The 288358-nt window shown below is 37.3% G+C and overlaps 1 pseudogene; it reads right to left on the bottom strand.

Moving 5' to 3' along the window:
• Positions 1-36755: 36755 nt before the first annotated feature.
• On the bottom strand, positions 36756-36875 carry LOC149238170 (5S ribosomal RNA; annotated as a pseudogene).
• Between the last annotated feature and the right edge of the window lie 251483 nt (positions 36876-288358).

The following is a 288358-nucleotide window of genomic DNA, read 5'->3' as shown; positions in this document are numbered from 1 at the left end:
CCTGGGAATCAAAGATTTTCATGGTTTTCCCTTGATTGATCAAATTAAGAGATTAAAGAATTGTATAAATACCCTTCTCTATTCAAGCTAGAAAAGTAAGGAAGTAAAAAGAAGAAGACTATTCTAATAATATTTTGATTGTTGTAATATGACTTCCAGATCCATCACATTCAGAAATGTTTTAATCGACATTTCGAACCCATTACTATGGTTCATCATCAAGATACAAAAAGATGCATCTTGATGATGAACCATAGTAGTGGGTCGAAACGTCTATTAAAACATTTATAAATGCAATGGATCTGGAAGTCATATTACAACAATAAACTGGTTGCAAAAGTCTAACATTTGAAATACTTTTATTGTTGTCAAATAAATCTTGTTAGTTCTTATTCCATTGTATGAGTGTGATGCACTAATAATGTAGGCGTTTTGTTGTAAGCTTAATCAATGCCCAGTCTAGGGAGGTAGGATATTGTCCTTAACTAGGTACTACCTTTATTTTCATTAGGTTAGTTTATATTTTCATTTAAACTTTAGCTTATTTGATTATTTACTCTATTTCTTAATCATTCATGTTGCTATAACTCACTAAGCAATTTCTATATTACCTAACTATTAGTGTGTGACTACAACTCATTAAGAGATTCACTCTGATTTGTATTGTTTTGTTGATTGGATCGAACAATGTTTTACTTTATTTCCTAGATTTGTTGGTATTAGTATGTATTTAGTTTGGATTTTCGCATCACAGTTTGCTAGCATTTAGTATCTCAATAATTCATGTATAGTTTTTTTGTAGAGTTTAGGATCAAGCAGTTAGCTTGAGCAAGTCGTCTATCTACTTTCCTCCCTATGTGTTTACTTTCTAGCAAGATTTATTTACTTTCCTACCTATGTGTTTACTTTCTGGCAAGAGTGATTTACTTTCATGTCTAAATGTTTACCTTTTAGCAAGGGTGATTTACTTTTCTCCAAGAGTGTCGTAGTTAGTATTTCATTTCCTACAAATGTGATATTTAAATTATAACAAGTGTGATATTTCAATTCCTGCAAGTGTGAAATTTTAATTCCTGCGAGTGTGAGCTTTTCATTTTTTTGAAGGATTACTCAAACTCAACAACAAGGTTTAAAGTTATTACAATAAATCTCATCATGTCATTTATTGAAATTGAACTTGGGTGGGTATGATAACAATTATTCCTCCCAGCCATATTAAATAGTCCCTTTTGACAATTAAAAATTTAATATATATTTCACTAAAACTACAACATACAATTAAAGTAGAACCATACTAGAATACAAAGCATAATTAAAAATAGTATTATGAATTTAAAATTGTTTAATGTGAACTTAACTAAAATTCCAATGTTGTAAAGCTTAAATATATATAAACAATATCATAATGATTATGGTTACCAAAATCAACATCAAATTTAAGTAACCCTCATGGGTGTGTATGATCAGCGAAATGGTGGGGTCGGGGGGTGCTAGTCACCCCACCGACTCCTAAGGCTCATAAAGAGCGGGGGTGACATGGCGTGTGCCCCCCACCATACATGATACATGCAACATTAAGGTTTAAACCGTGGTGGGTCTTGCAGTTTCACGATACTTCCTTACAATTTCTCCTCGATGAAGGTGATCTGGTGCTTAAAAGCTTGACAAGGTAGGCTTCATGATGTCCCGATAAGTCTAGTTCTCAATTGCAATGAAGGCCTTTTTTTGTTCCAATGGTTGTATTTTTTGAGACTTTATGGTTGTCAAAAGCATGACAATGACGCTTGGGACCATGGTGTGGTGAAAATTGTGTATGCTTGGAAGGTGCATGTCGTTGATAAGGCTTGGAAAAAGTTTTATAATTATGTTTCAGGTTTGGAACTAACCTTGCCTCTCTTCACTCAGTTGTTTTATGAGGTAAATCAAAGTCTTTGGTTGGCCTAGTACATAATTTATGTCATAGTGATTTTTGGGTTGAATTTTAGGTGTTGGCTCCTCGCTTGTTCTATTTTGGATGTTATATTTTGTGGTTCTGGTTTACTACATTCATATTTGTGTGCTTTATATTGGTTCAATTCTAGTATGTTTGGCCTAGAAGATAGGTTGCAGGCCACTGGATTTTATTTTACCTTATTTCTCCTCTAGTGGCTTTGCATTAGTGTGGTTAGAGTGGCATTGTTTGCCCTGTATTAGCTTTATATAAGATCAAGAGGCTTTCACCTTTCTCTATTTCCTTGGGACTATGGAAAGTCATCACCCACAGGCTTTGCTGGTGTCAAATTCTTCATGTGGAATTGCTCCTCTTTGGTGGCATGGGAGTCCCTTCTCCTGTGGTTTATTTTTGAATTCTCTAGGCTCTATTTCACTTGGTACCTTGATAGCCTTACCATGCCATTCCAACACGATTGAGTCCGTTGGTGTGTTGGAGAGAGGGGATAGTCAAGCAGGCCTCAAATGGAGGAATAGGCCCAAGCAGAAATAGTGACTTTTCCAACTGCAAATTTACCCAACCAACAAAACAACACTCATTCCTTGGAGGCTTTTTTCAATGATAACGAAAACAATTCTCTAACTTTGATCTTATCAATGAATTTTCTTGTGGGCTCTTGGAAATTGGAATTACAAAGGGGAACAGAGTTCAAAACCTCCATTCACTCACCCTATCTCTTTTAGGACCTTAAGAGGAACCAATGGCATATGCAAGACAACTTGCCTCATCTTCAATGGAACCAATGGTGCATGCAAGAAAACCTAGAATGTCTATATGGTTGATTGGCCCATATGGAAATGCATGTATATAGTGAATTTCTTCTTTAGGGCTTCTTTATGCTACCAAAGAAATCAAGATTTTAGAATATTCATGAGTCTTGGGGAAGATTACAAATAATTAGGCTGAAGCCTATGGTTTAATCCAAGGCATTCTTCCTACCAAATAATTTCAGGTCTCTTCTCTCATTGCGTTAAGTGACTCCCTTTTAGGAATTTAGCATTTGGGCAAAGGATCTTCACCTAGAGACAAAGTTATCAATAATATCAGGAATCAGATTAAGAAGGTATTAAATGATATCTCAAAGATGGGTTTCAAGCACATTCTAAGGGATAATAACCAATAAGCAAATCAATGTGCCAACTAATGTTGCAATTTGCAATTTGGAGAGTTGATGGTTAATAGTCAATTAAGAGCCTTGTCGCTCCTTAGTGGAAGGCCTATTAGTCAGGTTGAAGAATTCAAATCTATAGTCAATATTTTGGACTTAAATATAAATATTCAATAGTTCCAGCAACCCTAATGTCAAGTATCTAGACTTAAATTATCTATAGGATCTATGGAAATATGTTATAATCGAGGATTATATTTTGTTGTATTCCTCTACAGAGGATAATTTTGGTTCAAGAGTTTGTATATGGTACCGACGATGGAAGAAAACCATAATGTAATTCTTGATGTACAACTATGATGTAAGAACATATTTTATAATTAATTCAAATATTAAAAAAAAAAACACAAGAAAAAAACAAACAAACAAACAAACAAAAAGTAGAGAAATATTTTCTTCAAATAATTTTAAAAATTTTAAACAATAAAAAACTAAAACGCTAATATAAAAAATACGAGATTAAATTTTCTATGATAAAATTCCACAATATTTTGATTGGATAAAGACGCCTCATTTTATGTTTCTATGTAATATGTATTATTATAGATCCATTTTAAGCAAGAACTTAGCATGTCTATAGAGGAATCAAATATCTTCATGCAAATGTATTTTAAAATGTGAAATTTGAAAAAGAAAATGCATCTCTCTCACCCTTAATAGATTGCAATGATTGTAGTGATTCTCTCTCTTTGCATAACTTAAAATTATAAGTCAAAAAAATTATTTGATTTATGAAAAAATTTACCCAAAAAATAAAAATAAAAATAAATAAATAAAATAATGAAATTGATTAGAAAATAACATAACAAATTTGTGTAACATGTAAATTTAGGTAGGGTTGGATATCTTATATAGCAATTACTCCTAGTGTCAAAGAATTGTTGAAGGCAAGCAAACCAATAAAAACAAGACACGTGGTTTAAAAAAAAATAGAGTGCTCACACATCTTATAAATTTACAGTAGTTCAGAAAAAAAATTATACTTTCCATAAATTTACTGGTAAATTGATTATTATAAAACTCATACCAAAAAATAAAAGAAGTAACGTGTGTGTCTCATTAAATCTAAATAGTTTTTAATAAAATATCTATTAATACTACATGTTAGAAATGGATTACTTAGTTTGATCTATCACCATACTCAAGACGATATTCAAGTATAAAGTTAGAAATAATTATATGGCACTTTGGACTTGAGGATGCTTCCTTAACATTTTTTCCGAATTCACTTTTTAATATATTTTTTATATAAATTTTTTATTATTTATTTAATTAATTTAAGCTAAATAATTTATTTAATATGTTATAATTTTTATCCCATATAAATATAAAGTAATATTTTATATAATTTGTTTTTAATATACTGTTTAATTAAATAATTAAATAAAAATTAATCAATAAAAATTATTAATATATAAATTTCAAAAATATTTATATTTTTTATATTTAAAATTTTTTAAATGATAAGGGTGGCAGAGTGGGAGGGGTGATCTTTTCTCCAAAAAACAAATAGAGATTAGATTTGCTTGGGGTTTGGATTCAACAACAAATAACCAAGCTGAATTTTTTACATTATGGAAAGGTGTAGACAAAGCTATAAGTAATGGAATAAGAAGAATAAAAGTTCTTAGGGATTCGATGATTCATAAAGATGATTTTAAAGGCGAAATTAAATTGAGGTCCTTCTTCCCTAGTCATGGTGAACAAAATTGCTATGCAATTGGAAAATTTTGAAGATGTTTCCCTCTTTCACAATCTAAGACACCTAAACGAAGATGTTGGCAAATTACGTAATCGCAAGGTAGTGCTTGAGCTTGGAATATTGGAATTAAACAACAAGCATGGGTGCTTCTCTCCAGTTCCTTAAAAAAAATTGTGTGTCATATGGAAAAGGCGAGGAATTGTTTTGTTTGCTCCTTGATTTGCGAGAGTAACATTGAATGTAATGGTATGATTGTTAGATTTGAAAGGTGTAAGGAGTCTCAGCCACATAGTGTTGAATATAAGTGCCTTCACGTGGAGGGTATGTGTTCTCCACGTCTCTTCCCCAGCTTGTTAGTCTCAATCGGATGGATAGATGGTATGGACTAAAACTAGGTATTAATTGGGATCAAATATGAACATTCAATTCACTTATCTGACCGAAATTCCCCAAATTGTCAATCTTAAATGCGCAGTGTCATTCCTCAGGTTTGGTTATTTTGTGTATGACAGATCTCTCTTATGTTGCAGGTTTTTGAATACAAGGATATCATGATTTAATGACATCTCCAAGGCCTCAGGTCATTAGAGGCGATGTGGAAATGTTATATATTTAGGGATTTATGGTTTAAGTTAGTATTCGTCATATGTTTCCAAGTGTTCTTAGCGCTTTTGTATCCTGAATATGGAGTGTGTGAGTATGGAAGCTATGGAGGGGAAAGTTCCAGAGTCAGAGATGGAATGTTGGAAACAATTTATGGAGAATTTGTTCAAGGTGTTGATGGGCATGGTTGAACTCACAACCATAAGATTGAAGCTTATTAAAAATGAGGAGGAGGCAAGATTCAAACTGTTAGAGAAAAAAATATGAATGCCTCTAGACAAGAATGGATAGAAAACTTGTAAGGCTAGAGTCTGAATTGACTTTATGGAAGATGAATGCTAGAAATAATGAGCTCTTTGTAGGCAACCCAAATTCTAACACAAACAAAGAAGAAATTGGCACTGATGCACAAACTAGGGAGGTTGGATGTGTTGCACCAGGAGATGGTTCGTCCCATGGTAAAGAGGTGATAAAGATAGAGATGCTGAAGCTGGGCCTTCTAGGCCTGTTTAATTTCCTCTTTGCTAATGTATTACAAGTATGTCAAATTTTTGGGTCAATTTTGTAGAAAATATGGAAGGTTTCAATGTAAAATCTTAGTCCAGAAAGCTCATAGAGATAAAACAAAATTGCTATGGATATATTGGAACATTAACAAAACAAAAATTATTGACGCAGCAAAAGCTGCACCTACCCACATTATGCAACTAAAATTGCATGTCACACTATGTCTCAGGGATTTTAATATTCCTGCTGAGTAAAACCTTCTTCAATCAAAGTTTAATGCTCCTTTAATAAACTCTATGCGAAAACGTTTGATTTAACTATCCAAAGTCTAGACCTTTATAAACCTTTGAGTGGAACCTTATAAATCCTTCATAATCTTTGGTTAATTCTTATTACTCACACATATTAACCATACCATGGATTTTAGACTTTGGTTAAAACTAAACTTAAACCATAATACATTAATCCCACTTATTTCTATTATAATTCCCATACAATAGAAATATTTCATAAACCACACTTAAACCTTACCTTTCCTCCATTCCACAAACCTTTGCACATATATCAATGTTCTCTTTAGCGCATTAAATCTTTGTCTTCGATCTCATTCCTTAATCTGATGGTTATCGTGCAATAACTCGCGCCAACTAGCTTGGCCAATATCCATCGTTTATTTCTCCTACTTCAAACCAATGGTGATCACGCCATATCGTGCGATTATATGCACGACTGATATTAGATCGAGAGCGCACGAGAAAAGTAGTTTTCTCATGCTACGTGTCAACCCCTCAGGTTAATCGCGTGAAATCGTAGAATACCATTTACAGCTTTTAGGGCGCGCAAGATACCGTTGACCGCTTGTGAAGACCACTCCATCCTTCTGCTAACACGTGGTTTTAATCTCCGCCATTCATCTTCCGTTAATATTATCTGTCAATCTGGTCGATCCAACGGTTCTCATTCTTTGTTGTTTAATTCTTTCTATGTCGTTGATCTTCCATGTGCGACTTGATTGTTCAATGACTTTGCTCCGGCTCGACTAATCCATACATTGCATTGAAGACTTCAACCACAGAACCAGGTTGAAGCAAGGATTTCTTATTCCTTTCACTGATTTCGATCTTTGATTGTTCTTCCATTGACTCCTTCCTGAGCTTACTTCTACGTACTCTTAAGCGCTATCACATATGAACTTCAACTTTTATCCTTTAATCAGATTCAAATGATCAGACCACTATCCTTCATTCTCCGCCTCTGCGTTCTGCTTAATTCCACCTGCATACATATACTATGCAGAATTAATCTAATTCACACACAATTTATAATTCAATTACTCAATACACACCACACAACTTAGGAATCGAATTCTCTGTCTTTATAGCCAATCATTTACATAATGAATCTCTCTCTCTAGCTTGATTTTCTAATCAGTGGCCTTTTTCCTTTCCTGCCCGTAGGCTTACAATCAAACCCTATCTAATCTTTGAACTCTGATTCTCACTCTAACTCACTAACTCACTCTCTTTGATTCTGTAACCCATTTCAGTTTAGATCCTTAATCTTTTGAACTAAATCCTAAATATCCTCTAAGTTTACTTTTGACTCAACTGATCCCTAAGGATCCTCTCTAGTTCCACAAACTATGAAACCAATTCATAATCTAAGATTTACAATTATTTCCCAAATCTCTCAATCTCTCAACTATACTAATTCTATCATATTCTCCAACATTCGAGAACATTTACAAATATGCCTCACAATACTTAATTAAATCCTATTCTTAATATCTCTCATAAACTTACTTAGAAACCTTAATAATTACATTAATTTAATACTCAGAAAACCAACTTCCTTGAAAACACAAGACCCCCCTATGTCTACTAAAATACAATGAAATTGTTGAGCCAGATGCCCCTGCATCAATTACCTAAGCATATTAATAGTTCTGGTCCTGCAACCAAATTTTCTAATAGACAAAATACCTATTCTACTTTAAAAAAATATTATTATTTAATTTATATTAAATTTTTTCTCTTACCACACCCTAATTCTTATATTAAATTTATAATTATATTTTTTAGTTTTACATAATATTTTATTAGATTGACCTATTTTTCTTGCTTTATTATAATATATTTTTATGTTTAATTTTTTTAAAATAATTATTATTCCATTTATAAAAAAAATTTGTTATTTTTTAAAAATAATATATGAGAGAGATCAAATATATCATAAAGTGAGATTTCCACTTAGATAAGTAAATTATTCAACTTCTTCCCATAGTTAATATTACACTCATTAATTCCTATATTAAGTTCATAATTATATTTTAGTTCTATATAACATATCGATATATCTTTTTAATTTTTGTTTTGTATAATTTTTAGACATTGACATAAGTGTTTTTTTGGCAATACTTGTTTAACGAAACAATGTAAATTAAAAAAGAATTTATAAAAATTAAATCATGAATTTTTTAAATGCTGTTATGTAGATAAGTATGTATATATTAGAATTGGATGGACTACTAATCTCAATTATGTGCACTTATATAGAGTATGAACTATCATGATTTATCACAGTCATTAAGTTCAATTTACTTTTAAGTCAGGTGGTTCGGCATCTAGATTTCCATATCAAGGCTCCATGCTCTACACCATCCTCTTCACTTTTAGTGTTACTATGGTTTATCTTTTGTGTTGAAAGCTCACTGATAACCATTGTTATGTTGTTTGCATAGTGAGCTTGAGCACATAATTTTGGGTAGGGTGGAAGATGTGATGATCGTATAAGTTGGGCATTTAGTCTATACAAAGGTTGACATATTAACATTTATTAACTATTTAAATTATATGACCATGTTAGTTTTAATAATAGTTGCTACTATCCAATGGCTATTTAAAGAAAATGGTAATTTTATGATTGAAAAGATTGGAGAGAAGATTTTATAAATCTCTATATAGTTTTGGTGAATTAACATGTCACGAAGATTGGAAAGATTAAAAATATTTTTAAATTGAAATCTAGTGTGTGCATACTTAAAAACATTTTAAGAGCAATTGTTTTTTGTCCTCCATTTTCTTAATGTTAGAACTATGGAAAATTCGTTCATCCCAAAATGTTTTAGAAATTGTTTATTGCCCTCTTCCACTATAGAGCTTATGAGAGTTAATTTTATTTTAACAATGTCTACTTTCTTCACACTAACTATATCATAAAGATACTTTAATTTTCTAAATTAAAGTTAATGACATCTTTGTTTAGTATCTTAATTCTCTATTATTCTTTAATTTTTTACTACGCCACAATCTATTTTCAAATTTAAATATGAGAATATTTTTAATTGCATTAATATGGTGTTTAATACTTCTCTTATTTTCTAATATTTATCCAAACATAATATCATTATGCTAATCATTTTTAAGTCATAAACAAGTTTAAGTGGAATTTAAATATGAAAATTTTACTAGTAGAGTTTTTTATCATAAATATAAATTTGAAGGAATTTTCATTTTCTAGGGATGGAATCACTCACTGTCTCAAGAAAAAAAAGTCAAAATTTTTCCAGTGTCACTCATTTTCTATATGTAACACACCCCAGTATCGTGAACACTTTATATTTACGTTACTATGCATAATTGGTAAATTTTAGTAAGACGGTTATGGTTAATCAGAAATTATTTGATTAGTTTTTCTTTTACTTGGTTAAAAATTAACAAGCCTTGGAATTTACGAGAAGAGACCCAAGAAAGATATTTGAAGCATCAAACAGTTAGAGAGAGATACACCTTCTCATTTTACCTAGAGATGAAATATCTCAGTGGGAACAGAAGGGTGTCAAGGATAGCAATATAAGAAGATGGAGGCATTTGTGAGGACGAAGAAAAGAAATCAAGGCAGGACACTGCCACCAAGGTACTCTTAATATGGATCATAAGACTCATGATTAGGATCATAAGCCAGTGGATGATAATGGCTGGACAGGAAGTCCTGAGGCCTGAATAAAGCCTAGAGGTCATTGTTTCTCTACTATTTTGAGTGTTGAGAGCTCAGGGGGAGATCAGATGCAATCATCAATTCTTGTGATTGGGAGGCGAGGTCGATTCCCTAGTAAATTCCTTAATTGTTGATTGTCAGGTAAGTATTTTAGGAACTCTATGTAGATACTATTAGCACTCCAGGAAACTCTCCTAGGTTGCAAATTAGAGATGCATGGTAACATATAATATTCAATATTGTTCTCTGAACTATTGGAATAAATGATGGTTTGGATCAAGTTAGATAGCCATTTCATCTCTGTTTTCACTCAATGCATGCATGAACACTCTCACCAATACAAGGCTTTAGACCACTAATGCTCAATAAGTTATAAATTCAATGGATAGACGGAGAATATTGACTATACCAGCAGATTGCATACATAAACATACATCAATGGCTAGCTACAGGCAACAAAAGAGAATATTGACTGTACTGGTAGATGCATATATGACCACATATGGATGGCTAGCTACAGGCAACAAAGAAGCTTGCAAATCTAATATATCAAAGCAGAGATAAGATGACATTTATCTGGCCTTAGACACAAAGAAAACATGAACAAACTATTTAAATGCAAGCATAAAACAACAAAGAGAATGGACATTGAACATATAATGGCAAAATAAGCTTATATTGCTAGAATGAAGATGAGAAGCTTGAATGAGCAGAGGAGGAATAATCTCCAAAAGTTGAACCTCTATTACATCTTACTAACAACTATTTATAGTCTGTTTACAATGATGTTGAGCCTTCTAAGGCTTCAGAGGTCTTGATCTATCCCTCTGTCTTGTTAGATGTTTGATTCCCTCAATTGGCAAGCATGGCTCAAAGGTTTTCCTCTTCTGACAGAGGAATAACCACATTCAGATATTTTGGGTAGTTGTTGCGCTATCTGGGAGCTCTCTCATGCCAAAGATGTTCCATTATCATTATGTTTATTCTGGCTGTGTCGTGCTGGGGCTCCATAATTGTTTTGGGTTGATTTGGTTGTGTTGCGCTGTCTATGCTCCCTGATCACTTTCCAGCCTCTGCTATGTGGTGGAATGGCTCTTCGGGCCTCTGTTAGGTAATGGAAAGGGTCTGCGTGCCTTTTTTTTCCCTTTAAACTGCAAACAGTGATTATTTCTGTTAAAAACAGAAAACACAGCAATGTTGAGAAATCTCGCCCTTCTCTGTCCTTTTCGGACTTCAAAGGTCTTCAAAAATGGTTTAATTATCCCTCAGGTCTGCCCTCGTCACCATCACAAGTCACATTTGGCCTGGCCTGTGTATTTCCCGCATATAATGAAATATGCGAAACACTGAAAAATGCATGAAATAATTCTTTGGCGGACTTCAACTATCATACATTTCACTTCCCAGATCCTTTCGGGTCTGGGGCTCATTACAATCGCTACCGGCTAATGCTCCCTTCGTATTTTCATTATACAACGAAAATACATGAAATACATTAAAAATGGGCCTTCTGCGGATTTGAAAATATATCCATTTTTCTTCTCGAAACCCTTTTGGGTCTTGGTTATATTGCATCGGCGCTACCCCCCGTTCCCTTTGTATTTCATTATATAATGAAAATACATGAAAAACACTTTAAAGTGGCTTTGGCGCAGAATTCAAAAGTTATCAAATATCACATATAATTATTTTGGGTCCGGCCCATCGGGTCGCACACATACCTGTGCCTAAGCCCTGCTCTTGGTATATTGCCAATGCAACATAGCGATGCGATAAATCGCAATTGCTAATCGCTCAATGCCCAGGCCTTAATATAACATAACATATGTTCTCCACCGCCGCAACTGCCAATGCGACCCGCCAATCCGATCATCGACGATCGCTGATCGGCGGTGTCATGCGCCCACCTTTATACTGTCCTCTCTACTCAGCCAATTGCGATTAGCCGCTTAGATATGGGCCATTGATTGGCCAGATCTAACGACAGCTGTGTGTTACCCTGTTTATGCTTGTAATACTTTTTTTTTCACTATTTTGGAGTGTTTTAGCCTCCCGATAGTGTATTTCCACCCTTCCAAGGGCTCTTCTCTTGCGCTGATTTTGACCCTTGGATGATTTTTTAGCAAATGTTGAAGATTTCAAGAGCATACATGGATCCCATGGGATGTTTTTAAGCAATCTTGGAAACTTTAAGAGCATATATGGATCAAATTTTGGGCCTAGTGCTAGTGAGGCTAACATTGGCTTCTTCTGGGGATGAAATCCTCCCTGTGAGGTTTCAAAGATCGCAGATTAATGCCTTTCCTGTAAAACAAAAATTAAATCTTCCTTCTAGTGTTCCATTGGGCATGGAGTCTATTTTGTAATGAAAATAAAAATTGGAAAAACATATTTACAATGACAAGGCTTTAAAGCCTTAAATGAAATAAAGTTTCAAGAACCACCCATTTACTGGGCTACCAAAAGTATCTCCTCCTTCTAGACTGTGCAGAATGAATGTATTGTTCTACTGAACTTGAGCGATGACAAAAGGACCTGTCAATAAGGGGTCAAACTTACCATGATTACCTCTCTTTTCCTTAAATGCATCCCATTTAAGCACCCAATCACCAAATTGGAAATTTTCCACCTTTGCCTTCCTGTCAAATGTTTCTTTGATTGCCTTCTGATGAGCCTTTGACTTCTCAACTAGCTGCTCTCTGATCTGATGTAGTTCGACTAGGTTATTCATTCTTCTTACCATGTCATTCTCTTCCTCTTGTTCTTCTTGCAAGAATTTAGCCACAGGGAGAATCAACTGGATAGGGAAAACAATATTAACACCATAAACCAGTTTAAATGGAGAATTCCCTATGGACTTTTTGATGGTAACTCTGTACATCCATAGTGCAAACTTCAACTTAATCCCAGCTCTTTTTTTTTGTCCTCAACAATTTTTTTATTACCCTTACCAGACTCTTATTAGATGATTCCGCCAAGCCATTTCCTTGAGGATAATATGAGGTAGAATGCACCACTTGAATGCCCATGGATTCAGTCATGTCCATCAATTCTTTTTCCTTGAAAGCTGCTGCATTATTAGTGACTTGTTTGGTTGGGCAACCAAATCTAGTGAAAATATTCTCATTCAAGAACTTTATGACAACTTGATGATTGGAATTCTTAGTGGGTATAGCCTCAATCCACTTGGTGAAATAATCAGTGGCTACTAAGATCCATTGATGTTGGCCACTGGATAGATAAAGTCCAAGCCCCACTGCTGGAAGGGACCATTGACATGTATTGGCTTCAAGGGCAGAGATTTTAACTGTTGTCTTCCTGCAAACCTCTGGAACTTGTCACAAGCTTTTACAAAAGAGAACACATCAGAGAACAGAGTAGGCCAATAATATCTAGCCCTCAAGATTTTGTGAGCCGTGGTTTTCCAATAATGATGCCCTCCACAGATGCTAGAATGGAACTGGTGCATGACTTCCATAGATTGTTCTTTATCTAGACACCTCTAGAGGATTCCTGATGGGTCTTTCCAATAAAGCAAATTGTTATTAATGTAGAATTTGGAAGATCTAAGTTTAATGGCATGAGCTTGACTTGAGCTAAGCCCTGGAGGGACTTCTAGCTTTTGTAAAAAATGAACTATGTTGTAATACCATTCACATGTGGCTAGATTTTTAGCCAAAGACTAATTCTACTTTTCCTCTTCTGCTGCTCCCTCTGTCTGCTCATCATCTGAATTCAGACTCATGGAATTTATATATAAAAAGTTGCAATTTTCTTCAGCCATAATTTTAACCAAGCCCTGACCTTTGACAAGCTTAGTGGGCTTCACTTCTATGTTAAACTTTATTAATTTTGCAATCCATTTAGCTCTCTTCCCATCAATATCTGGTTGAGTTAAGACATCCTTTACTGAGGCTGAAGGTACATATCCAACTACTTTGGAATGCAAAATATAAATTCTGAATGCCTTTAAGAATTTATGAGAGCATAAGCTTGTTTTTCAATAAGGTCATACCTTAGTTCAGCATCCCTTAAAGTTGAAAAAGGCCATGGGGTGCTCTATGCCTTCATCATTTTTCTGCAACAGAACTACTGCAAGTGTATCATAAGAGGAAAAAGAGAAGATACAAAACTCCTTAGTGTAATATGGGCTGATTATAGTGGGAGCTTCCATGATAGCTTGCTTGATGGCTTCAAAAGAGCTTCTTGAAGCATCTGTCCATTTTATTTCTGCTTCTTTCTTCAGCATGGAAGTGATTTGATTTACATGCTCTGCAAAGTTTGGAATGAACCTCCTTACAAAGTTTACCAAGGAAGGATTGAATGTCCTTTTTTGACCTTGGGATGGACAATGTCTAAATGGCTTGAACCCTTGCTGGATCGATTTTTACACCTTCAGCAAAAACAATATGTCCCAGGAGTTTGCCTTCTTCTAGAGCAAACTATGACTTCTTTGGGTTTATTGAAATTCCAAACTGTGTTCACTTTAGGAAGACCTTCTTCAAATGCCGTAAATGGTCTTTGTGGCTGCTGGAGAAGACTATTATGTCATCAATATAAATAAGGAAAAACTTGTCCTTCTCTCCCACAAAAGCTATGTCCATGGTCCTCTGAAAAGTAGCGCCATCATTCATCAGTCCGAAAGGAGTACATGAAAGTGCCCCAAGGAGTAGTGAAGGCGGTATTTTCTTGATCTTCAGGATGTACAACAATCTAATTGTAACCTGAAAATCCATTAAGAAAGACATAACTCTAGCCCCTGAAACTCTTTGTAGCAAGTGTTCCATCTTAGGCAGGGGATAATTATCTTTTTTAGAGCACTTGTTTAGATTTCTGAAGTCAACACAGAGCTTGATTTCTCCATTTTTATTTCTCACTACCACAAGGTTAGCTATCCATTTTGAATACCTTAGGGGAATTATAATTTTGGCATCTGAAAGCTTCTTGATCTCTTTCTCAATCAAAGGCAATAAGAGATGGCTGATAGGTCTTAAATTCTGCTTAAAAGGGATGGTGTTCTTTTCCAGTGGGATCTTATGCTGAATGATGTCTGCGTCATAGGTTTTAAGATCATTGTATTCCCAGGAAAAAATGTCAGTGAATTGCTTCATAAGGGTACAATTCTTGGAATTCTGGGTAGAAGACAAATGCATGGATAGATTTATGTTTTTTGGATGGGCTAGGCTCCCTATATTATGTTTACAGACAACAAAATCATTCTCTGTTTTGGCCGGCTTATATGGCACGTCGTTTTGGTCGAACAACTTATCTAAAGGCACTAATCCCTTTGGTATATGGTTACTAGGCAGCTGGATGATGCTTCCTCGATTGATCTCATTTTTTAACTTGGGCTGGCCACATTCTCCCATGGTTTCATTTTCCTAATCGATGCGCATTTTAGAAAATTCCTCTACGAATTGCAAAAACCTGTTAATTTCCTCATCGTCTTCAAAAACTCTCCAATATTTGACATTGTTAGGTAGAGACGGTCTGTATTTTACCTGAACTTCATATGTAAATTTAGGAGGCAAGGGAGGAATGAACGTGCTAGCAAACATAGCAAGGGAGTTGGCAAGTTGATTCTTCATTCTTGGAATATAAGAAATGTTGAAATCATTAAAAGAATCTTTGAGCCTCCATACCTCATCTCTGTATGCCTTTAGCCTTGGATTCTTAGCTTGGAAAATTTTATTTACCTGCTGAATATTGAGATTTGCGTCTCTAAACACTTTTAGGCCTTTGATACCTATTTCTTTAGCATCACTTAAGCCCAGAATCAAAGCTTCGTACTTTGCAATGTTGTTTGTGACCTGAAAGGTTAATTTGAAAGATAAATGAATGTATTCCTGTGTTGGGGACACAAGGACTACACCTGCCCCTGCAACTTCTTTAGAGAAAGCCCCATCAAAAAACATATCCCAAATCTATGGGTTTTCTTCCTCAGCGATCTGGCAAACTGGTTTCCTGAGCTGCGTGGAGGCCAACTGAGATTCTTCAATATGAAGGATACAAGCTCAAAAATTAGTGTCGATAGCATATATGGGATGATTGGTGGGATTCTTTTCATTGCTGATTATATAAGCTAGCTGAGCTTCTCTGTATAATCTCTTGCTCTCTCCTCCGAAAACTGGAACAGTAGCATAAGACAGGTCATTTTGTAATGATCCACCTAACCTCTTGATCCAACCTCTGGAAAGTAACATACCGAACTTGGGGGGTACATCTACCACCACAATATCCATCATCATGCTTTTCATAGGCAACTAAGACAAAGTGATGGCTAGGTCCTTGATTAATCCTAGACATTTCACTTTTCTAGAGTCAAAATAGAACAGATCATGATAAGGCTTTGTGATGTCAAGACCCAACTCATCCATGATAGCCTTTGGCATTAGATTATGGCTGGCTCCAGTGTCCAAAAGGAAGTTGTGAAGGATTTTTTCATGAATAGGCAGAGAGACATAGAATGATGGGGAGTTGTCTTCACACTTTTCAATCATTGGGTTGAGAATAACAGCTGGCTTGTCATCTTGCAGATTTACATAGTTAGTGGAGGCTTGGATGGCTTTAGGCTCAAGGCCTCGAGGATGGATATTTTGAAGGACTCATTCTTCACTAGTTCAATCAGAGGCATAGGTATTCTTAGCTTTTGAATTTTCGATTGAAAATTGAAAGGAGAAGGAGACTTGTCAAGGCCTCTTACCTCATTAGCTGGAGCTTTGAGGATGATGAGATCAACTGTCAGTTGTTTTTGCTTATTAGCTTGCTGTACTGCAGGGAAAACAGCTCTTTGAACAAGAGTTTCCTTGGCATTATTTATCTTTGACCTCAAATTATATCTTTGCTGATCTACAGTTTGTAGAATAGCTTTACCATCCCATTCTTAGCTAATCTGGTCATTGCATAATGACTTTTCATAGGTAGCTAAGGTAAAAAAGGAAGCATTGCCTTTGTCTTCTAGACAATGGATCTCATCATCTTCTTCAAACTGCTCTTCTCCCATGACTGCATTTTGAAAAGGAGCCTTCACCCTTTGGTCTTCATTTGCATCTTTGTTTCTTTGCAAAATCTGCAACTGCTTATTCGTTCTTCTATATGAATTTGGATTTGGATTTCTTGGGGCAAAGGTATTAGGCATTCTTCCTTTCCCTGGGTGCTGCTCAACCTTCAATTTAGAGAATTCAGAGGCTAATGACTCGATCATTTTGGTCATTTTATCTATCTTAGGATCATAGGATGATGAAGACTCGCCCCTCTGTCGTCTTCTATCAACATTTCCCTTAAGCTTCTCTGTAGCCATGATGTTTGATTCTACTTCCAAGGCTGCATCCTGCATGTCAACCAAAGTAGCACATCGCCTCTCTCTCAATAGTAGGCAAAAGTCAGAATCAAAAGCATTGGCATAGGTGAGTTTAGCAGAGGTAGTAGTAGGTTTTACTTCAGCTAGTATCTTGTTGTACATATGGTTAAACCTCTTATTAAAATTAGACAACAACTCACCATTTTCCCTCTTTAAGTTCCAAAACTCAGTGTGTTAGTAGAAGATATCCTTCTTATCCCCCCAATGCTTTAGGAATGCATCATCTAAAGCTTCAATATCTGCTATATATCTTCAGGTTAGTTCGCTGAACCATTTTCTAGCCTCTCCATCTAGGCTTTGGACAAAAACTCTCATCCACACATCATCTTCACTAATGTCTAGATTATTAGCATAGCTATAGAATGATTCAAGATGTTCTTCAGTAGTAACACCTTCAGTCCCAGTGAACTTAGGCCTATATTTATGATATTCTACAGTAGGCACGACATTCAAAGGAGTGGGCAATATTAGAGGTCCATAATTGGCAGCTATGATTCTTTCCATTTTGGTAGGTGCTTGTGGGCCTGCCATAGCTGTGGTGGCTAAAAGAGTACTGGTAGTCTGAATGATAGATGGCTGAGGAGTGATTGACAGGACTAAAGGAGTATGATGGATAGGAGGTGAGGTTTCCTTTGGGCTTAAAGCAAAAGGAGAACCTAAAGAATAAGGAGCTTTATGAATCTTTGAGAGTTTTTCTTCACTGCTAGTATTAGATGCTATACTCTCAACATGTATTTGTTATATTACAAGCCTTTCTTGAAGGGATATAGAAGATTGTTTAGGTTTACCTGATCCTGATGCTCCTTTCGGCAATACCTTTCTCTCTTTGATGATTTTTTCAGAGTTAGGTATTGGGTTAGCTTGTAGCTTCTGAGGATTTATCTGAGTATGCCTCACAAACTGAGCTAGAACTATGAAGTGGAGTCGCCAAGAGGTTCAACCTCCAGTAGAGTCGCCAGATAGATAATTACAACCAAAATTGTGCCTAGACTTTGTCTATCATCAAAGCTGGATCTGTGTCATTTCCCATGGAAGCTGAGCTTTAGTTTCCTCTCCCCGGCAACGACACCAATTATGTTAGCACTCCAGGAAACTCTCCTAGGTTGCAGATCAGAGATGCCTGGTAACATATAATATCCAATATTGTTCTCTGAACTATTGGAATAAATGATGGTTTGGACGAAGTTATATAACCATTTCCGCTCTGTTTTCACTCAATGCATGCATGAACGCTCTCACTAATACAAGGCTTTAGACCACTAATGCTCAATAAGTTATAAATTCAATGGATAGACGGAGAATACTGACTATACTAGCAGATTGCATACATAAACATACATCAATGGCTAGCTACAAGCAACAAAAGAGAATACTGATTGTACTGGTAGATGCATATATGACCGCATATGGATGGCTAGCTATAGGCAGCGAAGAAGCTTGCAAATATAATATATCAAAGCAGAGATAAGATGACATTTATTTGGCCTTAGACAAAAAGAAAACATGAACAAACTATTTAAGTGCAAGCATAGAACAACAAAGAGAATGGACATTGAACATATAATGGAAAAAGAAGCTTATATTGCTAGAATGAAGATGAGAAGCTTGAATGAGCAGAGGAGGAATAATCTCCAAAAATTGAACCTCTATTACATCTTACTAACAGCTATTTATAGCCTATTTACAATGACGCTGAGCCTTCTGAGGCTTCAGAGGTCTTGATATATCCCACTGTCTTGTTAACTATTTGATTCCCTCAATCAGCAAGCATGGCTCGGAGGTTTTCCTCTTCTAACAGAGGAATAACCTCATTCAGATATTTTGGGTAGTTGTTGCACTATCTAGGAGCTCTCTCATGCCAGAGATGTTCCACGATCATTCTGTTTGTTCTGGCTGTGTCGTGCTGGGGCTCCACGATTGCTTTGGGTTGATTCAGTTGTGTTGCACTGTCTATGCTCCCTGATCGCCTTTTGGCCTCTGCTATGTGGTGGAATGGCTCTTCGGGCCTCTGTTAGGCAATGGAAAGGGTCTGCGTGTGTTTGTTTTCCCTTTAAAATACAACTAGTGATTGTTTCTGTTAAAAACATAAAACACAACAATGCTGATAAATCCCGCCCTTCTCTATCCTTTTCGGACTTCAAAGGTATTCACAAATGGTTTAATTATCCCTCAGGTCCGCCCTCGTCGCCATCGCAAGTTGCATTTGGCCTCGCCTATGTATTTCCCGCATATAATGAAATATGCGAAACACTGAAAAATGCATGAAAGAAGGCTTTGGCGGACTTCAACTATCATACATTCCACTTCCCAAATCCTTTCGGGTCCGGGGCTCATCGCAATCACTGCCGGCCAATGCTCCCTTCATATTTTCATTATACAACGAAAATACATGAAATACATTAAAAATGGGCCTTCCACAGATTTGAAAATATATCCATTTTTCTTCCTGAAACCCTTTTGGGTTCGGGTTATATCGCATCAGCGCTGTCCCCTGTTCCCTTTGTATTTTGTTATACAATGAAAATACATGAAAAACGCTTTAAAATGGCTTTGGCATAGACTTCAAAAGTTATCAAATATTGCATATAATTACGTCAGGTCCGGCCCATTGGGTCGCACACATGCCTATGCCTAGGCCCCACCCATGGTATATTGCCGATGTGACATAACGATGCAATAAATCGCAATCACTAATCACTCAATGCCCAGGCCTTGATATAACATAACATATGTTCTCCACCGCCGTGACTGCCGATGCGACCCGCCGATCCGATCATCGGCAATCGTTGATTGGCAGTGTCATGCACCTGCCTTTAGACTGTCCTCTCTGCTCAGCCGATTGCGATTAGCTGCTTAGATCTGGGCCGTTGATTGGCCAGATCTAACGACAATTGTGCGTTACCCTGTTTATGCTTGTAATACTTTGTTTTTCACTGTTTTGGAGTGTTTTAGCCTCCCGATAGTGTATTTCCGCCCTTCCAAGGGCTCTCCTCTTGCACTGATTTTGACCCTTGGATGATTTTTTAGCAAATGCTGAAGATTTCAAGAGCATACATGGATCCCATGGGATGTTTTTAAGCAATCCTGCAAACTTTAAGAGCATATATGGATCAAATTTTGGGCCTAGTGCTAGCGAGGCTAACAGATACAAAAAAGTATTCTTATTTTCCTTGAATGATAAGTCTGGAACAATAGTAGAAGGATAAGAATTTAATAAATGGCAAAAGAACTACTATAGTTATCAATATGAAATGACTTGGCTGAACATTTCCTTTCTTTTTAATAAAAAGTAATGTATGCTTATCAAAACCTAGGGCTAATAACTTGCATTTGTAAGTAAGTTTCTAACACTAAATAAAACAACAAAGGTTATTGGCAGAGCCTCAGGAGGAGTGCAACCCAATCATGGTAACCAGTGAGTAATATGGTAATAATAATAAATAAGTTGATATGATTTCCATCATAAGAATGGGTTGACTACTCTAAACAAAAATTGAAACTTACTGTGTAGTAGAAGTGACTGTCTACATGGAGAGTCGGGAAGTTTTTGAAAACACTATTACCCAGCGTGTCCATAAAAAATGTAAGCAAGGCTTAAATTAAACGGGATGTCATTTTTGTAAGCTAAAGAGATACTGGGGAATGATCACAAGAGTAAGAATTTTGGGGAAAATGTTTAGATTATGGGTCAAGCCAACGTGGGTCAGAAACCTGGAATTTGTTCAAAAACCCCAACAGATTGAGAACATAATATTTTCGTAGGAAAAGGAACATTCTTGGAAATCATTCCTCATGCTAAATAGTCTGTAGAACAAAAAAATTGAAATTACTAAGGATTATAAAATTGCCCAGAATCAGAGTTGTTAATAGAATTGAATACAATAAAATTGCAATATGAAACAAAATTGGAAAACCCATAACATTATAAGATGTTATTAAAAGTACAAAACATTTTCCATCTATGTGTCGTGGATATTATACAATCGAAATAAGGAAGCATACACAACTATGGAATTGGCTAGAAGCGAAAACCTCTCTAATGAAAATTTAACAGAGTAAATTTACAAAATCCGTGACATATAGAGAAGGCTAAAAACCCGGACTTAAGCCCGGGTTCATACAATAATAAATGCTTTCCATATTAAATTGGGATCTAGACATGACAGACACAAAACCTAAGAGGTAACCCAATTCTTAATCCCTAAACCCTTGTCGAAAAGTTGAACCGGTAGACTTTGCATGCCCTCAAACAAATCAAGAGATAGAATTTGAGGAGCACCTATGAAACAAAAGGGGTCGTCAGCTGAGGCGACCTTGTGGACATCGTCCTATAATCAAACATTCCCATATGTGGAAGGGTCGGAAACTACCTGCAAAACCAACAAACCTAAATAATTATTAACATAATACAAGTGAAGTATAGATCCATAAGAGAACAACAACTAGTGAAAACTAGCAACATACCTATAAGAAGCCCTTGCAAGGTGGAAGAACCTGAACCAACGTTTATTGACACATCACTCAACTTTAGTATGAAACTCACCTCTTGGATATACCTGTAAGAGATTATAAGAGGAAGGAAATTTTACCAGCCATGTCAGAGCAGTAATCTAGAGAAATGGAAAAACCCTGGAGGAGCTTTATTGATTCGAATATCAAGTTGTTATAACCAAATTTGAAAAATCAATGCCATAGAATAATTACCAGAGTTGGAAGGATAAATTTAAGCCTGGAGGCGGAGAGGTGTGCCTCGAGTACTGTGGTGCGAAACCCTTGTCTCAGTTGAGCCTGGTGCAGAACCCTTCAAATCGGAGGAAGAGGAATGGAAACCGAACTAATGGAGAAAAGTGGTTGGTTACCTTATTCTGTGAGGACAATGCTAGGCCATCAGACGTAAACAATATCGGATCAAGGGTCAAATCGATACCATGTGTCCTATCAACAACACAGTCTAGATAGTTTGGTGGGAGAAATTCAAATTATGGTCATGTCATAAGGTATATATTCATAGCTTCGAGTGGGTGGAAATGACCTCATCCTATATTAAAAATTCTTGTTAATGTTATAAAGCACAGGAAGTGCAACAACCTTATGATATTAATAATATGTAGAAGCTAAAGTCGAGCAAAGAAAGAAAAATTGATATATTTGTACCACAACGAATAACTACATATTAAATGTAATGTATCATTTGTAATAAACTTTATTAATCTACTTAACCAACCCTTTTAATGCTCAGATCAAGGAAACCATGGAAAGAGATGCAAGTGCGTTTTTATTTTTATTTTTATATTTTTGTATATGTGTTTTACTCCTTAAGGTAAATGGAAATGGGTAGATGTTACAAGTGGTATTAGAGTGCCCAATTTCAACACTGTGGCCTGTTTAGGTCACCATGAATAACAAATTATGTAATACGACACATAGTGGAAACAATATGAGAGGAACTGGATTCATACAATCAACTGTGGGAGCAGGATCTACACCTATGGCAAAAGAGAACCCAAGAATGTGGGTCCAATTGGGAGAAGAATCCTATAACATGAATGTCATGCTACTAGAAACTGTTCAACAGCTACAAGATAAGATGGCAAGTTTAAGAGCAGATAATGAAAGAATGAGGTTGGATTAGGAAAGAATTCTGAAAAGCCTCTCGGATAGGCAAAACCCAAGAAATCCTGATCCCAGCCTTGATAATGAAAATAGAATGGAAGCTCATTGGAAAAGAGAGGACAAACTGGAGTCTGAAGGAGATCATAAAAATAACGAGGAAGAATCTAATAACATTTCATGTGGTAAGGGGCGCAAAATACAGAAGGTTCAATTTCAGGGGGAATTTAAAAATATTAAACCCCCAACCTTTTATGGGGAGCTCGAAGAAAATGCAGAGGCTTGGTTGATTAATATGAACAAAATACTTTGAAATCTATGAATACAACGATAATTTAAAGCCAAGGTTTGTCATTTACCAACTGCAAGGCAAAGCCACCTCATGATGGGAAGAAAATAAGACAATCTGGGGAATTAATGAGCAAGAGGTTACATGGGAAATTTTTCAGAAACATTTTATAGACAAATATTTAACCAAGCGATTTTATGATGAAAAGGCCAAGGAATTTCATGATATGAGGATAGGACAATTAACCATGGATGAATTTGTAACTAAGTTCACATCCTTACTTTGATATGTTCCTTACATTGAGGAGGAGAAAACTATGGTACAACGCTTCATTAGAAGTCTTATGACATTTATGAAGGAAATAATGGAATTTGACAATCCCAGGACAATGGATAAGGCAATTCACAAGGCTCGACTTTGCTATCAATAGATGAGGAAAAAAGGAGAGGGAAAAGGAATTGGGAAAATAATAAAGGATAGGAGAACTACTCAAATGTTAGAAATCCAAAACCTGTAGGCACCAAGAGCATACATAAAGGACAACAAAGTAAACAATTTGGGAAAAATCATTAGAATGTTAGATTACAAAATGAGCCCCGACAAACTGAAGTTTTCAATAAACTTGAACCAAGTCAAGCAAAAATACATCCCCTACAATGTTGGGGTTGTGGGGAACCTCATTATTATAAGAAATGTCAACATAATACCAGAACAAAACCAACCGCTAACATTCAAGAGGCTTCTACGGTTGGAGAGGTAGCAAGAAGTATGCCAAGAATCAATATTGCTCTAGTGGATCACGAGGCAGAATATCAACCTTCAATGATAGAACTAGAAGGTAAAATACCTAACTGTATTTTTTCTATTTTGGTAGATCCAGGGGCAAGCTTAAGCTATGTCAGCTCCAAAATAGTTTAGTCATGTCAGTTACAAGCTAATAAATTTAAAAACCGCTAGTTAGTATAACTAGCTGCGGGAGTAAAACGAAGGGTGATGGCTAAGGTAGAAAATTGTCCTACTGAGGTAGCAGGACAACAGATTAGAGTGAATTTGAATACGTTACCTTTAGGGTCCTATGATGTATTAATTAGAATGGATTGGTTGGAAGGACATTGGTCCCTAGTCAATTGTAAGGAGAAAACAATAAGCTTTCTCATAGAGGATGGCCATAGGAAAGAACTCTCGGGAATAAAAAGGCCTTTTAAGTTACGACCAATTACAACAACTCAGATAGGTAAATGTCTTAGAAATTTTTTTCTGTTTTATGCTATACAAGTTGGATATTCTAATGCCAAGGAAAAAATAATTACCTTAGAAAATTTACCTGTTGTTCAAAATCTTGCTAATATATATCCTGAAGAAATTCTAGGGCTTCCCTCGAAAAGGGATATTGATTTTATGATAGAATTGATTTCGGGAGAATCCCTAATGTCAAATCCCCCTATCATATGGGTATTCCAGAGTTGAAAAAATTGAAGATGCAGTTGTAGGAGTTACTTGACAAAGGGTATATCCGTCCAAGCGTGTCGCCTTGGGGAGCCCCTGTATTGTTCGTAAAGAAAAAAGATGGTATCCTACGACTGTGCATTGATTATAGGCAACTGAACAGGATGACAATTAAAAATAAATACCCTTTATTTTAATTTAAGCCTCTGTGATCCATAATATGAGTTTATAGAAATATTTTCGAAAAAAATCACATAATAAAATCTTTTTCGACGCGTTTCGAACCAATGAGTGTGGTTCATCGTCAGGATAAGTTGAAAAAATCAGATCATGGCTCCATGTTAAATAGGGATGGTAGATCTTCCAACGGTTAGGTTTGACTGGAAAAACGGCTATATAGGACTTTATTGGACCAAGGTCATAATTGATAAAGAAACGGTTAGATTGGTCAAAATTGATGATCTGTTCGATCAAGTTAAAGGTGCCACTATATTTTCCAAAATTGATTTACAATATGGCTATCATCAAATCGAATAAAGGAAGAGGATATTTATAAGATAACATTTCAAACTCAATATGGGCACTATGAATTTGTGGTGGTTCCATTTGGGCTTACCAATGCACCAACAACGTTCATGAGCTTAATGAATGGAAACTTTCACCCTTATTTGGATAAAAAAAGATTAATTTTTATTGATGACATTTTGAATTACTCAAGGAACTTGGAAGAACATAGAGAACGTCTTCAGATAGTATTGCAAACATTGCGGGATCATAAGCTATACACTAAGTATAGAAAATGTGATTTTTATAAGGCTCAAATACAATATTTAGGACATATAATCTCAGTTGAAGGAATAGCTATAGGTCTTGAGAAAATCAAGACTATCATGGAGTGGCATGTCCCCAAGAACGTGTTAGATATTCGATCTTTCATGGGCCTGGCAGGATACTATCGTTGCTTTATATAATTTTTTTTCCAAAATCGTGTATCCTATAACTCCCTTGCAAAAAAGGGGAAAAGGATTTCATTGGACAACAAACTATCAACATAGATTTTATATACTAAGACACTTACTGACTGTAACCCATGTATTAAAAAATGTTGACCCTGCAAAATAATTTATAGTATGTATTGATGCTTGCAGAGAAAGATTAGGTGGAGCTTTGATGCAAGAAGGTGGGGTTATAACTTACGAATATCAGAAGTTGAAGGAGCATGAGCAAAGGTATTATTCCTATGATCTAGAACTTACTGCCATAATTCACGCCTTAAAAGCGTGGCGACCTTATTTATTGGGAAAAACTTTCATTTTAATGACCGACCATAACAATTTAACAAGTTTTTTTAAACAACATAGCCTTAATTCCTACCAAGCTAGGTGGACATCTTTTCTAAGTGAGTTCAACTTTGACATAAAATATCACTAGGGGAAGGAAAACCATGTAGTTGACACCTTAAGCAGGAAGTTTCACTGTGTGTATGAAATATCTTATAGTCAAATAGAAGTTATCTTTTTTGACCAGATTAAGGAACCTGCCTCAAGGGATCCAGAATATGAATTTTTGTGGCAACAATCTAAATTAGCCCTCAACTCTAGAAGTCAAATGGGGTATGGTATGAATAAAGAAGGTTTGTTAACTTAAAAAGGTAAAGATTATGTGCCTAAATAACTAATTGTTAAGCAACCAATTTTGGATGAGTTCCACAGAAGCCCATATGTTTCCCACCCCTGATACAATAAACTATTTACAACAATAAATAAAAGTTATTTCTAACCTGGAATAAGAAGGGATATAGCAGATTATTTAGTAAAATTCTTGGTATGCCAACAAATCAAGGCCGAGAAACAACACCTAGCAGGATTGCTACATCCATTACCCATCCCTGAGTGGAAATGGGATGTCATTACCCTAGATTTCATAACATGATTACCCAAATAAAAAATATACAATGACTCTATTATGGTAGTTGTGGATAAGCTCAGTAAAACAACCCATTTTATTCTTGTACAATCTACATACAAAACTGTTCAAATCGCTGACATTTTTATGAGAGAAATATTTCAGTTGCAAAACATACCTAGGGTGGTCATCTTAGACAAAGATGTAAAATTTACTTATGCATTCTGGAAGGTTCTTTTTGAAGTAATGGGCACCCAAATTCAATTCAGTACCGTTTGTTATCCTCAGATTGATGGGTAGACCAAACGTGTGAACCAAGTGCTTGAAGACGTGCTACGAATGTATGTTTTGCATCATCCAACAACCTGAGAAGATTACATTCATCTGGTTTAATGTTCATGTAATAATATTTATCATGAGTCACTTAAAATGAGCCCTTCGAAGTGTTATATGGAAGTGTAAAACACCATCAAAATGGACTAACCTTGAGGATAAGCTACTCTTTGGGCCTAATATGCTAGTATAAATCTTACGCAGATAAAAAAAAGGACATAAAGGGAATTTGAGATTGGTGATCATGTTTATGTATGGGTTAAACCTAAGAAAAGTACCTTAAGGTGGGGTAGTTGTGAAAAATTAGCTCCCCGTTACTATGAACCTTTCCAAATATTGGGAAGAGTAGGACCTGTAGCATACCAACTTGAACTACCTAGTCAGATACAAGTTCATAATGTATTTCATGTTTCCTTATTGAAGAAATATGTGTATGATCCCCGACATATTATTAACTGGCAGGAAGTGCAGGTAAATGTTAAAATGAATTTTTGAATAGACACATAGATGTTCTTGGTTTATAATTACTAAGAACTAATGTCCAACTTATGATTGTGTTCAGGTCGAGTTGGATGTAAAATTTCTGGTAGAACCTCTATGCATTCTCGAGCAGAGAGAAACACCATTACGGAGGCAAGTTATCACGCATGTTAAAGTGAAGTGGAGGCACTTTAACCTATAGGAGGCCACTTGGTAAGATGTTGAACTTATACACACAACATATCCTGGTTTGTTCTAAGGGAAATATTGAACACCGAGGATGATGTTCCGCATTAGGGGGGAAGATGTAACACACCCTAGTACCATGAACATTTTATATTTAATTTACTATGAAAAGTTCGTAAATTTTGGTAAGATCGTTATGGTTAATGATAAATTATTTGATTTTTTTTAATTAGTTAAAAATTAAAAAGACTCGAAATTTATGGGAAGAGACCTAAGAAATATATTTGAAGAATTAAACAGTTGGAGACAGTTACACCCTCTCATTTTCCCTAGAGATGAAATATCTCAATGGAGACCTTGATTAATCTTGAGCTAAATCATAAGCCAATGGAGACCTTGATTAACATTTATATGATAATGGCTGGACAGGAAGTCCTCAGGCTTGAATAAACCCTAGAGGTCATTGTTTCTCTACTGTTATGAGGGCTGAGAGATCGGGCATAATCACTGATTCTTGTGGTTGGGAGGTGAGGTCTATTCCCTAGTAAATTCATTGAGTATTGATTGTCAGATAAGTATTTTGGGAACTCTATGTAGATATATAAAAGTATCCTTATTTTCCTTGAATGATGAGTCTGGAAAAATAATATAAGAATAAGAATTTAATAATTGGAAAAGGAACTACTGTAGTTATCAGTATGCAATGACTTGGTTGAATATTTCTTTTTTATTTTTAAACAATGTATGATTATGCAAACATAGGGCTAATAACTTGCATTTGTAAGTAAGTTTCTCACATGAAATAAAACAACAAGGGTAACTGGTAGATCCTCAGGATGAGCGCAAGCCAATCACGATGACCAATGAGTAATATGGTAATAATAATAAATAGGTTGATATGATTTCCATCATAAGAATGGGTTGATTGTGCTAAATGAAAACTAAAACTTATTGTGTAACAGAAGTGACTGTGTCTACATGCAGAGCCAGGAAATTTTCGGAAATACTATTATCCAGTGTGTCCATAAAAATTTGATAGAAAGGCTAAAATTAAATGGGTCATCATTGTTGTAAACTAAAAGAGATACTGGAGAATGATAAAAAAAAGTATGAATTTTTGGGAAAACGTTTAGATTTTGGGTCAAGCCAACGTGGGTCAGTAACCCGAAATCTGTTCGAAAACCCCAACCAATTGAGAACATAATCTTTCCATAGGAAAAAAACAGGCTTGGAAATAATTCCTCATGTTAAATAGTTTGTAGAATGGAAAACTTGAAATTACTATTGACTGTAAAATTACCCAGAATCAGAGTTGTTAATAGAATTGAATACAATAAAATAGAAATATGAAACAAAACTAGAAAACCCATAACATTATAAGTTTTTATTAAAATTACAAACCATTTTCCAACTATGTGTCATGGATATTATACATTCCAAATAAGGAATCATACATAGCTATGGAATTGGCTAGAAGCGACAACCTCTGTAACGAAAAATTTAACAGAGTAAATTTACAAAATTTGTGACATACAGAGAAGGGTAAAAAGCATTACTTTAGCCTAGGTTCATACAATAAGAAATGATTTCCATATTAAATTGGGATCTAGGCACGACAGACCCAAACCCTAAGAGGTAACCCACTTCTTAATGCCTAAACCCTTGTCGAAACACTGAACTGGTAGACTTTGCATGCCCTCAAACAAATCAAGAGATAAAATTCAAAGAGAACCTATGAAACAGAAAGGGTCGTTAGTTGAGGCTGACCTTGTGGACATCGTCCTGTAAGTAGACATTCACAATCGTGGAAGGGTAAAAAATTATCTACAAAACAAACCAACCTAAATAATTATTATCCTAGTATAGGTTAAGTATAGATCCATGAGAGAACAATAACTAGTGAAAACTAACAACATACATGCAAGAATCCCTTATGAGGTGGAAGCACCTAAGCTAGGTTTTATCGACACATCACTCAATGTCAGTATGAAACTCACCTCCAGGGTATACCTGTAAGAAATGAGAAGAGGTAGAGAATTTTAACTACCATGCTGGAGTAGTAATCTGGTGATCCAGATCTCCAGTTATTGGAATTAACAAGATCTTTTACTTTTGTGATGTTAGCAAAATTTCATGTGAAAGAGTATGAATGACCACATGTGCATGTATTAAGGAAGATGAAACATAACGACAACCATCAAATCAAAGCACACACACACATTGAGAATGGAGTTCACTCAATGTGGGTTACGTCTCTGGGCTCAGTGTCAAGAGTGGGGAGGTCGCTTCATTAAATGTTGCAAGATGATTATGATTACATGGTACATTCTTTGTCATTACAAGGATAAATTCCCTCAATCAGAGTGGCATGTCTCTCCACGAGACATTCTCCCTATAGAAACTCTCACTCATATGGGCCCTCCTTCAGAATGAAAAGATAATAAATTCTCACATGATGTGGCATACAAGTGACCTTCGACATAAGGGTAACAAGGATCTCAACAACAAAATCAACATCCCAGCGAATCAAAAGAAAAACATGGCATCACTGCATCATATATCTCCAATTTCATGGATGGCTTGAAAATGCGTGGTTCAGTTGCAGAAATGAACATCATCATTGAATTCATGGTGTGAAATGGTGTCAAATGACTATAAACTTGGCCCCTTTCTGACACCATCACAATTTGGACCCTCAGGAATCTCGAAGATTCCCCTAATGATTTGTTATGAAACCAACTCAAGAAAAGATAGAAAAGAAAGATCAACGCCTTAGAATTCAGCCTCTTCGAGGGGGCAACCTCCTTTACATTACATAAATGAACAATTCTTGGATGATACAAATGACAAAACCTCCTTTCTATATATAGGAGTCTAAGGAGTCACAATATAATCCAGCCGACCTAACAATAATAATATAAAGCCACAAAAATAACAATAGAGGGATTCTATGGGGCACAGAAATAACAATATGGGGGTAATAGGGGCACAACAATATAAATAAGGGGTATAACTACAATAGTAATGGGGTAATCACTAGTATTATAGGGACCCAACATGCCCCTCTCCTTCAAAAAAGTGTTGTCCTCAACGCTTGAGCAGTTCTGGATACTTCTGCATAAAATTCTCATCCTCCCATGTGGAATCTTCAGCGGATAAGTTCTTCCACTTGATAAGATACTCTGAAATTGATCGATTTCGTAGCTGTCGAGTTCTTGTTTCTGTGACTGCTTCCGGTTCCAATATAATTTTTCCTTCCTCGTCAAGTTCTGGCAATATTGTTTGAACTGGGAGCTTGTCGCCTATAACCTTCTTTAAACATGAAACATGGAAAACTGGGTGCAATCGAGAAGCTGCAGGAAGCTCCAATTTGTATGCCATAGTACCAATCTTTTCAACACCTTGTACGGACCATAATACTTTGGTGATAATTTATTATCCTTCTTAGCTTGCTTTAGGGACATTTGCTTATATGGTTGTAGCCGTAGGAATACCCAATCACCTACATCAAAACTTCTTTCACTGCGATGTTGATCTGCCTGTTGTTTCATTCTATTTTGTGCCAACACGAGGTTATCCTTTAAGAGTTGGAGGACTTGTTGTTGATGTTCGATGTGATGTTCCACTGCCTGAACCTTAGAATTTTCTCTTAAATATGATGTGATTGATGGTGGTTGATACCCATAAAGTGCCATAAATGGGGTCATTTTTGTTGCTGTATGGAAGGAAGTGTTATACCACCATTCAGCCAGAGGCAACCATTTGACCCATTGTGTCTGTTTATCAGATACAAAGCAACGAAGATATCCTTCCAAACATTTGTTTACTATCTCAGTTTGCCCATCAGATTGAGGATGATAAGATGAGCTATGAGCTAACTGAGTACCAAGACAAGAAAATAATTTTGTCCAAAAATTTCCAGTGAAAATGGGATCTCTGTCACTTACAATAATCTTTGGGTTTCCATGTAGCTTTTGAACTGTTTCCATAAATGCAGTAGAAACTGTACTGGCTTTAAATGGATGTGATAATGCACAAAAGTGTGCATACTTGGTAAGTCTGTCAACTACCACCATGATGACACTCTTTCCCTCAGACTTGGGTAAACCTGTGATAAAATCCATTGAAACCTCCTCCCAACGTTGGCTTGGAATGGATAAAGGTTGTAATAGACCCGGTGTCTTAATTGTTTCAACTTTATTTTGTTGGCAAACCAAACATTCCGCCACAAACTTTTGAATATCTGATTTAAGGCCATCCCAAAAAAATTCCTTCTTAACCCTGTGGTAAGTTTTTAAAAATCCTGAGTGCCCTCCTAAGGGAGAAGTGTGCAATTCCATAAGAATCTTTTGTTTTAGCTGGGAATTCTTACAGAGGTATAAGCGATCTTTGTACCATAACGAATCATTTTTCCAGCTAAATGTATCAGAAGTACTGGAATCTTGTTGTAGCTTTCGAATAAGTGCCCACACTTCTTCGTCATTCTTCCATTCCTCCTTTGCTTCGTTTATCCAATCTGGTTGGATAATAGAAATGGCACACAACAATGCTTCCACATCCTCATCCTTTCTTGAGAGTGCATCTGCCACCACATTTTGCTTCCCTTTTTTGTAGATGATTTCAAAGTCATAACCCAACATCTTTGTGACCCACTTTTGTTGCTCTTCAGAGGATAATCTTTGTTCTAAAAAGTATTTAAGGCTATCATGATCCGTTTTTACCTTGAAGTGTCTTCCCATTAGGTAGGGTCGCCATTTCTTAAGTGCATGGAGTATTGCCAACATTTCCTTCTCATAAATAGCTTTGCTTAAAAACTTTCCCTTGATTGGACGACTTTCAAAAGCAATGGGTCTTTCATCTTGCATTAGAACAGCACCAATTCCATTTCCTGAAGCATCACATTCCACAATAAAGGTTTTTGTGAAGTCCGGTGTAGCTAAGACCGGTGCTTGGCACATTGCCTCTTTAAGATGTTCAAAGGCCTTTGTTGCTTCCGGAGTCCATGAAAATGAATCTTTCTTCAATAATGTTGTTAGAGGTGCTGCTATTCTCCCATAATTCTTAACAAACTTGCGATAATACCCTGTCAACCCAAGAAATCCTCGCAGATGCTTTATGGATGTGGGGATTTTCCATTCCTTAATGGCTTTAATTTTGCTAGGGTCTACCTTAACTCCTTCATGAGATACAATATGACCCAAATATTCCACCTCCTGGACTCCAAAGAAACATTTGGATCTTTTTGCATATAATTGTTTCTCCTCCAATAGTTGTAGCACCTTGTCAACATGTTCAACATGATCCTTCCAAGACTTGCTGTAGATTAGTATATCATCAAAAAATACTAACACAAATTTTCTAAGGAATGGTTTGAAAATTGAATTCATCAAACCTTGAAATGTTGAAGGTGCATTGGTAAGGCCAAAAGGCATGACCAAAAATTCATAATGACCCTCATGAGTTCTAAATGCCGTTTTCGGAATGTCTTCAATCTTCATTCTGATTTGATGATATCCCGAACGAAGATCCAACTTGGTGAAGTAAATTGATCCATGCAATTCATCCAGTAATTCATCAATGACAGGAATGGGGAACTTATCTTTAATAGTGAGCTTGTTGAGCTCCCTATAATCTGGACACATGCGCCATGATCCATCCTTCTTGTGCACCAATACTACTGGAGCTGAGAAAGAACTTTGACTCGGTTGAATTATACCAGCCTCTAGCATTTCTGCAACCATACGTTCAATTTCACTTTTTTGGACATATGGATATCTGTACGGCCTGATGTTTGGAGGAACACTTCCTGGAATCAGATGAATAGCATGATCATGATCACGCATAGGTGGGAGACCTTTGGGAGTCTCAAATACCTTGGAATGATTGTCCAGGACTTTTTGGAGATCTGGAGAAATAGATGATTCCAATGTGGAAACATCTAGCGAACATAATTGTGCAATTACACCTCTTTGCTCCTTTTTTAGAAGCTTTGTCATGCCATTAGAGCTGATTATCTTTCCTGGTTTCCCTGCAATACCCCTTAATTCAACTTCCTTTCCTTCCACAGAAAATTTCATGAAAAGTTCTTGAAAATTAAAAGCTATTGTACCCAAGGATTGTAGCCATTGGACTCCTAGTACAACATCAGCACCTCCCATTGGAATGGAAAGCATTGGGCTAGTCAATACATATTCTCCCATGGATAGCTTGATATTATGGCACTTTCCAGAACAATTTATTGTTCCTCCATTTGCAATCATCACTTGACACTCTGGTGCTGGATATAGGAAGCAATTCAATTCTTTTGCTACCTTACAATGAATAAAATTGTGGGTGCTTCCTGAATCAATCAACACTATTACCTTTTTCTTCTTGATTTGTCCTTCTATCTTGATGGTTTGAGGAGTGGTAATTCCCGCCAATGCATTACAAGATATGGTCGGATTTATTTGTTCTTCATCTAGGCTTTGTTCCTGGAATATATCTTCTTCTTTTGACCTTTCTTGCTCCTTTTCTTCTTCCTCTTCACAATCTATGTAGAATAATTTCTTCTCAGCACACTTATGACCTTTTGTGTATTTGCTATCACAATTGTAACAAAGCCCTTTTGCTCTTTTTTCTTCCAATTGTTGTGGTGTCAACCTTGTAGGTTGTGGAAGACTATGGGCAACAACACTTCCGTCTTTATAGTTGTGAATGGTATGCTTCCTAGTTGCCATAATTTTGCTTTCCATTTTTCTTGCTAACCTGAATGCCTTCTCTAATGAATCAGGTTCCCAAAGGCGCACATCATGTTGGATATTATCCTTTAAAGACCCTATGAACACATCAATCCTATGCTCCTCTGGAATATCTTTTACCCTTATGTTCAATTTTTGGAACTCCTCAATGTGCTCCATTATTGAACCCTTTTGTTTGAGACTTATCAATTGGCTAAAAAAAGTGTTGCTTTTTGTATCCTCATAATGTGCTATCAATTCTTCCGTAAAAATTGCCCAAGTGATAAATTGTTTACGAGAACAAAGCCATTGATACCATACAAACTGATTTGGTTCCAAATATAAAGTTGCCATACGTACCTTTTGTGTGTTTTGCACATTATTGAGATCGAAGAATTGCTCCATCTGTAATATCCATGTGGCGGGATCCTTGCCATCAAACTTCCTCATATCGATTTTTGGAATATGGTGGGTCTTCGATCCAACATTAGAGTCTATGGAATCATGATTAACATTTCTTTTGTTCACATCATGAGTTTCCTTTACAACCTTTTCACCATTAGTAAGTATTTCTTGTAGAAAATTTGTCAAATCTGTCTTCAAATATGCCATGTCTGTCTTCAAATCCGTCCTCAAATCTGTCTTCAGATCATCCATCTTAGCTTCCATGCCCTTTATCTTAGATTCCAAGCCATTTATCTTAGCATCTGTTAGCTTTTGTGAGCGTGACATTTGTTGCACTTGTTCTTGTAATTTTGATATATCATGTAGCATTTCTTCCTCTTCTTCATGAGTCATGCTAGAGCTTTCAGTTTCCTTACTAGGTGTTTTCATTTTCTTTCCTCGGGGCATCAGTTACCGATAATAATGCTTTACTATGCCCTTTGAATTCCTTCAAACCAAGCTTATGCAAAAAAAAAAAAAAAAAAAAAAAACTACACACCTTTTTTTTTACTTTGTAGAAGCCTGATATTGAATCTGATGTATCTCTGTAATTTCGAATCATCCAGTTCTGAAATTGTGATTTGTAGTAGCCCCGTATGTCCTCTTTCCAATGCCACTAGTCTGATCCAAATTGGATTCTCCAAGAAAGAGTTATGCACAATCTCCCGCAGTGACCTGATTATAGACTATTTCAGTAGAGCGAACTTGTATGAAGTGCCACGTGTCACTGTTTCAACCTTTGACTCTGAAAAATATATAAAAGAAAACTACAGTCCGTCCTCTTTCTGTAACTTCTTACAAAATTTCAATCCGATGCTCAGAAAGAAAGTTATGACGATTTTCCCCAGGTCACCTGTTTTGAGTGTAATTCAGGAGTCTGCAAAAAGACCAACTTCCTCAGATCATATCTCCGAAAATATCGAGCTAAAAGCTCTGAAATTTGGACCCAAGTTTCAGCACGATTTCTTCTCAAATGGGTTTTTTTTGCGACTTCTGAAACGTCACAGAAAAAAAGTTATAGCGAAAATTCCACGATGACTTGTTTGGAGCATCGAAACCCTAGAATCCAAAGCTCTGATACCAAATGTTATGAAACCAGCTCAAGAAAAGATAGAAAAGAAAGATCAACGCCTTAGAATTCAGCCTCTTCGAAGGGGCAACCTCCTTTACATTACATAAATGAACAATTCTTGGATGATACAAATGACAAAACCTCCTTTCTATATATAGGAGTCTAAGGAGTCACAATATAATCCAGCCGACCTAACAATAATAATATAAAGCCACAAAAATAACAATAGAGGGATTCTATGGGGCACAGAAATAACAATATGGGGGTAATAGGGGCACAACAATATAAATAAGGGGTATAACTACAATAGTAATGGGGTAATCACTAGTATTATAGGGACCCAACATGATTCCTTACTGGAGATGGGCAAAAAATTTGTTGCTCGAATGAAAATTTTGAGCACATCACTATGCTCCTTGCGAAATTTTAAGAAAAATGACTATAAAGTCGGCATCATTTTGCCTCTGTAAAAAATCAGCCTCTAAGGGAATCTTTTAGATTCTTCAAAATTTTGCAAAGATTCCTCATTGTTGACTCCTTGAAATTCTGCTACTCAAATGAGGAAACAAACCACACTATCACATTCCATGCAGAATTCTGGTTCATTTTAGTATAAACTTGGCACGATTCTGTCACTATGAAAAATCACCCTCTAGGGAATCTTTTAGATTCCTCACTAATGTTGCATGGAATATTCCCATAGAATATTGCTCGTCTCGAAAAGTGCCCCCAGCCTAGGCTGGGTTTTGTGTGCACTATTTCGCTCTGCCTCTCCTCTATTTGGTCGAATGGTAATTGGTTTATATATTGTAGAGTGGGCATGGTTACCAACACACGCTCATTGGGCTATTGGTACCCACACTTGGTTGGTCAGGGTCTACCTCGGGTTGAATCCCTATGGTTTCCATTAATACGTGACGGTTTTTTATTTTTATTTAAAAAAAAAAAAAGAAAACACTAGGACTTCCCGGGAGGTCACCCATCCCAGTACTACTCTAGCCCAAGCGCGCTTAACTGCGGAGTTCTGATGGGATCCAGTGCATTAACGCTGGTATGATCGCACCCGTGACAGTTTTTTATTGTTTATGGAGTTTAAATGTTTTAGATTGGAGTGTCTCCCATTGGCAGGCTGACCGGTTAGGTTGGGCGGGTTCGAATCTGCTGACCCTATTTTTAAATGGTTGTGTTGTTTTGTGTAACGACCTTTGGCCATATATTAATAGGGTAATGGATGGGAGGGGTGGCGGGGGTAGTGGCTTGCCACCCCAATATTTTTTTATTTTTATTTTATATTCTTTTTAAAAATAACTATTCAAAAACACCATGAGACGATTTTTAGTGTCATTAGCAAAATTAAGTAGGCAACAAATTTTTCTTTTCCAACAACCAAAAACCGTCACCATGAAGTGCGAAATTGTCGCTTGGTTAGTGACTATGACTGGGACTAGTTTGACCAAAACTTTGACTAGGAATATCTTAAGCATACGAACTCGGATTTGAGTGTCGTTCGTGCCATTGGAATCAGGATGATGAGCACTATGATCTAGTCCTAGTTTGGATGAAATCCGAGAACTTTTATTTTTGAGTATTTTCAGCGCCACTTCTGAATTCTGAGCATTTCTACAGCCAACTGGATCATCCAAAGAAATAGAAAAACCCTAGAGGAGACTTTTTGATTCGAAGATCAAGCTATTATAACCAAATTTAAAAAACCAATGCCAGAGAATAATTACCAGAGTTGAAAGGAGAAATTGAAGCTTGAAGGTGGAGAGGTGTACCTAGAGGATTGTGGTGTGAAACCCTCGTCTCAATTGAGCCTGGTGCAGAACCCTTCAAACCGGAGGAAGAGGAATGACAACCGAATCGGTGGAGAAAAATAGATGGTTACCTTATTCTGTGAGGACAATGCTAGGTCATCAAATCTAAACCCTGGCGGATCAAGGGTCAAATCGACACCACATATCATGTAGATAGTATAGTCTAGATAGTTTGGTGGGAAAAATTCAAAGTATGTGTTGGGCAGCAGATCCCCCCATAGCGGGTTTTTGCGGCTTGAAGCCCGAATTTTGGTCAAGTGTAATGTAAAGACCTCGCGAAATGCGGGCGTGGAGCGCAAGAGTCTAGGGTTGTCCACCCTAAAATAATGTAATTTAATGTAAAGTGTGTCGGCCTACCCATGTTCCGCGGACCATGGGATTGTATAAATAGAGCGAGGCTTTAAGTGTAAAGTCAATTTGAAAAGTCTTTGACAAGTAATAGAGAGATGTGAAGGCATGATTAGAAGTTAGAAATAGATCTGAAGGTATTGGGTCGTAGTGATAGGTAGAGGCTCCACAGTTGAGTGCGCGGAGGCCTAGTAGAGTTCACAGCTGTGTGCGTAGACCCTTGCAGCTGAGTGAGCAGGGTGGAGTTGGGATTGTACTTGGATGGAGAATTAATAAAAGATAAGTTGATTCTGAAATATTGTGTGTCTATGCTTCTGTTATATTTATGCATCTCTTTACAGTTTATGATTACATGCATTTGTTATGAATGTTGAATGATTAATGAGAATATTGGGCCCACACAATTAAGTTAACATCTATAATAATAACACAATAAGGATAAAGGATCTAGACAACACCTCTTAGCACTCTTTACAGAACTGCATGGGAGCAGTTGCACCAGTTGCGAAGGACAGATGGTTGTGTGGAGCTATGCAAGGGCGCAGGTTCGGGTCGCCAACTTCCTAGATTTCATGAAGACATCCCTACGGTGCGGAAATCTGGTTCCAGCACCCTCCCATACTACCTCAGGTGAGACCTCAGTCCGTGCACTGCGAACTGTTATCGAAAGGGCCGGTAGTTTCGGGATTTGTTTGGCTAAATCACTTCTGAACTTGGGTTAGGCCCCAACAAACCAACAAATGGTTCCGTTGCTGGGACTGGGATCTGCCTAAGGGATGTCTAATGTCGGAACACTGGAACCCAAAAAAGAAGGAAATTGAAGAGTGGTTGGACAAGAAGATTCACGAGTTCGCGACACAGGAAAACAAAATTCTATAGGTATCCGAGAAAAGGTGGTTGGATCGCTATGTGTATACAGAAATCCATGAGATCTTCTTCGCATCCTTTCCTTCTGAACTGTATGAGTGGATTACGAGGCTAGCTGACAGCCAGGGAAGGTGTAAAATCAACCAACGATAGTGTGGACTCCAGAATTAGTGTGCAGACTAGAGGCATCAGAAGATAAGATCGCATGAGCTATGGACCATTGGATTCACCGGATAATAGGTGTATTTATCATTGAGTTTGCGATAGACACGATTGTACGCTACAGTGAAGCAGAACAACATATTCTCAAGGGACCGCAAGGTAAGTACATTAAATCTTTGAATACTTGGATTAAGATGTTGTTATGTGAAAAGAGGGTTATGCGAATATATTAATGATTGGAACGACGCGGAGTGGAAAGATCTACAAAGGTAGCGGGGAATTAGGAAATAGTCCCTTAATTTCACCTTTGCGAGAGTGCGAGGAGGAGCTTGCTCGGGTCTCTCTGAGAAGTGCGGTTAGTTTGATAAGACAACCCATTCTGCAGTTACCACCCCCACCCACGCCACCACCCGCTTCACCTCCTTCGCCTCCATCTCCACCCACTCCACCTCCACCAACCCTGCAGTTCAGCATGGCAAGCACGACCAAGCTACTCGTATTCATAGGAGTAGGAAATGAGGATCCGGACCAGTTCTGGTTCATGGTAAGAGCAGTGTGGGAAGCGCAAGGGGTCACAAATGACAACATTAAGAAGGATACATTGGTGAGCGCGCTACAGGATCGCGCGTTGACATGGTATGTCAAGCACTTTAATGATCACCCAAATACAGGAATAGCAGAGATCCAGAATGCGCTGAACAGAGAATTTAGCCGGCAGAAATCAGAGACACAGTCAATCATCAGGTTTAAGGAGATCATGATACTTCTAGGCGAGACCCCCTGGGATCTGGATCAACGACTGAAGAGTACAATCTACGAGGCTAATATGACGCTCACAGATGCACAACATCGCGCATGGTTTGTGGCATCTCTAACACCACACCTGAGAATGGTGCTATCACAACAGAAACCTTCTACCCAGGCCGAAGTGTTGGAAATGGTGATTATCTTGCATGAGACACCGATACAGGATCTGGGGCTAGGAGTTCAACAAATCCACATGCAACTATAGAATCTATGCTTGGAGATGTAGATTTTGAAGCAGGATAGGGCACCATGGGCAGAGGCGCACGAAGAAGTATGGTGCATAAAATGCAAAGGCCAGGGCCACGACAAGGATCATTGTCCGGTATTCGCGAACTACTTGGCAAGAGGGGGGCCAATGTAGTTGAGACTAGAGACATAGGCAAGGCCGAGTGCAACACCCGTGTTATGGTGCGCGATCTGTCAGATAGGAGGAAAGCACATAACGGATAATTGTCAGTTGTTACAGATGTATACAACAACACCCCAGCAATTGTTTTGTAATTTCTGCAGGTTGGTAGGCCACGACAAGTGCACTTGTCACAGCTACGAGTTAATGATGGAGCGGACCCCAGCCTATAGAATGCACATAGAAACGCGAGGCCTTGACCCAGCTGCGGGAATGGCGCGCGTTGGATTTTAGGGGCGAGGTCAAGGACGAGGGGGAATGGGACGAGGAAGGGGCCACAGATAGTTAATTTGTTACAATTGCGGAGGACTAGGGCACTACACCCGCGATTGTACCAACCCGACAAGAATATCCTGTTCATACTGCGCTTAGTTTGATCATGAAATGATAGATTTTCCTACATTGATTGCACAGATGCACGAGAAAGGGGTACTCCAGCCTCCTCCGACTCAAAATATCCAAATGATGAGGTCTGAATTGTGCGAAGAAGACCCAAATGTGAACATGATGCTCAGAAGCGCTGTGACCACAGTGGCGAATAAGGGGAAGCAGCCCGAGGAAGATACATGGGTTCGCAAGGCTCCTACAAAGGAACCTGAGTTTGACCTAGAACGCACAAAGGAGACGTTCATGGAAGCTAAGAAGAGCTTCGCAGAGGCCTCTACTTCAGGTAGTAAGGATCAACCAGAGCCAGGGATGGATCCTTCTATGCTTACTACCTTTTTGGATACATGCATGAAACTGTTGCACGACAATAAGCCAGTTAAGGGACTATAGGAGTTGATCACTAGGTGCATAGGGTCAGGGGAATCGCGTGTAGTTCAGAAATTTGGGAAGCATACATTGCGCACTGGAATGGAGATGAGGTTGATTGCGTAGATTGGAGAATATGAAATGGATCAAGTCATCCTAGATTTGGGATCGGACGTGAATGTGTTACCCAAGCAAACATGGGAACACTTGGGTAGGCCTGCATTACAGTGGTCCCCTATTTAATTACGAATGGTGAACCAACAGAAGATTTTGTCCATGGGGAGGTTGCAAGGGGTAACAGTCGATATCAAAGGTGCGAGCACACAGATGGACTTTGAAGTAATAGAGATTGTCGGTGACAACAATCCCTATCTCGCGCTTCTAGGAATAGACTGGGCCACTGATATGAATGGAGTTATCAACCTAAAGAAGCGGAAGATGATCTTCGAGAAAAAGTCCCTATGCGTAGTAGTTCCGCTAGACCCAGCCAAGGTAGCACGTTACATTGAATCAGTGCGCGACGATGAAAGCGACAATGAGCTAGATTGTATTTACCAGATAACGACGCGAGACCAGGATCGGGTGAACCCGACTGCAGATGGGAGAATCTCGTGGGAGCGTGACAACTCTTGTACTTCAGATTGAGATGAAGAAGTAGAACGTTGGCAGAGCCGGTTGCACAAAGTGACAACGCTGAATTACAACATGATGATTAGATCATTGCATTGCATGATGATAGAGGCAAGGGAACTACCAACCTATGATGGTGTGACAGTGGTGAATGAATTCTTAGATAAATTTGAAAGCGCAGTACCATAATAGTAGTGGTACGGTGCAATGAAATGGGCGCTGCGCGCAACCCTCGCACGATGGTGGAGTACACATCAAAAGACCATTGTAAACTGGCGCGAATGTAGAAGACAGATGTGCTTATTGTTTGGAAGCCCCCAGCAGCGAACTAGAGCCAGACAGCCAGGATGAAGCAGCTTGTGTGCCCACCTGTGTTGATGGGTGCAGACATGTGCTGTGCAAGCACATCCCAGACTAAGGATAAAAAATCAGAACCTGACGCAACAACAAGAAAAGTGATGTGCACCACAAACGTTCCACTTAGAAGCATTCAGGAAGGTATGTGGGATCCTGAACAAGGTTCACCAGGCTAGACGGACTGATTGGGGCCGGCGCATACCAGCAGTTCGATGGGCCTCTAGGACCTTGTACAAGAATTTGAGCGTCGAGACAATCCTAAAGATGACGAGCAGAGTCAGGGGCCATAGGTTTGGGAGGAAGGCATCCTCACATAATTGGAACAATTCATAGGGACCAGGACAAAGGAATTATGCCACTGTGTGAAGTCAACTATATGCAGTTATAGGATGCCATTTGGTGAGGGCACTTGAAAATTCGTGAACTCGAAGAAAATCGAGTACGACTGAGGAAGAAAAGCAGGATATTGGAAAAAGAAATCAACAAACTGAAAATAGAAATCATAAAGGCAGGTTGCGCCAAGGAACTAAGTACGATAGGACAAGAGGGAGGCAGCCATACTATTGCATTAGAAGGATTTGTGGCTCTGATACCATGGCTGTGGCCGCACCTCACTAGACAAAGGAACCGAGGGAGCACATCGTATAAGGAAGAATGCGAAGCGCTGACTGACGCGAGGGTAATTGAGGGGTGCCCGCAGACTAGGCTGGAAGGTGCAGGGAAGCCTCACACGAGTGGTGTGACCACCTGACTATCCGTAGAAAGCACAGTCTCAGTGCTCCAAGCAGTTGGAAGAGAGCGCGGGACTATAAAAGAGTCTGTATGGGAGCAGCGTGATAGGGGGACTATGCGCAGGGTCAGTAGGTCACAAGGGTCGCGCCTGTGCATGGGAGGCTGCGCTGCCACATGGGTAGACTAGGAAGTGACCGTTGGGGTCACTGTTCATGACAAGATATCCCATTTAACAATGAGGAGTGGGCGGCGGGCAATTAAGACACGGAGTTAAAACTAGATTTGGAACAATCTGCCGCCAATCTTACATTAATGAGCCAAAGGAGGGGGGGACAGTTGAATTTGAATTTCGGCAGGCGTATAAATCACAGATGGTTGTCCACTGAACAACCCTTGGCATCTTTAGAATTCAGTTAGTGTGCTATCAATTGGATATGGACCTTACGCCTTTAGACGCTTTGAAAGCAAGTTCAGTGTTTGAAACATTGCCGAAGGAGACACAGGATTCCCTGATCAGAATAATGTCAACAACCAAGGGAGCCATGTAGAGCTCTACGCCACCGGTAGGGGATGCACCAAAAATCCCTAAATCACCCTGGACGCCAAGGCCCAAAAAGGATTCGGAGCAGAAATGGACCACACTCCCCTTCATCCCGATTGATGATGTTGTGTTCTCGGTGCTCGACTCATGGCCACCTAAATGGTGCACCCCGAATCTGACAGCGCGTGATGAGATGACGATTCAAAGACAAAAGGATGCCTCCAAGCTACTGGCACAATAGAAGTGGAACGAGCAGTTTGCTAAAGAAGTAAGGGCTTCCCGTGAGGTAGCAAAGGCTGCCGCAGAGCTAACCAAGGTTGCGGACAAAGCAAATTTTGCACCAACATCTGGGGCAACCACGACGCAGGAAGAAAGAGGCATGGACCTAACCACATGACAGGGAATAGATGATGCGATGGCAAGCATGGACCCAAACACATCATCGACACAGCTAATGGCCGCACAGTACGGAATGGACAGGGCCCCGGAAGAAGACCAAGGCTTCCAAATTAGATGGGGAACCTATTACACTGACCGAGGGTGACCTATACGACATCGGCGACACAGTTCACAAGGTCACCAAGGAAGCGCTTCAGGAAGCAATGACGGAGCAATAGAATGTGTTGGGGGCACTCAGGGCGCAATTGCAGGGACTTTAGGTGCAGCCCCCATAAGAGGGAATGGTAGCCGTCTATGGGGCTACGGGTAAATAGGAAACAGAGTAGTTGCTGTGGGCCAAAATGGCTAGTACTGTCACACTGTCGGAAGGAGAACTGACAGCGGATAGCATGGAGGATAGAGTTGTAGTAGGCCGGATCAAGGGACTTGGCCTAAACTTGGCAGCCCTTCTGTGAGAGATATTATACCAACTGTAGGACGGAGCGACGGTAGAGCTCCGTGCTAGGGAAGGACACACAGTACAAATGCTCAGTGAGCAGCGAATCAACATCGAGCAACTGAGCCTCCAACGCGATGAAGCGGTAGCGCAGAATCAACAGCTGGAGTAGATCGTCGAGGAAGCATGTCGCTGTGTCCCCGAGCTAGAGATTGCGACAGACCTACCAATAGGAGTGTGGATCCACAAATTGGCTAGTGGATTCCGCGAGGCAAAGGAGGAAGCAACGAGGATCCAGCTGGACCTCAACCTGCAGATTGTGGAACTACGGCTGAAAGCGCAGCCCTCTACACCCCCGAAAGTCAAAGAGCAGTGCCACCGCGCAATTCAATTGGGTTTGGAAGCAATAGAGCATGTTGTACAGGATTGCACGGGCTTGTTGGATTAGCCACTCTTCACGCTAACCTCACTGCAAGAAGATCCAACTATACAACATCTAGAGACCGAAGCATGATAGTTGCAGCAATCATATGACAATGTCTGGGGAACCGTGCAAATGGTCACCCGTACTCAGCGATTGGCTAAGATGAAGGAGGCCTAGGCTCTAAAGGAACAGGTGGATGCTGCACGTCAGAAAGAAGCAGTGCTTAAAGTGCGCATCCAACCTTGGCTCAAGGAAGCATTCACAGTCACCACCAAGATCGAGGGAAAGCTGGCATAGATGCAGGGCATATATGCGCTAAGGCAAGGAGTTGCCCCTGACAACAATGCATCAGAGATACGTGCACAACTGGTACAACGGACAGCGGAAGAATGTGCTGCGGACTTAGGCGAAGCATAGAAGCTGTTGGATGGACTCTGCACAAAGATCACCGCACCAGCCAAGTGACTTGGGACAAGTCACGATGATTGTGTTGGGGGCCTGTTGGGCAGTGGATCCCCCGATAGCAAGTTTTTGGGGCTTAAAGCCTGAGTTTTGGTCAATGTAATGTAAATACCCCACAAAATGTAGGCGTGGAGCGTGAGAGTCTAGGGTTGTCTGCCCTAAAATAATGTAATTTAATGTAAAGTGTGATGGCCTACCCATGGTCCGCAAACCATGGGATTGTATAGACAGAGCAAGGCTTTAAGTGTAAGAGTCAGTATGAAAAGTTTTTGACAAGTAATAGAGAGATGTGAGGGCATGATTAGAAGCTAGAAGTAGATCTGAAGGTATTGGGTCATAGTGATAGGTAGAGGCTTCACAGCTGAGTGCGTGGAGGCCTAGTAGAGTGCATAGCTGTGTGCGCGGACCCTTGCAGCTGAGTGCGCAGGGCAGAGTTGGGATTGTACTTGGACAGAGAATTAATAAAAGATAAGTTGATTATGAAATATTATGTGTTTATGCTTCTGTTATATTTATGCATCTCTTTACAATTTTATGATTGCGCGCACTTGTTATGAATGTTGAATGATTAATGAGAATATTGGGCCCACACAATTAAGTTAAGATCTATAATAATAGCACAGTAAGGATAAAGGATCTAGACAACACCTCTTCGCACTCTTACAGAGCTGCACGGAAACAATTGCACAAGATGCGAAGAACAGACGGCTGCTCGGAGCAGCATAAGCATGCAGGTTTGGTTCGCGAACTTTCTAGATTTCATCAATACATCCCAAGGGTGCAGAAACCTGGTTCCAGCACCCTCCCATACTACCTCGGGTGAGACCTCAGTCCGCGCACCACGGATTGTTGCCAAAAGGGCCGGTAGTTTCGGGATTTGTTTGGCTAAATCACTTCTGAACCTGGGTCAGGCCCCAACAAGCCAACAATATGGTCATGTCATAAGGTATATATTCATGGCTTCGAGTGGGTGGTAATGACCTCATCCCATACTACAATTTCTTCTTAATTTTATAAAGCATATAAAATGCAATGACCTTTTGATATTAATAATATGTAGAAGCTAAAGTCCAGTGAAGAAAGAAAAATTGATAGATTAGCACCACAACGAATAATTGCATATTAAATGTATTGTATCATTTGTAATAAAATTTATTAATCTACTTAACCAACCCTTCTAACGCTTAGATCAAGGAAACCATGGAAAGAGATGCAAGTGTGTTTTTTTGTTGGTGTCTGTATATGTGTTTTACTCATTATGGTAAATGGGAATGGGTAGATGTTACACTATCTATCTCAATAATTCCACCAAACATTATTTATTAATTTTTTTGTATGATAAAATTGTTGTTTTAATAAAAGAATTAATTTATCACCAACCTACATTTATACTGTGACTAAATTAAATAATATTAACATTTTATATTTATGATTTTATTATCGAAATCAATTCATATGGAATGTAAGTAAAAAATGATTGATAACCTTATCATTATTCCAAACGCCCAAACCAACAAACATCACATGTACTTGTTAACCGAATATAAATCAACATTCAATATTTATACTAACTGATTCTTTTAATATATTTTTATTTTAGATACAAAGAAATTTATTAAATATATATTGATACACTCGTCTCATTAATACTCCAATGGTTCGATGGGCCTTGAGTATGCCCTAAAGCTTCTTCTTATTGGCTAAGATCTTGTCTTCCGCATACGTAAGGAAACATGTTAACAACCCAAGACCCAAAGGCATTTGGCAGGAGTAAAAGCCTACCCCCTTATGGACCACCAATGGGTTATTCCAAGTGGTGTGGTTTTCCTTGAATAATGGTGACGAGTTAGCCTACTTTCACAGTTAGTAGCTAGAGATGGTTGTCCTCACTACTAGTTTGACAACTGAGTTATGATAGGTTTTCCCACCTGTGAAAAAAGTACTCCAATAGTTCTTGGTGTGTTTCAACACACATCTAATGGGATTGCCTGGTAAATTAAACTACATTTTAAGTGTGTGCTCAATACAATTACAATGCTTATAAAATTTACGTATAGAGTGATACGATGTTCAACCAAGGCTGTATTGAGATAATTATAGTTGTATATTATATAAAGAATGGATGTACTTTATCCTCCCTTAATGTAGTAGAGGATTACAAGTACCTTCTCACCTTGTCATCGAATTGTTGGGTACCTTCCACATTGGAAGTTGTCTATAGATATAATGTATTAAAATGATTTAAATCATAGAAGAAAAACTTAATAGTAGGATAAGTTGCCTTATTGAAAATATGTGTACAACAAAAGGATAGGATTTTGGAATGAACAACAGTTAAGAAATTTAAATCAAATCATGGAATAAATAGGTACTTTGGAAACATATGCCAAGGCAAAAGGGAAATAGAGAAGAAGTTTGTTATAGCCTGGGTAATTAAAACAAAATTAAAAATTCAAAGCTATAATGTATAAAAAATCTTATAACTCTCTTTATCACCACCTTGGATTAAGCTAGGTTGAATGGAAGGTGTTAATTTTAGTAAACCCAATCTCCAAGGTCTCATTATAGAAATGGGGTTACAAAATTTCCTCTCACTCAAAATGTGAAAAATGAACTTTGGATAACACCATTGCATCTAGCAAGTCAAGAGCTTTCCAATGATATAATTTTTACCTTAATTCGACCTCTAGATTGAAATTTATGTCCATTTGAAATTTAACCCCTTAGCCCTTGCCACACTAGCAAGTAGTGCCATGTGGTAACCCAAGTGCCTACATGTTTTTCCATGTCACCTGTGGTCCAGTGTGGCATCCATTATGTCACCACACCACACCTTTATGAACATATCGATACAAAAAATCTTCAACACAACATAGACATTTACATTAGTCACTAGGAAAATTCCCTATCTAGAGCCTTCCAACTAACACAACATCTGTCAATAATGTGCTCCACTATGAGATGACATTGAAAAACATTTCTAGAGAACCAAGCTTCGTTGTGATGTGGCTCTTGGCCATGCCAACTCCATGTCAGTACAATATGGCAACCCCAATCCGTGTGGCACCACAAAACCATCACCATGTTTTGATAGGTGGATTCAATTGAATTAGCATCCAAAAGGTTCCATTCCAACTATCATGTGTCACTACCACCTAGACACCACGTCAACCTATTCCTCCACGTCACCCACTTCCACTGCATCTTGATAATGTTATGCTAACATAGGGGTGATGTCACCCTACCACGCGACATCCTCTAGTGATGCTACATGTCATCCAAAAACCAGTCACTTGGCCATTTGAAAATGCCATTCCTACTTGCCACATATCACACTGACAACATGCCATGTTAGCAACTTTGCCACATCACATATCTATGTCCTCTGGGACATATATATTTCCATCTCTGTGGAGCAAACATATCTTCATTTCCATTCCTCGGGACATATATATCTCCATCTCCATTCTCTAGGATGTATATATATATTTATCTCTGCAAAATAGATATATCAGCACCTTCGTTCCTAGGGACATATATATCTCCATATTTGTGCAACAAACATGTCTTCATGTCCATTCTCGAGGACATATATATCTTCATCTCCATCCTCACTGGCTTGCTTCCGAAATCTTGTAGGTTAAATAAAGTCATATATCCTTCGTAATTGTTTACTCTATTACAAGTCTAACAATGCTTAATCATCCCTAATGCAAGCCTATTATTTCCAATGACCAAGATTAGAATTCTTAAGGACTTTGATGGATTTGAAAATCCTTTCTCGGTATCAAGCAATGTAGAAATTTGATAGTATTTACAATTGCTCAAGATTTTGAATTGAAAACAAGAGACAAAAATTCTACTCTATTAATTTGTGGAATGAATTTCACAATTTAGAACAACATGCATAAACATGCAACAAGAAAAACCACAAGTACACAGTAGTTGACCCAACTAGGGAAAACCTCTCAAGTCTCTTTGTATTAAGTAGTTGAATAGATAAACTATTACAATTGCATGCTCTAGCTCTGAGCACCACCTGCAAAAGAAAAGTTGTTCTCTTTGCTGAATGAGAGCCTCTATCCAACACTTAGCCAATTTCTGCCTCCTCTAGCCTCCTATTTCCTCGCACAATCCTGAGAAAATTCGAGCTCTTAAGCAATATGGAGGTCCCTATTTCCTTTTTCAATTCCCAAGAATTGATCAATTGCCTGCATGCAACAACTGTATAATCAACTAGTATATAAATAATTTTACATTAGCCTTAATTCCTCCATTCTAGCTAAGGAATTTGAATTCCATGCATGCATGAGATATTTTGTGTTGATTGATTAGTTAACTAACATATCTCTGAGTTAGACAATTGTCTCACTACAAAACTGACCTTCAAATGACTCTTAATTGTTAGAGGTCAGTTAACTGAAAACAACTAAAAATAACTGAACTAGATTGCTAAAATTTAGCAATCAACACATGCATGATTGAAATCCAAGCCTATAACTCGAATTTACTGAGTTAACTGAGTGAAAAGAGCCATGTTACACTAGTTAACGGTCTCCAAGTTTTCCTGTTGATGTGGAAATTCGATTTACTCAATTTCACTAAGGCTAAAGTCAAATTGAGCCTTTCTTGATACACTTTCTAACACTCCCTCTTAGCAAGAAATGGATTTTGTACCACCCCTATCCAACACCCGTGGAATGTATTGTAGCACTACCATTCATTGTTGTTACTTCTACTACAACAACTGCAACTGAGAAACATCCAAAAAGCACTGAATCAATTGTGTCTTTGCAACTATCTACTGGGAAGACTTCACTGATGTCGATTTTGCATTGTGCCTTTTGCATTGCTATCAATACTCCTATGTGCTCCTCAGCATCTAACTGCACCAATTGCCATTGATCCTTCTACCACTAAACATTGTGGGCCCCAGTACAAAGGTAATGATCCATGAGGAGGATACCTCAATGGACCCTACCCAAATCTCTACAACTCTGGGACTAAGGCTTTACATCACCCCACCTTACTCCTGGAGGTATAGCTATGATTTCTCCCTCTACCCACATGGCTCGAACTCTTCATTAGAGGTCTTTGACTGGTCCTCCTCCTCATTATCATGTTTATCAGCCCAACTGCCAATTGGCTAAGGCTCCATCTTGAGAGCTCTATAATGCTCCCTCTCAACCACCACATCTCTAAACTCTCCCTTTCTCCTCAAGGCTACACATGTGTTGCAAGAAAACCCTGATTTTACCCAGAGTATGCATATTGAAATGCATAAACCATTTTGCCCCGGGAATTAATATGACCTACTGGGTCAAATCTTCATTAGATAATGGTTAAGGCCCCTTTTATTAAAACTTGGTAGAATGATTTATCAAACTAACCATAGATCAACCCTTAATCAATCCTTTCAATCGGGACTTTGTTTAACCCTCATAACCTTCACATATAACTTTAATGAACCCTTCGTTAAACCTTAATGCCTGCACATATATAACCTTACCCACTCTTTATCCATTGGTTATATTGGACTTAACCACAAATCTATCTACCGGCATTATTTCTATCATGATTCTCATACAATAGAAATATTCACAAAAAATGCGTAACCATACCTTTTCCACTTATTCCTCGTCTCTGCACATTTCTCAATGCATGCGTTATCACAATCGCAATCACAACTCTCCATGGGTCATCACAACTCTCCATGGGTCACACTAACACATGACTTCCTCCATCACATTTGATATGTGATAGCACATCAGATTCCAAACTAAAATAAACCTGAGTCCATTACCTTCTCGGGTTCGCTCAATATCACATATCACAAATCCTCTTGCCAATCAATACCACTCATCGCAATGTCGCATATCGCAAGGGTTAAGGGTCATGGCACATCTACTATGGAATACTTGCGATGCAATCAAATCTCTGATCGCATTGGAAATTGCAATTGCCCATCACATTTCGCATGTTGCAAGACTTGTGGCCCAAGGTTAAGCATCCCTTTGGAATATTTCAATGAGAGATTTAACAATAGTCCTCCACCATTGATCTGAGCACCTGATCCAATGGTTAACAATAAGATCGCATTTCGCAATCGCAACTCGCTTGCAGCTGAGGTTTGCCCACTGCTATAATATGTTACGATGCAACACAACTTCCTCCCTTCGCTGTGACTTAATCCTGGCCATTGATCTTCCAGATCTGACGGCTCCTGTACACTAACACTTCATTTCTTTGTTCATCTCTTTGTTTGGGTTATACACCATTCTTCAATTCAACTGTGGTTTCAGATTACTTCAATGGTTCCCGTCCTTCCACTGTTCTGCTGCGCGACTCCTCCTGAGCTTAACTCTATGTGTTTCTATGATCAAGATTGCTCCAAACCATTACTTGGGTTCTTTGAATGGTTTCAAAGGTCCATTACATTCCTCTATATTATTCTTCTCCTTTGTGTATTCGCCTGGACTCTGCCTGCACACATATGTTATATAGAATACTCTGATTCATACATAATTCATCATTCGATACTCAAACCACACACTTATACAATTTCGGAATTAATCTCTGTATATATAAACAAACATTTACACAGTCTCACTATCTTTGGCCTGATCTTCTAATGTCAGTGGCCTCTGTTTACAATCTGCCCATAGGCTTACAGTCACCCTCTAGTTAGCTTAACTGTCTAACTATCTCACCATCTAATCCTTGTCTATGCCTTTTAGGCTTACATTTATACAAAAGGATTCTAAAACCAATTCCTGGTTTAGATCCATAAACCTCTCAAAAAAATCCTAAAATCTCTTCCTTATCACTAAGGATCCTCTCTAATCCACAAAATCATGAACTAACTCCTAATCTGAGTTTTACAATCAATTCTCCAATCCCTCAGTTCTCTCAACTATCCTAAATCTATCATATTCTCCTATATTTGAGAATATTTACAAATATGTCTCACAATATTCAATTAAATCCTATTCTAGCTTCTCTCATTAAAATCACTCCAACTCTCAATAATTACATTAATTCAATACTTAGGAAACCAACTTCCTTGAAACACAAGACCCCCTATGTCCACTAAAATACAATGATAATGTTGAGCTGAATGCTTCTGCATCATATTCCCCATGTAAGAAAATTTATGACCACTTGGTCATAAGTCTGAATGATTAATTCCTCCTGGGTCCCAGACTTTATTTTGTAATCTGTCTTTGCTGGTCAACTATTCTATTTTTGTTGTTGTCTGCTGATGTTCTCCAGGTCTCCATACCTTATGCTATAATGCTCCACTTGCCATGCTTTCATAGCGTACTGTTGTCTTCCTCTTGTTGTAACTCCTTTCCTTTTTTTTCTGTTGTCTTCTTCTGAGACACTTTCATCATTAACCTTCTTATCAACTCAATTTATTTGTCTAGTATATCCTCTATCTGCTGATTGTCTTCAACTCTTAATCGTTGAATTTCCATTACTATTGCCACTCTTTTATCCTTACTCTCTTGTTCACTATTGTCTTGCACCTTTTCAGTTGTTGCCATATTGTCTTTCAGCACAATTTTCTGCTTCTATTTTCTGTACCTGTCAACTTCTTCTTGTCTATCATTTATGACAACTTCTTTGTCATCCTTCATCAGCAATTTATCCTGAACATTTATCCTCTGCTCTTCCAACTTCCTCCTTTGAAAGTCTAACTCTCTATATAATTCAATGATTTTACTTGGAGTAAACTTTGGAAATTTTACACAATCTCCCATTTCTTCATTTGCTATTGACCCATCATCACATGGTCCTTCTTCCTTTGCTAAATCTTTCTTAACATCCTTTAGTAGATGTTCTTCCTCTTCTTCTTTCATTTGGCTATCCACCTGTGCCAAATATGTTCTAGTTTCTGCAACAAAATTTGTACTCATAAGACAATTATCAAAATAAAAAATATAAGGCCTTTGTACCTCTTCTTCTTCTTCTGGAAACTTTTCAGTATGTTGCTCTGATCTCTCCTTTAACTTCTTTGTTAGCACATCAATATGCCAATTCAAACTCAAAGAACTCTTGAGACTATTAGCAAGTCTCGCTCCAACACCATATGTTTTAATGATGCCTCTCTGCGCTTGTTCACTGTAGAGAACTGTTTCTTTTCCAGTCTCCTTGTCATATTCTGCTTCAAAAATTTCATTTTCTGGAAGGTATTCTTTCATGTTTTTGACATCTTTAAAAGACTGCCTATCTTCTTCAGAATATGCAACCATACACAAATTATCAGTTTTAAAATCACAAGTCCTTACGGTCTCATTTGATGCTTCAGTCATCAAGTCTTCTGGCTACTCTGAATCATTCATATGATCCAACTCCGCTGGCTCTTCATCAATTTCAAAAAGTAATGGTCCATGTTCTGGTTCACATATCAAAACTTCATCATCTTCTTCAGCATCTCCCTTTTGCTGTAGCTCAACTCTTTCGAACTTCTCTATCTCCAATTTGGCATCAAAAATTTGTTCAAGTTTCCTCAGCTCCTCTATTAACTGCATATTCACCTGTTTATTCCTCTTCTCTTGTAGCCTCTGCCACTTCACTTTCTTTCTCATGACAAAACCACATTTCTGGTCCGTTTCATTTCCTTGAAACATCTCCATTAATACTTCAAGCTGAATTTCTATCTCAGTCATGTCTTTATCATATTTTTCATCACTCGTTCTTATGCCATTTTCCTTGCCATCCTTCTCCTTTTGTCCTTTGCTATGATCTCTTTCAGAACCTCTTTTATGACTGTCACTAGTCATCATCCTCTCCATCTCTATGAGTTCCTCACTCACTTCACTATGAGTTGCACTAAAGCCTCCACAACAAGAAGTCTACCCTACTGCCACTTACCTCACCAAGCTCTCCTCTGTACTTGGTCTTTTGGCAAGCACTTGGTTCTCTATCTCTGGAACCTTCTTTGAGCACTTCTCTTTGCTCCTTCTAGGCTTCAACTCATTTTCATCTTCTAAGAACACAATTGTCCTCTTTATCCAATCTCTGTTGGAATTCCTCAAGGTTCTGCCACATTCTGCTTTCACTTAGAAACTCTTACCAACTTCTTTTATCTCTTAGCAATTCTACCCACATCCTTTGTGGAATTTCCTTTGGGAGTTGCATCAATACAAAGACCACAACTTTCCAATCTTCAAATCAAATTAAAATAAAAACATTTCATCTCACCTTCAAGATCTCTGTCTGATCTTGCCCCTCTATTCACTTGCACTTTGAATGAACTCTTCTTTTCTCTAGCCTTCAACTGTATCTTCAAACTCTGCTACTTCAAAAACTTAAAAAAGTCCCTCTTATAGTTAACGACTGTAATCTTGCTCTAAAATTTCACTCATTCAATATCTGCTAATCATTAGACAAATTTGCATAGCTTCACCTGTCTTCAGGGTCTCACCACTCCTGCAAATCTGTTTCAGTCATGCTTCGACTACGCAAACTTTCAACATTCAGCTACTGTCAATCAGATTTAGAATCTGGTTCTTTCTTTCAATCTTCCGGCTTTATCTTGGCAAAGCTTAACTGTTGGCAACAATTTCTCCTTCGCTGAGTTTTCTTCCACTCAGAAATCCTTACCAGTTTCCTTCATTACTGCTTCTTAAGGCTTGATCTTCTTTGGTTGAGATACTTCATTATCTGCAACTATCAATCTTTAATCTATTTCTTTATCTAAAAAACCTCAAATCAGATTTAAATAAAACAATACCTGCATGATTTCACAAGAAGTCTCCATCCACTCTTCACATTCGAGTGAATCTCCATTCTTCAAAACATCGTTGTGGATTCTTTATGTTTCTGCAATCTCTTCTTAATTCTTACTCACCTGCCTCTAAGAACTTAACAATCTCCTAGATTTACCCTGGTCAAAATCACCAACTGTCAGCAATACTCTGTCCCTTCTTTTGCATGTAGAATCTTCTTCTGCTCTGATACCACTTTGACGTAGGAAAACCCTACTTTTACCCACAGTATGCATATTGAAATGCATAAACCATTTTTCCCCAGGAATTAATATGACCTACCGAGTCAAATCTTCATTAGATAATGGTTAAGGCCCCTTTTATTAAAAGTCAGTGGAATGATTTATCAAAGTAACCATAGATCAATCATTAATCAATCCTTTCAATTGGGACTTTGTTTAACCCTCATAACCTTCGCATATAACTTTAATGAACCCTTCGTTAAACCTTAATGCCCGCACATATATAACCTTACCCACTCTTTATCCATTGGTTATATTGGACTTAACCACAAATCTATCTATTGGCATTATTTCTATCATGATTCTCATACAATAGAAATATTCACAAAAAAATGTGTAACCATACATTTTCCACTTAGTCCTCATATCTGCACATTTCTTGATGCATGCCTTATCACAATCGTAATTGCAACTCTCCGCGGGTCACACTACCACATGACTTCCTCCATTGCATCTGATAGGTGATAACACATCAGATTCCAAACTACAATAAACCCGAGTCCATTACCTTCTCGGGTCCGCTCGATATATCATATCTCAAATCCTCTCTCCGATCAATACCGCTCATCACAATGTCACATATCACAAGGGTTAAGGGTCATGGCACATCTATTATGGAATACTTGCGATGCGATCAAATCTCCAATCACATAGGAAATCGCAATCACCCATTGCATTTCGCATGTTGCAAGACTTGTGGCCCAAGGTTAAGTCCTCCCTTTGGAATATTGTGATGCGAGATTTAACAGCAGTCCTCCACCATTGATCTGAGTGCCCGATCCAATGGTTAACACTAAGTTCGCATTTCGCAATCGCAACTCGCTTGCAGCCGAGATTTGCCCATTGCTATAATATGTTGTGATGCGACACAACTTCCTCCCTTCGCTGCGACTTAATCTTGGCCATTGATCTTCCAGATCCGACGGCTCCTGTACACTAACACTTCATTTCTTCATTCATCTCTTTGTTTAGGTTATACACCATTCTTCAATTCGACTGTGGTTTCAGATTACTTCAATGGTTCCTATCCTTCCACTGTTCCGCTGCGCGACTCCTCCTGAGCTTAACTCTATGTGTTTCTATGATCAAGATCGCTCCAAACCATTACTTGGGTTCTTCGAATGGTTTCAAAGGTCCATTACGTTCCTCTGTATTATTCTTCTCCTCTATGTATTCGCTTGGACTCTGCCTACACACATATGTTATACAGAATACTCTGATTCATACATAATTCATCATTCGATACTCAAACCACACACTTATACAATTTCAGAATTAATATCTGTATATATAAACAAACATTTACACAGTCTCACTATCTTTGGCCTGATCTTCTAATGTTAGTGGCCTCTGTTTACAATCTGCCCGTAGGCTTACAGTCACCCTCTAGTTAGCTTAACTGTCTAACTATCTCACCATCTAATCCCTGTCTATGCCTTTTAGGCTTACATTTATACAAAAGGATTCTAAAACCAATTCTTGGTTTAGATCCATAAACCTATCAACAAAATCCTAAAATCTCTTCCTTATCACTAAGGATCCTCTCTAAGCCACAAAATCATGAACTAACTCCTAATCTGAGTTTTACAATCAATTCTCCAATCCCTCAATTCTCTCAACTATCCTAAATCTCTCATATTCTCCTATATTCGAGAATATTTACAAATATGTCTCACAAGATTCAATTAAATCCTATTCTAGCTTCTCTCATTAAAATCACTCCAACTCTCAATAATTACATTATTTCAATACTTAGGAAATCAACTTCCTTGAAACACAAGACCTCGTATGTCCACTAAATAACAATGATAATGTTGAGTTGAATGCTCCTGCATCAACATACATCTTCCTCTAATGTGTAGAGGCTTTCGATCTTAACACCAATCTACTTTATTTGACCTGAAGAAAAATGCTTGAGTTAGGCCTTCCCATTGTTGAAGACTACCTCATACCATTTATCCTCAATCCTCAATTTTTTCATCAAATCAAGTTTTTGCATCATTGATATTTTTGAATAGCTTATTGAGGGTCTTCCACATAGAAAAGGGAGTCTCCTTGCCATGTAATTTTTAGAGTATGTGGTCTCTCACACCCTCCAAGATGATCCTCATAGATCTAGAAACATCCTTCTTGCATTAGGTTAATTTCTCTACAGCAGATTACTCAGGTTTCACAATGTCAGTTTTAACATATTCTAACACACCATTATCATCATGCATTACTTCCATTCGGTCCTTCCTGGCTATGAAATTTGAGCTACCCTCTAGGGAATACTCCAATCTCAGTCAATTGAAAGACATTATCCTAAATCTAAAGAAAAGTTGTTACACTGAAGCTCCTAATTCAAAATTCCTAAGCGACAAATTCGAAACAGTGGTTCTAATGTGATTTCAGGGCTTCGATACCATGTAGAAATTTGATATAAATTGAAACTACTCAAGATTTCGAACTAAAAAAAAGAGACACAAATTATACTTTACTAATTTGCGAAATGGAAATCATAATTTAGAACAACATGCATAGACATGCAAAAAGAAAAACCACAAGTACACAATGATTTATAGGGGAAGCCAACTGGGAAAAACCCTCAAGCCTCTTTGCATTAATCAGTTGAATTGAGAAACTATTATAATTGCATGCTCCAACTTTGAACACCACCTGTAAAAGGAAAACTATTTTTTCTACTGAATGAGAACCTATAGCCAACACTTAGTCAATGAGTCTACCTCCTCCAGCATCCTATTTCGTTACACAATCTTGAGCAAATTCGAGCTCCTAAACAATATGGAGGTCCCTATTTACTTGCGAAATTCCCAAGGATTGATTAACTATCTGCATGCAACAACTGTACACTCAACTAGTATACAAATAATTTTACATTAGCCTTAATTCCTCCACTCCATCTAAGGAATTCGAATTCCATGCATACATGAGCCATTTTGGGATGATTGATCAGTTAACTAACAAATCTCTGAGTTAGATTGCTATGTCACTACACAAATGGCCTTCAACTGACTCTATTAATTGTTAGAGGTCAGTTAATTGAGTACAACTGAAAATAACTAAACTAGATTGCTAAAATTTAGCAATCAACACATAGATGACTAAAATTCAAGTGTGTAACTCAAATTTACTAAGTTAACTAAGTGACAAGATCCATGCCACACTAGTTAATTGATCCGAAAATGAGATCTTAAATCAATATAAAGGTATTACAGACTCATGTGCAGGAATGCCTATATTACTTAGTGCAATGGATCGAAAAGATTGTGAATAATATAGACAATGAGTAGTTAGAAAACATAACAGTCACACACATTAACACAACAAAATAATCAAGGAGTTCACTAGACTTCCTGGCCAGGTCTCCTGCTCCAGCTTTCAGTGTTGGCCTCTATATTATGTCTTCAAGAGCAGATTATTACAAGTGTGAGCTCATACCGAGTCTCAAACAACAGTGACAAAACAACAAGGATTTACTTGAAATCCTCAAGTCGGTAAGAGTACACAGACTCTCCCTGTTGCTGTCTGTCTTTTGCTTTCTCTCCGTCTCAGCAACTGCCTCCCTCTGTCTTTGCCATTGAATGGCTTTTAAGCCTATCGGCGCTTGTCTGTTTGTCTTCCCTTTTGGGATCTTTGGTTTTTGGCTACTGTCCCTTCCTGTCCTTTTGGAGAGTTTAACAATCATTGCTAAACTCCCTATGGCATGGTGGCCACCTGTTCATAGCGGAAAGGACCACTGGCGTGGGTGAAATCCCAAAAATTCGTTTCTTTTTCTACACAGAGAAATACACATAAAACACTGAAAAATCCGTAAAAACACTTTCTATCGAACTTCAAATAACATCAAATCCGCCCTATAATCCTATCGAGTCCACCTTTGGTTGTTATTGCAAGCCCACCGTTGATCTGCGTGATCTCCGATCCAATGGTTGATATCTATTTCAGGTGGCTCATGTGCACGGAGATTACTCGCCTTAAAAGGCAGTTTTCTCTCTCCTGTGCCAAGCCACGTGTCAGCCAATGTATGGGATTGGGCAGACCCGTCCAATACCACTTACCGCCTGAGGCTCACCCAAAATCCCGCTTACCATGGAACTCAAATAATATAACGCTGCATTTATAAACCTTTCGGGTCCGATTTTATCGCTTCAGGTGCATTTCCTTTGTATTTCAGTTTTATAACGGAAATGCGTAAATACATAGGAAAATCTGACAAATCCATTTTTATCAGAACTCAAAATTTATCAAGCCGCATCTATAAACCTCGTCGAGTCCGACTTATCGCAAGTCGCATGTTGTGTCGGCCCCGCTCCTTTGTATCGCTGCAATGCGATATATCGCAATCACATATCGCATGGTCTTCGGGCCTTTGGTAAGTCCTCCCTTGTGTTTTAGCGATGCGATATTGCAAGTTAATTTGGGTCATTGATCTGCGCGCTCGATCAATGGTCCTCGTTAAATCGCGTTGATCGCAATCATGATTTCCATAGGGATGCCTCCGATGTACTCCGCTGACTTCTCCTGATTACGATATCTCGATTTGATCTGGACCGTTGATTGGTCCGATCTAACGACTCCTGTGCAGTGTTACTTCTGCCTTCGCTTAGCTCTGTTTTTTGCGATTCTTTCGCTGTTTTCCATTCTGATAGTGTTTCCGATAGTTAATATATATGAAGACTTAGAGGTTTTAGGATCCATTTTGGATCATTAACTGCCTCCAAGTTGTCCTGCTGATGTGCAAATTTGATTTACTCAATTTGACTATGGATAAAATCAAATTGAGCTTTTCTTGCTACGCTTTGTAACAAGTAATTCTTAACACCCTTATCATCACAAGAATGAAACCTTCACTTCGACACAATCATTCCAGACATTAAACATAGCCATGATACGATAGATAGATCCATCAGCATGCCTACTAACATGCATAGAAACAAGTGAAGCCATGGCTAACACTACTCTATGAACTCAAATGTAATAGCATCATATTAAACCACATCATAGATCCCACAGAATTCTATCAGATCCATCAATGAAACATACATTGCAGCATAAAAATAATCAACAATCTTAATTAGTCAAATATTCATGACCATGTCAAGCAATGAAAATCACACACAGTAATAATTTAACTGAGGACATCAAGCATTCATACAAGACCATGTAACTATCTCTATAAATTAGGAACATATCAACAACCACAAGGATCTGCAAGTTCCTAAAAAACATGAGATCTACTTGAAAGTATGCAGAGTGAGTTCTCTTTATATGTGGAATTTAATTCTACATCCAACGAGTGTTTAGTATTGAAATTTGAGTCAACCTACAAGGAGATAAGTTGAAAATACAATAATAATAAAAAGTAATTTCCTTTATTTTTCTTTAAAAATTCATAAGTATCATTTTATTATTTTAAATATTATTTTATTATTTTCCTTAGGAGGTCCATTTCGAACTTAAAAATCCTCATAATGCTTATCTGATTAACTTAATGATTGGAAATTAAGGGAGAGACTTCAACTATCCACCCAACCATAGGCAAGCTACACAGCAATATTTCTTATAGCTAACCACCCTTGAGTTGGATTTAGTGTCTAAAGAGTTAAGTGCTCAAGAGAATTCACACCATTGCCAATTAACCATATCAGACAAGAAGACAAAGCATATGGTGTCTCCTCCTACTAAATTCTATAGAGAACCATAGCTCATAGTTTCTCCACCAACTCAACGGAGATCTCGAGTACACTGTCTGTCCACTTGCTAAACACTTTAGGTATACAAACTCATAGAGTTACCACTCTATTATGCAGAAATCCATAACACATAGTGGTTCCACCAAGTAAACTTGTAGGTGTCCATAGTACGCTATGTCTCCACCTTCTCTTCTCTGGTCTTCTCTTCACCCCATGCTCTGTTGCGTGCTTCCACTCTTGCCCCAACTTTTCTCCCTTATGTTATTCTTCCACAAGTTCTCTCACAGTTACCATATGTTTATCCTTGGTTACTCTGCATACCCACATACATTTTGTGTCTATATGCCTTTCACAATTTCTTTTGCAAATTAGAGCATACCACTCCAAATACTCGACACACTATTTGGATGATGCCCCCATTCTCTTTCCAACTAACCTTTTCTTCTGTGATCCTCATCTATCCTCTTGCGTGTTGACCGCACCAACATGCCCCTTGATGGAAAAGCTAGTATGGGGATTTTCCTTTACTTAGGATACTCATACTCAAACCCCCTACCTACTATGAATGCCACTAAATCCACTCAAGTAACTGGTAGCACATTAAATGAAAAAACGTAAATTTAATTGCTTCGCTAATAACTCTTGATCAGACCTTTGAATCTGTGTTCACTCCTCTCAACCTAGTCATTTTGTTTACATTTCCATAATATTTAGATGAATTATAATTCATAGTGACTTTTACGAGAGAGGTAGAAAAAATAGTTGTCACAGACCCCACCCCTTTAGAGGAACATTGTACTATGTTGTCATTTGGAAATTATTTAGAATTGTGCTCAAGGTAGGGGATTGCTAGTTTTGAGGAAAGAAAGTATAGCTAGTGATATGGATAACATCATACTAAATTTAGTTTATAAATCCCTATAGATGGAGACGAGAAAATGAATTGATATCAAATGCAAATGTAAACCTTGATTGGGAAAAGGAAGGTGGTAAGTAAAAGAAGGATATTCTTCTAGGTAAAATGATGTTTCAATAATAAATGTCATTACTTCTTTCTATAGTACCTATTATTCTGAAGCTATGAGAAGTGAAATGGAAGTTATGGAAAATAATGTATGAATAAAGAGAAGAAACATTATAAATACATTGACAAATGACAAGATTGGAAAACTTAATCACTAACACTAATCATTTTAGAGATAGAGATTTTATTTATAAAAAAACATTGAACCTTGATGGGTGGGTCAATAAATTCCTTACATATGGTATTGAAGGTATATAAATTCGAGATGAAAATATTTTACAAAAATTTAACTAACTAAAATACATTTATGATGCTCTTTATAAAAATAGAATACAGATATAATACTTATATCAAAACTATCTGTCACCTTAAAGCTAAAAATGAAGATGTAAAATAAAAAGGTGCAACACACTACGAGGTAATTGAAGTAACATTTAAGAAAGAAAAATAACAACTCACCAAAATCTTATTCAGATGATATTCATACCAATACATAGTACTCATCTTCATATCTACTATAGTACACTTTATTTTGTCTTTAACACTCACCTTCATATCTACTATAGTACACTTTATTTTGTCTTTAACAATTTACTTGAAATTTTTTTATACTATTTAAACTAAAATTAACATACCTCACCTTTTAATTAACATTATATTTTTAATTAAAACAATCATTTTTTTTTCCTTCTCTAAAGTACCAAATGCAAATATTATATATTTACTATCTATCAATCTTAAAATTAAATCATTTTTCAAGATTAAATCACAAGGAAAAAATATTCTTGAAATTTCATGAAAAAATATTGAGAATAAAAGCTAGAAAGGAGAAGTGTGCCAACAAACTTCAAAGAAACACCCAATAGTTGGGACTGGCATCGATTTGACCTAAAATTAGATCAAGCAACAAATTAGAATATTATAAAATTGATGGTAAATACACAAACTATGAAAAATTGCCTACACAATCGATTACAAAGGGCACAACTGTTACAATGAAACATAACCAATCTTGGGGTCTTCCTATCCAGGGCCGGATATGGTTATTGCACGCATGAATACACCATTGTAAACTAGGAATTATCCCATTCAAGTGATTTATGGATACCACTTTCTAGGACTTAGATGGCCCTAACCGAGTAGAGGTTGTCCATCAAATCCAACATGCATGTCATTGAGTGCGTAAATGCGTTGTTGTTCGGCTGAAGGGGAGGAGGTAAAGGGTGTGGTTTGAAGGGTGACAAAGGTGATATGTAGAGGCTGAAGAAAATAGTACAAAGAGTCTATATGGAGGGAAGGTTCTAGTAATATTTGGCAAAGCTTGTCGAAGATCTATGAACATCTAGGTTGGAATGCTTTGATCGAGGAAGCGTCACCCCAAAGTGTTGGGTAGAAGGAGACTGGGTTGGTCTAAGCTCTTTCCATGGCTCTGGCTATGAATGGGTTTGTAAGGGATGCTATGCTATTGGTTCTGGCTCTCGGAAGGTTGTCATATTTGTGATGGGGGGAGGTAGTTTTTCTCCATTGGGAACTAAATAGTGAAGCACATTTTCAGGGAAGGCCGAGGAGGGTAGGCCGAAGTGCATAGAGCAGAGAGGAGGCATTAAAGCCGTTGAATTATTCTCTTGAGATCTTGGACAGAGATAAAATATTTTCGATGGTTATGGATTGTCACCTGTTTTAGGAAAATGATTTTTTATGCTTGGTTACTAAATTAAGTGCCTGTAGCTAGTGTAGGTAGAGATCGAAACTATTGTTTGTTTTGGTCGTGGCAGAGTTTTAAGAGGATGATTACATAATATATATCACAGAACTCCATCAATGAGGTTTTGTTTGAGTATCTTCCAAAATATTGTGTGTTGTGTATACAACCAAAGTCCCACATTGACTAGAAGTGGGAAAGATCATGGGTATATAAGGATGGACAAATATCTCCATTGGTATGAGGCCTTTTTGGGGTAAGTCCAAAAGCAAATCCGTGAGGGCTTACGCCCAAAGTGGACAATATCATACCATTGTGGAGATATGTGGTGTCCAGAGTCCTTACAAGTGGTATCAGAGCCAGATTCGAAGTTAGCCAAGTGGATGAATCCTCGGAATGCCGAACGAAGGTGGTGGGCCCCGGTAATATCACGATGAGATCCATGGATGAGCAAGCTCTCGAGGCAGGTGGTGTTCCATGTAAGGCGTGTGCTTCCAACGCATTGGAGTGGAGAATCCTGGTTGGTAGAGAGTGGACGGATGGATAATCGTTTGAGGGGAGGCTTGATGGTCCTTTGTTCGAGGGGAGGATTGTTGGGTATACGACCAAAGTCCCACATTGACTAGAAGTGGGAAAGATCATGGGTATATAAGGATGGACAAATATCTCCATTGGTATGAGGCCTTTTTGGGGTAAGTCCAAAAGCAAATCCATGAGGGCTTAGGCCCAAAGTGGACAATATCATACCATTGTGGAGATATGTGGTGTCCAGAGTCCTTACGTTGTGTATTGGATGGTTTGTCTTCTTATTTTGGTGCTGCATGTATATCTGTGAAACATGCGTTACAAGTTGGTGTACAGGCCACAAGTTTCGATCGCGGGATGGATGAAGGGGCATGAATGAGCACTTCAAATTTTTGGCATTAATTAAGGAGTAGGTGTTGGTGGAAGGTGCCACAACCTATAGTATTGTTCATAAGGGTAGCAGAGACTATAGCAGCCCAAGGACCACTTGTCCTGCCTGGTTGTTATTGGTTCTTCTTGTAGTTGGTTTACTTTACTCAGCGACAGTTATAAGGGGGACTCATTTGGAAAACTTATTTACCATGCTATAGGATATTAAATGCGGTTGGTCTGTGTAAATCTAACAAGTATAAATCTAACGGTGGGCATATACAACCCAACCGCATTTAATATCCTATAGCATGGTAAATATTGCTTTCCGATTCATTTGGTGGCATAGGGGACCCTGGGGGTGGTCTAAGAAAATTCTTATCTAGGTGTCACTTATGGGGTTATATGGGACATTCAGATGCCTAGTTGGATTCTATTCCATTATGGGTGAGAGAGATAGGATCAAGTTTTGGTATCTAGGAAGGGTTTTTTCTAGGACGTGGAAGGGTCCCGATGAGGGGGTACAGGTGGCCATCCTTTTCAAGGGTTTCACCCACAACTTACACATCTTTGACTTCCAGTTAATTTCCATTGAAAAGATTTCTTTTTATTTCCCCTTGGCGGGAGGTATACTTACCTTACGGACAGATGGGGGACATGTAGGAAGCCTATTCACCTTCTCTAAAGTGTTTGATTGAGGTCGCTATGTAGGCAAAGCATGAAGCTATTTTGTGATACATCCATTCATCAGCCTTTGTAAATCTGGATACTTTGGAACCTTTGGTGGATAAAGGGAAGGTTTCAGGGGTAGATATGAGTTGGAGAGACACAATTGAGATAGGACTATTAAACACAAGAAGGTTCCTATCAAGGTTGTTAGGGGCGAACCGTCTTTGCTGGGCATCGACTCTTTTTGGGAAAACATAGAAAGGCTGCGGAATAAGACACTAGTTGGAAAGTGGTATCATATGCAGATGTGGGGTGAACAATTAAAGAAATGGGTTGATGTAAAGTGGTTTCTGATTCTGAAATATAGACCCAAGGTCATTATTCTATTTAACGGTTGGACTTGCTTCTGCTTTCTTGAGTTGAAGGATGCATATAGGATTCTGAAAGATGTATGCGTGAAGGGGGAGAGGGTTTTTAATCCTTCAAAAATGGAAGGTGGGTTTTGACCCTTTCACTGCAGTCCAACGTCAAAATCTAGTTTGGGTTAAAATTCCAAGATTACCCCTGGAGCTCTGGAACACAATGGCGATTTCCAAGATCATAATCCCCATAGGGAAGTTCTATTTTTGGGACGAGGGAAGTTTTGGATAGTTGGACAAACACATGGTGTGGGTGTTGGTGGAGGTGGCGATGGGTAAAGGCTTAATAGCATAATTGGATATTTGATGGAGCAATTTTGCTATCAGACTTAACATCGATTACTGGGGAGTTCAATTCAAATGCTTGAAATGTCATGAGACAGGACACTTGATACATACATGTCTGAAGATATATTCGCCATCGGTCGATGATAGTCATCTTGCAGGTTACAGGCTCAGGAAATATAACTCTATCGAGGATCTTGTTGTCGTCAATGGAAGGAATATTGGTTCCTCTCATTCAGGTATTTCAATTCCCTCTGATAAAAATATATAAGGTCATATCAATGATGTGTCATTGAAGTCATATGTAGTAGAGGATTCAATTTCCCAATATATCCTTGTTTCAGCTACGTCTGTCGATGCCTTTGTTTTTCCCCTAAGTTGGTCCATCCTCTTAAGAGTCTGTCAGTATCACGGTTGAATATGGGCTCCTCCCCTATCCTGAACAATCCTATTTCTTCACCAAGTCCTGGGAAGAAGGTTGACTCCTCTGACTCTTTCCGGGGATCCTAGTTTTCCTATTTCTGGTTCCCCTGACATGGAAATTGAGGCCCTGATTAACTCCTCTGAGGGGATGGAAACACTAACGATTAAGAGATCGTTCTTTCTTGGTTTGATGGAATCATGCAGCCCTTTGTCCAAACAAAATGTTACCCACATAAAAAATAAACCACCTAGATACAAGAAGGTCTCGGCTTATGAAAACCTGAAGTCTCTACGGCATCGGGGTCTGTTAATCTTGAAGTGCCTTTCTGTATTGACCCTGCTTTCATTGTGGGTCAAATATCTATTTCTGATGTCGATGGTCACCAAATCCTTAGAGGTGATACACCTGTTATTGAGGTGAACCCATGATCATGATTTCAAATGAATATGAGGGGGTTGGGAGAAGCCCACAAAATATGCTCCATTAGGGGTCTTATAAGGGTTTATAATCCTTTTTTGATTCTCTTTCAAGAAATGATGACCAATAGATAAAAATCCCGGGAGGTCATGTTGTCGGTTTGTCCTAGTTGCAATGTATACACTACAGATGCGAATGGAATGTCTAGGGGTCTTAGGGTTATGTGGAACCCATACAAGCATTTCGGAAATTTTGAGGTCTAAAATGGGCCTCCTAAGGAAATTGTAAAATAATACTGAAAATAATAAAATAAGATTACATTACATCATCAAATTTTAGAGGGAGAAAAGAAAAACTATTTTTTCAACTTATCTCCCTATGAGTTTACTCAAATTTTTGAGCGGTAATCGTTGGATGTAGAATTTGATTCCTCATCCAAGGAGCAACCATGTTGCATACTTTCGATGGACCCTACTACACGAAAAATGAGAAATATATGAAAATACATGATTTCACGTATTTTCATATATTTCTCATTTTTCGTGTACTAGGGTCCATCAAAAGTATGCAACATGGGTACTCCTTGGATGAAGAATTAAATTTTGCATCCAATGAGTACTTCCAATCAAAACTTGAGTAAAACCTTAGGGAGATAAGTTGAAAATACGAGTTGAAAAAATAGTTTTATTATTTTTTAATATTTTTATATTTTTACTCCAAAAATGGTGAATCATCCCCATGGTTGACATCATCATCTTGAATCCTATTGGTTCTTATAAAGTTTAATTTGGTTGTACATTTTTCTTAGGATACCTATTTTAGACCTCAAAATTCCTCTAATGATTGTGCTCAAGGCATACCATTATGTTGCAGGGATTATAATGTCCATTCACATAACCGGACCTACCGAGAGGATTTGTATAATCAATACATATGCCCTTTATAATGGTGGGAATTTTTTTTGGGAAAAGATTTATGGTTTGGGGATATTGAGGCTGAGTTCATTGATTATAGTTGGTGACCTCAATTTTTCTTTGGGTTCGTGAGAGATTTGGGGGCACAGATCAAAGGAGGAAAGTTTAACTAAATTCTTTTCTGGAATGCTGGAAACATATAATTTTATTGATATTGCATCAAATCCCATTTTCCCTACATGGCAGAACAATCGGGAAGGGGTGGAAGGTATATCCAATCTGCTAGATCAATTTATCATGAAACATTCTTTCTTTAATCATTTGGTGGGTGTTAGTTATGATATTATTCCTTCTTTCATCTCTGACCACCATCCTATATTATTAAGATGGGAAGGTATGGAAAAGGGGAGGATCTACCCATTCAAGTTTAACCCGAAACGGTTACAGTTGGAGGATTTCAAGAAACTGGTTTATAAGAGCTGGAATGGGGTAAGGCATTCTCCCACACATGACTGTTTGTCTAATATTTGTCAGAAACTCATTAATTTGAAAAAGGAGGCTCGCAGATGGATAAAAGAGATGAAAGAGAAAAAAATAAAAGATTTAAGTGATATTGATAAAAAAAACTCAGATATTATAATGACCCAAGGGATCCTTTATATTTCTCGGCCCTATATAAGGAGAAGATCATCGAGTTGGAAGGGAAAAATAATGTGATCCTTCGATCATAGGAAGAAGAAATTAGGATGAAAAGTCGAGCGACTTGGTTGAAGGCGGGATATAAAAATACAAGACTCTTCCATATGAAATATAACCTCAGGGTGCAGTATAATGTTGTAAAAAAGATTTGGTATTCTGAGGGAGGTATTCACACAACATAACCATCAATTGAGTAGGTTGTTGAGTGTTATGAAACCAACTCAAGAAAAGATAGAAAAGATAGATCAACGCCTTAGAATTCAGCCTCTTCGAGGGGGCAACCTCCTTTACATTACATAAATGAACAATTCTTTGATGATACAAATGAAAAAACCTCCTTTCTATATATAGGAGTTTAAGGAATCACAATATAATCCAGCTGACCTAACAATAATAATATAAAGCCCAAAAATAACAATAGAGGGATTCTATGGGGCACAGAAATAACAACATGGGGGTAATAGGGGCACAACAATATAAATAAGGGGTATAACTACAATAGTAATTGGGTAATCACTAGTATTATAGGGACCCAACATGCCCCTCTCCTTTAAAAAAGTGTTGTCCTCAACGCTTGAGTAGTTCTGGATACTTCTGCATAAAATTCTCATCCTCCCATGTGGAATCTTCAGCAGATAAGTTCTTCCACTTGATAAGATACTCTGAAATTGATCAATTTCGTAGCTGTCGAGTTCTTGTTTCTGTGACTGCTTCCAGTTCCAATATAATTTTTCCTTCCTCATCAAGTTCTGGCAATATTGTTTGCACTGGGAGCTTGTCGCCTATAACCTTCTTTAAACATGAAACATGGAAAACTGGGTGCAATCGAGAAGCTGCAGGAAGCTCCAATTTGTATGCCATAGTACCAATCTTTTGCAACACCTTGTACGGACCATAATACTTTGGTGATAATTTATTATCCTTCTTAGCTTGCTTTAGGGACATTTGCTTATATGGTTGTAGCCGTAGGAATACCCAATCACCTACATCAAAACTTCTTTCACTGCGATGTTGATCTGCCTGTTGTTTCATTCTATTTTGTGCCAACACGAGGTTATCCTTTAAGAGTTGGAGGACTTGTTGTTGATGTTCGATGTGATGTTCCACTGCCTGAACCTTAGAATTTTCTCTTAAATATGATGTGATGGATGGTGGTTGATACCCATAAAGTGCCATAAATGGGGTCATTTTTGTTGCTGTATGGAAGGAAGTGTTATACCACCATTCAGCCAGAGGCAACCATTTGACCCATTGTGTCTGTTTATCAGATACAAAGCAACGAAGATATCCTTCCAAACATTTGTTTACTATCTCAGTTTGAGGATGATAAGATGAGCTATGAGCTAACTGAGTACAAAGACAAGAAAATAATTCTGTCCAAAAATTTCCAGTGAAAATGGGATCTCTGTCACTTACAATAATCTTTGGGTTTCCATGTAGCTTTTGAATTGTTTCCATAAATGCAGTAGAAACTGTACTGGCTTTAAATGGATGTGATAATGCACAAAAGTTTGCATACTTGGTAAGTCTGTCAACTACCACCATGATGACACTCTTTCCCTCAGACTTGGGTAAACCTGTGATAAAATCCATTGAAACCTCCTCCCAACGTTGGCTTGGAATGGATAAAGGTTGTAATAGACCCGTGTCTTAATTGTTTCAACTTTATTTTGTTGGCAAACCAAACATTCCGCCACAAACTTTTGAATATCTGATTTAAGGCCATCCCAAAAAAAATCCTTCTTAACCCTGTGGTAAGTTTTTAAAAATCCTGAGTGCCCTCCTAAGGGAGAAGTGTGCAATTCCATAAGAATCTTTTGTTTTAGCTGGGAATTCTTACAGAGGTATAAGCGATCTTTGTACCATAATGAATCATTTTGCCAGCTAAATGTATCAGACGTACTGGAATCTTGTTGTAGCTTTCGAATAAGTGCCCACACTTTTTCATCATTCTTCCATTCCTCCCTTGCTTCGTTTATCCAATCTGGTTGGATAATAGAAATGGCGCACAACAATGCTTCCACATCCTCATCCTTTCTTGAGAGTGCATCTGCCACCACATTTTGCTTCCCTTTTTTGTAGATGATTTCAAAGTCATAACCCAACATCTTTGTGACCCACTTTTGTTGCTCTTCAGAGGATAATCTTTGTTCTAAAAAGTATTTAAGGCTATCATGATCCGTTTTTACCTTGAAGTGTCTTCCCATTAGGTAGGGTCGCCATTTCTTAAGTGCATGGAGTATTGCCAACATTTCCTTCTCATAAATAGCTTTTCTTAAAAACTTTCCCTTGATTGGACGACTTTCAAAAGCAATGGGTCTTTCATCTTGCATTAGAACAACACCAATTCCATTTCCTGAAGCATCACATTCCACAATAAAGGTTTTTGTGAAGTCTGGTGTAGCTAAGACCGGTGCTTGGCACATTGCCTCTTTAAGATGTTCAAAGGCCTTTGTTGCTTCCGAAGTCCATGAAAATGCATCTTTCTTCAATAATGTTGTTAGAGGTGCTGCTATTCTCCCATAATTCTTAACAAACTTGCGATAATACCCTGTCAACCCAAGAAATCCTCGCAGATGCTTTATGGATGTGGGGATTTTCCATTCCTTAATGGCTTTAATTTTGCTAGGGTCTACCTTAACTCCTTCATGAGATACAATATGACCCAAATATTCCACCTCTTGGACTCCAAAGAAACATTTGGATCTTTTTGCATATAATTGTTTCTCCTCCAATAGTTGTAGCACCTTGTCAACATGTTCAACATGATCCTTCCAAGACTTGCTGTAGATTAGTATATCATCAAAAAATACTAACACAAATTTTCTAAGGAATGGTTTGAAAATTGAATTCATCAAACCTTGAAATGTTGATGATATCCCGAACGAAGATCCAACTTGGTGAAGTAAATTGATCCATGCAATTCATCCAGTAATTCATCAATGACAGGAATGGGGAACTTATCTTTAATAGTGAGCTTGTTGAGCTCCCTATAATCTGGACACATGCGCCATGATCCATCCTTCTTGTGCACCAATACTACTGGAGTAGAGAAAGAACTTTGACTTGGTTGAATTATACCAGCCTCTAGCATTTCTGCAACCATACGTTCAATTTCACTTTTTTGGACATAGGGATATCTGTACGGCCTGATGTTTGGAGGAACACTTCCTGGAATCAGATGAATAGCATGATCATGATCACGCATAGGTGGGAGACCTTTGGGAGTCTCAAATACCTTGGAATGATTTTCCAGGACTTTTTGGAGATCTGGAGAAATAGATGATTCCGATGTGGAAACATCTAGCGAACATAATTGTGCAATTACACCTCTTTGCTCCTTTTTTAGAAGCTTTGTCATACCATTAGAGCTGATTATCTTTCCTGGTTTCCCTGCAATACCCCTTAATTCAACTTCCTTTCCTTCCATAGAAAATTTGATGAAAAGTTCTTGAAAATTAAAAGCTATTGTACCCAAGGATTGTAGCCATTGGACTCCTAGTACAACATCAGCACCTCCCATTGGAATGGAAAGCATTGGGCTAGTCAATACATATTCTCCCATGGATAGCTTGATATTATGGCACTTTCCAGAGCAATTTATTGTTCCTCCATTTGCAATCATCACTTGACACTCTGGTGCTGGATATAGGAAGCAATTCAATTCTTTTGCTACTCTACAATGAATAAAATTGTGGGTGCTTCCTGAATCAATCAACACTATTACCTTTTTCTTCTTGATTTGTCCTTCTATCTTGATGGTTTGAGGAGTGGTAATTCCCGCCAATGCATTACAAGATATGGTCGGATTTATTTGTTCTTCATCTAGGCTTTGTTCCTGGAGTATATCTTCTTCTTTTGACCTTTCTTGCTCCTTTTCTTCTTCCTCTTCACAATCTATGTAGAATAATTTCTTCTCAGCACACTTATGACCTTTAGTGTATTTGCTATCACAACTGTAACAAAGCCCTTTTGCTCTTTTTTCTTCCAATTGTTGTGGTGTCAACCTTATAGGTTGTGGAAGACTAGGGGCAACAACACTTCCGTCTTTATAGTTGTGAGTGGTATGCTTCCTGGTTGCCATAATTTTGCTTTCCATTTTTCTTGCTAACCTGAATGCCTTCTCTAATGAATCAGGTTCCCAAAGGCGAACATCATGTTGGATATTATCCTTTAAAGACCCTATGAACACATCAATCCTATGCTCCTCTGGAATATCTTTTACCCTTATGTTCAATTTTTGGAACTCCTCAATGTGCTCCATTACTGAACCCTTTTGTTTGAGACTTATCAATTGGCTAAAAAAAGTGTTGCTTTTTGTATCTTCATAATGTGCTATCAATTCTTCCGTAAAAATTTCCCAAGTGATAAATTTTTTACGAGAGCAAAGCCATTGATACCATACAAACTGATTTGGTTCCAAATATACACTTGCCATACGTACCTTTTGTGTGTTTTGCACATTATTGAGATCGAAGAACTGCTCCATCTGTAATATCCATGTGGCGGGATCCTTGCCATCAAACTTCCTCATATCGATTTTTGGAATATGGTGGGTCTTTGATCCAACATTAGCATCTATGGAATCATGATTAACATTACTTTTGTTCACATCATGAGTTTCCTTTACAACCTTTTCACCATTAGCAAGTATTTCTTGTAGAAAATTTGTCAAATATGTCTTCAAATCTGCCATGTCTGTCTTCAAATCCATCCTCAAATCTGTCTTCAAATCATCCATCTTAGCTTCCATGCCCTTTATCTTAGATTCCACGCCATTTATCTTAGATTCCATGCCACTTATCTTAGCATCTGTTAGCTTTTGTGAGCGTGACATTTGTTGCACTTGTTCTTGTAATTTTGATATATCATGTAGCATTTCTTCCTCTTCTTCATGAGTCATGCTAGAGCTTTCAGGTTCCTTACTAGGTGTTTGCATTTTCTTTCCTCGAGGCATCAGTTACCGATAATAATGCTTTACTATGCCCTTTGAATTCCGTTAAACCAAGCTTACACAAAAATTTAAAAAAAAACTACACCCCTTTTTTCACTTTATAGAATCCTGATATTGAATCTGATGTATCTCTATAATTTAGGATCATCCAGTTCTGAAATTGCGACCTGTAGTAGCCTTCTGCGTCCTCTTTCCAATGCCACAAGTCTAACCCAAATTGGATTCTCCAAGGAAGAGTTATGTGAAATCTCCCACAATGACTTGCTTTTAGACTAGTTCAGTAGAGCGAACTTGTATGACGTGCCACGAGTCACCATTTCAACCTTTGAATCTGAAACATGCATACAAGAAACTACAGTCCGTCCTCTTTCTGTACCTTCTTACGAAATTTCAATCCGATCCCCAAAAAGAAAGTTATGACGATTTTCCCCGGGTCACCTGTTTTGAATGTAATTCAGGAGTCTGCAAAAAGACCAACTTCCTCAGATCATATCTCCGCAAATATCGCGCGAAAATCTCTGAAATTTGGACCCAAGGTTCAACATGATGTTTTCTCAAATGGGTTTTTTTGTGACTTCTGAAACATCACAAAAAAAAAGTTATAGCGAAAATTCCACGATGACCTGTTTGGAGCAACGAAACCCTAGAATCCAAAGCTCTGATACCAAATGTTATGAAACCAGCTCAAGAAAAGATAGAAAAGATAGATCAACGCCTTAGAATTCAGCCTCTTCAAGGGGGCAACCTCCTTTACATTACATAAATGAAAAATTCTTTGATGATACAAATGACAAAACCTCCTTTCTATATATAGGTGTCTAAGGAGTCACAATATAATCCAGCCGACCTAACAATAATAATATAAAGCCCAAAAATAACAATAGAAGGATTCTATGGGGCACATAAATAACAACATGGGGGTAATAGGGGCACAACAATATAAATAAGGGGTATAACTACAATAGTAATGGGTAATCACTAGTATTATAGGGACCCAACATTGAGACTGGTTTTAGTGGTCATTATACAACACAGGAACTCGAATTTTTGGCCCAAATGGAATTCATCAACCTAGTTCCTAACATGTTTTCAGTTGAAGATAATGCATTATTGGGTTATCTGATCACGAGGGTAGAAATTTCGGAGATTATAAAGGATTTTGAAAAAGAAAAGAGTTCTGGGTCGGATGGGTGGGGGATAGAATTGTTTATTCACTTCAAAGAGATGATGATGCCAAACCTATAGGCGGTCGCTGAAGAATCCAAGATCAATGGGTATATTTAGGGTGCTCTTAATGCTAAGTTCATTGTATTGATACCCAAAACGGAGAATTTGGAAACTTTTCTGGATAATAAACTGATTTCACTTTGTAATTCGGTATATAAGTTGATATCGAAGTTGATTAAATGTAGAATCAAACTGATTTTGTCAAGGCACATCTCTAATGAACAATTTGGGTTTTTGGAGGGCAGACAGACACAAGATGTTGTTTCCATTTCTCAGGAGATGTTGCATTCTATTATGTCTCAGAAACTGAGATCTTGCTTGCTGAAGGTAGACCTTATCAAGGTCTATGATTGTATCGATTGGAAATTTCTGAAATTGGTGCTGATAAAATACGATATGTCGCAAATGATTATTCTATGGATTATGGCTTGTATTTAGACTACGAATTTCACGGTGATTATAAATGGTTTCCTGTCGTGATTCTTCAATGCACAAAGAGGGCTGAGACAGGGTTGCGCTCTCTCCCCTACTTTTCGTGATGGTGATAGATTGCTTAAGTTGGAAGATGCGGGAAGCAAAAGAAATGGGCATTATCTCTGGGATTAGAGTTTCGAGACATCATTGTATCTCTCATATGATGTTTGTCGATGATCTTCTATTTGGGGGGGAGTCATCGATGGAAGAATGGAGCTATATACGTAGGATCATATCCACTTTCGGATCAACACTTGGTTTATGCATGAATGGGGGGAAGTCTCTACTGGTGCATAACGACAATGAGGAGGAGGTAGATATAGAAATCAAAGACTTATTTGGGGTCCCATCCATTCATATCGATGAAGGTTTCACTTACCTAGGATATAAAATAAAACCAAATGGATACTGCAACCAAGATTGGGAGTGACTGATAGAAAGATTCCAGAGGAAACTGGATTGCTGGAAGCATAGGTGTTTATCTATGGGAGGCAGAGTGATTATGTTGGGAGCGGTGCTCCAAACATCATAGTATACTGGATGCACATGTATCTACTGCCTAGAGAGACTATACACAGGATGGAGGCTATCATGGGACATTTTCTATGGGTTGGGGTGCAGTTAAAAGGTAAGTACCATTTGATTAAGTGGTCTGCAATAGCGCGACCTATTGAGGAAGGAGGGTGGGGTATCATTGACATATCCAGTTTCAATAAAGCATTAATCATTAAGAATATGTGGAGGGATACAACAAGGAATGGATTATGGCCACTCATAATTAAGGATAAATATATGAATGGGGTAAGTTTCATGACTTGGATAGGTAATGGGGCTAGAAATAAATCTGTTAAATCCTTCATATGGAGTAGTATGATGAAAACACTCCCCTGGTTGTTGGGTTTTATTCGTTGGGAGATTGGAGACTATTCCATGATTGAGATTGGGCTGGATGTATTGGTGGAAATGAGTGGAGCGCATACATTATCAGTCCTACCTCTCAACTTCATTCATGATAAAGGCATCCACAAACTGCAACATATTTATTTATCACACAATGAAAACATCGATAATCAAGTGTGGAGAGGGGCGTAGGACCCGTGTTTGTCGGAGGAGCATGTACATGAATGGGAGGGTTATTTAACACAACTTAGAACAACAGGTATCACCCTACAGGAACAACAGGAAAAAATGAGTTGGAATGGAAATATTAGAAAATGAATCCTGATGGTTAAAGATATATACCAAAAAGTACCCTAGAAAGCACAAACTTTTACATATAACATTTGGATTCAGGTTATTTGGAAATGGGATATTCCATTAAAAATCAAAGTTTTCTGTTAGCTAGTGATAAATGGCAGAATCTTGAGATGGTATAACCTTCAAAGGCGTGGACTAAGTGGACTAGGCATATGTGTATTTTGTATGATAGGGCCAGAAAATACCGAACATTTGCTATTTAAATGTTTGTATGTGGTGGCTATATGGGATGGGACTATGAATATGTTGAAGATCAAACCAATACAATGCAATGGGTCACTAGTTACATACATGAAAAGGTGGCATTCAGTACAAAAACATTATAGGTCCCTCCCTTTTTTCATTATATGGACTATATGGGGTAGTAGAAATGCAACCATTTTTGAACAACGAAGGGCTCAGGTCCAGAATGATATAAACAAGACAATATCTTTATATAATGAGATGGGACTAAGAAAGAAGATCAAAGGTGAAAGGAAAAATAAGTTCAAAGATTTATGGAATAATTGTTCGGTGGGTTTCTTTGAAGGCGCAATGTGGATGTGGGACTATTATTGTCATTGATCCAGTGAAGTAATTTCATTTTTTGTGGGAAGGCGAACAAGTTACAATCAGTAAGACATAACTCATTACTTTATGGGGTGTTCTTATTGTGGCAAAATGGTTGAGGATGGAGGGTATTCAGATATTCGGAGATGGTAAAGGCATCATAGAATGGGTGTGGGACAACACTAGTTTCAGTCCTCCAATCCTTAGAAACTGAATGAGTCGTATCCGGAATCTGGTAAGCACCTTCCAATATGTCAGTTTTGATCACATATACAGAGAACAAAACTGGATCGCTGATCTGCTATCCAAGAGAGGGGTGGCGAAAGAAATAGGTAATTTTTTCTTTTTAGCTTATGAACAGGGGATAATGGTCAACGAAGGTAGCATTAACTAATCATAGTTGAAAATGTATCTATTTTGGGAACTTGTAAGAGTATTTTTTGCAGTTTTTGTGAATTTTATGTATGGGATTTATAGAATGGAAGATAAAAAATTATGAGATGAATCCATAATGGAAAATGTGTATGAACAATTAGTATTAGAAGATAGATAAGCAGCAAATAAAAGACGGTTATATTAACAAACAAGAGGTGTATAAGACTGGAAAATCCCAAAAAAAAATGTACTATCTTTTTTTATATTTTAATATTAAAAAATAACGTTTTTTCCTTCTGAAAAATGACACAAGTAAATTAAACCCCTCGTGAATTAAATTTGAAATAAAAATTTAATGAAATCTAAGCGACAAAATGAAGTTATACTCCCTCTCAAGTTCATTTATTATGTAAATTCCGGAGTATATCCACTAAATTAATACGTTGATATTTATGAAAAGTCTTTGACTGCCGCGGCGAAAATTCCTTGATTCGCAATAATGTCACTCCCACTTTACGAATCAGATTGGAAGACAGTTTCGGCCGACTCAATTTGGAAAAGTTCAAATCGTCATTGCTGACGCGAAAACACTGTGATTACAATTCTCTACGGACTAAACTTTGAATACAGTATTGACAATGAAACCTAATATCCATATAAACACACATGCGGCTAGCAGTGCTCTAACAATTATATGTTATGTATGTAGTTTGTTTTGTTTTTTGTTTTTTATTTTTTAATGATTTTTAAGGGTATTGAAAATATTTATTTTTAAATACTTATAATCCATATTTTATAATTTCAAAAAAAATAAAAACACAACACATATAATAGTTACATAAAGTAGTTTTGATGTTTAATAAGATTAAGTGAAATGTACATATGAAATTTTTTGATTTAAAGATTATTTAAATTTTGGATTTCATCAATGATGAAAAGGATTAAATCTCTTTTTATTTTAAATAAAATTTGCATGTAACATGTTAAGATGAGTTTATACTACAGTTACCAAATATTTGTTAATTTTTTTTATTTATTCAATTACGCTGAATTATCCTAAGAAGTTTATTCATTTCAAGATACAAACTATACATGCCAGAGACATTAAAGCGGAGAATGAGAGATCATGGTTTTCTTTTTGCCGAGATATTAAAAAATATCAATGGATTGTTCAGAGAGAGTGAGCCAAAGAAACAAACACTTTTACTTAGATTACAAGTAGACTGGTAAATTTTGAAACATATATCTGATTTTTTTAAGCATAATGGCAGATTTTTTCTTAACTCCAAAATTTCGAATCAGATTATTTCCATATCGTATCTTATACAAATTCGAATTTGAATTGGTAACTATGGTCTACACTGGCTTATTCCCCCTTTAAATAGGTTATATTCCACATGATTACCATGATGAATACCATGTTTTCTCAATACATCCTTGGTAACTATGGTCTGGTTTATTCCCCTTTAAATAAGTTATATTCCACATGAATACCATGATCAAGACCATGTTTTCTCAATACAACATTGAGTAATTTTTACTTTTATTACTATTTTATTTTAGGGTTATTTTTATTTTATTTTATAATGATCTAGTTAAAATGTTTATATTGAGTTAGAGAGTCTATATCCATCTTAATTGGGAGTCTACCAAGCACAAGATCAAATCTCTTTTCACTTTAAAATAGGTCTGCGTGTCAAGAGGATTGATCCCTCTTAGGACATGATAGATCCAAAGTTATGATGATTCTTAATAACATGGATCATTATATTTTTATTTTTATAAAATTATTTTATTATGTTATTTTTATTCATACTTTATTTTGACCAAATTAAAATATTTACATTACATTAATTTTTTATTTAATTTTTATTTTTATGTATTTTCACTAAGCCAAAAAAATTAAATAAAACATTATATTAGAATATTTTTACTAAAATAATACATTATAACATTTCTACCGTAATAAACTAAAAAAACATCTAAAATACAACAATTATATTTTTTTGACTTTTATCATAAACATTATTTTGCTTTACTCACTGTCAACCCTTATCTATAAACAATTGAATTCTAAATCCAAATGATGACTTAACAAAGTTAATATGGACATTACGCATCCTCCTGCTACCGGTGCATGCGCAACTCCTCCACAATGTTCGCCATTCAAGTTAAATTCTTCTTGGTATCTGGTCTGTATTTGGGCAGTTGTAAGGGAATCAACATTTAGAATGAATCTGGTCCCGTAGTTACTTGATGGAATGTCTCATCACCATCTCCCAGCCCATGCCTGTAAATGTTTTGCCACCTCCCAAGTGACCTAGTTGTCAAGTCAAGCTACTGAACAGATTATTCAATGGGAACGTTTTCCATTTCTGTTGTGGACTACGTTTTGGCTGGGACCAACGATGCCTGTTCTAGAATTGAGCTTTTGAAAGAAACATTGAACTTTAACACATATTGATATCTTGTAAAAGTGTGAAGCAAACTTATACTACCATAGCGATATAAAAGTGTTTGAGTTTATCAGTTTATTAAGTTTTGTTAGTATTATGAAATTCAAGTTTTGAATGTAATCTTTGAAATTGTAAGGAAATTGATATGATAGGATTGATATTCTTAATTTTAAATGGAAATTTTAAATCTATTGATTTGTACATGTTTTTGATAGTTTGCCTAATGCCACATGAAAGTTAAATTATGTAAATAAATCTTATAATGTAAGGGTCTTTATATTCAAATTATCGAATTTATTAACTTTTATTATATGTTATATGTTTAACAATATCCTTCTATTTTGATTATGGAACAATTTGACACATTGATTATAGTACGTGTCAACACAATTAACACACCCTTTTATCAATGCATGTATTGTTAATGAGGTTGTAAAGAAATTTCCAAGATATCATCAAAAAAGGTGGAAAAATGCTCCTAATTCTAGCTACTAACACTTAATTCTATGACCCAGAAAGAAAATATAGGGATACTTTTACTTAGAGGTTACACATTGCTATGAGAGTACATTCCAAATTCACTCAATGAGGTTTAGCTAAGAGGCATGCAATAAGGCGATATTTTTATTCCTCAATGATCATTAGTGATCCACATTGGATCATTATATTATTTGTCTTCCATATTGACGCTTTTAGAGTGGGAGAAGTAGAGGAATCAACTCGTAGGATCATTTTTATTGATGGGTCCTAGTTTGTTAAATTGGGATTTGAAACCTTCTAAAAGAAGTTTGATACATCAAATGGAATTTTTATAGGGCAATTTTTTTCTACTTAAGTTCCACACGTAAGGATATTTTTACACACAAATAGCTTTCCAACAACACAAGAATCACCTCAATCAAAGTTCGTATGCAAAAGTTATGCCACTCAGAAGTTGAACTTCTTGTTTTGACCACCATGATTTGAGAGGATGCCACTTTAAACCTCATTATTTATGGAAAATGGGATAGCCACTTGATCACGATGAATAAGACTCTAGAAATGTTGATATTTTAAGTCTAGTTACGAGTTGAAGGAGTCAAAATTGACCAATAATAGGCTACCATGTTGTGTTATAATGAGGCCACTAGGAGGAAAATGGATTCCATTCTATTTGATTTCATTTTGTTCCATTTATGAGAAAAGTAGTTGAGAATAGATAAGGAGAGAGAAAACAGAGAGGGTTTGCATCGTATATCATCCCATGTGCCACAAACCTCACTTATTTGTACTTGCATCCATTTTCCATTTAGAATAAGAGAGGAGCATCCTTACCTTCCAAATAGATTTTCTCCCGAAAGGGTTTCATAGGTTATATCTTATGTTTAATTTGGTTTGTGAGTTTTATTTTGTTATTCTCTAGTTTTTGCATAATTATAATTTCATGTGTATACAATAAAACATAAATAACATATCCATAAATCTAAGGAGAAATAAACCCTCATATTTTATATTTTTGGATTTTTTAATATATTTTTAGTAAATCTATTCTGACAAATTGTCTAGTGGAATATACACAGTAATTTGCGAATCATATTGCTATCAAAGAAGTCTTCTTTCGATATATTATGGGAGTTGTAGGGATCCATATCAGTAAAGTAAAAAGTCATAAAACCCCCAACCATTGCTGACAAATCTATTAATAACCCTTAGGATCATGTAGAGGAGAGGTTTGCATGCCTAGAAGCGCACATCATAGTTATAAACCATAATGTGAAACTCCTCATGGAATCCTTGACCAATAAGCTTGGGATATTTAGAAAATATGGGAGCTCTAATGAAAAGTTCAAATTAGAGGAAAAATAGGTAGATTAATAAGAACTAGAGAGAGAGTGTAAGAAAAAGTGTTAAAGGGATCAACTCAATTCGAGTTTCATGAACCATTCATAGTCCCTATTCAAAATTGAAGAAAAGGTTGACATTAATCCATATTAAGGTGGGATTGATGCTCTAAATTTAAATCATTGATTGCAACAATTAAAAGTTTACTTTAGTCTTCATCATATAAATGATGTTCATCCCATAGAGTAAGAACAAAATATTTTTTTCCTAGCTGAAATTAGAGGGCATGCCCTAACCTAGTGTGAAAGCCACATGGAGACCTTGAGGTTGGATGATCCAGAATTAAACAAGAATGCAACAAATTACAGATATAACCATAAATGTAGAAATTTTGAATAATTAAGTACTTATTCATAGAGATTATCCCAATTATACACTATTGCGGAATACATGCACAATACATAATCTCCTCTACGTTAATGATCAATTTAGCAGCATAAAAAACAATGAAACATCAATCGCATGCACACATTAACACAGTATGTAACCTGTGGAAAGCATACAGCTGAAAACCCCACATTATCTGTATATTATAATGATAGAGAACATGTAACAATACATAGTACAATACTCCTCACAAGTACTCCGTACTATCTCCAACTGTTACACACAAAAATAGCTCAGATCTGATTAATCACAGCTCAAATCTCCTCCATTGCTTTGCCTACCTCCACTGCGCAATCTGCAAGAGAAATCATTCACTCTGTAAAGAAGAATTCCCTTGGTATACTACGCAAGCCATCATGGGCAATCTCCATCCATGCATGTGCAAATCTCATGCACAACTATAGTCACAACTGATAGCAATCTCAACCTCTAACACATGTCTCCACTAAACTGTACATGCACTGAGTTAACTGATGTATTCTTCAGTTGCTTTATCAGTTAATAATTAGTGAATTAATTAATAATTAATTCACACAACTCATCACTAGAGTATTCTTTAGTTAGACTAAAATAAAACTAGTTCAACCAAGTCAAACTGAACACAACTCCACAATCAACTCTACCAAACTCAACCACATGAGTTCTAACTAATGTCCTGCATGCAATAGCTCAACTGACCCACAAGAAAAGCGTATTTCCTTCTGACAGCTGCATGTGCCACATCTGTAGCTCAAACTGAAGTGCTCCAAGAGGATAAGATAATGTTTATAGTCCAAATATTATTATGAGACAATAATATTTGACTTTTCTATTTTTAGCCTGACAGTCTAAAAATAGAAACCTGCCCATATGTCTAAAAATAGAAGTCCATCTATTTTTACCGACATGACCAATCATCCACAAATAACATACTGCAACTCATAGACCATGATCCATATGTCTAAAAATAGACATAGTCTAAAAATAGACTTTGCACCAAAAATAGCCTGCGGGCCCACTTAGTGAAGGCAACTTCTTTCCACTAAGCTCCATCATCTTGTTGCATTCTCAACACTCCCTCTCAACAAGATATGGATTATCATCAACCCCTATCTTGCCTCGGTGGTATTCGAATTTTCTCCTGGTGAGCGCCTTCGTCAAGATATTAGCATCCTGATCCTCTGTTCGAATGTATGAAAGTAACATGACTCTCCGCCGCACACAATCTCTGATATGATGGTACCTGATGTCAATGTGCTTGGATCTATCATGAAATATTGGATTAACCGAGAGTTTAATGCAACTTTGGTTATCACAATAAATCACTGTAGGCTCCAAGTGAGAACCGAACAACCTGACCAGGATCTTCCTCATCCATATAGCCTCGCATGCAACCAAACTTGCTGCCATATACTCGGCCTCTGCTGAACTGAGTGCCACAGATCTCTGCTTCCTGCTGTACCAAGAAACTACTATCGACCCGATACTGAAAATCCCTCCTGATGTGCTCTTTCTCTCTGTTGGGCTCCTTTCCCAATCTGCATCCGTGAAGCCACATAGCTTCACCTCATCCTCTTGTTTGTACCACAATCCATATCCCGATGTGCCTCTCAAATAATGCAATACATGCTTGCCTGCCTTCCAGAAGAGCTTGGTTGGCTTAACCATAGCTTGAAAGTTGGTTAACAACATAGCATATATCGGGTCGTGTATTGACCAGATACAAAAGCGACCCCACCAACTGTCGATAAACAGTGGCATCCACTTCTTCTGCTGAAGTGGCATCCTCCTTCCTCCAACCTCCAGGAAGAGGAGTATCAACAGGCTTGCAGCCATGCATGTTGAACTTCTCCAGTATCTCCCGAGCATACTTACCCTGAGAAACAAATAGTCCATCACTGCGCTGCCAGATTTCCAATCCTAGGAAATAATGAAGGAGGCCCAAGTCCTTCATCTCAAACTCCTTAGCAAGATCATACTTGCATGAAAGTATCAACAGCTCGTCACCTATTAGAATCAAATCATCTACATAAAGTACAATGATAAGCAACTTACCCTCCACCACAATCTGGTATAGGTTAGGATCTACCTCACTCTTGGAGAATCCAAGTCCGGTGAAATAATTGTCTATCCGTGTGTACCAAGCACGTGGTGCTTGTTTCAACCCATATAGCACTCTCTTGAGCCTACACAAATGCAACTCGCTACTGAAGATATCAAAACCTTCGGGCTGCTCAATGTACACCTCCTCCTCAATGACTCCATTGAGGAACGCAGTCTTCACATCCATCTGATGAATGTGCCATCCCATCTACGCTGAGAGAGCAAGAATCGTCCGTATGGAAGAATACCTTGCGACAGGTGCAAAGGTCTCCTCATAATTGATCCCCTCTATCTGTGAAAAGCCTCGGGCAACAAATCTTGCCTTGTACTTCTCCACACTCTCGTCAGCTGCCTGCTTAACTTTGTAGATCCATCTCGAACCCACCACTGATTTCCCTTCCGGTCTTGGGACAATCTCCCATGCACTGTTTTTGACAATCGAATCATACTCTTCCACCATGGCATCTACCCATGCGGGATCCTCCACAGCTTCCTCGAAAGAGGATGGCTCAGTCACAACACATTTGCTCACAAGAGCCATGTATCCAGTGTACCGATCAGGTCACTGTCTCTGTCTACGTTGAGCTATAGGTGGTCCTACAACCTTCTTTGCATATTGAGCCAGTCGCTCAGATTCTGTCAAGCGCTTTCGCCCTCTGATGGTTGGCGTTGCACGAGTGGTCTCTTCCACTCCATGAAGTTCGTCCTGTGGCTGATCCACGTCCTGAAGCTCATCTTTAGGAACTAATAGCTCCTCATCTGCATGCAAGTGTGGCTCCTTCTCAAGTGAACATTTCATGGCTTTGTCCTCCTGAAATTTTATATCTCGTCGCACAACAGTCTTGCCACTGACTAGCAAATACACACGATAGTTGTGGGGCGTATCAATGTACCCCACAAATATCCCAACCTCTGTGGTCAGCTCCAACTTCTTCCTGGCGTCCTTCATCACATGCATGTAAATGTTAGCACCAAAAATCCTCAAATGAGAAAGATCAGGCTTCTTACCAGAATAAGTCTCCTCGAGTGTACTCATGCCAAGTATCCTGTGAGGACAACGGTTCTGCACATATACTGCTGTATTGCATGCTTCCGCCCACAAGTGAAGGGGTAGGCCTTGATCATGCAACATCGCCCGTGCAACACCCATAATCATTCTGTTCTTTTGCTCAGCAACCCCGTTCTGTTGTGGGTTATGGGGAGATATGAGCTCTCTTCGAATCCCTTCTACACTACAGAAATCCTTGAACTCGCCAGAGATGTATTCACCACCATTATGGCTCCTAAGAGCCTTCACCTTCTTCCCCGACTCCTTCTTGACCAGTGCTTTGAACTCACAAAACTTTGAGTATGTCTCGTTCTTCTTCTGCATGAAAAAGATCCAGCACTTTCGAGAGAAATCATCAACAAAGGTCACATAGTACTTGTGCTTTGCTGTCGAAGCTACTGAGAAAGGTCCACACACGTTTGTGTGAATTCTCTCAAGGATCGTCGTGGCGCGACTATCCTTCTCGTGAAAGGTGGCTTTCACAAAATTTCCCAAAGTACACCCCTTGCACTGATCTGACTGCGCAAGAGTGCCTTTAGGAAGCCCTGTAGTTATCTGTTGCAATATCTTCAAGGCTCCATCGTGAAGGTGACCCAATCTCCTGTGCCACAGCTCGCCATCATCCCGGCTCACCAATCCTTCTGCCTTGCATGCCATTGATGCGCAGCCATCTACATGCAACTGATAAAGGTTCCTCACTCGAACCCCTATCTTACGGGTTTCTCCAGTTGTCTTGCTGTGCAGGAAAGCCTTTCCCTCGTTGAAAACAACATCATATCCCTTGTCTTCTAACATCGCCACGGAGATAAGATTCTTCTTCAATCCTGGAACATGCATCACTTCCTTCAATACGAAGGGTTTACCAGACTCCCTCTCAAAGGAAATGGTACCGATACCGGTCGCACTGTATCTACCATCATCGCCCATCTTGATGTGCACTCCAAGATCTTTCTCCTCCAGATCAGAAAATAAATCTCGATCTCCTGTCATGTGAAAAGACGCACCATTGTCCAAGAACCACACCGATCCCATCACACTTGAAACCAAGCATGCGATCAATGAAAAATCAAGCTCAAACTGTGAGGCTAGAGCCTCTCTTGCTGCAAATCCAACAACTTGCTTGTTCTTCTTCTTCTGTGGACAATTAGTGGCATAGTGTACGTGCTGGTGATAGTGAAAGCACTTCACCTTGGACATATCCTGATTCTTGCCTTTCGCACTGGAATGAGAAGCTTTCTTATTCTTCCCTTTCTTTGCTTTGGCAGCCAAAACGTAATTTACTTCATCAGGTCCCTTTGATGAAGATCCATCCCTAATATTCCGCCTGATCTCCTCCTACACAAGATTTGACCAAAGTCTCTCCCATCTTGGCAATTTCTCCAGACCATTGACAGAGTCCTGATAGGAATGCCAACTCTTTGGAAGTCTAAGGAGAGCCAAGCTCACCAAGTCCTCATCATCGACAGTCACCCCCACACTTCCCAGCTCATCCCTGCACTGAGTGAACTTCGTGAGATACTTGGGCATACTGTCTCTTCTCGCATTTAATGTTTCTGAGTTTATCCTTGAGCGCCAGCTTCCTCTGATCGCTCTTGCTTTGGAATAGATCTGTCAACGCTTTCCACATCAAGTATGGAGAAGACTTTCCATGTAGGCTGGACACAATGTGATCCTTCACGCCCTCCAACAGAATCCTTCGACACTTTGCTGTCTTATTTTGCCAAGCATCAACTTGCGCAGTATCAGTAGGCTTTGGGACCTCAGCCTCTATGAAATCCTTCAGCCCATTATCATCTAACACCGCCTCCATCCTGTCCTTCCATGCAATATAGTTTGAACTGCCCTCAAGAGCATACTCCAATCGCAATCCGTTGAAAGACATTGCCACGTTGATACCAAGAAAACACTGCTGCAAATTTGAATTCCACCAACTCAACAACTCAACCGCCTCTGATCTAAAATTTGTGAGAACAAAGTATTTCTCATACAGAGATTGACTGTATGGGCTTTTACCAGATATCTCACCTTCTAAAGGAAGGATGAATCCAGAGGCTACCTGGCCCGATTACAGACTCTGCCTGAGGAAATAAGATGTAAACACTTACTGAATAATAGATTTGATGATCAACAGCTTCGATACCATGTAGAAATTTTGAATAATTATGTACTTATTCTCTTAGATTATCCTGATTATACACTATTGTGGAATACATGCACAATACATAATCTCCTCTATGTTGATCATCAATTTAGCAGCATCAAAAACAATGAAACATCAATCCCATGCACACATTAACACAGTATGTAACCCGGGGAAAGCATACAACTGAAAACCCCACACTATCTGTATAATATAATGATATAGAACATGTAAAAATACATAGTACAATACTCCTCACAAGTACTCCATACTATCTCCACCTGTTACACACAAAACTAGCTCAGATATGATCAATCACAGCTCAAATCTCCTCCACTGCTTTGCTTGCCTCCACTGTGCAATCTGCAAGAGAAATCATTCACTCTGTAAAAACGAATTCCCTTGGTATACTATGCAAGCCATCATGGGCAATCTCCATCCATGCATGTGCAAATCTCATGCACAACTATAGTCACAAGTGATAGCAATCTCAACCTCTAACACCTATCTCCACTGAACTATACATGCACTGAGTTAACTAATGTATTCTTCAGTTGCTTTATGAGTTAATAATTAATTCACACAACTCATCACTAGAGTATTCTTTAGTTAGACTAAAATACAACTAGTTCAACCAAGTCAAACTGAACACAACTCCATCAACTCCACAATCAACTCCACCAAACTCAACCACATGAGTTCTAACTGATGTCCTGCATGCAATAGCTCAACTGACCCAAAAGAAAAGCGTATTTCCTTCTGACAGCTACATGTGCCACATCTGTAGCTCAAACTGAAGTTCTCCAAGAGGATAAGATAATGTTTATAGTCCAAATATTATTATGAGACAATAATATTTGACTTTTCTATTTTTAGCCTGGTAGTCTAAAAATAGAAACCTTCCAATATGTATAAAAATAGAAGTCCATCTATTTTTACTGACATGACCAATCATCGACAAATAACATACTGCAACTCATAGACCATGATCCATATGTCTAAAAATAGACTTTGTGCCAAAAATAGCCTGTGGGCCCAGTTAGTGAAGGCGACTTCTTTCCACTAAGCTCCATCATCTTGTTGCATTCTCAAAAATAAATACAGAGATGCAGTAGAAATAACACTTCATTTCATTAATAGAAAAATACTGAAGTATGCTTACAAATAGAATGGAAAAATGACTAGCTCGGGCGATGGCAGCTTATCTCTGAGAAGAGATGTGGTGGCTACATGTCACTGAACTAAGTTACAATGAGGCTCAAGGGCCTTTTTATTATTGAACAATAAGAGAAAACCCTAAATAACCAAAACCCTAACTTGAGGAGATGTAACACCAAGAGTTTATGGATCCCATTGGGGTTAGTTGGGTAGCCAACTTCTCAGGGTCATAAATTAGTCATATTATTTTCGTTTGACACATATGATACCTTATTGGAAAGATCTCTCTAAGGACTATGATTGTCATCATGATTGCAATTTTAGCTGTTGCTTTTCCCAAAAAACGTAGTTTAGGGCCTGAAAACAGCTCTATAAGTTCAGGACATGAAACACTACCAAAAATAGTAAACTATGCTACAATTAAGGAAATAGATGAAACTAATTGGGGGGTCTAGGTGGAATAGGTGGGTAGCCACCAATATCCACCTAGATCATTCCTCCCCCCTTAGGAAGCAATGGTCCCCATTGCATGCAGAGCCTCCATGAGGTGAGGAAATTTCTGTTGAACCTAGTCCCTGGTGAGATGTTCTACAATCTCTGATGTGTCCAGTAATGGTGGGAAGCATGGTTGAGGGCGGTCCACATTGAACACTCGATGCAAGCCAAGGAATGGAGGAATGTTGTGCTCCAAAGCATTGTTTCCCACAACCTTGGTAATGGTGTAAGGACCATATCGGAGTGGTCTGAGTTTCCGATGGGCTCTTGTAAGGCGTTCTTTTTGCAAATGTAACCAAACTTTGTTTCCCACCTGAAACTTGTGTGGCACCCGATATTGATCATGTCGTTGCTTGTACTTGGGAGTGGTGATATATCGGCCTGTTGGGTAGAGGTGCTCTAGAAGTTAGATCGAACAAATGCTTGACCTGATAGTGCAACGGCACCCCTGTGAGTGAGGAGAATATGTACCTGCATTCTTTCATGACCATATCCACTTGCTTCTATTGCTTCGAGGAACCCTTCTCGGGGGCCATCGATGTGGTTATGATCTTCCCCTTACTTTGAGAGCAAACTAGAAAGAAAATAAATTTCCTAGTCTGGGAGATGATCTTACTGCATTTCTTGGTAGAGATCAAAGAGGTGGCGATAGGTGGGGCTACCTCTTGTATCCTGTATAATATATCACCTAAATAAATAATCACAGAGCGAGGTCTAGACTCATATACAACATGTCACTTCCACAAGTATGGTTGTCCTAATAATACATCACAAACGTCGATAGGAACAAAATCACACAATATCTCATCTATGAAGGGCTTGATGCTATAGGGAAGGTGACATTGCTGGCTGGCTTGAAGATCTCATCCTTGGTGAAGTCACCTAATGTTGTATGGCTGCGGGTGTGGTATGGTCAATGGGCCCAACCGCTTCATGACCTCTGCTGAAATGAGGTTCTTTTGGCTACCACTGTCACAATGAATTGCAACGGCGAACCATTCACCCACATTTGTGAGTGGAAAAGATGCTCCTCCTCCTCTGGATCGTCAGGCTCATTCTTCTGGATCTTGGTGATGGCAATAGTGGTGCTGGGATCCACATCAATAATCTTCTTCCCTTTGTCATTCCTCTTTCCAGGTTCTAACTCAGGGGTGGAGCATGAATCTGATTATGAAGCCTTCAACTCGGCCACCAGTGACTACTTGGTCCGACGCGCACTTGTGTTGTGAGTGGGGCTCTTATGGAACTCATACCACTTTCCTGTGTCCTTCTTTGACTTTGTCGTGGTGTTCTTTTCTTGTATCTTCGACAGGTTGTCTTCGGTCACCTTGCCTTGGCTTTGTACTTTGTTCTTCGGATTTGCAAATCCAAAGTCTCACTTCTTTAGTTTACACTTTTGCTTGATCTTGATAGTGTATCGGTATGTCATGCCAAGTGAGTAGATGTCAAGGAACTATATCTCGTCCTGGATGTACATGTGTAGGAAATCGTGGTATTTGAGTACCAAATGCCACTCTAAATCCTTGATACCCAACTTTGTGCGAAGGGTATGAAAAATATTGGTAAACTCCGACACGTCTTGGTCCCTTCCCTGCTGCAGCGTGGTCCACTTTATGTATTTATCCTCATAGCTTCTGATAGGGTAGTACTTATCCTTAATGGCATCGTGGAATGAATTCCAAGTGGGCACAACTGAAAACAGTGAGGCCATACTTTCATCCTTCTAGTCGCAATAGGTTTCCCACCATTCCTTGACGTGGGGGGTAGCTTTGAGAAGTGCAAAAGTGATATTTTCCCGGCTAGAAAAATCATGAACAAAAAAATATCCTTCTAGCATATTTAACCATTTATCTACGACATCTGCATCTATCTGACCCTCAAATATGGGAATGTCAAAATTAACTTGTACCTTAAAGGGTGTGGTGCTTCCATAGTAGCTGTTGGAAGTAGATGCGTCGCCCTTGCGTAGTCACTGAAGGATTTGGGAAAAGTTGTCCATCATCGCATTCCTTTGTCGCTCGAGGGCTTCTTTGAGAAAGATTTTGTTAGGATCTCCTACCCCATAATCTTTCTTTTCATCTGCCATGGGAGGTCATTGGGATTTGTGAGGCTGATCTTGCAAAGGTTCAACCAGATCGAGCCCTAACTCCTTATCTCCCAACCTCGTTGGGGACATGCAAAGAAAATAGAGAAAGAGCAGACTGCTCTAATACCACTAATCTAGATTTAATCAGGAATGAAACAAATTATAGATATAACCATAAATACAGAGATGCAACAGAAATAACACTTCATTTCATTAATAGAAAAATACTGAAGTATGCTTACAAACAGAATGGAAAAATAACTAGCTTGGGCGATGGTAGCTTATCTCTGAGAAGAGATGTGGTGGTTACATGCCTCTGAACTGAGTTACAATGAGGCTCAAGGGCCTTTTTATTATTGGACAATAAGAGAAAACCCTAAAAAACCAAAACCCTAACCCAAGGAGATGTAACACCAAGAGTTTATGGGCCCCGTTGGGGTTAGTTGGGAAACCAACTTCTCGAGGTCGTAACTTGGTCATATTATCTTTGTTTGATGCGTACGATACCTCGTTAGAAATATCTCTTCGAGGAATAAAATTATCGACATGATTGCAATTGCAATTGTCGTTTTTCCCAAAAAACTGTCATTTAGGGCCTCAAAATGGATCCGGAAGTTCAGTACTTGAAAAATGTCAAAAATAGTAAATTGTGTTATAATTAAGGAAACAGATGAAATTGACTGGGAAGTCTAGGTAGAAGAGGTGGGTGGCCACCAATATCCACCTAGATCATTGGAGGGATATCCTCTAATGACTAAGTGAGAGGATTTCATAACCTTCATAAAACAACATTTTTACCTTATTAGGCATGTGGAATATTAGTGGATCTGGTGGTATTACTTTAGGAAGCAAGGGAAGAGTTTATAAAAGTATACCACTAAATTTAGAAATATAGCCATAATGTTGGGTATCTCCACAAAGAATGTATATGTACTCAAGTTTCTAGGGGGTCTACACAACCATCTGTAGAAACAAGTGCGTTGTTCAAGCCTAGATTGGTGGACAAGTCTTATGTACAAGCATAATACCTAGAGAACATAGGCTAAAAGAAAGGGAATTCAAGTGGTTGAAAGAAAAAATAGCACCATGAAGTTTCCAAGGATGGGAAGAGGAAGTGGAAATAGGGAAATGATAAAAATATAGCAACCTCAACACACCAATTTAAATATCGCAACAACAAATGTAACATTGACAATCACATAGGGGAAATATTTTGGAAGTTGCATCCAGAGCTCAATTCAAAGAACAAAAAGAAAGATACTTAGAATAAAAAATTAATGGCCATAGAGTCAATTAGTCACGTGGAAGGAAGCTCAGATACAAATGAGAATATGTTCTGTAAATCACTTTAAAAGGAGGTGAATCTAAGTAGCCTTCAACAATAAGAAGAAAACAGAACTTACCAAACTCTTCCATATAAAGATACAGGCCAAGAGGACAAATTTTGATGTTATGCTCAACTCAAGATCATAGGAAAATCTTATTGCAACAAATTTTTTCAATAAATTGGGATTATAATTTCATAACCATCCAAGCCCATATCCATTGGGATGTGAAAATAAGGATGCAAAAACGAAGGTAAGAAAATAGCACAAAATAAAATTTACTTTCATTGTTCATTTTATTGATGAAGCAGAACTAAATGTAGTTTCCCTTGATGTATATGGAGTGGTGTTTGGAACTCCCTATATGTACATGTGGGATGAAATATTCATGCAGAGAGAAAACCAATACCACCTCACCAATGATGGAAAATCCTTCACCATAAATGCACAAAAGGGAAAGTCCAAAATTTCTCTAGTAAGTTATAACCAAGACAAGAAATAGAAAAATTCTAGAAAAAAATATGTTTACTATTGTTAAGAGAATATCAATTTATAAAAGATTAAGTGAAAGAAAAGTCATCCTTGGAAGGTTATACTAAGAAATATAAATTATAGAAATTGGAGGAGTTGCTACATGCATACAAGGTTATGTTATAGGACCTAAAAGGGTTGTTGCTTAAGAGGGAAGTATGACATAAGATTTTAATTTCTGCAAAACTCCTTGTTTCCAAACACAGGGTTGTATAGGTAGTCCATTATATAAGAAAGTGATGCGAAGAAGAAATTACAAAAACTGCTAGAATAGGGAATCATTTGAACAAGTACCTTGCCATGTGGGTTTCTCATCATTATTATGCCAAAAAAGGAATTGGTGGATGTGTATCGATCATAGGGTGTTAAACAAAAATACAATTAGGAGCATGTACCCCCTACTCAGGATAAATGTTTTGCTAGACTAATTTTAGTAAGACAAATACTTTAGCAAGCTAGACTTAAACTCTAGATATCACCAAGTTCAAGTCAGAGAAGAAGATACTTGGAAGACCATCTTCAAAACTAGGAAAGGTTTGTATGAGTGATTTTTCGTTTTGTTTTTCCAATTTAATGTGGTAATTGTGTTTTTAAGGTTGATGAATGATATACTGTGCATATTTATAGATTCATTTGTTATTTTCGATTTGGATGATATACTCATATATAATGTTACTTTGGAGGATCACATCTTACATTTGATGTAGGTGCTAGATACCCGGCTGGTGGAAAATATCAAGAAGTGTAGGTGGAGGAGAGATGAGGATGGATTCTACGAAGATGGAGGCCATCATGAAGTGGTGAGTTCCTACAAATGCTTCTAAGATAAAGAGTTTCATTGGGGAACATAATAAGTGAGGAAATTGATAGCCTCATTTTTAGAAGTACCAACACCACTCCACCCCATAACAATGAGTGGTAAGAGTTTCTAGTGGGGAAAAGGCCAGTAGAGAACCTTTGAGGAATTAAGAAAAAGATCAATCAAGAAATCTAGCATTTTCAAACTTACAATAACCCTTTGAAGTGCAGACACATGTGAGTAGGTATGCTATGGGAGCCTTCTTGAGACAGGGAGGAAGTCATGTATGCTACCATTATGAATTATTTCATGGGCGGTTCTCAACTACCCTACCTATGATGAGGAGATCCATTCCCTGAAGAAAGTAGTGAAGGACTCAAGATACTATTTGATGTAAAAGGAGATAGAAATCCACATAGATCATCAACCACTATAGCAGATACATGTCCAAAGTAAGCTATACCAAAAAAATAATTACAAGTGGATGGGTTTTCTATGGTAGCTTCATTTAGTGATCAAGAATACGAAGGAAAACATAGACAAGTTGGTATACATGATTTTGAGGCTACCCACATTAAATATCATAGCTTTGGGAAGTCTGATGCACATGGATTTATCCACCCATGATGCATACATGAGATAGGCATATCCAAAGGATGAGGACTTAAAGGAGGTGTTTCAACAGTTGCAGAGAGAGAGTCATGTATATGATGGTGACAACATAGTTCACTACCATCTCCAAAATGAGTTACTTTATAGGTTGGATAAGTTAGGTGTTACTAAAGGTGAGAGACTATAACTAATAAGGGAGCCTCACATCTCCAAGTTTGTAGGGAATTTTGTTGTAGGGAAGATAGTGGCCAACTTACAGAGGTATGTGTATTGGTCCAAGATAAAAGAACAAGTAAATATGTTCATAAGAAGATACATGATTTTTTGTACTAGCAACCCTAGTAATAGGAAATAGGCTCCATATCATCCCTTTCATGTATTGAATTGTCCTTGGGAAAGAATTTCAAATGGACTTTGTAGGAGGTTTACGAAAAACTAGGAAGGGACATTGTTATTGGGAAAACTAGTGTCCATTCAGAGCTACTAGTCCCACTAAGATGGGTAGCTATCTTAGAAACAAACAAACCAAAGTTGCTTGTGTTTTCCTTTATGAGAGATAGATGAGAGAGAATCAAAGAGTACCAACCTCAGTCTTTCACTAGTCTCCTTGCTTGTTTCCTCTCTCCTTTGATATAACTTTCGCCACTCCTTTCTCACTTGTCCTGCTTCAAAGAACACCTGTAGAGTCAAAACAACAAAATACCATCAAAGAATAGAGATCTATAGCCTTAAACAATGTAGGATCAGATGTACATTAACCATACAAATGTACATCTGATCTCTACAAGATTCAAAGATACACAAGTATATGGAGGAAAACTCAAATAGCTTTATTGATAGAAGTAGTAGAAGAGAGGATTACAACCAAACTGTCTGATCTGGCATCATCCTCCCATCATGAAAGCCCTCTTCACCTCATAAAAAGCAAGATCACCCAACAATACAATGTCTCAAAGATAAAACCAACAACACTTCCTTACAAATTACAAAATTCCATCCTTTGGATCTCTAGGATGAGGGATCCATATATAGATGTTTGCAGGAGAGTGAGTCAGCTTCTGGGATTTTGATTAGTGTCATTTCACTGATAGTTCTTGGTTCCACTTGGAGATTTCATGATCTCTTAGTCACCCCTGGGAAAATTCAGAGAGGCAAGTGTCATATGAGCAATTTCTAGAAGATTCTTTGAGTTTCCACCTAGCAAACTGCTTCTGCCATTTGTTTGCTCTTGCTCATCGCACCCTACAGAAGGGATTTTCAGTATGCATCGTAACCCCCGTGTGTAACATGTGAGATGCATCACACCCTCAACATGGAGCAGTCTGTATGGTCCAGTTTTGACCAGTTATGAGCAATTTTTAAGGGAGAACTTCTAGGAAATGATGTAATCAGTTGACCTTGTTCCTTTAGGGTGTGAAACAACACTTTTAGGGGTTTATAAGCCCTTGGTTTATGGACATATGTGATTGGGTTTGCAGTGCCCAAATATGTCTATAACAGACATAAATACATGTTTGTGGTGGTTAATAGGTTTAGTAACATGTGTGTTATAATGTTATATAAAAATACCATTAGTGGGAAAGAATAAATGAACATATTGTTTGGATAGGTCTAGGTGCACTTTGAGATACCAAGGAGCATCATTTTAGATATGGAAACAATATTTATTAGTGAATTTTGGACTACATTGTGGAAGAAGATGGATAGGAATTTGAATAGGTCTATGGAATTCCATCCATAGACAAATGGGTAGATAGTAGTCAATGAGATATTGTTGTAGCTTATGAAGGGCTATAATCAGATAAAAATATCATATATTTTGAATGCTCTTATAATAGAGTAGTCCACACTTCTATGAGTAAGTCCCCATTTGAAAATTGCTTTAGATATTTGTAACCTTCACCAATGGAAAGGAGGAGTGAGGGAGGATCTTAAAGGGGATGAGAAACAAAGAACAAGGAAGTCCTTCAACATGGGAGACAAACTATGCTTACAATTGATGTAACAGTCTGACGTTAAAAATACATGTAATAGAGTTAATAAAGGAAAAATAATAAACAAGATCATGGGACATGTATTCCAAGATGAATGTTGGGAAAAAAACATAGTGACGAGAATCATTTATGATTAATTAATGGCTATGGAAATTGGCAAAGGCTTTAGAAAGGCATGAGACATTTATTGGCAATTTATTTATGAAAATAATGGAAAATAGGAGAAAAGGAAGGTGAAAGGTAACAGGTTGCATGTGAGGATGAAATTGAAGGAAAATAATGGAAGATGAAGAAAATAGAGGCCTCATCAATAAAAGGGCTTTTGAGGATCACTACACAACTTTTGACAATGATAGCTTTTGTTAGTTCAGTATTCAACACTCTTGTTCTATTGTCTCTCTCATATCTTGGACACTTCGAGTTTTCTTGGAGCACTCTTGCAGGAATGTGGCATACTTGGGTTTTGGAGCAATAAGGCAAAGGAAAAGTACAAAAGTGCAAGAGGACATGGGGATCAATAGCTACAATGGGTTTTTCTTGTAGGTAATGAGTTGCATGTATGATTTCCTTGCTAGTTTTGGCATGCATGGCACATGCATGTGGTTTCTTGGTTTTGATCTGTTATTGGCATGGAGGATTGCCTGGATTAATAGTGGTTTTTCCTAGCCTTGTCATTTCCTAGATAACCATGGTGTTGTGGGTTTTATCCTTGTTTTCTGATTGGTGCTCATGTTCCTTTGGCTATGGGTTGAGTTATTAGTTCCTGTTGTAGTATTCAACAACCCCCCATTTTTTAATTTTAATTATATAATAAATAATGGGGACCCTTCTTTCATGTTAATAAAACTTTTTAGTTTTCAATAAAGATAGGACATTTTTTAAAGTTTGTTATAAAATCTCTTAGGCTTGAAAGTTTCCCTCATCGGAAATCAAGTATCGGAGGCCCAACCCTTATAATATTATGATAAATCAAAATCCTGATAGGCCCTCTTATTACAAAATTGATGCATTATCGGAAGATATTTATTAGACTCTTATAATATCATAACTTTCCTTTTGAGAAAGTTATGATAAAGCCATTTTTTGATAAAGCTTCCTCGACCATTACTTTATTCATTAAAAAGGTTTTTCTAAAAGGATAATACAAGTCACACACCCTTTTTAAATGAGTATTATAAGAGCTGTTGACCCCACAACTGTCGCTTGGCATATCAGACCTTCACAATATCGTAACTTTCTAAGTGTGCCACTTACGAAACCTCTGATATCCACTATCTCTGATATCTCCCAGTTCCAATACCTACCTCCTCCAATATCCGACATCTCTGGTATCCTTCTCCTTCGATATCATGAAACCTATGATATTCCCATTTGCAGCTATATCGGGACCTTCATATTAGGAGCTTGCACTTTAAACTTCCGATATGCCTTCACTGATATAAAAACCTTGATATCAATTCTCGCCTCTACTTATAGTCGTTACTTCTTCAAATATGATTTATTGGAAGTTACTAATATCATAACTTTCTAATGCATCTCCAATTGATTTCTTCGATATTTTTCTTTCGATACATTGATGTGTGCAAACCCACATGAATTCACGTTCTGGAATTTAATATTTGAAAGTGGTGAATTTATGGTTTTTGAGATTATAATCATCCTCATTCATTGCAGTTTGATTATATCATAATTCTTTCTTAAAGACATAGATTGTCATGTGAAATTCCTTATTTGCACTAGATCTTTCAGGTGAAGAGGTTATCGCTCATACCTGTGTTTTTCATTACAACCTAGTCCCAACAAGCGTAATTATGAAGAAATGTCTAAAGAAACAAAAGCAAAGAAGGAACTTGTTGTTCAACAACTATTGGCCGCTCCTCCAATTGAAAACGTCGATATGCCTGGATTAATTTCCAACACATTTTGTTCTTTAGATGCTGGATGAAGGGTCGAGGGTCACGCAAAGAACAATTACAGCTAAGGATTCTACATCAGTCTCCAATACAACTTACAATGATGTGGCCAATTCATTCTTACATAGGATTGTGGCCTGACCAAAAATACTTCCTTATACATATATGATTTGATGGGTCGTCGACAACTTAAGAATTTCAGAAAGGAAGTTCATGACAGATGAGAATATAGTCATTGAGTCATTCAATGACAATGATTTGAGTGCAATGTGCCATTTTCCATAGCCTCAGTGAAAATATAACAAACAGTTTGTCGAGAAATTCATGAGTGAAAATGATCAAGCGTTAGATCCTATTAGGGCATGGAGAAGAGATCCGAACAAGCATAAGCCAGAGGAAACAGATATGTATGAAGTTGACTCTCTCGCTGGTCCCTATTGCCAAATAATTGCTATGATATGTAGACTCTTTTCTTGTTCTAATATACATAAATTTTCTGATCAATGGACACCATTGATTGATGTTTCCTTAGAAGGTTATATCTTAGATTCAAGAAGTATACTATCTGATAACCTAGCTACTCATATCTTGAATTTTATAAGTAAGCGTAAGGATTCATAAACTATAATTCCTCCCTTTTACATGAGTGCCTATGTAATGGATTCCCTGTGTTTTACTATGGATTTCACCTCTATGGGTTGGCATTGGACCTTACAAGACTCGACCTCTATCCATATCTATCACGATATTCTTTGGGCCTCAAAGTATCAGCCTCATTTTTATAAAATATTTCATGGATTAATGCTGCCTATTTACCAAATCGTTTTTGATAAGTCAACACCTAGGATTTCCCAAGAAGCCAAAGCCGACTTTCTCCAAGTGGGAAACTAATTCAATGAGGAGTTATTTACCTATGTCCGAGTCCTTGGTAGTCTTTCTAACCCCTATATATTACCTCTTTATCGCTAACAAGCTTCTAGCCTGAGAAATAGAATTCCATACAGTTGGAAATGGTATTCCAAAAGTCCTAAAGCAGTGCAATAAGAAGATGTGGTCCATTTTTCCTCTTTAGTGTAGTATATATACTTTAGAGAATTTCAGGCATGCATCCATTGAAATTAATTCTATCTTAGAATTCAATTTCCCTACTATCCCTAACAGACAGTATGATCCCCATCAATCTGTCAAGAAGGTTATTGCACAATCAATCATCATGAATTTTTCTCATGAACCAGACAACTTTGATGACCTATTTGAAAAAGTTTCTACCTATTCAATGGTTATGAGACAAGCAACAAAATAGTTGACTCTAGAGGAGTTGATTCAATTCATCCAATACAGAGTCGCAAGGCTAGATAATTTTCCTATGAATTCATTAAAGCTTCCTCAAGAAAGGATGGTTCAAGATGATGTTATAGTTGTTGGTTCCCCACCAACTACAGATATGCCTCAAACAAAAGAAACAAGTGCTTGCTCCTCTTCTCAAGCTTAAGGTCTTTTGCCTAGTTCCAAGTTTGAGAAAATCTGGGAACCATATAGCCAGGTTTTGAAGGACAGTGAACCACAAGTTTTGAAGAATCCCTTATAAGAGAAGGTCCCAGATACTTCTAAAAGTTTGGAACAGACTCTCATCATAGTAAAGGCCTCTATCAATCCTTTAGAAACCGAAGACATTGAAGTTATACCAGCCTTCCCAACTTTCGAGGTTGTACTAAGGGTTGAATGATTTCCTCCACTTGACGTATTTTACATTCTTGAGCATAAGGTTGTTGTTAAAAGACAAAGAAAGAAAAGAAAAATCGAGTAGTCCCAGGCTTTAGTTCTAGGAAATTTTTCTTTCAAAGTAGTATGGAAAGGCTCTTTTTCCACCCCTTCAGAGGAACTAGGAAGACTCACTGAGCTCACGGGAGCCTATGCTTCCGAAACCATGGACATAACCACTGAAGTACAACAATTGTTGAAGGAAAAGGAAGATAGGATTCTGTAGTTGGAATTGAGTTTTGAGATCGAGAAACAAAAGATTGTTGATTAATGGCAAGGACAACTTATTGAACTCTAGAACACTTTTAATGCCCTTAAAGTTAAATATGAAACTAATTTGTAGACCCAAGAAACTCAGATACAAGAATTTAAAAAATGATAGAACAACTAAAGGTTAATCCTGAATTGATAGAATTCAAGAAGGAAGCAACAGAGTTAAATACTCTCCTTTCTCAACAAAAAATTGTGTTTTGTCAAAAGTTAGCCATTATTCATTATTTGTGTCATACAACTAGTTCCCTGATTGATCAATTATCAGACCTTACAAGTTATTTTGATGATATTGAAGAAAAAATTGAAGGTTTTGTTACGTGGCAGGACAATGCTGATCGGAGAATAATTAATCTTCCCAAAATTGAAGATTCACACAAGGAAATAGTCTTTAGAGAATGCAAGATTTGTCTTAAACATGCAGAAGAAACAGTGTTCAATGCAAGAGATCTCTAATAATATCATTGAGACAATTAGTGATAACTTATTCCAAGTGAATCTCATATCAAACTGACCCGAGGGAGTACTGCTAGATATCAAGCTGCTCACTAGAATGTGGTAGGAATCATCCAAAAATTGAGTCGAAATAATTGATTAGCTATCTAAATTGAATTGGAAAGCCATTGGTATGTTTTAGTCAAACTACATAACCAGTGGTTGATGTTCACATGTCTATCCAATACCACCACTCACATGTTTCCAGAATTAAGGGATGCCATATTTATCAACCATATGTAGATTCAACTGAAGACTCCACCCAAATTGAAGAATATGACAGATATCTATTAGCTTCAACAACGAATGGGAGAACATTCCTCTTCATAGGCCTAGATGATTTGTTATAACAAATTCTAAATATGTATCTTTTGGTTTATTTTAGCGTTGTTTGTTAAAACCACTTCAAGTTGTTTCTTTATTTTCTATATTTGTATTTTATTTTGAAACTATAAAGCCCCTCCATTTGGAATCAGAAAAGGTTTTGAATTTTGGAAAGAAGGCGTTTGTTTGCACTATTGTAGCTCAAGTTAGTCTTAATAGAATGTTGAAGCAACACCATTTTCTCATGAGCAGAGTAACAAATTATTGGGTACTATTATCTATTTATTATTGCTTTGTTTAAGAGCTGAATGAAAATCTGATTTTTTTTTTTTATCATATATGTGCTATAGCAATCGTGCATTTTTCACTATTGATATGTATGATTGGAATTATATATTATATGTAATATCATGTATTTGACAAATTTATCAACTAATTTAATTAGTTATTTAATTAAATTAGTTAGCATTTTTTGTTTTAATCTCATAATCACACGATAATCCATATTGTCATGTTGCTTATGAAATATTTTTTAAATCACATATACAAATAGCTTTGTTGGGATAGATAATAAGTCTAAATAATAGTTATTTTCAGTTTTAATTATATGAAAGAATTATACTTATACTCCATCCATTTCTTATAATTTATTTTAAGGGAAACTGGTCCCATAATATCCAATCAGAGCCACCATTCGAAATGGAAAAGGTTTTGCTCTAAAGTCTCGATCGAGTGGTTTTCCCCCAATGTTGAGGCAAACATTTCGAGCCTTCAACATTTTTGGTGCTAAGAGGAGGACCATTAGACTATGAATGGCAACAATTTCTAATCCTAAATCAAAAGGTCATTCTAAGAGTCATTCTCCCTCGAATTTACCACCAAATTCAAGATCCCATTCCAAATCACCTAATCCTAGATATGGAGTTGTTCAAAAAGCCACTAAATCCCCTAGCACACTTCCAAAGTTAGTTGGCCAAACTTCTACAGAACCACCTACATGGCCCCTTGAAGTATAGACTTTGATTGAGAGATTAGAAGGAATTTCCATTTCTGGAGAAAAATTTGTTCAATCTGATTTATTGGAAGGAAGTGTTACTTCATCCTTACAGTCTTCTAGTGTGTTAACTAGATCCTAGAGTGAGAAACTTGGATTCAAACCTTTTGAGTTTCCATTACCCACTCAAAGTACTCCAGAGACTCAATCTTCAGCTAGTGGGATTACATCATCCTCTCCACCTCATACTCCTTCTGTTGATCCCACTTCTTCCTCTACCCCTTTACCTTCCTCTTATCATCCTTTGATTCCTTCCATTCACATTCCTCAACCACAATCAATTGGTGTTATTGTAATTGGCAGCACTACAACAAAAATCTCTTCAACTGCTCAATCTCCTACAACCTCCACATCATTTGCAACTTCCTTTGTTCCTAGTACTCCCAGAATGGAAAATAGACCATGGAACAACCCAGGGGAAGTTTATATGACTCCACCATTACATCCTCTTCCCAAACATCCATAGAGATGGCTACCCAAGTTTAATCCTAATGATAGTCTGAATGCCGAGGAACACCTTCAAAATTTCATGTTGGTGATTAATCTAAATGGGGTCTCAGAAGAGGATTGTATTTTCTGTCTTTTTCCTTACACATTATAAGGATCTATAGGGTCTTGGTATTTCTCTCTTCTTGCTGGATCAATAATAAATTGGGATATGTTCGAAGAACAATTTTTATTAAAATTTGGGGATGACCGAATAACTGTCACTTTAATTAATGATTTTTCAAATCTTAGGGCCAACCTAAATGAAAAAATTAAGGATTTTAACTCAAGATTTAACAAATTGTTAAACAAAATCCTAGACACTTCCAGACCTGGTACTAATGTGCAAATCAAATGGTACATTAGTGCTCGTCCTTCAAATATTTCTATGTTCATAGATAGAGCTAATAAAACATTACAACTTGATAACATGAAAGAGGCTCTATATGTATAAAAGAGAGTTTTTCCCCTTGACAATAAATTTTCTATTGAAGAAAGAAAGCAAACCTAAAGTGACTTTTAAGGATGAACCAAAGAAAAATGCTCCCAAAGATCCTTACAATTTGGAGGGATTACAATTTTTTTTGAAGACAATGTCTAATGAGATGATAGAAATGAAGAAACAGGTTGATGAGTCTTCAATGAAGTCCTTTCAACCTTTCAAAAGGAATTAGCCATCACAATCAAAACCTTCTACTGATATATCAAATGCAGAATCTAATGAAGATGATGAATAAGAAGAAGCAACCTTATCTATTGGTGAAGCTCAAGAAGACGAGATAGTTGAATCTCATGGTTTATGGGACTTCATTCTGACCACTTCAGAAAATAAAGAAGAAGAGGAATCTTTGTTAGTGAGTACTAGAAGTAAGGGACGTATTGATACTTCTCCATCAAATAAAACTCAAAATTCCCCTGTTCCTTCTACTAAAGAAAAAGGTACGGTTAAAAAGACTTCTACTACATCTTCTGATTCTGCTCTAACTACTTCCAAATCTCTCTCATCATCTAATACTTTGATAATCTCTGATAGAATTGAATATAATATTGTGGAGGACATGAAAAATATCAAAGGCAACATTTCCTTATATGAGGTCAGTAAGTTAAAAGAACAACAATTTTTTTTACTCAAAGAATTAAATGTAGTCTTGACATCTCCATTATCTTTTACTGTTGTTACTACAAAATCCTCAAAAGGGAAATGAAGACCTCCAAATGTCCCTACAGACAAGATTTATTATTCCAATGCTATTTTGATTGGAGATAGATAAAATTCCCACATTCCTCCTTTTCTCTTGACTTTTGAAATTTTCAATAAGAATGTTCATAACTATTTAGTAGATTCTGGTGCATCATCCAATATCATGCCTTATTCAGTTTGTCTCAAATTAAATATTTCACCTCAGAAATATTTTGTTCAGATTGTTCAATTAGACCAGACAAAAGTCAAAGTTTTAGGAGAAATGAATTCTATTTTGATTAGATTATATTCAAATTCGAAAGTTTGTCAAATAATCGATATCTTGGTTGTAGACATCCCTGAATTCTATGGTCTTATTTTAAGCAGGGACTGGTATGAGAAACTACATGGTTATTTTGCAACTAATTGGTCACATATTTGGCTCCCCTACAACGAAAAACCTAATCAAATTTGTGTTGATATGGAAAAACATATGAAGTATTCGGTGATTGATCTAGATGAGGAAAATGAACCAGTAGTATTTACAAACAACTTTCTTGGAAATTATTATCATGAATCTTTATTTGGTAATTTCCAGCACAAAAATCCCCCTTTTTAGTTGATTCTATTTCATCTCAAATTGAAATTTTTTTCAAACAGATTCATCTAGATGTATCAATATTGTAGAAAATTATGGAAATAAGTGTGATAATTTGTTTTGGACTCTTTACTTTGATGGATCAAAATCTAATGATGGTGTAGGATCTAGTTGCATCCTAGTAAACCCTGATGGAGAAAAAACCAAGCTTTCTTGCAGATTGGAATTCGCTTGCACCAACAATATTGCTGAATATGAAGCGTTGGTATAGGGCTTGCAGAAGGCCATTAGTCTTGATGTCAAGTATCTTAATGTTTTTGGTGATTTAGAGATTTTCATAAAGAAAGTCAGAAACAACATCCATTGTGTTTCTAATCACCTCAAACATTATCAATCTTTGATCCAAGATCTAACTTCCCATTTCACTGCATTCAATATAGCTCCAATCCCAAGATTATAGAATGATAGTGCTGATCTCCTAGCCAATGTTGCTTCAAAGCTCATTCCACCTGAAGATTTTAGTCCTGATAGATTTTCAATTGAATTAATTTTTCATCCCTCCATTCCAAATAACATAACCAACTAGTGTGTATTTAATGATGACAATGAAATCTTAAGCTTTTTAACTTTTGAAGGGTCTTACTCTAATCAAATCATTGATGAAGATGAGCATGACAGGAAGAAAAACAAGTCTTCTGAGGAGAACAATTTGGCTAAGCCCGTACTGAAATTATAAGACATATGATTTGAAAGATGTATTTAAAAAGGTGATGAATTGAAAACTTCAAAGCTCTACTTGAAGATTTGAATTGGTTAACCTAGGATTGAATCATAAACCCCAAAACATCAATTTAGGTCTTGGACTTACACCAGATGAAATATCTTCTTTCATACATCTATTGAAAAGATACAAGGATGTATTTTCTTGGAGTTATGATGATATTAAAACCTATGACACATCTATCATTCAACACACCATACCTATGCTACCATATGTAAAGCCAATTCAACAAAAACTTAGGAAGATTCACCCAAATCTAGAAGCTAAAATCAAGATCGAATTAAATAGGCTACTCAATGACAAAATCATTTTCCTGGTTAGACATTCCAAATGGGTTTAAAATCTTGTGCCAGTCAGGAAAAGGAATGGAGACATTTAAATTTGCATAGATTTTAGGAATTTAAATAAAGCATGTGAAAATATAACTTTCCTTTGCCTCCTATGGAACAAATTTTGCAGTCTGTTGCAGGTTCTGAACTGATGTCTTTCTTAGATGGTTTTTTAGGTTACAATCAAATCCTTGTCCATCCTGAAGATAGACTAAAAACCACATTCAGAACCAAATGGGGAACATATGCTTATCAAAAGATGCCTTTTGGATTGATTAATGCTAGAGCTACATTCCAGAGAGCCATGGATATTGCCTTCAAAGGTTTGATCAATAAATCAGTTGTTGTGTACTTAGATGACATTACAATTTATTAAAAAAAGAGGAGTAATCATCTTCATGACCTAAATCAAATATTTGAAAGGCACAAAAAATTTGGAATCTCCTTGAACCCTAGGAAGTCATTCTTTTTTGTTAGTGAAGGTAAGCTTCTAGGCTTTATTGTTTCCAAGGAAGGAATTTGCATAGATCCTAAAATAATTAAGGCAATATCAGAAATCCACTTCCCTCACAACAAAGCATCCATGCATTCTTTTATTAGACAGATAAATTTTGTCAAACAATTTGTCTCGAATTTTTCACAAATTATATATTCCTTACATACCATGATAAAAAAACAAAGAAGTCTATGAATGGGGACAAACTGAAAGAAATACTTTTAACTCAATAAAGCAAGCCATCATAGATGCTCCCTGATTATCAACACCCGTTTTCTTTTAAGAATTTGTTATATACACTTTTGCTTCTAAACAATCCTATGTAGCAATGTTGACCCAACCCAATGAAAAACAAGTTGAAGCTCCCATTGTGTTATTTAGCTCAAATCGACAAGGAGATGAGCTAAAATATCCAGAAATTGAAAAACAAGATTTTGTAGTTTTTATGTCAATAAAGCATTTTAGACCTTTCCTCCTAAAATCACATACGAAAGTAATTGTTCCTTTCCCTACGATCAGATAAATTATTATCCAAAAGGAATTAGGACAAAATAGGGCTAATTGGGTTACTGCCCTACAAGAATATGATCTAGAGATAAATCCAACTAAAATAGTAAGAGGTCAAGGTTTTTACAGGTCAATAACTAGAGCTTTTGACACTTCAACTGATGAAGATTCAGGTAATAACGTTCAAATTTCATAGGTATTCCTTGTTGAAATTGAATCTTAGTATGTTGATTTAATTTTTATTTAAAAAATGATTATGTTCTAGTAGAACTCAATTACAAAAGAAAGAGAGCTTTGAGGATTAAATCTAATCAATATCAACTTGTCAATAATTTCTTGTTTAGAAGAAATTATGATTCATTTTTACTAATATGTCTAGAGAAACCTGAAGTAGAAAAAGTGTTACAGGAACTACACGATGGACCAGCTGGTGGACATTATAGCGGGGACACTATTGCTCATAAGATATTACATGTTGGTTACTATTGGCCAACTCTATTCAAAGATGCTCATGCTTATGTTAGAAAATGTAAAGTCTGCCAAACAGCTTCAGGGAGGGAAAAGAAACCAACCTTGCCTTTATAGCCAGTTAACATTGAGCAACCCTTTGAGCAATGGGGATTGGATATTATAGGTGAGATCATTCCTCACTCTTCTAAACAACATAAGTACATTTTGACTGCTATGGACTATTTCACCAAGTGGGTGGAAGAAATACCTCTCAAGGTGGTCAATTTTGAAACTATAATCAACTTTGTTGATCAATTTATAATCACTAGGTTTGGCCTTCCTTTTGCCCTTGTATTTGAAAATGAATCTTATTTTTATGGAAATGCTATTACTGAATTTTCATTCAAGAGAGGTTTTAAACTCAAATATTCTGCAAACTACTATCCTCAGGGAAATGTCTTAGAAGAATCTACCAATAAAAATCTCATAAGGATCATTAAGCGAACTATTGACCAAAATCAAAAGAATTGGCACAAAGATCTAGTCTTTTCCCTATGGGCTGCAAAAATTACTCATAAAATCACTTTAGGAAAATCTCCCTATCGCTTAGTGTATAGAAAAGAATCTATTTTACCTCCTAATCTATCTCTTCCTTCACTAACCCTAGTGCAATCTATAGAAGAAAAACCTAGCTCTGCTTTACAATTAAGAATGTCTCAAATTTTAAAGTTAGAGGAAGAAAGAGATAAAGCCAAACAAACTCATGCTCATCACCAGAAATTGGTAAAATCTTCAATTGATACAAGTTTAGTAAGTGATAAATTTTTTGAAATCAGTGACTTAGTTCAAAAATGGGATAAGGGCCTATTGACAGTGCTGGACCTACCAACATTCAGGGGATCTCCCCAGTATGAAGTCCCAACTAGACCTCACACTGTTTGGTGTAGGAGTCCCATTCAGTATAAAGTCCTAGTTGCTATATAATTAGAGATATGCCTTGGCTATAGATGTCAACACATAAGAGAATTGCACTGGCATCTTCAAACAATAAGGTAAGTGTGCTCGGTGAGTGCGTAATGTAACTTGTGTCTCGGTTCTCTTACCCCAAACGGGAGAGTAAAGTGAGCCTCTAAATGAGAGGTAATAGTACCACCCAAGAAGAGACACACGCGAATTGGAAAGGTTTGTCTGGAATCCAGCAGAATAGTACACATGGGATGTAGTAGTCGTTAAAATCGAAGTGTAGGGGACAGCACATACACCACCCAGAGGAGTAGTCCACACGGATGGGACGGTCGTTAAAACTGACGTGAAGGGGACAACACGTACACCACCCAATGAAGTAGTCCACATGGATGTGAAGATCGTTACAACTATAAAACAAAGATGGTCTGTCGAGTATCCCATGGAGTAGTCCACAAGGATGTGAAAACAATGATAACCAGTACACAAGAATGGTCTGTCTAGTATCCCGCGAAGTAGTTCACATGGATGAGACAATGATGATAACTAGTACACCACATTCCCAACAATGTAAGTACTAAAACAACTAAAGTAGTTTGACTATCTTAGTACAGGTGAAACAAACATGCATTACAAATTTCGAAAGAATAGTCTTACAAACATTTACAAAACATGGATGAAAATGTGATGGCCTTAATAGGCTTCTGTATTAAGAAAAAATCCCAAGACACATTTGTACACCATACATCACTAGTCCTAGTGGTGGGACGTTGGAGCCACTACTCACTCCTCAAAGAACTGACTGTCTACTCTCAAGGCTATGTGGGAGGAGCCAATGTGAAAAGTCCTTGCTCATACAATGGGAGGGATATATATAGCCAAGGTTGATGCTTGATCCTTGTGACTCTTGGAATTCCCTCATGAATGTTAAACTTCCTATGACTTTTCAACTGACATGACTCTTCATCTTCATGTGTGTTTCCATTGGACGTCCACTTTACATTGCATTTTGTTACAATAGATATGGCCCATAGTAGTGATGTGGCCTTGAAAACTCTTGACACAAATTGACATGACACTGCTGACATGTACTGGCTGGTTGTGGTGTCCATGTCAAGTTGTTGTGCTGCTAAGTGATGGATGTACTCTCAAGTGTGCTTTGTCTTCTTTTCTATATGGCTTGATGCTGTGGGCTCCTAAATGGTCTTTGTCTACCAAGAATGTTGTGTGCATGTGTTCCTTTCACTTGCTCTTGGACATTCCTCTCTCCCCCGTTTGGCTGCAAGTAAGTCTTCTAGCATTTTGGCTCCCTCTTCATCCCTTTCATCGTCTTTCCATGATCCATCAGTGTACTTGTTCCTGCAATTCACTCATTATGGGACGACATCAAATCCAAGACCTCCTAGTCTAAGATGCATGCATTGTCTTTTGTGTTCCGAGCCCGGGACAGATGACAAGCATCGAAGAGGGCTCAACAACTACACAATTCATAGTTCCAGGTGACAGGGAGGTGGACTAGACACTCAGACTACATAGGGGACAGTTCAGGCTTGGTTGAAGAAATCTGTGGCACAGTATGCACTATCAGGAAAAAATACGCAGTGATCACTGGGAGGTAGGATTGCGCAGTTGAGGTCACCAGTGACAGCTGCAAGGTGGGACCCTAAGGGACACCTCTACATAGTTTCAAGAGGAAAGACAATGCAGGAGAGCAGAGATACCAGAGGAAAATTTTGCGCAGTTTTTGAGAGCAGTGAGTCCTGGTTGAGGGAGGTCACTGGGAGGACACCTTTGTGAAATTTATGAGGGCAGTGTAGGCTCAAGTCTATACACAATGTGGGGTCCTAGAAAATATGAAGAAGCCTTGATGACTGATCTTGAGAGGTGTATAGTTTAGATAGGAAATGAGGCAGTTTCTGTACAGTTACGGGAAGGAAGACAAGTTGCTCACTTATGGGATTGCGCAGTGAAATTGAACCGAGGGACAACCTCAACAACTGTGTAGTTCCTAGCAGCATAGAAATACCACTAATGACTAAGACTGTTCAGTGCATCTCAGTTGGGGTCCGGTGAAGTGAAGTTGTTAAATCGGAGAGATTTTGAGGAAAATGGCTAAGTGTGAGAGGCAAGTGAACTTGTGAGGACTCGACACTGTGATCACACACTTAGCATACTTCGATAATATGGCAAAAATGACCACTGGAACAACATAGAAAAGCATGACCCTCTGTGGGACTGTGTAGAGTCGAAAGTGACAAGCGTGACAGTTGGGATAGACCTTTGGATGACCATGACGACACTTGTGTGACAGTTCTTAAAAATTTGTGTGTGAGTACAACGAATATTCACATAGCTAGGACAACCCAAACACATAAAGACAAACCTTTGAAATCACCAAAACAAGATCGCAAGAATGAAAAAGAAACCAACATGCCAAAAGATGGCAATTGGTTGAGCAAGCGAAAGGGAGAAAGACACATAGAGGAAACACATGGAATGACTTTCTGTGCTTGCAACTATGCATGCCATTGAAGACAGAATGATATTACAATGATAAGTAGTCCTTCAAGCTACACTAAGAGGTGTATTTATAAAGATGTACTTTGTTCTTCATACCTACCCTACAAGGATTGTGCATCATATGGAGTCTTGATGCAATCCCGATCTTCTATCATACCTTCAGTTCCTTTGTTTGCTTATCTTCTTCCTCAACTCCTTAAGAGTCCTATAGCATGTCATCCTTCTTGTGATCACTGAGAGACACATCTGCGCAATTTCAGTGGGCAGTGACTACTGTGGGATGAGGCCCTGGGAGGACACATCTGCACAGTTTCAGGATGCAAGGTAGACTGAGCAGCTAAGGTTTAAAACTACATAGTTTTAGGATGAAAGACACTACTGCAGGATGAGGCCCTAGGAAGACACATATGAGGAGTTTTAAGATGCAAGGTAGGCTGAGTAGTTGAAGGACACATCTACGCAATTTCAGGATGCAAGGCAGACTAGGCAACTGAGGGACAAAACTACGCAGTTTCTAGAGATAGTGGGTCCCATCTGAGGGAAAGACACTGGAGAAAACCACTATGTAGTTTTGAATGTAAGGGAGGCTGGGAAGATTTCCCCTTGAAGAAAAAACAAAATTCTCTTTGCATAAAAATCGATAATCCCCATCCCCAAACATGACAATACTGTAGAAAGATAAAAGCGTGAACGACCCTTAAGATAGAAAAGGGGAGCTTGAGACCATTGCTTACCAATAAGTGACTAAGGTACGATTGATCACAGGATCCACAGTAGGCTCTGAAATTTGAGTACAAGCCAAAATTTTGGAGGGTGTTGTAGTCGCTACAACACTTATTCACACGTTGGTTGAATTCCAGCTTCTCTGTTTTGGTTCATTTTATAGTGTAGCGCCTTGGTCTTTCGGGGAGTAATAATTCATCGTACAAATTACTTCAGCTTCCACACTTACCCCATGGATAGACATGGTTCACCTTGTACCAACGTAGTTGAGCACAACATAAGATTCACCTAGATCAAAATGTTTCGAATTGGGAAGGGTAGTTTGGTTGTCAAGCTTAACATTTTTAGAGTAAAGTTTTTCATCTTTGGTGTTGCTCTGCTACCAATAGGCTTGTACAATACCCCAACAGAGTCACGCAGGAACACAAGAATTTCTCCACTACCATCGATCTTAGTCAATACCCTGGTGGAGTTGCTTTCTTCACCTCTCTGCGCAAGAAACCTTTCTCTTCTTTCGTCTTTGTTATTTTTTAAAGAGAACTGTGCACAGGAACTTATTTATTTTTGGGGTGGAAGAGGGATACCGACTTATTGAGAGTAGGCGAGGTTGTTCCTTTAGAGAACCATGTAAATACATTTGATTCAGGTTTTCTCGTTTCGATTTTCCCCTTCTCTGTTTCTACTAGTCGGATAATCTTGAACACACCAAAGCAGAAGACAAAGTACTAGAGTGAGGTTTCCCAGACTAGACATAGGTTCATGGTTTGACCAAATCTCTCCTTACGGATGGATCACATTTTATGTCAAGACTTCATCGACCAAAAGTTACAACCAAACATAAGGAAGATATACACACGACTAGCCAAGGGTTGTAGTGTCACAAGACTCTTTTAACTTCAACCACACACATTCAGAAGCCAAGATGCAGGTCCAGGCACAACACTTATTCACGTAGTGAAAAAAAATGAAAGATGAACAAGGAAGGAAAAAAAGGAAAAAGAAATTAGACACAGAACCATGAAACGAAAATCAAAAGACAAGACAAAAAAATCACTAAAGCGAACATGTTGTACAACGAGAATAAGACAACCAGGAGGAACTATAGGGAACAAGTGCAAGACGAGTGCAACAAAATGAAAACTAAGACACAAATAATCCTACTCCTATCCTAACAGTTGGCCGGTTGGGGTTATGTGTAATGAGCTTTCCAGTGAAGCCATTATAGTCGTTCCTGACTTGCATGCACAAAGATATGAACGATTAAAACAGATAAAAAGTGATGTTCAACAGAAAATATAGAAACTTGAAAATCTTACACACGGGAAGGAAGGTCTTGCCTGTGGGCAGAGAGATGTGTCATAACCACTACTTTTACCCAATGCACATGCTTGCCTATTTGATGTATACCATTTTTCAAAAAACCTCAGAAGCCTCTTGTGGGTGCGTCCTTGTCTGCACCGAGCTTCTTAGCAAGCACGAGGAAGGATTGAAACTTGTTGTCTGAAACATAGGTTGCCAAGTAATATTGTTCCAGCCATTCAACGATTAGATTGTAAAATTCATGATGGATTTCTAGAAAGCCTCATGATCTTTGAAAGGATAAATTTTTGATTAGAGAGACGGGATCACGGTAGGAATCTTGTAAAGAAACATAGATATGATAATTTTTGATGGTCATGCTAAGACATTGCAAACTTGCCATATCCATTAGCGAAGGCTAAAGTGCCTCACCTGCTTGATATAAGTCTAAAGAGAGAGAGGTTAAAAAGTGAATAACAGAGAGCATGAAGCCACTATCATCGGATGTGTTGATGGGAAAATGATAAGCCGAATGATAGTCACCCAAGACGGAGCAATGATCAGATGAGCTAATTGAGACATCGGATTCCCGGTTTCTAATGAACAAAGAAAAATCCATATGAATAATCTTGCGAACAGTCTGAATAATCAAACCAAGTTTGTTGTGAGCTAGATATGACAGACCACCTACCTGCAACTAGTGACCAATTGCGTAAGCATCGTAGCCATCACAAGAATCTAAGAAGTATGCTAGCACCGAGAATGCATGGAACCAATTGAGGCATGGCGAATGCAATGGAAATTGATTCATGTCATAGCTCATGCATTCATCATCACACAGGGATATTTCTAGTGTGATGAGAGGAAATATTTGCAGTACAAGATTTGCAAGAAGGTCGAGGAGCTTACCATGAAGAGTGAAATTCGATAAGTATGACTGTGGGCAAAGATAGTCTTTGAGATGATCAACTTCACAATTCCATGACTTTATGAGAGATGAACATTCCTAACACAAGTTTGATGTGAGAGATTTTCATGAAGATGGATGCGTTGTAATAGATTCATGAATTCAATGATATGTGAAATTTTTTAAAATGGAAAAATCACACCTGGAATACCAAACATTTTTTACACATTAATTCACATCGAGTTCAACCATGCAGATAGATAAATTGTGTGTGAGAAACTAGATCTGACTATGTTCGAGGGGCTTACCATAGTTGCGAAGTCCTGACATAACCATCACCGAACGTTAAATTTCCTCATCTCCCCAGCACATCCCGAAACATTCCAGAATTGTAGAATTTCGTTTTGAAACTTGGACCAGATCACACATGGCTTGAGGGTGGCTGCTACTACTAATTTCAAAACTACTTTTCGGATGGTAGCTACCTCTGTCACAGGTTTCAACAACAATCGAATTTCTCAATTGAGGAGGTCCTTATGATGGTACATGAAAAGATAAATGAATTGGTGAGCTTGCATGAGCAAGTCAGTTTGATGAGTTGTCTTCATGCAACATAAGAGATCATGAGGGGTGGGAGGATTCTTGTGCGATTAGATTGTTTTCGATTTTATCATGGATAGCCTCACTGTCTTGTGTCAATCGAGGAGATATCTCGTCGGATGAAGAAGCAAGAGAACATGGAGCATCTTCGCTGCATGTAGATGCGTTGTGAATGGTAGGACACAAAGGAAAGTGAGGTGGAAAGGAAGTTTCGATATGGACAGCTTCTTTGATCGGAGCACATACTAGATCTGATTTGGAGTCTTCATCAGAAAACAAAAAATCACATGATGTGCTTGGGAATTCGTCACGACATATGGAAGCATGGGAGTCATGACTGCCCAAAACTAGGGGTTGATCGAAATAATTGATTGTACATGATGTTCCACCGAGATTAACAGATTGAGAATCCTTCAAAAATGGAAACCCATTATTTTGATGCGGGAAATTTTTAAACAGAGAGAGAAGATTGATAATGTCTATTGTATCTCGCAGAGACATTGTTGGATTGCTTCAAGACCAGTGCCTGGGCACATCTAAAATGGTGTGTCTCAAAATATTTGAATATGATGGAGAAAACCCTTATGGTTCTATAGGTTCATATGTATATAGGAAATAGGTTGGTTCATTAATCCAAAGGAATGAAACATGGATTTCAAATACTTCTTCAAAAATTCAGATCTTGGAAATAATCATCAAAAGAGTGGAGGCCGAGAGATTCAAGGTATTAAAGCTTAATAATATTTAATAGAGTTGGCAAAAGAGGATACTAGAGGAGAGAAACTCATCACATAGAGCTTAAGACCTCAAGAATTCAATGTTGAACACAAAGAGCTCGAGGCCGTAAGGATTTCTATGTTATTTGGGTTACAAGCGGAAATGAGGTCTAAAGGAAGGACTGAAGGCTATGATTCATATGTTGCACATTTAAAGATATAATCGCAATGATCCTCATAGGCATATACATAAACAATGTCAAGACAAATGAATATGTGGGATGGTAACAGGCATTTGCATTAACATACAACTTACCAACGAATCTATAAGAGAGCTTGAAACATATCTAGCAACAATAACTACATAAATCAACTGAAGAAGCATGAACATTTTAATGAGTAAAACAGAGGGGAACACATACTGTAATCCTTTGAAGATGGAATCACCACAGTTTCATTGATATTCTGAAAGACCTATATTACAAAGGAAATACAGTCTGAAATTATACATGCAGTGTTTTTCCTAAAATTTTTGAACCCCATCTAAGTCTAGCATTCTTCTATTTATCTGGGAAGAGGAGCAAGAGCATTAATTACATGAAATATCTAATGTCCCTATTCCTCTGTCTGATAGACTAGCTATATCAACCTTAAATGGCTCTATGGCCCAAAAATATTACAGAGTTGAATGCTTTAGGATGGGTGACATGTTTTAGTACAAAAAAATAAATGGACCTGAAGGAAAAAGAACCAGGGATTTTCTAGCCCATCCTGTGATCATATCAGTATGTTGGTGTTGTCATGGCATAGAGTATGGCCCCCCTGCATTGTCTTACATCCCTCTGTCTTTTCTGCCACTACTTTCGATTTTCAGACCCATGTGTCAGCATCCTTTCTCTGAATCGGCCCATTCTTCTTCTTGAATGTCCACCTTCTTATAGTGATCCATTGGCTGCTGACCCACCTCACCTTTAAAACTTTGTACTATGTCTTCAATGCCCCGATGCGGTGGTTGAGCAACCTTCTTTGTTTATCAGTGAAATTACATAGTTGCGGGCCTTTTCCTCTACAATGGATGAAACGAGCCTTTTCAATTTTCCCCTTAACTAGTGGAGCGGGCCTCTAGTCCGGGCGCAGGGTCTTTATAAACCCAATTTTAATATTTTATCGTGTCCGGAGGAAAATATTTCATATCGCAATCAGCCTCGTGTCATAGCCTTTGAATCTTTCCCCCTATTCTCCTACGATCTTTGATATCTTGGTGATGTTACTGTTGATGTTATCACTGCCAAATGTTGCCCAATGAGTGATGCCACATGGCCCCTGGAAACAGCCTCATAAGACCCCTCAAAGTGCCAAAAATGAATGGCATATGTCCGCCTACCATGTCATCTTCCATACCTGCCACGTCACTGCTTACATCAACTGGCATGTTAGTTCAACGAGCCAATCAGAGGCTACTGTGTGGCCCCCTGGAGGAGAGAAAAAAGGCCGATCGGGGCCTTTTTTTTTATACTTTCCCTTGAATTTTGAGAATCGGCCCTCTCGGCGATTTTGGTTTATATCGCAAATCAGCCCCTCGCCACGGTCCTTGTCCTTTGTAACTCATCGATGGTCAATGTGCGAGATGTGATATCGCAAATCGCAATCGGCCTCCCCAAACCATCGATAAGTCTTAAGCCTTTGGCCCTTTTCCTTCGTCGATGGCCGATATGCGATGGGCTCCTTCTGTCCCGATTGCGATTATTTCCCAACACTTAGCCAATTTTTCATTTGTTGGGCCCTTCATAGGGGTCCTTCCATGGGCTCTAACTTTAGCTCTGGAAGTCCACTTTTAGACTTCTATATATCGTTGGAAAGCTCTTCCCGAGCATGGAGCCTTGGAGTGGGGTTGATACATCTATGGGATCTTTTGTGGCTTGAGACATGGGTTCCAAATTCCACTTATCCTTGAACAATGAAGTCATATTGAAACCCCCAATGCAGTGAGTGACAAAATTGGCTCCAATTGGAGATAGTTCCTTGTTAGTAAGGTGCTGAGGACCTATAGACCAGTAGCCTTTCCTTCCATTGGGCACGGGGTTATTCTTAAACAAAATATCATTTTGTGAAAAGGGACTTATTTGGCAATAAACTGAAAATTCAAATAACAATTTTCACAACACAAACCGGATATTTACAATGAGCCAGAGAAAGTTATCTCTAATTTTGAAAATAAAATTTTAGGAATTGACCATTTACCGGAAGTTCCAGTAGTTCACCATCCAGGTTTTCAAGCATGTAGGTGTTGTTTCCCCTTTCTTGTGTGATATTGAAGGGGCCTAACCAGAGTGAATCAAATTTCCCATGTTTTCCTTTGTCTTCTCATCTCACATCCCACCTGAGAACTAAATCTCCCTTCTGAAAAGGTATGTCCTTAGCTTTTTTGTCGAACAACAACTTCATCTTTTGCTGATAATCGAATAGTCTGGTCTCCACCTACTTTCTACTCTCTTGAAGTTCCACCAGCTAATTTATTCTTCTTGTTAGTGCACTTGGCTCCTCCTCAGCTTCTTGTAATAGCTTTGACATAGGAATTGCTAATTGTATAGGGAAAACAACAACCTTTCCATATACCAACTCAAAAGGTGATACCCCAGTGGATCTCTTGGGTGTTACCCTGTTGGCCCATAAAGCAAATTTCAACTGAGAATCACAGTTCCTTTTGTTTTTAGCAATGATTTTCATCAATATTGTTATCACCATCTTATTAGAGGATTCAACCAAGTCGTTCCCTTGAGGGAAGTATGTAGTGGAGTGCCCAATAATGATGATGAATTTGTGGTAGAAGTTGGTGAACTTGGTAGATTTGAAGACCTGTGCATTATCAGTGATGATTTTGAAAGGAAACCCAAAGCGATACATTATGCTCTCCTCCATAAACTTTATCACCACTGAATCAGTAGCATTCCTAGTTGGAATAGCCTCAACCCACTTGGTAAAGTAATCAGTAGCTATTAATATCCACCTGTGTTGGTCACTGGATGGTGGGTTGATATATCCTATAAAATCCAAGCCCCATTGTCTGAAGGGCTCTTCCACATGTATAAGAATTAAAGGGAGAGGAGCGATTTTCCATCTTTCAGCAAACATCTAGCAATTCTGGCAGCTCCTAACTTTGTTATAAACATATTTGAAGAACGTAGGCCAGTAAAATCTGGCCTTGAGGATTTTGTGTGCGGTTTCTTCCAATTATAATTCCCCCCACAAGATACTTCATGAGATTCTTCCATCACCTTATTGTTCTTTATTTCTACTAAACACAACAACAATACATCCACTGGGTCCTTCTAATATAGTAAGCCATTTGATATAACGGACTTTTGGGCAATTAATCTAAAGCTTCTATATTTAGAGGAATCTAGTCCCAATGGGCGTCTCAAAAATGGGAGATAATGGACAACATTTTTATACCACTGAGACCTCTCATACTTGGCATAAATTTTCTATTCAGATGCTCTGATGCCACTTTGGTGATCTTCATCTCTGCTATTTTCCATGACTAAATCTATCCCAAGAGCTTGGCAGTTAGGTTCATACAATATCTTAGCTAACCCTTGACCTTTGATGAGCTTGGTAGGCTTTATTTCTAGCTCATATTCCTGTATTTTGGCTATCCATCTGCCCCTCTTCCCTTCACTGTCTCCCTACATGAGAATGTCTTTGAAAGTAGTCGTCAGGACAAATGTTGTGACCTTGGACTGTAGTACATACATACAAAATTATTTGAGCACCTTAACCAGTGCATATACTTGTCTTTCCAATATGTCATACTTCAACTCAGCATCCCTTAGGACATGGCTAAAAAAGGTAATAGGCTACTCGAGACCTTTCTTGTTTTTCTGTAATAGCACTGCAGCAATGGTATGCGGGGAGGTGAAAGAAAATATATAGAAGGGCATTGAATAATCAGGGATGACTAGCACTAGGGCCTCAGCCAGAGCTTCTTTGATCCTAGTGAAAGAATCACTGGGGGTGGTGTGCCACTTAACTTCGTTCTCCTTCCTGAGCATATCAGTGATACCTTTAACTATCTCAGCATAGTTAGGTATGAACTGCCTTAAGAAATTTATCCTCCCCATAAATGTTTGGACTTTTTGTTTTTCTTGGTAGGGGGGTAAGGCCAATGGCTTTGACTCATTAAGGATCAATCTTCACCCCTTCCTGCGCTACTATATGTCCAAGCAACTTTCCTTCGCTCAGGGCGAACTGAGATTTCTTTGGATTGAGAGAAAGGCCATACCTCCTACACTTCTCGAAGGTGAGTTTTAGGTGGAGGATATGTTCTTCATCTATCTTGGAAAAGACTGTGATATCATCCAAATATACTACCACCAACTTATGTTATTCTCCCATGAAGGTTATGTCCATTTCTCTCTGGAATGTGGCTCCTACATTCATCAACCCAAAGGGCATGCAAGCGTACATGAAGGTCCCCCACGGGGTGGTGAAAGCAGTCTTTCTCTGATCTTCAGGGTGAACCACCACTTGGTTATATCCTGAGAATCCATCCATCATTGACATCCTGGCTGCACCCACTACCTTCTGTAGTATACAATCCATCTTGGGCAGCGGGTAGTTGTCTTTTAGGGATGCCCAGTTGAGGTTTCAGAAGTCCACGCATAACCTTATTTCCCGTTCTTCTTCCGAACAGGGACCAAATTAGCCACCCACTCAGAATACCTTAGAGGGACTATGATCTTGGCCTGCAACAGCTTTCTTACCTCCCTTTCAATGGAGGGGAGTAAGAGTGGGTTTATTTGTCTGAGTTTTTGTTTGCAGGGCTTTATCCCACTCTTCAGAGGGATCTTATGTTGAATAACATTGGTATCAAATGATTTCAAATCATCATATGACCAAGAAAATACATCTTTGTAAGTTTTGAATAGATTTAAATACCTCTGTTTGTATTGCAGGGGGATTATTCTGGACAACCTAATCATTTGAGGCTCCTCCTCGGACCTGATGTTGTAGTCTTCGACCTGCTCGTCCTTCTTAGGGGCCAATGGTTTGGATGCTATGTCATATTTATTGAAAATCCTTTCTAGTGGAACAAGTCCATGAGGGATGGTGCTCCCTCTAAGTTGCAATTTTCTTTTCCCAGTCACTGTGTCTTTCCACGAGGTGGCTCCTTGTTCAGCTTCTTCCTCTTCTTGGTTGATGGTAAAGAGGGCAAACTCCCCAACGACTTCTATGAACCTTTTTACCCACCCATCATATTCAAACACCTGCCAGTGCTTGACATTGTCAGGTATTAAAGGCATGTGCCTAACTTCTATGTTGTATCTGAGGAGAGGATTCTGGGGGGACTTGAAAGTACTTGCAGCCACTACAAGAGAGTTGGCCATTCTGTTTTCTTCTCTAGGCAGACACTGAATGTCAAAGGCTAGGAAGAAATTGTCTATTAAGTCCCACACTTCATTTTGGTATGTCTTCAGCCTGAGATGTTTGGCCTGGCATTGATTTCTGACTTGCCTCACGACTAGTTCAGAATCTCCATAGACTGTTAGGCATTCGATGTTCATATTTTTTGTTGTTTGTAGTCCTAGAAGCAATGCCTCATATTCTGCTACATTTTTGGTCGCCTCAAATTAAAGTTTGAATGAGAGGGGTATCATCTTGCCTTCTGGAGATACCAACAATGTTCCAACGCCATTTTCCTCTTTTGAATTGGCCCCATCGAAGAACAATTTCCATACTTCACTTTCATTTAAATTCTAGTATCTCATCTGTCTTGTGAGGTTCCCTGATACTTGTTCTAAGAGGTTCTCATCTTCCTCCAAGAATAGGCAGGAAATGTCACTGTCTCTCCCATACATAGGGGAATTTTTTTAGCCTTTAGCTAGGGTCACGGTTTTCACAAATTGTGATTCTCTGTATAGCCTCCTTTGCTCACCTCCGAAAGTGGGGATGGTAGCATAAGTCAAATCCAGCTTGATGGAACCACCCACCTTTGACCCCCAAGCTCTAGATAAGAGCATTCCAAACCGAGGAGGTATGTTAGCCACCACTATATCTATAACCACACTTTTGACTGGGATCTAGGCCAAGTTTACCACCAAATCCTTTATCATGCCCAAGCACTTGACTCTCTTTGAGTCAAAGGAGTACAAGTCTTTGTATGGCCTAGTGATCTCTAAGCCCAGTTGTTCCATTACAGATAGTGGCATGAGGTTGTGTGAAGCTCCCGAATCTAGCATGTAATTATGAAGCAAAAGGTCATGGACCAACAATGTCACATAAAAAGGTGCAGTAGAGGGATCTGATTCTTCCACATGTGGCCCCAAAACAACCATGGGCCTCTCCTCTTGTAGGTTCAAACTGTCATGGGGTGGTGGAGAGTCAAATGGATGCATAAAGTGGGAGAGTTGAGCTTGGTAATGAGGTTTATTTAGGAGCTCAGTAAGGGGAACATGATTTTTTACCTTTTCTAGCTCCTTTTGGAGATTGAATACATGTTGAGCCTTTTCTGCATCTCTTGGTTCTGTTTTTTCTCCCTTCCCACTGCCAGCTATCAGCTGCACAAGTGCTTCTTTTCCTGTGTGTCCCTTAGGATCATTTCTCTCTTTGTTTGCAGAGACTCCTGCCTTGGGTGGGTCAGGATGTAGCTTACCCTTCCCTTTGTCTAGTGCTAGAGCAAGCACTTGGGGAGCAGCTTCCCCTTGCTATTATGACTCCCTCGTTCTCTTATTGGAAGATCTTAGATTATACTTATGTTGTGGATGAGTCTGCATGAACTCTACAAACTGTTTGCAATAATAATCTGGATCTTTGTTCTCTGCACTTTCTTCTCTATAATGAGCGGCCTGCTGATGAGCCATAATATCATGTTCCTCTTCAGCAAAACCAGCATATATATTGCCCTGCATATCTTGAGTATCCAATGATTATTCATCAGGACTATGTTCCAAGTATAACGGATGCGGAATTTGATCAAGTTGCTCCTTTCTTTCCCTCATAAGTAGTTGTAGTGGAGGCCTTCTATATTGTTGGTTATAGCCCTGATTATTGATTTGAGCATTTTGCTTGGAGAGGTTCTTGTTCTTGATTTCGAGCTTCCCAACCTTCTATGATAAAATTTTGATGAGTTTATCCAAATCATCTATCTTCAGGTCTGATGATTCTCTGTTCAGACCAGAGGAGGATGTCTCCTCTTTCCCTCTCTGGGGTTCCATGGGCTCTTGCTTTACCCTCGTCTTTCCTGCCGAGGCCAGATTTGCTTCTACTTCGAGAGCATCAATCTGAAGTTGGTCCAGAGTGGTAGATTTCCTTTCTCTCAGGGTAAAACCAACATCAGAGTCGAAGGCTCCCAAGAAAACCACTTGAGCTACAGTTGGGGGAGGCTTTATGTTAGCTGGTAGGTTATTGAACTGCTTATTGAATCTTTTGATAAATTCTATAGTATCCTCCTTCGGATTTTTCCTTATTGCATTGAACTTAGTAAGGAGGTACTCATGGTTCCTATTTTCTCCCCATTTCTGGGTGAAAGAGTTTTCAAGTTGCTCCCATGTAGTGATGGAGGCATTAGGCAGGGATTTGAACCATTTTCTAGCCTCTCCATCGAGGGATTATACAAATAGTATCATAACCACATCCAACTATTCCACATTTATGTTCTTGGAAAAATCACAGGGGTCGTAAGAGAAGGAGGCTATGTGAGGGCCTGAGGAGTGAACCCTCAAAGCTAAGTAGTAGCCGATCGGGAACTAGAAGAGAAATTGCAAAGGCTGGAGAGGTAGTAGTACAGTCTGGGGGAGTTTTTTCTTTCCAGACTTTCTTGGAGATTAATTTTTCGGGGTCAGATATGAATGGAGCTTTCTGTTCGGATGTATCTGAGCAAGTATGTGGCCTTTTAGAAGCCAAGGAAATGAATGATAAAGAGTATAGGGTGTGGAGTCGCCAAGGTGATTTGGGCACAATCAAAACAAGATTTGATCACCTATTCAAAAAGTACTTCAGTTAGTCGTATCCCAGGGGGAAAAATCCTTCAATAACTCCCCGACAACGACGCCAAAATATGTTGTATCTCCCTGAGATAGCTTTGTATTGCTTCAAGACCAGTGCCTGGGCACATATAAAATGGTGTATCTCAAAAGAATTGAATATGCTGGAGACAACACTTATGGTTCTATAGGTTCATATGTATATATGAAATAGGTTGGTTCATTAATCCAAAGGAATGAAACATGGATTTCAAATACTTCTTCACAAATTCAGATCTCGGAAATAATCATCAAAAGAGTGGAGGTTGAGAGCTTCAAGGTCTTACAGCTTAATAATATTTTACAGAGTGGGCGAAAGAGGATACTAGAGGAGAGAAACTCATCACATAAAGCTTAAGACCTCAAGAATTCAATGTTGAACACAAAGAGCTCGAGGTCGTAAGGATTTCTATGTTATTTGGGTTACAAGTGGAAATGAGGTCTAAAGGAAGGACTGAAGGCTATGATTCATATGTTGCACATTTAAAGATATAATCGCAATGATCCTCACAGGCATATACATAAACAATGTCAAGAAAAATGAATTTGTGGCATGGTAACAGGCATTTGCATTAACATATAGCTTACCAATGAATCTATAAGAGAGATTGAAACATATCTAGGAACAATAACTACATAAATCAGCTAAAGAAGCATGAACATTTTAATGAGTAAAATAGAGGGGAACACATATTGTAATACTTTGAAGATGGAATCACCATAGTTATATTGATATTATGAAAGATCTGTATTACAAAGGAAATACAATCTGAAATTATACATGCAATGTTTTTCCTAGAATTTTTGAACCCCATCTAAGTATTGCATTCCTCTATTTATCTAGGAAGAGGGGAAAGTGCATTAATTACATTAAATATCTAATGTCCCTATTCCTCAGTCTAATAGACTAGCTGTATCATCCTAAAATGGCTTTATGGCCCAAAAATATTACAGAGTTGAATGCTTTAAGATGGGCGGCATGTTGCAGTACAACAAAATATATGGACCTAAGGAAAAAGAACCAAGTATTTTCCAGCACAACCCGTGATCATATCAGTATGTTGGTGTTGTCATGGCATAGAGTATGCCCCCCCCCCCCAACATTGTCTTACATCCCTCTATCTTTTCTTCCACTACTTCCTTCGTCGTTGATTCTTAGACCCGTGTGTCAGCATCCTTCCTTTGAATCAACCCATTCTTCATCTTGAATGTCCACTTGCTCGTAGTGATCCACTAGTTGCTGACCCACCTCACCTTTAAAACTTTGTATTGTGTATTCAATGCCCTGGCATGGTGGTTGAGAAACCTTCTTTGTTTATCAATGCAATTACATAGTTGCGGCCCTTTTCCTCTATAATGGACGAAATGAGCCTTTTCAATTTTCCCCTTAACTAGTGGAGTGGGCCTCTAATCTAAGTGTGAGGTCTTTATAAACCTGATTTTAATATTTTATCATGTCTGAAGGAAAATATTGCATATCGCAATCGGCCTCATGCCGTAGCCTTTGAATATTTCCCCCATTTGTTCCTATGATCGTCGATATCTTGGTGATGTTACTGTTGATGTTATCACTGCCAAATGTCGTTGAATGAGTGATGCCACGTGGCCCCTGGAAACAGCCTCATAGGACCCCTAAAAGTGCCAAAAAAGAATGACACATGTCCGCCTTCCATGTCATCTTCCATATCTTCCACATCATTGCTGACATCAATTGGCATGTTAGCTCAACGAGCCAATCAGAGTCTGCTCTGTGGCACCCTGGAGGAGAGAGAAAAAAAGCCGGTCAGGGCCTTGTTTTTTTATACTTTCTCTTGATTTTTGAGAATCGTCCCTCTCGGCGATTTTGGTTTATATTGCAAATCGGCTCCTCACCATGGTCCTTGTCCTTTGTAACTCACCGATGGCCAATGCGCGAGATGTGATATCACAAATCACAATCAGTCCCCCCGAACTGTCGATAAGTCTTCAGCCTTTGGCCCTTTGCCTTCGCCGATGGCTAATATGTGATGGGCTCCTTCTGTCCCGATTGCGATTATTTCCCAAAACTTAGCCAATTTTTCATTTGTTGGGCCCTTCATAGGGGTCCTTCCATGGGATTTAACTTTAGATCTAGAATTTTGCTTTTAGACTTCTATATACCGTTGGAAATCTCTTCCCGAGCATGGGGCCTTGGAGTGGGGCTGATACATCTCTGGGATCTTCTGTGGCTTGGGTCAGGGGTTCAAAATTCCACTTATCCTTGAACAATGAAGTCATATTGAAACCCACAATGTAGTGAGTGACAACAGTGTCATCACCTTTCTTCTCCTCTGCCTGTGTAATGTGGCTGCCTTGTGCTTGATCGCAATTTGAGCTAGTAGCTTGAGAATCAAGAGAATGCGGACAACTAGATGGTGAAGAATATTAATCAAGTGATTCATGGTACAAGGAGTCATGCCTTGTAGATGATAGAGGATGGCAGAGATGTGGACAAGATTCAAGGCTTTAGTTATGAATGGTGACATCCTCTTATGGAATGGAGGATTAAGTCTTCATTGTATGCTTCGTGAGCCATTCTGGAATTCCATCCATTGAAGTGGGAGACATAGGAGAAGATGGGTTTGGGACATGCTACATGGATTTCTCAGCTTCATGATCACCGCAAGGGGGCACCCACATCAAGACCAAAAAAGGATGAGGATAAGGAACAAATGGGGTAGTGGGATCCTCCTCTATAGTATGAGGTGCCTCATGATCTGCAAGAGTTAGGGAAGAAGGGAAATTAGGAGGTTCACTGTATTGGGAAACATGAACCAAGTGTTTGAACTCTTGTCTCAAAAATTTAAGTTCAAAAATTGGTAATGAATTTCGCAACAGAGGTGAAGGACCCGCTTAGCAAAGTCCTCAACTGATTCATCAAGCTCCATTCTTAAACAACAGATTCTTTTACAGACATCTTGGTGATTGTACTTATCTAAAGCTTTACACAACTTCTTTGCAAGCTAAGTGAGAAAATGGATAGAAGCAATGGGTAATGTATTGTATAAATTCCCACTGTAGATCAACAGATTATGCAATATACTAAAACACAATACAATATATACTTCTACAACACTTTGTGGAAGCTTAATCGAATTGAGCAAGATCAAGAGAACACATATAACTAAGAATGAGAAATCAATCACACATAACACAGAGGAAATAACCTGGGGAAAGCCTCAGCATAAAACCCCAATCTCTGTATTATCATACAAGTGGAAATCTTGTTCAAGTTACAAAAAGAATCATCTCTCAAGCTATCCTTCTCTCTATGCAATCAAACAGTACAGCTCACAGACTGAATAGACATAGTATATCCTCCTCAAGCCCTCCAAGCCTCCTATTTCCTTGCATAGATTTTCTTGGGGTACAATGATGTCACATGTGTGAATTGGCCTCGTCACACTCACTAAACCTGAAGAAGTAACTGCGGAATTCTCAAGGAAATAATTCCTTCTGCATGCAAGGAATATTCACAATGGAATATTCTAGCAACTGATAGTACACTTCCCCTCCATCTAATCTCAACCGGGTCTCTGTTTGAACTGACATGCATGAGTTATTTATGAGAGAATACTCAGTTATCTAAAGTGCAGTAGTTACATGCATGCAAGCATTTAACTAACTGAACTTACATTAATTCAACAAATTGTTTCAATTAATCTAACTGGACTTGACTCGGTTAACTAAGCCAACTAAATACAACTCAATATTACAACTCATCCTTATCTCTTTAACTAATGGATAAAATCCTCAATTAATGGAGAAACTATTGCATGTCCCCACATAGACTTCATGTTTGATTTTCCTTAACTAATTAACTCAAGATGAATTAATTAATTATTTTACAAACAGCTGCTGAGATCAAATTCGAATTTTACTTCACTATTTTAGTTTAGGGACTGACTAAAATAGGAAGGTATCCCGAAATGCTATTTATAGAATTCTATTTTTGGCACTTTCATTTTTCCATCCATTGTTGCTAAGATCAACACTGGCTGAACTATTATTTATAGCAGTGATATTTTTAGTAATTCTATTTTTAGCATTTCTTGTTGCTATTTTCAACACTCCCTCTCAACAAGAAAGGGATTATCCGTAACCCCAATCCTGTCTCTGTGGAAATCGAACTTGCATTTTGACAATGCCTTAGTCAAAATATCTACATCCTGTTCCTCGCTCGAAACATATAGCAACAACATGATCCTCTTAACCACACAGTCTCGAAGATGGTGATACCAGATATCAATGTGCTTGGACCTGTCATGAAAAACTGGATTCTCAGAGAGTTTGATACAACTCTGGTTATCGCAGTAGATCACTATAGGATCCATCATCTGACCAAACAATCCCACTATAATCTTCCGCATCAGAATGGCCTCACATGCAGCCTGACTAGCAGCCATGTATTCAGCCTCTGCTGAGCTAAGTGCAACTGATCTCTGTTTCCTGCTGTAACAGGAAACTGCAGCTGAACCAAGGTTGAAGATTCCTCCAGAAGTGCTTTTCCGGTCTAATGGACTCCCTGCCCAATCTACATCTGTGAAGCCTTGAAGCTTCACTCCCTCTATATGTCTGTACCACAATCCAAACTGAGATGTGCCTCTGAGGTATCTCAGCACATGCTTCATTGCCTTCCAAAATAGCTTGGTAGGCTAAACCATAGCTTAACTTAGCTGGTTCACCGCAAAGCATAAGTCGGGTCGCGTGTTCACCAAATACATAAGTGAACCCACCAACTGCTGATAAACAGTAGCAGCTACTACCTCACCTGAAGTAGCATCCTCCTTCCTCCAGTTTCCAGCTAGAGGAGTCTGCATGGGCTTGCACTTCTCCATGTGAAAGCACCTAAGTATCTCGTTGGCATACTTACCTTGAGACACAAATACTTCCCCATTTTTCTTCCATACCCCCATGCCTAGAAAGTAGTGCATAAGGCCCATGTCCTTTATCTCGAACTCTCTTGCAAGGTCCTCCTTGCAAAGACTGTATTAGCTAATCATCACATGTCAAAATCAGATCATCGACATAAAGAATAATGATTAATGGTTTACCTTCTACCATGATGTGGTAAAGGTTCAGTGAAGCCCAAATCGGTGAAATAGTTGTCGATCCTGGTGTACCAAGCACGGGTTTCTTGCTTTAGCCCATATAGAGCCCTCTTGGGTCTACACACATGCGACTCATGATCGAAGGTTTCGAAACGTTCTAGCTGCTCAATGTACACCTCCTCCTCAATCTTCCCATTGAGGAATGTTGTCTTCACATCCATCTGGTGGATCTTCCACCCCATCTGAGCTGATAGTGCCAATATCGATCTAATCGATGAGTACCTTGCTACGGGAGCAAAAGTCTCATCGTAGTCGATCCCCTCGACCTATGAGAAACCCCGGGCAACAAACCTTGCCTTATGTTTCTCAACATTGCCATCAGCTGCCTGCTTTACCTTGTAAAGCCATCTAGAACTCACCACTGACTTGCCCTGAGGCCTTGGGACAACATCCCACACACTATTTCAAATGATAGAGTCGTACTCCTCTACCATTGCATCAACCCAGACTGGTTGTTGCACTGCCTCCTCGAATGAAGAAGGTTCAGTATCTACACACTCCCCAACCAAGGCCATGTACCCAGTGTACCGCTCGAGTGACCTCCTCTCTCTACGCTGAGAAGATGGATGTCCCACATTCTCCCACGCATCTGGCATCAACCTGTTAGCTTCCCTTGAGAATTTCCGCCATCTCTGGAAGTCTCAACTTGAGTGGATGTGTCCACTCCTAGATCCTCTGCATGTAGCTGCTTCGCATCAATCTGAGGCTCCTCCTCCTTAGGAACTGAAGGTTCCTCATTTACATGCAACTCGAGCTCCATCTCAAGTGATAAGCGCATGAATTTCTGCTCGTCGAACTTCAGATCCCTGCGTACCACTATCCTCTGAGTGGAAGGCAGGTACACTCGATAGTTGTGGGGTGTATCCGTGTACCCCACAAGTATTCCCAACTTAGTTGTTGGGTCTAGCTTCTTCCTGGCATCTTTGGTCACATGATAGTAAACTGATGATCCAAAGATTCAGAAGTGACTTACATCAGGTCGCTTCCCGGAATAGGCCTCCATAGGTGTCTTCATTCCCAGTATATGGTGCAGCCTTCTGTTATGCAAGTATACTACTATATTGCATGCCTTAGCCCACAAATGTAGTGGTAGGCTTTGGTCATGCAACATCGCTTGAGCTGCTCCCACAATCGATCTGTTCTTCCTTTCGGCCACCCCATTCTGCTGTGGGTTATGGGGTGCCGTCAATTCCCATTTAATTCCTTTTGCAGTGCAAAAGTCTTTAAAATTTTGGGAGACATACTCTCCACCATTTTCGCTGTGCAAGGATTTTATTTTCTTTCCAGATTCTTTCTCTACCAAGGATTTAAACTCACAAAACCTCAAGAAGTTCTGATCCTTCTTTTGCATATAGTAGATCCAACATCTACAAGAAAGATCATCAATAAAAATAACATAGTACCTTTGTTTAGCAGTGGAGGCTGTAGAGAATGGTTCAGAAACATCTAAGTGAACTAGCTCCAGGATTGCTCCCACTCTACTGTCTCGATCTGGAAAGGAAGATTTCACATAATTACCCAAGGTACAACCTTTGCATGTAGTCGTCTGCTCAATTTTTCCGTTGGGTAATCCGGTAGAAATCTGTTGCATGATCTTCAGGGCTCCATGGTGCAAGTGGCCCAGTCTTCTATGCCATAGCTCGCCAACATCTTGGCTCTGCACCATCTCAGCTTTGGAACTCAAAGCAGCATAATCATCTACCTCCAGCTTGTAGAGATTCTTGACTCGAATCCCTATTTGCTTTGTCTGTACAATACCGATATGCCTCAGGAATACCTTTTCTTGACTAAAGACTACATCATAGCCTTTATCTTCTAGCATAGTGACAGACACAAGATTCTTCTTTAGACCTGGTACATACTTTACATCAGCCAGGGTGAGGAGAGCTCCATGCTCCCTCTGAAACACAACCATACCTTCACTTGAAACACGGTACTTTCCATCATCGCCCATCTCGATCAGCATCTGGAGATCCTTCTCCTCCAAGGTACTGAAAATATTCTTGTCACCTGACATGTGGAATGAAGCTCCACTATATAGGTACCACACACATCCCACCATGGATGAAACCATGCATGCGATAAGCAAGAAATATAGCTCAAACTATGAGGCCAGTGCCTCACCATCAAATCCCTTTGAGGAACCCTTCTTGGATTTCTTTTGTGGACAATTCGTAGCATAATGGCGCACTTCATGAAAATGAAAGCATCGCACTTTCGATTTGTCAATCTTCTTCCCACCATGGGAAGAACCGGATTTGGAATGGGATGCCTTCCCTTTCCCTTTCCTCGCCTTACTCGCTAAAGCTAGATTTTCCTTATCATCTTGCTTCGATGAGGATCCATCTCTGGTGCTGCTTCTTATTTCCTCCTACACTTGATTAGACCAAAGTCATTCCCAATCTGGTAGTTTTTATCTTCCATTAACTGAGTCTTGGTAGCTATGCCAACTCTTAGGAAGATCGAGGGGTGCAAGACTCACCATGTCATCATCAGTGGTAGTGGTCCCTGCACTTCCAAGCTCATCCTTGCAGGTGGTGAGCTTGTTCAGATATGTAGAGATCATGTCGCCCTTTTCACACTTGATCTTACAAAGCTTGTCTTTCAGCGCGAACTTACTCTAATTGCTGTTGTTATGATATAAATCTTTCAATATTTTCCACATCGAAAATGATGTCTCCTTCCCATGGAGGCGCGAAACAATGTGATCTCAAACTCCCTCTGGGAGGATTCTCCTTGCTCTAGCCACACATTTCTTCCATTCCACCAGTTGAGTAGCATCAGTTGGCTTGGGGAATTCTTGATTAATGAAGTCCTTTAGACCGTTATCCTCTAATACTACCTCCATGTGATCCTTCCAGGCTATATGATTCGAGCTGCCATCAAGGGCATACTCGAGTCTTAAACCACTGAACACCATAGGTGAAATTGAGATGTGATAAGAACTTGATTTCTATATTTAGGAACCACAAACTTTGAACTTCTCCCTGTTGTATACTGTTCTTTGCCTTGATCACCTTTTCTTTGATACCATGTAGAAATTCCCACTGTAAATCAACAAATTATGAAATATACTAAAACACAATACAAGATCTACCTCTACAACACTTTGCGGAAGCTTAATCAAATTGAGCAAGATCAAGAGAACACATATAACTGAGAATAAGAAATCAATCACACATAACACAGAAGAAATAACTCGGGGAAAGCTTAAGCCTAAAACCCCAAGCTCTGTATTATCATACAAGTGGAAATCTTGTTCAAGTTACAAAAAGAATTAGCTCTCAAGCTAGCCTGCTCTCTTTGCAATCAAACAATATAGTTCACAGACTGAATAGACATAATATATCCTCCTCAAGCCCTGCAAGCCTCCTATTTCCTTGTGTAGTTTTTCTTGGCATCCAATGATGTCACATGTGAGAATTGGCCTCATCACACTCACTAAACTTGAAGAAGTAACTGCGCAATCCTCAAGGAAATAATTACTTCTGCATGCAAGGAATATTCATAATGGAATATTCTAGCAACTGATAGTACACTACCCCTCCATCTAATCTCAATTGGGTCTCTGTCTGAACTGACATGCATGAGTTATTTATGAAAGAATACTCAGTTATCTGAAGTGCAGTAGTTACATGCATGCAAGCATTAACTAACTGAGCTAGAAATTAGTTTAGCAAATTGTTTGAATTAATCTAACTGGACTTGTCTCAGTTAATTGAGCCAACTTAATACAACTCAATATTAGAACTCATCCTTATCTCTTTAACTGATGGATAAAATCCTCCATTAATGGAGAAATTTTTTCATGTCCCCACATAGACTTCATGTTTGATTTTCCTTAACTAATTAACTCAAAATGAATTAATTAATTATTTTACAAACAACTGCTAAGATCAAATTCGAATTTTACTTCACTATTTTAGTTTAGGGACTGACTAAAATAGGAAGGTATCCCGAATTGCTATTTTTAGCACTTCCATTTTTCCATCCACTGTTGCTAAGATCAACGCTGGCTGAACTGCTATTTATAGCATTGCTATTTTTAGCAATTCTCCTTTTAGCATTTCTTGTTGCTATTTTCAACATGTATGACACCATTTCTTAACACGACCTTCGAATGTGAGGGTGAGTAATCTAGAGATGACATCTTCAGAACCTAATTTGATACAAAAACAATAATGAACAAATTGAAAGAGATATTCAAGGAAAGTTGAATCACCCTCACCATTGAACTTAAGTTTGGATAGGTCATGAATGAGTTTTGTAGGGATGGTACAATTAAGCTCTTCGGAAAAACATCCCAAGATTATGATTTAGGGAAGAGCCATTTTAAAATTAGAGATTCAAACCAGACTCAATGGGTGTAGTCCGTCGTATGGCCTCATTTTAGTGCCAAAATTGTTGAAGGTGTTGGACTCACCAACATTCAGGGGATCTCCTCGGCATGAAGTCCCAACTAGAACTCAGATCGTTTGGTGTAGGAATCCCATCTGGTATAAAGGCTCGGTTGCCGTATACTTAGATATATGCTTTGGCTCTAGCTGTTAGCACATGAGAGAATTGCACTGCTATCTTCAAAAAACTAGGTAAGTGTGCCTGGTGAGTGCATAATGTAACTTGTGTCTTAGTTATCTTACTGAAAAGGGGAGAGTAAAGTGAGCCTCTAAGTGAGAGATAATAGTACCACCCAGGAAGGACACACGCGAACTAGAAAGGTCTGTCTGACATCCAGCGGAATAGTCCACAATGGATGCAGTAGTCGTTAAAATCGAAGTGCGGGGGACAACACGTACACTACCCAATGGAGTAGCCCACATGGATGGAAAGATCGTTAAAACCAAAGTGAAGGGGACAACATGCACACCACTCAGTGGAGTAGTCCACATGGATGTGACAGTCATTATAACCGGAAAAAAAATGGTATGTTGAGTATCCCGCAGACTAGTCCATAAGGATGTGACAACAGTGATAACCAATACACCCGGATTAACTGTCTACTATCCCGCAAAGTAGTTCACAAGGATGCGACAATGATGATAACTAGTACAACACATTCCCAACAATGTAAGTACTAAAACAACTAAGGTAGTTCAACTATATTAGTACAGGTGAAACAAACATGCATTAAAAATACCAAAAGAATAGCCTTACAAACATCTACAAAACATGAATGAAAACGTGTTGGTCTTAACGAGCTTCTGTATTAAGAAAAATTCCCAAGACACATATGTACACTGTACATCACTAGTCCCAATAGTGGGACGTTGGAGCCACTACTCGCTCCTCAAAGAACTGATTGTCTACTCTCAAGGCTATGTGGGAGGAGTCAAGGTGAAAATTCCTTGCTCATACAATGGGAGGGGTATACATAGCCAAGGATGATGCTTGATCCTTGTGACCGTTGGACTACCCTCATGATTTTTCAACTTCCTATGACTTTTTAACTGACATGACTCTTCATCTTCATGTTTGTGTCCATTGGATGTCCACTTTACATTACATTCGGTTACAACAAATATGGCCCATAGTAGTGATGTGGCCTCGACAACTCATGACACAACTTGACATGACATTACTGACATGTACTAGATGGTTGTGGTGTCCATGTCAAGCTGATGCGCTAATAAGTGATGGATGTACTCTCAGGTGAGCTTTTTCTTCTCCTCCACATGGCTTGATGTTGTGGGGTCCTCAATGGTCTTGGTCTTGCAAGATGGTTGTGTGCATGTGTTCCTTTCGCCTTCTCTTGGACGTTCTTCTCTCATCCATCCAGCTGCAAATAAGTCTTCTAGCATGTGTGCTACCTCTTCACCTCTTTCTTCATCTCACCATGATCTATCGGTGTACCCGTTCCTACAATTCACTCATGACGGGATGACATCAAATCCAAAATCTCCTAGTCTAAGATGCATGCATTTTCTCCTGTGTTCTAGGCACGAGACAGATGACAGGCTGGGAAGAGGGCCCAACAATTGCGCAATGCGTAGTTCTATGTGATATGGAGGTGGACTAGCCATTGAGATTGCGTAGAGTGCAGTTTAGGCTTGGCTAAGGAACTCTAGGGCACAGTCTACACTGTCGAGAAAAATTGCATAGTGGTCACTGGGAGGCAGGATTGCGCTGCTGAGGTAACCAGTGACAAATGCAAGGTGGGAACCTGAGGGACACCTCTATGCAGTTTCTAGAGGGAAGACAATGCAGGACAACAGAGAGACCAAAGGACAATTTTGCACAGTTTTTTAGAGCAGTGAGTCCCGGCTAAGCGAGGTCACTAGGAGGAAACTCTGCGCAGTTTCTGAGAGAAGTGAAGGCTCAGGTCTCTATGAAATGTGGGGTTCTAGAAAATAGGAAGAAGGCTTAATGATTGATCTTGCAAAATGTGTAGTTCAGATAGGTAACGTGGTAGTTTTCGCGTAGTTATGGGAAGGAAGACATTTTTCTCACTTCTGGGATTGTGCAGTGCAACTGGCTCGGGGTCATCCTAAAGAATTGTGCAGTTCCAGGCAGTAGAGTAGCACCACTTAGGACTGTGACTACTCAGTGAACTTAGTCAGGGTCCGGTGAAGTGAAGTTGTTAAGTCGGAGAGAGTTTCAGGAAAATGGTTAAATGTGAGACACAAGTGAACTTGTGAGGACTCGATATTGTGATCACACAATTAACATACTTCGATAATTTGGCAACACTGACCACCGAGACAACATAGCATATCATGACCCTCTATGGGACTGTCTAGAGTTGAGAGTGACAAACGCGACATTTAGGATAGACCTTTGGACGACCGCGATGACACTTGTGCGAAAATGCTTACAACTTTATGTGTGAGTGCGACAGATGTTCACATAGCTAGGACAACCCAAACACACAAAGACAAACCTTTAAAATCACCAGAATAAGATCACAAGAATGAAAAAGAAATCAACATGCCAAAAGATGACAGTTGGTTGAGCAAGCGAAAGGGAGTAAGACACGTAGAGGAAATACATGGAATGACTTTTTGTGCTTGCAACTATGCACGTCTTTGAAGAAAGAATTATATGACAATGATAAGCAATCCTTCAAGCTACACTAAGAGGTGTATTTCAAAAGATGTCCTTTTTTTTCATACCTACCCTCCAAGGGTTGTGCATCAGATGGAGTCTTCATGTGGTACCGATCTTCTATCATACCTTGGGTTCCTTGGTCTTTTGAGCTTCTTCCTCAGTTCCTTGAGAGTCCTCTAGCATGTCATCCTTCTTATGATCATTGAGAGACACATTTGTGCAATTTCAATGGGAAATGATGGTTAGGATGAGGCCTTGGGAGGACACATCTTTGCAGTTTCAGGATGCAAAGAATACTGAGGAGTTGAAGGACAAAATTGCGAAGTTTAGGATGGAAGACACTGTTGTGGGATGAGGCCCTGGGAAGACACATCTGCACAGTTTCAGGATGCAAGGCAGATAGAGCAACTGAAGCACACATCTGCACAGTTTCAGGATGCAAGACAAACTAGGCAACTGAGGGACAAAACTACATAGTTTCTGGAGACAGTGGATTTTGGCGGAGGGAAGGACACTAGAGGAAACCATTGCGTAGTTTTGAATGCTAAGGGAAGATGGGAAGATTTCCACTTGAAGCAAAAAAAAACTTCCCTTTGCATAACAAGTGATAATCCCCATCCCCAAAGATGACACATACTGTAGAAAGATAAAAGTGTGAACGCCCCTTAAGATAAAAAGGGGAGCTTGAGATGATCACTTACCAATAAGTGACTAAGAAACGATTGATAACAGGTTCCATATTAGGCATCGAAATTTGAGTACAGGCCAAAATTTTGGAGGGTGTTGTAGGTGCTACAACGGACCCATGAAGGAAAAGGAAAACATACAAAATTTCAAAAGTTGTGGCTCGGCCCATTTAATATCATTGAGAAAATAGGCCCATAAACCTTTATCCTTCAAGATTTACAGAGAAAGAGGGATGTTCTTCCCGTTAATGGGTTAGTTTTGAATTTTTTTTTCTTGAAAATACTTATCCTGCTGTAAATATGTAAATAATCATATGTACATATTAGTTTCTTTACCTTAGTGGTATTGGGTAATACTCTTTTGACTTCATATTAGGGTCTCTCATCATTAACATGAAGTTTTATTAATTAAAGAAGAATTTATTATAAAGAAATTGTGAAATTGAAGTTTAGTATTGCATCTATTACAATCTTTGAAATTTTTATATCCATTAATTTGTAAATATTTCATGACTTGAAACTTTAAAAGATCTTGTTGTCCTTTTATTATTCATGGACAATTTTCTTTAAAAAAATAAAGACTATTTTGAAGTTTTAGCATCTTTTGATTGTAATTGTCATCCACAACTCTTAAGGAGTAATTTTACCTCCTGATCCACTAATTTTACATTTTTAGAGTGTAATTCAAAAATACTTAAAAAACTTGAAAGATAAGAAGCTTCATCATGAGCCGAATTACCATAATCACGGGAAACTAATGATGTTGAAACTATCATGACTGGCCACCAAACTAGGATAATAACTTATGGTTGCATAACTTTAAAACAAGAGGTCTCATCACAAGTCGACTTGTTCAATGTCATTATAACCTATGAATGACATTGTCGTTATCTGACCATAGAAGTAGGACAATGGCTTTCAAGCAGCTAAAAGAAAAAGTTATGGAAAAAAAATACATCTAAAAATTACTATAAGTGGATGGGATACTAGTATAATTTGGTTAAATGGTAACGTTGTCAAGGCTATGGACACCTGCTGGCAGCATTGGCTCTACCAGTGACAAATAAGTCTATCTTAACATTTAGATTCTATAGTTCTCTATTTTATATTTACAACTGATTAAATGACTAACAAAGATAATAAATATTTTCATCAATCATAAGTTTTGAAAATTTACAAAATAATGATTTTTTTTTTATTGAGAGTAATATTCATCAATCTAAATTTAAAATATTTACATCTTTCTAAGTATTTTTCCTTAGTTGTTAAAATTTCATTTACTTTCACAGAGATAATTGTTTCACCCAGTATGTTGCCAATTTTTGTAGTATTCAACAACCACCCATTTATTTTTATTTTAATTATATAATAAATAATGGAAACCCTTCTTTCATGTTAATAAAAATCTTTAGTTTTCAATAAAGATAGGATATTTTTTAAAAGATTGTTTTAAAATCTTAGGTTTGAAAGTTTCCCTCATCCGAAATCAAGTATCGGAGGCCCAACCCTTATAATATTACGATAAATCAAAATATCCATAGGCCCTCTTATTACAAAATTGATGCGTTATCAGAAGATCTTTATCAGACTCATATAATATCATAACTTTCCTTTTGAGAAAGTTACGATAAATCCATTCCTCGAGAAAGCTTCCCCGACCATTACTTTATTCATTAAAAATGTTTTTCTAAAAGGTTAATACAAGTCATGCACCACTTTTTAAACGAATATTATAAGATTCGTCGCCCCACAACTGCCACTTGGCATATTGGACCTTCACAATATCGTAACTTTCTATGTGTGCCACTTACGAAACCTCTGATATCTACTATCTTCGATATCTCCTAGCGTTGAAACATGCCTTCTTTGATATCATTCTCCTCCGATATCATGTAACCTTTGATATTCCTGTCTACATGTCACACGGAATAAGTCGATCTTGCGGACAAGATAGACCTTCCTAGAATCTAGAGAAGACCTAATGACAAGCAAACCAACCAGACACTATATTTCTCTAAATATGCTTTAATAAACAATAGCAAACAAGTGTTTTTAGGGCCTACCTTAGGTCCAATGCAAGCTTGTGGATGCCCTCACTCCTTTGATCCAAATGAGCTCCTTTGTCGCGAATCTGCAAACACAAACAAGGCAAACAAATTAAATAGCAGCTGAAAAGCCAATTGCATAAAACATATTTAACATGAAATTCAAGGAGTCCATGAAACAAATAACATAAGATACTTGTTGAGAAAAATGAGTTTGATTGTATTAATTCAAAAGAAGAAGAACTTTACAACCTTTGCCTTGACGCTGTACAAGCTCCTCCCAGGGTCCAACAAGAAGTCTCCTCTACTTTGACAAGTTTCACTCACTCCCCAATGAAGCCAAAAAGGTATGTGATCTCTCCTCTTAAGCTCAACTAGGAAGTCTTGATTTCACCAGCATTTACCCTAAAAAATGTTCAGCTTCTAACCTATCCAGCAACCAGCCCAATGCCTATATTTATAGTGCAATGGAGGGAGGTTACTAGGTCCTCCTTCAAAGGGATAAAGCCCTCTTTCAAAGGGATAGCTCCTCTCATCAAGAGATTAGCTGCTTCTCTTTTGGGATGCATGAACCACCTTAGAGCAAACAATCCACGTCAAAATTCCTTCTAGAAATCGCTAGAATTAACCCAAAGTGAGTTTTTTAAGATAAAACTTGCGCCTTTTGACTTTCACAGGGGTCCGCACCTACACCGTTAGGGACAGAGCGGGCAGGTACGCAGTTTTTGTACACAGAAGGTGCGGGACCGCAGGTGACAGTGAGAGAAAGTGCGGAACCAGAGTTATATTGATTTTTAATGTCTTTCTCCCATTTCCAAAGCTTGATTTGAAGAGTTGAGGTCTGAGACTTGCTTAGGAGGACAGTACAAGTGATGATAGACCCATACTGACTGCAAATAATCATGGTGATATTTTTGTGTAACAGATTGCACCCTAAAGTGCGAAGTCTGTAGTAGATGAGGATTTCCTATCATTTAGGAAGAGTGAATTACTTTATCATTTCGAGGATCATCTTGTGGAGAGCCTGGTTGGAACCTGTAAAAACATTCAATGCAAGATATATATATGAGATCATATCATCGCTGAGGTAGGCATTCCCATACTCAGATCAAAACTGACTAGAAAACTAACTACTGCTCTGATATATGAATGATCTTGTAAAACATCACAAGACTCATGTGGACACAGTATGGACGCAGCCATCTATTTATGAATAGCCCATTATATAATGAATACAAAATTCCTCGCAGCTTGGATTGTGGAAACTAGATCCAGGGTCTTCATTTCTACTTCCCGAAACAGTACGATTCTATCCATGCAAATGAATGTGTTGATGTCGAACATGGTAGAAACCACTTAATTACCAGTCAATGATGTAAACTGTTAACAAGTGTGAGAGAAACCACCAGTGATGTCAATGGCTCTCAAAGTACCCAGTACAATCCATGAGATGCGAATAAATGTGTTGATGTCGAACATGTCACGGAATCCTTTGATCGAAAGTCAATGATGTAAACTGTCGTCAAAGGTGAGAAACCTGCCATTGAGGCATGCAGATCTCAAGGTACTGACGATTCCTAGATCATCTTTCTAGATAATGCGCTGATGTCGATAGAAAGTGATCCGTCGTAGGCAAGCCCACAACACGAAATCATAGATCAAGTTGAAGAAATTTAGTTGCAAGGACTGACTCAGGGATGGTCAAGATGGATGACAGATATTTTGCAGATGAATGGCTTATTGGCAGTGACCTCTTGAACACATAACGACACGACAGATGGCTTGGTGACAATTGACCCAAAGTTAATACCCAGAAACTGGCTGAAGACTTTCAATGTGGTTTGATCAACTGTTAGGCAAAGGATTTCCCAACCCAGGTGAATAAAAGTGTCGTGTTCAAGAGTGGTTACAAAGTATGACAAACAAGCTCATTTTTCTCTCTTTTCCCCCACCATTTCTGGCAAGTACCTCTTTATTTTTGACAAGCTTGAGGATGATAACATTTGCTTGATTATAAGCTCATCCTTCGGATTAGTCCAACTTAGTTTAAATTCGGACCCTAAGAAGGAGTGGTTTGTTCCTGTTTGTAATTGAACAGGTCCTTTACTGTGCAATTTTAACGAGTCCTTTGGGAGGGTTTTTAGGCACAAAACCTGCGCGCGGGGGCCCACAGGTTTACCATTGCGGGCTTGCGGACCCCGACTTTTTCTCCATTGGGAAAAATCCCGGGGTCCACACCTTCCATGTAGACAAAGTGCATTCCCACGCACTGTGTCTAACCCGGAGGGTGCGGTCCCCGTCGCAAGGGTTTTTAACCCAAAAATTCTCAAAAATGTACCACACAAAATAATTTCTAGCAATTTAATTTGTCTTCATACTTGATGCAGAGAGTACATCATGCTAGATTAGCGTGAACGAGAGCATGAGGACGTGGATGCTGCCACATGGAATCATCAGCCTTTACTTGATGCTTTGAGGGCGTGTGGTTTGTACAAATTCTGGGCCATTCCTGGCATGAGGGCTCAGGTGGATTTCTTACAGTGGTTGGTTGACAGATGGAGCATACAGGACCAGTGCTTCTTCATTGGTGGCCACCAGCTCGAAATCGAGCCGGCGGACATATATTTCTTGACTGGTTTTCCTAAGAGAGGTGAAGACTTGACTCTGTTTGGGGCTAGGCCATGTGGCCAGTCTGTTGATAGCCTCAGGCTAGAGTATTGCAACAGCCAGGCTAGAGACAAAGGGATAGACATAAAGACCATATCCCGTCCTGAGCTCATGGTGATTGCGTTCACTGTCACCAGACTTTGTGGAGCTGCCGCATTACATATTGCCACCGGATCCCAGATGCGTATGGCAGTTGATTGCTTTCGAGGCACCATCTTCAACTGGTGCGATGCCGTGTTGGCCAATCTGAAAGGCCAACTGACCAGGGCCAAAAACGGACAGCTAAAGACCTTTGGTTATGGGGCTTTGGTTTTGAGTTTTGGCCTGGAGAGGGTTCCTATGTTGATCCCACAGCACCTTACTGTTGGAGCTAAGCTTCCTCGAGAGCCCAAACTAATGCGATGGGTCGCAGTTATGGCCCGTCACCCGGACGAGAGGACAGAGGTTGCTCGATTCAAACCTGAGTATTTCCAATGGCTGGAAAACTAGGTCTTTTCTATTTAGGACTTCCCTTACGCTGGGATAGATTTTCATGGTGATCCAGACATGGTTCTTCCACCAGGAGAGCAGTGGGATGAGTCAGGTAAAATCCTTTTCAACATTTTTTCTATTTTAATTTCTTTTGTTATTTTTTCATCGTGTCAAAACTGATAGTAAAAATTTCAAATGTAGATGTGGGTCCACAGCAACCAGTCGCTCTCCGGCCTTACGAGAGGAAGCAACCAGCTGCACCCGCGTCAGCCCCATAGGACGAATCAGCAGAGGTTTTGGCCGAGTTGGAGGGTCATCTCGAGCGCTTGACAGGAGATATTCCTGAGACCACTATAGACGACATTCCTCGTTGACTTCAGCGTTATGTGATTGGGGTCCCGAGACCTTTTAGGAGGTTCCTTTGCAAGGTGGCCCGTGCAGTGGTTTCTTATAGAGATCATCACGAGTGATAGGATGATCGCCTATTGTGGGAACATGTGACATTTTTGTTTTTTGTACTTATCATTTTTGCCGATCATAAGGTTTTTTTCAACCTATAATCGAGCATGATGTATTTTTTGACACACTCCTATATATATATATATATATATATATATATATATATATATATCACTATTACCGGCTTATCTTGTAAATCATATTATGGAATGGTTTTAAATTTACATGTACGATTATTGCAAATGTCTATTTAACATTCGAGAAGCAATTGCATCTGCTAATGTATTTAAAGATCTTGGAATATGCTGATATTCAATATAATCAAATTCACGTTCCAAGAGACGCACTCTCAAAAATAATCTCAATAACACTGGATTTCTAATGGCATACACTCTATTAAGCTGTAATACAACGAGTTCAGAATCTAACCTCACTATCAAACTCCGAATCCCAAATGAAATAGATTCAGATAATAACTCAATCACTGCACTATATTCGGCAATGCTGTTCATTGTTTGACCGAGGCTTACCACATGCATAGATACTAACTCGTCAGAGGGCGAATAGATAACCCAAGCTGCGGAAGAGATGTTCCATGTATTACGACAAGCACCATCAGTGAAACCAATGTATGTTTGGAGAGGCATCGACATCTGCAATATCAAGAGTAAAACCAAGATAAGTAGGAATAATGACGAAAAACACTCTCTAAGCTAAGCACACTGTTTAAACTAAAACACACCAGCTAGAAAGAAAAAACTATCCTAACTAAAAATCTCCATACCCATTCTTTTAAGCATAATACCTCTTCAAGTAAAGGCCATTTCTAGGTTTACCCAAAGAGTCCCCATCAAAGTCTACCAATTCATAGGCCCCTTTAGCTAGCTTTCGCTTGACAACATAGGGACCATGCCACATAGGAACGAATTTTCCAGCGCCTAATTTATCATTAGCTTGATCATAAACTAAGACTAGATCTCCTTCCGAAAAATTTCGAGGGGTCACATTTCGATCATACTGAGCTTTCATTCATTTTGCGTGAGTCTCGATCGCCAATGCAGCATCACGTCGATTCTCATCTAATTGAGCCAAGTATAACAAACGCTTTTCCTCTTCGAAAGTGGCTAGAAGTAACTCGATGGCCATTTGCATGACGGGATTTCGCATTCAATGGGTAACACAACTTCCAAACCATAGACTAGTTGGAAAGGAGTGAACCCTGTTGATGTTTTTACTGAAGTTCAGTACGCCCAAAGCGCTGAAAATAACATGTTGTGCCAATTCGACCGATGAATCCCAATGATTCGTCGAATCATGATGACTAAAAATTTGTTGATGGATTCAACAAGACCATTCGCTTGTGGATAATAAGGGGTTGAACTATCGTGACGTAAACCAAGGTGGCCTGTAAGTTCGGTCATCATAACGTTTCAAAAATGACGCCAATGATCAGTGATTATTGCTTGTGGGACACCAAACCTAGCAATTATATGATTGAACATGAAAATTGCAGCTGTCTTGCCGTCTGCCTCAAATGTAGGCATCGCCTCGGCCCACTTAGTAAAATAATCTACTGCAAGGATGATATACGCATGCCCCCCGGCCGAGTGAGGGTTACATGTAATAAAATCGATACCCCATTTGGAAAAAGGACCAACGGAAATTATAGGGTGGAGAGGAGCAGGTGGAGCGCGCATCTTACGATAAAAAATTTGGCAGTTGTGGCATTTTCGGACCGCCGTAATACAATCTTTCAATAAAGACAGCCAGAAGTAGCCAGCGCGCAATATCTTTTGGGCTGTGGCAAACCCAGACATATGACCGCCATACGCTCCAGAGTGACAGTCATTTAGAACCCTTTCATCTTCCTCGTGAGTTAAGCAACGTCGAAAAACAGAATCCACCCCACGGCGATAGAGAGTATCTCCAATAATCCTGAATTGTTGGGACTGGAAACGAATCTTTCGACGTTCTGACCTTGAAATTTCTGGCCGAAAGGATTGGGTCTGACGATAAACGATGATATCCCCATACCACGGATCTAAAGTGCTGATTAGAAACAAGGATTCATCCGCAATGGGCTCCTCCACCACAGTTTCCGTGTCAGCACGTGGGAAGTCACACATTAACTCTGTAAAAACTAAAGATTTCTTAGACTTAGATTTCTCAAATTCCAAGTCGAACTCCTGCAGGATAACGATCCATTTAGAGTACTTTCCCCCTAGCAATTGCTTGGTCAAAATGTAGATCATAGGGTTGCAATCTGAAATTACCGTAGTTTTACATAGTAGAATGTAGTGACGAAAACGTTGGATAGCTTGAACAGCTGCCAATGCCAATTTCTCCACATGTGAGTATTTTAGCTTAGTTGGATTTAAAGTTCGACTAAGGTAATATATCACATGTTCAGTTCCGAATTCATCTTCCTGAACTAAAACCATTCCAATGGTGGAATGAGAGGCGGCGAGATACAAGAAGTAATCCTGGTTGTAGTTGGGAGGACGCAATAATGGTGCATGGGTCAACACGTGCTTAAGTGCATCAAAAGATTAGTTAGGAATGAATCGTCGTAAAAAGTTTGCTTTCCCTTGCAAACTTTGGAGTTGGCAAAGACTCGAAGGAGGAGGCAATTTGATGATAGCTTCGACCTTCGAGGGATCAATGCGAATGCCGGCTTTTGAAACTACAAACCCCAGCAATCGACCCGTTTATAGACAGAAGACACATTTGTGTGGGTTCAACCGAATACGATAATGCCTACACCTCATAAAGATCGCTCGTAAATGGACGAGGTGATCAGCTCAATGTAATGAATGAGCAGGCAAGTCATCGAGATAGGGTTGCACAATGTGCTTGATGTCATGAAACGCATAAGACACCGCCCTTTGAAAAGTTGCTCCGGCATTCTTAAGCCCAAAAGGTAACTTGCAATAAGAAAATGTCCCCCATGGACAAATGAAAGCCGTTTTTGGTTGATCGGTAGGTAGAATATTGATTTGATTGTATCCGGAAAAACCGTCCATGAAGGAGAATATTTCACTGCCGGCACAATCATCAATGATTTGATCGATATAGGGAGTTGGGTAATTGTCCTTTGGACAGGCTCGATTAATATCCCTATAGTCAATGCATATTCTTATTGTTCCCTACTTTTTGTTAACCGGAACAATATTCACTACCCAATCCGTTAACAGGATCGGATAAATGAAACCTGCTTTCATTAATTTTTCAACTTCTGCTTTAATTGCAGCAGCTTTTCGTGGGTGAATCTGACGCAAATGTTGCCGGATGGGTTTAGCGTCCGGGTAAGTCTTGATCTCATGAACAACAATCGCGGGATCAATTCCTGGCATTTCCTCATAGGATCAGGCAAACACGTCGCAAAATTCTTGAAATAGGGCCTTATATAGTTGAATTTCGTCATCTGTACACAAGGCACCTATATGAATGTTCTCAACAATTCCGGGCTTAATCGAAATGTCAATAGGAATAGTTCGAGAGATGTTTCCCAAATTTAACTCTGAATCGGGATGTTTCATTGGATTCTGAGGTTCCTTGACATATTCAGTTGTAAAAATTGATGAGAAATCATTTTCAAAACGATCATCCTCAAGTAAAAATGAAGATCTGTGATGGAGATCTGTCATGCGGAAAGAGTCAATTTTGCGGACAAAACCAACCTCCCTAGAAGCTTAAGGCTTTCTAGTGACAAACAAGACAATTAAGAACAATCCTTCTCTAAATATGCATTTACCATATAAGAAATCAAGTGTTTAGATCCTACCTGTAGTCCAACGCTGTTGTAGTAGTCCAGCCTCGTCGATCCGGATGAGCTCCTCCTTCTCTTCGAAACCTGCATTCACTAACAATCAAACGATTAAATAGCACCTGAATATCTCATAAAATAAAACATATTTAACATACAGACCAAGGAGTATATGAAACAACTCATAAATAACAAATTGTTGAGAAGAATGGACTTATTTGTATTAATAGGAAACAAAAGAAACCATTACAACCTGAGCCTTGGTGTTGTGCAAGTTCCTCCCAGGGTCCAGCAAGAGTTTTCCTTTACTTTGACCAGCTCACCCACTTCCAAATGAAACAAGAAAGGATGACAATCTCTCCTCACAAGCTTCTACAAGGAAGTCCTAATCTCAGCAGCATCTACCCTTAGGAATGTTCAGCTTTCAACCTCTCCTCCCTCTGGCCCAATACATGTATTTATAGTGCTGTAGAGGAAGTTAATCAGGTCCACCATCAATGGGATAAGCCCCCTCTTTGGGTGGGTTAGCTCCCCTCTTGATGGGATAAGTTCCTCTTCCATAGGGATACATGAACCATCTGGAGGCGCTCCATACACGTCAAACAAGCTTCTAGAATGCTCTAGAAATAACCACAAGTAACTTTTTTGGAGTGAAACTTGTGCCTTTTGACCTTTACAGGAGTACACACCCATTGCTTTACAGATAGAGCGTACAAGTACGCAGGTATTGTGAACTTGGGTTGCGTACACGCAGGTAAGGCTGAGAGAAACTGCGTACAAGAGATAATTGACTTTAAATGACTCTTCTCTCTTTCTTGGAGTTTGACATGGAAAGCAGAGGCATGAGACTTGCCAAGGAGGATAGTATGACAGTTGATGGAGCCATACTAACTGCAAATAGTCATGGTGACATTTTTTAGTGTAACAGATTGCCCCCTTTGAAGTAGATTTAGGGTTTCAAATCATCTAGGAAGGGTGAAGTACTTTATCATTTCAAGGATTATCTTGTGGACAGCCTGGTCTGAACCTGCAAATATTCAACACAAAATACATATATAAGATGGTATCATCGTTGAGGTAGGCATTCCCATACTCAGATTAAAAACTTTAACTAACAATCTAACTACTGCTCTGATACAAGAATGATTTTGCAGTACATCATAATCATAGACAAATGTAGACACAGTATGGACGCAGCCATCTGTTTATGATTAGTCTACTATATAATGAATACAAAACTCCTCGCAGCCTGGATGGTGGAAACTAGATCCAGGGTCTTGATTTCTACTTCCCGAATTGGTACGATTCTATCCATGCGAATAAATGAGTTGATGTCGAACATGGTAGAAACCACTTGATTACCAGTCAATGATGTAAACTGTTAACAAGTGTGAGAGAGACCACCAGTGATGTCAATGGTTCTCAAAGTACCCAGTACAATCCATGAGATGTGAATGAATGGGTTGATGTCGAACACGTCATGGAATCCTTCGATCGAAAGTCAATGATGTAAACTGTCGTCAAAGGCGAGAAACCTGCCATTGATGCATGCAGACTTCAAGGTACTGACGATTTCTAAGTCATCTCTCTAGATAATGTGCTGATGTCGATAGAAAGCGACCCGTTGCAGGCAAGCCCACAACACGAAATCATAGTTCAAGTTGAAGAAATGTTGCTGTAAGGACTGACTCAGGGATGGTCAAAGATGGATGACAAGTATTTTGCATATGAATGGTTTATTTGCAGAGACCTCTTGAACACATAACGACACGATAGATGGCTTGGCGACGATTGACCCAAAGCTAATTCCCAGAAATGGTTGAAGACTTTCAAAGTGGTTTAATCAACTTTAAGACAAAGGATTTCCCAACCCAGGTGAATGAAAAGTGTCGTGTTCAAGAGTGGTAGTAAGGTTCTTCTGTGACAAAGGATAACAAATAGGTTCATTCTTCTCTCTTTTCCCCCACCATTTCTGGCAAGTACCTCTTTATTTTTTACAATCTTGAGGAGGATAACATATGCTTGATTATAAGCTCATCCTTCGGATGAGTCCAACTTAGTTTAGATTCGAACCCTAAGAAGGAGTGGTTCGTTCCTGTTTGTAATCAAACAGGTCTTTTACTGTGAAATTTTAACGAGTCCAGTATAGGAGAAACTCGGCGTTTTTCAATTTTAGAGAGTCCGAAAAAACTAAAGAAGAATCCAGGGTTGAACTTTTTCGTAAATTTGTGTCTCTCAAGCCCGAAAAAGTATAAAATAATACTTGAGAGAACCGCTTGATCTTTTACGACCAAGGAGTACTTTCATAGTTAGTGTCTTTGACCTGAAAAGTAAAAAGCGATCAAGGATACGTCGTTTTATTTCCAATATCGAATTTGAAACGACAAAAATCCGGCAATCTTTTCCTGTTTTTACGGTCAGAAAAGGGCTATAAGGGGACCGTCTTTTAATTCCGTTTTAACGAGTGTAAAAGAAACGCTCGGCAATCTTTTCATGTTTTAGGAGTCTGAAAAGGGCTTAAAAGAGAACTCCAAGGTTTCACTTTTTCGTAAGTTTTAATGAGTTCGAAAAAATGATAAAAATGTACTCATATGGCCGACTTTCAATTTAATTTACGAGCAGGAAAAGACGGAAAGAACTCGGCATTTTCATTTGTTTTACGAGAATGAAAGATAGCAAAATAATCTCGGGATTTTCATGAGTTTAACGAGTCTTGAAAATAACTGAAATTGACTCGAGATAGGTTTCATTTTTACAAAAGCTTGAAACAGAGAAAAACTATGCTTCAAAGTAGTTTCATTTTTACACAAGCTTGAAACAGAGAGAAAACTGTGCTTGATTGTTTCATTTTTACACAAGCTTGAAACAGAGAGAAAACTGTGCTTGATGCCCCCTAAGCATAACTGTTAGAGCGCATGCCCCCCTAGCTTCATTTCATTCAACTAAGTACAAGCTGGATGGAATGAAGGTTCATGAACGAGATCATTTGAAAGATTCGACCTAAAACTGTAAGAAAATTATGCAAAAAACTGAAATAACTAACCTAAATATACAACTTAACATTTATGAGATCTAGTCAAACTCTCGACTTAATTAGAGGAGGATTTGTTTCATTTTTTAACGAGCTTGACACAGGAAAAGAACTATGCTCGGATTCGGTTTCATGTTTACGCAAGCTTGAAACGAAAAACTATGCTTGTTATAAGTTCACATGCCCCCAGCATAATGACGCAAAACGAGGTACATGCCCCCCAAGCTTCATTGCATTCAATGAGGTGGATGGAATGAAGCTTTACTTTCAAGATCTTGGAAAGACTCGTGGGAGTTGTTTCATTTTTTAGTGAGGTTGACACAGGAAAAGAACTATCCTCAAAACCCTTGTTTCATTGTTTAAACGAGCTTGACACAAGATAAGGAACTATGCTCATAACTACTCTCTACAATCTACCTAACAAAAACTCTACTCTAAAAACCTTGATTCATTTTTTAACGAGCTTGACACAAGACAGGGAACTATGCTCATACCTGATTCATTTTTTAATGAGGTTGACTCAGTAACAGGAACTATCCTCAAAACCCTACTTTCTACAATCTACCTACCAAAAACTCTACTCTAAAAACCTTGATTCATTTTTTAACGAGCTTGACACAAGACAAGGAACTATGCTCATACCTGATTCATTTTTTAACGAGGTTGACTCAGTAACAAGAACTATCCTCACCCCTGATTCATTTTTTAACGAGGTTGACATAGGAAAAGAACTATCCTCGCACTCACTGATCATGGCTTCCAACTAGAAGAAAGACATGTCAATGGACACACCTTGATCATGGCTTCCAAGAGGTCTTCATCAGAAGGAAGAATAGTTCTCTGGAAGGAATACATGTCAAGGGACTCAAAAGGGATAAGAACATCGTGTTCAAGTAATCCCATAGAGTTTTCCATGTCAATTACCGGATCTAAGTCAATGGAAGATGAGCAAACAGTGAGAGGCTCACTTACATCGGTAACTGAAAACATGGGACCAGTTGCCACATAATTAACCCGTGGCAGGGTAGATACCACTTTAGAATCAGGAACATTTAGGGGTGTCATATTATTGGTAGTTGAAACAAGACTAGGGAACGAAAGCTGGTCTACAGTCACAATACCGCCATTGTGAGGGAAAGACATCACGCGAAAGAGTGTCGATACGACAGCTTTCATTGCATAAACATAGTCTCGCCCAAGGAGTAAATTGAAATCCAAGGGACCTCGAACTACCATAAGATCAATACAGACAGTTTTACCTTCCAAGGTAATAGAAAACTTAGGAAGGATCCCTAAAGGTTCGCTAATGGTTCTGTTAAAAGCTTTCAGATTCTGCGTAATAGGCGCAAGCTAAGGGGAACCCAAAGCTTTCCAAACAGTTGAGGATAAAATACTAACAGAAGCACCTTCATCTACCTGAGTACGATGTATGTCCCTACCACCAGCCTTGACAATGATTTGGAAAGGGATGGAGGAAGGAAGACGAGGTTTTGTCAGTCTATTCCAATCAAAGGAAAAGACCTTAGTACTTGGAGGGGGTTTTGTAGAAACAGGTGAAATGCCCCCGGCATAGAAGAATCTGATGTAACAAGAAGAACCTGAGCGGTATGAAGTTCACTCTCTAAAGGGAAAGTGGGATCGATCGAATGTGAAATTGAATCGACCACTTGATCAACTAATGGATCATCAACCTGAGTGACATGAGTTTCATTCTCCAATGGAAGAGTGTGATTGACTGTACTTGAAATTAGATCAATCACTCCGTCAGTTGACGGTCGGTTGGGAGAAAGTTTACGGTAACTAGTTGGAAATTCTTGCTGTGGAATAGTAAGGTTTTCCAACAATGTTGAGGCTTCATCCATGTGAGGGCAAATGTGAGTTTGATGACTCCCTTTGCATAACTTACAAGGAAACCTAACTTTACCCTTTTTCCTAGGAACCTGACTATCACTGGTTGATGGATCAATGGAAAGTTGATGAGATTTTTCTGACCATACTTCCAAGACCTTTGGAATACCAGGACAATTGACAAGGAAGTGGTCACCCTTACAAAGCCTGCAAGGGTATTTGGGTTTACGATGCATGTTGGAGTTTTCCTCAACACAACTAACACTTACAGTCATGGTTGGTTGGTTGACTTCTTTCTTATCTTGCTTCTTCTTCTTCTTCTTCTTCTTCTTCCCTTTCTTCTTCTTCTTAGCCTCCTGGTTACTAGCATCAAGGCTTTTACCAGGCGAAGAGGAAGAAATGGAGGAAGAAAAATTAGGCGAAGAAGGTAAAGGGTCAACAGAAGGTTGGTGATGTTGAGATGGTGAACTCTGTTGAGGTGAAGCATCCGGTTGAGATGGAACAATTGGAGTATTTTGGGCCAACGAAGTTGAAAATAACCATATCGATAAACCTATTGTAAATCCAGGTAATGACAAAGTAGCCATATAAGGAGGACCGACATTTCCAAAGTAAGGAAAAGTACTAGGATTCTCGTTAGGAGGGGTTCCTAGGGTGGTAAATTCCGGAACATTTGCCATTATATTCAACTTCAGTGAATTTTATTAACAATTTTTAAAACTAAAAATTAACAATTCACACCTAACAATTAAAATTCACAATTCACACCTATGGTCTCTAAAAGTAAAAACAAACAAATTAACATGCGCTATCAAATCTAGGAGTCAAACCACACACAAACAGTAACTTTCCGGACCGAAAACACTAGTTGGTGATGAAATCCAACATCGCAGAATTCAGTATAGAAATGGTGGGTGGAACAGTTACCCCGGCAACCTGCTTAATGAATAGACTGGACCAAGTTCCTCCACTTTAACCGTCTCAAGTGAAGTGAACCCCCCAGAAAATCCAAGTGAGTCTAGCCGACGTCTGCTCCAGGTACAATGGGATCTTCCCTCCACCGTCACCTTGGGTAGAATCCTAAAGACAATAGTCACTAAGGTTACCAACAGCAACAAATGTACCTGGGGGAACAGTCTACGACCCGATAGCACGCAAGGGCAGAGTAACAAGCTCAATCCCCTTGCCGGCTCCTTGACAATAATCCAAGGTTTACCGTCAAGTGACCCCAGGCTCCTCGACAATAATCCGAGGTTTACCGTTTGTAGTACGTGCGTATCTGGCGTCTTTCTCAATGAAGGAGGATTGATCCCCTCACTGGTTCGGACACGGTCTCGTGCTTCTCCTTTAAGAGGAGCTTTCCCAGAGTACAAATGAAACAGTTGGATTTATCCTACCACAAGATAAGCTACTTGTTTGGTTTTACTGTCTTGGAGAGTTAATTACTCTCCTACTCCAAGACACTAGCCTGATCTATATTGGTATTTCAGAGCCCTAGAAATGTAAAAATTACTAGATGAATTTTAATTAAGCGATGTGTTATTAAGGCTGTTATTACTCAAATGGGTAAATGGATATGAAACCAATGGTGCTATGACCCGACTCAGCTGAATGCAATCGAATATGATAATGTAATCCTTTCAATTCGATGAATCCTAACTAAAGTAAGGAGAGAGTTTCCATTCACTTCCAGCAATGCAAAAAATTGATCACTAAGAGAAAATATAACAAATTCTCTAATGCACTAATTTCATCAAGAAAAACTAATGCAAATCAATTCCAAAATAGTTTTTTTATTTTTATTTTTGTGTAAATTCAAATCAAAGAAAACTGATCTAAACCTACAATTGATTTTTCAGAATGTAAACTATGCAATTGTAATCTATGCACAATTCACTTGAAAAGTGTGCAAATGTAATCTATGCACTTTTTTCATTAATATTCTGAAAATGAGAATTCTAATTATGCAAATGTGATCTATGCAAGAGAATTCTCAAACACAAGATGATTCTAATGTAATCTAAGAACCAATCAAGTGCAAGTCGAGAAAATTGGGTGAGAGTTCCAAAGATCAATAAAAACACTCAAAGGCGATTAACACTCATACACAATTTAGCCCCCCCCCCCCCGGCGAATGAGGGGGAATTTTTTTTGCAAAAACAAAAGCAAAAAGATGCAAAATTGTGAAAGGACTGAGAGAAACCTCCAAGTAATGACCAAAGGAAAACAAATCAAGAATTTCTCAAAAAGAGACTCAAAACACCCTATTGATAAAAGCTTAGAGCAGGAATGCCAATGAAATTAGCCAAGATGAAAGCTTCTGACAGGTGAACAGTGGATCTAGGCAGCAAAAACAAGCTATAAACAAAATCTAAAAGATAAAAAAGAAGAATTTGAAATTTTCTAGGCTTTTGACAGGGGTACGCAGGCAGCCTGTTTGCACAGGTGCGGCCACGCTCTGTGTACACAGCAAAAGTGCGTACAGGTACGCACTGTGCTTAACGCAGAGGGTGCGTACTACTAGAAAAACCAAGAAAAATAAAAACTAACTTAACCCTAAGCTATTCCACCCAAATGCACAGTCAAACAGCCAAAAACCAGAAAGAAAACGACTCTTCTCAAATCAAAGTTTCACACAAAGGAAAAATCATTCACATCAATGGAGTTCCCCAGCAGAGTCGCCATTTTGTCATGCGGAAAGAGTCAATTTTGCGGACAAAACCAACCTCCCTAGAAGCTTAAGGCTTTCTAGTGACAAACAAGACAATTAAGAACAATCCTTCTCTAAATATGCATTTACCATATAAGAAATCAAGTGTTTAGATCCTACCTGTAGTCCAACGCTGTTGTAGTAGTCCAGCCTCGTCGATCCGGATGAGCTCCTCCTTCTCTTCGAAACCTGCATTCACTAACAATCAAACGATTAAATAGCACCTGAATATCTCATAAAATAAAACATATTTAACATACAGACCAAGGAGTATATGAAACAACTCATAAATAACAAATTGTTGAGAAGAATGGACTTATTTGTATTAATAGGAAACAAAAGAAACCATTACAACCTGAGCCTTGGTGTTGTGCAAGTTCCTCCCAGGGTCCAGCAAGAGTTTTCCTTTACTTTGACCAGCTCACCCACTTCCAAATGAAACAAGAAAGGATGACAATCTCTCCTCACAAGCTTCTACAAGGAAGTCCTAATCTCAGCAGCATCTACCCTTAGGAATGTTCAGCTTTCAACCTTTCCTCCCTCTGGCCCAATACATGTATTTATAGTGCTGTAGAGAAAGTTAATCAGGTCCACCATCAATGGGATAAGCCCCCTCTTTGGGTGGGTTAGCTCCCCTCTTGATGGGATAAGTTCCTCTTCCATAGGGATACATGAACCATCTGGAGGCGCTCCATACATGTCAAACAAGCTTCTAGAATGCTCTAGAAATAACCACAAGTAACTTTTTTGGAGTGAAACTTGCGCCTTTTGACCTTTACAGGAGTACGCACCCATTGCTTTACAGACAGAGTGTACAAGTACGCAGGTATTGTGAACTTGGGTTGCGTACACGCAGGTAAGGCTGAGAGAAACTGCGTACAAGAGATAATTGACTTTAAATGACTCTTCTCTCTTTCTTGGAGTTTTACATGGAAAGCAGAGGCATGAGACTTGCCAAGGAGGATAGTATGACAGTTGATGGAGCCATACTAACTGCAAATAGTCATGGTGACATTTTTTAGTGTAACAAGATCTTCCCATGGTAAATCATCTACACATAGGATTTCACGAATTTTCTCATCAGAGTGAACAAGTTCAGAAAACGTAGTTAAATCCGAGGTTGATGTGAAAAGTGATTCCTCACGGACCACATTCATTAAGTCATTTTTGGTTGAACATGGGTCGGCAAACAACTGCACGACTTCATAGGCAATTTCATATGGACTCAAAGGCATGGCATTACCAAATGAGTCTATGTCAGATTCAGAAGGGACAATCAAAGGATCATCGTAAATAAAGGTGTCTGATGTAATCATATGAATGGTTGCAAATGAAGATGATGCGTTGATTGGAGGAAAATGAAAAGTTCCCAGTAAACCAGCATATTTAACTAGTGCTACTCCAACATCCTTATATGGGATAGTTGTTTTACCAACATGCTGAATACTCTCCGAAGAGGCTGGGTCTGATGAAAAGTAAGCCAGCTGGTCTATTGTTACGATCTTTCCATTATGTGGAAACTTTATTACTCGAAAGACCGATGAAACGACTACTGTCATAGCGTAAGACCAACTTCGACCCAAGAGAAGGTTGTAATCTAGAGGGGCATCAACCACCTCCACATCTAGAGTAACGGTTTTTCCTTCAACCCCTATAGGTAAATCCTGTAGAATGCTAAAAGGATGAAACCCATGTCCATCAAAGGCCTTTAGAATCGTCGGGGATTGATTTAGCGAAGAAGAACCAAGCAATCTCCAACATTATATCGACATAATACATGTTGAGGCTCCCTCATCAATTACAGTCCGATGAATAGGCCTGTTTTTTACTATCACTGGTATCTGGAAAGCCATTTGATGAGGCAAACGCAGTGTACTATTTTCTAGATCGAAAATTATTAGGTTCGGGTCCTGAACGTCAACAGCTCCTGTAGCCGACAAAAGTAATTTACGTTGTGCTGGACATGATTGCAGCACTTCCAAAGCCGACATTGCTGAGGGTGAAACAGCTAAATCCTCAACAATGTTATAATTTTGAGCCGCTCTCGCATGTGGATTGAAAGCTGACTTTCGAAGTATACCATTGGCGGGTGGTTTGATTACCAAGTCTAGATTAGGTTTCTCGATCTGTAGTGGATCAGAACCGGGAGCTAAGGTTGATGGATTAGAATGAGAAGATTCTGCTTCTTTACCATCAACAAGACTTTTACTACCATAATCTTGTGATCAAGTCGCAATCCTAACATGGGACATCATCAGTATGGGTTCTTCATTGGCATTCGAGGATGAACCTATCATCTTACTGTCTTGAGCCAGAAAAGGAACCTTCAAAATAGCAGGAGTTTGGGAATCCTTGACAATCTTCGCAACCTCGACACAATGAGGGTAGTCTCTTGTAAAATTTTCATCGTCACAAATGAGAAAAGGATAACGAGGTTTGTGATTTTCATCATCGGATTCCGCCTTTTCAGGTTTCTCCTTTGAACTTTTGTCTGTTTTATTCTTCTTCTTTCCTTTCTTCTTCCCACCAGATTTTGATTTGGCTGTAGATGACTCTACAACGTGAATATCGACGGAGATCTCTGCAGAAGAATCTCCTGTTGGGGAATCAGGAAAAGTTATGATAGGTGAAGAATTCTTGGAAGACTTCTTCTTACTTTTAGTGTTAATCGTGCCAATCATACCATCGGCGGCATGAGATCCCGAAGGAGCTGCAGTGATTTGATTTTGCTTGGGAAGATCGGGGATTTTTTCATGTAATGTACCCGACTGAGTATAGACCAAGTCAAGGTACTGTGCTTGAGCAATTACTTGCTCCTCAGTAACAACTCCGGCTTTAGCAACATCTTCAGTGATCTTTGGCAACAAAGATTTTACAAACCACTCGGCCAAGATTTGATCCAGAATAAATACCTTCACTAAACGCCGTCGACGTCTCCACTCATGAATATGATCTGAAATGTAAGTGGATGTCGATTGTTTTAGCGAAGTTAACAATTCCGTGCCATCGTCATATCGGACTGGCAACTGAAAATGAGTTAAAAACGGGGTAGCTAACTGACTAAAATTATAAAAAGTGCCTCGCAGTAACTCAATGTACCACTTGGCCGCGAGACCAATTAGAGTGCGCTGGAAAAGTCTAAGACGGATTGAATCATTTGTAATGGAGTTAGACGCACACCAGAGGTGGTAAGTCATCACATGGTTCGACGGGTCCTCTCCTGATTTACCTTCGAACTTGGGAATGTCACTGGGCAACTTATTCGGCATTGGCGGCCAAAACGGAAGGTAATTAATGGGATCGTTCGTTAGGCGCGACAAGTCAGGTAAGTCCAAAGTTGCGATAAACGATAATTGCCGATTAGGATCCCTAAAACTCTGGGTAATGAGACCAGCCCCAGGAGGAGGATATCCAGGATAACTAGGGATAGGAATCGCGTTCGGGATATTGTATCCTCCCGGAAAAACAGGATTAACCGGACCGTACTGGGGTTGTTGAGGTTGTTGATAAGTGTACCCAGGGTACGGTTGATACTGATAAACTCGCTGCTGCACAGCAGGACTGAATTGGTACTGTCCCTGGTACGGTTGATAAGTGAATTGTGGTTGACTTGTGACAACCGTACTTAAACCAGGTTGTCCTACAAGCATCTGAACCGAAGTTTGAATCATAGATCCAGACGGTGGTAAAGATGTCTGAGGAGTAGATACAGGAACAGTAGAAACGGGAGCTGTCGATACTCCAGAAGTAGGTGGGGTAGATTGAACAGATGTTGCGGCAGTTGTAGCAGTCGTTTGAGGCGGAGTATAAGGTGTACTAGGCCCAGGCTGAGAAACTACCGAAGGTACAGAAGTTTGAATGTTAGACTGAACTGGTTGCTGGGGTGAACCAGAAACTAAGGGTTGTCCGGTTTGATATGACAACTGTACACTTGGCTGCAATACCTATTAAGCTTGCGATGGATCCCACACTATATTCGTTCTGGGGTACTGACCCATAACTGGTTGAGAATACTGAGGACCATAACCGGATTGAGGGTAGGATTGATAATTGAAAGGTACATTTCCCGTTCCTTGAACATACATTTGACCGGACGGTGGTTGGAAACCTTGGTTCGAGTATTGACCTTGGGGTTGATAGCCTTGAGGCGCATACTGATACTGAGGTTGATCTTGAGGTATAAATTGATGCTGGGGTTGACCTTGGGGTACATATTGAGTTTGGGGTTGACCTTGAGGAACGTACTGTCCCATAGGTATGTACTGTCCTTGAGGTTGCCCCCCAGATGCAAACTGTGTACCTTGAGGTTGCCCCCCAGGCGTTAATTGAGGCTGCCCCCAGGCGGTAACTGGCCACCTTGAGGTTGAGGATTGGGAATAGAACCTGACATCATGAGAATGTCTTCTACGCTCAACGGCTTAGTACCATTGTTTCCAGTTAGTAACCCTTGCTCAATGGGTTAAGGAGATGCTCCCAAAAAAGTACTAGAAAGTGATTGATACCCAGAGGGAACAGAAGGACCATCGTACAAAAAAGATTCGGGCGATTGAGTAAACACGGATGACTATCCTGACATATTTACGGGAGTATAAAAACCTCTAGGTGTTGGGTGATAAGGAGCACGAGGTGGTGAAAAACTTAAGCCTGAGTTTTCTAGAAAATTAGTCAAAGAAAGATACCAAGAACTACTCCTAGGTGGACTGTAAAAAATTGATTCACGCTCCCTTAGTTCAATAATAGGTTGATTTTCAGGGATAGGGATGCCTACTTCTTCTTCCGGAGCAAGTTATTCAATAGCAATAAGTCCAAAAGGAAGATCTTGGGTGATTACTCTTTCTACCATAGGTGAACCAGGACCACTAGAAGTTGGAGAAACAAACCCCGATGTCGGAGTAGCAACAAATTCACTTTCAGGCTTGGAGATTTCAGGTTCCTCACCTATATCACTAGTAGATGAAAAGCTACCAGCAATTTCGGAAACAGACACTGACTGTGGATTATAATCTGCTGCTAACGGTTGAAAATCAGGATGTACTATCAAAGAAGATTCTCCTTCCTCAGGTGACCCTACTCTACTGTCTCTAGGAGTTACGAGGACTTTCAAGCCTTCAAGCTGACTCAGTACTTCCTCAGGAGGTTGGCCCCGAAGTCTACGGGACTTCCTCAGTAACTTAGCCACGTTTACAAACTCAGGAGACTAGCCCCGAAGTCTACGGGACTGTCTTAGTAATTCAGCCACAGTTGAAAACTTTTAACTACTTCACATGCAAACAAAGTAAAATCTCAATGAAAAGCACCTAAAGTCTCTAAAGAACCAAACAAATTTGAATCACACGCCTAAAGAATCTAGGAGATCAAACACACACAAACAGTAACTTTCCGGACTGAAAACACTAGTTGGTGATGAAATCCAACGTTGCAGAGTTCAATACAGAAATGGTGGTTGGAACAGTTACCCCGTCAACCTGCTTAATGAATAGACTGGCACAAGTTCCTCCACTTAACCGTCTCGAGTGAAGTGAACCCCCCATAAAATCCAAGTGAGTATAGCCGACGTCTACTCCAGGTACAGTGGGATTTTCCCACCAGTGTCACCTCAGGAAGAGTCCTAAAGAATATGGCCACTAAGGTTACCAACTGAGGCAAATATACCTGGGGGAACAGTCTACGATCCGATACGCACGCAAGGGCAGAGTAGCAAGCTCAATCCCCTTGAAGGCTCCTTGACATAATCCAAGGTTTACCAACAAGTGACCTCAGGCTCCTCGACAATGGTTAATCTGAGGTTTACCGTTTTTAATACGTGAATATCTGGCGTCGTTCCCAATGAGGAAGGATTGATTCCCACACTGGTTCGGACACGATCTCGTGCTTCTCCTTTAAGAGGAGCTTTCCCAGAGCATAAATGCAACAATTGGATTTCTTCCCTACCACAAGATACAGCTACTTGTTTGTTTTTACTGTCTTGGAGAGTTAATTATTCTCCTACTCCAAGACACTAGCCTAAGCTAAGTTGGTGTATCAGAGCCCTAGAAATAAAAATGTTACTAGGTGAATTTTACTTTAAGCGTTAATTTTAGTGGTTTTTGTTTAAGTCAAAAGGTGCGGAGATGAAACTCGTGGTATGAAGACTCGACTCAAAATCACTAAAAATGCACCTAAGATGATTTAAACAATATTTTTCTCTTCGATGAACTTCTAAACTAAAAAAGAGTTTGAGAATGCAAATACTTTGTAAACACAAATCTTTCTCAATTCAACAAATTAAAAGAAGAGTTTTTGTCCTTTTCCAATCCACTCAAAACGAGACAACTAGTTATTTCAAAAAAATTTCCTTTGTTGTTTCAAAGCACTCAAACACTACAAAACAAACTTTTTTCAAAAGAGATTTTTATATTTTTTAAATAAAACACTCAAAACTATGAAAATGAGTAACTTTGAGATCTACAAATTATAAAAACCTATTTGAATTCAAAGCCTACTAAAAGTCTTTTTTAAGGATGTTTTACTTAGCTAGATGTAAGCTAAGGACCAATTTATGTAGAATCACAAATAAGTCAAGAACAACCAATTTTGTTTTCTTATTGAAAATGAAAATCCAAACTCTCAAACACAAGCTTTTCAAAGTTTTGTAAAGAGAAAACTCAAAGCAGATTCCTCAAACAAGGGGAGATTTCATAAATGGTCAGACTCATAAGAAGGCTGGTAGACACTAAGGTGATCTGAAGTCTCTACAACTTCTAAGCTCAGAGCCACTACACAACCAAAATGAAAAACAAACCCCACAAGAAAAACTCCTAGGAATTTCACTTAAAACCCTAACACTAACGAAATCAATCTAAGGAAAGCTTCTGACAAGTTATATGCAGGTCTGGGCAGTGGATAAAAATTTCTAAACAAACACTAAGCTGACTAACAGAGGAAATCTTAGGGTTTTTCAAAATTTTGACAGGGTCCGTAGGCCCACAGTTGACACAGGTGCGGTCTCGCTCTGTGCTAAAAGCCAAGCTGCGGGTAGGTACGCACTGTGTCAAACGGCTAGGGTGCGGTACTCTCCCAAAGCTATGAAAAACAAAAAATAAATCTGGATCTACCAACTCTACCCAATTTTACACACAACAAGCCAAAACAGAAACAAAAACACAGTTTCTCAGGTCAAAGTAAAAACAAGGAAAACAATCAAGTCCCCAGCGGAGTCGCCATTTTGTCACATAGAATAAGTCGATCTTGCGGACAAGATAGACCTTCCTAGAATCTAAAGAATACCTAATGACAAGCAAACCAACCAGACACTATCTTTCTCTAAATATGCTTTAATAAACAATAGCAAACAAGTGTTTTTAGGGCCTGCCTTAGGTCCAACGCAAGCTTGTGGATGCCCTCGCTCCTTCGATCCAAATGAGCTCCTTTGTCGCGAATTTGCAAACACAAACAAGGCAAACAAATTAAATAGCACCTGAAAAGCCAATTGCATAAAACATATTTAACATGAAAGTCAAGGAGTCCATGAAACAAATAACATAAGATACTTGTTGAGAAAAATGAGTTTGATTGTATTAATTCAAAAGAAGAAGAACTTTACAACCTTTGCCTTGATGCTGTACAAGCTCCTCCCAGGGTCCAGCAAGAAGTTTCCTCTACTTTGACAAGTTTCACTCACTCCCCAATGAAGCCAAAAAGGTATGTGATCTCTCCTCTTAAGCTCAACTAGGAAGTCTTGATTTCACCAGCATTTACCCTAAAAAATGTTCAGCTTCTAACCTCTCCAGCAACCAGCCCAATGCCCGTATTTATAGTGAAATGGAGGGACGTTACTAGGTCATCCTTCAAAGGGATAAAGCCCTCTTTCAAAGGGATAGCTCCTCTCATCAAGGGATTAGCTCCTTCTCTTTTGGGATGCATGAACCACCTCAAAGCGAACAATCCACGTCAAAATTCCTTCTAGAAACCTCTAGAATTAACCCAAAGTGAGTTTTTTAAGATAAAACTTGCGCCTTTTGACTTTCATAGGGGTCCACACCTACACCGTTAGGGACAGAGCGGGTAGGTCCGCAGTTTTTGTACACAGAAGGTGTGGGACCGCAGGTGACAGTGAGAGAAAGTGCTGAACCAGAGTTACATTGATTTTTAATGTCTTTCTCCCATTTCCAAAGCTTGATTTGAAGAGTTGAGGTCTAAGACTTGCTTAGGAGGATAGTACAAGTGATGATAGACCCATACTGACTGCAAATAATCATGGTGACGATATTTTTGTGTAACACTACAGCTATATCGTGACTTTCATATCAAGAGATTTCACTTTAAACTTCCGATATGCCTTCACCGATATAAAAACCCCGATATCACTTCATTAGGGGATTTTTGAGGTCCAAAATGGGCCTCCTAAGGAAATTATAGAATAATAGTGGAAATAAGAAAATAAGATTAGATCACATCATCAAATTTTAGAGGGGAAAAAACTATTTTTCAACTCGTATTTTCAACTTATCTCCTTATGGGTTTACTCAAATTTCGAGCAACAACACTTATTGGATGCAGAATTTGATTCCTCATCCAAGGATTTACCCATATTTCATACTTTCGATGTACCCTGCTACATGAAAAATGAGAAATATATGAAAAACATGATTGCAATCACGTTTTTTCATGTATTTCTCATTTTTCATGTAGTAGGGTCCATCGAAAGTATGCAACATGGGTACTCCTTGGATGAAGAATTAAATTTTGCATCCAACGAGTACTCCCACTCGAAATTTGAGTAAAACCTTAGGGAGATAAGTTTAAAATACGAGTTGAAAAGTAGTTTTATTATTTTATTATTTTTTAATATTTTTACTTTTTTACTCCAAAAAAGGTGAATCATCCCCCATGGTTGACATCATCATCTTGAATCGTATTAGTTCTTATAAAGTTTATCTTGGTTGTTCATTTTTCTTAGGAGGCCCATTTTAGACCTCAAAATTCCCATAATGGCTTATAATCATTACTTCTTCAAATATGATTTATGGGAAGTTACTAATATGGTAACTTTCTAATGCATCTCCAATTGATTTCTCCGATATTTTTCTTCCGATATGTTGATGTGTGCAAACCCACATGAATTCATGTTCTGGCATTTAATATTTGAAAGTGGTGAATTTATGGTTTTTGAGATTATAATCATCCTCATTCATTGCAGTGCGATTCTATCATAATTCACCATTAAAGACAAAGATTTTTGTGTGAAATTCGTTATTTGCACTAAGTATTTTAGTTGAAGAATTTATCGCTCAAAGTTGTGTTTTTCATTACTGGCTAGTCCTGATAAGCATAATTCTGAAGAAATGTCTAAAGAAGCCGAAGCAAAGAAGAAAATTGCTGCTCAGTAGTAATCGACCACCTCTCCAACTAAAAATGTCGATGCGTCAGGAGTATTTTCCGACATAGTCTATTATTTAGATGTTGGAAGTACCTCATGGGAATCTATCTATAAACTATTTGAGGATGAAGGGCCAAGGGTCACACAAAGAAAAATTACAGCTAAGGATTCTACATCAATGTCCAATACAACTTACAGTGATGTGGCCAATTCATTCTTGCATAGGATTGTAGACCAACCCAAAATCCTTCCTTATAAAGATATGATTCAATGGGTCATCAACGATTTAAGCATTGCAAAAAGGAAGTTTATGACACAGAAGCATACAGCCACTGGGTCATTCACCTACAACAATTTTAGTGCAATGTTCCATTTTCCATGGCCTTGGTGAAAATATAACAAACAGTTTGTGGAGAAATTCATGAGCGAAAATGATCATGCGTTAGAGCCTATTAGGGAATGGAGAAGAGATCCGAACAAGCATAAGTGAGAGGAAAAGGGTATGTATGCAGTTGACTCTCTCGTTGGTCCCTATTGCCAAATAACTGCTATGATATGTAGACTCTTTGCTTATTCTAATACACAGAAATTTTTCGATCAATGGACACCACTGATTGATGTTGCCTTAGAAGGTTATATCTTAGATTGGGGAAATATACTATCTGATAACCTAGCTACTCATATCTTAAATTTTAGAAGTAAGCGTAAGGTTTTAGAAAATATAATTCCTCCCTTTTACATGAGTGCCTATGTAATGGATGCCTTGTGTTTTACTATGGATTTCATCTCTATGGGTTGGAAGTGGACCTTACAATACCCGACCCCTATCCACATATATCACGATATTCTTTGGGACTCAAAGTATCAACCTCATTTTTATAAAATCTTCCATGGAGTAATGTTTCCTATTTACCAAATCATTTTTGATAAGTCAACTCCTAGGATTTCCCTAGAAGTCGAAGTCGACTTGCTCCGATTTGGAAACTAGTTTGGTGAGGAGTTATTTTCCTATGTTTGAGTCTTTGGTAGTCTTTCTAACCCCCATGTCTTGCCTCTTTATGTCCTTGACAAGCTTCTGGCCTGAGAAATTGCACACCAGACAGTTGGAAATGGTATTTCAAAAGTCTAAAAGGAGTCCAATAAGATGACGTGGCTCATTTTTCCTCTTCAATGTGGTATATATACTTTACAGAATTTCAGGCATGCAACCACTGAAATTAATTCTATCTTAGAATTCAATTTCCCTACTATCCCTGACATACAAAATGACCCCAATCAAAATTTCAAAAAGGTTTTTCACAATCAAGCATTGGGTAGTTTTCTCATGAACTAGACAAGTTCGATGAACTATTTGAAAAAGCTTCTACCTATTCAATGGTTACAAGACAAGAAACAGAAAAGTTGACTCTAGAGGAGACAATTCAATTCACCCAATACAGAGCTGCAAGGCTAACTTATTTTCCTATGAATTCATTAAAGATTCCTCAAGAAGAAAAATTCAGGATGATGTTATAGTTGTTGGTTCCACGCCAATTACTGATTTACCTCAAATAAAAGAAACATGTTCTTCCTCCTCTTCTCAGGTTGAAGGTATTTTTCCTAGTTCCAAGCTTGAGAAAATATGGGAACAATATAGCTAGGTTTTGAAGGACAACGAACCACAAGTTTTGAAGACTCCCTTACAAGAGAAGGTCCCAGATACTTCTAAAAGTTTGGAACAAACTTTGATCATAGTAAAGGCCTCTGAAAATCCTTTAGAAACTAAAGACATTGAAGTTATACCGACCTTCCCAACCTCCGAGGTTGTATTAAGGGTTGAAGAAATTCCTCCACTTGATGTATTTTATAGTCCTGAGCATAAGGTTGTTGTTAAAATACAAAGAAAGAAATGAAAAATCGAGCAATCTCAGACTTTAGTTCTAGGAAATTCTTCTTTCGAAGTAGTATGGAAAGGCTCTTTGTCCACCCCTTCAGAGGAACTAGGAAGACTCACTCAGTTCACGGGAGCCTATGCTTATGCAACCATGGACAAAGCCACTGAGGTACAATAGTTGTTGAAAGAAAAGAAATACATGAATGTGTAGTTGGAACAGAGTTTTGAGATTGAGAAAAAAAATATTTACGATCAATGGCAAGGTTAACTTATTGAACTCCACAAAAATTTTAATTCCCTTAAAGTTCAATGTGAAACTGATTAGTAGGCCCGAGACACCCAGATATAATAATTACAGAAAATGATAGAACAACTAAAGGTTAATCTTGAATTGAAAAAATTCAAGAAGGAGGTAGTAGAGTTAAATACTCTCCTTGCTCAATAGAAAATTGTGTTTGTCAAAAGTTAGCCATTATTCATGATTTGTGTCATACAATTAGTTCCTTGGTTGATAAAGTATCAGACCTTAGAACTTATTTTGATGATATTGAAGAAAAAATTGTAGGTTTCCTTATGTGATAGGACAACGCTAATGGGAGATTAGCTAATATTCCTAAAATTGAAGAGTCACACAAGGAAATAGTCTTTAGAGAATGGGATATTCATCTTAAACATGTAGAAGCAACAATGTTCAATGCAAGAGATATCTCTAATAATCTCATTGAGACAATTAGTGATAACTTATTCCAAGTGAATCTCATATCAAACTGCCCTGAGGGACCACTTCCAGATATCAAACTGCTCAACAAAATGTGGCAGGAATCATCCAAAAAGAAGGCTGAAATAATTGATCATTTATCTAAAATTGATTTGGAAATCCATTGGTAGTTTTTAGACAAACTACACAGCTAGTGGTTGATGCTCAAGTGTCTATCCAATACCACCACTCACATGTTGCCAACATTAAGGCACACCATATTTATCAGCCAGATGCAGATTCAACCGAAGACTTCACCCAAATTGAAGAATATGAAAAATATCTACGAACTTCAACAACAAATGGGAGAATAGTCCTCTTCAGAGGACTAGAAGATTTGTCATAACAAATTCTAAATATGTCTCCTTTGGTTGATTTTAGCATTGTTTGTAAAAACCACTTCAAGTTGTTGCTTTATTTTCTATATCTGTATTTTATTTTGAAACTATAAAGCCCCTCTATTTGAAATGAGAAAAGGTTCTGAATTTTAGAAAGAAGGCTTTTGTTTGCATTATTGGAATTATATATTATATGCATAAACAATGAAATATCATATCTGTGATGAATTTATCAGATAATTTAATTAAATTAGCTATAATTTTCTGTTTTAATCTCATAATCACATGATAATCTATATTGTCAGGTTGCTTATGAAATGTTTTTTAAATCACATATATAGATAGCTTTCATGCGATAGATATTAAGTCTAAATAATAGTTATTTTCAGTTTTAATCATATCAAAGAATAATAATTATACTCTTTCTAATAATTTATTTTAAGGGAAACTCATCCCATAATCTCCAGTCAGAGTCACCATTCCAAATGGAAAAGGATATGCTCTAAGGTCCCAACTAGTTTGTTTTCCCCCAATGTTGACGTAGGAATTTCAAGCCTTCAACAGTTCTTGGAGCCTTCGTTGGAAAAACTCTCTGAAAGCCCTATAACAACTTGGGTTGAGTTACTAGTCCTAGAAGCCTTGGTTGGAAAAATGCTCTAGATGCCTTGGTGGGTTGAGTTACTAGTCTTGGAATACTTGGTTGGAAAAATTCTCTATAGCCTAGCAGAAAATGTGGGTTGAGATACTAGTCCTGGAAGCCGGGTTGGAGCAAATTCTCTAGAGCCCTAAAAAACTTGGATAGAGACCGATCTAGTGATGTTTGACCGTGAGGTGGAATCACTGGTTGAGGGTTGAGGTGGTTTTGCCTTTGGAAGCCCTGGGTTTGGTTTTGATTGGTTATTCCATGATATCCCACATTCATGCTTGGAATATGGCGCGAGTTTCATTGGCTGAAAGAGAGATTTAGTTTAACCCAATCTATGGTCGAGTGGTACTTGGACATCCCTAACTTTTTTTAATTTGAATATGTTAATAAGAGCTCCTTTCCTCTCATGTTCTTTATGTAAATGTACTTTTTATTATATGGCTTTGATGGTTGTTCTATTGTTGTTATTTATCAGGTTATATGCTAGTTATAAGTATGCTTTTATGACAGTCTTGAGTTACGACTCTCATCATGTTTTGGTTAGTAGATGAAATGTCAATGAATGAATGAACTAATAGATAATAATGCAGCTAATGTAAGAGGGCATCAGATATTCTTGACGATTCTCAGATAAATATGAGGTCCCTATGTTCAAATATGTTTTTATGACCTACACATTACATGTTTATGATGTGTTTGAAAAAATGCCTATCATGGTTAGGGTGAGTAAGGTCCAATCCTTATTCACGTTTTGCGTTAGAGGCACTGTCTTCTTTTATTTATCATTTTTTAGAATTTCATCAAGTTCTGGGAAGAGGTGTAAGTCCTATCCTTGAAAAAGTGGCTCATAATTTGGGGTCACTGGCACATAAATTCCTGAAAAAGAGTATAGTTGCATGGAGGCGTTGTAGTGGGAGCGAATGGATGGTTTTAGTCACATGGAGGGCTTTTCAAAAGAGAGAATTGGGATCTAATTAAGTCAAATGATAAGCTAACTTAGGGTTTGGGCACTTAGAGTGGTTGGTTAGCCTTTGGGGTTCTTGTAGCTCCCAAGGAAGGTAAATTTGGTTTTGTTTGGCTGATTCCACTTCCTTAACTGTACTAGGAGAGTTAAATCATATCATAGTAACTCTTTGTCACATGTTTACCCCGGTGGACCGGTTATATTAGGTAAATATGGGAGGAGGGTGGTTATAGCTGAACAAGGAGAGGCTACAGGGTCTTGGTAAGAAAATAAAATCTCTACTATATGGTCCCTCTGAGATAATAGAAAAGGTGGGAGACAATTCTGATAGATTCTGTCTAGCCTCATACATGTGCATTTTCTTAGTGTTGAATGTAGAGAATCTAGAACTCTATGAGAATTCCATGCTAGATCAAGAATGGGTCCTACCTTTTGTAAAGGATTCAACACGAGATGCTCAGGAAGAGTTGGCATAGGATATAACTTTTTGGATGAGGTATAGACTTACAAGATAGGGATAGCATGACATTTGGTAGATTGGGTCAAAAGGAAAACTTGCATGAAAATATAAAAGGTACACCCAAGAGAAGGTGGAGGAAAAAATTCCTCACCTCATTCAATAGAATCTTTTGCGGACCAAATCCTCAAAAAATGGGGAGGTGTGATCTAAGTTGAATCATTACATTATTTTTAATACATATTAATGCTTTTAGAGTGGACAAGGCCAAGGAATCAACTCACAAGTCTAGTTTTATGAGTGAGTCAAGTTTTGAGCAAAAGGGGTTTGAAACCTTTTGAGAACAATTTGAGGCATAAAATTGACTTTTATGGGTGGTTAAAACTTTTCCTCTTATGCCCCATGCTGCCTAGCACTATTCTACACAGAAATACCTTCTAACAACTTAATAGTTGCCTCAATAAGAGTGTGTATGAAAAATTATGTGATCTGAATTGGATCATTATATTGTTTGTCATCAATATCGATGCTTTTGGAGTGGAAAAGGTGGAGGAATCAAATCACGGGACCATTTTTACCGGCGGGACCCAGTTTAGCGAAACGGGGTCTAAAACTTTATGGGAGTGTTTTGAGGCATCAAACAATGATTTTCGGGGGTAAAACTTTGTCACTTATAAGAATCACAATTTCATGCTATTCTACACATAGAAAGATTTCCAACATCACAAGAATCGCGTTAATCGGAGTCTGTATGAAAACGTTATGCCACTTAGAAGTTGACCTTCTTGTTTTCACATCTAGAGTTCCGGAGGATGCCACGTCAGCTCCCATTATTCATGGAAAAGGGGCTAGCCACATGTTTGTGATGTAAAATACTCTATAAGAGTCTAGTTTGTAACTCTATTTAAGAGTTGATGTAGACAGAATTAACCACTAGTAGGCTATTGAGTTGTGTTATAACTGGGCCACTAGGAGGAAGAGGCATTCCATACTTTCAAGAGAATTTTGTTCCATAATTGAGAAAAGATAGCTAGGAGAGATAGGAGGTATAGCATACAAAGAGGATATATGCATTGTAGCATCGCACAAGCCACACACATTACTTCTTTGTATCTAGAGCCATATTTCCACACAGAGAAAGAGAGCGAAGCAACCTCACCTTCCAGCTCGGTTTTCTCCCAAAAGGGTTTTGCAGAGAGCATATCTTGTGTATTATGTGTGTGTGAGATTATTTTTTCTCTCTCTACTTTTTTTCTTGATTTAATTTTAAATGCATGCACTAATTACAACTAATTTTACAGATCTAGAAATTAAATAAAATCATAATAGTGTAGAATCTCATATTTTTAATATAATATTATCAATTTTTTTGTGACAAACTATCCAGTGGAATATACATAATGATTTACGGATTATTTGGTATCACAACGGGTTTATTTGGGCATTTTGTGGGGATTGCAGGGATCTAGATCGGTGAGACTGAAAATCGTAAAATCCTAATCATGGGCGATGAATCTATAAACGAACCTTGTGATCCTGTAGAGGACAGGTTTTCATGGCTCGAAGAACAAGTCGTGGATATAAACCAAAATGTCAACCTCCTCATGGTGGCGCTAAGCAATAAGCTAGGGATATTTGGAGAAGAAGGGGGATCGAATGTAGAGGACAAATCAGAAGGGGGATCGAGAGATCGGGAACATGCAAATAAGCAGCCGAAGAAAGAACCTGGAAAAGATCAACCCAATTCGAGTGTAGTGAACCACTCCTTATTTAAAGTGGAAGCAAAAGTCGATATCAAGCCATACCACGGTGAGATCGATGCTCTGAAGCTGAACCACTGGTTGCAAGAACTGGAAGTTTATTTCAATGTCCATTAGATCAATGAAGGGCAGAAGATCTCATTCACACAGATAAAATTGGAGGGCCATGCACTGACTTGGTGGGAGAGCCACACGAAAACCCTAAGGTTGGAGGGAGAACCTCTAGTGACCAAGTGGGAGGATTTGAAAACCCTCATTAAGTCACATTTTTATCTCATTGGGTACGTGGAAGACTAATGGATCCAGTGGCATTACTTTAGGCAAAATCCAGGCCAAAGTATGTAGGAGTACACCACAGAATTCAGAAAGATGGATATAATGTTGGGTATCTCTCCAAACAACCCAGATGTACTCCTCAAGTATTTGGGGTATCTGCACCGCCATTTGCGTGAGAAAGTGATGTTGTTCAAGCCCAAAATGGTGGACGAGGCTTGTGTACAAGCACAATACCTAGAGAACATAGGCTTGAAAAGAGCGCATCAAGTGGATCGAAGCAAAAGGAGCAACAATATTTTTCTAAGGAGGGGAATACAAAGAAAAAAAGGGGGAAAACATAAAAAGACGGAAGCCACAACACACTAGTGAAAATATCCTAGCAACCATTACAACCACTGCAACATTAATGGCCATACAGAGGAGAAGTTTTGGAAGTTGCATCCATAGCTAAACCCAAAGAACAAGAAGAAAGATAATAAGAAGAAGAATCTCATGGCCACTGATTCGAGCAACCAATTTGAAAGTAGCTCAGACGTGGATGAGAAGATCATCTGTACATTAGTGCAGAAGGAGGTGAATCTGAGTAGCCTTCAACAACAGGAAGAGAAAGAAATGACCAAACTCTTCCATGTAAAGATACATGTCAAGAAGATGAAGATTGATGCTCTATTTGACTCAGGATCACTGGAAAATCTCAATGCAGGAGATATGGTCAAGAAGTTGGGGCTGGAAGTTCGTGATCATCCAAACCCATATCCACTAGGATGGGTACATGAGGATGCAAGGCTGAAGGTAACAAAATAGTGAAAAATTAGATTTGCTATCAGTTTTTATTTTATTGATGAAGTAGATTTGGATGTGGTTCCCCTTGATGTATGTGGAGTCATGCTTGGGAGTCCATACATGTACATTCATGATGCAATAATCATGAGGACAGCTAACCAGTACCATCTCATTAAGGAGGGAAAATGGTTCATCATTAACGCGCACAAAGGCATGTCGAAAATTTCACTAGTAAGTGCCAACCAGGCCAAGAAATTGATCAGTTCGAGTAAGAAGTATGTTTTATTGTTTTTAAGAGAAGGTTAGACTGTAGAGGAGTCAATAAGAGGCAAAGCATCCCTAGAGGGGTGTTTGGAGGAGTTGTTACAAGCATACAAGGACGTGTTCTGAGAGCCTAAACAACTACCCCCTAAGAGAGAAGTGGAGCACGAGATCCAACTATTGCTAGAGTCCCCATTGCCAGATATTGGGTTGTACAGTAAGTCTGTTATAGAAGCAAGTGAGGTGAAGAAATAGTTGAAGAAGCTACTAGAACAAGGTTTCATTCGATCAAATACATCACCATGTGGGTCACCCATCATCATTGTGCCAAAGAAGGATGGGAATTAGCAGATGTGTATAGATTACAGGGCGTTGAATAAAATCACACTCAAGAAAAAATACCCCCGCCTAGGATAGACAATCTTCTAGATTAGTTGCAGCAAGAAAAGTATTTCACCGAGCTTGACTTGAAGTCTGGATATCACCAGGTCCGAGTCAAAGAAGAAGATACATGGAAGATCGCCTTCAAAACCAGGCAAGGTTTATATGAGTGGTTAGTTATTCCATTTGGCCTATGTAATGCACCAACTACATTTTTGAGATTAATGAATGATGTACTTAGCCCTTTTATAGATTCATTTGTTATTGTCTATTTGGATGATATACTAGTATATAGTGATACCCGGGAGGAACATATTTCACATTTGATGCAGGTGCTAGAAACATTGAAGAGGCACCAACTGCTAACAAATCTCAAGAAGTGCAAGTTTGCGTAGCAGTCCTTGGTGTACTTGGGATATGTGATTGGTAGAGGAGAATTGAAGATAGATCCTTCCAAGATGGAGTCCATCATGAAATTGTCAGTGCCTACTAATGTTACTGAGGTTAGGAGTTTCATTGGAGCAAAGTACTTGAAGAAATTCATAGCCTCATTTTCAGCAATAGAAACACCGCTCCATGCCATAACAGTAAGTGGCAAGAGTTTCCAGTGGGGAAAAGGGCATCAGAAGGCTTTTGATGAGTTAAAGAAGAAGATCAATGAAGCACCAGTTCTAGCATTACCAAACTTGCAATGACCCTTTGAAGTGGAGACAGATGCGAGTGGGTATGCTATGTGAGTTGTCTTGATGCAAGTAGGAAGGCCTGTTTGCTACCATTTTGAAGTATTTCATGGGGTAGTTCTTAAATACCCTACCTACAATAAGGAGCTCTATGCCATGGTGCAATATGTGAAGAAGTGGAAGCACTATCTAATGGGAAAGGAGACAATAATCCACACGGATCACCAGTCGTTACAATACCTGTAGGCCCATAATAAGCTACAACAGACCAAGCATTACAAGTGGATGGGGTTTTTAGAATAGTTTCATTTGGTGATCAAGTATAAGAAGGGAAGCACAAACAAGTTGGTTGATATAATTTCAAGGCCACCCACATCAAAGATTACAACTTTAGGGACTCTTATGCATATGGAGCCATTCACCCATGATGCATACAGAGGGGCATATTTAGAAGATGATGATTTCAAGGAGGTGTATCAACAGTTGCAAATTTATGGTCATGTGCACGATGGCAACAACACCATTGAATACCATCTCTAGGATGGCTTGCTCTATAGGCTGGATAAGTTATGTGTTCCTAAAGGTGAGCAATTGTAGCTGATTAGAGAGGTTCACACCTCCAAGGTTGCAGGGCACTTTAGTGTAGGGAAGACCATGGCTAACTTGCAGAGGTATGTGTATTGGCCCAAGATTCAAGAACAAGTAGCTAGGTTCATAAGAGGACACATGCTTTGTTGTACCAGCAAGCCTAGCAACAAGAAACAGGGTCTCTATCATCCCTTACCTACACCTACTCGTCCTTGGGAAAGCGTTTCCATGGACTTTGTGGGAGGTTTACTTACAACTAGGAAGGGACATGACTACATGTTCATGGTAGTTGGCATGTTCAACAAGATGTGTGTTTTGATGCCCTGTAAAAAGACCATTAGCAGACAAGAAGCAACAAACATGTTCTTTGGACAGGTCTGGGTACACTTTGGGATACTAAGGAGTATCATTTCATACATGGATACAATATTTCTCAGTGCATTATGGACTACATCGTGGGAGAAGATGGACACGAAGTTGAAGAGATATGCAACATTTCATCCGCGGATAAAAGGGCAGACAGAAGTAGTCAACAGGACTTTGGTGCAGCTTCTGAGGGGTTACAATCAGAAGCAGCTGAAGACCTGGGATGAAAATATGGTATATATACAAAATTCTTATAACCGAGCAACGTACACTTCTATAGGAAATTCCCCAATTGAAACTTGTTTTGGATATTTTCCACCTTCACCTTTGGATATTAGATATGGGCAGCAAGGAGGAGTGAAGAAAGACTTTACAGGAGATGCTTTGAGGGCTAAAATTTTTATAGAGAAGATCAGGCAGATCCATCTACAAGTATAGGAAATAGTATAGAATTTGCAGGTGAAGTGTAAGGCCAGGAATGATCAACATAGAACAAAGAAATCATTCAAGGTGGGTGACAAAGTATGACTACAGTTGAACAAGGAGAGGCTGCAGGGGCCTGGTAAGAAAATCAAGGCTATAAGGTCTGGCCCCTTTGAGATATTGGAAAAGGTGGGTGATAATGCCTATCGACTCAGTTTACCACCATGTATGCACATGTACTCAGTTGTAAATGTGGAGAATTTGAAACTATATGAGCCTTCCATGCTAGATTAGGAAGAGGAACAAGTCCTACCTTCTTTGGAGGATTTGGCACCACCTGTTCAGGCAGAGTTGACAAAAGATACAGTTTTGCAGAAGAGGTCTATAACTACAATACAAGGGCAACAAGACCTTTGGAAGATTGGGTTGAAGGGATAACTTCCAGGAAAATCTAAATGGTACACTAGAGATAAGGTGGAGCAAACATTTCCTCACTTCATTCAGTAAAATATTTTGGGGACAAAAATCTTCCCAAAATGGGGAGGTGTGATCTGAATTGGATCATCATATTGTTTTTAATCTATCTCAATGCATTTGGAGTGGAAAAAGTGGAGGAATTAGCTCACGTGATTGTTTTTACTGGTAGGGCCTAGTTTGGTGAAACGAGGTCTGAAACCTTCTGGGAGTGTTTTGAGGCATCAAACGACATTTTTTGGGCGTAAAAAAATGTCTCATAAGAGTAGCACTATTTCATGTTATTATACACACATAAAGCTTTCCAACGGTGCAAGAATCACGTTAATTGGAGTATGTATGAAAAAGATATGCCACTCAGAAGTTGACCTTCCTGTTTTCACACCTATAGTTCGGGAGGATGCCATGTTAGCCCCCATTATTCATGGAAAGGTGGCTAGCCACATGTTTGTGATGTAAAAGACTCTAGAAGAGTCTATTTTGTAACTCTAGTTAAGAGTTGATGTAGTCAAAATTAACCACAAGTAGGTTATCGAGTTGTGTTATAACCGGGCCACTAGGAGGAAGAGACATTCCATTATTTTGAGAGCATTTTGTTCCATAATTGAGCAAAGATAGCCATGAGAGATAGGAGGTAGATCTCACAAATAGGATCTGTGCATTGTAGCAGCCGACCAGGGAAAATTTTAAGAACCACCCTAAATTTATATGTATAATAAATGGGCGAATCCCCATGATACATAGGAAAAATGGGAGGCGATTTTATCACTAATATATATATATATATATATATATATATATAGCGAATCTTTCACTGAATTATAAAATCATGTAAGATCCTGGAAAACCTTTCATTGAATAATAAAACATTGTGAACCCTTGGTGAATGTTTTGTTAAAGTATGAAACCATATATGATAATAATAAAACATATTCATTAAACTGTAATATGCTAACATACATGTTTGGAAAAAAGAAACATAATTTTCACTTCCTACGAACAATGTTGCAAGTTTTAGTGGCCATGTCTGTCATGGTAGGAGAGATTAATGTTTTCTCTACCACTTTTGCCAAGCTATCAAATTTCTTTCTTATTCCATAGACTCCAACTACTAGATAAAAAAAAAACACATCAAGTTTGTTTACCCCAACAGGCCAACAAGTAGCAAGCCCCAACTATATAATATAATGAAGTAGTAGGTATCCCAAAGGGCTGAAGGGGATCTAATGGAAAGAAGTGATCGTTGTCAGAAGCCTTCCAATCAATATATAAATATAGATTTATTATTATTTTAATTGGAAATCTTCAATTAAATAATAAAATTTAATTATGTCTCTCCCAATCTAAATTTCTTATTAGCATAATTCACTACCTTCATATCATTTTCAACAGCATTGTAACATGTGGATTAATTTCCTTTTTGGTGCACAATCTCCGCCTTTTAGGACAATATGGTGCAGTGACCCAACCCTTATGACAAACTAAGAATAGTAGAGAAGATGAAAAGTTGTACAAACCAGCATATTTTTCAAACAACTAATCCAAGATCAGTACATTAACTTTTTCATGAAGATATCATATTGAGAATGTTTGAAAAATGGTGGGAAATTTTGGCAGCGACTATCTCTCTTCTGCGAGGGTGATGCGGAAAGAGTTAAGGTTTCATTGTTTTGAATTTTTTTTTTGCTAAATCAGAAAAACCAATATTAATGGAGATATCACTATTTTTTACTAAATTTTGTGAAGTGACTAAATGTAGCTTTAACCATTCACCTTAAGAATTTTTTTACAATATAATTTCCTAAGTCAATTTAATATCTTCATTATCATAAAAACCAATCTATATCCATCTTAACTCCACATCTACCACTCTTAGAGGGATGAAATTTATTTATCCCTCCCAGCACTTGGTAGACCCGAAATTAAGATGGATCTAAGCTTATAGAATTTCCCCTTTAAATAGTCTATGCTCACATGAATACCACGGTCCATGGGTTATCATAAACCTGGAGCTTAAAAACTACTATTCGTAATTTATAAAAATTAATAAAATTAATAATTGATTTTTATTTTAACCAAGTTAAAATGTTTAAGTGACATTAAATTACAAGATCCATTTTTACTCTTGATCTACCAAGCCCCGAGAGGGATCAAATATTTTTTCACTCTTTGTAGTTTGCATATCATGATATTTGATCCAGAGTAAAGACGGATCTATGCTAGTTTAATTCCACCCTTTAAATAGGCTGCATTCCATGTGAATACCATGGGTCAATACCATGTGCCATCGTTATTTTTATTAATACTAATATTAGGGTTAATAATGTTTTTTTGCATGGTATTAATAATAATTTGGCCCATGGTATTTGGCCCATATGCTTCACCTAAATATACCACATTTTTTTAGCGTTCGTAAATATAAGGTGGCTTATGGAGTAAATATAAAAAATGTTTTATTTATTTACCATACCTCTTGTTTATTTATCTTTTTATTAATTTACCATACCCTTTTTATAAATATGGTATTTGGCCCATAGGATTCAATTAAATAAAACCTCTTTTTTGAGCCTTCTTAAATAGAAAGAGGGTTATGCACTAAATATAGAAAGAGGTCTTATTTATTTACCATACCTATAGTTTATTTATATTTTTATTTAGTTACCATACCTTTGAAGTATAAAAATAGGTTTTATTTATTTACCATACCTCCACTTTATTTATATTTTTATTTATTTACACGCTTGTGTGTTCATAAATATAAGGTGACATATGGAGTAAATATAAAAAAATGTTTTATTTATTTACCATACCTCTCATTTATTTATATTTTTATTAATTTACCATACGTCTTTTATAAATATGGTATTTGGCCAATAGGATTCACTTAAATGAAACCTCGTTTTTGAGCCTTCTTAAATAGAAAGAGAGTTATGGACTAAATATAAAAAGGGGTTTTATTTATTTACCATACCTCTAGTTTATTTGTATTTTTCTTTATTTACCATACCTTTAGAGTAAGTATAAAAAAAGCTTTTATTTATTTACCATACCTCCATTGTATTTATATTTATATTTATAACTATCATAAATACATTTTCTTGAAAATGAGGGTGAATGGAAGATAACTCCTAATTTCAAGGGATAAATTTACTTTTTTTACCCTCTCCCTTAAAATAAGGTGGGCTAACCTCCATACCTAATTTTTTTATAAAATAAATTTGAGGCAATTTGTAACAATGTACTATGATACAAAATATTCACCCAATAAAAATATAAAACCCCTTAATTTAGCCCAAGGGCGAAAATTCGCCCTTAAAACTTTCCATGCAGGCCACGGGCCACAAACATTACTTCTTTGTACTTGCAACCATATTTCTAGAGAGAGAGCGAGAAGCCTCACCTTCCAATTGGGTTTTCTCTCGCAAGCATTTCGCAGAGAGCATATCTTGTGTATTATGTGTGTGTGGGCTTATTTTTCCATTCTCTACTTTTCTTCTTGATTTACTTTTACGTTCATGCACTAATTACAACTAATTTTGCTGATCTAGAAATTAAATGAAATTGTAATAGTGTAGAATCTCAGATTTTTAATATAATATTACTAGATTTGTTGTGACGGACTATCAAGTGGAAGGTCCACGACGGTTTATGGATCATTATTCCGCTCAAAATTTCACCTTCATGTTTTGACCACCATGATTCGAGAGGATCCCATGTCAACCCCCACTATTCATGGAAAACGGTCTAGCCACATGACCATGATGAACAAGAGTCTAGAAGAGTTGATATTGTCACTTTAATTAAGAGTTGAAGGAGTCAAACTTAAATACTAGTAGGCTATCAGTTATGTATTAGGCCACTAGGAGGAAAAGGGGCTCCATTCTATTTGAGTGCATTTTGTCCCATAGATGAGTATAATATTGAAGAGTCGATAGGGAGAGAGCAAACATGGAGGATTTACGCACCTATGGGCCATAAGGCTCACTTCTCTGTACTTGCATCCATTTCTCATTTGGCCAAAGAAAACATAGCAGTCGAGTTTTCTTCCAAAAGGGATTCATATGTTATATCTCGTGTGAATTTTTTTATGTGAGATTTATTTCATTATTTTGTATTTTCTGCATAGTTATAATTTGCATGCATATGCAATAAATAATAATCAATAGATCCATAAATCTAAGGAAAAATAAACCCTTATAGAGTAAATTTTCATATTTTCTAATATATTTAGTAGATCAACTGTTACAAATTTTCTAATGGAATATCCACAAAAATTCATGTATCAATTAGTTTCCTAACAAGAGAAACAAAGATTGGATGTTTGGAGGACATGTATAGACATGACACATTTAGTACATAAGGAAAGGCAACTCTGGAAGGGCATGGAGATGTGTGGCACACTTGGTATCAATTATAGATTCTCAAGTGTACTTTGAAAGATGATTGATTAAAGCATATAAAAGATGGTTTCATTAACATGCTTACTTTATTTAAAATTACAAGGATAATCATATGGTTGATGCATTTAAATATGGAGTTGTCTTTAGTGCGACTTTTTAGACTTTTCGGTACTAGAATCTGACGGAAAAAATTGAGGTGAAATCTTGATTTGTGTTATTTAAACTAGTTTTTTAACTGTATATATGGATTCAACACCATGAAAAACCCAGGCCACTTTGATTGTGCAGGGGTTACCCATCAAGCTTGTGATTTCAATAAATTCCTCTCTGATTTTAGAGAATTTAGACCGGAAAAGCTCCCAAAACGTCTCACTAAAGACAACTCGTTTAAATATAAAGAAAAAATAAATAAAATAGATAAGCCTTTTTCATGTATTATCAATTTTTTTAGTTTGGGTCTACTTAAACATATGCAAAGTAGGTACTCATTCAATGCCAAATTTAATTTTACATCTAACAGGTGAATATAATTGACATTTGAATAAACCTATAAAAGCAAAATTCAATAATACAATTTAAAAAAATAAATTTCTTTTTTTCCCTAAAAAAATTATTTACACGTAGAAACTTAGAACTTATTAATTGTTTGTGAAAATAAGAATGAAAAGAAATATTGATTAATTTAAAAATCAATTTTAAAAAATAACTCTCTTTACACATCATTTATAAAAATGAAGATATTAAAATAAATTATAACCTTTCCTCTCATATTAAACCATCATGGACCGCTTACATATAATACATAAAATTTTCATAGACACCATTTATAAAGATGAAGATATTAAGATAAATTATAACCTCTACTCTCATATTAAACCATCATAGAGCGGTTACATATAATACATAAAATAATATTTTCATATTATTAGTATATGTTTTGTTTAAAAGTATCAACATTTTTTAATCTAAATCATATTGCGATTTGGGCTATTATGTTATATATTTAATAATAAGTAGAGTTATTAGATTTTGACTCTATCATCACATACTTCCTATGAAATTAAGAAGATTAAACCATTCAAGTTGTATTCTATAGTAGTTTATGAAAAGGTGGTGCGAGAATCTTAAATCGATGAGCAGCTGAGTTAAGCTTTAATTTTAACATCTTGCGTTTATTGCTCACTCTTTTAAGAGTCGTATAAGATTAGTTATCAATTCTAAGAAGATGGTTTTACGTTGAGAAGTTTGAAATTTCATTTTCCTTGTATTTTATAAATTATTAAAAGTTTGAATTGGTTCATCTTATTCTAGTTTGGTTAAGTTTTGTAGTTTAGTTGTAGTTTCTTTTCTAGATAAATTGAGTTGTGTGTATATAGTATTTCATTTTATTTTTTATTTTATTTTTTTCAATATTCTTTAATTTTTTTTTAAATTTTGGTGTTTATAAAATTATAAATATTTTAGTAATGGTATTTTTTTATAAAATTTCTAATTTATATAAGTTTAAAAAATAATATTGAATAAATAAAAAACTATTTAATATCTTTTTCAAAAATTAACATGAATTTCTAATTACTAAATTAAATTTTTTGAAATTAATTTATCTCACCACACTAATAATATATCAAATTAACTTAAATTCCATATCCATCACAATAATAATACACCATATTAATTTGAATTCCATATCCTAAAACATTGAATTATTAGTGGTAGCTTTTTCAATACACTTCAACCTGCTTTATATTAAGTTTCCTTCCAAAAAGTTAGTAAGTGAAAAACACAATTAAAAATAATAAATAATTGAACAAGTATAAAGAGACAGACAAATTAAAAAAAAACCTAAATATTTTGAAATTTTAATTCATTTTAAAACTATTATAAGATTTTATATATGCCAAAAAGGGTTTTCTATTAGAATTAGATTAAATAAATATTTAGTAAAGATATTATATTTTTTTATTATCTATTTTTATAAATATTTAAAAAATTATTAGAAGTTTGTAATGAAAATGAAATTTAAAAATGTATTTAGAATTTAGAATTTTAAAATATATAATTATTAATGAAAATGAAATTTATAAATTTATTTAAAATTGAAAAATTATAAAATCTCATTTTCAAAATGAGTGATAACTATCAGATTTGATCTTAAACTTGCCGAAATTACTTCAACCAATTACAGATTCACCATGATTTAAAAAACAAAAAAAATTGGGTCAACCTGGCATGACAAAAATCAAGTCAACCTGGGTTGGTGGGTTGGTGTATGCAGGAACAAGCATAAAGAGACAGACAAATTAAAAAAAAAGCTAAATATTTTGAAATTTTAATTCATGTTAAAACTATTATAAGATTTTATATATGCCAAAAAGGGTTTTCTATTAGAATTAGATTAAATAAATATTTAATAAAGATATTGTATTTTTTTATTATCTATTTTTATAAATATTTAAAAAAACTTATTAGAAGTTTGTAATGAAAATGAAATTTAAAAATGTATTTAGAATTTAGAATTTTAAAATATATAATTATTAATGAAAATGAAATTTATAAATTTATTTAAAATATTAAAATTGAAAAATTATAAAATCTCATTTTCAAAATGACTGGTAGCTATCAGATTTGATCTTAAACTTGCCGAAATTACTTTAACCAATTACAGATTCACCATGATTTAAAAAACAAAAAAATGTGGGTCAACCTGGCATGACAAAAATCAAGTCAACCTGGGTTGGTGGGTTGGTGTATGCAGGAACAAGTATAAAGAGACAGACAAATTAAAAAAAAGCTAAATATTTTGAAATTTTAATTCATTTTAAAACTATTATAAGATTTTATATATGCCAAAAAGGGTTTTCTATTAGAATTAGATTAAATAAATATTTAATAAAGATATTGTATTTTTTTATTATCTATTTTTATAAATATTTAAAAAAAATTATTAGAAGTTTGTAATGAAAATGAAATTTAAAAATATATTTAGAATTTAGAATTTTAAAATATATAATTATTAATGAAAATAAAATTTACAAATTTATTTAAAATATTAAAATTGAAAAATTATAAAATCTCATTTTCAAAATGAATGATAACTATTAAATTTGATCTTAAACTTACCGAAATTACTTCAACCAATTACAAATTCACCATAATTTAAAAAACAAAAATATTTGGATCAACCTGGCATGACAAAAATCAAGTCAACCTGGGTTGGTGTATGCAGGATATGATGCAATGAAGTAAACGAACGTGCTATCCTTTGGTTGTGGCAGGCAGGAATCCTGTGAAGGTCAGCAACAGATGTAATTATATTAGAATCTAGCGTGTATGCCCTTTGGTTGTGGCAGGCAGGAATCCTGTGAAGGTCAGCAACAGATGTAATTATATTAGAATCTAACGTGTATGCGTATTCTGTGACGTGGCATTCATCCACGTGTATGATTTTATCCATGTTATCAAAAAAAAATATTGCTGACTTCTCAACTCCCAGCGTTGTTGGCAGAGAATTTAGTGTTAGTTGATTTTGTCCTTTAACGTACGAATCCAGTAAGAATTCTGATAGGATTGAGATGATTGCAATTGGGAATGCCCGGTTGTGTTTGTTTGACTTTGTATTAACCGGTGGAAGCAGTTGTCAAAATTCAGGATATGCCCCCTAACTTTGATGATATGACCAGTAAATACGGTCAATGTGACCATGACTGTATATTTCCATGTAAAGTGGAGCAACATCCATTATTCCAAACTTTTAACTAGAAATATAATAAGGAATTGTTATTTATTTATTTTTATTTTTTTTAAATAGAAGTGTATTTTTATGATTTGGTATGCCAATATAAAGGCCACACCTTTTACCACTTAAAAAAATATTGATTAGATTTAATGGATAATATCATATATTTTTAATATTTATTTATTTATTTATTAGAGTAATAATTGTAATATTATAAAAAAAACTATATTAAAATAATATAATTTAATTAATATACTACTTAATTAATATATGAAATAATGAAATGATTTTTATCTAAATATTTTTTTGGCTAATTTTGTTCAAAATCTAATAGAGATTTTAAAAATCATAAGTTTAAGTTGTTTAAAATGTAAATATTAAACACTTTTGGGTTTATTTAAGGTGTTGAATCCATTTATGCATTTGAGAGTGCATTTTAAACAATAAAAAATTACAATCTTACTCAAAGCCAAAAAGCCATTTCATCTAATAGTTTTTTTTAGAAATGGGTAGCATTTTCATTAAGATTTCTTGGAACAGGCTATGTCCGTTACAAAACTCAGATATGAACTGTGTGTATCTTTCCTTTCGTTACACAGAGTATGAACCATCTTGCTACCATGATTATTTACATATGTTCTATAGAAGGAGCTATAACTATAGATTTTCCAAAAAGCGCCATTATAGACTATACAACGATAATGCATATATATATAAAAAGAGAGTGCAATCAACTGCTTTCTGTCTCGGCGTCAACACCCGCACCCGCAGGCTCACTCGCAGACATGTTCAGGATCTTCGGTTCATTCTCTTCTTCTCCTTGGATCTTCACAGCATCAACACCAACTTTATCACCATCACCAACTGAATTCTTCAGAGCAACATCCTCATCACATTTTGCACAAGAGGCCGAGAGATTTCCAACCCCGAACACCTCCTTTACGACTCCCACCGTAGTCATCTCCACCTTGATCTCTATATTATCGACCTTTTGCTGAATGACCAGAACACCATACACAAACCTTCCAGAGTTTTCTGCACGAGCTCCTAGTGTTTACCCAGTCTAGAAAACTGTGCGTACATTGTCGTTGTGTTCTCATTTATTTCTTTGACGAATTCCCTTATCATTTGTTTGCAGTAGCCCTCCACTATACTCTCCATACCAACGTTCCCAGTGCCATTGCCTGAACCCGAGCTCCCAGAGCGTGAACCACCCCAACCAACATTCCCTGCTGAAGACATTTTTGCAGCATTTCGACCATCTTGTTACTCTTAGGATAATTGTAGGGAATTTCACAATAATAAACCCATTTCTTCTATTATTTTGTTGACTTTAGAAATGCTTTTGACACTATTCCTAGAACAAAGATATAGAAGAGGCTAGAAGAGATAATGGTTCCTCTCGAGTTAATGGTTGCTATGAAAAGACTATATGAGAATGTTATCCTCAGGATCAGTACCAGGATTGGTTGGAAAAAATTAAATGCAGTATTGGAATCAAACAAGGGTGTCCCTTATGCCCTTCCCTTTTTGGCATATACATTGATAAGCTAGAAGAGTGTTTGGAAGATACATGTTCTGTTGACATCACGCTCATTTCTATGGTCATAACTCTTCTTCTTTATGTTGATGATAGTATTCTTTTGACAAGGATCCATTATGATCTTGGAAAACAACTTATAATCCTCCAATAGTTCCACTCCAAGATGGATATGACTATTAATACTAATAAAACCATAATCATGGTAATGAAATCCAAAAGTATCACCTACAATACTTTCATTTATGATAATACCTCATTGGAGGAAGTTTCTTCATACGAATATGAGGGAATCACCTTCCCTCATAAATTCAATTGGAATTATAATATTGAAAAAAAAAAAATGGTGGTTGGAAAGCTTATTATGGGCTTGAAAACAATTGTAAGTTAGTAGGTCTTTGGATTTGGGACAAAAATAAAATTCCTTCTTGAGGCTCTCGTCGCTCATATTATTTAATATGGATGTGGGGTATGGTGTTGTAGTATATCCAAAAATTAATGAAGGAAGATTGAATGGATCCAAAAGCAATTTATAAACTACAACATCAAGATTAAAAGTAATACTCCCTACCCTATCTTCCTTATTGAAGCAAGCCTTCCTCCCATGAAATCATTTCTACGACTACATATCTTATGTGTAAGTATAATTTATACAACATGGACAGGAAAATATTTCCTAAAATTACCTCTAACTCTAGCCAAAATCCCTTCTTGTGGCTCAAGAGAGTTTGACATAAGGATGACTAGTCTTGGCAAGACCATTGGGGAATAAAGGAACATATCATCTTGTAGAATCCACATAATATTAAAAATATGATTACATTCAAAATTAAGGAGAAATTATGGGGAAATAAAGAGATAGAGGGATAAAAGAAACTACAATATTATAAAGAAATGATCAACCCCAATCTTGAAAACCAAAAATATATTTTTTATCTTGACTAGTGTTAAGAAGAAAAAGCACATTATTGAGATAAGAACTAATTCTCATGAGCTTCATAGTGAAATTGGGCATTCCCCACAATGCCATGAGATGAAAGAGTTCATCACCTATGCACTCCTAAGAGGGTTGAAGATGAAAATAACTTTTTCTTAGATTGTCCATCTTATACACACATCCAATCTAATTTTCAAAATCTTTGTCACACCACTAACCTTCTTGACCTTTTAATTGAGCAAAAATATGGTGATATGGGAACACTTCTCTCACTTCTATTTAGGTTTAGAAATAAAATGTCAATTTTTTTTTTATTAATCTCTTACCATTTTAAAGTTCTGTAAACCATATAAACTGTAGTAAATGTTATGGTATTATCATCAAAGTCAAATAAAAATTAAACACAAAATAACATAGATAAATTATAAAAACATTATTAATATTAAAATTTTATTGTAAATATTATATTACATAGACTTAATAAAATTTATTAAATTTAAAATAATAAAACATATAAAATTTAAATCAAATGTTTGAATTTAATAAAATTTTATACATTATAAAATGTACCCATATAATTTATTTTTAAGAATTCAAATTTAAGTTAAGTAATAAATATTATACATTTTATAATGTGTATACGATAAGCATCCAAAGTATATAACCTACCTAAGTTAATATATATATATATATATATGTTATGATGCTTCACAGATATAGAAATTAATATAGTATGAATTATTGGGAAATAAGGTTGAGAAATAGGTTTAAGATAACTATAATACATTTAAAATAATTAATTAAGATAAATACTAAATAATTTTATTTCTTTTTCTAAGTAAAATTAATCTATTGATATATGCAAAATGTACAAGGAGGCTCCGGTCTAAGCGGTGTTGGGTCAATGGGATGACCATTCTTTTCTTCCAAACTTGAAAATGACACTGCCCTAGAAGGGGAAACCAGTCCCGGCCCAAAATTGAAAAGTTTCAGCTACCCACACAGGGGCTAAAGTTCTCATATACAAAAAATTGGAGTTAAGACTGAGTAAATCAAAACTATATTTAGACTTGACCATGTTTAGTCGACCAGTGGGGACAAAATTCCAAGCTATTACAACCAAGAAGGAAAAAGACTGTAAAAGGACTAGACATGATGAAAAACAACCAAAGACAGATGATAAAACTGAACAGAACCCAGTTACTGCTCGCCATGTAATCTGTTGGCCAGCTGCTTGGTTTCCTCGTTAGGTTCCTCCTCCACAATCGGACAGCACCCATAGACTTCAAAGCCTGTGTATTCTACATGTCTGCCACCTGCGTTGTCCTCAAGTTGAAGGCCCTTATCCTTTCGGTGGGTTTCCTTTTCCATAGTTTACAGATTGCTGCTTGAGGGGAGGTCCTTATCTGTTGTCGGAAGTTTGGAGCTTGGCTCCCCTGGTTCAAAATTAAAAGTAGGAACTTGGCTGAAATCCCTGCTGGACGAAGGTTCTGAATTGGACTCAGAGAATTCCTTGAAGCCCACGGTGATGGTGACCATAATTCTCGGCTTGTTCAGGGTGCTTTGGAATTGGAAGTGAGCTTGCTGGGAGGAGGCGTTGGTCGCTGCGTGCAGGGGAATGCTTCCAGAGAGATGTGCCCCACTGAAGCTAGTTCTTCCTTGCCCGCTTCTCGTGTTTGGATATCTGCCATGGGGGCTGGGATTGGAGAGGGTAGGGGATAGGGAAGTTGAAGGAGAAGAAGAGGTAGAGGGGGGACGATGGCTGGCTCACGGAGTACCACTGTGATTGCCTCTGCGCCTGCTGCTCAATCTGTGTTGATATCTAATGGGGTTGATGGAGAGAAGTTTCACGGCAGGAAGAAGACGGGGATCCACTGAATTCACAGGTGTAGTAGAGGAAGAAGATAGGAACTCAGACCGCTAATGGCAGAGAGGGGATTGGGAGTGGTGAATACCATTACCCAGGTCTACACAACACAATAATATGCATCTCCTTCCAGTAGTAGTACGAAGGCTCGGTTCAGAGACGGAGGGAGGACAAGAACAGTTGAGGGGTTGAATGGAGCTGGGTGGAGTCTCCTAATCCATATTTTGGGAGTTGCGGGGAATGTCTTGAAAATCCCATGTGGTTAATGCTGCCAGCCTGAGAGCCAATATTTTCGTTGTAATCACACAAGCGGCAGCAAAGATGGCTATACGGATGGGCTGCCTGTTTGCCCATCTGCTTGTGCACCATAAATGCCTATCTACCACCCGCATCCGTGGTAAATAAAAAATTAATTATATTGTAAGTGTTGTTTATATTGGAATTGCGTTTAAAGAATTTTCATTTTAAATAAATGAGTGGATAAGATTTGATTTCAAGAAAATATTTTTAGTCTACTACATCATCTAATTGATGATAAGAAAATTATTTAAACATGTTTTGAATTTTAAATGAAATAATAATATATTTAATTTTAAAATCATGTATTTCATTGATGATATGAAAATTACTTAAACAAGTTTTCAATTTTAAATCAAATAATAATATATTTAATTTAAAAACCATTTCTTTCACCACTTGTTAAGAACTTGGTTAAATTGATTGATTGAGTTTTCAAATCGTCCAACAAACATTGTACTCCTCTGCGCATCATTTCTCACTCACCAATGGAGAATAAGAAGGCATGAGAAGTGTAGACAGATAATAGGGAAGATTCTTTTGAAGTAGTTTTCAGATAGCCACCTATGGGAAAAGGATGTAAGCGATGGGTTTCATGGCTTAAGTCATTCACACACCTGCTAACTAGTGTTTTTTCAAAGCTTCCCCACCTTGCTCTGCTCCCTCGACGCCTTCTTTCTCCCGAGGACAACTCAGCCATAGCACCAACCTAGTCACTACTAGGAAGGCATCACTAGATTTTCCTGTCTTGGGGAGAATTGATATACTTATTATTTAATATACATAAAAATATTATTGTTTTTAATTAATATTTATCATGGCAAATATAAATAGTGATCTCGACGAGAACACTGTGACAACCCTAGTGAAAATTCCATGCAATAAAAGTTAAAAAAGGAAAAATAATGACCACAGTTGATGAGACACTTATGCCAAGTTGAATGTTGGGAAAAACATCCTAGTGGGTGTTCATTGCGTTTATTATGGTTAAAGGAAATTGACAAATGCAATGACAAAGGATTTGGAAAGGCATGAGGCATTTATTGGCATTTTATTTGTGAAAATAATGGAAATTAGGAGAAAAGGAAGGTGAAAGGTCACAGGGTGCATGTGAGGAGGAAAATGAAGGAAAATAATTGAAAATGAAGAAAATAGAGGCCTCATTAATAAAAAGGCTTATGAGGATCAGTGGGTAGGCTTGGTCAGTGAACCTTTTGTCAGTTCAGTGTTGGAGCTCTCTCATTATTCTCTCTTTCTCTCATACCCTTGGATACTTAGATTTTTTCTTGGAGCACTCTTGGAGGGTGTGGCATACTTGGATTTTGTAGCAAGAAGGCAAAGGAAGAGTAGGAAAGCATAAGAGGACATCAAGATCAGCAACTACAATGGGATTTCTTGCAGGTACTGAGTTGCATGTATGTTTTCCTCACTAGTTTTGGCATGCATGGCATATGCATATGGATTATTGGTCATGATCTGTCATTGGTATGGAGGATTTCCTGGATTGACAGGGGATTTCCTAGCCTTTCCATTTCCTAGATAGCCATGGAGATTGTGGGTTTATTTCCTTGTTTGTTTTGGTTGGTTCTCATGTTTCCTTAGCTTAGGTCTAGTTATTAGTTCCTGGAAGCCTTGGTTAAAAACATTCTGGAAGCCCTGTAACAACTTGGATTGAGTTACTGGTCCTATAAGCCTTGGTTGGGAAAACACTCTGGAAGCCCTTGGTGGGTTGAATTACTAGTCCTAGAAGCCCTGGTTGGACAAACGCTCTAGACACCTGATGACAGTTGTGGGTTGAGTTACTAGTTCTGGAAGCCTTGGTTGGAACAAATGCTCTAGATGCTTGGGAAGGCTCGGATAGAGATCAATCTAATGATTCTTTTGTGATGTCCGACCATGAGGTGGAATCATTGTTTGATGGGTTGAGGTGGATGACCGTTGGAAACCCTGGATGGTTTTGGATTGATGTGTTCTATGAGATCCCACATTCATGCTTGGAATATGGCACCAGGGTGAATGGCTGAAGAGAGATTTGGCTCAACCATTCTACGGTCGAGTGGAATGTGGTAGTCCCATACCTAGTTGGATTTTGCATCATTAATATGAGGTTATTTCTCCTTGTTATCTCATGAGTATTAGACTGGTTTATATGTGTGTTGTATGGTTGTTGTATCCTAGGTATTTCTGTTGTTATTATGCTAGTTATGAATATGTATTATGACAGTGGCTATGTATGGCTCGCATAATGTTTTTACTTGTATATGAATGAACAATGTATCTACGGCCTCATGGATGAAACTGCAACTAAATTGACAAGGAAATAATGCCTCATAGAGAATCTCAAATAAGTATGAGACCCCTATGCTCAGATCTGTTATTTACACTTGCATATTACATATTCATGACATGATTGATGAAATGCTTGTCATGGATAGTAGGGGTTAATTAAAGGTCTTAATAAAGTAATTGCATTAGTAATGTCATTTCCTTGTTATCTTACTGTTTTGAAGATGTCATTCTATTCTGGGCAGTGATCTGGACTTGAAAAAGTGGCTAAAATCTCGGGGATTCTAGCACAACACTGTGCAAAAAAGTCCTTGGACACTAGCTTGCAAGCTTATGAGAGTGTCCAAAGGTCCCTGGACGTTGGCATTCCTGTAGCATGAGAGCATCCAAAGATCAAGTGGTTCAAAATATCAGTGGGACCTAGGGGCTGGTTGGAAAGAAGTTTGGATTGGTTCCATAGGGTCCTAATGCTGTTATTGAAGTTTTGTATGGCGTGTTTCCATCGGTTCCACTTCCTTAATGTGACTTAGGAGGTTTAATCATATCATAGTGGCCTCTCGTCACAGGTTTACCCCGGTTGGTCGGTTGCTTAGGTAGATGTGGGAGGAGGGTGTTACAAACACACTCTCACAACTAACAACTAATTTATTGATAAAGAATGGCACTTGAACTACTTTGGGCAATGTGGCCGCAATGAGAAATCCACTAAATAAACTAGAAATTGTCCCAAAAGGTACAAAGTGAGGTTGATAGGATTGTTAAATTGGAATTGTTGAATTGGAAAAGTTGTACTTTGATTTGAAATAATAATTTTTGTATTAGATTTAGGTTGTTTAGCGTGTGTGTTAAGTTGGTAATACACAATTAAAATAATAATTGAAATATTGAGATAAGTTGACTAATATATAATTTACCGCTTATTTTACCAATGAAAGATTTAAAACCATTGTGAAGAAATATTGATTTTCTAGAATGGGAAATTTCTACTAAGAGGAAGCAATAGGTACATGCGTTCTATGTTATTTTATGAAGGGCCTTTAATAAAAAGAATTCCCTATGCCTGATATAATGGCATTCAAAATGTATGGTGTATTATTATTCTTATTTGTATGCCCTATTATTGATGATTATCTCATTTAGGAAATTATCTATAATTGTGGTAAATCAATACAATGTATTATTACTCTGCATCAAGTTGAACTGGACCCAAAGGATGACAAATTAGAAGAATCCTTCTATTCTTGTATATTAGTTGCTTCAATAGTAGGTTTTGGATGATATTGTTTGTTGAAAGAGATCTTTTCTTAATGGACCACAACCATTTGTCATAGGTTTTTTCATAGTGCATAACATTCTACATATGCATTTGTGGAGTAATTCATAAACAATACATTGCCCCATCTCCATGGAGTCCCATAGTTTGTCTATACATATCAAACAGGCTTGGTGCCATATGCACACTTTTCTTAGTAATGAGAAATGAGACTTTCTTGTCACCTACAATATAAGATGTGGCAATTATTCAAAGGATGGTTCCTATATTGCCAATAATGGAACTTTTATAACTATTTATCATCTACTGGACCCACAATACATGGAGATTTTCATGAACTCTCTAGTATAGTATTCACCTAATGTTTTACACTAGCAACAAAATAATTTGCCACTTCAAAGGTAAGTGGAACATATTTTTAGTCATACGGAAAGACACCCTTATTGTTTACAATTATGCATAGGCTCTCGTCGCTCATATTATTTAATATGGATGTGGGGTATGGTGTTGTAGTATATCCAAAAATTAATGAAGGAAGATTGAATGGATCCAAAAGCAATTTATAAACTACAACATCAAGATTAAAAGTAATACTCCCTACCCTATCTTCCTTATTGAAGCAAGCCTTCCTCCCATGAAATCATTTCTACGACTATATATCTTATGTGTAAGTATAATTTATACAACATGGACAAGAAAATATTTCCTAAAATTACCTCTAACTCTAGCCAAAATCCCTTCTTGTGGCTCAAGAGAGTTTGACATAAGGATGACTAGTCTTGGCTAGACCATTGGGGAATAAAGGAACATATCATCTTGTAGAATCCACATAATATTAAAAATATGATTACATTCAAATTTAAGGAGAAATTATGGAGATAGAGGGATAAAAGAAACTACAATATTATAAAGAAATGATCAACCCCAATCTTGAAAACCAAAAATATATTTTTTATTTTGACTAGTGTTAAGAAGAAAAAGCACATTATTGAGATAAGAACTCATTCTTATGAGCTTTATAGTGAAATTGGGCATTGGTAAATGCCCACAATGCCATGAGATGAAAGAGTTCGTCACCTATGCACTCCTAAAAGGGTTGAAGATGAAAATAACTTTTTCTTAGATTATCCATCTTATACACACATCCAATCTAATTTTCAAAATCTTTGTCACACCACTAACCTTCTTGACCTTTTAACTGAGCAAAAATATGGTGATATGGGAAAACTTCTCTCACTTCTATTTAGGTATAGAATTAAAATGTCAATTTTTTTTTATTAATCTCTTACCATTTTAAAGTTCTGTAAACCATATAAACTGTAGTAAATGCTATGGTATTATCATCAAAGTCAAATAAAATTTAAACACAAAATAACATAAATAAATTATAAAAACATGATTAATATTAAAATTTTATTGTAAATATTATATTACGTAGACTTAATAAAATTTATTAAATTTAAAACAATAAAATATATAAAATTTAAATCAAATGTATGAGTTTAATAAAATTTTATACATTATAAAAGGTACCCATATAATTTATTTTTAAGAATTCAAGTTTAAATTAACTAATAAATATTATACATTTTATAATAGGTATAAAATAAGCATCCAAAGTATATAACCTACCTAAGTTTATATATATATATATATATATATATGTTATGATGCTTCACAAATATAGAAATTAATATGGTATGAATTATTGGAAAATAAGGTTGAGAAATAGGTTTAAGCTAACTCTAATACATTTAAAATAATTAATTAAGATAAATACTAAATAAAAAATTATTACTTTTTTTCTAAGTAAAATTAATCTATTGATATATGCAAAATGTACAAGGAGGCTCCGGCCTCAGCGGTGTTGGGTCAATGGGATGACCATTCTTTTCTTCCAAACTTGAAAGTGAGACTGCCCCAGAAGGGGAAACTAGTCCCGGCCCAAAATTGAAAAGTTTCAGCTGCCCACGCAGGGGCTAAAGTTCTCATATACAAAAAATTGGAGTTAAGACTGAGTAAATCAAAACTGGATTCAGACTTGACCATGTTTAGTTGACCAGTGGGGACAAAATTCCAAGCTATTACAACCAAGAAGGAAAAAGACTGTAAAAAGACTAGACATGATGCAAAACAACAAAAGACAGATGATAAAGCTGAACAGAACCCAGTTACTGCTCGCCACGTAATCTGTCAGCCAGCTGCTTGGTTTCCTCAGTAGGTTCCTCCTCCATAATCGGACAGCACCCGTAGACTTTAGAGCCTGTGTATTCTACGTGTCCGCCACCTGTGCTGTCTTCAAGTTGAATGCCATTATCCTTTCAGTTGGTTTTGTTTTCCATAGTTCGCGGATTTCTGCTTGAGGGGAGGTCCTTATCTATTGTCAGAAGTTTGGAGCTTGGCTCCCCTGGTTCGAAATTAAAAGTAGGAACTTGGTTGAAATCCCTGCTGGATGAAGGTTCTGAATTGGACTCAAAGAATTCCTTGAAGCCCACGGTGATGGTGACCATAATTCTCGGCTTGTTTAGGGTGCTTTGGAATTGGAAGTGAGCTTGTTGGGAGGAGCCATTGGTCGTTGCATGCAAGGGAATGCTTCCAGAGAGATGTGTCGCACTGAAGCAAGTTCTTCCTCGCCCGCTTCTCGTGTTTGGATATCTGCCATGGGGGTTGGGATTGGAGAGGGTAGGGGACAGGGAAGTTGAAGGGGAAGAAGAGGTGGAGGGGGGACGATGGTCGGCTCACGGAGCACCACCGCGATTGCCTCCACGCCTGCTGCTCAATCTGTGCCGATATCTCATGGGGCTGATGGAGAGAAGCTCCGCGGGAGGAAGAAGACGGGGTTCCTCTGAATTCACAGGTGTAGCAGAAGAAGGAGATGAGAAATCAGACTGCTGATGGTAGAGAGGGGATTGGGAATGGTGAATACCATTACCCAGGTCTACACAACACAATAATCTGCATCTCCTTCCAGTAGTCGTGCGGAGGCTTGGTTCAGAGACAGAGGGAGGATGGGAACAATTGAGGGGTTGAATGGAGCTGGGTGGAGTCTCCTGATCCATATTTTGGGAGTTGCCCGGAATGTCTTGAAAATCCCAGGTGGTTAATGCTGCCAGCCTGAGAGCCAATATCTGTGTTGTAATCACACAAGCGGCGGCACAGATGGCTATACGGATGGGTTACCTGTTTGCCCATCTGCTTGTGTGCCATAAATGCCTATCTACCACCCGCATCCGGGGTAAATAAAAAATTAATTATATTGTAAGTGTTGTTTATATTGGAATTGGGTTTAAAGAATTGTCATTTTAAATAAATGAGTGGATAAGATTTGATTTCAAGAAAATATTTTTAGTCTACTACATCATCTAATTGATGATAAGAAAATTATTTAAACATGTTTTGAATTTTAAATCAAATACTAATATATTTAATGTTAAAATCATGTATTTCATTGGTGATATGAAAATTATTTAAACAAGTTTTCAATTTTAAATCATATAATAATATATTTAATTTAAAAACCATTTATTTCACCACTTGTTAAGAACTTGGTTAAATTGATTGATTGAGTTTTCAAATCGTCCAACAAACATTGTATTCCTCTGTGCATCATTTCTCACTCACCAATGGAAAACAAGAAGGCATGAGAAGTGTAGATAGAGAATAGGGAAGATGCTTTTGAAGTAGTTTTCAGATAGCCACCTATGGGAAAAGGATTTAAGCGGTGGGTTTCATGGATTAATTCATTCACACACCTGCTAACTAGTGGTTTTTCAAAGCTTCCCCACCTTGCTCTACTCCCTCGACGCCTTCTTTCTCCCAAGGACAACTCAGCCATAACACCAACCCAGTTACTACTAGGAAGGCATCACCGGATTTTCCTGTCTTGGGGAGAATTGAGATACTTATTATTTAATATACATAAAAATATTATTGTCTTTAATTAATATTTATCGTGGAAAATAGAAATAGTGATCTCAATGAGAACACTGTAACAACCATAGTGAAAATTCCATGCAATAAAAGCTAAAAAAGGAAAAATAATAACCACGGTTGATGAGACACTTATGCCAAGTTGAATGTTGGGAAAAACATCCTAGTGGGTGTTCATTGGGGTTATTATGGTTAAAGGAAATTGACAAAGGCAATGACAAAGGATTTGGAAAGGCATGAGGCAATTATTGGCATTTTATTTGTGAAAATAATGGAAATTAGGAGAAAAGGAAGGTGAAAGGTCACAGAGTGCATGTGAGGAGGAAAATGGAGGAAAATAATTGAAAATGAAGAAAATAGAGGCCTCATTGATAACAAGGTTGATGAGGATCAGTGGGCAGGCTTAGTTAGTAAACCTTTTGTCAGTTCAGTGTTGGAGCTCTCTCATTATTCTCTCTTTCTCTCATACTCTTGGAAACTTAGATTTTTTCTTGGAGCACTCTTGGAGGGTGTGGCATACTTGGATTTTGTAGCAAGGAGGCAAAGGTAGAGTAGGAAAGCATAAGAGGACATCAGGATTAGCAACTACAATGGGATTTTCTTGCAGGTACCGAGTTGCATGTATGTTTTCCTCACTAGTTTTGGCATGCATGGCATATGCATATGGATTATTGGTCATGATCTGTCATTAGTATGGAGTATTTCTTGGATTGACAGGGGATTTCCTAGCCTTTCCATTTCCTAGATAGCCATGGAGATTGTGGGTTTATTTCCTTGTTTTTTTTGGTTGGTTCTCATGTTTCCTTAGCTTGGGTCTAGTTATTAGTTCTTGGAAGCCCTGGTTAAAAACGTTCTGGAAGCCCTGTAACAACTTGGATTGAGTTACTGGTCCTGTAAGCCTTGGTTGGACAAACACTCTAGAAGCCCTTGGTGGGTTGAATTACTAGTCCTAGAAGCCCTGGTTGGACAAACGCTCTAGAAGCCCAACGATAGTTGTGGGTTGAGTTACTAGTTCTGGAAGCCTTGGTTGGAACAAACACTCTAGACACCTTGGAAGGCTTGGATAGAGACCAATCTGATGATTCTTTTATGATGTCCGACCATGAGGTGGAATCATTGTTTTATGGGTTGAGGTGGATGACCGTTGGAAACCCTGGATGGTTTTGGATTGATGTGTTCTATGAGATCCCACATTCATGCTTGGAACATGGCACTAGGGTTAATGGCTGAAGAGAGATTTGGCTCAACCATTCTACGGTCAGGTGGAACGTGGTAATCCCATACTTGGTTTGATTTTCCATCATTAATATGAGGTTATTTCTCCTTGTTATCTCATGAGTATTATACTAGTTTATATGTGTGTTGTATGGTTGTTGTATCCCAGGTATTTCTGTTGTTATTATGCTGGTTATGAATATGTATTCTGACAGTGGCTATGTATGGCTTGCATAATGTTTTTACTTGTATATGAATGAACAATATATCTACGGCCTCATGGATGAAACTGCAACTAAAGTGACAAGGAAACAATGCCTCATAGCGAATCTCAGATAAGTATGAGACCCCTATGCTCAGATTTGTCATTTACACTTGTATATTACATATTTGTGACATGATTAATGAAATGCTTGTCATGGATAGTAGGGGTTAATTAAAGGTCTTATTAAATTAATTGAATTAGTAACATCATTTCCTTGTTATCTTACTGTTTTGAAGATGTCATTCTATTCTCGGTAGTGATCTGGGCTTGAAAAAGTGGCTAAAATCTCAAGGATGCTAGCACAACACTGTGCAAAAAATTCCTTGGACACTAGCTTGCAAGCCTATGAGAGTGTCCAAAGGTCTCTGGACGCTGTTATTCCTGTAGCATGAGAGTGTCCAAAGATCAAGTGGTTCAAAATATCAGTGGGACCTAGGGGCTGGTTGAAAAAATGTTTGGAATGATTCCTTAGGGTCCTAATGCTGTTAGTGAAGTTCTGTATGGCATGTTTCCATCGGTTCCACTTCCTTAACGTGACTTAGGAGGTTTAATCATATCATAGTGGCCTCTTGTCACATGTTTACCCTGGTTGGTCGGTTGCTTGGGTAGATGTGGGAGGAGGGTGTTACAAACACACTTTGACAACTAACAACTAATTTATTGATAAAGAATGGCACCCGAACTACTTTGGGCAATGTGGCCGCAACGAGAAATCCACTAAATAAACTAGAAATTGTCCCAAAAGGTACAAAGAGAGGTTGATAGGATTGTTAAATTGGAAAAGTTGTACTTTGATTTGAAATAATGATTTTGTATTAGATTTAGGTTGTTTAGCATGTGTGTTAAGTTGGTAATACACAATTAAAATAATAATTGAAATATTGAGATGATGAAAGTTGACTAATATATAATTTACCACTTATTTTACCAATGAAATATTTAAAACCATTGTGAAGAAATATTTATTTTCTAGAATGGGAAATTTCTACTAAGAGGAAACAATAGGTACATGCGTTCTATGTTATTTTATGAAGGGCCTTTAATAAAAAGAATTGCCTATGCCTGATATAATGGCATTCAAAATGTATGGTGTATTATTATTCTTATTTGTATGCCCTATTATTGATGATTATCTCATTTAGGAAATTATCTATAATTGTGGTAAATCAATACAATGTATTATTACTCTGCATCAAGTTGAACTGGACCCAAAGGATGACAAATTAGAAGAATCCTTCTATTCATGTATATTAGTTGCTTCAATAATAGGTTTTGGATGATATTGTTTGTTGAAAGAGATCTTTGCTTAATGGACCACAACCATTTGTCATAGGTTCTTTCATAGTGCATAACATTCTACATATGCATTTGTGGAGTAATTCAAAAACAATACATTTCCCCATCTCCATGGAGTCCCATAGTTTGTCTATACATATCAAACAGGCTTGGTGCCATATGCACACTTTTTTTAGTAATGAGAAATGAGACCTTCTTGTCACCTATAATATAAGATGTGGCAATTATTCAAAGGATGGTTCCTATATTGCCAATAATGGAAACTTTTATAATTATTTATCATCTAATGGACCCACAATACATGGAGATTTGCATGAACTCTCTAGTATAGTATTCACCTAATGTTTTATACTAGCAACAAAATAATTTTCCACTTCAAAGGTAAGTGGAACATATTTTCAGTCATACGAAAAGACACCCTTATTGTTTACAATTATGCATAGGCAACACTCATGGTCATCATTTGAAAATCATTTACCTAGGTTTTATCTTTTCATCATTATTTAATAGTAAACAAAAAACATAGCCCGTAACCCAAGAACAAAAACATAAATAAATTAAATATTTTTAGTATTAAACAAAAAAAAATTGTAGCCCATAAGCCATTTTTTTAATCCAAATTAAATACTTTTGAAAGAGCCTTACCACAAACCAAAGAGTTTTTTTTATTGAACTGGGATTTGGAAAAAAATTAATTGATTAGAAATATAATTAATATTATAATAATAATTTTTACAAATTAATTAAAATCAAATGTAAAAACAGAGTATCTCATTACAAACATTTCTCCTTCCAATTTTTACGCAATACAATAAAATATTAAGCAATAAAACAAAAATATTCTACCATAAAAACATGTGAGTAAACCCATGTTGTACTATCTGAATCACAAGGTTTCACCAATGTTAGTGTCCTCCTCATTAAACGAACAACACAAGTACCATGATGGCTTGTCCTTCACCTTAGCTTCCCCACTCTAATATCGTAATCCATGACTGACTTGGTCCTCTTGTGGCTTGTCCTTCACATTCGCTTCCCCACTCTAACATCCCTCTATAGATCTTGCGGGTCCAGTACTGCGATGATTATCCATGGACACAGAGCTTCTGTTTTTTCCCCTTTATGATGATGATGTTTGTGCTCATTACTCATGTTTTCTCCATAGGTCCGAGGATGAAGACATTGACAACATATTTTTATTTACCCCTTATTCTTGTTTTTTCCGTATATAAAGACTTAAATTATGATGGGAAGTCACTAATGGAAAATATATTATTTACCTAAGTATCAAATATTTTTAAATATTTTAATTTTGAATGATTGTTTTGCAAAGTTTAAGAATAAAAAATCACTACACTTGTTTCAAAAGCATGCACAAATATATAAACAATGTCTAGAAATAATGACATAAAATACATGAGGGAGTTATCCATATTGAAATATTTATTTTTTCAATGTTAAATATTATAAATTTCATTGGCCAATGTTATAACAATGTTGTTTTATCAAAATTTAATTAAATGATTGATTTTATCAATAATTCCAACGTGTGAGCTTGCTATGTTGTTGGTACATACAACAAAAACCATTGAACTTTCTAAATGTGATACTTATTCATGTGTCTTGTAGCCCTTGACCAAGTCTAAAAAAGATGTTGAGGATCTTGACAGATTGAAAATATTAAAAGAAAAAGATTATTTATATTTTTCAAATTTGAATTTATAGTGTAGTCATGGTGGTTATTTAGAGTTTTATTATCATTTTGATAGCTAGAATATAAAATAAAATACAAATGGGTGGAAGCATGAGTTTGTACTCCATAACGTGCACCAATTATAAATGGTAAACCTACCTATTTCAAATTTGTCAGGGTTAGGAAAAGATAAATCCTCCTCCCTTCTGTCTATACGAAAATTCGAATAGAAAATTAGAACATGAAAGACTCAATGACAATCTGTTGAGTATCAAATTAGTCAGGGGTAAGAAAGAATTAACCATGCTCAATGTACTAATGCTACAATTCTAATAGGAGGTGCCTTGGTTATTATTTCTAGAGTCAAATCGGTTCTGGATGGTTTCTTATGTGCTTGACATGATTTGGTTAATAAATTCAACAACCAAATTATGGGCTAGAACATAAGTCCTTATCTAACTCCAATACATATCAAGAACAATATAGTTTCCATCTCGAGAACAATGACACTGTTATAAATACTTGGGCATGCATTCTCAATAAAAATAAAACCTATTGGATATATAGAGAGTCGAGTGACTAAATCTTGCAAGACAATTTATCCCCATAAAATTTGTCCTCTTTGCTCTTCCCATCCATCAATGGGTTGATTTGTTTGTCTGATGGAAGCTATGCACCACATTAGGATCTCAGGAAAATCCCATGACAGGAAAGAAAAACTGAACAAAAACTATCATTCTAGAAGTGAGGATCTGGATCCACAAACAGAAACCAAGACAAACTTTAAATTAATTTAATTCATTCAAATGTAATGAATAATAGTGCCATTTTTATTTTTAATAAAGATAATTTTTAACATTAAAAGCAGAGTTAACAGATAGAAGCAACGATGAACTTTGGTTTAATTTTATAAAAAAGACAAAGAATAATAACATAGTTATTTTTAATAGAATAATTTTAACATTAAAATAAGTTTAAGATTGTGGAAGCCATTTAGCACTCAACGATGATGATGATGATGATGATGATAATAATAATAATAATAATAATTATTATTATTATTATTATTATTATTATTATTATTATTATTAGTAGTAGTAGTAGTAGTAGTAGTAGTGGTAGAAGTGAGTTTTAATTAATACGTTATATAGTAAGAAAGGTTTCTTTAAGATAGGTCAGCTATAAAAGGAAATTGATGATAACAAAAATATTTGCTACTTTCTTGTTTTGAACAAGGCCGAAATAAACTTCATTAGATAAAGCCACTAATTTCTGTAGCAATAACTGCTCATCAAAAATACATTGATACCCTAGAATTATCGAGAGTAATTTGGAAGGTTTAACATGGTAATCTAACAACATGTTGAACTCTTTATAGATAGGAGGCAGATATAACAAGTGTCTGTTATGTATTAAATTTTATAATGCATTTCTTCTATAAATGTGTTTTTACAATTTTTTTTAATCTAGCCTAGGGTACAATCCATCTTCAGAATTGTTGGAACGCACATTAGTTCCGAAATGGCTTGGGTTCCAGAGTATGAAAGTACATGACAAATTTGTTGTTCTGTTATAAGAAATTTGATGTGCTGCTACAATATCTAGATGACGAGACAACCTTGTTTCTTTCGATCATCATCGTTCTCTTTCAAAATATAGGAAGTTTAATCCACTAAAAAATTCAATGAGCATGTATTAATTAACTAATGGTTAAATAAGAGGAGTGATACGCCTGTACCTCTACATTCATGGGGCAATAAGATGTGAAAACAAGCTAACCGAAATTTCAGTATTTGGGATCTTCTTTGCACAAAAGCTAAATAATTGAATGTTTTTCGATCTACACCAACACTCAAACCACCTCTTGTAATGTGTTGGGGTTAATGCTAAACAAAACTATAACACTAAAAATATCCTATTCCATAATATTTAATTAAAAGGGAGAAAATCCTCAAGTATTATTCAAGAATGTTCTGAGATATTTCCTTATAATATATCTACAACTACCAATTTCCGCTATGTTGACCATATAACATAACACACTGATTTCCATGCTCCAAAACGACACATGACTACATATCCCTGTGGTAAGTGTTTGAAGGGAAAAGAATGGATGCCATCTTCAACCATAGAATCCAATAATTGTTGTAACACAAATAACTAAAAACATAAGGTAATAAAGGAAATTCATGGGAAAACAATGGTGTGTGTGCATGGAATTGGAGTTCAAACGCATTCTTCCTGGTCTCCCGACATATCAAGTCGAAGTCCCGTTATACAAATGCACTCGCAATCGTAGATAGTAGCATCATACATATGACCTTCACTTCAGAATGATGTCGCAACACCTATAATAAATCATTCACTGAATATTTCTTTCAAATAATCAATCACATCCTTAATTAAAAAACCTAGAAACAAACTCCAAATACTTGTTGACAGAGAGAAAGTATTGATAAATTCCACTAAAGATGAATCAATATATCTTCACCTGCTTCATGGACGAATCCATACTGAAAGACTTAATACAAGGCAAATCTATGAGGTGAATTGATTCAAAAGAAAAGCCTATTGGCCTAATTATATGTATTTGGTTGAAAAATGAAATACATTAAGCCAATTTTCAAACCCACAGGTGTCACCTCTGTTAACCAAGGTCATAATAAAGAAAATATTAGTTTATTAAAATCTTGTACTCATTTTTTTCCTTTGTGTAAATACTCAACATAAAGCACATTTAATGTAGCAAACTTGTATTTCAATATGTGGAAGATTGTTTGCTCAAACGTTAAATATTTCATTGAAAAGCACGTTGTTGAATCGAGAATGCTAATTCTATACATAGTGATGATGCCTTGCATTTGGATCTGAAACCTTGGTGGTAGCGGAGGGCATACGTCACTACCTTAGAAACCCCAAACCCTAATGTAAAGATTAGAAATTGGGCAAAATTCTTTGTACAACAATCAAAATAATATAACAACCTAAATGCTATATTTCACTTGGCAATGACATAAGAATCAGAATAAGAAACCCACCTTGACAAATAAACCCATAAATCACTTTTATATATTATATAAATGTATTCTCATTAATACAATAACAATCTAGTTTTTAAGATTTATTCTTTCATAATTTTTTACTATAAAATAAAAAAAACGTTTTACTATAAAATACAAAAATTATAGTTATTAAACTTTTGTTATATAAAAAATAAAAAATGAATAAATAAATAAATCTAAAAAAACCATAGGAATTTTTTTTTCCTCAACTAAAGAAAAATAAATTACAATACAACTTTACTTCAGAAAATAAGATAAATAAAATAAATAAACCAATGAATTTTTTATTTTTTTGAGAGTAACACATCAATAGTCAACACACAGTTATTATCTCCCTTACAAATCACTATTCGTCAACACATAATTACTAGATCCTTCTATAAATCACTATTCCTCAAAACACTCTTGATTGACATAATCACCTCGAGTTGTCTTTAATAAGACTTTTTGGAAGCTTTTGCAGTGGGTTTTTCTGGTCTAATTTCTCTAAAATCCGGTAGCAATTTATTGAAATGATGGGTAACCCTTCACAATAGAAGTTCCCTAGGGGGTTTGAGGGTGTTGAATCCATATATCTAGTCAAAAAACCATTTTAAATAAAACAAATCAAGGTTTCATTTCAAATTTTTTTTCCAGATTCCGGCACCAGAATGTCCAAAAAGTCGCACCAAAGTCAACTCCTAATCACCCTTCAAAGTGGGACCTGCACGAGCTTCACAGATTGAAGCGGAAGTACTCTCCAAAAAGGTAAGGACACTGGGCAGGTTTTGCCAAGTCAACTCAATTATGTCTACGTGGCATACATTTTGAGGGTTGAGAAGAAGATAAAGAAGGTGAAATCAATGCATAGGGGTATGTATAGAAGAAGTTTCAAAAATAACAACAGAGAGTAACCAATAGAACACGACTTCAATACTCCACTTCGCAATTCGATGGCTTTTTGTCTTTTTCTTCATCTTTGCTTGTGTGTGATTGCTTCAACTCCAAGTTACCCACGCGAATTTTACTATTGAAATCAATTTAATCTTCGTCTCCTATGTCCCAATTAAACTATCGCTAGCTTGCATTCCTTGATTTTCTGGATTTACTTTAGTCGTAGTCCGTGATTGCATGAAGAAGCTCATAGTTATAATCAGTGTGGATTGTTAAATTCTCAGTCCACTGGTTTACTTATTTAGATTTTCTATGTATAAAGATAGGAAGCTAAGTATTGAAAGTACAGTAGAGTTTACAACATGATCAAAAACGATATATCATATCCCACCTCTAGGATGTTCAAGAAATAAGAAGGAGAGCACCCATTGAGCTACTTGTGCAAGATTTGCAGCAAGAAATTCGTCTTAGGAAGAGCTCTTGGAGGTCACATGGGAGCCCACGCCCACACCCCCGCCTTCATCACTGTAGACATGCTCACTGAAATTGAATGTTGGAAGAGGCCTAGAGCTTCGGATTGAATATCAAGCGAGAAGCAAAATAATGAAGAGGGATTGGGTAGTAATGGGAGTAATCTAATGTAAGCTCTATGAAGGAATCCCAAGATCAATGGGTGGTTTCCAGATTACATACAACAACAAGACATTGTGGTGCACAGATGTCAGGTGGTCATAAATGTGCACACATGTGGTGTACAGATGGCAGGCATAAATGTGCACACGTGTCACTTGCAGATGTTAGGCATAAATGTGCACACGTGTCACTTGCAGATGTTAGGCATAAATGTGCACACATGTCACTTGTAGATGAAAAAGGTAGGCAAATATTTGAGGTAAACTGATTCAAAAGAAAGGCCTATCGACCTAAATATTATACATGTGTGACTTGATTAGCTGTTTAGAAAATAGATAAGCAAGCATGTCAAAAAACATGTCGACAAAATAAAATAATATACTTTTGCAATTTGATTAGCTGTTTAAAAAAGAGATAAGTAACCACGTCAAGCATGGGATAGGTTGCAGTTTAAATTTATTTGGTTGAGAATTTTCTATAGTTTTTTCTATTTGCATGGATTTGTTGTACTCAATTTGTAGATTGTTTTAAAATGTACTTTTTTGGGATTTTGCTTTATGAGTGTTATGTTAGTCCAACAAAGATGGATATGTTTATTTTTTTGTATCAATGCTTTTTAGTTGAATGATGGTCAGATAATTTTATTTGGGAAAATTGAATTTAAATCGGATTGTGTCATTATACATTCAAATAAGTTGAAACCTACTTGGCATATAAACCACATTTATTAATGTGAATGTGCTAGTATATATTTTAATTAATTGATGATAATGTGAATTAGATATATATATAAAAAATTGTTACGATGCTTCACAAATATAGAAATTAATAGTGTATGAATTATTGGAAACGAAGATTGAGAAATAGGTTTAAGATAACGATAATACATTTAAAATAGATGAATATAGAAAAAAAAGTAATGTATATTTTAATTATTGATGATGAATATGATTAGGTATATAAAGAAAAAATAAATGTTATAATGCTTCACAAATATAAAAGCTAGTACAACCACATTAAAAATATTAATGTGGTTAATATAGCAAAAGGCTATGTAAATATCACTAAAAAAAACTATTGCAACATGAAGAATGTCTTATCAATGTACACATTTACTTGATTAACCATGTATGAAAAGGTAATGGGTCAACTTTAAAATGGAATTACACATCTTATCGTAAAATGGATCATTTTGCTAAATAAAATTTGTTTATATATTAATTTTCCCATCTAATTAGAATATAAGCTTTTTAGAATTGGAATAATCTCAAATCCCTAGGAAGTTGGTGGGCGAGGAGCCATGTGACACAAATCTAATTTAATTTGAGAAAAAAAGGGAATTACACATCTTATTGTAAAATGGAGCATTTTGCTAAATAAAATTTTCTTATATATTAATTTCCTCATCTAATTAGAATATGAACTTATTAGAATTGAAAAATCTCAAATCCCCAGGAAATTGGTGGGTAGGGAGCCACGTGGTACGAGTATAATTTTTTAAATTTATTAAAAGTCAATGCAATCTAACGAAATTTGTAACACACTACAACCGTTGATAAGCATTAAGACTAATCATACACACATATTCTCTTGAAAATCAATCCCTCAATTAAGAAAAGAAAAAAAAAAATCAACAGATCCTCATCCACCTTAAGTTGAAATAAGAAGCCTTTGACAATTAATGTTGTATGAATTATTGGAAAGCAAGATTGAAAAATAAGTTTAAGATAACTATAATACATTTAAAATAACTTATTAGGATGAATATTAAAAAAAATCTCTCTCTCTCTCTCTCTCTCTCTCTCTATATATATATATATATATATAAAAGAAAGATGATCTGTAATTTCATCCATATTCATAGTTTACTTTATATGTTTCCATTATAAACTAAAAATTAATATTCTAAATAAAAATTAATGAATTTATATATTTGGTTTTTCTAATGAAAGGAAATATAAAATACCAATAATCTCCATTTATTGTTAATATTACAATCTAGTATGTAAGAAATGTTATAATAATATTTCACTCTACTCTCAACTATAAACAAAATATCTTGTTGTTCATGTTAAGTAATTTTGTATCAACTTTAGAGGGAGATAAAATAATTTAATAAAAAAAATTATATTTTATTTTTTATTGTGAGGAAGATGTATCATTCTTATACTTTTAAAAAATATTTTATATAAGATTTAATTAAACTATTTGAATATCCATACTAACTAATTGAAAAAAAAAAAAAATCAATTATTGGGTTGAAAGCCACATTCTACATCCTAGTGTCCTAGTGGGAGATGTGTGATTTCCATGTTCAACATTGAGTAGAAATGCGTCATTTTAAAATAAAAATGATATGTTCTCTAAATAAGAAAAAATCTAGCAATGAATATACATATTTTTTTAGTTTTAATTAAAAACATTGCAAAACATCAATAAGCTCACTCTTATTGGTATGACAACCCATGAAGAAGATGTGGTAAAAATATTTCACTGTCAATTTGAGCAATAAATTACATCTCAATTTCCATGTGAAGGAACCCAATTTTATATCAAATTTAGAGAAAGGTAATATATAAATATTTTTAAGTGAGTGGAAAATGTATAATACTTATACATTTTAAAGATATTTCAGTACAAGAAAAATAAATATTTAAATATCCATGTTTATTTTTTTAAATATCATATATATAGACACACACATACACTGTGTTAAGGTTTTCTAGTATCATACATTGTAGAAAAGATAGAGGAAATTCTTGAGCATTGCCCCAGTGGATGATTTCGTAAATTTAATTAAATGAACTTATATATATATATATATATATATATATATATATATATATATATATATAATCATATTCTTCTACTCACACTTAACATGATTTGTTTGTTTTATATATAAGTGTGAGTAGAAGAATATGATTATATATATATATATATATATATATATATATATATATATATATATATATATATATATAATTTATTCGTTTACTAATTGCCATACAAAGAGATTCACTCTTGAAAATATATGCAATTATACCAACATTTGTAGCACATGACTCATCTATGCCTGGCTATTTTTAGCACTTCCATTTTTCCATCCATTGTTGCTAAGATCAACGCTGGTTGAACTGCTATTTATAGCAGTGCTATTTTTAGCAATTCTATTTTTAACATTTCTTATTGCTATTTTCAACATGTATGACACCATTTCTTAACACAACCTTCGAATGTGAGGGTGAGTAATCTAGAGATGACATATTCGGAACCTAATTTGATACAAAAACAATAATGAACAAATTGAAAGAGATATTCAAGAAAAGTTGTTTCACCCTCACAATTGAACTTAAGTTCGGATAGGTCATGAATGAGTTTCGCAGAGATGGTACAATTAAGCTCTTCGGAAAAACATCCCAAGGTTATGATTTCGGGAAGAGCCATTTTAAAATTAGAGATTCAAACCAGACTCAATGGGTGCAGTCTGTCGTCTAGCCCTCCTTTTAGCGCCAAAAATGTTGAAGGTGTTGGACTCCCAACATTCAAGGGATCTCCCCGGTATGAAGTCCCAACTAGAACTCAGATCATTTGGTGTAGGAATCCCATCTGGTATAAAGGCCCGGTTGCCATATACTTAGATATATGCCTTGGCTATAGTTGTTAGCACATGAGAGAATTGCACTGGTATCTTCAAAAAACTAGGCAAGTGTGCTTGGTGAGTGCATAATGTAACTTGTGTCTCAGTTATCTTACTGCAAAGGGGAGAGTAAAACGAACCTCTAAGTGAGAGGTAATAGTACCACCCAGAAAGGACACATGCAAACTAGAAAGGTTTGTCTGACATCCAGCGGAATAGTCCACAACAGATGCGGTAGTTGTTAAAATCGAAGTGCGGGGGACAACACGTACACTACTCAATGGAGTAGTCCACACAGATGGGACGATTGTTAAAACCAAAGTGAAGGGGACAACATGTACACCACTCAGTGGAGTAGTCCACGTGGATGTGACGGTCGTTATATCTAGAAAAAAAATATGGTATGTCGAGTATCCCGCAGACTAGTCCATAAGGATGTGACAACAGTGATAACCAATATAAAAGGATTCTATGTCTACTATCCCACAGAGTAGTTCACAAGGATGTGACAATGATGATAACCAGTACAACACATTCCTAACAATGTAAGTACTAAAACAACCGAGGTAGTTCAACTATATTAGTACAGGTGAAACAAACATGCATTAAAAAAACCAAAAGAACAGTCTTACAAGCATCTACAAAACATGCATGAAAACGTGTTGGTCTTAAGAAGCTTTTGTATTAAGAAAAATTCCCAAGATACATATGTACACCATACATCACTAGTCCCAGTAGTGGGACGTTGGAGCCACTACTCGCTCCTCAAAGAACTGATTGTCTACTCTCAAGGCTATGTGGGAGGAGTCAAGGTGAAAATTCCTTGCTCATACAATGGGAGGGGTATATATAGCCAAGGATGATGCTTGACCCTTGTCACTCTTAGACTACCCTCATGATTTTTCAACTCCCTATGACTTTTCAACTGACATGATTCTTCATCTTCATGTTTGTGTCCATTGGACGTCCACTTTACATTACATTCGGTTACAACAAATATGGCCCATAGTAGTGATGTGGCCTCGAAAACTCATGACACAACTTGACATGACACTACTGACATGTACTAGCTGGTTGTGGTGTCCATTTCAAGCTGATGTTGTAATAAGTGATGGATGTACTCTCGGGTGAGCTTTGTCTTCTCCTCCACGTGGCTTGATGTTGTGGGGTCCTCAATGGTCTTGGTCTTGCAAGATGGTTGTGTGAATGTGTTCCTTTCGCCTTCTCTTGGACGTGCTTCTCTCATCCATCCAGCTGCAAATAAGTCTTCTAGCATGTGTGCTACCTCTTCATCTCTTTCGTCATCTCACCATGATCCATCGGTGTCCCTGTTCCTGCAATTCACTCATGATGGGACAACATCAAATCCAAAGCCTCCTAGTCTATGATGCATGCATTTTATTTTGTGTTCTGGGCCTAGGACAGATGATAGGCTGGGAAGAGGGCCCAACAACTACGAAATTCACAATTCTATGTGATAGGGAGGTGGACTAGCCATTGAGACTATGTAGAGTGCAGTTTATACTTGGCTGATGAACTCTGGGGCACAGTCTTCACTATCGGGAAAAATTTCATAGTGGTCACTTGGAGGCAGGATTGCGCTATTGAGGTAACCAGTGACAAATGCAAGGTGGGAACTTGAGGGACACCTCTGTGTAGTTTCTAGAGGGAAGATAAGGCAGGACAGTAGAGAGACCAGAGGACAATTTTTTTTTAGAGCAATGAGTCCCGGCTAAGGGAGGTCACTGGGAGGAAACTTTGCACAGTTTCTGAGAGAAGTGAAGGTTCAGGTCTCTATGAAATGTGGGGTTCTAGAAAATAGGAAGAAGGCTTGATGACTGATCTTGCAAAGTGTGCAGTTCAGATAGACAATGAGGTAGTTTCTGCATAGTTATGGCAAGGAAGACAAGTTTCTCACTTCTGGGATTGTGCAGTGCAACTAGCTCGGGGTCATCCTAAAGAATTGTGCAGTTCCAGGCAGTAGAGTAGCACCACTTAGGACTGAGACCACTCAGTGCAACTTAGTCGGGGTCCAGTGAAGTGAATTTGTTAAGTCAGAGAGAGTTTCAGGAAAATGGCTAAGTGTGAGAAGCAAGTGTACTTTTGAGGACTGGACATTGTGATCACACACTTAACATACTTCGATAATATGGAAACATTGACCACCGAGACAACATAGCATATCATGATCCTCTATGGAATTGTCTAGAGCTAAGAGCGACAAACGCGACACTTGGGATAGACCTTTGGACGACTGCAACGACACTTGCACGACAATGCTTACAACTTTGTGTGTGAGTGTGACAGATGTTCACATAGCTAGGAAAACCCAAACACAATGTCAAACCTTTAAAATCACCAGAATAAGATCACGAGCATGAAAAACAAATCAATATGCCAAATGATGACAGTTGGTTAAGCAAGCGAAAGGGAGTAATACACGTAGAGGAAACACATGGAATGACTTTTTGTGCTTGCAACTATGCACGCCTTTGAAGACAGAATTATATGACAATGATAAGAAATCCTTCAAGCTACACTAAGAGGTGTATTTCAAAAGATGTACTTTTTTTCATACCTACCCTCCAAGGGTTGTGCATAAGATGGAGTCTTCATGTGGTCCCGATGTTCTATCATAGCTTGGGTTCCTTGGTCTTCTTAGCTTCTTCCTCAGTTCCTTGAGAGTCCTCTAGCATGTCATTCTTCTTATGATCATTGAGAGACACATTTGCGCAATTTCAATGGGAAATAACTGTTGGGATGAGGCCTTGGGAGGACACATCTCTGCAATTTCAGGATCCAAGGCATACTATGGAGTTGAGGGACAAAATTGCGAAGTTTTAGGATGGAAGACATTGTTGTGGGATGAGGCCCTGGGAAGACACATCTGCACAATTTTAGGATGCAAGGCAGACTGAGCAGCTGAAGGACACATCTGCGTAGTTTCAGGATGCAAGACAGACTAGGCAGCAGAGGGACAAAACTACATAGTTTCTGGAGACAGTGGATTTCAGCTGAGGGAAGGATACTGGAGGAAACCACTGCGCAGTTTTGAATGCTAAGGGAAGATGGGAAGATTTCCATTTGAAGCAAAAACAAACTTCCCTTTGCATAACAAGCGATAATCCCCATCCCCAAAGATGAAACATACTGTAGAAATATAAAAGTGTGAATTCCCCTTAAGATGAAAAAGGGGAGCTTGAGATGATCGCTTACCAATAAGTGACTAAGAAATTATTGATAACAGGTTCCACAGTAGGCTTTGAAATTTGAGTACAAGCTAAAATTTTGGAGGGTGTTGTAGGCGCTACAACAGACCCATGAAGAAAAGGCAAACATACAAAATTTCAAAAGTTTTAGCTCGGCCCATTGAAGATCATTGAGAAAATAGGCCCATCAACCTTTATCCTTCAAGATTTACAGATAAAGAGGGACGTTCCTCCCATTAATGGGCTAGTTTATTTTTCTTAAAAATACTTATCCTGCTGTAAATATGTAAATAATCATATGTACATATAAGTTTTCTTTACCTTAGTGGTAATGGGTAATACTCTTTTGACTTCATATTAGGGTCTATCATCATTAACATGAAGTTTGATTAATTAAAGAAGAAGTTATTCGAAAGAAATTGTGAAATTGAAGTTTAGTATTTCATCTATTACAATCTTTGAAATTTTTATATCCATTAATTTGTAAATATTTCATGACTTGAAACTTTAAAAGATCTTGTTGTCCTTTGATTAGTCATGGACAATTTTCTTTAAAAAAATAAAGACTATTTTGAAGTTTTAGCATCTTTTGACTTTAATTGTCATCCACAACTCTTAAGGAGTAATTTTACCTCCCGATCCACTAATTTTACATTTTTAGAGTGTAATTCAAAAATATTTAAAAAACTTGAAAGATAAGAAGCTTCATCATGAGCCGACTTACCATAATCATGGGCAACTAATGATGTTGACATTATCATGACTGGCCACCAAACCAGGATAATGACTTATGGTTGCATAACTATAAAACAAGAGGTCTCATCACAAGTTGACTTGTTCAATGTCATTATAACCTGTGAATGACATTGTCGTTATCTGACCATAGAACCAGTACAATGGCTTTCAAGCAGCTAAAAGAAAAAGTTATGGAAAAAAAATACATCTAAAAATTACTATAAGTGCATGGGATATTGGTATAATTTGGTTAAATGGTAACGTTGTCGAGGCTATGGACACCTGCTAGCAGCATTGGCTCTACCAGTGACAAATAAGTCTATCTTAACATTTAGATTCTATAGTTCTCTATTTTATATTTACAACTGATTAAATGACTAACAAAGATAATAAATATTTTCATCAATCATAAGTTTTGAAAATTTACAAAATAATGAGTTCTTTTTATTGAGAGTAATATTCATCAATCTAAATTTAAAATATTTATGTCTTTCTAAGTATTTTTCCTTAGTTGTTAAAATTTCATTTACTTTCACAGAGATAATTGTTTCACCCAGTATGTCGCCAATTTTTGTAGTATTCAACAACCACCCATTTATTTTTATTTTAATTATATAATAAATAATGGAAACCCTTCTTTCATGTTAATAAAAATCTTTAGTTTTCAATAAAGATAGGATATTTTTTTAAAGTTTGTTTTAAAATATCTTAGGTTTGAAAGTTTCCCTCATCCGAAATCAAGTATCGGATGCGCAACCCTTATAATATTACAATAAATCAAAATCTCGATAGGCCCTCTTATTACAAAATTGATGCATTATCAAAAGATCTTTATCAGACTCATATAATATCGTAACTTTCCTTTTGAGAAAGTTATGATAAATCCATTCCCCGAGAAAGCTTCCCCGACCATTACTTTATTCATTAAAAATGTTTTGCTAAAAGCTTAATACAAGTCATGCACCCCTTTTTAAATGAATATTATAAGATTTGTCGCCCCACAACTGCCACTTGGCATATTGGACCTTCACAATATCGTAACTTTCTATGTGTGCCACTTACGAAACCTCTGATATCTACTATCTTCAATATCTCCTAGCTTTGAAACATGCCTTCTCTGATATCCTTCTCCTCCGATATCATGTAACCTTTGATATTCCTGTCTACAGCTATATCGTGACTTTCATATTAGGAGATTTCACTTTAAACTTCCGATATATGCCTTCACCAATATAAAAACCCTGACATCACTTCATTAGGGGATTTTTTAGGTATAAAATGGGCCTCCTGAGGAAATTATAAAATAATAGTGGAAATAAGAAAATAAGATTAGATTACATCATCAAATTTTAGAGGGAAAAATGAAAAACTATTTTTTCAACTCGTATTTTCAACTTATCTCCTTATGGGTTTACTCAAATTTCGAGTAGCAACACTCGTTGGATGCAGAATTTGATTCCTCATCAAAGGATTGCCAATATTTCATACTTTCGATGTACCCTACTACATGAAAAATGAGAAATATATGAAAAACATGATTGCAATCACGTTTTTTCATGTATTTCTCATTTTTCGTGTAGCAGGGTCCATCAAAAGTATGCAACATGAGTACTCCTTGGATGAGGAATTAAATTTTGCATCCAATGAGTACTCCCACTCAAAATTTGAGTAAACCCTTAGGGAGATAAGTTTAAAATACGAGATGAAAAAGTAGTTTTATTATTTTATTATTTTTTTATATTTTTATTTTTTTACTCCAAAAAAGGTGAATCATCCCCCATGGTTGACATCATCATCTTGAATCGTATTAGTTCTTATAAAGTTTATCTTGGTTGTTCATTTTTCTTAAGAGGCCCATTTTAGACCTCAAAATTCCCATAATGGCTTATAGTCATTACTTCTTCAAATATGATTAATGGGAAGTTACTAATATGGTAACTTTCTAATGCATATCCAATTGATTTCTTTGATATTTTTCTTCCGATATGTTGATGTGTGCAAACCGACATGAATTCATGTTCTGGCATTTAATATTTAAAAGTGGTGAATTTGTGGTTTTTGAAATTATAATCATCCTCATTCATTGTAGTGTGATTCTATCATAATTCGCCATTAAAGACAAAGATTTTTGTGTGAAATTCATTATTTGCACTAAGTATTTTAGGTGAAGAAGTTATCACTCAGAGTTGTGTTTTTCATTACAGGCTAGTCTTGACAAGCATAATTCTGAAGAAATGTCTAAAGAAGCCAAAGCAAAGAAGAAACTTGCTGCTCAGTAGTAATCGACCACCTCTCCAACTGAAAATGTCGATACGCCAGGATTATTTTCCGACACAGTCTATTCTTTAGATGTTGGAAGTACCTCTTGGGAATCTATCTATAAACTATTTGAGGATGAAGGGCCGAGGATCACACAAAGAACAATTACAACTAAGGATTCTACATCAATGTCCAATACAACTTACAGTGATGTGGCCAATTCATTCTTGCATAGGATGTAGACCAACCCAAAATCATTCATTATAAAGATATGACTCGATGGGTCATCGACGACTTAAGCATTGCAAAAAGGAATTTCATGACACAGAAGCATACAACCACTAGGTCATTCACCTACAACGATTTTAGTGCAAGGTACTATTTTCCACAGCCTCGGTGAAAATATAACAAACAATTTGTGGAGAAATTCATAAGCGAAAATTATCATGTGTTAGAGCCTATTAGGGAATGGAGAAGAGATCTGAACAAGCATAAGCAAGAGGAAAAGGATATGTATGAAGTTGACTCTCTCGTTGGTCCCTATTGCCAAATAACTGCTATGATATGTAGACTATTTGATTATTCTAATACACGGAAATTTTTCGATCAATGGACACCACTGATTGATGTTGCCTTAGAAGGTTATATCTTAGATTGGGAAAATATACTATCTGATAACCTATCTACTTATATCCCAAATTTTAGAAGTAAGAGTAAGGTTTTAGAAAATATAATTCCTCCCTTTTACATGAGTGCCTATGTAATGGATGCCTTGTGTTTTACTATGGATTTCATGTCTATGGGTTGGAAGTGGACCTTACAAGACCCGACCCCTATCCACATATATCACGATATTCTTTGGAACTCAAAGTATCAACCTCATTTTTATAAAATCTTCCATGGAGTAATGTTTCCTATTTACCAAATCATTTTTGATAAGTCAACTCCTAAGATTTCCCTAGAAGCCGAAGCCAACTTGCTCCGAGTTGGAAACTAGTTTGGTGAGGAGTTATTTTCCTATGTTGGAGTCTTTGGTAGTCTTTCTAACCCCCATGTCTTGCCTCTTTATGTCCTTGATGAGCTTCCGGTCTGAGAAATTGCACAACAAACAGTTGGAAACGGTATTTCAAAAGTCTAAAAGGAGTCCAATAAGATGACGTGGCTCGTTTTTCCTCTTCAATGTGGTATATATACTTTACAGAATTTCAGGCATGCAACCATTGAAATTAATTCTATCTTAGAATTCAATTTCCCTACTATCCTTGACATACAATATGACCCCCATCAAACTGTCAAGAAGGTTTTTCACACTCAAGCATTGGGTAGTTTTCTCATGAACTAGACAAGTTCGATGACCTATTTGAAAAAGCTTCTACCTATTCAATGGTTATGAGATAAGAAATAGAACAGTTGACTCTAGAGGAGATGATTCAATTCACCGAATACAGAGTTGCAAGGCTAACTTATTTTCCTATGAATTCATTAAAGATTCCTCAAGAAGAACGATTCAGGATGATGTTATAGTTGTTGGTTCCACGCCAATTACTGATTTACCTCAAAGAAAAGAAACATGTTCTTCCTCCTCTTCTCAGGTTGAAGGTCTTTTTCCTAGTTCCAAGATTAAGAAAATATGGGAACAATATAGCTAGGTTTTGAAGGACAACGAACCACAAGTTTTGAAGACTTCCTTACAAGAGAAGGTCCCAGATACTGCTAAAAGTTTAGAACAAACTCTGATCACAATAACAGCCTCTAAAAATCCTTTAGAAATTGAAGACATTGAAGTTATAACGACCTTCCCAACCTCTGAGGTTGTATTAAGGGTTGAAGAAATTCCTCCACTTGATGTATTTTATAGTCCTGAGCATAAGGTTGTTTTTAAAATGCAAAGAAAGAAATGAAAAATCGAGCAGTCTGAGACTTTAGTTCTAGGAAATTCTTCTTTTGAAGTAGTATGGAAAGGCTCTTCGTCCACCCCTTCAGAGGAACTAGGAAGACTCACTTAGTTCACGGGAGCCTATGCTTATGCAACCATGGACAAAGCCACTGAGGTACAATAGTTGTTGAAAGAAAAGAAATACATGATTGTGTAGTTGGAACAGTGTTTGAGATTGAGAAAAAAAATATTTATGATCAATGGCAAGGACAACTTATTGAACTCCACAACGATTTTAATTCCATTAAAGTTAATATGAAACTGATTAGTAGGCCCGAGACACCCAGATACAATAATTACATAAAATGATAGAACAACTAAAGGTTAATCTTGAATTGACAAAATTCAAGAAGGAAGTAGCAGAGTTAAATACTCTCCTTGCTCAATAGAAAATTGTGTTTGTCAAAAGTTAGCCATTATTCATGATTTGTATCATATAGTTAGTTCCCTGGTTGATAAAGTATCAGACCTTAGAACTTATTTTGATGATATTGAAGAAAAAATTGTAGGTTTCCTTATGTGATAGGACAACGCTAATGGGAGATTAGCTAATCTTCCCAAAATTGAAGAGTCACACAAGGAAATAGTCTTTAGAGAATGGGATATTCATCTTAAACATGCAGAAGCAACAATGTTTAATGCAAGAGATATCTCTAATAATCTCATTGATACAATTGGTGATAACTTATTCCAAGTGAATCTCATATCAAACTACCCTGAGGGAGCACTTCCAGATATCAAACTGCTCACTAAAATGTGGCAGGAATCATCCAAAAAGCAGGCTGAAATAATTGATCAGCTATCTAAAATTGACTTGGAAATCCATTGGTAGTTTTTAGTCAAACCACACAGCTAGTGGTTGATGCTCAAGTGTCTATCCAATACCACCACTCACATGTTGCCAACATTAAGGGACACCATATTTATCAGCCAGATGCAGATTCAACCGAAGACTCCACCCAAATTGAAGAATATGACAAAAATATACAAACTTCAACAACAAATGGGAGAACAATCCTCTTTAGAGGACTAAATGATTTGTCATAACAAATTCTAAATATGTCTCCTTTGGTTGATTTTAGCATTGTTTGTAAAAACCACTTCAAGTTATTGCTTTATTTTCTACATATGTATTTTATTTTGAAACTATAAAGCCCCTCTATTTGAAATGAGAAAAGGTTCTGAATTTTAGAAAGAAGGCTTTTGTTTGCATTATTGTAACTCAAGTTCCTCTTAATAGAAATATGAACCAACTCCATTTTCTCATGAGAAAAGTAACAATTTATCGGGTACTATTATCTATTTACTATTGCTTTGTTTAAGAGTTGAAAGGAAATGTGATTCTATTTATCATATATGAGTTATAGTAATCATGCATTTTTCACAACTGATATGTATGATTGGAATTATATATTATATGCATTAAACAATGAAATATCATATTTGTGATGAATTTATCAGATAATTTAATTAAATTGGTTATAATTTTTTGTTTTAATCTCATAATCACTTGATAATCTATATTGTCATGTTGCTTTTGAAATCTTTTTTAAATCACATATACAAATAGCTTTCCTGGGATAGATATTAAATCTAAATAATAGTTATTTTCAGTTTTAGTCATATCAAAGAATTATAGTTATACTCTATCCATTTCTAATAATTTATTTTAAGGGAAACTCATCCCATAATCTCCAGTTAGAGCCACAATTTCAAATGGAAAAGGATCTACTCTAAGGTCCTGACTTGGTGGTTTTCCCCCAATGTTGAGGTAGGAATTTCAAGCCTTCAACAATTCCTGAAGCCTTGGTTGGAAAAACTCTCTAAAATCCCTATAACAACTTGGGTTGAGTTACTAGTCCTAGAAGCCTTGGTTGGAAAAACGCTCTAGAGCCCTTGGTGGGTTGAGTTACTAGTCTTGGAATACTTGGTTGGAAAAATTCTTTGTAGACTAGTGGAAAATTTGGGATGAGATACTAGTCCTGGAAGCCGGGTTGGAACAAATGCTCTAAAGCCCTGAAAAACTTGGATAGAGACTGATCTGGTGATGGTTAGTGATGTTTGATCATGAGGTGGAATCACTGGTTGAGGGTTGAGGTGGTTTGTCCTTTGGAAGCCCTGGGTTTGGTTTTGATTGGTTATTCCATGATATCCCACATTCATGCTTGGAATATGGCGCGAGTTTGATTGGATAAAAGAGAGACTTAGTTCAACCCAATATATGGTCGAGTGGTACGTGGACATCCCTAAATTTGTTGAATTTTCATATGTTAATAAGAGCTCCTTTCCTCTCATGTTCTTTATGTAATTGTACTTTTTATTATATCGCTTTGATGGTTGTTCTATTGTTGTTATTTATCAGGTTATATGCTAGTTATAAGTATGCTTTTATGACAGTATTGAGTTACGACTCTCATCGTGTTTTGGTTAGTAGATGAAATGTCAATGAATGAATGAAATAATAGATGATAATGCAACTAATGTAAGAGGGCATCATATATTCTTGACGATTCTCAGATAAATATGAGGTCCCTATGTTCAGATGTGTTTTTATGACATGCGCATTACATGTTCATGATGTGTTTGAAAAAATGCCTGTCATGGTTAGGGTGAGTAAGGTCCAATCCTTGTTCATGTTTTGCGTTAGAGGCACTGTCTTTTTTTTATTTATCATTTTTTAGAATTTCATCAAGTTCTGGGAAGAGGTGTAACTCCTATCCCTGAAAAAGTGGCTCATAATTCGGGGTCACTAGCACATAAATTCTTGAAAAATAATACAATTGCATGGAGGCCTTGTAGTGGGAGCGAATGGAGGGTTTTAGTTGCAAGGAGGGCTTTTCATAAGAGAGAATTGGGCTCTAATTAAGTCAAATGATGAGTTAACTCAGGGTTTGATCACTTGGAGTGGTTGGTTAGCCTCTGGGGTTCCTGTAGCTCCTGAGGAAGGTCAATTTGGTTTTGGTTGGCTGATTCCACTTCCTTAACTATACTTGAAGAGTTGAATCATATCACAGTAACTCTTTATCACATGTTTACCCTGGTGGATCAGTTATATTAGGTAAATATGGGAGGAGGGTGGTTATAGTTGAACAAGGAGAGGCTATAGGGTCTTGGTAAGAAAATAAAATCTCTGCAATATGGTCCCTCTGAGATACTAGAAAAGGTGGGATACAATTCTGATAGATTCTGTCTAACCTCATACATGTGCATTTTCTTAGTGTTGAATGTAGAGAATCTAGAACTCTATGAGAATTCCATTCTAGATCAAGAATGGGTCCTACCTTTTGTAAAGGATTCAACACGAGATGCTCAGGAAGAGTTGGCATAGGATATAACTTTTCAGATGAGGTATAGACTTACAAGATAGCGATAGCATGAGATTTGGTAGATTGGGTCAAAAGGAAAACTTGCATGAAAATATAAAAGGTACACCCAAGAGAAGGTGGAGGAAAAAATTCCTCACCTCGTTCAATAGAATTTTTTGCGGACCAAATCCTCAAAAAATGGGGAGGTGTGATTTGAGTTGAATCATTACATTATTTTTAATACATATTAATGCTTTTAGAGTGGACAAGGCCAAGGAATCAACTCACAAGTCTAGTTTTACGAGTGAGTCAAGTTTTGAGCAAAAGGGGTTTGAAACCTTTTGAGAACAATTTGAGGCATAAAATTGACTTTTATGGGTGGTTAAAACTTTTCCTCTTAAGCCCCATACCACCTAGCACTATTCTACATAGAAATACCTTTCTAACGACTTAATAATTGCCTCAATAAGAGTGTGTATGAAAAATTATGTGATCTGAATTGGATCATTATATTGTTTTTCATCAATCTCGACGCATTTGGAGTGGAAAAAGTGGAGGAATCAAATCGCGGGACCGTTTCTACCGGCAGGACCTAGTTTGGCAAAACGAGGTCTAAAACTTGTTGGGAGTGTTTTGAGGCATCAAACAATGATTTTTGGGGGTAAAACTTTGTCACTTATAAGAATCACCATTTCATGCTATTCTACACACAGAAAGATTTCCAACAGCACAAGAATCGCGTCTATCGGAGTCCGTATGAAAAAGTTATGCCACTCAGAAGTTGATCTTCTTGTCTTCACACCTAGAGTTTGGGAGGATGCCACGTCAACCCCCATTATTCATGGAAAAGGGGCTAGCCACATGTTTGTGATGTAAAAGACTCTAGAATAGTCTACTTTGTAACTCTATTTAGGAGTTGATGTAGTCAAAATTAACCACTAGTAGGCTATCGAGTTGTGTTATAACTAGGCCACTAGGAGGAAGAGGCATTCCATACTTTCAATAGAATTTTGTTCCATAGTTGAGCAAAGATAGCTAGGAGAGATAGGAGGTAGAGCATACAAAGAGGATATATGAACTGTAGCATCGCACAAGCCACATACATTACTTCTTTGTATCTAGAGCCATTTTTCCAAACGGAGAAAGAGAGCGAAGCGACCTCACCTTCCAGCTAGATTTTCTCGTGAAAGGGTTTTGCAGAGAGCATATCTTGTGTATTATGTTGTGTGGGATTATTTTTTTGCTCTCTACTTTTTTTCTTGATTTAATTTTACATGCATGCACTAGTTACAACTAATTCTACAGATCTAGAAATTAAATAAAACCGTAATAGTGTAGAATCTCAAATTTTTAATATAATATTATCAAATTTGTTGTGACAAACTATCTAGTGGAATATACACGAGGATTTACAGATCATTTGGTATCACAACGGGTTTATTTTGGCATTTTATGGGGATTGCAAGGATCTAGATCTGTGAGATCGAAAATCATAAAATTCTAATCACGGGCAATGAATCTATAAACGAACCTCGTGATCCTATAGAGGAGAGGTTTTTGTGGCTTGAAGAACAAGTTGTGGATATAAACCGAAATGTCAACCTCCTCATGGTGTCCCTAAGCAATAAGATAGGGATATTTGGAGAAGAAGGGGGATCGAATGTAGAGGACAAATCAGAAGGGGGATCGGGAGATCAGGAAGATGCAAATAAGCAGCCGAAGAAAGAACCTGGAAAAGATCAACCCAATTCGAGTGTAGTGAACCACTCCCTATTTAAAGTGGAAGAAAAAGTCGATATCAAGCCATAACACGGTGAGATCGACGCTCTGAAGCTAAACCACTGGTTGCAGGAACTGGAAGTTTATTTCAGTGTCTATTAGATCGATGAAGCGCAGAAGATCTCATTCACGCAGATAAAATTGGAGGGCCATGCACTGACTTGGTGGGAGAGCCACATGAAGACCCTGAGGTTGGAGGGAGAACATCCAGTGACTAAGTGGGAGGATTTCAAAACCCTCATTAAGTCACATTTTTATCCCATTGGGTATGTAGAAGACTAGTGGATCCAGTGGCATTACTTCAGGCAAAAGTCAGGCCAAAGTGTGTAGGAGTACTCCACAGAATTCAGAAAGATGGATATAATGTTGGGTATCTCTCCAAACAACCCAAGTGTACTCCTTAAGTATTTGGGGTGTCTGCACTGCCATCTGGGTGAGAAAGTGATGTTGTTCAAGCCCAAAATGGTGGACGAGGCTTGTGTACAAGCACAATACCTGGAGAGCATAGGCTTGAAAAGAGCGCAATCAAGTGGATCAAAGCAAAAGGAGCAAAAATATTTTTCTAAGGAGGGGAATACAAAGCAAAAGGAGGAAAACATAAAAATACGGCAGCCACAACACACCAGTGCAAATATCTTAGCAACCACTGCAACCACTACAACATTAATGGCCATACAGAGGAGAAGTTTTGGAAGTTGCATCTAGAGCTAAACCCGGAGAACAAGAAGAAAGATAATAAGAATAAGAATCTCATGGCCACTGATTCGAGCAACCAATTTGAAAGAAGCTCAGACGTGGATGAGAAGATCATCTATACATCAGTATAGAAGGAGGTGAATCTGAGTAGCCTTCAACAACAGGAAGAGAAATAAATGACCAAACTCTTCCATGTAAAGATACAGGTCAAGAAGATGAAGATTGATGCTCTATTTGACTCAGGATCACAGGAAATCTCAATGCAGGAGATATGGTCAAGAGGTTGGGGCTGGAAGTTCGTGATCATCCAAACCCATATCCACTAGGATGGGTAGATGAGGATGCAAAGCTGAAGGTAACAAAATAGTGAAAAATTAGTTTTGCTATCAGTGTTGATTTTATTGATGAAGTGATCTGGATGTGGTTCCCCTTGATGTATGTGGAGTCATACTTGGGAGTCCATACATGTACATTCATGATGCAATAATCATGAGGAGAGCTAACCAGTACCGTCTCATCAAGGATGGAAAATGGTTCATCATTAACGCGCCCAAAGGCAAGTCGAAAATTTCACTAGTAAGTGCTAACCAGGCCAAGAAATTGATCAGTTCCGGCAAGAAGTATGTTTTATTGTTTTTAACAGAAGGTCAGATTGTAGAGGAGTCAATAAGAGGCAAGGCATCCCTAGAGGGGTGTTTGGAGGAGTTGTTACAAGCATACAAGGACGTGTTCTAAGAGCCTAAATGGTTACCCCCTAAGAGAGAAGTGGAGCACGAGATCCAACTATTGCCAGACTCCCCATTGCCAGATATTGGGCTGTACAGTAAGTCTGTTACAGAGGCAAGTGAGGTGAAGAAATAGCTGCAGCAGCTACTGGAACAAGGTGTAATTCGACCGAATACATCACCATGTGGGTCACTCATCATCATTGTGCCAAAGAAGGATGGGAATTGGCAGATGTGTATAGATTACAGGGCGTTGAATAGAATCACGCTCAAGAACAAATACTCACTGCCTAGGATAGACAATCTTCTAGATCAGTTGCAGCAAGAAAAGTATTTCATCGAGCTTGACTTGAAGTTTGGATATCACCAGGTCTGAGTCAAAGAAGAAGATACATGGAAGACGGCCTTCAAAACCAAGTAAGGTTTATATGAGTGGTTAGTTATTCCATGTGGCCTATGTAATTCACAAACTACATTTATGATGTTAATGAATGATGTACTGCGCCCTTTTATAGATTCATTTGTTATTGTCTATTTGGATGATATACTAATATATACTGATACCTAGGAGAAACATATTTCACATTTGACGCAGGTGCTAGAAACATTGAAGAAGCACCAACTGCTAACAAATCTCAAGAACTGCAAGTTTGCGTAGCAATCCTTGGTGTATTTGGGATATGTGATTGGTGGAGGAGAATTGAAGATAGATCCTTCCAAGAGGGAGTCCATCATGAAATTGTCGGTGCCTATTAATGTTACTGAGGTTAGGAGTTTCATTGGAGAAAAGTACTTGAAGAATTCGTAGCCTCATTTTCAGTGGTAGAAACACCGCTCCATGCCATAATAGCAAATGGCAAGAGTTTGTAGTGGGGAAAAGGGCATCAGAAGGCTTTTGATGAGTTAAAGAAGAAGATCAATGAAGCACTAGTTCTGGCATTACAAAACTTGCATTGACCCTTTGAAGTGGAGACAGATGCGAGTGGGTATGCTATGTGAGTTGTCTTGATGCAAGTAGGGAGGCCCGTTTGCTACCATTTTGAAGTATTTCATAGGGCAGATCTTAACTGCCTTACCTACAATAAGGAGCTCTATGCCATGGTGCAATATGTGAAGAAGTGGAAGCACTATTTGATGGGAAAGGAGACAATAATCCACACAGATCACTAGTCATTACAGTACCTGCAGGCCCATAATAAGCTACAACAGACCAAGCATTACAAGTAGATGGGGTTTTTACAGTAGTTTCATTTGGTGATCAAGTATAAGAAGGGAAGCACAAACAAGTTGGTTGATATAATTTCAAGGCCACCCACATCAAAGATTACAACTTTGGGGACTCTTATGCACATGGAGCCATTCACCCATGATGCATGTAGAGAGGCATATTTAGAAGATGGGGATTTCAAGGAGGTGTATCAACAGTCGCAGAATTAGAGTCATTTGCATGATGGCAACAACACTGTTGAATACCATCTCCAGGATGGCTTGCTCTATAGGTTGGATAAGCTATGTGTTCCTAAAGGTGAGCGATTGTAGTTGATTAGAGAGGTTCACACCTCCAAGGTTGCAGGGCACTTTGGTGTAGGGAAGACCATGGCTAACTTGCAAAGGTATGTGTATTGGCCCAAGATTCAAGAACAAGTAGCTAGGTTCATAAGAGGATGCATGCTTTGTTGTACCAGCAAGCCTAGCAACAACAAATAGGGTCTGTATCATCCCTTACCTACACCTACTCATCCTTGGGAAAGCATTTCCATGGACTTTGTCAAAGGTTTACCGACAACTAGGAGGGGCCATGACTACATGTTCATGGTAGTTGGCATGTTCAACAAGATGTGTGTTCTGATGCCCTGTAAAAATACCATTAGGGGACAAGAAGCAACAAACTTGTTCTTTGGACAGGTCTGGGTACACTTTGGGATACTAAGGAGTATCATTTCATACATGGATACAATATTTCTTAGTGCATTATGGACTACATTGTGGGAGAAGATGGACACGAAGTTGAAGAGATATACAACATTCCATCCGTAGATATAAGAGCAGACAGAAGTAGTCAACAGGACTTTGGTGCAGCTTTTGAGGGGTTACAATCAGAAGCAGCCAAAGACTTGGGATGAAAATATGGTATATATACAAAATTCTTATAACAGGGCAGCTCACACTTCTATAGGAAATTCCCCAACTGAAACTTGTTTTGGATATTTTCCACCTTCACCTTTGGATATTGCATATGGGCAGCAAGGAGGAGTGAAGAAAGACCTTACAGGAGATGCTTTGAGGGCTGAAAATTTTATAGAGAAGATCAGGCAGATCCATCTACAAGTATAGGAAATAGTATAGAAGTCATAGGTGAAGTGTAAGGCTAGGACCGATAAACACAGAACAAAGAAATCATTCAAGGAGGGTGACAGAGTATGGCTACAGTTGAACAAGGAGAGGCTGCAAGGGCCTGGTAAGAAAATCAAGGCTCTAAGGTATGGTCCCTTTGAGATATTGGAAAAAGTGGGCGATAATGCCTATTGACTCAGTATACCACCATATATGTGCATGTACTTAGTTGTAAATGTGGAGAATTTGAAACTCTATGAGCCTTCCATGCTAGATTAGGAAGAGGAACAAATCCTACCTTCTTTGGAGGATTTGGCACCACCCGCTCAGGCAGAGTTGACAAAAGATACAGTTTTGTAGAATAGGTCCAGAACTACAATACAAGGGCAACAAGACCTTTGGAAGATTGGATTGAAGGGGTAACTTCCAGGAAAAGCCAAATGGTACACCAGAAAGAAGGTGGAGGAAACATTTCCTCACCTCATTCAGTAAAAAATTTCGGGGACCAAAATCTTCCCAAAATAGGGAGGTGTGATCTAAATTGGATCATTATATTGTTTTTAATCTATCTCAATGCATTTGGAGTGGAAAAAGTGGAGGAATTAGCACATGGGATTGTTTTTACCGGTAGGGCCCAGATTGGTGAAATGAGGTCTGAAACCTTCCAGGGGTGTTTTGAGGCATCAAATGACATTTTTTGGGAGTAAAAAATTGTCTCATAAGAGTAGCGCTATTTCATGTTATTCTACACACATAAAGCTTTCCAACGGTGTAAGAATCACGTCAATTGGAGTATGTATGCAAAAGATATGCCACTCAGAAGTTGACCTTCTTGTTTTCACACCTATAGTTCGGGATGATGTCGCATCAGCCCCCATTATTCATGGAAAGGGGGCTAGCCACATGTTTTGATGTAAAAGTCTCTAGAAGAGTCTATTTTGTAACTCTAGTTAAGAGTTGATGTAGTCAAAATTAACCACAAGTAAGCTATCGAGCTGTGTTATAACCAGGCCATTGGGAGGAAGAGGCATTCCATTCTTTTGAGAGCATTTTGTTCCATAATTGAGCAAAGATAGCCATGCGAGATAGAAGGTAGATCTCACAAAGAGGATCTGTGCATTGTAGTAGCCCACCAAGGAAAATTTTAAGAACCACCCTAAATTTATATGTATAATAAATGGGCGAATCCCTGTGATACATAGGAAAAATGGGAGGCAATTTTATCACTAATATAATATGTATATATATTTATATTTTGGCTAATCTCTCACCAGATTATATTATCTTGTAAATTCATGGCGAATATTTCACTGAATTATAAAATCTTGTAAGATCTTGGAAAATATTTCACTGAATAATAAAACATTGTGAAGCCTTGGTGAATGTTTTGTTAAAGTATGAAACCATATATGATAATAATAAAACATATTCATTAAACTGTAATATACTAACATACATGTTTGGAAAAAAGAAACATAATTTTCACTTCCTACAAACAATGTCGCAAGTTTTAGTGGCCATGTCTGTCACAGTAGGAGAGATTAATGTTTTCTCTACCACTTTTGTCAAGCTACCACTTTTGCCAAGCTATCAAATTTCTTTTTTATTCCATAGGCTCCAACTGCGAGATAAAAAAAAACACAACAAGTTTGTTTACCCCAACAGGCCAACAAGTAGCAAGCCCCAACTATATAATATAATGAAGTAGTAGGTATCCCAAAGGCCTCAAGGGGATCTAATGGAAAGAAGTGATCATTGTCAGAAGCCTTCCAATCTAAATTTCTTATTAGCATAATTCACTACCTTCATAATTACGTATCTCCCAATCTAAATTTCTTATTAGCATAATTCTCTACCTTCATACCATTTTTAACAGCGTTGTAACATGTGGATTAATTTCCTTTTCTCTGCCTTTTAGGACAATGTGGTGCAGTGACCCAACCCTTACAACAAACTAAGAATAGCAGAGAAGATGAAAGGTTGTACAAATCAGCATATTTTTCAAACAACTAATCCAAGATCAGTACCTTAACTTTTTCATGAAGATATCATATTGAGAATGTTTGAAAAATGGTGGGAAATCTGGGCAGTGACTATCTCTCTTCTGCGAGGGTGATGCGGAAGGAGTTAAGATTCATTTTTTTGAATTTTTTTTGTTAAATCAGAAAAACCAATATTAATGGATATATCAGTATTTTTTACTAAATTTTGTGAAGTGACTAAATGTAGCTTTAACCATTCACCTTAAGATTTTTTTACAATATAATTTCCTAAGTCTATTTAATATCTTCATTATCATAAAAACCAATCTATATCCATCTTAACTTCACATCTACCACTCTTAGAGGGATGAAATCTATTTATCCCTCCTAGCACTTGGTAGACCCGGAATTAAGATGGATCTAATCTGATAGAATTTACCCTTTAAATAGTCTATGCTCACATGAATACTATGGTAATATTATCATAAACCTGGAGCTTAAAAACTAATATTAGTAATTTATAAAAATTAATAAAATTAATAATTGATTTTTATTTTAAGCAAGTTAAAATGTTTAAGTGACATTAAATTACAAGATCCATTTTTACTCTTGATCTACCAAGCCCCGAGAGGGATCAAATATATTTTTTCACCCTATGTTAGTTTGCCTATCACGATATTTGATCCAGAGTAAAGATGGATCTATGCTAGTTTAATTCCCCCCTTTAAATAGGTTGCATTCCATGTGAATACCATGTGCCATCTTTATTTTTATTAATACTAATATTAGTGTTAATAATGTTTTTTTTGCATGGTATTAATAATAATTTGGCCCATAGGCTTCACCTAAATATAACATTTTTTGAGTGTGGCTTATGGAGTAAATATAAAAAATGTTTTATTTATTTACCATACCTCTCGTTTATTTATATTTTTATTAATTTACCATACCTTTTTTATAAATATGGTATTTGGCCCATAGGATTCAATTAAATAAAACCTCTTTTTTGAGCCTTCTTAAATAGAAAGAGGGTTATGAACTAAATATAGAAAGAGGTTTTATTTATTTATCATACATATTTTTATTTATTTACACGCTTGCGTATTCATAAATATAAGGTGACATATGGAGTAAATATAAAAAAATGTTTTATTTATTTACCATACCTCTAGTTTATTTATATTTTTATTAATTTACCATACCTCTTTTATAAATATGGTATTTGGCCCATAGGATTCACTTAAATGAAACCTCGTTTTTTAGCCTTCTTAAATAGAAAGAGGGTTATGGACTAAATATAAAAAGAGGTTTTATTTGTTTACCATACCTCTAGTTTATTTGTATTTTTATTTTTTTACCATACCTTTAGAGTAAGTATAAAAAGAACTTTTATTTATTTACCATACCTCCATTGTATTTATATTTTTATTTATAACTATCATAAATACATTTTTTTGAAAATGAGGGTGAATGGAAGATTGTAACTCCTAATTTCAAGGGATAAATTTACATTTTTTACCCTCTCCCTTAAAATAAGGTGGGCTAACCTCCATACCTAATTTTTTTATAAAATAAATTTGAGGCGATTTGTAACAATGTACTATGATACAAAATATTCGCCTAATAAAAATATAAAACCCCTTAATTTAGCCCAAGGGCGAAATTCGCCCCTAAAATTTTCCATGCAACCCACGGGCCACAAACATTACTTCTTTGTACTTGCAACCATATTTCTAGACAGAGAAAGAGCGAGAAGCGGCCTCACCTTCCAATTGGGTTTTCTGTCGAAAGAGTTTCGCAGAGAGCATATCTTGTGTATTATGTGTGTGGGCTTACTTTCGCATTCTCTACTTTTCTTCTTGATTTACTTTTACATTCATGCACTAATTACAACTAATTTTACCGATCTAGAAATTAAATAAAATTGTAATAATGTAGAATCTCAGATTTTTAATATAATATTACTAGATTTGTTGTGACTAACTATCGAGTGGAATATCCATGACGGTTTATGGATCATTATTCCACTCAAAATTTCACCTTCATGTTTTGACCACCATGATTCGAGAGGATGCCATGTCAACCCCCACTATTCATGGAAAACGTTCTAGCCACATGACCACGATCAACAAGAGTCTAAAAGAGTTGATATTGTCACTTTAATTAACAGTTGAAGGAGTCAAACTTAAATACTAGTAAGCTACTAGTTATGTATTAAGTCATTAGGAAGAAAAGGGGCTCCATTCTATTCGAGTGCATTTTGTCCCAAAATGAGTATAATATTGAAGAGTTGTGGGAGGCAGGAATCCTATAAACGAACGTGCTATCCTTCGGTTATGGCAGGCAAGAATCCTGTGAAGGTCAGCAACAGATGTAATTATATTAGAATCTAACGTGTATGCCTGTTCTTTGACGTGGCATTCATCCACGTGTATGATTTTATCCATGTTATCAAAAAAAATTATTGCTGACTTCTCAACTCCCAGCGTTGTTGGCAGAGAATTTAGTGTACAATTCGTTTGGAATTTGGAACTCATAGGATTGAGATGATTGCAATTCGTTTGGAATTTGGAACTCATAGGATTAAGATGATTGCAATTGGGAATGCCCGGTTGTGTTTGTTGACTTTGTATTAACCGGTGGAAGCAGTTGTCAAAATTTAGGATATGCCCCCTAACTTTGATGATATGACCAGTAAATATGGTTAATGTGACCATGACTGTATATTTCCACGTAAAGTGGAGCAACATCCATTATTCCAAACCTTTAAGTAGAAACATAATAAGGAATTGTTATTTTTTTTTAATAGAAGTGTATTTTTATGATTTGGTATGCCAATATAAAGGGAGCAGTGTTTATTCTTTTTCCACACCTTTTACCACTTAAAAAAATATTGATTACATTTAATGGATAATATCATATATTTTTAATATTTATTTATTAGAGTAATAATTGTAATATTATAAAAAACGTATATTAAAATAATATAATTTAATTAATATACTACTTAATTAATATATGAAATAATGAAATGATTTTTATCTAAATATTTTTTTGGCTAATTTTGTTCAAAATCTAATAGAGATTTTAAAAATCATAAGTTGAACTTGTTTAAAATGCAAATATTAAACACTTTTAGGTTTATTTAAGGTGTTGAATCCATTTATGCATTTGAAAGTGCATTTTAAACAATAAAAAATTACAATCTTACTCAAAGCCAAAAAGCCATTTCATCTAATAGTTTTTTTTTTAGAAACGAGTAGCATTTTCATTAAGATTTCTTGGAACGGGCTATGTCCCTTACAAAACTCAGATATGAACTGTTTGTATCTTTCCTTTTGTTACACAGAGTATGAACCATCTTGCTACCATGATTATTTACATATGTTCTATAGAAGGAGCTATAACTATAGATTTTCCAAAAAGCGCCATTATAGACTATACAACGATAATGCATATATATATATATAAAAAGAGAGTGCAATCAACTGCTTTCTGTCTCGGCGTCAACAGCCGCACCCGCAGGCTCACTCGTAGACATGTTTAGGATCTTCGGTTCATTCTCTTCTTCTCCCTGGATCTTCACAGCATCAACACCAACTTTATCACCATCGCCAACCGAATTCTTTAGAGCAACATCCTCATCACATTTTGCACAAGAGGCTAAGAGATTTCCAACCCCGAACACCTCCTTTAAGACTCCCACCGTAGTCGTCTCCACCTTGATCTCTATATTATCGACCTTTTGTTGAACGCCCAGAACATCCATACACAAACCTTCCAGAGTTTTCTGCACGAGCTCCTAGTCTTTACCCAGTCCAGAAAACTGTGTGTACATTGTCGTTGTGTTCTCATTTATTTATTTGACGAATTCCCTTGTCACTTGTTTGCAGTAGCCCTCCACTATACTCTCCATACCAACGTTCCCAGTGCCATTTCCTGAACCCGAGCTCCGAGAGCGTGAACCACCCCAACCAACATTCCCTCCTGAAGAAATTTTTGTAGCATTTCAACCATCTTGTTACTCTTAGGATAATTGTAGGGAATTTCACAATAATAAACCCATTTCTTCTATTATTTTTTTGACTTTAGAAATGCTTTTGACACTATTCCTAGAACATATAGAAGAGGCTAGAAGAGATAATGGTTCCTCTCGAGTTAATGGTTGCTATGAAAAGGCTATATGAGAATGTTATCCTCAAGATCAGTACCACTCAGGATTGGATGGAAAAAATTAAATGCAGTATTGGAATCAAACAAGGGTGTCCCTTATGCCCTTCCCTTTTTGGCATATACATTGATAAGCTAGAAGAGTGTTTGGAAGATGCATGTTTTGTTGACGTCACGCTCATTTCTATGTCATAACTCTTCTTCTTTATGTTGATGATAGTATTCTTTTGGCAAGGATCCATTATGATCTTGGAAAACAACTTATAATCCTCCAATAGTTCCACTCCAAGATGGATATGACTATTAATACTAATAAAACCATAATCATGGTAATTAAATCCAAAAATATCACCTACAATACTTTCATTTATGATAATACCTCATTGGAGGAAGTTTCTTCATATGGATATGAGGGAATCTCCTTCCCTCATAAACTCAATTGGAATTATAATATTGAAAAAAAAAATGGTGGTTGGAAAGCTTATTATGGGCTTGAAAAGAACTGTAAGTTAGTAGGTCTTTGGATTTGGGACAAAAATAAAGTTCCTTCTCGAGGCTCTTGTTGCTCATATTATTTAATATGGATGTGGGGTATGGTGTTGTAGTATATCCAAAAATTCATGAAGGAAGATTGAATGGATCCAAAAGCAATTTATAAACTACAACATCAAGATTAAATGTAATACTCCCTACCCTATCTTCCTTATTGAAGCAAGCCTTTCCCCCATTGAAATCATTTCTACGACTACGTATCTTATGTGTAAGTATAATTTATACAACATGGACAAGAAAATATTTTTTAAAATTACCTCTAACTCTAGCCAAAATCCCTTCTTGTGGCTCAAGAGAGTTTGACATAAGGATGACTAGTCTTGGCTAGACCATTGGAGAATAAAGGAACATATCATCTTGTAGAATCCACATAATATTAAAAATATGATTATATTCAAATTTAAGGAGAAATTATGGGGAAATAAAGAGATAAAGGGATAAAAGAAACTACAATATTATAAAGAAATGATCAACCCCAATCTTGAAAACCAAAAATATCTTTTTTATCTTGACTAGTGTTAAGAAGAAAAAGCACATTATTGAGATAAGAACTAATTCTCATGAGCTTCATAGTGAAATTGGGCATTGGTAAACCCCCACAATGCCATGAGATGAAAGAGTTTGTCACCTATGCACTCCTAAAAGGATTGAAGATGAAAATAACTTTTTCTTAGATTATCCATCTTATACACACATCCAATCTAATTTTCAAAATCTTTGTCACACCACTAACCTTCTTGACCTTTTAACTGAGCAAAAATATGGTGATATGAGAACACTTCTCTCACTTCTATTTAGGTATAGAAATAAAATGTCAAAATTTTTTGATTAATCTCTTACCATTTTAAAGTTCTGTAAACCATATAAACTGTAGTAAATGTTATGGTATTATCATCAAAGTCAAATAAAATTTAAACACAAAATAACATAAATAAATTATAAAAACATGATTAATATTAAAATTTTATTGTAAATATTATATACATAGACTTAATAAAATTTATTAAATTTAAAATAATAAAATATATAAAATTTAAATCAAATGTATGAGTTTAATAAAATTTTATACATTATAAAATGTACCCATATAATTTATTTTTAAGAATTCAAATTTAAATTAAGTAATAAATAGTATACATTTTATAATAGGTATAAAATAAGCATCCAAAGGTAGGTTATATGTTATGATGCTTCACAAATATAGAAATTAATATGGTATGAATTTTTTCTAAGTAAAATTAATCTATTGATATATGCAAAATGTACAAGGAGGCTCTGGCCTCAGCGGTGTTGGGTCAATGGGATGACCATTCTTTTCTTCCAAACTTGAAAGTGAGACTGCCCTAGAAGGGGAAACCAGTCCCGACCCAAAATTGAAAAGTTTCAGCTGCCCATGCAGGGGCTAAAGTTCTCATATACAAAAAATTGGAGTTAAGACTGAGTAAATCAAAACTGAATTCAGACTTGACCATGTTTAGTCGACCAGTGGGGACAAAATTCCAAGATATTACAACCAAGAAGGAAAAAGACTAGACATGATGCAAAACAACAAAAGACAGATGATAAAGTTGAACAGAACCCAGTTAGTGCTCACCACGTAATCTGTTAGCCAGCTGCTTGGTTTCCTCGGTAGGTTCCTCCTCCACAATCGGACACCACCCGTAGACTTCAGAGCCTGTGTATTTTGCATGTCCGCCACCTGCGTTGTCCTCAAGTTGAATGCCCTTATCCTTTCGGTGGGTTTCGTTTTCCATAGTTCGCAGATTTATGCTTGAGGGTAGATCCTTATCTGTTGTTGGAAGTTTGGAGCTTGGCTTCCCTGGTTCGAAATTAAAAGTAGGAACTTGGTTGAAATCCCTGCTGGACGAAGGTTCTGAATTAGACTCAAAGAATTCCTTCAAGCCCACGATAATGGTGACCATAATTCTCGGCTTGTTTAGGGTGCTTTGGAATTGGAAGTGAGCTTGTTGGGAGGAGGCATTGGTCGTTGCGTGCAAGGGAATGCTTCTAGAGAGATGTGCCCCATTGAAGCTAGTTCTTCCTCGCCCGCTTCTCGTGTTCGGATATCTGCCATGGGGGCTGGGATTGGAGAGGGTAGGGGATAGGGAAGTTGAAGGGGAAGAAGAGGTGGAGGGGGGACGATGGTTGGCTCACGGAGAACCATCACGATTGCCTCCGCGCCTGCTGCTCAATCTGTGCCGATATCTCATGGGGCTGATGGAGAGAAGCTCCACGGGAGGAAGAAGACGGGGTTCCACTGAATTCACAGGTGTAGCAGAGGAAGGAGAAGGGAACTCAGACCACTAATGGCAGAGAGGGGATTGGGAGTGGTGAATACCATTACCCAGGTCTACACAACACAATAATCTGCATCTCCTTCCAGTAGTAGTGCAGAGGCTCGGTTCAGAGACGGAGGGAGGACAGGAACAGTTGAGGGGTTGAATGGAGCTGGGTGGAGTCTCCTGATCCATATTTTGGGAGTTGTCGGGAATGTCTTGAAAATCCCAGGTGGTTAATGCTGCCAGCCTGAGAGCCAATATCTGTGTTGTAATCACACAAGCGGCGGCACAGATGGCTATACGGATGGGCTGCCTGTTTTCCCATCTGCTTGTGCGCCATAAATGCCTATCTACCACGCACATCTGGGGTAAATAAAAAATTAATTATATTGTAAGTGTTGTTTATATTGGAATTGGGTTTAAAGAATTTTGATTTTAAATAAATGAGTGGATAAGATTTGATTTCAAGAAAATATTTTTAGTCTACTACATCATCTAATTGATGGTAAGAAAATTATTTAAACATGTTTTGAATTTTAAGTCAAATAATAATATATTTAATTTTAAAATCATGTATTTCATTGATGATATGAAAATTACTTAAACAAGTTTTCAATTTTAAATCATATAATAATATATTTAAATTAAAAACCATTTATTTCACCCCTTGTTAAGAACTTGGTTAAATCGATTGATTGAGTTTTTAAATTGTCCAACAAACATTGTATTCCTCTGTGCATTATTTCTCACTCACCAATGGAGAACAAGAAGCATGAGAAGTGTAGACAGAGAATAGGGAAGATGCTTTTGAAGTAGTTTTCAAATAGCCACCTATGGGAAAAGGATGTAAGCAGTGGGTTTCATGGCTTAAGTCATTCACACACCTGCTAACTAGTGGTTTTTAAAAGCTTCCCCACCTTGCTCTGCTCCCTCGACGCCTTCTTTCTCCTGAGGACAACTCAGCCATAACACCAACCCAGTCACTACTAGGAGGCATCATTGGATTTTCCTGTCTTAGGGAGAACTGAGATACTTATTATTTAATATACATAAAAATATTATTGTTTTTAATTAATATTTATCGTGGCAAATAGAAATAGTGATCTCGACGAGAACACTGTAACAACCATAGTGAAAATTCCATGCAATAGAAGCTAAAAAGGGAAAAATAATAATCACGGTTGATGAGACACTTATGCCAAGTTGAATGTTGGGAAAAACATCCTAGTGGGTGTTCATTGGGGTTATTATGGTTAAAGGAAACTGACAAAGGCAATGACAAAGGATTTGGAAAGGCATGAGGCATTTATTGGCATTTTATTTGTGAAAATAATGGAAATTAGGAGAAAAGGAAGGTGAAAGGTCACAGGGTGCATGTGAGGAGGAAAATGAAGGAAAATAATTGAAAATGAAGAAAATAGAGTCCTCATTGATAACAAGGTTTATGAGGATCAGTGGGCAAGCTTGGTCAGTGAACCTTTTGTCAGTTCAGTGTTAGAGCTCTCTCATTATTCTCTCTTTCTCTCATACTCTTGGATACTTAGATTTTTTCTTGGAGTACTCTTGGAGGGTGTGGCATACTTGGATTTTGTAGCAAGAAGGCAAAGGAAGAGTAGGAAAGCATAAGAGGACATCAGGATAGCAACTACAATGGGATTTTCTCGCAGGTACCGAGTTGCATGTATGCTTTTCTCACTAGTTTTGGCATGCATGGCATATGCATATGGATTATTGGTCATGATCTGTCATTAGTATGGAGGATTTCTTGGATTGGCAGGGGATTTCCTAGCCTTTCCATTTCTTGGATAGCCATGGAGATTGTGGGTTTATTTCCTTGTTTGTTTTGGTTGGTTCTCATGTTTCCTTAGCTTGGGTCTAGTTATTAGTTCTTGGAAGCCCTGGTTAAAAACATTCTAGAAGCCCTGTAACAACTTGGATTGAGTTACTTGTCCTGTAAGCCTTGGTTGGACAAACAATCTGGAAGCCCTTGGTGGGTTGAATTACTAGTCCTAAAAGCCCTGGTTGGACAAACGCTATAGAAGCCCAACGACAGTTGTGGGTTGAGTTACTAGTTCTGCAAGCCTTGGTTGGAACAAACACTCTAGACGCCTTGGAAGGCTTGGATAGAGACCAATCTGATGATTCTTTTGTGATGTTCGACCATGAGGTGGAATTATTGTTTGATGGGTTGAGGTGGATGACCGCTGGAAACCCTGGATGGTTTTGGATTGATGTGTTCTATGAGATCCCACATTCATGCTTGGAACATGGCACTAGGGTGAATGGCTGAAGAGAGATTTGGCTCAACCATTCTACGGTCGGGTGGAACGTAGTAGTCCCATACTTGATTGGATTTTGCATCATTAATATGAGGTTATTTCTCCTTGTTATCTCATGAGTATAATACTAGTTTATATGTGTGTTGTATGGTTGTTGTATCCTAGGTATTTTTGTTGTTATTATGCTAGTTATGAATATGTATTATGATAGTGGCTATGTATGGCTCACATCATGTTTTTACTTGTATATGAATGAACAATGTATCTACGGCCTCATGGATGAAACTGCAACTAAAGTGACAAGGAAACAATGCGTCAGCGAATCTCAGATAAGTATGAGACCCCTATGCTCAGATCTGTCATTTACACTTGTATATTACATATTCGTGACATGATTGACGAAATGCTTGTCATGGATAGTAGGGGCTAATTAAAGGTCTTATTAAAGTAATTGCATTAGTAACATCATTTCCTTGTTATCTTACTGTTTTGAAGATGTCATTCTATTCTGGGCAGTGATCTGGGCTTGAAAAAGTGGCTAAATTCTCGGGGATGCTAGCACAACACTGTGCAAAAAAGTCCTTGGACACTAGCTTGCAAGCCTATGAGAGTGTCCAAAGGTCCTTGGACACTGGCATTCCTATAGCATGAGAGCGTCCAAACATCAAGTGGTTCAAAATATCAGTGGGACCCAGGGGCTGGTTGGAAAAATGTTTGGAATTATTCCTTAGGGTCGTAATGCAGTTATTGAAGTTCTGTATGGCATGTTTCCATCGGTTCCACATCCTTAACGTGACTTAGGAGGTTTAATCATATCATAGTGGCCTCTTGTCACATGTTTACCCCGGTTGGTCGGTTGCTTGGGTAGATGTGGGAGGAGGGTGTTACAAACACACTCTCACAACTAACAATTAATTTATTGATAAAGAATGGCACCCGAACTACTTTGGGCAATGTGGCCACAACGAGAAATCCACTAAATAAACTAGAAATTGTCCCAAAAGGTACAAAGAGAGGTTGATAGGATTGTTAAATTGGAATTTTTGAATTGGAAAAGCTGTACTTTGATTTGAAATAATAATTTTTGTATTAGATTTAGGTTGTTTAGCATGTGTGTTAAGTTGGTAATACACAATTAAAATAATAATTGAAATATTGAGATGATGAAAGTTGACTAATATATAATTTACCACTTATTTTACCAATGAAAGATTTAAAACCATTGTGAAGAAATATTGATTTTCTAGAATGGGAAATTTCTACTAAGAGGAAGCAATAGGTACATGCGTTCTATGTTATTTTATGAAGGGCCTTTAATAAAAAGAATTCCCTATGTCTGATATAATGAAATTCAAAATGTATGGTGTATTATTATTCTTATTTGTATGCCCTATTATTGATGATTATCTCATTTAGGAAATTATCTATAATTGTGGTAAATCAATACAATGTATTATTACTCTGCATCAAGTTGAACTCGACCTAAAGGATGACAAACTAGAAGAATCCTTCTATTCTTGTATATTAGTTGTTTCAATAGTAGGTTTTGGATGATATTGTTTGTTGAAAGAGATATTTGCTTAATGGACCACAACCATTTGTCATAGGTTCTTTCATAGTGCATAACATTCTACATATGCATTTGTGGAGTAATTCATAAACAATACATTGCCCCATCTCCATGGAGTCCCATAGTTTGTCTATACATATCAAACAGGCTTGGTGCCATATGCACACTTTTCTTAGTAATGAGAAATGAGATCTTCTTGTCACCGACAATATAAGATGTGGCAATTATTCAAAGGATGGTTGCTATATTGCCAATAATGGAAACTTTTATAATTATTTATCATCTAATGGACCCACAATACATGGAGATTCGCATGAACTCTCTAGTATAGTATTCACCTAATGTTTTATACTAGCAACAAAATAATTTGCCACTTCAAAGGTAAGTGGAACATTTTTTCAGTCATACGGAAAGACACCCTTATTGTTTACAATTATGCATAGGCAACACTCATGGTCATCATTTGAAAATCATTTACCTAGGTTTTATCTTTTCATCATTATTTAATAGTAAACAAAAAACATAGCCTGTAACCCAAAAACAAAAACATAAATAAATTAAATATTTTTAGTATTCAACAAAAAAAAATTGTAGCCCATAAGCCATTTTTTTAATCCAAATTAAATACTTTTGAAATAGCCTTACCACAAATCAAAGAGTTTTTTTTATTGGAACTAGGATTTGGAAAAAAAATAATTCATTAAAAATATAATTAATATTATAACAATAATTTTTACAAATTAATTAAAATCAAATGTAAAAACAGAGTATCTCATTACAAACATTTCTCCTTCCAATTTTTACGCAATACAATAAAATATTAAGCAATAAAACAAAAATATTCTACCATAAAAACATGTGAGTAAACCCATGTTGTACTATCTGAATCACAAGGTTTCACCAATGTTAGTGTCCTCCTCATTAAACGAACAACACGAGTACCATGATGGCTTGTCCTTCACATTAGCTTCCCCACTCTGATATCGTAATCCATGACTGACTTGGTCCTCTTGTGGCTTGTCCTTCACATTCGCTTCCCCACTCTAACATCCCTCTATAGATCTTGCAGGTCTAGTACTGCAATGATTATCCATGGACACAGAGCTTCTATTTTTTCCCCTTTATGACGATGATGTTTGTGCTCATTATTCATGTTTTCTCCACAGGTCCGAGGATGAAGAAATTGACAACATATTTTTATTTACCTCTTATTCTTGTTTTTTCCTTATATAAAGACTTAAATTATGATGGGAAGTCACTAATGGAAAATATATTATTTACCTAAGTATCAAATATTTTTAAATATTTTAATTTTGAATGATTGTTTTGCAAAGTTTAAGAATAAAAAATCACTACACTTGTTTCAAAAGCATGCACAAATATAGGAACAATGTCTATAAATAATGACATAAAATATATGAGGGATTTATCCATATTGAAATATTTATTGTTGCAAGGTTAAATATTATAAATTTCATTGGTCAATGTTATAACAATGTTGTTTTATCAAAATTTAATTAAATGACTGATTTTATCAATAATTCCAACGTGTGAGCTTGCTATGTTGTTGGTACATACAACAAAAACCATTGAAATTTCTAAATGTGATACTTATTCATGTGTCTTGTAGCCCTTGACCAAGTCTAAAAAAGATGTTGATGATCTTGACAGATTGAAAATATTAAAAGAAAAAGATTATTTATATTTTTCAAATTTGAACTTATAGTGTAGTCATGGTGGTTATTTAGAGTTTTATTATCACTTTGATAGCTAGAAAATAAAATAAAATACAAATGGGTGGAAGCATGAGTTTGTACTCCATAACGTGCACCAATTATAGATGGTAAACCTACCTATTTCAAATTTGTTGGGGTTAGGAAAAGATAAATCCTCCTCCCTTCTGTTTATATGAAAATTCGAATAGAAAATTAGAACATGAAAGACTCAATGGCAATCTACTGAGTATCAAATTAGTCAGGGGTAAAAAAGCATTAACCATGCTCAATGTATTGATGTTACAATTCTAATAGGAGGTGCCTTGGTCATTATTTCTAGAGTCAAATTGGTTCTGGATGGTTTCTTATGTGCTTGACATGATTTGGTTAATAAATTCAACAACCAAATTATGGGCTAGAACATAAGTCCTTATCTAACTCCAATACATATCAAGAACAATATAATTTCCATTTCGAGAACAATGACACTCTTATAAATACTTGGGCATGCGTTCTCAATAAAATAAAACCTATTGGATATATAGAGAGCCGAGTGACTAAATCTTGCAAGACAATTAACCCCATAAAATTTGTCCTCTTTTCTCTTCCCATCCATCAATGGGTTGATTTGTTTGCCTGGCGGAAGCTATGCACCACATTAGGATCTCAAGAAAATCCCATGACAGGAAAGAAAAACTGAACAAAAAACTATCATTCTAGAAGTGAGGATCTGGATCCACAAACAGAAACCAAGACGAACTTTAAATTAATTTGATTCATTCAAATGTAATGAATAATAGTGCCATTTTTATTTTTAATAAAGATAATTTTTAACATTAAAAGCAGAGTTAACAGATAGAAACAAAGATGAACTTTGGTTTAATTTTATAAAAAAGACAAAGAATAATGGCATCGTTATTTTTAATAGAATAATTTTAACATTAAAATAAGTTTAAGATTGTGGAAGCCATTTAGCACTCAACGATGATGATAATAATAATAATAATAATAATAATAATAATAATATTATTATTATTATTATTATTATTTAGTTGAGTAGCAGAAGTGAGTTTTAATTAATACGTTATAGAGTAAGACAGGTTTCTTTAAGATAGGCCAGCTATAAAAGGAAATTGATGATAACAAAAACATTTGCTACTTTCTTGTTTTGAACAAGGCCGAAATAAAACTTCATTAGATAAAGCCACTAATTTCTGTAGCAATAACTGCTCATCAGAAATACATTGATACCCTAGAATTATCGACAATAATTTGGAAGGTTTAACATGGTAATCTAACAACATGTTGAACTCTTTATAGATAGGAAGAGGATATAACACGTGTCTGTTATGCATTAAATTTTATAATGCATTTCTTCTATAAATGTGTTTTTACAATTGTTTTTAATCTAGCCTAGGGTACAATCCATCTTCAGAACTGTTGGAACGCATATTAGTTCCGAAATGGCTTGGGTTTCAAAGTATGAAAGTACATGACAAATTTGTTGTTCTGTTATAAGAAATTTGATGTGTTGCTACAATATCTAGATGACGAGACAACCTTGTTTCTTTCGATCATCATCATTCTCTTTCAAAATATAGGAAGTTTAATCCACTAAAAAATTCAATGAGCATGTATTAATTAACTACTGGTTAAATAACAGGAGTGATACGCCTGTACCTCTACATTCATGGGGCAATAAGATGTGAAAACAAGCCAACCGAAATTTCAGTATTTGGGATCTTCTTTGCACAAAAGCTAAATAATTGAATGTTTTTCGGTCTACACCAACACTCAAACCACCTCTTGTAATGTGTTGGGGTTAATACTAAACAAAACTATAACACTAAAAATATCCTATTCCATAATATTTAATTAAAACGGAGAAAATCCTCAAGTATTATTCAAGAATGTTGTGAGATCTTTCCTTATAATATATCTACAACTACCAATTTCCACTATGTTGACCATATAACATAACACACTGACTTCCATGCTCCAAAATGACACATGACTACATATCCCTATCGTAAGTGTCTGAAGGGAAAACAATAGGTGCCATCTTCAACTATAGAATCCAATAATTGTTGTAACACAAATAACTAAAAACATAAGGTAATAAAGGAAATTCATGGGAAAACAACGGTGTGTGTGCATGGAATTGGAGTTCAAATGCATTCTTCCTGGTCTCCCGACATATCATGTCGAAGTCCACTTATACAAATGCACTCGCAATCGTAGATAGTAGCATCATACATATGACCTTCACTTCAGAATGATGTCGCAACACCTATAATAAATCATTCACTGAATATTTCTTTCAAATAATCAATCACATCCTTAATTAAAAAACCTAGAAACAAACTCCAAATACTTGTTGATAGAGAGAAAGTATTGATAAATTCCACTAAAGATGAATCAATATATCTTCACCTGTTTCATGGACGAATCCATACTGAAAGACTTAATACAAGGCAAATCTATGAGGTGAACTGATTCAAAAGAAAAGCCTATTGGCCTAATTATATGTATTTGGTTGAAAAATGAAATACATTAAGCCAATTTTCAAACCCACATGTGTCACCTCTGTTAACCAAGGTCATAATAAAGAAAATATTAGTTTATTAAAAGCTTGTACTCATGCTTTTCCTTTGCGTAACTACTCAACATAAAGCACGTTTAATGTAGCAAACTTGTATTTAAATACGTGGAAGATTGTTTGCTCAAACGTTAAATATTTCATTGAAAAGCACGTTGTTGAACCGAGAATGCTAAGTCTGTACATAGTGATGATGCCTTGCATTTGGATCTGAAACCTTGGTGGTAGCGAAGGGCAACATCACTACCTTAAAAACCCCAAACCCTAATGTAAAGATTAGAAATTGGGCAAAATTCTTTATACAACAACCAAAATAATATAACAACCTAAATACTATATGTCACTTGACAATGACATAAGAATTAGAATAAGAAACCCAGCTTGACAAATAAACCATAAATCACTTTTATATATTATATAAATGTATTCTCATTAATACAATAACAATCTAATTTTTAAGATTTATTCTTTCATAATTTTTTATTATAAAATACAAAAAACTTTTTACTATAAAATACAAAAATGATAGTTATTAAACTTTTGTTATATAAAAAATAAAAAATGAATAAATAAATAAATCTAAAATGATAGTTATTAAACTTTTGTTATATAAAAAATAAAAATGAATAAATAAATAAATCTAAAAAACCATAGGAATTTTTTTTCCCTCAACTAAAGAAATCTGAAAAATAAATTACAATACAGCTTTACTTCAGAAAATAAGATAAATAAAATAAATAAACCAGTAATTTTTTTTTTTTTTAAGAGTAACACACTAATAGTCAGCGCACAGTTATTAACTCCCTTACAAATCACTATTCGTCAATACATAATTACTAGATCCTTTTATAAATCACTATTCCTCAAAGCACTCTTGATTGACATTATCACCGCGAGTTGTCTTTGGTGAGACTTTTTGGGAGTTTTTGCGGTGGGTTTTTCTGGTCTAATTTCTCTAAAATCAGTGAAGAATTTATTGAAATGATGGGTAACCCTTCACAATAGAAGTTCCCTAGGGGTTTTGAGGGTGCTGAATCTATATATCCAGTCAAAAAACCAATTTAAATAAAACAAATCAAAATTTCATTTCAAAGTTTTCTACCAAATTCCAACACCGGAATGTCCAAAAAAATCACACTAAAATCAACTCGTAATCACCCTTCAAAGTGGGACCTGCACGAGCTTCACAGATTGAAGCGGAAGTACTCTCCAAAAATGTAAGGACACTACGCAGGTTTTCTCAGGTCAACTCAATTATGTCTACGTGGCATAGGTTTTGAGGCTTGAGAAGAAGATAAAAGAAGGTGAATGCAATGCATAGGAGTATGTATAGAAGAAGTTTCAGAAACAACAACAGAGAGCAACCAATAGAACACGACTTCAATACTCCACTTCGCAATTCGATGGCTTTTTGTCTTTTTCTTCATCTTTGCTTGTGTGTGATTGCTTCAACTCCAAGTTAGCCGCGCGAATTTTACTACTGAAATCAATTTAATCTTCGTCTCCTATGTCGCAATTAAACTGTCGCTAGGTTGCATTCGTTGATTTTCCGGATTTACTTTAGTTGTAGTCCGTGATTGCATGAAGAAGCTCATAGTTATAACGAGTGTGGATTGTTTAAATTCTCAGTCCACTGGTTTACTTATTTAGATTTTCTATGTATAAAGATAGGAAGCTAAGTATTGAAAGTGCACTAGAGTTTACAACATGATCACAAAGGATATATCATATCCCACCTCTAGGATGTTCAAGAAATAAGAAAGAGAGCACCCATCGAACTACTTGTGCAAGATTTGCAGCAAGAAATTCATCTTAGGAAGAGCTCTTGGAGGTCACATGGGAGTCCACGCCCACATCCCCGCCTTCATCACTGCAGACACGCCAACCGAAACTGAATGTCGGAAGAGGCCTAGAGCTTCGGATCGAATATCAAGCGAGAAGCAGAATAATGAAGAGGGATTGGGTAGTAATGGGAGTAATCTAATGTATGCTCTACGAAGGAATCCCAAGAGCAATGGGTGGTTTCCAGATTACGTACAACAAGAAGACATTGTGGTGCACATATGTCAGGTGGTCATAAATGTGCACACATTTGTGGTGTACAGAGGTAAGGCATAAATGTGCACACGTGTAAATATCAGGTATAAATATGCCCGTGTCACTTGCAGATGAAAAAGGTAGACAAATATTTGAGGTGAACTGATTCAAAAGAAAGGTCTATTGATCTAAATATTATACATGTGTGACTTTTGCAATTTGATTAGCTGTTTAAAAAGGAGATAAGCAACCACGTCAAGCATGGGATAGGTTGCAGTTTAAATTTACCTGGTTGAAGATTTTCTATAGTTTTTTCTATTTGCATGGATTTGTTGTACTCAATTTGTAGATTGTTTTAAAATGTACTTTTTTGGGATTTTGCTTTATGAGTGTTCTGTTAGTCTAACAAAGATGGACATGTTTTTTTTTTTATCAGTGCTTTTTAGTACTTTTTAGTTGAATGATGGTCAGATAATTTTATTTGGGAAAATATACATTCAAATGAGTTGAAACCTACTTGGCATATAAACCACATTTATTAATCTTATTGTGCTAGTATATATTTTAATCAATTGATGATAATGTGAATTAGGTATATATAAAAAAAAATTGTTATGATGCTTCACAAATATAGAAATTAATAGTGTATGAATTATTGGAAAGATTGAGAAATAGTAATACATTTAAAATAGATGATTATAGAAAAAAAGTAATGTATATTTTAATTATTGATGATGAATATGATTAGGTATATAAATAAAAAATAAATGTTATAATGCTTCACAAATATAAAAGCTAGTACAACCACATTAAAAATATTAATGTGGTTAATATAGCAAAAGGCTATGTAAATATCACTAAAAAAACTATTGCAACATGAAGAATGTCTTATCAATGTACACATTTACTTGATTAACCATGTATGAAAAGGTAATGGGCAACTTTAAAATGGAATTAAACATCTTATTGTAAAATGGATCATTTTGCTAAATAAAATTTGTTTATATATTAATTTTTCCATCTAATTAGAATATGAACTTTTTAGAATTGGAATAATCTCAAATCCCTAGGAAGTTGGTGGGCGGGGAGCCATGTGACACAAATCTAATTTAATTTGAGAAAAAAAGGGAATTACACATCTTATTGTAAAATGGAGCATTTTGCTAAATAAATTTTTCTTATATATTAATTTCCTCATCTAATTAGAATATGAACTTATTAGAATTGAAAAATCTCAAATCCCTAGGAAATTGGTGGGTAGGGAGCCACGTGGCACGAATATAATTTTTTAAATTTATTAAAAGTCAATGCAATCTAACAAAATTTGTAACACACTACAACCATTGATAAACATTAAGACTAAGCATACACACATATTCTCTTGAAAATCAATCCGTCAACTAAGATAAGAAAAGAAAAATCAACGAATCCTCGTCCACCTTAAGTTGAAATAAGAAGCCTTTGACAATTAATGTTGTATGAATTATTGGAAAGCAAGATTGAAAAATAAGTTTAAGATAACTATAATACATTTAAAATAACTAATTAGGATGAATATTAAAAAAAATTGTATATTTTAATATATATATATATATATATATATATATATATATATATATAAAAGGAAGATCTGTAATTTCATCCATATTCAACGTTTACTTTATATGTTTCCATTATAAACTAAAAATTAATATTCTAAATAAAAATTAATGAATTTATATATTTGGTTTTTTTAATGAAAAGAAATATAAAATACCAATAATCTCCATTTATTGTTAATATTACAATCTAGTATGTAAGAAATGTTATAAAAATATTTCACTCGACTCTCAACTATAAATAAAATATCTTCTTGTTCATGTTAAGTAATTTTGTATCAACTTTAGAGGGAGATAAAATAATTTAATAAAAAGAAATTATATTTTATTTTTTTATTGTGAGGAAGATGTATCATTCTTATACTTTTAGAAAATATTTTAATATAAGATTTAATTAAACTATTTGAATATCCATACTAACTAATTGAAAAAAAATAAATCAATTATTGGGTTGAAAGCCACATTCTACATCCTAGTGTCCTAGTGGGAGATGTGTGATTTCCATGTTCAACGTTGAGTTGAAATGTGTCATTTTAAAATAAAAATTATATGTACTCTAAATAAGAAAAAATCTAGCAATGAATATACATATTTTGTTAGTTTTAATTAAAAACATTGCAAAACATCAATAAGCTCACTCTTATTGGTATGACAACCCAGTATGAAGAAAATGTGATAAAAATATTTCACTGTCAATTTGAGCAATAAATTACATCTCAATTTCCATGTGAAGGAACCCAATTTTATATATAATTTAGAGAAAGGTAATATATAAATATTTTAAGTGAGTGGAAAATGTATAATACTTATACATTTTAAAGATATTTCAATACAAGAAAAATAAAATATTTAAATATCCATGTTTATTTTTTTAAATATCATATATATAGACACACACATACACTGTGTTAAGGTTTTCTAGTATCATACGTTGTAGAAAAGATAGAGGAAATTCTTGAGCATTGCCCCAGTGGATCCTTGTATCGTGGACAAACAATTGTGATATTTATATATGTTCCAAAGGATTTTTCATTATACAACTTGATTCCCCATAGGATTATGACAAATGCATGATGAATGGGCCTTGGTTTTGGGGAAGAGAAAGGATCTCCCTCACTCCATGGTTTCCAAAATTTGATCCCTTTAACATGGTTGTAACAAAAATACCAGTGTGATTTAGGTTGCCACATCTCCCTCTTCTTTTTTGACATAAAACAATCATTGAGGATATTGGGAATACTCTAGGAAAGTTCAACAATATGGATATAGAACAATTACAACATAAATTGTTTACTCTTGCTCATTTATGTGTGGAAATAAATCTCAATTTAGGTTTACCGGATCGTATTTTGTTGAATTGTGGATCTTACCTATGGATACAAACCTTAGATTATGAAAACATGACTTTTAGATAAGAAATATGCAAGTTTCTTGCCCATAGGAAAACAAACTTCCACAAAAGAAGAAGTGGTAGTTTCATAAATCCAAAAGTTGGCATCCATATGAATCCACTTTCTCAGAGGATGAGGAGGAGGAGATAAAGGAATACCCCCTCTCTAAAGATAATATCAACACCTAGAATAAAGTTTCAAAATAACAACATATGTAGAAACCACAAGATACAAGGACAATTCATGATCTTGGTGTAGAAGGCGTGTTGACACTTAAAGATGATAGGATAACGAGAACGAAAAGAGCACATATGTCAGAAAGCTCTAATTCTAATAAAGAAAATCCATCTGTGGTGAATGTGACAAAGTTGATAGTAATATCTATAGATACACCACATAAACACCCCACTTCTCTTAATGAAATTTCCACTTTCTAATTCGAATTCTCTTACCTGGTTAGAAAAATAAGATAAAATATTTTTTTTGTTGTTTTAAATTCATTTAAATTTAATTAAATGAACTCTTATATATATAAAAAATCATATTCTTCTACCCACACTTAACATGATTGGTATATATATTATCATACTCTTCTTCCCACCCTTACATGATTTGTTTGTTTTATATATATAATTTATTCGTTTATTAATTGCCTTACAAAGAGATTCACTCTTGAACATATATACAAGTATACCAACATTTGTAGCACATGACTCATCTATCCGTGGCCTTGAGGCAAATGCTAGCCTAGCGCATAGCCATTTAAACCGACATAATTTAAACATATGTCGACAATACCACGAGCCTCATTCTTTTAATTGGAAACTTATCCGTGAGTCCCAAAGTTTATGCCACGTATCAAAGCTTGTGGGGTCCGTGTGGAACTTCAGATCTCGGCACCTTATAACTATCCTACGTATGGCAACTAATAGACATACAGAGTCGATTGCGCACGGCTTCCCTGCACAAGTCTTATAAGTCGGTGGTACCTTTCGCATTCCTTGTAACGAATTCAATGCACGCTTAATTCGGGTGTAAGTTAACTTGAGTAATACCCGACAACATGTTCCAATACCCGACAACATAATCACTTCACATATAACACATCTATGGAGGCGTAGTTCACACACTACGTAATATACCATGGTCACGGAGTCGAACGTGATATCGACGGGATTATAACATGTTGATCAATATGTATATGCATGTATAATTAATTATATAGGTCAGACTAGTTAACGACCATATAGGGTAGTCATGAAAAGGACATGACACCACAAGCTCAAAGTCATTAAGGTTTTCGTCCACTCTTTAGGGTATCATTTCGTAAAAAGGTCTGGTATCAAGCTCTCGGCTCAATTCATCTTAAAGTCTTGTATCCGGGAGTGATCGAGTTACTACCATGACATCATAGCAGTAAATACAACTACTCGATCCTGAGTAAACACGACGACAATTCCTATTTCCATCTTTATTAGTCCATAAATGCGTGGCTACATGCGCTCTCGATAGCCCGATATAACACGCGCGCGGTAATGACTAGATAAAAAAAAATAACGGTGTGTTATATCGGGCTATCGAGGGCGCATGTAGCCGCGCATTTATGGACTGATAGAGGTGGAAATAGGAATTGCCAAACACAACTACTTGATCCTGAATAAATAGAAGAAAAGCCCAGTGGTCAAAGGAAAATTGGGAATGTTGTACAAGAAAAATAACAGGTCTATAAATCTAAGACGAGGAATTTTACATACACATAAATATGAATTAGTGTGGATAAGTTTGGTAACCATCACATAAATCATGCCAATGTAATTAAATCAAAATTTCATTACTAATTACTTATAAATTGTAACAAAGATAACTATATGTTCTATTTTAACATCTCTAATTTTTTGGGCAATTCGGTTAGGGACTATGACTCACCACCCAATCTTAGACACACTACATTTGAGTTTTCTTGCAATAATCACCCCCGAGCTAGATTTTAGAGCCTAAGGAGTCTATTTCCCAGGGATTGAGCACAAATACCAAGTGAACCAGGAACTAGAGATTCTACCACCTCCTCCTTTCAACTGAGCAACATTTCAACCAATGCATAGAGCCATTGTGCTTCCACCAAGATTTAGGGACTCTAGAACCAAAACCAACCAATGTATAGTAGTCAAACTTCGGAAACCTTCCAATACTTTTCCAGGCGTATTTCCTCCACTGTAACCCTTAGGAATTTATGAGAAATGGCATCTCCACCCTCTGGATCATGGGGGTTCGAGAGGACAACTCCTCACCTGGAACGTTTTCTTCGTGACTTCCTGCCAACCAAAAAGTTGTTTCTCCTTTTTTTATCTAAGTTATCTTTGGACCAAAAATCAACCCCCCTATTTTCTACTGCAAAAATCAAATTTTTCTTCTCTGTGACTGCTATTTAATCTCTGTCAATTCAAACCATTCTTCTCGACTCCTTCATTGTCCCCATTAGGACTGATTTTTCTTTTCCTTGGGAGACCTTCGGACAACCTCCTCGACATGCATTCTTTCCAGTCAATATAATTTTTCCACCTGTCTGTTTGTTGCCAATTTGTTAAATGTAGATTTTATTTAGTTGTAGTGGGTGGCCTATACCTCCCACGAGCTGGCAGTCTACCCATTCCTTTTTAAAAATATCTTTTGTCCTCTCTGCCTTGTCCAACATTCCAAGGCAAGGATGGCCCTCATCCTTCCCTTGTAGCTCCATAAATTATGAAAACACCAGGCCATTAAAATTCACCAACCAGCCTTCATCAGCCGTCCCAACCATTTAGGTTTTCTCGCCTCAAGGAAACTTACACCATCCCAACCAAGCCAGCTCCCAACTCTGGAATCTATATCCCATTACTCGACTCGTATAGTTTTTTCTTTTGCAATTTTTTTACATATTGACATGAGATAAAACATGGTTGGGGCATCACACATCATTAGGGAGTTGGTGGAAAGTGCAAAGAAAAGAGGGAAAGAAGGAGAAGTAAAGTGATTTCAAGTGCAAAGAAAGAATGGAAAGAAGGAGAAGTTAAGTGATTTTTATAACACTTAATTTCTCAGTTGTTGTATTTAAATTTTGGGGCAAAAAGCAATTTATTTTTCTTACAACATTATGACTTTTCTTTTATAGAATGCATTAACCATCTGCAAAATGTAATTTTATTCGTCATGCAATAAACTTACAATTTTTTAAGGAAAAAAAAGATAAATTATTTCAATGCATAAAAAAAAATGTAAGTGAAAATAAAATAATTCAACTAATGCAAGTAAGAAGAAGATGCCCCATTCATACAATTTTTAATTTAAAATTAATATGTGACATTTAAAAAATATTAATAATAATAAACAAATTATTTGGATTATGAATAAAATATTTAATATGCAAGCTTACATAATATTTATGAACCATGTTGAGAGGGGTCAAACCTCTTTAGGTGGCCATTTTTTCATGTTTTTCACTCTAAAGGAGTTTGCAAATCAAGATATTTGATCCCTTTGAAAGCTTGATAGATCCCTGTTTAAGATGGATCTGTACTGGTTTTCTAATAAGAGGGAGATATGTAATTCATTCAATTATTAATATATAATAGATTTGTAGCATTTAAAAAAATATTATAATAATAAAAAAATTCAATGTGAGTCATCACTAAAATATTTCAATATGTAGTGTTAAGTAATAGTGATGTGTATTTACCCTTATCAGGGTGAGATAGACGTGCCAATGGAGGTTGTGAGAGGTTCCCACCACCCTGCCACCTTTCATTGTAATTAAGAGGGGGGTGGCGTGGCTAGCCCCCCCATACTCGAAGCATGTGAAGTATTATTTCATTTATCGTGATGTTTCTCCTACCAAAGGGTCCTTTTCTTGCTATGTTTCTAGAAATTATATGGAATTTGTGTCTGACTTGGTCCCCTCCCTCACCGTTAGTAGGATTATCCTTTTAGTTGCTTGACACTATGGATTTTTTAGCTGGTGGTAAGTTGACAGAGACATGGAATGATTTTTATCCTTTCACTGAGCTCAGATCATGTGCCTTTGGTGTTGCAATGGTAGTGGCTTGCGTCTGTATGCAAGTTAATTTTCCTTCTAAGCCTGGTCGCTTAATCTCTTTGCTTCAGACTCTTGTTGTTGGTTCAATTCCAAGACCTGTAATTTCTATGTTATTGCATACTGGGAGCCTGTGAAGACTGTAAAAACCAGAAGAAAAGTGATTGTCAGAGTCACTTCTCAATATTTTGTGCTCAAAATTATGTTGTATCGGGAAAATTTGGGCAACATTTTCAAGGTAATAGCTTCTCTCTTTTTCACTTATTTATATTATATTTTATGTGTGTTTGTAGCGTTCAATTATTTTTTCTCTCTTATAGTATACTCGTAGATTCAGTTTTCTTTGTTCCTTAATACCTCCTATATTTTAGAGGTTCTTGTTGTTCCCCCACTTCTTATAATTTTCTTTAGTTACTCTATGTCGGTGATGCAGGAGCATCTAGCTAAGGGTACCATGACAGGGTGTTTGGTCTCAGCTAAGGAGGATAGATTCATTGTCATTTAGTTTCATTTACATTTGTTGATCAAAACAGTGTCTAGGAACTAGTTTTTTTTTATTTCATTATTAGTTAAGGGATATTAGGAACAGTATAGTTAGGTTAGGGTCGTTACTGTCACATTGTTCTGTCTTTTTATGAATCTATCTTACAGCTGTATTTTCATTTAAAAAAAAAAATATTGTAAATCTTACAGCACAAGAAAATCCGAAATAGTTGTCAATTATGTAACTATAAAAGCAACTGAAGGATAACTGTGAACAGTTCGAGTAACTGTCTAAATACAATACAAAAACCAATGTAATACATTTTGAAGGGGTTCAATGCACGAGAACAGGAATACAAAGAGGAGAAAATAATTTTCAAACACCTGAGTATCTGAATCCATCTGCAAACAAACTGTCTATGTTATTTATTTCTTCCCTCTAATTACTCTCATGTGTGTGAATTAAATAGCACTGCCTGTTTCCATCTATTTTCTTCTAGTAAATAGATACATAGTTCCTGAATCCAACAGAGAAGCCATAACGAGTGTTCCTAGCATGGAGTTCCGGTAACAACAACAACAGTTTCCAAATATATGAAAGCAGACAATAGTTACGAGCCAGTTCTCAACAGAACGAGAATACAATTGCTAAAGAACGAAATCCAAAACAGAGGTAACCCATTTTCCACAAAACTTTCTTGTTAATTCCTCATTTATAACTATAATGTTGGCATACATAAAGAACAGTTTAGAGTGCTCGATAAATACAGAATAAGACCAGACAAAACTGTCAACCCCCGAAAGCTAGGGTTGAACCCTAGTCGGTCACAATAGCAAAGGCCGAATAAGTTACAAGTGTCCAGAGCCCGAACAACAGTCAAGATTACATACAAACAGAGCCAAGGTCACTCGATAGCCAAGACAACTAAACGAAGGAGTACTGGGACTTTTCCAGTGTCGAGACAGAGAAAATAATACAACAAACAAGTAACAGTAGTAGAGAACAACCCTACTAGTGTCGTTGGGTGGTGACCGAGCAGAGACCTAGCCTGGTGCAAACCCCCAATCTGCCACAGAGAACCAGCAGAGCCATGTCAGCTAACTGTATGCCGAGAACAACCTGGAAGTAAAAAAAAAATTGACAAGAAAAACTAGAAGAGTCAGCTTACCTGAAGAGTATTGGCATTGGAGGAACAAAACCCCAACTGAGCCACAGTCAACAGTGAAAACCCTGCAGACAAAGGGGTGACTGCCATTAGTGTCGAAGAAAAACGAAGGAGACAAGCTATAGCATGGAGGAATGAACTTACCTTGCCAGGACCAAGCGAAGCCAAGGAAACCCACTGTGACTGCTACCTGCCAGAACATTAAAATAGTCATACATCAACCAGAGAATCAAAACATGAAGCTTAACCAGAAAATTTGTAGCAGAGCAAGATAAGGGAACAGAGGAAAGCATAATAACCACGCAAAAGGTTAAAGAGCCAACAGAGGAACGACATAAACCCTCTCACGAAGTTGACAAAGCCTTAAGTACAGTGCACAGGCAACCAAGCGACGGAACTGCAAGTGTGGGTGGAGATACCTTGCCACAGGTGGAGGAATCCATAGCTGGGTGCATACAGAGCGTATTGCCAAGCTCTACATAGTCGCAAGCAGGTCGAGCACACAAACCCTCATAGCAGCAGAGAGCAAATCAGGAAATGACCAAATGAAATGAAACGAGGGTTTTGGTAACATCAAAGAGTGGGAAGGCAGAAATCGAGGCGAGTACAGCCAACGTACCAACAATAACTCTAAAATCAATGCGACAGACAAATATCCCGGTTAATCCAATTGCTTAACACTAATCATAAGTGTTGACCCAGATCACAAATTAATCATTGGTTAATTAACGTTAATCCATAGCTACGGGCTGGTCCCATCATATTGTGGTATCAGAGCAGGTTTTGGAGTTTTCCTAAGAAATGGAGGTTGGAAGACGAGGACGTGGAAGAGGTGCTCGGAGAGTAGCAGAGGAAGGATTTCGGGAGGAAATCAAGATCCTTACTGCCCGTTTAGAGGTAGTTGAAGCAGGAAGGAGAAGGGATTCGATTCAGAGGTAAGAGATGACAACGAAGAAGAAGCCATAGTTACAATAGATGGATCGAATGAAGAAGGGCTGGAAATGAGATTGTTGAGGTCGGTCCTATTGGCTAGTAGCAAGCCTAAACCAGAAATTCCAAATTACGATGGTAGCTTGTCCATAGAAGTTCTGTTGGACTGGATTAGTGAATTGGACAAATATTTCGAGTGTGAAGAGGTCAGTGAAGATCGGAGAGTTAAGTTCGCTGCAACAAAGCTGAAGGGACACACAGCCTTGTGGTGGGATAGTGTCTAGGCGAAAAGAAGAAGGATGAACAAGTTGCCAATAAAGAAATGGCCAAGAATGGTGGCCAAGTTGAAGGGCAGATTTTTGCCCAAAGATTACCAGATTGCACTGCATCGACAAGTGTAGAATTTGAGGCAAAAAGGGATGACAGTAAGAGAATATATTAAAGAATTCTACCAGGTAAATTTAAGAGTTGGTTACATGGAGGACAGCTCGAAGAAAATATCAAGGTATGTAAATGGTCTGAGATTGGAAATATTGGATGAAGTTAGCATTCTTTCCTCAAAAAATATAGAGGAAGCCTACCAGTGTGCCATAAAGGCAGAGGAGAAGATCAACAGAAAACAAAATGATAGGAGAGGACGGGGAACCGATAGAGGAAGAGGACAGTCCTATGCCAGGGGACGAACTTCCAATAATAGTGAAGAGGGCAGCAGTTCCGAAACTAGAGGGACAACAGAAAAATGAAACAACACTAGAGGTGGCAGGCCATATCAGAGAGGAAGAGGAAATGGCCAAGGCAGAGGAGCTAACTATCAGTGCTGCAGGTGCCATAAGTGGAGGCACAGGTCTTTCGAATGTCCTGAGGCGGAGCAAGCTGGTCAAAGGGGAGTGCATGTTGCATAGCCAGAGGAAGCAGAGGTACTTCCCCAGGAAGCAGAAAATGTGCCGGAAATAGGGGAAGACTTAGTTCTGAATAAAGTGTTGTTGAAACCAGCTAAAGAAATAGCCAAACAAACTCAAAGGAAAGCATTATTCCGGACAGTTTGTAAGTCGCATAGAAAATGTTGCAACTTGATTATCGACAGTGGGGGCATAGATAATCTGGTTTCCATAGAGATGGTAAAGAAGTTGGGTTTGAAGCGGCTGAAGCACCCCACTCCCTACAAGGTATCGTGGTTGCAGAAAGGCCATCAGCTGTTGGTGGACGAACAGTGTGAAGTTGAGTTCCATATTGGCAGGTATAAGGACAAGGTTATTTGTGATATTATGCCAATGGACGTATGTCATATACTACTAGGAAGGCCATGGCAGTATGACCAGAAGGTAGTACATGATGGGAAGACAAACTGTTACAAATTTTTCAAAGATGGGATCAAGCACACACTTGTTCCCATCAAGGAGGAGGAGACAACAGAAACAAGCGGGACAAAAGTGTTATTAATGGGTGGAAAACAATTTTTAAAGTAGATTGAAGATAGTGAAATGAACTATGTTGTTGTGAGAAGGGTAAAAACAGTGTTGTTACACTCAGAAGTGTCAGATTTGCCTGTAGAAATTCAGAGAATGCTGCAAGAATTCAGCGATATTGTAGTGGACGATTTACCAGATAAATTGCCTCCCAAGATAATTATAAGTCCTCATATTGACTTTATACCTGGAGCAAGTCTACCAAACAAGGCAACGTACCGGATGAGCCCTAAAGATAATGAGGAAATTATAAAACAGGTACAGGAATTGCTGGATAAAGGGCTGATAAGGGAGAGTTTGAGCCCCTGCGTAGTTCCAACAGTTCTCACTCCCAAGAAAGGAGGAGAATGGCAAATGTGCACAGATTCAAGGGTCATCAATAAAATTACCATCAGGTACAGATTTCCCTTGCCACAGATGGACGATATGATGGACTACTTGAGCGAGGTAGCATACTTCTCGAAGATTGATTTGAAGAGTGGTTATCATCAGATTTGAATCAGGGAAGGGGATGAGTGGAAGACAGCGTTCAAGGCCAATGAAGGGTTGTATGAGTGGCTAGTAATGCCATTCGGATTAAGTAATGCTCCTAGTACCTTTATGTGACTAATGAACGAAATGCTGAAAGAGTTCATTGGAAAGTTTGTAATAGTGTATCTTGATGATATATTAATTTTCAACAAGACGAAAGAGGAACACTTTCGAAATGTTTGAAGTGTGCTGGAAAAATTGCAACAGAATACGCTGTTGATAAATCTAAAAAAATGTACTTTTCTTCAAAGAGAACTGGTTTATCTAGGTTTTGTGATTGCAAAAAACGAGTTGAAGATGGACCCAAAGAAGATTGTAGCAATCATTAACTGGCCATCCCCAAAAAGTCCATTTGAGGTACGTAATTTTCATGGGCTGGCAAGTTTCTACTATAAATTTATAAGGAATTTCAGCGAGATTTGCGCACCCATGTTGGATACTATAAAGAAGGCAAGTTAGCCTTTTCATTGGACCAAGGCAGCAGAGAAGAGCTTTCAGCTACTGAAGAAGAAGATTACAGAAAGACCAATCTTGAGATTTCCAGATTTTAATAAGCTTTTTCAGGTTCGCTGTGATGCAAGCAGTATGGCCATTGGAGCTGTACTTAGCCAAGAAGACAAACTTGTTGCGTTTTTCAGTGAGAAGTTGAATGAGAGCAGGCAAAAGTATTCATCTTATGACAAAGAATTCTATGTTGTCGTCCAAGCACTGAAGCATTGGAGACACTATCTACTGGGGAATGAGTTTGTTTTATTTTCTGATAATTCTGCACTGCAATATGTGATGCAACAGCATAAGCTGAATCACAAGCATGCTAAGTGGGTTGAATATCTATAGAGTTTCACTTTTATGTTGAAACACATTAGCGGGCAGGCCAACAAGGTGGAAGATGCGTTGAGCAGAAGAGCCTTGCTCTTGCAGGAGAGTATGATACAAGTGTTGGGCTTTGAGCATTTGAAAGAATTGTATCAGACCGATGTGGATTTCAAAGAGGCTTATGAAGCTTGTCATAATCCTTTGCTGAGAAACAATAGTCCATGGTTGGAATATAATTTGCAGGAGAAGTTATTGTTTAAAGGGGGAGAGTTATGCATTCTCGATTGTTTAATGAGAGAGAATATCATTCGGGAGAAGCACAATGGAGGTCTAGTCGGGCATTTCGGCATGGGAAAAATATTAGATCAGCTTAGCCATTTTTATTATTGGCCAAGAATGTGAAGGGATGTGCAGAGATTTGTGACCAGATGTAAAGTGTGTTAGTTGGCGAAAGGACACAATTAGAATATGGGACTCTACACACCATTGCCCATTCTGAGTAGACCGTGGGACTCAGTCAGTTTGGATTTTGTCTTGGGTCTACCAAGGACACAATGGGGTTATGATTCGGTGATGGTAGTAGTAGACTGGTTCTCAAAAATGGCACATTTCATCCCTTGTAAAAAAACCAGCGATGCCACTCATGTGGCCCACTTATTTTTCACAGAGATCGTCAGGCTACACGGCCTACCTAAGTCCATTATTTCCAACAGGGATGTGAAGTTTACAGGGCACTTCTGGCACACCTTGTGGAAAAAGATGGACACACAGTTAAGTTTCAGCTCTGCTTATCACCCGCAGACTAACGGGCAAACAGAGGTGGTAAACAGGAGCTTGGGGAACCTGCTACGAAGTTTGATCGGGGAAAATTCACGAATGTGGGATTGTGTACTTGCCCAGGCAGAGTTCGCTTACAACGACTCACCCAATCACAACACGGGTTACAGTCCTTTCCAGATCTTATATGGCATGCATCCTTGCGGAGCACATGAGTTACAAGATCTAGGACAATAGGAAAGATGAAGTGTTGATGGAGAAGATTTCGCCAAAGCAATGAATAATCTACACGAGCGGGTAAAAATGAAGTTGCAGGATAGCAGTCAAAATTTTATGTAGTGGGTAGATTTGAAATGACGAGAGGTACAGTTTAATGTGGGGGATGAAGTCCTCGCGCATTTGCACAAGGAATGTTTTCCTAGAGGCGCATACAACAAACTAAAGTACAAAAAGATTGGGCCTGGAAAAATTCTCTGAAATTTTTGAGCCAACGCTTATGAATTACAGCTGCCACCAGGAATAGGCATCTCGCCCATCTTCAATGTGGAAGACCTGTTTCCATATATTTCCAGTCCTGAGGAAGACAGTACAACACGGCCTACATGGGACACACAGGAAGGGAGTGAGACTTGGATGAGATAGATGCCTTCAGCTCAGCCCCTTGAGATCAAGGGAATCCTCGACACTCAAGTGGCCAAGTGAACTTGGCGGAAAGAATACCTGCAATATCTGGTCAAGTGGAAGAACCATCCCATTGAGGACAGTTCATGGCTTAACGCCAACCAGATACAGCAGGTAGGCTATTCAGTCGAGAAGCTCATGGTCCGGAGTCATGAATTTTTCTTACCACGTGAGTCTGATGCAGGAGAATCTAGGTAAGGGTACCATGATCGGGTGTTTGGTCTCAACTAAGGAGTATAGGTTCATTGTCATTTAGTTTCATTTACATTTGTTGATCAAAACAGTATCTAGAAACTAGTTTTTTTTTATTTCATTATTAGTTAAGGGATATTAGGAACAGTACAGTTAGGTTAGGGTCATCACTGTCACATTGTTCTGTCTTTTTATGAATCTTTCTTATAGATATCTTTTCATTTAAAAAAAAATATTGTAAATCCTACAGCGCAAAACCCAAAATAGTTGTCAATTATGTAACTATAAAAGCAACTAAAGGATAACTGTGAACAGTTCGAGTAACTGTCAAAATACAATACAAAAACCAATGTAATACATTTTGAAGGGGTTCAATGCATGAGAACAAGAATACAAAGAGGAGAAAATAAATTTCAAACACCTGAGTATCTGAATCCATCTACAAACAACCTATCTATGTTATTTCTTTGTTCCCTCTAATTACTCTGTGTGTGTGAATTAAATAGCACTACCTGTTTCCATCTATTTTCTTCTAGTAAACAGATACATAGTTCCTAAATCCAATAGAGAATCCATAACGAGTGTTCCCATCACGGAGTTCTGGTAACAACAACAACAGTTTCCAAATATATGAAAGCAGACAACAGTTACGAGCCAGTTCTCAACAAAACGAGAATATAATCGCTGAAGAACGAAATCCAAAACAGAGGTAACCCATTTTCAACAAAACTTTCTTGTTAATTCCTCATTTATAACTATAATTCCGGCATACATAAAGAACAATTCAGAGTGCTTGCTCAATACAGAATAAGACCAGACAAACTTGTCAACCACCGAAAGATAGGATTGAACCCTAGTCGGTCACAATAGTAAAGGCTGAATAAGTTCCAAGTGTCCAGAGCCCGAACAACAGTCAAGATTATATACAAACAGAGTCAAGGTCACTCGACAACCAAGACAACTAAACGAAGGAGTACTGGGAATTCTCCAGTGTCAATATAGAGAAAATAATACAACAAACAAGTAACAGCAATAGAGAATGACCTTGCTGGTGTTGTTGGGTGGTGACTGGGCGGAGACCCAGCCTGGTGCAAACCCCCAATATGCCACAGAGAACCAGCAGAGCCATGTCAGCTAACTGTATGCCGAGAAAAACCTAGAAGTAAAAAAAAATTGACAAGCAAAACCAGAAGAGTCGGTTTACCTGAAGAGTATTGACGTTGGAGGAATGAAACCCCAACTTAGTCACAATCAACAGTGAAAACCCTGCAGACAAAGGGGCGACTACCATTACTGTCGAATGAAAACGAAGGAGATAAGATATATCATGGAGGAATGAACTTACCTTGCTAGGACCGAGTGAAGCCAAGGAAGCCCACTGTGATTGCAACCTTCCAGAACATTAAAATAGTCATACATCAACCAGAGAATTAAAACAGGAAGCTTAACCAGAAAATTTGTAGCAGAGCCAGATAAGGGAGCAGAGGTAAGCATAATAACCATGCAGAAGGTTAAAGAGCCAACAGAGGAACGACATAAACCCTCTCATGAAGTTGATGAAGCCTTCAGTACAGTTCCCAGGCAACCAGGTGATGGAACTGCAAGTGTGGGCAGAGACACCTCACCACCAGGTGGAGGAATCCATTGCTGGGCGCATACAGAGTGTATTTCCATGCTCTACATAGTCACAAGCAGGCCGGGCACACAAACCCTCATAGCAGTAGAGAGAAAACCAAGAAATGACCAAATGAAATGAAACAAGGGTTTTGGTAACATCAAAGAGTGGGAAGGCGGAAATTGAGGCGAGTACAGCCAACGTACCAACAATAACTTTGAAATCAATGCGGCAGACAAATATCCTGGTTAATCCAATTGGTTAACACTAATCATAAGTTTTGACCCAGATCACAAATTAATCATTGGTTAACTAACGTTAATCCATAGCTACGTGCTGGTCCCATCAATCTGTATGGCTTACATTTGTTGGCTTCCTATTCTTTTCCTTAACCAGATTATATGCTCTGTGCTCTATGGTTTTCTAGATTTCTAGGGTTTATGCATTGTGGTGGGTTTCTAAGAAGGGTGTATTGGTCTATTTACTTATGTTGGCTCGGATGGTTCTCTTATACCTATAGCATCTAGTTCTTAGTTTTTTTTTACCTGGTTGGATATAATTATCACTAGTTGGGTTAAATGGGGCCCTAGTTTCTTTTATGATTTCTTCCTTATTGGTCCATGATGCCACAACAACATATTTGCAACTATAGGGGATATGGTGCTCATGGTCTACAAGATTGGTTGCACGCTCAAGCCTAAGATCCAAACGCAGTTGGTGTTTTTCAGTTAGTGACTTCTCCTTACATCCAAGAGGAGATCCATTAGTTGGAAAATTATGCCAGTAACAATCACTTGGCATAATCAGACTATGAAATTATATGGGAGGCACCTAATTGGGTCACTGAACCTAACCACAACAAGGTAAGATGAAACCAATACTTGCATTCCATTACCCCCCAATGGCAGATGAAGACTCTTTTGGGTAGAGTCCTAAAGGAGAAGCATGAAGACTAGAATGACGTTATTTTTTTGTCTAACAACATCCAAAGGGTGGAGCATTACTAATGATATTCTTTAGAGAGATTGGATACACGTCTGGCTCACCTGAAAATCCATCTCCAATTGAGCTCAAGACCTCTGCTCCAGTTAGTACAAGTGCACATGATCCCCCTGTGACTTCTTTTGAATCTTGAATCCAAATTATGTTTCTATGTAGTTAGTTTGTTTTATCTTGTAACCCAATTTTGACTATGTATTATTGTGGTTGGATTCATTTATTTATTTATTTTGATACTCTTTCCCTTGAGGCAGATTGATGGCCGTGATATTTTGGAGTATGTGATTATAAGTGATGTAATTTAAAATTACAAGGTAATATAAAACTTAACTTACAAAAAAATTATTGATGTGTATTTAAAAATATATTGAGAACCAAAATATGTTTTAATAGGAACAATGGTTTTTAAATAAAATATTTCAGTTCCTATATTAAATAAAATATTTATATTATATGGCTAAAATAATAGCTATATATATATTTATTTCAATGTATATATTATGTTATCACTCACTGCATTATGGGTTTCAATTGGTCAAGGTTGCCCAAGAGTAGTGAAATTTAAAGTCACCTTCTGAGGCCACATAATATCTTAGAGCTAAATCAGACTCTCTCCATTGCATAGTTCTCGGAAAGAGCTTTCCAACAGTATATGGAAGTCCATGAATGGACTTCTAGATTAGAAGATAAAGCAATTTTAAACTGTCCCTTGAGAAGCTAGAAAACAAAGAGAAAAGCCCAATGGACCAAGGCAGATCGTGAATCGGGCTTGGAGACAGTAAATCCCGCATTACTGGGCATCTACAAATCAACGAAGTAGAGGGTCTGGCACTCAAGAAAACTTGCAGGGTTGCGATTCGCCGATATAATGTAAAGTTGTCGAGGAAGGCCGATTTCATTCAACAAAGGGATTCCATGAAAAACAAAGGTTGGGCCGCCCCCTTCTCTCTCCTCCACATGGCAGAATATGGTAAATCCTGCACTCCCGCATATCAGTCATCCCACAGTCCTATAGCTTCATAGTATATCCTTCATATCGGCTATTGGCGGGGTCCCGGGGCACATGCTTAAGGTTATCGGTGATTCACGGTGCTGAATAGCGATATTGCAGTCCCATAGTCCTGTGATATTGGTGATTGGCAGATCGGTGGGGTTCTAAACTTAAAATACTGGCGAATCGTCAATTTTGCGATATAGTGTTACATCATTGGGGGAGACTGAGAATTGTTAACAAAGGAATTTCATGAAATGACCAAGGATTGGCAACCTTCTTCACTCTCCTCCACGTGGCAGTACGACATATCAGCGATGGGAAATCCCACAATCTTGCATTATCAGCAATCAGTGGAACAGGCTACCACTCCAAAACCTTGTGGGGTGCGATTCTTAGGTATTGTGTAAAATTTCCGTGGAAGGCCAAGATCATTTTACAAAGGGAACACATGCAAAAACAAGGCCGGGTGGGCTATTTTCTCTCTCTTCCTCGGGGCCACGCAGTGCAATGTGATTGGTCCTGATGGTTGACATGGCAGTTGACGTAATCAATGATGTGCCAATATGGAGGACATGTGGCACTCATTTTCGGCGTTTTCAAAGGTCCTATAGGGTTTTTTTGGGTGACACGTGTCACCACTCATAGTGTGACATGTGGCAATGATGACATCACCTCGAGATCGACAATCAATGATCGCACAAAGTGAAAGTTCATTCTCCACCAATATCCTTCCTGGCCTACAATTACAATTGCGACAAGGAAAAATGCCCCCGGATGCGATAAGTTATTACAGCATGGTCTATAAACATTTCACGTCTGGGATATCGTTCGATGCGGTATAAAGCATTATTAAAGGAATTTCTAGTATTATAAAGGAAATGGTCCCCTGCACAGTAGTGGAAAACCTTATCGCCCAAAGGGCTAAGCCCCTGGTTCCAGCACCCGATCATATAGAGAAAATTACAAAAGGGGATCTAATGTGAAAAGGGATAAGGGAGGTCAAGTTTCGTCTATTTCACAACATTTTGTACATATAGAGGCCAGAATTAGCAAGTTTCCCCATATTTCCATCAAGAGAGACTCACAGGGTACATCAAGGCACTGACAGTGCAGGACAAGTATTTAAAGGGTGTGATAGGTCGGTAACTGTAGTTTAAAAAAAAATAGATGGTGCATTCAAAGCATGAGATGGGATGATCTAGAAGAAGCCTACTGTGACATAGATCCAGAAGTCGGCACCGAATGAAATAAAGGAAAAAATGACATAGGTTGGTGAAGCAGTGCAAGAAGCCATATCGCAAGTAGAACAACCCCTACAGAAGAGATGATCACAGGATGGGCAAGGAAATTTTTTGTGTATTTTTTATCTGAGTATTTCTTATTTACTGTACTGTAACATGCCTCCTTTCATGAGGCATTTAATTCTGTAATATTTTTGGGCCACAGAGCCATTTATGACTGAGACAGCTAGTCGACCCGACAACTGAGTCTAGACTAGAGATATTTTGTTGTAATGAATGGTTTTGCTTCCCTCTCCAAATAAATAGGGGAAAGCAAGACTTAAAAAAGGGTTCTGAAATTCTAAAGAAACATGACATGTTATTTTCATACTGTATAGATTTACAATACATATTTTCTAGAATATGAAGAGAAATAGTGGTTATTCCCCCTCCAATTATTATAGTATGTTATCCCTCTGTCAAAACCCATTTTGTTCATGTTTCTTCTCTGAATTCATGTAATTACTGTTGTTAGAAATTTTCAAGACTTCCTCACAGATTCACTGGTATCAATATGTTATGCATGTGCCTATAAGTTCCTCACATATTCATTTGTATCGACATTGTTAATGCTATTGCCTACATGGATTATTGAAATTATATCTTTAGCAATTGATCTTCATAAATCATAGCATACAACCTATATTCTTCCCATTATATCCACTTCTGACTCAGATAAGTATTGGAATTCTTAAATCTACAAGCTCTATGTGTTATGCATAGAATTCTTGATGTTGTAAGCTCCATATGATGAGTTACCCCTCCTTCTCATCCTTTATCATTGCTTTGCAGAAGTCTATTAAACTGTAAGTCCTTGGACTACTCGGCCTCCACTATTTTATACATATTTCTGAGATTTGTATATGGGAAGAAGAACCAAGAAATTCATGTCTTACTCCTTTAGGTGAATGAACCAACCCATTATATATATATAGAATATAAGTGAGGTATCCCTTTACTGTGAATCATTTGAGACACTCCAAATTTTGATGTGCCCAGGCACTGGTCGTGTAAGCAATCTGAGGCTGTCTCTGGGAGTGACAACATCTTTTGGCGTCGTTGTCAGGGAACATATTGAAAGATTTTTCCCTTGGAATATGACAAATTGAGCACTCTTTGTGTAGGTGAGAAAAGTTTGTTATGATTGCATTCACATCACCTTGGCGACTCCACAACTCCCCATTATTAATTATCATCCTGGATTTGCCTCATACTCGCTCAGATACATCTTAGCAAAAAGCCCCATTTGTATCTAACCCAAAAAAGTTGATTTTCAAGAAAGTCTGGAAAGAGAAAACTCCCCCTGCCTGTGCTACCATCTCACCAGCCTTTGAAGCTTCCTCGTCTAGCTCTTAGCCTGCTATTACTCACTACTCAAGATTTGTTCCTAAGACCTTGACATACCGTGCATCTAGTCTAGTCACTCCTACCACTATGTTTTTGGGCCAACTTCCTCAGGCAAGCCTCAATCCCCCTCTATTAATCCATATGGCTCTTCCAACTTTCTTGCTAAATAAACATGAACCTCTTAATTTACCTCGACCTCTAAGTGAAATGCCCTAGGACTACCTAAAGCAGATGCCTAGGTTCAATGGGGAAGATGATAACACGACACATAGTCACATTGAAACCTTCAATTCTTTTGCTGTGATCTTGAATGTGGAACAACTGGATGTAGTTATGACACTTTTTGTACAATCCCTTGATGGAGAGGCTAGAAGGTGGTTCGAAACCCTAGCCAATGCCTCCATTGCCACCTGGGAGGAACTTGAAAACTATTTTACACATAAATGGGGTAAAAAGAGGAATCATGAGTACCTCCTCACAGAGTTTAACACCATAAAGAAGAATCCAAAAGAGGATATCTCAGAATTTATAAAGAGGTTCAACAAGCAATACAATAACCTACCAGCTGAGATAAATCCTCCTCCAGCTGCTGCCAGAGTAGCCTTTTTGGGAGCATTTGAGTATGAATTTGGCTTTAATCTGAGGGAAAGGAAGTCTCTCGCTCTAGATCAACTCCAAATCAATGCACTCGAGGTGGAAGCAAATTTCACCTCAGCAGGAAAGTCAAGAGGAAAGACAGAACCTACTGAGAATAAAAGAGGGAAAGAAGAGGTATCTTCCTCTGTTGGAGATGGAGAATCACCAGAGTTGAAGATGGAGGAACTAGAAAAACTCATCAAGAGTTTATCACATAAGGTTGGAAAGCTTGAGATTGAGAAAAAGAGCCTCTCCAAACAGAATGCTCAAGACAATAGCCAGGGTTACATCTCATAGTATAGAAAACCTCCATTGTAAATACTTCCAAGGGAGAGAAAGGATCAGCTCGACTAGATCCAAAATCATTTATACTTAGAATATTGTTCAAATGAGAAATCATCAGATACACAGGAGATGCATGGAAACTTATATTCCGCTTTCCGTGAAGAAGAACATGAGAATATGGTTCACCAGGAGGTCAATCATGATGGAGAAGTGGAAAACGAGGAACATATAGATTATTGTTGTAAATAGTTTGCAGAGCTCATGCTAGCACAACCACAACGTAAATATAATCTAAGATCTTCAAAGAAGAGCTCCAGATAACTAGAGAAATAGGAGGAAACTGCTCCCCTAGTTATTCCTCAAGTATCATACAAAGGGAAAGGCAAGCTAAATCTTGACCCTTCCAAGATGAAAGTCTCTACAAATAAGGAAAGTAATAGTGCAGAGGGACACATTGACAATGAGGCACCTGCTCCGCTGAAAACTGCTAATGGTAATGAAGAAGGAATTGAGCCCATAGGTAAATAAAATGTCCAACCTACATTCAATCTCCATAAGGAGCTTGAAAAGGTAAAGATTCTTGTACCTCTGATTGAGCTTCTAAAGCAACCTACTTATAAAGCTCAAGTCTCTTAATTCATGCATCCCTCTACCTCAACACCAACCCATGATAGTTTAAACCTCCAAGTGGAGAGGTCAATGATTGTTTTTGGGCTGCATATAGAAGAACTTGATCCTTCCACTACACCTTTATATGTGACTTTGGTGATCCATGATATTTTATTACACAACTACATGTTGGACTCCAAAGCCTCACACAACCTCATGCCACTAGCGGTAATGGAACAACTGGGCTTGGAGATCACCAGACCATACAAGGACCTATACTCCTTCGACTTCAAGAGAGTCAAGTGCTTAGGGATTGTGAAGGACTTGGTTGTGAACCTAGATCAGATCTCGGTGAAGAGTGTGGTAATGGACATACTGGTGGTTGATATTCCTCCTCGATTTAGAATGCTCTTATTAATATATTGGGGTTCCAAGGTGGGGGGCTCTATCAAGCTAGATCTGAATTATGCCACAATCACCACTTTTGGAGGTGAGCAAAGGAGGTTGTACAGAGAATCCAGGTTTGTGAAAACTGTGACCCCAGCCAAAGGCTCAGAAAACTCCCCAGCTCATGGAAAAGAAAGCGACCTCTCTTGTCTATTCCTAGAAGAAGATGAGGTCATCTTAGAGAAAGCATCAGTACACCTAACAAGGCAGTTAGACCACCAGCATACAGATGAAAATCAAGTGTGTAAATTATACTTTGATGGATCATCCAAGCCAGAGCTTGAGGAAACCAACAACGTGGCAGAACATGAAGTAGTGCTCCTTGGGCTACAAACAACAAGGAATGTGAATGTCGAATTCTCGGTTGTGCTTGGAGGCTCCGATCTGATTATTAAGAAGATTGGACGATTTATAGAAGAAGGTAAGGAGATCAATAACTCGATTAGAAGGTTCATGGAGGAGATCAAAAGAGTTGAGCATCAATTACCAAGCTGGGAACACATATTAAAGCTTTTGTCAGAAGATTTTATGAGGTACATGCTGGTTTTAATTATTGAATTTATAGAGAACAATGGAATGAGGTCCAGTGCCCTGATGTGGAGATGGTATCATTGGAAGGTTTTCTTTCATAATCAGTGGAATCTTGAGTTGCCACTCCCTTTCTTCTTCTGCCTACTCATAAGAGATATGAGCAGAACTCAGTCAAGTAGCCAATTTCTTAACTGGCTGCATTGGAGAGAAGAGATCACCTAGTAATTATATTTTCAGTAGGTATGGACAATTGTCATTCAAGTTTGAAGCTTGAGGAGAAGGCCCTAAGACTTTGGTGATGTGCTGTCTAAAATTTTTATTTTTCTTAAAAGTTTTTTTCTAGTCAGTCAGTTAGTGAATATTATAATCATTTAGTTAGTTTGCAGTAGTTTAGTTAATTTTCTAGTTTTTAGAAATGACTCCATGCCCAATGGAAGGAAAGCTACTAGTCTGTAGGTTCTCAACACCTTTCCAACAAGGCACTATCCCCAGTTGGAGCCAATGTTATCACTCACTGCATTGTGGGTTTCAGTTGGTCAAGGTTTCCCAAGAGCAGTGAAATTTGAAGTCACCTTCCCAGGCCACAGAAGATCTCAAAGCTAAATCAGACCCTCCCCATTGCATAGTGCTCAGAAAGATATTTGCGAACCGCTGATTTTGCGATATAGTGTTACATTGATGAGGGAGGCAAAGAATCGTTAATAAAGGAATTTCGTGAAAGGACCAAGGCGTGTCAACCTCCTTCTTTCTCCTCCATGCGACAGTATGACATATCGACAATGGGCAATCCCGCAATCCCATATCCTACAATCTCGCATTATCGGTAACCAACAGAACAGAGGGGCTACCACCCCAAAACCTTGCGGCGTGTGATTTTTCGGTATTGTGTAGAACCGCTGGGGAAGGTCGAGATCATTTTACAAAGGAAACACATACAAAAATAAGGTCAGGCGGGCCATTTTCTCTCCCTTCCTAGGGCCCAAGTGGCGCAATGTGATTGGTCCTAACAGTTGGCATGGCAGCTGACGTCATCAATGATGTGGCAGTATGGAGGACATGTGGCACTCAGTTTCAGTGTTTTCAGGGGTTCTATGTGGCCATTTCTAGGTGACATGTGTCACCACTCATAGGGTGTCACGTGTCATCACTCACAGGGTGACACGTGGTAGTGATGACATCACCCTGGGATCAGCGACTACACAAACATTCTCTGCCGATATCCTTCCCAACCTGCGATTGCGATTGTGATAAGGAGAAAGGCCCCTAGATGTGATAAGTTATTATGACATGGTCTATAAACATTTCGTGTCTAGGATATCAGCCAATGTGGTATAAAGAGTTATCAAAGGAATTTCTGGTATTATAAAGGAAAAGGAACCCTGGAGAGCAGTGGAAAAACTAAGTGCCCGAAGGGCTAAGCCCCTAGTTCTAGCCTCCGGTCATATGGATAAAGTTACAAAAGGGGAGTTAAAGTGAAAAGGGCTAAGGGAGGTTGGGTTTCATCTGTTTCAAAAAAATTTGTACATTCAGAGGCCAGAATTAGCAAGTTCCACCATATTGCCATCAAGAGAGACTCACCCGGTACATCAAGGCATCGATAGTGTAGGACAAGAATATAAAGGGTGTGATAGGTCGACAACTGTGGTTTTAAGAAAAATAGATGGTGCATTCAAAGCACGGGATTTGTTGATCCAGAAGAAGCCTACTATGACATGGATCTCAAAGTCAGTGCCGAATGAAATAAAGGCAGAAATGACAGAGGTTGGTGAAGCAGTGTAGGAAGCCATACCACAAGTAGAACAACGCCTGTAGCAAATATGATCACAGGATCGGCAAGGAAAGTTTTTGTGTATTTTTTATCTGTGTATTTCTTATCTAGTGTACTGTAACATGCCTCCTTTCATGAGCCATTTAATTCTATAATATTTTTGGGCCACAGAGCCATTTATGACTGAGACAGCTAGTCGACCCGACAACTGAGTCTAAACTAGAGATATTTTGTTGTAATGAATGGTTTTGCTCCCCTCTCTAGATAAATAGGGGAAAGAAAGACTTAAAAAAGGGTTATGAAATTCTAAAGAAACACGACAGTTATTTTCAGAATATGGATTTACAATACATATTTTCTAGAATATGAAGAGAAATAGTGGTTATTCCCCGTCCAAGTATTACAATATGTTCTCCCTCTGCTAAAACCCATGTTTCTTCTCTGAATTCATGTAATTAGTGCTGTTAGAAATATTTCAAGACTTCCTCACATATTTGTTGGTATCAATATGTTATGCATGTGCTTGTAAGTTCCTCACAAATTCATTTGTATCAACATTGTTAATGCTAGTGAATGCATGGATAATTGAAATTATATCTTTAACGGTTGCTCTTAATGAATCATAACACACAAGCTTGTTAGAAAATTATATATTACAAAGCAATGGAACACATAAAATATTGCAGAAATATAAACACAGAAAACACATAAAACAAGAGAGACACAGATATATGTGGTTCACCCAGTTTGGGCTACATCCACGGAGAAACAACCAGTTCTTGCTTTTATATTATCCAACAAATTAAAGAGAGACAACCTACATTAGATCCACTATAATTCCCTCTTCTCTCTCGCTCAATCTCCTCTCTCTTTCTCACTCAGAATACAGATCTACATGGACACAATACAATTCCCTCATATATAGCAAGGGGTTTCCTTCTAGGGACAAAAACCCTAAGTTAAAGATAACTTCTACCATCAGATCTCCACCTAATGAACGACCCATATTGACTACGAAATTACAAAATTTTACAAGGAAATTTTACATCTATTTTTAGCTTCGGGGGCACTACCCTTGATCCCTCGCCAGGGGGGCTCCCAAAGATCGTAGCCCTCCCCCCACCCTTGGACCCCCCTTGCAGTGTAAATATTATGAGCTACGTTGCCACCACATTACGAACTGGGGTCCAATGCGGTGATACCTCTGAATAAAGAAGATGATCAAGCTCCACACCCAAAAATATCCCACTTGGAGACTGATTATAGAAACTCCACCACTGATTCATTTTCTAGACAACGATTCCACTTTGGACCTGATTGTTTCTCATCTTCTTCATCATACTTGAAGACCAATTGAAACTGAACAGAATTTTAGTTTCTCCTTGATTACAACTTTTGTTAACATATCTGCAGGATTCTAGCTAGTGTGTATTATTTCCAGCTTCAATTGTCCATCTTCCAACACTGACCGTATGAAATGGTATTTGAGTGGTCTTTGAATGAAATGCATAGTTCTTTGCAAGATGTATGGAACTCTGGATGTCATTGTATAACCTTCCCAACTCCTACTTCTTACCCAATTCATCCAAAACCCTTTGTAACCAAACCATTTCTTTTCTAGCCTCCGTAGCAGCAGCATACTCTGATTCCGTTGTTGAGAGTGCAACAACACTTTGTAGTTTTGGTACCCAACTAACAGTTGTTCCACCTACAATAAACACATACCCTGTTGTGCTTCTCCTGCTATCTCTATCACCCACCATATATGTATCAACATATCCCTGTAGAGCAATGTTTGAACCAATAAAGCATAATGCTTGATTTGTGGTACCTCTCAAATACCTGAGAATCCACTTCACCACATCCAATGTTCTTTTCTTGGATTGTTCATGTACCTACTTACAACTCCCACTACATGTGTAATATCAGGCCTTGTGTAGACCATTGCATACATTAAGCTTCCAACTGCTGATGCATATGGAACTTTAGACATATAAGCCATTTCTTCCTGAGTCTTGGGACGCACCTCCTTACTTAGTTTGAAATGGCTAGGCAAAAGTATACTAACAAGTTTTTCATTTTGCATATTAAATCTTTTCAACACCTTTTCTATGTACTCACTCTGAGACAATGTTAATTTTCGATTCTTCTCGTCTCTAGTTATTCTCATACCAAGGATTTGTTTTGCAAAACCCAAATCCTTCATTGCAAATGAGTTCACCAATTTTCTTTTGAGAACATTTTTTTCCTGCATGTTAGAACTTGAAACAAGCATGTCATCTACATACAATAACAATATAATATAGCTGCCATCATTTTTCCTTTTGAGATAAACACAATGATCATAGTGACATCTAGTATAACTTTGTTCAGACATAAACCCATCAAATTTTAGATACCACTACCTTGGAGCATGTTTTAAGCCATACAAGCTCTTCTTCAACATACACACTAGTTTCTCCTTCCCTTTTACCTCATATTCTTGTGGCTGCTGCAGATATATATCTTCCTCCAAATCCCCATGGACAAAGGTTTTCTTTACATATAATTGTTCAAAGATGCAAATCTTCAGCTGCTATAAGACTTAAAATAGTTCTGATTGAAGTCATTTTAACAACAGGAGAAAATATGTCATCAAAGTCTATACCCTTTTTCTGTGCAAACCCCTTCACCACAAGTCTAGCTTTATACCTTTTTCTACCTCCATCTTCTTCCTTCAACCTGTAAACCCATTTATTTTGCAATGTTGTTTTACCTGTAGGCAACCTGAATAAGTCCCAAGTCTGGTTATGTGCTAAGGATTTCATCTCTTCCTTCATGGCTTTCTCCCACTTCTTCCTGGTTTCTATATGCACTGCTTCTCCGTAACATTCTGGTTCACCAGAATCAGTCAACAATACATAATATAATGAAGGAGAGTATCATTCAGGGGGTCTACTTATCCTGGTAGATATTCTAAACCACTTTCAGGCATTTGAGGTGCTTGTTGTTGTTGTGGTTGGTGTTGTTGTTCTGGCTGCTTTTCATTATTATTTTCAAGCACCTTCACTTTTTCTGTGATCTCATGAAGCACTGTGTATTCTCTGTTTTCCTTTTCCTGTTTCTTTTCCTGCATCTAATCCTTATACAAAACCTTTTCATTGAATATGACATCTTTACTCCTAATGATTTTGTGTTTTTCATAATCATAAAAGAGATAACCAAATTATTAATACCATATCCAATAAAGGTACATTTCTTTGATTTTTCCTAAAGCTTTGTTCTATTTTCTTTATTAATGTGGACAAAGGCTTCACAACCAAAAGTATTTAAAAATGAGTAGTTTACCTTTTTACCTGTCCATTCCTCCTCTGGAGTACCACCATACAAGGAACTTGAAGGCCCTCTGTTTATTAAATAAACAACAGTATCTACAGCATATGCCCAAAATTGTAAAGGCAATCCTGCATGCAATCTCATGCACCTTGCATGCTCCATAATTGTCTTGTTCATCCTTTTTGACACACCATTTTCTTGTGGTGTTCCTGGAACTATCTTCTCTCTATGAATTCCATTCTCTGAACAATACCTATCAAACTCTTTGCTGTAATATTCACCTCCATTGTCTGATCTGAGACACATCAACCTTTTTCCTGTCTCATTTTCAACCAAAGATTTCCATTTCTTGAAAGCATCAAATACATCATATTTATTTCGAATACAATAAATCCAAGTTTTTCTAGTTGCATCATCAATAAAAGTAACATAATAATGAGAGCCACCAAAAGATGATACCTAAGCAGGTCCCCATACATCTGTATGCACAAGCTCTAATTTTTCGCTCTTCTTTTCTTTCCCAACTCTAAGGAATTTGGCTCTCTTCTGTTTTCCATAAACACAATTTTCACAAAATTTTAAATCAACATTCTTCAAACCTGGCAACAAATTTCTTGAGTGAAGAATCTTCATCCCCTTGTCACTCATGTGCCCAAGCCTATGATGCCACAATATCGTATCCTCTCCTGTAGAGGTTAAAGCTTTAACAAAATGAGAAATACCATTGCATAAATATAATGTACCAACCTTTTCTCCTTTTGCTATTACTAGGGATCCTTTAATGACCTTCCAAGTTTTATTTGTAAAAGTAGTTACACAACCTTCACCTCCCAACTGCCCTATTGAAATTAGATTTTTCTTTAGATCTGGAACATGCCTTACCTCCTTCAATAGCCATTGATTTCCATTCTGTTGTTTTATGAAAACTATACCCATTCCAATGATTTTATAGGGCTTATCATCACCCAATCGAAACTGTCCAAATCTCCTTGAACATAATCATGAAAATGTTTCCTATCAGGTGTGGCATGGAATGAGGCCCCTAAATCTACCACCCAGGCATCAATAATATTTTCTAATGAAAGAATCAAAGCATCTTGCAAAACATCACCTATCACATTCACTTCATGATTGTTTTCTTGCTGCGCGTCTCCTTCTTTTCCCTTCAGAGACTTGCAATATTTCTTCAGGTGTCCATTCTTCCGGCATTTCCAGCGCACTATTGCCAATCTGGACTTGGATCTACCTTTCCTTGACTTACTACAATATTCTAGGCTCTTTCCCCTTTCCATTTTTCTTCCCCTAGTCTCTGCAGTCAAAGCATTACCTGGTGTCTCACCAGAGCTTTTCCGTTGCATTTCCTTGCTAAGGATTGCATTGACAACATCGTCAAAATTTAAAGTACTATATCTAGAGATAGATTTACTAATTTCCATAACTAAACGATTCCAACTTTCTGGAAATGAGCACATAAATAACATAGCCCTAACTTCATCATCAAAATTTACCCCTATAGAACTTAACTAACTGGCAACTGTAATAAATTCATTTAAATGATCAACAACAGATCCACCTTCTGAAATCTTCATATTAAATAAACGCTTCATAAGAAATACCTTATTTGAGGCCGAGGGTTTTTCATATAGTTTGGCCAATGTTGGAATTAAACCCTCTATTTTCATTTCCTTTGAAATATTAAAGGCTACCGATGCTGCTAGGCACAATCGTATTATTCCATGTGCCTTTTTGTTGAGAATATCCCATTCTGTGTCTATCATACTAGTTGGCTTCTTTGTCTTTCCGCTCAATGGTTGGTACAGATCTTTCTGGTACAAATAATCTTCCATCTGCATCTTCCATAGCTAGTAGTTTTGGCCGTTAAATTTTTTGACCCTAAACCTAGCATCTTCCGCTATTGCTCCCACTCGAACCAAGAACCCTTCTCTCCTGCGAGTTTATCATCTAAATAGACTTTCGGATCTGATACCAGTTGTTAGAAAATTATATATTACAGAGCAATGGAACACATAAAATATTGCAGAAATATAAACACAGAAAACACATAAAACAAGAGAGATAAAAATATATGTGGTTCACCCAATTTGGGCTACGTCCACAGGGAAATAGCTAGTCCTTCCTTTTATATTATCCAGCAAACTGAAGAGATACAACCTACAGCAGATCCGCTATAATTCCCTCTTCTCTTTCGCTTAATCTCCTCTCTCTTTCTCGCTCAGAATACAGATCTACATAGACACAATACAATTCCCCCATATATAGCAAGGGGTTGACTTCTAGGGAAAAAAACCTAAATTAAACATAACTTCTACTGTTAGATCTTCGCCTAATGAACGACCCAAATTGACTACGAAATTACAACTTTTTACAAGGCAATTTTACATCTATTTTTAGATTCGGGGGTGTTTCCCTCGATCCCTCACCAAGTAGGAGCTCCCAAAATGTCGTAGTCGCCCCTTCTTGGACCCCCCTTGCAGTGCAAATATTACGAGCGGTGTTTCTACCACATTAGGAACTGGGGTACAATGTGGCGATACCTCTGAATAAAGAAGATAATTAGGCTCCACACCCAACAAACCTCTATTCTTCCCATTATATCCACTTCTGACTCAGATAAGTATAGGAATTCTTAAAGTTGCAAGCTCTATGTGTTATGCATAGAATTCTTGATGCTGTAAGCTCCATATGATGAGTTACCCCTCCTCCTCATCCTCTATCATTGCTCTGCAAAAGTCTATTAAACTGTAAGTCCTTGGACTACTTGGCCTCCACTGTTTTATACATATTTCTAAGATTTGTATATGGGAAGAAGTACCAAGAAATTCATGTCTTACTCCTTTAGGTGAATGAACCAACCCATTATATATACATATAGAATATAAGTGAGGTCTCCCTTTACTGTGAATCATTTGAGACACTCCAAATTTAGATGTGCCCAGACACTGATCTTGTAAGCAATCCAAGGTCGTCTCTGGGAGCGACAACAAATTATATAAGAATAAAATAAAAACTATGTATATTTATTTCGCTGTATATATTATATATGATTAGAATAAAAACTATGTATATTTTACAAGGATAGGAACTCTACAATCCAATACGTGGGAGATGTTGCAGTGTCTGTAAATAAGTGTAAATGTTCCATAAAATAATGTATTAGATTAATAATAGTAATAATAATAAAACATAATTTACACTCGATAAAGAGTAAGAAACACTAATAATTCACACAAACACATATCCATTTTCATATAGATTAAAACAATAATTCATATTCTTATCTATTATATTTTAAAACTTTATATATATATATATATATATATATATATATATATATATATATATATGCTAGGGACATTACGTTAAAAAATCAAATTAAAAAAATTATAAAATGTGTCAAAAAATTGTTACACATATAAAACTATGTAGTATCACGATTTTAATAAAATAAAAATAAGAATAATTCTATATACAAATATGTGAAATCTATATAAATGTAAATAATATTATTAAGAATTATAATAGATCTATCTTAACTCTAGATCTACCAAGCATGGACATGAATTAAGTCTTTATAGGTGTAAAATTTTTCTCAAGGTTTGCACTCAAAAGAGGTTTGTATTTTGAGAGATTTTATTTCTCTCCATGTTGTGTAGATGTGAAATTAAGATGGATTTATAATAGTATATAAAGATATTGAAAAAAAAATAAAAAAATAAAAAATTATGGTTAAAGCATTTCAAGAAGTCTCACTATTTTACATTTTGACCATTTTAAAGTATATTTTTAAGTCAATTTTGACTAAAATATAACAAAAATTGTTAGATTTTTATTTAAACTTGTATTGTCCAAGGAATTTCTAGGTGTTGAATCCATTTCTCTCTCTCTCTCTAATTTTTACATTGATATTTTTTCCTAATATTTTTTCTCCTGTAAACATCACTCTCTATCCTAATACTTTGTATCCTGCAAACATCTCTCTCTCTGTCTCTGCCTCTCTTCCTATGATTTTTACATTGATGTTTTTTCTTATCCTTTTTAAGAGAACTATATTTTCTATGTTGTATACCTGCATATAACATAATTCAACTGCTTTGTTCTATTGATCACTTAGTTGCATGGGGATGTAACATTTATGCAACAGAGGTGGACATGACTCTCCATCAAAAGGTGGCACTAATTAGTGAAGGCAGGTAGATGATGTTTGAGAATGATCTTGTTTGAATGTTTGGAACTTGTCACAATTACATGTTATCCTATAAATCTCTCTCTCTCTCTCTCTCTCTGATTTTTACATTAATATTTTTTCCTAAACTAGGTTTCCTTTTTAAGAGATATATATTTTCTATGTTGGATACCTACATATAACATACTACAACTGCTTTGTTCCACTAACTACTTAGTTGCATGGGGATTTAACCTTTATGCAAAAAGGGTGGATATCCTTGTCCATCAAAAGGTGGCATTCATTAGTGAATGTCGATGAATAATTATTGAGAATGATTTCATTTGGATGCCTGGAACTTGTCACAATTACTATATAGATATATTTTGAAATATATGGATCCATTGAAATAACCACTAGCTACTATGTCATATCTGTTTATATATTTGTATAATTAATGTATTGTAGTCACTTAGTGACAATACTCTCTATCGCTGTGTCTCTCTCTATCTCTCTCTCTCTATATATATGTATATATACACTGATGGTTATGATTCAAGTTATATGTTTTGTATATTTCTTATTGGTTCAAGGATGTAGGGTGACCCTTTTCATGGTGAGAAGAGGTAAATACATCAATGGATCACAATAAAGGCTTCAAGGTTTCTAATAGAATTCCAATAATGTCCCCATTGTTATAGGCCATTTTATTGCATTTGATTAATAGACCCGCAAACCAGATCAATCCACATTTGTGAACACCTTATCATCATCCCTACACAAAGCCCTAAGCATGACTCTTTGAAATCCATAAGTTTCTAGGTCTGATTGCTTCAAATCAGCGCTTTTAAGGCCCATCGGACCCTACCCCTTTACGGACCTACGTTCAGCAGCAAGTTTCTTAGTTCTACACAAGCGCTAATCAGCAACAGGTTGTCAATTGTTGGGGGTGCGCTGATTCTAGAAATTCAAAAAAATTAAAAATAATATTGAAGCTTCCTCTTGGAGAAGCTTCCGAGATTTGTTTCAACCATTTACCTTCGATGAGAGATTTGAATCCTATCTGATCCTAACTTGGGGACTTCACTTCTTATCCCTTGAGCTCATCCTTGTCCCTTAAGTGGATGTCAAGCCTAGCTTGGTAAATGGATAATAATTCTTAAACTACCATCCCTCTCCTATAAATTTACAACCATCTAGGACATTAGGGTTGGCTTTTAGGGACTAATCATACCCTCATGATGCTTCCTTGAATCTAAAGGAGTCATAATCTTCATGCATTAGGGTGACATTGAGGTGTTCTTTGTGACAAGGAAGGAGAAGTCAACTTGGGGAGAGCTCTACATGATCAACTACCATTATTGGTTGTAAACTCTCTCCTATTCATATTAATAAAAAGAGTACATTGTTTTCTATATGTGTTATGTTATGTTTACATTCATATATTTCAATACTTTTTTGATCCATTGAATAGAGTAATTGGATAATGCTACATAGATGTCGTAGATATTTGGCTTGTGTTGATTGTATGTGTAGGTTCTAATTATAACAATTGGAACTATGATTGGAGCTTATAAGACGAGAGGAGAGAAGATCTTATGACTGATTCCAAGTAAGCCTCTTTCCATTCTTTAATTTCTCTAGGGGGAACATTACATTCATTTATTTCTATTGTTCTAGACCAACCCACTAGGTCTAGGTAAGATACTTTTGTTTGCAGTCATAAATTATGCGTAAAAAATTGGCGACAATATTAGGGATTGTTTCATTCCCTTAGTGGTTTCCTTGTCTGTAGTATTTGTTTCACCTCTTGAACATACCTCCATTGCCTCAGTCAATCTTTATTGACCCTAGGAATACCTTTCATTGTGCTTCACTGGATTTTTTTTGTCAAAACTTGGTCTTACATTGATCAACACTGCCCCTGGTCTAAACACAGAGCATTGCAGCGCTCCTTGGCCTTCTCTGCACCTACGCTACAGAGCACTTGTTTCCTTTCAGCAATTGCGCTGACCCTTGTTTGATGCAAAAAAATTATTTTTTGGCTTTTATCTCTAATTAGCTTGGTTCCACTTAATCCTCCTTGTGACCCTAAGTGTGTCTTGGTATCTCAAAAGCCTCCATATTGTATTCTTTTGGTTTTGAGTGCCTTTGATAAGAATTTTTTTAGATTTTCCTTTGTTCTTCTCAATTAGGCCATTAGCAAACTAATTGCTTAATTGTTGATTGCTTGAAATAATTGGTGTTTCAGTCATCATTATTAATAGTGTATTTTATCAATTATTAGGCCTATTTTATTTCTCATAACCTTTTGTATTAGTATCGAATGGTCCTATTTTTCATCCTTGGTGCAGAGATGGATATATACAGTCCAGGTTGGCGAAATGGGATAGAATTAAGGCATTGACATTGCACTAAACGTCTTTAGGCAAGAGACTGCATTAGAAAAAGTCTTCCCTAGGCGGGCGCAGTGAGTAGGCAAGACGAAAGCCAAAAGGAAGTGGGATTGTGTTTAAAGATTGAGTAGGTGTCAGAGTGGATCAACGTTCATTTCAGCCCGACCAACCCTCACAAGCATTGTGGGGGGGGGGAAACTGGCACAATCAATACATCGATGACACCTCCCAGAGTTAAAAAGTCAACAAGCAGATCGAAAACCTGAATTAACTCCAGGGGGTCTTAGCTAGATCCCACCTTCCACTCATCCACCCACTGGAGAAGAGGTGGGGACAACACCTCCCTTGCATTATGCTAAGGTGTAGACAACACTAACAAGCGGGCACGTTAGTAAAATGATTAATGTGCCCCTCCATGTGTCAACTTGTCACCATCCCAATCACCATCTGCCACGTGTCATTCCATCATGACCCTACCTGACATCAAGTTACCATTTTCTTTTGCCTATAAATGATCCGTAAACTATCGTGGATATTCCAATGGACAGTCTATTACAACATATATGATAATAATATATTAAAACTCTGAAAATTCTACACTATTATAGTTTATTAAACTTTAAGATTTGTTGACTTAACCGTAATTAGTGCTTGCATGTGAATATAAATTATGCAGAAAAGTAGAGAACGACAAAATAAGCTCACACACACATAAGACACAAGATATGCTCTTTGGGAAACCCTTTCAGGAGAAAACCCAACTGGAAGGTAAGGTCGCTTCACTCTCTTTTGTTGTCTGGAAATATGGCTGTAGGTACAAAGAAGTAATTCCTGTGGCCTATGGGATGCTACAATGAACAAATCCTCTCTATGTGATCTACCTGCTATCTGTCTTGGCTATCTTTTCTCAGCTATGGAACAAAATTCTCTTGAAAGAATGGAATGCCTATTCCTCCTAGTGGCCCGGTTATACCACAACCCGATAGCATACTAGTAGTTAAGTTTGACGACATCAACTCTTAACTAGAGTTAATAGACTCTTCTACAGTCTTTACGTCACAAACACGTAGCTAGACCCTTTTTCATGAATAATGGGGCTGACGCAGCATCCTCCTGAAATATAGATGTGAGAATAGGAAGGTCAACTTGTAAGTGGTATAACTTTTGCATACAAACTCCAATTGATGTGATTCTTGTGTCATTGAAAAGGTCACTGAGTGTAGAATAGTATGAAAAAGTGCTAAGATAAAATAGTAAATTTTTACGCCCAAAAAAATTCATTTGATGCCTCAAAATTCTCCCGGAAGGTTTCAAACCCTGTTTTTCCAAACTGGGTCCCGTTGGTAAAAACTGTCTCATGAGATGATTCCTCCACTTTTTCCACTCCAAATGCATCAATATGTATGGAAAAAAATATAATGATCCAATTTGGATCAATAAAGGCCTAATCCATTAGCCATTTGAATTCAAAATATTACTTATTGCAGCCGAGTACTCCCACCATTCCACTGGTCTACAATGTCGTTCACCTATCGGACAACTCCAAAGCTCCACTAACATTGTTCATGCAGATTTCACCCAATCAACCAGGTAACCTGCAAACCTTCTACCTACAATTTTTTCCTCATGCTCAATATGAAGAAAACAACCCCTAAAACTCCCAAGGTGCGGGAAACCAAACTCTCATCCAACAATGAGCCACTCATGGATAGAGAGCCACAAATCTTCGACCCATTATGCCCCTACCACCTTTCGGACCTCCGGTTCGACATTTATGACCACTATGTCAATGGAGAGGACACTTTTAGAGTAGTGGAATTAGGGTTATACTACCAAGTCGCGCCAATTATCTATCACTTTCTAGAGTTCATTTCGTTGCTTGCCTTGTCTTATGTAGAAGAGAAAAATTGTTTTATATCATCCACTGGAGTAAAAATCTTGGAGATAACTCTAGAGCTGATTCAAAAGGCTATGGTATACCCAGTTTATCTTGAGCCAAAACTTTTTAATGAAACAACCCTCTTTTATAGTTATAGTGCCCTCCTAGCTGGGGAGCAATAACCTTTCTTATAGATGATTTTGGCCCCAGGCCACCAATCCTTACCTGTTGTTGATACTTTTCCAGTACCCACATTTACAAAGGTAGTGCAACCCATCCTCACTGTAATTTCCCAGTTGTTTGGGGAGGATGATGCCAATATTGTCACCAAAGCCACCATAGGGTTTCTGAGAACAATGATGCAGCCAGATCATTTTTTTGATATACCTTCTTTCCTAGCTAAATCCATCAAATTCCAGCTACATCATTTTTTTGTCACTTCATTTTTCAGATATTACTCCATAATGTTTTATTTGTTCCTATATACCCATGTATATGAGTTTGAATGCCCGGTATCAGTCTCATGGATTCACACAAACAACAAAAAGTCTATTTTTGACTGGGATATTGTGATTAGGCAGAAACCTAATAATGAGGGTTATTCTCAATTTATATCCACATATACGGCTAACATACAAAATCATCCACAATGTCTCCTCCCCAAGGATTCTGCCTCAGTGGAAAGAAATCCTCCAGCTTAGTAAGGACACTAGGGTGGGTGATTGGTACTTGTTCGAGGAATACACTGAAATTAGGGTTTATGGGTGTGAGATCCCTCCCTACCATTTACCTATTTTTATGCCAATGAGAATATTGTTTTTAGAATTCATTATACAAAGCCTACATGTGGATCAGATCCACTTTGTTCCTGCTAAAAAAGGTTATCTGTTCAAGTTGGGCAAGCCAAAAGGTCCCTTCATTGTAAACACAAGGAAAGATATTCATTCAGTTGAAAACATGTTGAAAGAAATGAATTTTGAAATGGGGGATATTTGGCATTATGACCCCCATGGTATTATATGAAAAAGAAGGAAATTCATTAATGCCTCAACCTATGATCATGAACAAAAGCCAGAAGTTGAGTGGAAAGCTAACTTTGATTTCTAGCCTATTAATACAGAAATGGAGATTGAGACTCCAGCGACAAAGGACAAGGAACATAAGAGAAATGTGGATGAGACTAGAGATGTGGAAATGGAAGATGTTCACTCCAACAAAAGGGCCAAAACCCAAGAAGCAGTGGATGAAGAGATTGAAACCAGGTTGACTGAGACAAAGCTAGATCAACTAGGCTTCCAGGTGACCTTAGAAAACCCACTTCAAGATTATGCATTTGCATGTACAGAGGTATCCCTTCTAAGTTCTATTGGGAGCTCAACAATGCCACAATATAGTTGGACAACAAGGAAGGTGATAGAGGAAAACAACAAGAAGTCTAGAGAAGAGATGCAACATCAATTGGCATCACATTTAGTCCCCTATCAGACCAAAATACTGGCTTCTATGGACCTGGAGAGGAACCAAATGAAGTTTTCGCTACACCATTGCTTTGCACAGTCCCTCCCATTAGGCTCATAGTTCAAGACTGTAGATGTGTCTTTGGACCTGACAAATGTCTCTTTGGGGAACAAAATAAACTTTCATAGGTAGGTGGGAGAGATGTTGTATAGTGAATTATGTTGGAATGCTATGACTGTCAGAAAATCTGAAAAGAAGTTGGAGAAGGCTACAACAAAGCAAAAGAAAAAGAAAACTAACTCTAGAGATCTACATTTATAAAATGAGAGCTTCAAAGAGTTTATTATAAATCTAGGAGTGAACCCAGAAGACAAAGATATTGTAGAAAATCATATCCAGAGTTCACAGGATGAGATCTAAGAACTGAGGCATAAGATGAAGATGCATGCTAGTGAACATTTGCAGTCTAGAGAACTAGCACGGGTGGAGGGAGAAAAAGACATCCTAGCCAAGGATCTTCTAGACTGAAATAGCAAAGTGGTGGCTCTCAAGAAACAAGTAGCAGAGCTCCAACAAACAATTGACTCTCATATTTGTGTAGTGCTTGCGCTAGAGAATCCTCAAAATCCCACAGAGAAACTCACTATGACCCTCACTGAGCTGCAACTCTCAGAAGGATAACTCAAGAAAGTATAGAAGGATTTAGACAATGCCAAGCATTCCCTTGCAAAAGAGGAGAAACAACCAGAAATTTCCAAGACAAATGCATAACTAATTAGTAAAAATCTATAGGTAGAAAACCAAGAAGTTACTGAACTGAATGACGTTCCGAAAGGTAACATGTCCCTCCTCCAAGACAAAAAAATTGATATGGGATGAAATAATAACATATATGAAGAATAATTGGGAGCATTTGATCCTCACGGTAGAGTAAAAAGTTGCAATCAAGGACTATGAGTTGTTTATCCTATCTTCCAAGGAGGAGGATGAAAAAAATGTTGAGAAAACTAAAAGATTCATTCAATATGTCAATAAAAAACCACATAGTGAGTTGAGTGCCATATTTGTGGTAGATTGGGTAAATTCAATCCTATAGGTCTCCAAGATGATCCAAAAGCAAGCAGCCAGAGCCAAGGCCAAGGAATGTATGGAAACAATGTTAAAGGATGTTACTGCATTTGAATCAAAATTTGATCAGAGGGTTAGAGATGGACTACCAAGTTGTTGGGACCTCGTAGGAGGATTGATCCCAAGGGATAAGTACAATAATATGCTTGTAGAGGCTAAGAGAAGATTCTATTCCTCCCACGAGAAGACCTCCTCCTTAAAGGGAAATATAGTAGTGAACTATCTAAGGAGAGATTTCAAACTGCTATGGCTGGTGAGGACCTTATTTCGCACTAGTACGAATTATGCAAGGGTCATAAGTCTCAAGATCACCTATCAAAGTTTCTTTCGCTCTCATCTGCCGAGCCCAACACTACGGTAGAAATGTTATTAGTTCATGAACCTTCCAAAACTCCAGATCATCGAACCAATAACTCTTCCTCCACAACCTTGCCAGTGGAGATGAAGATTTTTCTGATCACGTCCATGATGACACTTTGTTATTTTATGTTTTTTGTAAATATTTCATTTCAAGAAATGAACTCAAGTTAGTTAGGGTTTAGTTAGTACAACTGTGCAAGTTGCACACTCACACCATTTTTGTTATGTCGAGTCATTAGGATATCAAGAAAGAATATTTTGTAAGGGGTACTCGTCTTGAGTCCCCATAAAAAAACCTTTTATGATACATTTTGAAAGGTTCCAAATTTTTGGTTTCAATAAGGCTCTAGAACTGTTAATGGAGAAAGGGAAAATGTATGCTCTATCTGCAAATTAATAAACAATTTTTCGTGATTCTGGCTCACATAAGGCCGTAATATGTATTATATTTTGCATTCATTTCACTTATCTTTGTTTTCTTCTCATATGTCATGTAATAGTAGTTGTTGGGTGTATTTTTATGAAATCATGGATTCATCTATGTCTAATGTTGATCTTAGATGCATGTGACTAATAAGATATAGTGTACTTAATATGTGTTCCATGTAATCTGATATGTCATTCAATTTTCATTTATCTGTTTTCTTATCGAAGTCCGATGCACTAGATTCTACAATAAGCCCTGTGTCTTTGATTTCATTTCTTCATATTATTCTTTCACACTTACTATAATGACACGAACTACGTGCTTCTATAAGTTAGCCACCAGAGCTAGATATTAATTCTTCTGTGAGTTTGCTTTGATATCCACTACATATACCCTCTTGAAAGAGATTTCAAACCACTTATATTTTTAAAATGTGTTTATTATTGAATGTAGGTGAAAAATTTCAACAAATCTTCCAAACACTTTAAGGATGTCCTAGGCACTGACCTCTCCTCAACTCAGGGGTTGTCTCTAGGAGCTATAACATCTTCTAGTGTTGTTGCCAGGGATGAATCATAATATTTTCCGTGGGTATGACACTTATACACCCCTTCGTTAGGTGAGAAAAATGAGGTGTGCGTTGAAGATATCTCACATGGCGACTCCACCATCTAAATTTTCACTTAATCACCCTGGCTTCCAAAAGGCCTCATACTCATTCCAACATATCTCAACAGAAAAATCCCCCTGTATTTGATACTGAAAAAATTCTATCCAAGAGTGTTTGGAAAGAAAGGACTTCCATTACTCTAGACCCTGTGGTCTCATTGCTTGAGGTATCAACTTCCATCTCTCAGAGGGCTGAGATAAACTACTCTGAGTCCTCTTCCAAAGTTTGAGAATATCCAGAAGAACATTTCCCACTATTTACCTCATAATCCTCAAGAGTCAAATCTAAAGAAGCTTATGTAGGTTCACCTCCTTTCACATTCCATATCTTCCCAGAAGTTGAAGATGTCAAAGATATCCTTCTTACCAGCTTGACTCAAAGCAATGGTAACATTTCGTCTCAGCTCCAGACAGCCACAATCCATACAACTCCTCAACCAGGCCCTATGGTAAATATTATACCACCTCCATTGCAAAACATGGTTGTCCCTAGTTTTATACTTAGTAAATATTCTCCACTCAACTTGCAACAACCCCTGAATGGGATTCCATAATATTACCTTAAACTCCTGCCAAGGTTCACTAGAGAGGAAGATACCTTAGTCCAAAAGCATATAGAAACCTTCTGTACATTTGTTGAGAATCTAAATGTAGAACATCTGGATGTAGTACTAAGACACTCTTTGTCTAGTCTTTGGATGGTGTGGCTAGAAAATGGTTCAAAATTTTACCAAATGATTCAATTAATACCTGGGAGGAGATGGAGATCTCTTTCATGTAAAAATGGGGAAAAAAGGGACCATGGATATATTCTTACAAAATTCAATGCAATGAAGAAAAAACCTAACGAATATGTCTCCAAATTTATAAAGAGGTTTAATAAATTGTATAACAGTCTTCCTGCTGAAATTAAGACTGCACAGGCTGCTACCAAAGTGGTTTTTGCTAGAGAATTTGAACCAAAGTTTGGGTTTACCCTCAGAGAAAGAAAGTCTCGTACTCTGGACCAAATCCAAATAGATGCCCTGGAAGTTGAAGCAAATTTCACCTCCACTGGAAAATGGAAAGGGAAGGTTGAATATGGTGATAGGAGGAGGGGAAAGGAAGAAGTCAATTCTTCAGGCCATGCAAAGGAAACCCAAGAACAAAAATTAGACGAGATGAACAAGCTGATAAAGAATTTGTCTAACAAACTTGGAAAACTAGAGCTGGAAAACAAGAATGCCCCTCGACAAAGTCAACTAACTCTTAACAAAAATTTTAATCCCAAATAAAAGAGGCCACCCTTACAGCTCTTTCAAAGGGAGAGAATGGATCAACGAGATCATATTCAACCTCCTTTGTATTTAGAAGATGATCCTAAGGAGAATCTTGAAGAAACTATAAAGGTTCAAGAAAACCAATTATCTTCTCTTTCTAAGGAGGAAAATGAACTAGAAGCACATGAAGTAGAAGGAGATGGTTTGGATGCCCCATTGGATGATGATGAGATAGATAATTACCATAGATAGTTTTCTGACTTCATGCATCCCCAATTACATAGGAAATATGATCTCAGGTCATCTAGGAAAGGGTCTAAAATGTAGGATCAGAATGAGGAAACTCTTCACCCAAGTCCCCCTAAGCCAATAGATAAAGGGTAGAAACCACTCAATCTTGTCCCACCAACCAAAAAATAATCCTCCAATCCCATTCCCAATGAGTCTGGAGTCATTTAGCTTTTTCTTTATAGCATTGAATTCAATTAAGAAGTATTTATGATCTTTCTTCTCGCCCCACTTCTGCACAAATACATTTTCCAACTCTTCCCAGGTATTGACTTAGTTGTTGGGTAAATTCCTAAACCATTTCCTAGCTTCCTCATCCAATGATTTAACAAATAATCTCAATACCACATCTAGATGTTCAACGTTTAAATTCTCTGCAAAATCACAGAAGGTCTCAATATGTTTTTACGTAGTGATATCACATTCCCCAGTAAATCTAGGCAGGAGCTTAAGGTAGTCTTGGAGGATGGAATTCTATTGATGGTGTTGGACCCACCACCATGTCAGGGGATCTCCCTAATAAGAAGTCCCAATTAGACCTCAGACCATTTGGTGCAGGATTCCTAGTAGTGGGTCGTATGGTAATGCCTTGACCACGGTTTCGCACAGTTGCAAGTAAGATGTCCCTGTTGGTGGCAAGGGTGTGACAGTTGCAGTAAGTCAAGGAAGGTGCATGAGAGGTTCTAACACACTAAGGGTGAGGTGAGTGCACCCCCTAGAAACCTGTAATAGTACGCAACTTGGAAGGGAACACACGAGCGAAGATGGATCAGAACATGGAAGGTAAGTTAGCAAGAAATCTAAAGTGATGGTTAAACAAACAACACATTTTAGAAAGATTCATACATATACAAAATAGTCCATACATGCATGTGTAAGAAAAAAAATAGATATGTCATTTAGAGTAAAAAATATAGTTGGAATACAAAACAACATATGCATGAAACGTGTTGGCTTTGTTATATTAAGAAGTATAAGTTCCAGTCATACTATACATCCATGTCCAACAACTATTTCCAATAGCGGAACATTACAACCACAACCACAACCACCTACTCCTCCAAAGAGATATACTAGCTCTGTGTAGTGGAGAAGCCAAGGCGTGTTACAATACTGTCCAAGATTTCTCTAAGATACTCCTATGAAAGCTTGGCTGACCAAAAGCCTTTACAATGAGTTATGAGGGACTATTTATAGCAAAGGGTGGGGTGGCCCTTGACATTCCCTTTTGTGACAGTTCATCTACCCTCATGACTCTTCATCTACTCTATGACTATTACATCCATCTATCAACACTTGAACTTACACTTGACAAGATGTTACATTACAATGCATATGTACCCATGTGAGACAAAATGGCTTGAGCAAGCCATGCAAGACATCACTATGACTCGGAAAACCATGGGAGTTCCAACTCTTCGACATCGTCGCAATGATCGATAATAGTGAACTGATGCCAAGATTGGTAGGTCGCGATGGTGTCCATATACTCCAAGGTGACATATTTTTGGAACCTGAGCCATTGCATCCGAGTACACTGCTCGGGCTCCTCTGTCCAACTCGTCTGATATAATGTGCATCATTGTCTTCAGAATGGCCAGACCAACAACATACTTTTGCATGGTGTCTGCACTGATGGACAAGTCTGGGCTGGTGGATATGTGCATCAACTTGTGAAAGTACGGGTCAAGCTCTAGTCAGACCTATTCCTTTGTCTTCACCTAGGTGAGAGTCCCAATAGATGGGATCGCATGTGCGCGCACAACAACATCCATACTCTTGAATACACATGCATGGGAAGCCTGTAGACTAGTGATGAGATGTAACAGCTCTTCATAGTTTCGGATTTGACTCTGGATGCATGGCTTCAGCTCGACTGCTCTAGGCTTCATCATCTTGTGAAAGTTAAGTAGGGATCCCTTATATCTCATTGTCCATGTTTTCATGTAATCCACAATAGCATGCACGTTCGACAAGATACGTGCTCTTCTAGCACATTGGTGCTATCATCCATTGAGATGGACGACTACCTTATGCATGGTACCAAAATTGGAATACAACGCCCGCATGACTGTGTCAGGGGACAATATTTCATCCACTATTTACTTCTTCAATTATGCTCAAGTTGACGCTGTAACCAACTCTCCTCCCTCCTTGGCCATGTGTAGCTCCTTAGCCATTCGCTTATTCTCAGCTATCAGTAAGTGAACACTTGAGCTAGTGGCTTAGGCATATGCTCTGGTAGCATCGACCAATGCTACTGGATGTTTGCACACGTCAGACATGATCACTTGTTCCTCGAACTGCACAGGAGATGTATGATCTTCTAGATTTGACACTCTGCAATATTGCACAATTGTATGTTGAGACTAGTTGAATGAGATGTTGTGCATCTCTCCTTCTTGTTGATATCCAAGGATATCAGTGTCTCCCTGGTTGCTTGGGACTTTCTCTTTTTCTGGATGCGATGAAGCTGGTGGGTCGACCTCTTGGTGGTGAGGTATGAGGTCAATGTCTTGCTCTAACTCCTGCCGCTTCACATCTGTATCCATTTGTTCAAGTTCTCGCTCTATCTCCTGAGCGAAGTCCTGCTCTTGCGATGGTTCACCCTATTTTCCTGGTGCCAGCTGTTCTGATGAGTCCACTACCCATACGGGTGCTATTTCATCCATCTGCACAAGTTGCACCCCCTGATGTACTTGTTCTTGCTGCTCTTCCTTCTCCTGTCTGTGTAACTCCTGTTCCTTTAGGAGTTTCTCCTTCAACTCATGCAACTCCTTCTCTGTTTCCTCCATTATCCATTTCTCTCTCTGCCTTTGCGCGTTTCACTTGTCACGTTGTTTCCTCTTTGCCTCTATATCCATAGTTGCTTTCTCCACAAGTGGATCTGCTCAGAACTTGCATCTTTTCTCTTCCTCCATGAGATCGACAATCTTCCTCTTACCCTTGTCACGCACTGGTATGTTCACCTCTATTGCTTCTTCTGCTTGTAGTGCTCTCTGAGATGCTGCTTCACGTTGCTTAGCTAACCATTCCACATCAAAGCCGACTGGTGCATTGTGTTTGGAGAAGTTGTAACAATATCTCCATGGGTCCTACTCTGCCCAATGACATGCCCCATGGATCCAGTTGAACTGTACTCTCGTGCAGCGATATTTCGCAAGACAATGCGGGTTATACAGATTGTAACTTTGGAGGTCAAATGGATACTTCTTCATCTTTTTTGATTCGACTTCTGCATGCTTGAAACTTTGAATCTCGTATAATCTAATGCGCAGCGGAAGAGCGGGATAAGGTTCCTTCTTATTCTTGTGTGGCCTAGCTATCAATCATGCTGAGAGGTGATATGCTACTTTCTATATGACGAGTATGTCCAAGGCAAACTTCAGTAGAACATGCAGAGGCTTCTCCGCACTGTACATCTGTATGAAGGTGCCAAACTGTGAGGCATACCAATCAGCTATGTCTATCAGTGCCTCCATTACTCCCTTTGACATGCAGGGTGGATCTTGTTCAAATATCATCTTGTAAACCAGGGTGACAAAATGATCAGACAGTCATGTGATAACTCCTCTGAACCTACATTCGGACAACATCTTATAATAAGTGTTCACAGCAGTATCCAATAGTGTCCATGCCCACTTCAATCCTGGGAACTCCTATCGGGCATAGATTTCATCCAAGATGTAGATGGACATGTAGATTTCTTCTTGCATATCTTTGGGCAGCTGTCAAGCCCTTGTTACCTCTTCCTTTAGCTGATAAGCCAACATGCTAGACCAGTTACATGCTTTACCTTCTCTAGCCAGTTGGTCCAACATGATCACCTAACTCTATGTGAAGGTTTCCATGCTTTCTTGGCCATACGTTCAACATGAAAAGATGACCAAGTATTGATATGCCTTCCATAGTATCTTCCTCTTGTAGATATGGTTGGGTGTCATCCTGAATTTAGCTGGCTCCTTTACCCAGTTCCTCAAAATGTCTCTAGAGTTGGCATTATTGTTGGGTAAGCTGAAGGGTGTCTCCATGATGATCATGGGCTCTGACATTTGATACATTTCATCATAATCCTATGCCCTGAAGGTAGGAATATCCGTCCCGCTGACACTGCGCAAAGTCATCGTCTCAGGATTAGTGTGCAAGACAATCCAATGTATCATGTACGCGAATGGGAGCATGGGATACCTACACACAATCCGATACAAGACAAACTTGTGGATGTTCACATAGACTTGGAGGTATTCGAGGTATTCCCCAAATACGCCTGAAAATGAACCATTGACCTCTTGGCATTTCAGCTTGATGTCCATGTCTACAATAAGCTTGGTATCTTCATAGATCGATAGACTTTCAGACACTCGCTCAACTTATGCTCCAGTTGAACTTCCGTCAGTGTCCTTTGATCCTGCTCTCTTAGAGGCCATTGATCTTGAACTGCTAAGAGGTGGAAGAACACCTGCTAGATCTGGAGACAAAGCAACATGTATGGTGAGAAATTTGTCAGTGAAAACCAAAGAAAAATTTGAGGAGTGTTGGCTTGAGGGGGCTTGACCCAGGTTGAGCGTTGATTAGCCAAACAAATCCCTACACTACTGGCCCTTTCGGAATTAGCTCATGGAGCATGGACCAAAGTCTCACCCGAAGTAGTATGGCTGGATGCTTGAACCAAGTTTCCACACCCTGATATGGTTGTGATGTCGTTTGATTC

The sequence above is a fragment of the Pinus tabuliformis genome, chromosome 8, assembly GCF_031772625.1.
Source record: "Pinus tabuliformis cultivar Carrire ecotype Pingquan chromosome 8, CPIR1, whole genome shotgun sequence".
NCBI classification, from domain to species: Eukaryota; Viridiplantae; Streptophyta; class Pinopsida; order Pinales; family Pinaceae; genus Pinus; species Pinus tabuliformis.
The sequence above is the reverse complement of the archived record's forward strand: the minus strand, read 5'-3'. Positions and strand labels throughout refer to the sequence as shown.